Source organism: Aulonocara sp. 'chitande type north' Nkhata Bay, linkage group LG13, assembly GCF_057382095.1.
Source record: "Aulonocara sp. 'chitande type north' Nkhata Bay isolate Kocher_YH1m ecotype deep benthic linkage group LG13, A_spYH_male_GT1.1, whole genome shotgun sequence".
NCBI classification, from domain to species: Eukaryota; Metazoa; Chordata; class Actinopteri; order Cichliformes; family Cichlidae; genus Aulonocara; species Aulonocara sp. 'chitande type north' Nkhata Bay.
In genome coordinates this window covers 6,210,261-6,459,752 of record NC_141356.1, presented here as the reverse complement: position 1 = coordinate 6,459,752, position 249,492 = coordinate 6,210,261, and the positions used below count along the sequence as shown (strand labels likewise).

Here is a 249,492-nt window from a genome sequence, read left to right as displayed (position 1 = left end):
ATTTATACAGAATTACTGTTGAAGCATTTTAAAGAACTACAGTATATAATATCTAAATGTAATGTTGCACATATTTTTTTTTGTTAGTCATTTCCCTGTCAAAACAAATTAGCAATGCAACCCTTCTCTCATTGTTATTACAAACGCACCCCCTTGCATATTTGTTTTAGCCCAATACTTTCTGAGACACCCTGATCCATCTTAATTGTCCACTCCATTTAAATATCTTCTTGTGCCGTGTCCTAGTCATGATGGAAAGCCTGTTTGGGTTGCCAGCTGAGCTCTGGGTGGTGGTGAATGAGATTGCTATTATGCCGGCGGTGCCCCGTGGCTGCTGAGCGGTGATAGAAGGGCCTCTTTGGCCAGGCAGAGGGAAACCACTATTAGAACTGTTGACTGCTCAGTACTGTGGCATGTTGAGATAATAGAGGGAAGTACTTTTACTTTAGCAGCCACGCAATTAATGTGATCATACATATTCTGGCATATCCCCTCAATGACTTATTACTTGAGAACAAAGCAGTCTATTTGATCCTTGTTGGCACTGTGCTGTAGCCAAGTGAGAGATACATTCAGAAGGTATTTCATCTTCAAAAGGATTAGCTCCTAATGTGGAAACACTGCAGAACTCCTTGCTGCTGGGAACAACTGAATCATTTACAGCAAGGCAGCGCTTGGCAGAGATGAGCCCGATGTTATAATCTGAAGTCATCTTAGAGTATTATGGCTGCTCAGGTTTGTCTATTTTCATATTTCAGGCTCAGATGTACTTCTTTTCCTCCTTCCTTATTTGGGTATAGCTGTCAGGATTGGCGAGAAAGAGGAAATACTTTTGGCCTGTTTGCACTTTTAAGTCGGAACCAAACTGATAAAAGATGGGATGGGATGTAATGTTACCTAACGTGTTGGGAATTCTGCAAATACTACAAACCTAGAAAACTAAATTACTTTATATATAAAGTGGGGAAGGTGAGCAGGAGATTCCAAGTAATAATAAATAAGGACAGTGACAGAATGTCAACTTATAGATAAGTGCTAAGAAATAATGACTGTTAGCTAAATGCTAAAGGGTTCAAGCTAACCTTTTCACAAAAAGTAAGAAATTACACCAGGTAGGAAGTCATTCTCCACACTAATCATGACACACGGTTGCTTATACAGTGGGGCAAAAAAGTATTTAGTCAGCCACCGATTGTGCAAGTTCCCCCACTTAAAATGATGACAGAGGTCAGTAATTTGCACCAGAGGTACACGTCAACTGTGAGAGACAGAATGTGAAAAAAAAATCCATGAATTCACATGGTAGGATTTGTAAAGAATTTATCCGTAAATCAGGGTGGAAAATAAGTATTTGGTCACCTCAAACATGGAAAATCTCTGGCTCTCACAGACCTGTAACGTCCTCTGTAAGAAGCTTTTCTGTCCCCCACTCGTTACCTGTATGAATGGCACCTGTTTGAACTCATCATCTGTATAAAAGACACCTGTCCACAGCCTCAAACAGTCAGACTCCAAACTCCGCCATGGCCAAGACCAAAGAGCTTTCAAAGGACACCAGGAAAAGTATTGTAGACCTGCACCAGACTGGGAAGAGTGAATCTACAATAGGCAAGCAGCTTGGTGTGAAAAAATCAACTGTGGGAGCAATCATCAGAAAATGGAAGACATACAAGACCACTGATAATCTCCCTCGATCTGGGGCTCCACGCAAGATCTCATCCCGTGGGGTCAAAATGATGATGAGAACGGTGAGCAAAGATCCCAGAACCACACGGGGGGACCTGGTGAATGACCTGCAGAGAGCTGGGACCAAAGTAACAAAGGTCACCATCAGTAACACACTACAACGGCAGGGAATCAAATCCCGCAGTGCCAGACGTGTTGTGCTGCTGAAGCCAGTGCATGTCCAGGCCTGTCTGAAGTTTGCCAGAGAGCACATGGATGATACAGCAGAGGATTGGGAGAATGTCATGTGGTCAGATGAAACCAAAGTAGAACTTTTTGGTATAAACTCAACTCGTCGTGTTTGGAGGACGAAGAATACTGAGTTGCATCCCAAGAACACCATACCTACTGTGAAGCATGGGGGTGGAAACATCATGCTATGGGGCTGTTTTTCTGCCAAGGGGACAGGACGACTGATCTGTGTTAAGGACAGAATGAATGGGGCCATGTATCGTGAGATTTTGAGCCAAAACCTCCTTCCATCAGTGAGAACTTTGAAGATGAAACGCGGCTGAGTCTTCCAACATGACAATGATCCAAAACACACCGCCCGGGCAACAAAGGAGTGGCTCCGTAAGAAGCATTTGAAAGTCCTGGAGTGGCCTAGCCAGTCGCCAGACCTCAACCCCATAGAAATCTGTGGCGGGAGTTGAAAGTCCGTGTTGCTCGGCGACAGCCCCAAAACATCACTGCTCTCGAGAAGATCTGCATGGAGGAATGGGCCAAAATACCAGCTACTGTGTGTGCAAACCTGGTAAAGACCTATAGTAAACGTTTGACCTCTGTTATTGCCAACAAAGGTTATGTTACAAAGTATTGAGTTGTATTTTTGTTATTGACCAAATACTTATTTTCCACCCTGATTTACGAATAAATTCTTTACAAATCCTACCATGTGGATTCATGGATTTTTTTTTCACATTCTGTCTCTCACAGTTGAAGTGTACCTCTGGTGCAAATTACTGACCTCTGTCATCATTTTAGGTGGGGGAACTTGCACAATCGGTGGCTGACTAAATACTTTTTTGCCCCACTGTATCCAAGCTACAAGCTAGAGCTACTTTTCAGCTCAAACCTGCCCAAATCCTCAAATTCATGCACTCATGGTTTGTGACACCAAAACGAATGATTTATTCTAATATTGTTTAAGTGTTTTAATAGATATGCAAAATTTAGCTAATTTACTGAAGTCAGTAAACATACGAGACATGTAAAATGATAGTTCCCATTTGAAATCCTTATGCGTGAAAACATTTGTTGTAGAAAAGAATAGAAAAAGAAAGCTGTGACCCATATTTGGGATCCTGTTTGTATCCAAGGCTGATAGTTGACCTATGAAGTCTGGGAAGCATTGTTTCAGAGGAAATTCATGATGGACATAGAATGTCAAGCATGTGGAAACTTGCCAGCCTCTTCTGGAAATAGTGAATATTTACAGATGTGTCACAGAGATGTCAAAAGTTGCTATAGTCTTCAGTTCTGGTATGAAGCTTTAAAGTGTGGCTGTGTCTCAGCAGGGAAGCTCCTCTGAGAATATCTGACTTGGGAAAATGGCAAGAAAGCTTTTGGAGGTGCTGAGGTATGCAGGAAGTGTAGTAAAGTGTTGTGTTTAAATGAGCAAGAGCAGTATGTTGAACTATATGTAATATTGAATTTCAGCCACATGCAAATGTTGAATCTTTATACTCTTTTATTTACATCATATCATATATCAATGACAGTAAAATTATAGAAGTCAAGAGCTCTGCTGGCTCACCTGAAATCCGAACAGTAGCTTTGACTTGGAACATGAATGGTTAGTTCAACCAGGTTGTGCTTTCGTTCTTGCTTATAAGATCTATCACTTAAATTGTGATGGCTTCTAACTGTAACTTAAAGATCAAAATAGGGTTATTTTCTGATGCAGTAATAATTTTGTTTCATTATTCTTCCTCAAGGGTCATCAGCTGAGGATTGTGACTGTTTTCTTGAGGCATGCAGCTTTAGTCTCAGCATTTTAGCATGGTATAATTATGTAGCCTACCATGCATATTAATGATCTCATTTACCAGAACCTTATCTTAAAATGAGTCAGATGGAAATGTTGAAAAGTAGGCCAAAGACAGTATTTTTTTGAAGTTAAAGTTACATTAATCACCTAATAAAATCTGTTAAATGACAAGCAGATAATCATTGAGAAAGTAAAAACTTTGGGTTTTGTTCTAGAAGGGAAAAAAGCACCAATTGTTAGCTAAGTGGTTGCGATAGCTGTCCCTAACATATATCATGCACAAATCATGGTATTCATGGCAGGACATGGTGATGGATGTGCATCTAAACACTATTAGTTTATAAAAGTGCTACAAAGGTTGAATTTTTCCAGGACACATAGCACTACATATTTAGTGCTGTGTGTCCTTGTACGCGTATGTGTAACTGGGTCTGCATACCAGCATAAAAACATCATCCAAGAACTGAATAACAGTAAAACCAACATAATAACTTTGAGCCTGTAAAGTTCACCTTCATCCATCCTCTTCTTCCAATATAATTCAGGGTCACAGTTAGATTTTGGTCTATTCAAACTAGCAAAGGGCAAAGGTGTGTGGTGCACGCTGAACAGGTTGCCAGTCTATCTGAAGGCTAACACAGACATATAGCCAACCATTCACACCAACGGCCAATTTAGAATCGCCTAACATGTCATTGGGCTGTGAGAGGAAGCAGGAGCAACTAAACAGACACGGGAGAATATTCGAATGGATTCAAACTCTTGCTACAAGGCGATACCACACACTGGTGTGGTGGAAAAGTCACTATCACCACGATCAAGTGAATAATCAATTCCCAAGGTTCTGTGGAGAAGCCAACACCACTTGGTTTATCACTTCTAGCTGACATCCAGTGCTAACTTGAGAGTTTACAGTTATATAAACTCTGGGTTTCATAACCCGATGTACGTCAAAAAAAACCATGATACCAACACCATGACCCAAGGTATCATGGTAGATGGTGTGTCCAGATGCATAACCAAGATGTATTCTTGTACTTCCTGACCTTGATCTTGAAACGACTGTTGAATGACGAGTGTGCTTATTACACAATGACCCCATCCAGTCAGTTTGTGAGAACCTATGATTAATGGAGTTCTGTCTTTTGTTAAATGCTTATAAACTTTACAGTTGTCTTCATGTTGCTTTAGTAAGGTTGAATGAAATGAAAGATGGACACGCAAGGAGAAGTTGTTTATCCAAACCAACAAACAAAGCAGATGAGGAGAGTGGTAGAGACGAGTGTTGGGTGATTAGTGATAGAAGGATAGCAGCAAGAGTGAAAAGGAAGATGGTAGTGAGACCTGCTGTGATGTGCTGTTTGGAGATGATGGCACTGACAAAAAGACAACAGTTTGATTTGATGTGTGTGAGTGACCAGAATGGAAAAGATCAGAAACAAATTCACAAGAGAGACAACTTTATGTTGAGCAGTTTGGAGACAAAGTTAAAGAAGCAAGGCTGAGATGGTTTGTGTACTGGCAGTTTGTGTGGCAGGCACAAGTTGGAAACAAAATGCAAGACTTGGAAACAAGTTACAAACTAAAAGGTAGTTTTATTGTTGAGCTCTTACAAAATAAACGTAAAGCAGGTCAGGAAAAAAATCATTTACAGCTAGGAATCTTTCAGGAGAAAACATGAGCGGGGAGGTAGAATGTGACAAAGAGCCAAGAGCCAAGAGCCAAGCCTAAAATGACAATATATACAAACATAAGATAACAAGGAACAGGCAAAAGGTGGCAGAACTGCTGAGACTAATGACGAGACAGAGAACTAGAACTAACCAAAGCACTGGTGACAAGAGACTGTCAAAATCATATAGAAAAAATAACTAACACTGACAAAGACATACAAGCTTGACACAGAACATGGACAAACATGGAGACAAGATTGAAAGGACAGAATTGGAAATCCAAAAGGGGGGAAAAACCCAACCCATCATCTAAAGCCGTCAGGGACCCAAAGGCACAGACAACAGGAGCATAGCCATAACAGCATAAACAAAAGGAGTTTTACCAAATCCTGTATAAAAAAGACAGAAGGAACCTAAAGGTCACGAGAGCAAGAGCACAGAACTAAAGGCATGGAACTAAGTTAAAAGCAACTTGTATCAGTTAAGGGAATGAAGACCTATAAACATTAAGAAATAACAAATTCAAGGGGAAAATTTATTAGCAAAAGGTTAGACATTTTAGGTTGATTTGAATAAAATCCAAAGTTAGGAAAAAAAAGGTACAGAAAGAAACTTAAAACTAACCAGACTCTGAGACCTAATCCTGGAGCTGCGAGACATGAAGGAAAACTGAACTGACACCATGACAAAGGAAAAAGGGAGACTGAGACAATATATACACAGGACGTTGGTTATGGGAAGTGGAGACAGCTGGGCAGGATGAGACACCGGTGAATGAAATCACAGAAGATGAGACACAGGAAGCAAAACTAAAGGCAACACACACAGAACAACAAACACAGGAAGAGTGATAACTGAACGTAAACTGACCCAGGACCATGACGTGCTTATCAAAAAATAAAACTACAAAACCCCTAAGCAGAACAAAAAGTCAAAACCTGGTTCTAGGACAGGTTTGGACACTTGCAGTGGAAGGATACTGGATATACTGGACACAGAATGCTGAAGATGTTGCTCCCAGGCAGGAGGAAAACGAAGGAGGATGACCACAGAGAAGATTGATGGATGTAGTGAAGGAGGACAGGCAGAGCATTGGCGTGGCAGAGGAGGACAAGGAGACGAGGTCAAATGGAGGCAGATGGTCCACTGTGGTGACCCCTAAAGAGAGCAGCTGAAAGAAGAAGATTCAAGATTCTTCATTTGTCACATGCATAGTTATACAGATATAACACGCAGTGAAATGTGACCTGATTCCTCGACTGTGCAAAAAAGAGAGACAGAACTTTATATACAGTGAATGAGTATACAGTGGGGCAAAAAAGTATTTAGTCAGCCACCGATTGTGCAAGTTCCCCCACTTAAAATGATGACAGAGGTCAGTAATTTGCACCAGAGGTACACTTCAACTGTGAGAGACAGAATGTGAAAAAAAATCCATGAATCCACATGGTAGGATTTGTAAAGAATTTATTCGTAAATCAGGGTGGAAAATAAGTATTTGGTCACCTCAAACAAGGAAAATCTCTGGCTCTCACAGACCTGTAACGTCTTCTGTAAGAAGCTTTTCTGTCCCCCACTCGTTACCTGTATGAATGGCACCTGTTTGAACTCATCATCTGTATAAAAGACACCTGTCCACAGCCTCAAACAGTCAGACTCCAAACTCCGCCATGGCCAAGACCAAAGAGCTTTCGAAGGACACCAGGAAAAGTATTGTAGACCTGCACCAGACTGGGAAGAGTGAATCTACAATAGGCAAGCAGCTTGGTGTGAAAAAAATCAACTGTGGGAGCAATCATCAGAAAATGGAAGACATACAAGACCACTGATAATCTCCCTCGATCTGGGGCTCCACGCAAGATCTCATCCCGTGGGGTCAAAATGATCATGAGAACGGTGAGCAAAGATCCCAGAACCACACGGGGGGACCTGGTGAATGACCTGCAGAGAGCTGGGACCAAAGTAACAAAGGTCACCATCAGTAACACACTACAACGGCAGGGAATCAAATCCCGCAGTGCCAGACGTGTTGCGCTGCTGAAGCCAGTGCATGTCCAGGCCCGTCTGAAGTTTGCCAGAGAGCACATGGATGATACAGCAGAGGATTGGGAGAATGTCATGTGGTCAGATGAAACCAAAGTAGAACTTTTTGGTATAAACTCAACTCGTCGTGTTTGGAGGAAGAAGAATACTGAGTTGCATCCCAAGAACACCATACCTACTGTGAAGCATGGGGGTGGAAACATCATGCTATGGGGCTGTTTTTCTGCCAAGGGGACAGGACGACTGATCCGTGTTAAGGACAGAATGAATGGGGCCATGTATCGTGAGATTTTGAGCCAAAACCTCCTTCCATCAGTGAGAACTTTGAAGATGAAACGAGGCTGGGTCTTCCAACATGACAATGATCCAAAACACACCGCCCGGGCAACAAAGGAGTGGCTCCGTAAGAAGCATTTGAAAGTCCTGGAGTGGCCTAGCCAGTCTCCAGACCTCAACCCCATAGAAAATCTGTGGCGGGAGTTGAAAGTCCGTGTTGCTCGGCGACAGCCCCAAAACATCACTGCTCTCGAGAAGATCTGCATGGAGGAATGGGCCAAAATACCAGCTACTGTGTGTGCAAACCTGGTAAAGACCTATAGTAAACGTTTGACCTCTGTTATTGCCAACAAAGGTTATGTTACAAAGTATTGAGTTGTATTTTTGTTATTGACCAAATACTTATTTTCCACCCTGATTTACGAATAAATTCTTTACAAATCCTACCATGTGGATTCATGGATTTTTTTTTCACATTCTGTCTCTCACAGTTGAAGTGTACCTCTGGTGCAAATTACTGACCTCTGTCATCATTTTAGGTGGGGGAACTTGCACAATCGGTGGCTGACTAAATACTTTTTTGCCCCACTGTATACAAAGAGGACATTATGTGCAGCAAGTGGGTGAGTTATATACATTATATAAATAAAGATAAAATAAAATAAAGCAAGCTGGAAATTTACAGCTTGTGTACATTGCGTGGGTAGGGTGTTAAAGTGTCTTGTGCTGTTGTGAAGCCAGAAGGAGCAGGATGATATGAGAATGTGGAAAGTCCTGAGGATCCCTGGAGAGACCCTGAACTTCCTCAGTTGTCGTAGGTGGTACAGGCACTGCCCAGCCTTTTTGGACTGGACCTGAATGTGGGCAGACCAGGTCAGGTCTGAGGAGATGTGGACACCGAGATACTTGATGGACTGCACCCTCTCCACTTGAGCTCCATTAGTGGAGATATCATCTGAATTTCAGGAGCGGAACCACTCCTCCTTCACGCCCCCTCCGGCCTCAGGCTATAAAAGCCCCCCTTCACCAATACTTGCTCTTCTCATTTTCATGCCCCACACTTCCCCCCCATTTTCCCTCTCTTTTCCTCTCTCCCTTTCCTTCATTCACTTCTCGTTAGTACATGGCGATCTGCCCGGGCCGGGAGCCGTCACCAGTCCCCTTCGAGGCCTTCCCCAAACCGCAGCACCAGTTAATACTCCCTCATCGCCCATCGTTACCAAGGATGTGGTCCCAGCTAGTGAAATAATAATGGGCTTGTAGTCTCTGTGCTGACTCCTTTTGAAGTCCACTACCAGCTCAGCTCCTTGGTCTTGCCGACGTTCAGCTGGAGGTGGTTATGCTGGCACCACGATGCCAGATTCTTCACTTCATCCATGTAGGCCACCTTATTGTTGTTGGAGATGGCGCCCAACACCACTGTGTCATCAGCAAACTTCACAATGGTATTGGAGCCATGGGTGCCCACACAGTCTGAAGTGTAGAGGGAGTAGAGCAGTGGTGAGAGGACACACCCCTTTGGCGCTCCCGTGCTGATAGTGATGCTGTCGGAGACGCACCTACCCATCCTCACCACCTGAGTTCTGCCGGTGAGGAAGTCCAACACCCATGCACACATGCACACAGACGGCTGTTGAGTCCTAGATCCCTCAGCATTGTGAACACTCTACCGGGCACTATTGTTCACAGAAATTCACAGAAGTGTGCAAAAACGTTTTTACTTTGATGGATAAAGGATAATAAAAAAATCTCATTAAAATCACAAAATCCATTTCCTCCCAGTATAGATCTAAAACAGAAGGAACAATAGTTGCAGCTTGTTGTAAATAACAGCTTCCTGGTAGTATTTGTTACTTGCAGTGTCTTTAAGTTGAAGCTTTACCACCAAGTCTCTTTAGCACTCCCAAAGGCCCGCCCTGCTTTCACCTTCACCCCCCCACCCCCACCCCGAACAAGCAAACACTGGCATCTGTTTTTCCACTACCTCATTATAAAAAATGAAAAAGGAACATGTTTGGTCCCTTTGGCCAGTATTTTGGGAACTACACAAACACTTTGAACACACACAAAGCCCACAGTAAAACATTTGCTACTAGGCAACTGTGTACTCCTTGTACCTCTTTCAATTTTATTTAGCATGACAAGTGCTGTGTGGGTAGACCTGGAGTAATATCAGGAGGATTCAGAATCACAAGAAAATAAATGGAAACTGTGTTTACTGCACGAGCACGAGAGTTACTCACCTGGACAGGATGCAGACGTGTGGAGGGGAGTCTTTTTGCCTCACCTGGGTAACAGATGGTGGAGCTGAGGGCAGTGCAATTAGCCAGATGGAATAAACATTTTATCTCAAATAAAATAAGATTGCAATTGCTCATTTCAAATTCTAACTGTTAGATATGCGTATGAGTGCTTTGCACAATTCTTAAAAACATGCAAAACTAATTTATTAGTATTTATTTTTCCACACACAATTTTAATGTCGGGGCGCTGACATCTTGAAAGATAAATTTCATTTTACCCATTGACTCGAAACACAAGTTAAGTCAGCAACAACAGCCATAAACCACACTCAGATTTGTCTGTTCAATTCTTCCTCTAAACCAGGAATGTCAAACTCACTTTACAACGACACACACAGCCCACTTTGATCGGATGTGGGCAGGACCAGTGAAACTCACCCACACATTTAATCCCTGAGATATTTTAATATAAGAATAAGAAGTGTAGTTTCAACAGTGAGTCTCAGTTTTTCTACATAATAAAGAAATGCTATTGTAGTAAATCCAATAAATCTGTCAGCATAACTCTTTAGGGATACATTATAAGCAGTAAAATTACAGAAATACATTACTTATTTAATATGATGTAGTCTGAATGGTCAATTGGAAGTTCTGTATCAGCAAGATACAGAAATTCCTTCATATTTTATCAAAACTATCCATTAGGCTGTCTTTGATGGCCAATTCTGGCCCACAGGCCTCATGTTGGACACCACTGATCTAAACTATCTGTTCCACCATTTGGCTTGGATGTGTAGTCTTTTTGTCTTCTGGTCATAGCTAACTGATAGCTAACCCACCTACATTCAGTGTGAGATCACAATATATAGAGAAACAATCACTGACCAAAACCCACTGATCAAAGACCACTGATCAATGGCCATGAGTACCATTCACAGAGAGTTGGGGAATGGCTGCAATCACAGCATTGTAAGATGGTGAAAGATGTACACTTAGGCCCCCTCCTCGATTCAGAGATGGTCTTTCCCTTTTCACGTAAATGGCCTCCTTGACTCCGCGCTCAAACCAGAGTTCCTCCCTGTCCAGGATGTGTACATCCTCATCCTTGAAAGAGTGTCCACTGGCCTGTAGGTGTAAATAGACTGCAGAGTCCTGGCCTGATGAGGTAGCTCTTCTGTGTTGTGCCTTCGCCAGAGGTTGTTTGGTTTCCCCGATGTATAAATCCTGGCAATCCTCCTGGCACTTAACAGCGTACACTATGTTACTCTGTTTGTGTCGGGGGACCCGATCCTTGGGGTGGACCAGTTTTTGGCGCAGCGTGTTTTGGGGTTTAAATGCCACAGAGACCCGGTGTTTAGAAAAAATGCGTCTCAACTGCTCCAATACTCCTGGCACATATGGGATCACTACAGGTTTTCGCTTGGGCGATCTCTCCTGGATCGGCTGGAGCTTTCTTTAGGTGCCTTTCCAGCTTTGACAAAAGTCCAGCTGGGATAACCACATTTACTCAGGGCCTTCTTGATGTGCCGTTCTTCTGCCTCCCTGGCCGCTGTGTCAGTGGGGATGGTGTTCGCTCTGTGTTGTAGCGTCCTAATGATGCTGTTTATAAGATTGGGGAAACCTGCAGTCAGCTGAGACTGAAGAAGTCACTTGGATGAGTGACGAAACATTTCTCCCACAAAACGCTACGTCCAGATGAACAGAATCAACCTTTTAGAGACACATATTTCACTGTTTCCTCCATTTCAACTTATCATTCCACTCAGTTAATTATGTAACACATCTATCATCTACTTTCCTTTTATTTTTCTGTTTAAAAACACAATTGTGCATTTGATGACGCATTTATGTGTTCTGTTCTCTTGGTGATCTTTTTGGCATATCTGGCTGTTTACTTACTATTACACTTTTAATTAGTATCATCATCATCAAGAAAAATCTTACATAATAAATTCAATTCAATTTTATTTATATAGCTCCAAATTCCAACAGCAGTTAAAAACCCTGCAATAAACAACATAGAGCTCAGATGACAACAATCAGAAGACCCCTTATGAGAAGCACTTGGTGACAGTGGAAAGGAAAAAAGCCCTTTTTATAAGGAAGAAACTTCTGGCAGAACCAGGCTCAGGGAGGGGCAGCCATCTGCCACGACCAGTTGGGGGTGAGCGGAGGGTGACAGGACAACAGACATGCTGTAGAAAAAAAGCCAGAGATCAATAATAACTAAAAATCAAATGCAGATTGCTGTAGAAGCACACAGTGAAAAAAGGTGGGTGAAGAAGAAACACTCAGCCGCCCACAGCAGCTTAGACCTTATTGCAGCATAATGAAGGAAGGGTTCGCGGTTATATACGCTTTTTCAAAAAGGAACGTTTTCATCCTAATCTTTAAAGTAGAGAGCTCTAATAGGTATTTTGCAAAGTTATCTGTATATCAATAGCACTATATGCATGACGATTTGTATTGTGCACAAATGTATCACTGTGTGTGTGTGGTTGAGGAAGCGCTTAGGCATTAAAGACAGGGAGAGGGAAGAAATGCATATTCATCAGGCCTCGCAGACAAAAACAGTGTTGGGGCACAATCTCTGCAACGAGTGCAGGTTAAATAACTGCAGCTAACTCAATATGTTACAGCGGGACAAACATTTATGAACTTCGCCCATAGACTTGCCTCATGGTTACGCATCACAGGAAGAGAGAAGGGAAGCAGTTATTCCTGCATACATTTGCATTTGGTTGGGGGCTGGTGCTCAAGCCCACCCTAGCGTTTCGTTTTAACTCCATCTTGAACACTTATTTACTTCAGCTGGCTAATCTTTTACTTAATAAAGATCTGTTAAATAGGCTGTCTTAGGAGGGCGAACTTGAGAGATTTTTTTGGTGCACTTTGCCAAGTTAATACCATGTGACTGGCAGGGAAGTGTTGCATTTGTGCTATGTTATGCTGCAGCTGTGTTGCAGCCATTAACACAAAGCTCATGCACTATCCTGTTTAATAACCTGTTGTACATAAGGGCTATTTTCCAATACGGTTCCACATGTAAACTTACTGATTTTAACCACTAGATGGCATTCCTGTATTGAGAGCAGGAAACAGCCTCAGTCTGAAACCGGAGGCAGGGCTGCATGAAATCAGACCTCTCAGTTCATGCTGTTGACACTTAAAGCCACTACCAACTATGTTATGTCATGCATTAACATAACTGTCTGTTTTCATATCGTAGGTGAACAGGAGTAGCCATTTCTGTCGCTATTCCCAACTCCCAATGTTTCTTTTATCCAGGATTTTGATTTCTGTCACACCGAAAGGGAACCCAGAGGAGCCCTCTGAATGCTTCTCCATTTTAGAAGTCACATTTGCACACTTGGACCATATGCTTAGAGCCTTTCCAAGTCAAGTGCACATTTGCAGGCTGAGATTCCCAGAGCTCATCTGGTGAAAACAAATGAAACTGGTGACAGATTGATTTTCTGGAGCATACAGTCAGTGCACTGAATTCCTACTGAGGGAATGTAGAGTTTAAAATGAGAAATTGTACTCAGGCACAGCCAGGATTTGAATCCCTTGCCACGCAAGGAAAATTAAGACCATAAACCATACCTCATAGATAAATATGCACATGTTGGAGACTGTAGAAAAGTGAAACAGCATGGGGTAGGGTTGTGAAACTGACAAAAGAAATTAACAGATTTTATGTTGGCTAAAATGCTTAAGATGTTGGTTAAGCTAGAGCAGTGTGCAGCACATGGCTGATGCGCAATCCCAGAGCAGCTTGGCTAATTGTGGTTGGCGAATGGTGGTTACGGAAAAGAGAAATTCTTGCTGAGGGAAAGCGGGGGAAACAAAGTCATTAAAGACGAGAAAGAAAAAGTGTTGTAAAAGATAAATACAAACTTTCACGTATGATGAAAAGCTACGATTTGGATAAGAAGTGAGCAAAAACATGAATCACCAACAGAACAATAGATAAGAGATGCAGTTAAAAAACAACGATACTGTCACAACTATTCCATGCTTCTTTTCCACATTGTCACAGCTACAATTGCATATATTTTATATATATATTACATATTTTTAGTCACCCTGAGTTGTGTTTGAAAAAGTTTTTTTTTAAGTCAGACAGGGTTTGCTAAAACCAACAATCAACCACCAACAAATTAATAGCATTGTTTTTAATTTATGAAATGAAAGAGAAAACAAAAACGCTATATTAATTTAAAAACAAATAAAGTAAAAATCAAATAATAAAAATAATTAAATGATAAAATAATAAATAATAACAAAATAATAATCAAATATAATAATAATCACATAAAACAGAAAAAGAACAAAAAATAAAATCCCTTTTTTATTTCTCATCTGATTATTGTAATTACTTATAAATTGTTTAAATTAATATAATTATTTAAGGACCAAAAGCCAATATGAAATCCACAGTACTAACAGTAATAACCTGCTGCCCACCACTATATTAAGAAGAAAGTAGCCACATTTAAACATGTAACAACAGAAAATATAACCATATGTATTTTCTTTCATTTAAATCAACTTCTCTTTACATTTTAATTAAAAAAAAAAGAGAAGACGGGTGGGTACATGACATTGTACTGTGTATTTTCCATTGCAGTTTCCGTTCTCTTTGCAAAGTTTGTCAAGTTTACAGGATCAAAAATCCCTTTTGACCTATAGCGGCAGTGAACACTGGTTATTGGCAGCTGTGTGGGATTTAACAGACCCAGAACGAACACCTACTGTAGCATAGTCTACTTGTTGCAATCCTCTCTCTCCATCCTCACTGGTCCTTGGCCCACCATGCCGTCCCCAGCTGTCCTGTCCTCTCTCTCCACTAAAGAAGGGAGAAGGAATGGGCTGGAGGGGAGGGCAGGGTGCTGGCTGGTTCTAGTCCTCCCTCCCTGTCTGCCTGGCTGTTGTACGAGCCTTGATGTTACATACTGCAACAGCAGCCTCTTAGGCCTCATAATCCACCGGATTGTTGCATTAAAACCGTCGCATGATGCTTTGCTCCCTTGCAGTTGTGCTGCGTTGCGTCATCATTAGAGGAAGCTATAAATAACAAGGAGAGACTGCGGGGGTGGGAGGGGAGATACGGGGGAGGGTTGTCAAATACATAGAACAACACAGATTGGCAGCTTTTGGCTCCCTCCAAAGCCAGAGTGCAGCTTTGAGTTAGAGAGCGCAGTAATATTCACACTTACCTGACTTAGGCATTGTGATGGCACACATCACAATTCCAACAAAGGATTTGATGCATAAAGAAATTCAGCAGCGCAGCAGGGGCCAATACTTGTGTCGAGAAAACAAGTTAAAGGGAATATTCAGACATGTCACTCACCGAGATGTCAAAGTCCTTTCTTCTATTCTTTTCTTTCTTTCTTTTTAGCACAAGAAGCTAGCTCATAGTGTCACATCACAGACTGAAATTCAGGTGTGGATGTGTTGACAGTAAGCCACTGTGAAATAGCAGAATGGGGTTGAGCTCAGTAAAATAGGTTGGGGTTTTTGTTCATTACTTTTATGTACTTAGAGGGGGATGTAAGTCTTCAGAGGTCTTTTTGGGGAAGCTGAGCGATAGCTATTGGCTGGAAGGCATCCTCTGTATAGGGAGACATATGCTGAGGCAAAACACAGCTATGACAAGCAAGAAAACCAATAGAGCTGTTTTTGTTTTCCTATGTTTGGAGGCCCTATGCACTGCATTATCACACATCATATCCTGTGCCCGCCAGGCAAACAACTACAGTACAAGTCTGTGTAAGTGTAGCAGGCTGGTTCTTCCAAGGGAATAATGTAAGATGACACAGCAGCAATGCTTAACATGCGTACATGTCACTATATGCACACTTGGAGCACCAACATTAACCTTTATATATTATATAACCTTGGGATTAAGTAATAAATACATTATTACTGAAAGACAAATGAATAACACTGATTATCCTTCATCCTGGCACCTATTAGTGGGTGGGATATATTAGGGAGCAAGTGAACATTTTGTCCCCAAAGTTGATGTGTTACAAGCAGGAAAAATGGGCATGAGGATTTTGAGCGAGTTTGACAAACGCAAAAGCGCACTGATGCATGGGGGTGAGCAAAGGCTGGCCTGTGGTCATGTCCAACAGATGCAGGTTAAATTGACAAAAAAAAAGTTCATGCTGGTTTTGACAGAAAGCTGTCAGAATACACAGTGCATCACAGTTTGTTGTGCATGGGGCTGCAGACCAGTCAGAATGCCCACTCTGACTCCTGTCCACTGCCAAAAGTGCCAACAATGAGCACATGAGCAGAAGAACTGGACCACAGAGCAGAGGAAGAAGGTGGCCAGGCCTGATGAATCATGCTTTCTTTTACATCATGTGGATGGCCATGTGAAAGTGCATTGCTTATCTGGAGAACACCTGGTACCAGCAGGATGCACTATAGGAAGAGGGCAAGCCAGTGGACGCAGTGTGATGCTTTGTGCAATGTTCTGAAACTTTGGGTCCTGCCATCTATGTGGATGCCATTTAATTATCAGTTATTAGTCATCTCTGGGTCCTGTGTTAATCCCCTAAACCCAAATGTTCACGTCAGATGTCTGCCCTTTCCTGAGCCTGATTTTGCTGGAGATTTCTTCCTGTTAAAAGGGAGTTTTTCCTTCCCACTGTCTCCAAATCACTTGTTCATAGGGGATCATATGATTGTTGGGGTTTTCTGTTTCCTTTGTGTTATTATAGGGTCTTCACCTTACATATATAAAGTGCCTTGAGGCAATTAAGTTGTTACCATTTGGCACCATAAAAATAAAATGGAATTGAATGTTACTTTGACACGTACCTCCTACCTTTTACCTACAGTAAAAGGAGACCAACATAATATTAGGCAGGTGGTCATTTGTTGTGCCTAACCGGTGTAGTGTAGTAATTGCTCAGTTCAACAGTGTTGCTTTTTAGCCTGTTTTGTATTGTTTTGGGTTTTTGTTAAAGAGGAATGGTGGAGACAGAAATAAAGCTACATAAACAGTGAATGTGAGTCTGGCCTGCTTTCATGAACAGAAACAAAGTAATTGAAATTTCTGTCTCAAAAAGAATAGAAAAAAAAAACACGTATGGAAAAGAAAGTTACACGATAGCGAGACTGAGGCTAACTTTACCAGTTTTCTCAAGTAACAATGAAAGAAATGTAATATTGCACTTTGTAAAGGCCTCAGTGCTCCTTTAGTTCTAAAGTTGTCTTTATGTCCAAGTGGCTGCATTCATGCAGAGCTTCGGCTTGTTCTTAAGATATCTGCTAGCCTTTCTCCTGTAAGTCCAGAGTATTCTTATCACATTGAAACTGTGCTCTTGTATGCACAGAGTAAAAATTAAGCAATCATCAACCCAGAGAGACGTAAAGAGATGAAATCAAACAATCTGTGCTTGCAAAGAGCACAGCTGCTGTTATTGAGGACAAACAAATGAGACAGATAGGATCCATCAGGACCATGATGAATCCTTAAACACATACAAAGTGATAATCAGACAGTCTGTGTTAAGCTTCTATGTTTTTTTTGTTTTTCATTTTTGCTGATATGAGCAAGTCATAGGTGACTCATAGCAAGTGTTGGTGATAGCATGATAAGAACTAGTAATTCCTAGAAGTAGCGAAAACACACATTAGTGATGGTACATTTCTTTAGGTGTCCCAGTAAGACAGTATGACATTAACAGCACAATAAAGGGTTAAATGTGATTGGTTGATCATTCATTTCTTATATAGACCTGTGATTTCTGTCCTCTCTTTCTCCAATATGAAAAAGCCCAGTATAAAGATTCTCTACAGAATGCATAAAAAATATTGTAAAACAGACCGTCTACAGTAAGAAAACAGTAAAGAGTAAAAATACATAGGCATAGAATAAGCAGCAATTTAATGGAGGTAAACGTTAACAAAATGATTCACACAGTCACTGGCCACCTTGTTAGGTGTACCTGTTCAACTGCTTGTTAAGGCAAAGAGCTAATACATAGCTCACATAGCAGGAAAACAGGATTGTTTAAGCATGTAGACATGTTCAAGACAAGCTACCAAAGTTCAAACTGAGCATCAGAATGGAGAAGCGAGGTGACTTAAGAGAGTTCGAATGTGGCGTGTTTGTATTTCACAAATTGTAATCTACAGGGATTTTAACACAGCCTTGTCTTTTTTTTTACAGAATGTCTGAAATGAGAAAAAATATCGTGTGAGCAGCAGTTCTTTGGACCACGTTGATGCTAGAGGTCAGAGTAGATTACTAAAGGAAACAGTAACTCAAATAAAGACTCATCACAACCAAAGTATGCAGAAGAGCATCTCTGAAGACACCAAACCCAAACCTTCAAGCAGTTGGGCAGAAGACCACATGTGCCACTCCTGTCAACTAAGAACGGGAAAGTCTACAACAGAAGACAGGAAAAATGTTGCCTGAGCCTTAATTTCTGCTGTGACATTTGGATGGCTATGTCAAAACTTGGCATAACAACTCGGATCCATCCTGCCTTGTTTCAGCAGTTAAAACTGTTGTTGGTGTTTTATTGGTGTATGGGGATATTTTCCTGGCATACTTTGGGCCCCTAGTACCAACCGAGCATTGTTTTAACACCACACCTGAGTATTGTTACTGAAACTGTGTGATGCCTCAGAACTGATTAGGACAGTTCTGAAGGCAAAACAAGGTTTACTAGCAAGGTTTACCAAACTCGTTTACCAAACAAAGTGGGCAATGAGTGTATTTAGTAAATTATTAAATTATTGGAACAACATTCTTTTCTGTCATTATCTGAGGAGCTCCACCTTTATAGGCTACATTACAGTGTTTATAGATGTTTATAGATATTCGTTCAGATAGATGAACGGATTTGCATGTGTAAAACCAGTGGGCGTGACGTTGGCACTGGAGTAAATTACCTTCCACTGCAGCAAGCCTGAGATGCACTCTCACATACACACACACAAATTTCACGGACACCCATTAGAAATGTAGCTTCCAAGAAACCAAGTGATGATATCTAATAAGAAGTTTTGCCCACCTCTTTCTGTCTTTTCTTCCCCTTTGATCTCTCCACCTCCCTCGCCGTGTCTTTCTTCTCATAAGCCTCAAACTATCCGTCCTGCTTTCCCCTCCATCCACCGCCCCCTCCTCACCACCCCGCCTTCACTCTGCTGCTCCCTCTCGCTCTCCCCACCCCGCGAATCTCTAGCATGTTATTTAAGCCAAGGACAACATTAGCATGACGATCACAGCCTTCTATCACAAGTCTTGTCCGACAAGACAAGAGGAGGAGGAGGAGGGGGGGTAGAGCTACTAAACGTGTGGGGAGTAAGGGAGGAAGCCAAAGGCATATAAACGGTATAACATGGTCTGAGAGAAATCAAAGACATTCTTGATTAAGTAAGACAAAGTAATACAAGTCTCTATACACCAGAGGAACATTGTTTACGTGGCATATGTTGTTAGATCTACATGAGAGATAGCGAAAGATAACAGCAATTTTGACACGTGTTAAGAGACAGGCTTACAAAGAGACTCACAAATCATGCCCCTGTTCATATGTACAGTTCTTGCATCATGATAGAAGCCCCTCAGTAAAATCTAATTGTACTGCATGTATGGTTTCCGTACCATACATGAAGCGTATTTCTTTGCAGGGGCACATAAGCATTTCTCTTCACATCTCCTGCTCTTCTTCTTTGGCTAATACTCCTACTTATAGGCCTATCTATTACAACAGGAAATTAAAACACTGTTAATTGTATCATAAACACACATCTGTGTTGCTAAAATCAGATTAATTTTTAATGAAACAGCTGCCTCCCTGGGCCAATTTCTCCCTTTGCCAAACCACCATGGCCTCACCTACCACGGCCTTCAGTCTTCAAGCCTCACGGTGAATCATCCATGTGCTTTATTGACTCTTTGTTGAGCACTTAAAAAAACACACACACTTATTTATTCAAAGACACGGGCAAGCGTCATATACAAGGATGGCAGCTACTCATTTGGCACTGCAGCACACAAAATAATTTGGTTTCTTTAAAAGATAGAGGCTCGAGACATCCATTACTCACCTTTCATAACACCCTGCAGTACTCATGTTAAGCCTGGGTCCTCACAGCCAACAGAGAAGGAGATCGGGGGTTTGATATTTCACATGGCTTTCAGTCACACGAATAATCTGATGGTTGTGAGGCTGAAGAGAGAGCTGTGTGGCCTTGGGAAAGAAAAAAAAATCCAGCTGCATATTAAATGTGCTCAGGCGTTTCACGGCCTGTCAAATCAGGGTGCCGTTTGTGATGCGCAGAAGACACAGTGTCTCATTTCCTGCAAGATATGTGCACGTGCAGATGCCTGTGCATGTATGTGGACAAAAGTCTGGGCATGCACCACACACACTCGCACAGCAGCAGCAGCAGGAACAGCAGTCAAGCCTGTTATCACTTGATTCCTCCCCCATGGTGAGTCCAAAAGACATCTCAATTTTCATCACGCTGGCAGAAGTTATAAAAGAGAATTATGAAGAAGAAGAAGAAGAAGAGGGAAAAAACAGGCTTTTGCGATCACTTGGATTCATATTCACATATGTTAAATGCACTTTCACACACATACACACAGGTGGCAGGCACACAAACACAAAGCCAAAGACGCGCTCGTCCGTTGCATGGTGAAAAAATACATTTATTGGAATCTGTGTCAATGTAGAAAAAATTGAAAACTGGCTTTAGGTTTTGTCACAGTACCACAGGTGAATATTCCAGCAGGCGCCTGGTGAGCCGAAACGAAGCCAGCTAGCTTGTTTGGGGCAGTACATCTGTTACTGATGGCGACAGAGAAGGTGGCCTATGGCGGCCTGTGATACCAAACACACCGTCTCACAGACACTGAAAAGCTCGGGCTGCTCCTAAGACACACCACCAGCAAATGCACATGTTGTACAGCAATTAACCTAGACCGATGTTCTCTCGGTTTAATGTGGGATGATTTCGTTGTGATACTGTTACAAATCCCTTTCCAATAACTATAAAGCCAGGGCCGCTGGCTGCTAGCATCCAAGGTGGCTCAAAGGAGCTTGTATTGTATGATCAATTGTGGGCCAATGTTTTATAACCCATAAGCTGAACCCATAACATCCCATTTTGTCCCAGTCCCTGGCAATAACTCCAATGGCCCTGTGCAAAGCTATGAGGTTCATGCATCATCTTTGATGTCTACCATTGCCTTCCTTTACTGTTCAAAGCCTTGCCATTCAACCAGAAGGACTGTCACATTAATATTTTGCTTTCTTTCTCTGAATTTCTTTCCTTAATTCAGGTCTGTCTGAACAAGCACTTCTATTATAACGACACCGTAAGTGACAAATACTATTCTGGCAGGCCAAACGTTATAATGGGTAGTGCATTTCTATTTCTGATATGACAGGATAAGTCTCACAACACACGGCGAGTCTGCATACTTTATGAAGTCGACAGAAAAAAAAGGCATTTGAAAACAAAAAGGACATTTCTAAACTCAGATACTGAGCATTATAACACTGAGAGGTCAGTTTTTTCCCATACAACTTTCTTTTACATAGACTTATTTTATTCTTAAATATCTTAAATCTCATAAAAAATAATTCATCAGAAACCAATTCTATATACACGGACAAAAAGTGCACGAGATGGATAGAGAGGTGGTGCGCATGCTGAGGTGGTTTCGCGAGAGTGGGCTTTGCTGTGAGATTATGCTTTGGATGTTGTTTTTTTTATGAAGTGTTGGCTGGTCTGATGAAATGTATGATTTGTTTTGTCTGGAGCATTGTATTAAATATTATCATTCATAAAACAAACAAGCGCTTCTAAATCAACACGGAGACTCTCTTGGCTTCTCTTTCGAGAGGCAATTCTTCAAAGAGAGTGTGACCTTCACGGTTTAAAAAAACAAAAAAAGAAATGATCCACATTTCATCTGTTAGCAGTCCTGACAAAAGCTGTCACCAAAGCAGGACATATGATTTTACTGACTGGACTCCTGAATAAATGTAAGAATAAAGGGATAGCTTATGGTTTATCTTATTTTCTGTAATACATATATTGTTACAATGTCAAAAGCAATCTTGAAACCTCTCTAAATGTTTTTTTTCTAGTGTCGACTCTGTTTGATTCAGTGAGGGGGGTATCAGCTTTGGCTATTACTTTTGGCCACACATGTGCTGTTTCTGAAGGGCAACCAATCAGGAGAAAACTGGGTGTTCTGGGCTAAAGCAGTTGCCCAGAAATAACTGCACTAAAGCCTGGTATAAGATAAAGAAGGATTCATTTAAACTATGAATCTTGCAAAGATGACTCTAAGATTGAAGATTAAAAAAAAACTATGAAGCTGTAAATGAGCATAATGGGTCCTTTTTAAAGTGATGCAACATGAAGGTCACAAGAGCCAAATAGTACTGTTGAGAAGTGAAATAATCCACAAGTGCTTCAAAAAGGGACACATGGCAAGCTGCATTGGGTCGAGTCAAATGATATGTCTGTGGAAAGGCATTCATTTACACCATTAAAACACAGCTACATATAAGCATGCATGCGTTGGAGCTTTTATAAGGCAAATTATAAATTTATAAAACACAACAGGGCCGAATTTGCTCTGGTGTCTGCCATGTATCATTTTTTTGGCTTCGGCCAATGTCGGGTGAGTCTGAAATATTTTATTAGCATTTTAATAGGAGGGAAAATTGCAGGACGCTGGGCTGGTTTCCCAAAGTTATGTTGATGCAGCTTGCTGTTATTGTTGTTGCGGGTTTTTTTTTCTAGATTGATTGTACAGAGAAACATAAGCTGATGTGATACCGTCACATGAAGCGTGTGCAAACTGAGCTGAATGGAATAAAAACCAGCACACCGGTTTGGCAATGAACTTTGCTGTGAGGACCTGGCTCTTTATGGCACAATGGATCCAATGACTCACTGACAGTAACTTTCTACACACAATGCTGTTGCTGCTGATGTGCCGTTATTCTCTCCAGAACAGAAAAGAAAAAGAAACACAACAGTGAAGACATCATATAGACAGCACGATCAATACTGACCTGGATAAGAGGATGCTTAATTTCACTTCTCTTTTTCTGTTGCTTTGAATTTTCACAACTTAACTGGCATCCACACATCTCTTGTAAGCAACAGTATCTTTATATATATTTATATATATTTCTTTTTTTTAGAAAACTCTAGTAGATATTCACAGTTGCTTGACCGAATGGCAAAAATACCCATGAAGTCTAAAACTGCTGGTTTAGTTGTCTAAAGCATGGATGCCAAGAAGTTCTTTTAAGTACTGGAGGTTCACTGTCATCAGAGACTATTTGACGTGTTTCAAAGTGTAAAAAATATCTTGCAGCGTGTTGCCTTTGAGCGTTAACACACACAAATTCATACGTACAACCATTCATTTTCTTGTATATATAGAGAGAGATAGATCTGTAGTAATATGGAACAGTGGTGACACCTTCGATTACATCTGAAGGCGCCATGCGACACACGTTTTCACAAATTCATTGTGATGGAAGAAATTCGGTTTCTGTCAGTGGATGCCCCCTGAAGGAGAGCGTTCAAATGGAATTCTGTACAGTAAAACAGCACACATAAAATCAAGAGGACATTAAAATAAAAAAATATCCCACGCTGATTGTGATGTTTTAAAATGTTATACAATTCTTTGTTTTTTTATTATCCTAGAAGGGGAAGCAGGAATGCTGCCTGCATCCCCTCTTCTCAGTCTTCCCACACTACACAGTAGTTTCATTCTTCCAGGGTCCAGTGCGTATATTTCCTGTGCTGTCTGACGTGTAGAGGAGACCCTCATGCAGGCTCCCCTTTAGAATCCCGTTCTGATTGGGCGGGTTCTGAGGGTAAGATTGTCTGCGCGGGGCGTGCATTTCCAAATGGTGATGTGTTGCCACGGGGTCCTCCTCAGCCACTTTGCCGCAGCCGCACAGGAAGACGCCCGTGTCTCCTGCTTCTGCCGGGCACAGAGAAGGGAAAAGGTCTGCCTTGGCACAGCAGATGTGCCTGTGGCAGGGATTATGGCATGCCAGGGACTCTGCAGCAGCGTGGCATGTGTGATGCACGTCATGGTGGCCTTCGTGGGCCAGGTGTGGACAGATGTGGGCGTGGCGCTCGTGTGTGCTGTGGGGGCTGTCAGTGTGTAAGCTGTGCACGCTGCCTCCATCCACACTAGAGGGGATGTGATAGGCGTACTCCCTCTCACTCCCCGCTCCACAAGCACCGGCCCCATCCCTGCGGCTGAGATGTCGGCCTTTAGTCCTGGCACTGCTCTTTAGGCAGGGGTGCAACTGGATCCCCGGCCGGTAACCCTCCGGGTCAGCGTGCAGCAGCACATGCGTGGCCGCGGGCTCTTCTTCCATAAGCTGCTGGCTGTGCAGTGCGGCACAGCACGGCGTCACTGGCGCTAGACACGTCATGTGATTTTGTGAGGAAGGAAGGGCAGCGTGTTTACAGTGAGCTAAGCTGCCATGGCCACAGCTTAGAGCTTTAGCCTGACAAGGTGAGTCATGGTGGCAGTGGCTGTGGCCGTGGCCGTGCCCGGGGGTATCTCCGTTCACGTTGACTTTGGGCCGCGTTTGAGCGGGCGCGGGGGCACCAGAGGAGGCGTCGGCGCTTCGTCCAGGACAGCAGGAACACCAGCAATGCCAAACATCGTCCCGCTTGGCACAGTGATGGATGAGGACGAAGAGGCCGAGGGTGACGGAGAAGGCACCATAAAGGCAGCTGAAGATCATGTCCAGGAAGTGGCCCTGTGACACAGCTAGTGCCCCAAAAGTCCAGGTTGCCAGGAAGAGGAATAGGGTGAAGGCCGCTGTTCTTAACTGAGCCTTGAAGGAATGCTCGTTGGCCAGCAGCGCGGGGTTGATGGGAATGCCAGGGCAGCCGGCGGGGCAGTGGCTCCCGCTGGGTGGTGGAGCCAGGGCTCCGGGCTCGGCTCCCTGGTGGCAGTGTGTCGGCACATCGACAGCAGCCAGCCTCTGCTGCTCCTCCGTCAGTTGCTTGAGCTCGTACTTCTTTTCAGGGTGTCGCCGTAGCTGGATGAATGTGCAGAGGAAATAGATGCACGTGACCAGGACGATGAAAGCTACGGGGCCAAAGAATGCTCCCAGACTGGGCTCCCACGCCATCCAGCAGCTGCAACACACACAAACACACCACTGCACTTTAATACCATAAGAAATATGGAACAATTCAAAGTTTACTTTCTGTTTGTAATTAAATGGTTACCTTCATAAAGTCACATCATCTTTATGTGTTTACTGAGAAGAGAGTAACTAAATGAAATACACATCCACCAAAGGGAGCATACGCTTGTGTCTATGTATACACCCGTCTAACAGCGTTTAAAGAAGATTAAATCAAATTTAATTTTTGGGAGTAAAACATAAAAAAACTCTTTATTTGCATAACAATGTGAAACATCATCTCAGACTGACTCAGGAAGAAGCAAATCTAGGACTTACTACAGCGCTTGCTCCCTGCTGCCATAGTTGTCTATATTGACAGCTGCCGTGACCCCGCAGATGATGAGGGGCACTCCACCGCTGACTAGATAAAATCTTTGAGGGTAATGGGGGGAGGGGTAAAAAGAGAGAGTGAGACAGGGTCAGTAGGGCAAGAATATCAAAGTTGGAAGTGAAAAGACATTTACAAATCCTGTGTCACACAAAATACACTGTCAAAATAAGACTTCAGGAAGATTAAAAAAGCTGTCAAAGAAGGTGACAGATGAAAGATGCTGACTTGTGCTGTGAATGGACTGGTTACCACAGCAGATGGACACACACATTTGATTTGGCAGCTTTTTTTTTTCTTTTAAACACCACGTGAGAATTTGTCTCTCCTCTTGGGAAAGCTTTTCTGTTTTGGGACAAATGTGTTAACCACTACAGTATGGAGCCACTGGTGAATGCAGCTTTATGAGTGTTTTAAAATGAATGAACAAAGATCAATGATGTGTGATTGGAACTTGTCGGTGTGCCTGTGACCACACTCCATGGGAGGAATCGCCACCTACAATTTGTTTTCTTTGCCACAAATCAAAGTGTAAATTTTCCTATATAAACAAATCTGTTTTCCCGGCGATAAACTTGTCAGTGCTCATTTAGGGCATCTGCTATTCATCAGAGCACCGAATATGGAAAGAGAGTGCGGATTTAATAGGAAAGGGATGGCGAACTTATCAAAACTGGCTTATCAGACATACAGAAAATGGATTGTATCCTCGACTTCAGCTTTCATTATCATAAAGAGGGCAGGTCACTTAATAGACAAAATGAAAAAAACACTACACAACAATGAAGCACAGAGTTATACAGCTAAGTGGCAGTTATTTTAGCTTTCATAGCAACAACCCCAGAAATACAGCATTCGTGTTATGTTGTAAGCCACCAAGAAATTTAGCAGAACTACCTTTAATTTTAACACGTGTTTTAAGTGAATTAGCTCTGACCTCACTTGCCAACATAGCTGATGTAATGGCGGTTTATCCAATTAAATCAAGACTATATAAGGCTAGCTGGAGAAAAAAAAAAACAAACAAACAATAATATCAATGGGAGAAAGATGTGAAGCGGAACTAATAAAGTATGATCTTAACAACAGTGCATTATGCCCCTAGGTATTACCATGTTTAGTTCTGTTTACTTTGTGTCGGATTAAATGTTCTCAAGGATGATATTCTAATGTTAACCGCAGATTATTCGGTGCTTTTTTCCCCCTCTCCTTGATCTTTCACATGTCAGCTACACTTATGCATGCGCACGGCAGGTATGTGAACCATGAAACTTGCATTGCAACAGTATATTACGATCCGTCAAGACTTCGGCGCAGAAACAAAGCTAATCCCCCAGCAGCTTCCTGTCCTTGGCTTTCCCTCCACTGTCATGCTATACAACAGTATGCTATTTCCTCTTCCTTCCTGTTCAATCTTAGCCTCTGTCATTACTCTAACCTTTCCACCACTCCATCTTCCTCCGTCTTCATCCTCAGTTTCCTCCCTTCCACCCCTTCTTACTGTGGCTCTCTCTCTCTCTCTGTCGCTCTCCCTTCCAATCGTTACTCCGTCACACAGCAGCCGTTCTGAAAATTCAATTACAATCAAGATGTTTGTCTGGGCTGGTCGGTGAGGGGTGGCTGGAGGTGAGGCAAAGACAGGGGGTTTTCGGGGGGAGCATTACTGGCCTGTCACTGTCTGTGTGAGTGGAACGGTTCTCCCGGGGGACCCTGCTCCAGCAGAAAGCCATTTACACACGCGTCAGCTAGATAAGCATAAATGAGAAGAGCTAGTAGATGTTAAAGCACCCAGCACTTTATAACCCTCATTCCCCTTTTATCCCTTCTAGGAAAGCCAGCATGTGTTTCCTTAAGACGTGGTCCCAAGTGAAGCACATGTACAGTACATGCAGAAACTGTATCGAGAGCGTGTGATATATTTCATTCTACTTGCTGCCTCGTTTTTATTCGAAAAGGTCTACCGCATTAAAATTCTTGCTAATGCACCCATTCTAATATGAATATGCACACAAAATCCTGCCCCCCTTGAATGCACTCATCCTCTTTGTTGGCCAATCTACTTTTTAAAAAAAGCCTTCAAACTCAAACAAAATGGCTGTGTATGCAGTCTTGTGCTTTTGAGTGAGTTTAGGAACAGCAATCATCTGATATAAATAGACCCTAAAGTGCCTTTTAGTCAGTAGCTACAGCAACTCCTCTTTTTGTTCCTATGCTTATGCTTATCTTCTGTTTTTATGACTGTGCACTGTCCTTTCTCTGGACCCTGTCCAGGATATACATAGCACAGCTGGGGACAACTCATGGTCATATTCAGCTCCAGCAGAGGGCAAGGGCTTTGGAGTAAAGCTGGAGGATGGAACATTAAGGCATAAATTTGGCATTAACCACAGTCCTGCAGGTCTGAATTCTCTTTAATGGGCAAAGTAAGCTGAATGAAGTGGCAGTTCAACACTTTGGGAAATATACTCATTAGCTTACTTGCCAAGAGTTAAATGCACAGATTTATGCAAAGATTGATGCCACAGCCAAAAGAAAGCTGTGCCAGCTACCACAGCTTAGCATAAGGATCGCAAACAGAATAAAAACAACTCACAAAATAACACTCAAGCAATATGTCTGTGAAGGTTCTCAGTCATCCAGGCCATTGTAGTCTAAAGAGCTTGGAAAGAAAAGCGTCTGGACTTCTTTAAGTTGCTTGAACACATTTCACCTCTCATCCGAGAAGCTTCTTCAGTTCTAGGGTCAAATGGTGGAGAGCCCCAGATTTAAACCCAGTGGGAGTAACCCCCCAAGAGGGACAAAAGGACCCCTAATGATCCTCTACCTAATCACATGAGCCAAGGTGTGAAAACGAGTGTAGGTCACAATTAGCCAAGGTTTCGGGTGAGCTCATTGTGAAACCTAGCCCCACCCTATCACGTCCAGAATTTTTTTATTTCCAAGCGCCTTAGATAACACTCAAGCAAAAACTCTGAACAGTCTATGTTAATTTCAAGTAGTCTTTTTCAAAGAAAGATGTTCTTCCATATACCATTTTATTTTCTGATACATTTTTTGCTACTTTTATCATGTGACAACAGCTTTGAGACACTGTCACAAATAAGAGGAAGCCTTAAAATCCCCCCTTAATCATAAAACTAACAGAGGACAGAACAAAGTCTGCAAATCACTTTGTTCAAAGCCTAAAAGAAGCACACGCAGAGACTTCTCCAAAAATCACAACACAACTTTATGTAGGTTAAGTGTAGCCGGATTCACTTTGCTCTGAAACTTCACATCTATTAAAAATGTGTGGTAGTCTTCTCATTCAAAATAATTATGCCCCAAATGCTGAATTTGATCAAATTCTGGTCAAAATCTTGTCAAAAACAAAAATAAACTTGACTGGTATACACTTTATACCAATCATACTTTCCTTAATGATTAATTATTTGAATAAACAAACATTTGATTTTATTTCCGTTGCAGTTTATTCAAAATTATTGCTTCATATTTATGAAGGCAAAGAATCACTTTTTGTTGGAGTTAAAGTATCAGAATTTCAGGAGCGGGACCACGCCTCCAAACACGCTCCTTCCGGTTCTCATCTATATATGTCCCCCCAGTTCTACAAGCCGTAGTTCTCGTTTACCTGCCCCACCCTCCCTTCCCTTTTCAATTCTTTAACTTCTTCACTTCTATTTAATACACGGGGATCTGCCAGGCCCGGGAGCTGCCGCCAGGCCCCTTCGAGGCCTTCCCCAAACTGCAGCTTAATTCATATCCAAGCCCTTCTCCTTTATCTACTAAAACGCTATCAAACCTCAAATGAGGACGTGGGCCCAGCGAGTGAAAGTGCTCTTTAAACAGTTCATTAATCACCTGCAGCATCATACAGCAGCAGGATCCATGTGTGTGTCTCCAAAACAACAGTTTTGCACATATACACTTTACAAAACTTTGCAAATATTGTAAGATTTTGTAAATTATATTTCATGTCACTAATCAAAACACATGGATGATATAATTGCAAAGAGCATTGTATTCTTTTCTCTATTTGAGAGAGGTGAGCTGCCAAAGGCTACAGTCGCTTAATTTGTTACCCGGTGGTTTTCCTCGGGTCGAGTATTGAGCACCATCATAATTGCTGGGACATTTTCCTTTCTAAAGTCACAAATAGTTTTCTGTCATGTCTAGTTTTTCACACAGTTTCAGTCTTAGAGTTTCACTGTAGGCTATTTGCAGCAGAGATATTTTTAGGTCTATGGATGCTTCCCAAGTAGAACATGACCTCTCAGCAAAGTACCCACTAAAATATAACTAACGCCTTCTTGGTACCATAAATTACTGTAACTGATAATTATACATGACACACAGACAGTAGATTAAAGTTGTTTTTGTTTATCTATTTATTTGGGTTATTTAGGGACTTGATGGGTGACCTTTTCCCTTTAAAACACACTGCAGCATCTCATGTGCTGGGTATATTTTAATTGTTTGTCCATCTAAATTAATATGAATAAATTTTAACTACTGTAAAAAGATTTAAATTAGTATTACAATACATTACATAATACATTACCTTAGATTTCTCCCTTGTTTCCTGCTATACATGTAGTGTTATTTTACACTTACATGACTGCACTTGTCATGTGAGTTTTCTTTTCGATATCACTGACACCGACGGCTGGTATAAGAAGTTTTTATCAATAATTGTCAGATATTTGATGGAGATTCTATAGTGAATCCTCTGTTAAGTTTTAGAGGAAAGATCAGCACTCATCACTCCGGATCGGTGTTAGTTAATAGCAAAAACAGAAGCGTTTAAGGTGTGCGGTCCAACATGGTGTGGCAGATTTTTGACAGGGGTCGGTGTAATGGTCGGCTGGATATGCCATCAGATGCTGTCAAGAGTGGAAGGACGGGAAAAGAGGTAGATGAGGAGAAATAGGTGGGTTGTTGGGAGGGGAGAGAAATTGATTTGTCTCCAGCTGCTAAGTCTCATTGCATGAGCCTGTCTGACGGGGAGCATTACAGTCAATCACTGTGGATCAACTTGACTGCTGTGCCACACAATCCCCCCGTCTGCCCCCAGACAAATTATCTCATTCACAAGCAGTGCATGATGGGAGAGCCTCGAGAACATTCCATATTAAACCCCTGAATCACGCAGGTGTCTGAGGATTTGCTTTGCAAGGAAAGTGCTGCTTATAGGTTGAGGGGATTCTTATCTTAGTGGCGTCCGTATCCTCAGACTTTCAGCGACTCGTCAGGAATACGTTATTGAGAGATTCGAATTTTAATAATGTCAGACATATGAATCTGCCCCTTTATAAATTTTCCAGATATTAGTTTCGGGTGGTATGGGCAATAAATGCCCATGAGAGTGCTATATTCGTCATAATAATCCTTTTAAACCACCCCACAGACAGCGATTCTAAAAGCACGTAAGGTGTTGCAGCAGGGTTCATATCCAGTGCAGCTCCACATGTTCAAATCATTTTCTAGTTTGGGGTCGTCTGCTGTATCTCCTGCAAAATATTCTGAAAAGTTCAAGAAAATTCATGCAACTGAAAATGACAGATTAAATGACAAACATACATTTGCTACGGTCTGCCCCCTGTTTGCCTCTCTGTTGCTGCTCTGAAACCTTCCTCTAACAGGATTTCTCATTGAAGCTCCAGCAGCTTCTGCAGCACGGTTGCAATGTGCTGAAGAGCTCACACAGCACCTTCTCACCGCAGAGGAGGAGCGCCGCATGGGTCCAAAAAACGATCCTCTTAAATGTGCCAAATGTTAGGCGTAAGCAGTAAAGTAATAAAACGAAGAAGTAGGGGGAAAAAAAACAACACAAATAGGAGAAATGTAATCTGATGTGCGCGTGTCTAAGTGAAGAGGAGTTAAAGGGTTAAAAAGCTAAATACATTTAGGTTTTTGATAAAGCTTCTGGCTCAGTGGCCTCCTGGGTGACTGCGGTAATTAGTAAAAGCACTGGAGGTGATGCTATGGTGAAGGGCTTTAGTCAATTACTTCTCCGTCCTTCCTTCTCCTCCTCACATTCACCTGCACTCCCTCCTACTTACTAAACCTTTAAGTGTGGAAGGAAAGCTCACACAAAATAACCGAAAGTACACTGTGTTTTCACTAATCTATAAAAAAATCTATAAAAAGGCAAAACATGATGTCTCAGGTTATTTTGAAATGCCTATTAATGAACAGCTAACAAAGGTTTGTGTTGTGTTGATTTACATAGATTCTGAACTGCAGCTATCAAATTGTCGATGTTGTCAGACCTCAGTTTAGTCAATGCTGCGTTCTCGTGTCTGCCATTTGGAGCGGCTGACATAGTCGTTTTTAATCCAATAAAACTACTTTAACAAAGTATTTTAAGTATGAATGGTTATTTCAAAATTAAGTATTTAAACAACTTGCCAATAATGTTATAACTTATAACAGAAAGCAGCTGTTTCTGTATCACCTTAACCATTGTGTTGTCCTCGGGTCAAAAATGACCCCTAGGTGTGTGGCAAACAAGTGTATGGGAATCCCGAGGACGACACAAGGGAGCTGCAGGTGCTTTAAACAAATCAAGTCAATGCTGACTCTTGTCTTCACATAGGAACCAAACCCTTGCCTCTTAGGTGAAACTCCATTGATTAACCTGTAACACTGCCTGCGTTTTGTTTGTCACAGTTGTTCATACTGTCCGTGATTCCCGATATACATAAATATTATGAAGAAGTATAACAGGCAGTGTTACAGGTCAATTTCTTTTTTAAATGTTTATTTGAATTATGTCACAATCCTTATTTTTGTGTTTTTACAATTAATAAAGTACATTACAAATACACTTAGATATTCACCAGTGTTTCTGGGCTAGAGATTACAAGACTGCGGCGGTGACTGCAATGATTCTAGCAAACAGATCAAAACACTTTCTGGTCAGTCTGCTATAGTTCAGTGAGGCTGTTTCTTAATGTCCTGAAAATATCAGGCAAGTTGATTAGCCAGACAAGCTCAGTGGGGAAATTCAGGAAATGCCCTACTGAGAGCTGCTGATGACTGACGGTATACTACATATTCATATTAACCTTGAATGTCACCCCTAACAACAACCTCTATCCATTTTAAGTGGTCTCTCTTCAGGAAATTGGCTGATTACAAGGAATTTAAAGTTCTCTAATCAGTGGTTTATCAGTTTTCACATAAAGTCACTCCTTACTATTCAACACCCAAGACATGTGTGAGAAATCAATAAGGTGATGCAAAGTGTAACAACAGAAAGTCTTGATAGCCATCTCGCTGTTGATGTTGAATAACCAACTGGGGTTTTATTTTCATATAAATTATGCAACACTTGCATGACAGTTTCTCCCCTTTGAAACACCTGAGCCTAAACTAGTGTGAGACACAAAGATGCAAAAGTTTACTCCACAGTAAAGTCCACGTAGCTCACACGTGCCCAAGGGAATGGCTGAGTAATCTGACAAACACATATTTAGCTATTTAAAAGCTCCAGCAGCTTCTGCAGCACGGTTGCAATGTGCTGAAGAGCTCACACAGCACCTTCTCACCGCAGAGGAGGAGCGCCGCATGGGTCCAAAAAACGATCCTCTTAAATGTGCCAAATGTTAGGCGTAAGCAAACACATATTTAGCTATTTAAAAGCCACTAAGAATTTTATTCTGTGTCCATGTCAAGCTAGCAATAGTCATTATCCCACCAACTCAAAGGGTATGAAGCAGCGGTCTCCAACCATTTTTGCGCCACTGACACTTTATGTCCGACAATATTTTCACCGACCGGCCTTTAAGGTGTCGTGGATAAAACCAGTACCGGTAACAAAAAAAGGAAGATTTATTCATAACACACGGGGAAAGACCCAGAGAAACTGAGTTAATGATAAAACCGATTAAAAACAATAATGATAAAAAACGATAAAAACCCTGAAAACCATAAATTTCACACCTGAGCCTCAACTCTCACGGCCCGGTACCGAACGATTCACAGACAGGCCCGGAGGTTGGGGACCGCTGGTATAGAGGATGCTATGTTGCTAACTCTGCAAAGTTAGCTTATCAGAAATATGCCACATATTGTTAGCTGTTAGCTTTAGTAGGTGCATGAAGGTACTTATCCATAGTTTCTTACAAATCACTGTACTGCTGACAATGGGAAACTGGCAAAAGGTTTTCTTCCACCTATAAAGCCAGTGGGAAAAAAAACTGTTTGTGAAAAACTACTTCTCACTCCGAAGTGAAAGTCCTGGTCTACCACTGCCTCCATCTGTTAGCAAGTTTATGTTATGGTGTGACTTTGTTGTTCTAACAACTGTGAAAGCTAATGTGCGAAATCCTCAAAGACACACAATATTGGGAGTAAATATAAATCTATTTATGAAGTGCTTTTCCAGCCTTGCTGATCAGTCAAAGAGCTTTAGATTACAAGCCACATTTAACCACGCATTGATACAGCGTTTTACTCTATATAGTTTAAGCCCTTTATCGGCCTTACATCCATGGCCCTTTAGAATCATCAGTCAAGCCAATAGTTGTGTTTTTAGTCAGTGGGAGGAAACTGGACCACCTGGAGGAAACCTATGAGGGCACAGGGAAAAACTCCATACAAAAAGATGAGTAGAAACCAAATCAACAGTGCTAATCATTGTATAGTGCGCCACACATAAAATAGACAACACAATATAAGACCCAGGGGTCTGGGGCAGGACCCTTATAACTGAGTATATCGATCATCGCTGTATTTGTATTTTTACTCATCTGAAGACTTCTTTCATCAAAATGTGAATGCATAAACCTACTATGACAGTATATCTCAGCCTCGGTCAAGTTGTGTATATACAAAAAAATGAAATAAGAAAGCAAATAACTGCGCAGTGAACCGTCCTTGTCCTCTAAAGGCACACATGAAGCAATCAAAAAAGACCAAAGAAAAGTACCACACACACACATACACAAACACATATGTGTGCACAAATGTTTATGAACTTTCTGTTGAGCGGCATTCAGGGTTGGGAAGGGTTGCGAGGACATCTGTGCTTACCTCAACAGGGGCTGTTTAGGGCGCGGAGGCGGGTCACTGTCTTGACTCTGTGGAGGCTTCTTGGTCACCTGTTTATAAATGTTCCTCGCCGTCACCCCGAGCCACAGCATGGTTGACAAAGACGAGTAGTGCAGCACGACCCCGACCTGAGATTGGGTGACGGAGGGTGCATCAAGTTACTTCTTTGACTTTGCTGAACTTTTGCTTATACATAATACTGTAAAGTGTGTCTCTGTGAAAAATGTCAGACTTCATTATATCCCTGTAACTCAAAGAAGAAAAGTGTTCAGGATGAGCTGCCACTCCTCTTGAGAAAATAACCATCAATGTCACTCCAAGGGTGTCTCCACAGACGTTTTCCTTAAAGACCTGGCTGCTTTGTGTTATCCTCCACTAAAAGACAATAGTAGAATGACGGAAAGACAGGTTCAAAAAGTGCTATTGAATCATCAAGGTTGCCTAGGATAAGAGCAGCATAGTGAGGTTATACTGGTGGATACTGAGCAGCTCCTTATCAGTTGAGTTAGAGGACATGAGGTGTGCACCGTGAATAACAAACCTGAATATAAATGTCAGTCACGTTGACAACTATCAGCGTGTGATTGTTTTTCCAAAAACGCACTGTACACATATCTCCGTTCCTCGTGTTTTAATATTCATGAATTATATTTGAATGGGGAAACTAATCTAACTTTGTTTAAAAGCTTTGCTAGCTCACAGACAGAGAGCATAGACATGACAGTTGCAAAAAAAGACAGAAAGGAGAATGGATACAGAAGATTAAAATGCACTGAGCCTTTTCTTCAACCAGTCAGTGCGTTCATGATGTACTGGCAACCTGAGGTACCCAATCAAATGGCTTCTCTCCAGCACGAAAGGCCTAGGGACTCGAGCTACCAGTCCAGATGCTAATTGGAAGCGTCCTTGAGCTGGTTATAGAGAGCAGAGAGTGGGTGGTAAGTCAATCACAGCTTCAGAGTCCACACTCTTCAGAGCTTCTTTAGTGCCAAGAACAGACAGAAGGCAAGTGTGTCTTTAAATATGGTTTTAATGGGGGAGGAGGGGGTTCTCATATTAACGTACGGAGCGTGACCTGTGATTGTTACTGGCTGATTAATGTCCTGAATATTGTTTTGCTATTGCAACTGCACGATCAATCAAATGGCAACAAAACTTTAATGTCCAAATCAGCTGAGACAAGTCAGCAATAATAAAGCGACACAGCTATAGTTGCCCATCTGGCAGTTTTTCAAAAAAATCACACACAAGCCGCAGTGGACCAATAGTGTGTGTGTGTGTGTGTGTGTGTGTGTGTGTGTGTGTGGTTAAAGAAACCCTATGCTAACATTTGTTTTGATAATAAAGCAGAATTTCTGGTGTCTTTCAGAACCGAAGGTGGTCACAATTATAGCTGTAACCATTGGTGACTGGAGCTATTTGTGACCATCTGTATTCGTTATTGAGTCTGTGAAAGGTGCATCATTTAGACTGGTATATACTTGAGGGACCTGACTTCTAAAAAACACAGCAATATTTTGATATTTGATGTTTTACTATTCAGAGCTGGTGTGTGCTTTCACCTGATGTGCCATTGTTAGCACAGAATCTGGGTAAATACAAAATTTCAGTCAATAATCGGATCAGTGAGCAGCAGCACAATGATCACACAGTTAACAAAACAGAAGCTGGAAGCAGCCCAGGAAGCCTGATCAATGTGTCCCCATTAAAACAGTCACTGCTTCCGTCTCCTCAAATCCCTCTTTTATCTCGTATGGAGATGTTGGTGAGACATGAAAAAATTAACACTTCACAAAAAAAAAAAAGAGTGGCTTGATTTTGATTCGTCGGCTACTTTCCTCCATACATGTGTGGTCAGTGGAAGAAGAGTAGCAACTTGTCAAAGCACTAGCACGTCCTTCTGCAGTACCAGTACACAGTGCAAGAGTGAACCCCAGGATTCTACTAGCTCTTAAACAAAAGCATCATGTGAAATTAATGTTAAATTAATAAGGAATCAGCATCGTTTTTGTATTCTCACTAATCCTATAAGTGTCTTGTTGAAAAACTAAAGTAATAAATAAACATGTTTTTTCATCCCATAAACCACCATTAATGGTTAATAGAAACATTTATCACAAATGATCATAAATCATTTCTGATTTCGACTTATTTTCACACACATTGTATTTCCTGACCGCAAAACGTTTGACCAGAACTGTATGTAAACTACAGAGTATTTTTTTTTTTTTATAATTATAATAATTTATTAGACACTCTTTTGTATTAGATGATGGTAAAGGCAAGAAATCTGTTTTTTTCCTTCCCTTCAAGGTGACTGTTGTAAAATATATGACAGAAAATGAGGAAAAGCAGAATTATAAGGCAACAATAATATTCTAAGTCTAGAAAAACACGTGTGCTCTTTATACTTTCTGACTGGAAATCACAATAATCAGTTTCATAGTATTTTTTTCAGTGAACCTAGTCCTTGAAAACTGATTTGAAATTTGAATAAACATTATCATAGTTCTGGAGGGAAAAGAAATGTGGAAAATAACAAGCGATTAAGAATTTTCAATGAACTCTATACTAAATTTTTATTTCAGTTAATATTGCCAGATGATCTGTTTTAAAACATTTGGCACAGACTAAAAGTGCGATATTAAAAACTAACTTTAAAGTCTTTTGTGGAGAATGTGGAGAAGACGAAGGAGATTGTTGTGGACTTCAGGAGAATGCACACCCAACATGCTCCTCTGACCATTGACGGAGCATCTGTGGAGAGAGTGAGCAGCACCAAGTTCTTGGGTGTGCACATCACAGAGGATCTCTCCTGGACGTACAACACCACAGCACTGGCCAAGAAATCACAGCAGCGTCTCTTCTTTCTCCGCAAACTAAGAAGAGCAGGAGCACCAGCCCCCATCATGTACACTTTCTACAGAGGCACCATCGAGAGCATCCTGTCGAGCTGCATCACTGTGTGGTTTGGAGCCTGCAATGCGTCCTGTCATAGAACCCTCCAACGCATAGTGAGAGCTGCAGAGAGGATCATTGGTGTCTCTCTCCCCTCCCTCCAGGACATTTACAGCACCCGTCTCACTAAAAAAGCCCTTTGCATAGCGGCTGATCCCACACACCCAATGCAAAGCTTCTTCAAGCTGCTGCCGTCGGGGAGGAGACTGCGGAGTCTCCAGGCCAGGACCAGCAGGCTGAAGGACAGCTTCATCCATCAGGCTGTCAGGAAGCTTAACTCCCTCCCGATTCTGCCCCCTCTCCCCTCTCTCCTCCACGGTCTCACTGAACTCTGTCACACACACACAAACACACACACTCTCTGACTCACTCACTGGCCTGCACCAGTTACCAGTCACTTTGTGGAGCATTGGACTGCCATTACCTCATAAGACTTTGTTGTTACACTTTCTCTTACCATACACTACCAAATCTCCATTTGCACTATTTGCCTATTTGCACTACTCTGCCTGGTTTACACTCAATGTCACTTACCCATTATATTGTATATTATATAGCTTTCTTGTTATATGTAAAATTGTATTTATTTAAATTTTTACTTTTTAATTATTTTACTTGCATTTTTTAATCACTTTTATATTTAAATATATTTAAATGTTCATTTGCTATTTATCTAGGGAGTGAAGAGTAACGCAATTTCTATTCTCCGTATGTCCTGTACATGTGGCAGAATCGACAAATAAAGTTGACTTTGACTTTGACTTTGACTTTGACTTTTATCTTTTATCACATCTTTGTCATATTGTTTCCAAATTATTTTTGGTAACCAGTCTACTCTAAGCTACAGTATTTATGTACAGGGAAACTTGGGAACAGTCAAAGTAGACCCAATGGAAAAACAAAGCAAAATCACTGCTATAATGTAATGCCCTCTCTCTCTCTCGCTTTCACAGCTTTTGCCATCACAACTAATTTCACAGTGCGGTGCTAATTAGGGAAATCCTCTGTATAGCATCTTTAAGCTGACACTTGGATGTTACCTCAGATCTAGGTCATCCTTAGCCAAGTTCTTTTCTAAATTAATAGGTTATTTAACGCCGGTCACACTCAGTGAACAATCATCTGCGATGTGTAATCCAAATTTTGATGGTCTGAGGTAACATGAGGTAAGTCGACTGGAAACAGTGGTATACTGTATGTTGTTCTCCTGCTTAGCCCGGGCAAGCAGAAAATGTAGTGTGACAGCTAGGGTGTTGCTCAAATCAATGATAAAGCAAGCCTTGTTTGAAGAAAAGATAGAAATTGAGATTAGAGATGACTTTGACTTTGAAGCTGTAAAGACATTGGATGCTGCATAGCGACAGTGCCACAGTGGGTGGAGTAGCGGTGCACGACTGAAGACTGGCATACAGATAGAAGAACAGGCAGACGAGTATGGGATGCAGGTGTGGAAGGAAAAGGAGGGGGGGGGGGGGGTTTGGAGGAGGGATGGGTGAAGACTGGGTGGGGAGTGCGTGCTTGAAGTCTTGCGAGAACTGCCAAATCTAGACTCAGAGCCCCTTGAAGTTGCTTAGTTTGGAGCGAGAGCATGTACTTATTTTTCCTCCTGGGAAGGGAAAGGAGGGTAAGTGTGTGCGTAAGGAGGTTGGCGGGGTGATCGGGGGGTACAGTGAATTTAGCAGGCAATGCGTGTATCCGTGTGTGAATCTGACTGTGTATATGCATCGGGAGATCACACATCTCCTCAAGCATTCCTGTAATTATCCCAAATTGTGTCTGGTGGGGCCTGCCTCGATCCCAGTGGAATTGAAGACAATCTGGGCTCCTTCCCAAATCTGCCAAGAGTGATTTTGCTAGCAGTGATTAGGTAAAGGAGGAGCATCAAAAAGTATTCAAAGGCCCCAGGACAAAGTTGAATAAATGAATGAAAGGTAAGTACGTTAAAAACCAGCGGCAAGGTCAGCTAAATTACACAGCTCCATCAGAAAACTCTGCACTGATATTGTGGGAAAGCAGGAGATTGTGTGTGGCTGCATAAGTAGAATTCAAATAACAACCTTTTTCTAATAAGAAATAGGTTTTTGAAAATAATAACATTATTTCTTGTCCTTTCAAAACATTAAACACTGATGTACAATTCAAGGACAAACCTAAAAAAAAGAGAAAAAAACATTTAGAGGCAACAGATTATTGCAACAAACGCTTAATTTAGTACATTTTAAAATGCTTGGGTATCTAATCGAGTGAAAAAATCAAAACATGGACACACCAGCCAAAGTGCTTGTTTACAATGCCACAACTCAAAAGCATATAGAACAATATGCAGCTCATACTAAGTTTAGATGATATTTTATGCAGATGACACATTCCTCAATATGATTGAACATCATTCATTCTTCTCTCCTCTGAAGCTTGTACTGAATGCTGAAAAGTCAATGTCTCCCAGCCACCTATACACTCAGTGGTACAAAAACTAAATTTCATCCAGCTTTTAAGAAAATGAGGAGTAAATGGCACAGAAACGAAAGATAACAGTTGAATTCTTATAGTGATGTTTCTGTGAGGACCACCATGTTCTTCTGTTAAGAGATGTCTTTGTTCTTACATTGCTGCATGGATAACCTTCAACACTAGGCTATGCTACATGCTAAAAATCTAATTGTGTATTATTTGAAAATATAACTTTGCCTTCATAAGCATTAGAAGAAGATAACCACATTCTCTGTTCATTAAGATCTGCAAAGGGTACATCATTACATCACTTCTCTTCTCAAATTTTAAACCACTATGCATCTGAGCAGTGCAAATAGTTCTGAACTTGATCTAAATTGGACCTTATTCGTAAAATAAACGATAGAAGATTTGAATTTCTTATCCCTGTGGGTGTTTTTTTATGTCAAGTAATCAAAAATGATTTGATGTGCTTCACTAGACAAAAACTAGTTAAGCTACTCTTGTGTCCCTTTCACCATTTCTCTAAGAGTAAAGGGACAAATACCAGCCATTTTGTGTCAGTTACCATCGTATGGGAAGACTTGACGGCTGTGACACAAGTGGTGACTTTTTTTAAGACATGCCTGTCAGCGAGCCTTCTGCTAGACAACTCAAGAAAAGCTGGCTATATTTCAGCAGAGGTAGAGTTGTTACACTATGGAATAGGAGGCCACCTAAAGTGCTTGTGACAGCAGAAGAAGGAGTTGAGTCCCAAATGTGTGATAGCGCACACAAAAAATGGAGCATCGGAGGCCAACTGATCCAAACAAGTAGTGACTGAAGACAGTCTAAACTGTGAGTGAGAAGTAGAAAAGAGGTGTACATCAATCTCTTTGTGGCTACATACAGTAAATGCCCCCCTGCTGAGGTGAACTGACAGTGGGAGATGCTCTGCTCCAGCTGATGTTTCATGCTCACTACTGAGGTCGGTCAAGCTATCAATCAAATGGATAGGAAATCCACAGGGACCATATGGTATTCTAACCATGTAAAAAAGTTAAAGGAGAGACATATTGTTTTTTATTCTCACTTTCATTCTTTCTGACGCTGTCAACTATCGCAAACATCAGAGACACAGTTCAATAACACAGCAATTATGTCAGAAGCCTCTTTGATTTTTCCAGCTTTACAAATTCACATATGTTGACATTTTAATTTAATATTTTTCATGGGCTTCTGTAAAAGTTAGAGAGGGGGATGTTTGATATATTGGAGTGTTTAATATGGAGCTGCGAGGCAGGAAGAAAAAAGAAGATTTGCCAATATAGAGAAGGAGGACATGCAGGGGGTTGGTATAACAGAAGGATGTTAGAACAGGGTGAGATGGAGGCAGATGATCCACTGTGGTGATCCCTAAAGAGACCATCCGAAAAAAACAAAGTGATGTATGGAGGAGGCCAGTGAACAACAGTGAGTGTCTACAGCCATCTCTAAAACATGGTGGAGGCTTTGTCATTGTTTTGGCTGCATTTTAGCCAGTGCTGTCTGGGATCTCATCAAAACTAATGGAATTCTGAACACAGGAAAGTGTGGCGATATGTGGATCCACCACGCAAAACCATCTGGAAAACATCTAATTAGTAATGGCTTTATTTTTCAGCATGACACAGAAATGATAAAGTAAAAGTAGAATGCCAGGCAGAGCCTTCAGCTGTTTGCGAAACCAGCTCCCAGTCTGGATTCAGGGGACAGACACAATCTCTACTTTTAAGATTAGGTTCAAAACTTTCCTTTTTGATAAACTGTTTAGTTAGATGACCCTGAATCCTCCCTTAATTTTATTGAATTAAGGCTTGGTTACTGGGGGCTTCCCATTGAGCACTGAGGGTTTCTTTTTCCCTCACTCTTCTTCATTCTTTATGTGTTTAAACACCACTTTGCATTTAATCATTAGTTAGTACTAAGCTCTGGCTTTCTTCCACAGTGTGTCTTTTGTCCCGTCTCCTTCCCCTCACCCCCAACCGATCATGACAGATGGTTTTGTCTTTCTTTCGAGAAGCCTGCAGAACTATTCCTGCAATCTATCCAAAGAAATTACAAGAAAACTTGCCCAAGTGAGATCAAGTTGTGCGAAGAACAAAGGTGGTCATACTAAATATTGACTTTAAAGCACATTACAATTTCACAAACTCTTTCACAAACTACATGTCTCTTTACCCCTATTTCCCTTTTTTCATAGCAAAATATAAAGAAACGAGGCGTGGCTCAAGAACTTTGCACAGTACTGTATTAGCTTTATAGTTTCATTTTTGATGTGATTTTATTCAGGTATTTTTTCTGTTTTCAAGTTACAAACTCTGTCAAAAACAGCTACACTCTAAGTTCAAGTGGAGTACCAGAGTGTAGAAAGTGTTATTTAGATTTGTATGCAAGTATTTTAATATGAAAATGCAGTCACTGCTATCCAGGGCCTGTTTCTCTATCTATAGCTAGGCTCAGTGATTCCTGTGATGGTCTCCATTGTCATTCAACTGCCTCACCGTCTTTGGTCCAGCTAACCACATATGATTTACCTAAATCTATGCAACCCTCATCAAGGCTGTAGAGGATAAAAAGGGCTACAGTACCTGCAGGCAGGGACACGCAAGACCCGAGCTCATGAGCAGTGACTGAACTCTAAATCTAAAACACTTTCAATGATGTGAGCTTCAGGACTCATCTAAAAAGCACGCCATATACCAAATTAAAGAATGCCTATACTATAAGATTTCCAATGCCTCAGAGGAGTGAAAACACTTTAAGCATGCAGGGGCCCTCAATTTATCCAGGGACCATAATGCATTCAAGATTTTTTACAGTAACCCACAAGCTCGGCAAAAAAACAAAATCTGTGCAGATGTTAGGTTGAGAAAAACACAAATCATGAACCATAAACCATCATACACAAACTTAACACATTACTGCCTTGTCACGGATAGGAGCGCAACATAGCAAACAAGTGTTTCATCAACCAAATACAAATACTATTCAAACACTAGGGGTGCAACGATATTCGTATCGATATTGAACCGTTCGATACAGTGCTTTTGGTTCGGTACGCATATGTATCGAACAATACAACATTTGTAATTTATTTTATCAACTTTCCTTCTGACGATGCTGTCTGTGTTGAGCGCTCAGTGAATCTGCGTTCGACTACTCCGCCTAGGCTGCACTGTGGAGCGCAGATCCACTGAGCGCTCAACACAGACAGCATAGTCAGAAGGAAGAGCGCAGGGCAAGCTAGCGAGAGAGAGGTTAAGCTCTCCTTGCAACATGGACCTCCCCCACCCTCATTCAGATCTGGCGTTTGGAATTATTTTGGTTTTCATGTGACGTATGACCCTGAAGGTAAGCGAGTCATGGACTAAAGTAAAACAGTATGTTGGATGTGCCATGCAATGCTCAATTACATGGGTGGGAACTAGTGTGTTAGCGCAGTTAGCTCGTTAACGTGTTGGCCGTCTAGCCCCATGCACGGGGCGATCGGCGGTAGCTCGTTAACGGAGATTTGCCGTGTTGTGGCGTTAAGGTCATTTCAACGAGATTAACCTGAAAGCACTAGTGGGAACACAACGAATATGACTGCACATTTACGCCGACATCATCCTAGTGCAAAGACAAAAACAACAAGCATGCTACTAACTTTAGCCGAGTCATTTAGACAGCTGTTAGCACATGATTCTCCTTATGCTGCTGAGAATATAGCCCAGAAGAAGCGGATAGTATAGCTTTTATTTTGGAAAGAGACATTTCTCTGTAATAAACTCTCTTTTCCAAAGATGAGTGATTCCTCAATCAGATACAGGGCTCGCAATATCGCTAGCCCGACGTCCCGGGGCTAGCGATTTTTTTTTCAGTCGGGCTACCAAAATCTATCTCTTCCCTGCCCGTCGGGCTATTGTAGGAAGGAAAAATATATGTCAATGCTTTTGCATTCTTTCAGAAATGTAGCTGGGTAATTATGTCATTGGCATCGGTGAGCCACTGTCAATATGTGACATATTGAAATCGCGTTTGAATTTGTGCTTGTTTTTTTGCTTTCAATTTGCAATCGTGCAAACTGTGTATAGAGAGCGACAGCACCGATCTGTGAGTGATGATAATTTGTGCACCAATTCCTCTGACATCGTCTTATTAATTGTTAGCTTACTATGCAAACATGACAAGTGAAATCTCCCGCAGCTTAAACATGTGAGAGGTTGATCGCGCAGAGAATCGCTGAGCTTATGTGAGTGTGTGTAAAAGCAGCAGGAGAAGTTATGACAAATCAGACTATAAGGCAAAAAGAAAGTGCAGCTTTATGGTTTCATGGACAAAAGAATTTCTGTGGCTGCAATATGACGAGCTAAATAACCAGGGCTGCACATAAGTGGTCCGCAGGTGCGCATTCGCTGTCAAAATAAAAAACACGCACAAGGGTTAGGGTTAAATTTAAAAACTGTACTTTTGAGTTAAAATATATATTTATAATTTTAATAAATGACAAATTAAAAAGGCATGAACATTTCTTTTGTATCGAAAAAATATCGAACCGTGACACCAAAGTATCGAACCGAACCGAACCGTGAATTTTGTGTATCGTTGCACCCCTATCAAACACGTAAAAATCCTGGAGCTTATTTCATTAAGTAATTTAAAAATCCTTTGAAACTGCTTTTACTGTTATTTATGAAGACAGACACGCAATCCACAACGATCATGTTGCATCTCAAGTACACAGGCAGGGTGCCTTTAATGAAAAGCGATGTGGTAAATGCAACATTGAAATTTCCATAGAAAAGCATGTTTGTACAAAATTCTATTGACCAGAAAATCTTTTATATGCTAACAATTTCTAAAACATCCACAATGTTTGTGGCACAATGCCCACCACTAACCCCTGGGCAAAAAGAAAGAGACAAAGATAGACAATAGAGAGCCTGCTACTGAGTGCAGTTATGATGGGAAGGCCTGAATCATCCGCACTCACTAGGCCACCACTTTACTAAAAGAGTGACCAGACCATACATGCAGCTGAAGCATGAAAGACACACAAAGCGGGGTTATTGTACATCCACATACTGCACCCAGTGGCCTGGTTGTGGACACCTGAATAGACATTCACAATCAATTTTTTGAAAAGCTTTGAGAGTGGGACGAATGAAAAGGGAATGCACTTACTGCTTGACAGATGATGGGGTATTTGATTCGATTGATGCCGCCAGCAAACACAGCGAAGGTCAGCGCTGTGTGGAAACAGAAGTTGAGCAGCATATGCCATCCCTTCCGACTGATGCGGATTGCACTGCCAAAAAAAAGGTTCAAGGGAAAAAAAATTAGTAGATAAATAGTGATAAATATCATACTGTGAAGTGTTTTGTGGATTACCTTTTGTAAATTTGGTTGAAATTGTGTTACTTTCAGTATTATTTACAAAGGTCAGCATCAGTTTTCTTTATCATTTATCTCCTACCATATATATTAACAGTAAAACCTGGTAGTGCTGTCCATAGAAACCGAGTAGTATAAACAAAGTTTTATATACTTCACTACCAATACACCTGCTGAGTAGCAGATATTTAAATTTTTATGAAAAAAATAAATCTATTAGCAGAAACATTGTGAGCTATTTGTATTCCTGTCTGAAGACAGTTCCACATTCAGATGGAGGAGCATAGAATTTTACCAGATTTCTCTTGAAGAACTTGGGAAGCACTATCCCAGCCAATCATTATCAACCATACACATAAGATCAGTTGTGGCACCACAGCACCATTCATTCTCAATGAGAAAGGGTATTGCAAGGGTACACTAGAAAAAATGCAACTCAGTTAAATGCTATTCACTTATATAGCACCAAATCACAACAATAGTTGCTTCCAGGTAACATTAATCTGGAAACCCATTAACTACTGTGCTGACTTAGCCTGCAACAGTCAATATTTTGGGGCCTTGGTTTATCCAGAAAGTCACTGTTTACAAATGCAAATACATCTCTAAAAATACTGTCAGTGGCACCTCTCAGCCTCCAAGTAGATACACCAATGGTATCCAAAATGAAACTCCTACGTCGCTTCGTTCTCGAGTTATCGCATTTGCAAACTTAGATATCCACATCGCCTACGCGCCTGCCAGGGTGACAACAGTACTTCATCAGTCTTTTAACGCTAATAAAAAGCTCATACTTGTAAGACATTCAGACTGTTTATGTAGACACATGTAGCCAAAGCCTCCTGAAACTGAACATGGACTACAAGCGGAGTAAAAATGGAAACTGGAAAGCTTCAAATTCCAGAAATCTTGCCTACATACTCTGCATATTCATATGCAAGATATCTGTTGATAGAGATCACCATAACACAAAGTCAAAGATAATCATGTAACTATGTTCAAATATATGACATTTGTGTTATCAAAAAAAAGAATTAAATGATGTCCCTATTATATTATTTTATAAGAAGACTCAGTATTGAAGTGCAAAAAAATACATATATCTCTTTGCATTGACTATATCAATACTGTTTGCTAAAAGCAGAATGAACTGCAAAAATCACATTTTTACAAGTATTTGCTACACAGCAAAAAGCAGTTCAGCTACTTTTAAGTTCATTCTGATTGAACTTTTAGAAGAATGCTATTTACAGCAATGCTGTTTGAAGTCTTGTGACAATAAAAAAAGGAAAGTGCATTAAAAAAAACAAACCCAAAAAACAAAAACGGCCCTTTCAAAAAGAAGATCTCTGCATGTACAAAGTGAAAGACAGAATATTGTGTCATCAAAAGATACGAATGATTTAATTCCTTGCTACAAAATGCATAATGCTTATTTTAGAATGATGGACCTCAGGCAAAGGGATATTTGCAGATTCTTTTACAAGAATTCAATGTACATTCTTTCCACACAGCTTTTTTCCACCACCTTCTCGCGTACAATACATGCAGCATATGTACACAAAAGAGAATCAATCAGCTGATTTGATGATGAAATAAAAGGAGATTGCCTCCAGTTGGTTTGGCCAGTTGAAGTTTTTACATTTTTCATCTAAGCCCTGCATCTGTTTGTGAAATATGGTAGCAGCCACGCTCTGTGCAGCAGCACATTTATGGTAACCCAAACCATCGCTTTTCACCCAGCTGAAAATAAGCTGAATAGGTCAGACATTACCAACACATTAGTTGGACTGTGTGAATTACTAGACCATCTATTCTTTTAATTACTTTCCTACATCGGCTCCAGCCTCTTCAACCTTACAGTCACTGTCACCATTTGAAATTATATAACCATGTGCTGGAAATCTCCACTCCCCAAAATGGAGGAGCAGAGCCCCAGCTGCACGTGAGCCAACTGTAGATGAAGCAGTGGCTCAGCAGTGAGCCATGAGGTGTTTCTGGGGCCGGGCTTCACTGCTCTGTGTGAGGGGAGGGAGAATTAAAGCTACCGTTGTCGATGCCTCTCCTGCGATCCAGGTACTGAACTCCTTCCAGCAAAGAGGCCATAAATCAGGCCGGCTTCAGGCCTCCCTTGAAGGAGGTTTTCATAGGCTCTGCTCTGGGCTTTCACTGGGTCAAGTACATTAACCTGGCAACCCTCCATGTCCCAATCTCCCAGTGTGAAGGGGGAATAAAACTGTCCTGACTTTGCATCTGCTCTCTCACCCTGTGTCCGGTCCTCAGCCAAATGTAAGGGACAATAAAGCTATGGACAGTGTAATATGACACATTATGCAATGAGTAGTTTGAGCCAAGTCTTTTTATTGGTGGCAGACACATTCCAAATATGCTGCTGAAGCTCCATAAACTATAGGCTGCAGCACCGTTACACAGTTAGATGGTACCCGCTGCATGGAAATGCATGTTAATTATGATGGAGGAAAAAGAGGAAACGTGGCAAAGGCAGTGGGGTATATGGTTGAAATCTATTTCATATATGAAAATAATATAATTTGTGTTCAGTGCAATGAACTGTGGCCCACCATATTATATTATAATAAGACAAACTCACAGAAACAGTAACATATGACATACACTACACTACCACAAGTATTCACTCCCCTAGCCAAGTTACATCCGTGGCCACAGGTGTATAAACTCAAACACTTAGGCATGCAGACAGCTGCTGTGAAAGAATGGATCACTCTCAGGAGGTCAGTGAACTCTAGCATGGTACCTTGATAAGATGCCACCTATGCAAGGAGTACAGCGAGTCGTTCCTCACTACTGAATATTCCACAGTTAACTGGTAATGGCATTATAACAAAGTTATGAAAGTGATTGGCAACAACAGCCATTCAGCCATGAAGTGGTAGACCACCTGCTCAGGTGCATAATGTTCAGATGTTGCCAGCTTTTTGCGGAATCAAATGCTACAGACCTTCAAACTTCATGTGGCCTTCAGATTAGCTCAAGAATAATGCATAGAAAGCTCCATAGAATAGCCTAGCAGCTGCATCCAAGCCTTATATCACCAAGCACAATGGAAAGTATCAAATGCAGTCATGTAAAGAATGCCACCACCATACTCGGAGTGATGAAGCACGTTTCTCCGTCTGGTGATCAGATGGATGATTCTGACTTTGGCAGTTGCCAGGACCGCACTGTGCCAAATGTAAATTTTGTTGAGGGTTGCTTTTCGGGAGTTGTGGTCAGCCTCTTAGTTCTAGTCAAAGGAACTTAATATTTCAGCATACCACGACATTTTGGACAACATACGCAGTCAACTTTGTCGGACCAGTTTGGGGATGGTTCCTTTCTGTTCCAACATGACTTTGCACCAGTGCACAGCGCAAGGTGGATAAAGACATGGATGAGCAAGTTTAGTGTGGCAGAACCTGACTGGCTTGAACAGAGTCTTCATCTCAACCCAACAGAACACCTTTGGGATGAATTAGAGCAGAGAGCCAGTCCTCCTCATCTGTCAGCATCTGACCTCATGAATGTGCTTCTGGAATATCCATCCATCCATTTGCTTCCGCTTCTCCTTTTCAGGGTCACGGGGGGCGCTGGAGCCTTTCCCAGCTGTCATAGGGCGAGAGGCGGGGTACACCCTGGACAGGTCGCCAGTCTGTCGCAGGGCCAACACACAGGGACAGACAACCATTCGCGCTCACATTCACACCTAATGGCAATTTGGATTTTCCAATTAACCTATCCCCACAAGCTGCATGTCTTTGGACGGTGGGAGGAAGCCGGAGTACCCGGAGGGAACCCACACAAACACGGGGAGAACCCCGGCCTGATGTTGGAATTGAACTCAGGACCTTTTTGCTGTGTGGCAACAGTGCTAACCACCGTGCCACCGTGCTGCCTGCTTTTGGAATAATGGTCAAGAATTCCCATAAACACTCCTAAACCTTGTGAAAATCCTTCCCAGAAGAGTTGAAGCTGTTATAGCTTCAAGGGATTGTCTGGCCTATATTAAACCCTATGGATTAAAAATGCAATGTCATTCTGTTCATATGCATGTGTAGGCAGATGAGCGAATACTTTTGGCAATGTGTATGTATGTATTTGTAGAGGATATATAAGCAAGCAGTTGTGTATTTGCACATCCAGCACACTTGGAGGAACAAAAGAATTCATTTGGACTAATTTTCCTGACAAATGTGAGTCCAGAGTGCAATATTTGTGATTCACTTTTGGTGTCCATCAACTTTAGAAAATATGTATATTTTTATCTACTCAGTGCACTACTCAATTCACTAGTGAGCTTCACCACTGGGTTGCAGCTGGTTTAAAGTTTTCTTACTGCTTGCTCCAGCTGGAAACAATGCTAATGAGATCCTTGAGGCCTGAGTTGTAAGTCTGAGGTCTATGGTGAAATCGCAGACTGCACACACAAGCATTCTGAAAAACAAAGAAAAAACAAAGAAAAAAAAAACAGCTTTCACACCGGCATCAGTTGAGATGCACAAGGACCGATCTTGAAGGGAAGATTAGCCAAATTTAAATCAGGCAGGGCTTGTGATTGTGCTGAATGGAGACCCATCATCTATGCTCCTAAATGACGCTTTTGAGATTGCATTGGAATATGAAATCCCTGTTTCAGCTCCACACAGACTCTTTACCAAAGCCTGCTCAAATATGATAAGACTACAAGCAGACGAGCGGACCTGAAAGCAGAAAGCTTTTGGGTCAAAAGAAGTCTCGATACAAATGCATATTATGCAAATTCATATGCAGATATCTGTTTATAGAGATAAACTGGATGGTTACTGTATAAACTGGAAATTAATGAAGTATTCCTCTGACTCTAACAGCATGATATCAGTGTTTTCGAATATTCACTGAGTCATGACTGTAAACACTTTTGACTCAAATTTCATCAATTGGACTCAAAGGATTTGGGGTTCAAAGACGTGATACCCACCACTATGTTCTTCCTTGGCTCATACATCATACATCACATGCACTCTTAATCACATATTCTGTCTTATTATCTTGCCAGCAGAGAAAGAACTAAAGCACACAGTGTATTGCTATATTTATGCATGTGTGTATGTGTTAGTAAGCTAAAGTGAGAATGTGACAGATTCAACGTGCCCACTGCACACGGTGCCTTTGGACAGCCTCTATTCTATTCTGCCCATTTAACACAGTCCCAACGCTTCACAGCTTGGATACTGTCAGTCAGCTGGAGTGATACTACACAAGTAAAGTGTTACTAAACAGAGATGTGTTTTAGTACTAGGGAGAGCCTGGAGGGAGGTGTGGAGGAGGAGGAGGTGTTGGAGTTTGTTAATGTGAGCACTGTTGAAAGAAAAGCCCTCTAACCCTCTCCTGTGTGTGACAGACACCACAAAAGCTCTGGCATCATATCCTAAATATGGGCTTGTTCTCACTCTAGTTTAATCTGGAATTTCTGCATTCTTGCTCCGAAAAGCACTCTCTGATGAATGAATGTCTGTCTACTTGGCTTTGTTCAGTTTATTGGGATTATCATAGCTGTGTTATCGATGTAAACACAACATCTCTAAACTATCGTTTAATCCCGATGATGCTCTACCATCCTTATTGGAACAGCAGTTCCAACCAATTTTCTGCTGCATTTCAATGTTGGGGAGGAAGCAAAGTAAGCAGTGATGCACAGGCCTGTGTCTCCCTGGTTATCTCCTCCAGCTCTTCTTGGGGGAATATGAGGGTGATCCCTAGCCAGCTGCAATGCATAATTTCTCCAGCATTTCCTGGGTCTTCCCTGGTGTCTCCTCACAGTTGCATGTGCCCAGTTGGATATGCCTCTTGGGTACCACTTGGGCATCCCAGTGAGGTGCTGAACCACCTCAGCTCTTTTCGATGCAGAGGAACCGCAGCTCCTTTCTGACCTTCTAATGAATGGTCTCTCCTGGTCTTATCACGGTCTCTGCCTTTGCCTGTAACTGTATCCCAGATTGCTGCTACGCTTCCTGCGAGTGGTGAGCCTACAGCAGGTTGGACCCATGTGGCTTATTATGTGCAGAGTCCTTTCCCAGCCCTTGCTTCGGGGTAGTGCCAAAACATTCATTCACCAGGCAATGTTGATATGTGCCAAGATGTTGTCTTCATAGGACTATTTTGAATTACACTTAGTCTGACCCCTCACCCAGGACCAATTTACCTTGTGGGCCAAGGTGCCCCTGACAACATAGTTACTGGGCCTCTCATAAAGTCCTATGCTCATTTTTGATCCCTGATGAAGTGATGGAGAACCTAAAACCAGCCCTGAGATAAATGCCAAAAACAAGACCCCTGGTAGATCCCTGGTAGCTTAAATAATCAAAAATCAAAATACAGGTTTAAAAATCCAACCCTTAACTATACACCACAAAGAGAAATTCAAATGAATTTGAATTGATTCTTTTTGTCTCTAATTCCATTTTGTGGAAAAACTACAAAATGCACACCAGTATCTGGGAATTGTTTTTTTCATTTCACTCGAAACCACAACATCTCAGTCTCCTGCCTCTATGGCGATTTCCAATTTTTCCTTCAAACGTCAATACTGCAGTGCCAGACGACAGCAAGTGATGCTGCTGTTTGTAGCCCCAGATGCTGTCATCACTGTCTGACTGCAGAAGGACCCACCCTGTCTCCATCCCAGGTGTCACAGATGGATGTAAACTGCGAAAGCCTCTGCGCCTTCGTATAGTTTAATAAATTCAGTTCAGTCTCCGTAAGAACAGAGACCCCACCCACAGAAAAAAACACAACGAAAATAAAAATCTTACTGTGAATATACCAGATAACTGTGTTATAAAACAATATTTTTTGAAAATGTGACATTTGAGATATTTCTTAGTTCCTTTATATGAAAATAGATGGAAAGCTATTACAATAATACCACATTAATGCCAAGGATATGATAAAATGAGTGATGCTCTACAAGAACAACAGATGATGAATTGCTGTGCTGAAACAATACGCCAGTCAAGCTCCCTCCTGCTTTAATAACAGCATTCACAGCAGATGAAACTAAGATGAGCAGACAGATGCCACCGTACAAAACCACAAGAGCCACAGGTCCACTTTTTTATTTTTTTGCCCTCATCTCCATGCCGAATAAAAAGAACAAAGCTGGTAAAAGTACTCCTTAGAAATCCATTAGACACATATATCTCTGCTGTAGCTGTCTAAAACACAGCTACACATACACACATTTGTGTATATGTTTTTATATCCTCTTAGTCAGACAGGCTGCAATACTTTATGCCAGCCTAAAGCATCTGACTCACACCACAGTCAGCTCAGGATCTGTGACAGAAGAGTCAAAAACAAGCATGAAGGTAAAAGGGCGGGAAATAAGGAGATTACATAAGCGTCTGCCTGAATGTCCAGATGATGAAGAAGTGAAATTAATGGCAGCAATTTTAGAAATCGAGGCAAGACGTGCAGGGAGGGATTAAAGCCCAAATGCATACTTAAACAAAATCAAGGTGGAGATTTTCTTCATACCTGTGGTGCACTATGTACGTGATGATGGAGGCGAAGAGGCAGAGCAACATGACCGCCGTGCAGGCATACACGACCGGGTGCAAAAACTCCCCAGGGTATGGGGGGAAAGACAGCACCTTCTTCAGATCCTGAGGCAGAAAAAAAGGAGAGACAGAGGAAAATAATGGGGATCAGACAAAAAGTCATCATAAACACAGTATCCAAAAAGAAAAAAAGAAACTATCAAGAACAAGAGCCAGGCCTGCACAGTCACAGCATGATGAGCTCTCTATATGCATAAGCATAGTATGCTGCGCTGACGAGATATGCAGCCAAAATATAAATGAATGTCAAGGAAATGTCTTTGAGTTAGAATGCGGTCCAAATCAGCATAAAAGAGTAACAACCCTGTCGAGGGAACATTCTTCCTCCTGCATTTACATTTTGCATTTCAGACATTTAGCTGTCACTTAGCCGGAGCAACTGAATGCAACAATAGCATAAGCTTCCTTGTCTGCCAACATAAAAAGAAAACCCAAACAAAAATGGATAGGAGCCAGGCAAACAGAAAAAAAAGGAAAGAGGGAAAAAAGAAGTCATTTTTTGTGTTTCTAAAAGACGGTAATGCTATCACACATTCATTAAGCCCTTATCAACATCACAGTCGATTTGCTCGGAAATTTATTTACATATGTTTTACAATCTGCAAGACAAACTTCTTCCGTATTTGCGGCACACATGGTGACAAAAAATTCCCAGACTTCAGACGCATTTTTAATGCTTCCATTTTATCGCTGCATGTGAACGGTTCGGATCTGCTGTGCACAGATAAAAGAGACAGCTTTAAAGTCGGCCCACTCGACTCTCGTGCGCTGGACTGCCCTCGCTTTGTGCCACGGGCAGGTGTGGAGCCAGCGGTGGCGTCATGATTTAGGCTCCATCATCTTGACGTTGCTAAATAAAGCACACCTTATCTCCATAACCCGCCGGCTCAATGTGAGGTTGTGTCTGCGAGAGTGATCCACAGACACGCTGTCTGACTGCATCATTGTCTCTATGAGTAGCCAAGTGGGATATTCCCTCTCTCTCTCCCTGGTTGTCTAGACGCAGATGAGCCTGTTGGGGCCTCTGTGGGGTCTCGACCAGCAAGAAGCATTTTTTAAACACAGCTGTAATGCAGTGGCCAGAGTTAAAATGAAAGGTTTGCAGAACAGGACGTTAGAGAGATGTAAAACAGGAGAAGATGCGATAGACGCGGCTCAATCGATCAATCTAATAAAGCTTTTCATGTGTGTTTAAGGAGGCAAAGGGAAAGACTGGAAGTCATCTGTTCAAGCTTCAAATTGCAATGTAACCTTTAAATGTGTTTTCTTTTCAGCTACAAGGTGCCACTGCGCCTATAAAAAACAACAACAAAATGAATTCTCTTCAAGGCAGTCACTGATCTGCAAACAATGCTTCCAGCATTTCAGCTATGTTGGATCTCTCTCGGTCTTCTCCTGACCACCTGCATATTAGTTATATTCCAAAACAGCAATCTTTTAGCTTGAATTATTATATCTTAGGGAAGATGATGAAGTAACACCTGTATCTGGTGGATGGGAAGGCAGTGAGCAGCAATGATGTGCGATTTTATATTACAGTAGAAATTAGCATTGATAGTCTGACCATGGGGAATGTATTGATGGCGCACAACACCACATGCCAAAGTAAATAAGCAGCATACTCTTGGTGGCATCGGTTTGGACATTGCAAGCTTTTCCACTGATGATTTCTATGTGTGCTGTGGTCCAAGCAACCAATGATCATAGTCAGCATGACAGTTTGGTCAGCCTGACACAGAATCTGATGTTTGAGATCCATGGTGAAATCATCAAATGTGGCCCTGGCAATGATCACTATGACTACCAGGGAGACATCCGTGCACCCACAGAAGGACTGCTAGAGGTGATGCATCTCAGCACGATGCAACAACTTTGACACACCAGACTATTTGTTACACGTAACGATCTGAGAAATCTTCCACGTAAACTGTTTGGAAAAACGTCATGCCTTCAAAACATTAGATAACGGGTGATGACAGGGTGAGCCATCTTCCTGTTATTGTTACAGTCATATTAAAGACCCACAAGACATGGAACATAAGAGGAGAAAGCGGCGCAGCGTTGCAGAATTTAACTTATTACACCATCAGTGTAGCAACCATTCAAATGTTGTAAGATAATTCTCGGTGTCTTTCTAACGAAGACCGTGAACAAAAGTTTAATAAAACTTTCCAATCACTTTCCAAAAATACTTGGCAGGTGGTTGAATAAACCATCTATTGGTACAGCTATAACCTTTTTGGGCAGTAGCTCCACATAGCTTTATTGGCAATGGCTAAAAGAAGCGGTGGGTGATCATTTTAATCTGCTAAATGGACATCATCTCTCTGTAATCAAGGACTATATTTAGTTTGAAAATCACAAAGAACATTATCATGGTGAATTATACCACAATTATGCCAGAAAAGATGTCAGCATGCCCTTGGACTCAGGGAGACACCTGAGTTAAAATAGAAATAGAAATAGAAATCTCTTCAGCTGACAGATGTCTCACTATGTTAACTAGCTAGGAGCTAACTTGCTCCATCTGGTGCTATGCATGTAGTGGGTTTATGGGAGGTTTTCACTAAAAGCAGTTGCCTGCCTCTATAGACTCCACTATAGAGCTGTAGCTTAACTGTAACTTGAAAGTCAGGTGATGACTCTCTGCAGGTTTATGAGCGACAATGACAAAAAACATGACATTTTTAAAGAACTGTTTGTTCCCAACTCTGAAAAGCAGTGGAAGACACAACAGTGTGACAACTGATCTGACTTTGACATATATGGCTTTGGAGCTTGGAGCTTGGACAGTAATGACAAGATGCAGGCATGGAAGGAGAGCTGGAGGAAAGTCTGCCATCAGACCTGAGCAAAGACATACAGAGCAAAGAAAGAACAGAGAGGAAGTGGCCTTTATGGGTGAAAATACAACACGAAGAACGCTTTCCAATTTGTTCACATAATTTGGTAGTTACGGATTTTCATGGAATTATTAAGTTTGAATGACGTCTTTAAGTGATGTCATGGAAGGACAAAACTGGTGTTAATTACAGCTCAATGAATTGATGGTGCTGAAAAGAATCATGGCCCGAAGCATCCGAAATCCTCCTGAAATGGAGCCGCCAATTCAGTAAGCTGATTTATGTACTTAAAAAGCAAACAGCGCTTCATATGAGTTTAGATCATGAAAATGAACCCCATGCAAACATCATTTCAACTTAAAAGAAAATTTAAAAAAAACAAAACATTTCTCTTTGAAATCAGTCTGCATTTGGGAAAAACTGGAAAAAAACCTGCCCACACACACGTGATGCTAATCATCACATGTCACAGTAAGGGCAGCTCCTGTTAAAAGGCTTTAGGTGGAAGTCAAACAATCTCATGGGAGCCATTATCATCATCATCATCATCATCATTTGGCTTATACTATTGGCTCATGTCAGTCTCTTACCTCCTGAGTCTTTAACCATTTCTCAAACCACTAAATAAACAGCTGCTGAGCTGTTTCCCCCCACAAAATTCACAAGATGATATGCATGTTGCCATTACGTATTTGAGTAACACACTGATCATACAGTACCTTATTCTAGTACTCTTTTTATCTCTCGAAAGCCAGGCCTATCATATTTGTTATAGAACAAAATGACTGGATGTGGATCTGAAGTTAGTGATGCTCTCTATGCAGCTACACTTAGCAAAACCTGGAACATATTCACTTCTTTATTGATACATAGCGAGGTGCCAAAACTTATCATAACAGATACGAGGAGGTTGTTGAATGCCGTTTTTATGGGAGAATGAGTTAAACATAAAAACAGGTGATGTGTGTAACAATGATTGTGTCTATTACAATGAAATGTTCTGCTGGAGAACCTTGTGTTCTGGTATTCATTCATTGTGTATGTCTCACAGGACCTAATCTGAAGTCCCCCCCCCCCCCCCCGAGACTCTAATGGCAATTCCACTTTTCAGTGAAGAAATATCCCCACTGACCACAAGACATGTCCATGTCCAGGAACAGTAAAAAAACACAGAAAAAGCTCAAAGTGTTAAGCTTCAACATCCCACTTTCTTTGCATAATAACAATCTTGATACAGCAAGGTTCCATCATGGTTGACTTCCCAGTTGATCTGCTGCCAACATCTTGGACCCAGATGGACATATTCAATTCAATTATATTAGTATATCGCCAAATCACAAAGACAGTCACCTCAAAGCACTTTAAAATGTATGAAAAGACCCAAAATAATACAAAGAAAACCCCAATAATCAAAGGTCCCTTTTTAGAGCAAGCACTTGGTGACAGCAGAAAGGAAAGACCCCCTTCAAACAGGATGAAATCCCAGCAGACCCTGTCTGTAGGGAAATAGGATAGGACATAACATATAACCCTTATAGAATACAACCAGTGTACCTCCACGTGTATCTGATATGAAGTGATCAGTGTAAATAAACACAGAGGTCTAATAGCTAAAAAACATCAACTGACTTGCAACTTAACATTACCTTTAGTGTATTTTCAAATTATTTACAGCATGCCATTATAAAGAGTCTCACCATCTTTTCAAGCTTTTGCCATTGTGGCACATTTGTCCATTAACACCACGTCAATAATCAAGCAATTTTAGAACCTGCTTAATTTGCTCATTTCTTCCAGCAGCATACGTGAAGATACTTGAAACACATTTAGAAACAGTATTAGTTATGCAAATTGGATATTGATTATTAGCCTCAAAGCCCTGCTAACAGCAGAATGTACCTTTCCCAGCAGCCAGCTAAACTAAGACAGACTAACATCGCCAAGCTGCGCTGTTGACAGAGGAGCTTAAGATCAGGTGCTTCCAAAGCTGAACAAAGGTCTACACAGCTTAACCAGCAGACATAGCATTTGCACACAGGGCATCTTAAGTCAGATTCCTAATACGTAGAAGGCATTTAGTTTTGGTGATGACTGCCAAGAGAGCAATCATATTGTTAATACATTAACGAGAGCAGAAACAACAATGTAGTTAGATGATATACAGTAAATTAATCTGCAGCAATTCTGATCCTTCATTAATCACAATCAAAAACACCAAAATAAAAATGTTTCTAAGACTGCCAAAGTAAGCAGACTTACTGTGCCATGTGGAAATGGGTGTTTGTATTTTCAGATATTCAATGGATCAAATGCTTAAACGAGATATTCGAAGAATGCTGAAATATTACTATGAAAATGTTCAATAATCTCCAGCCCTACAGGAAAAATCAGACACTAGCAACATCATTTCTCAGAGAATTTTCCAAAATTAATTACAAATCAATTACAACCATCACAAACATCTGTCCTGTGATGCGACAGTGCAAGAGTTAATGTTTGGTTACAGTCGGGAATAGAAAAAGTAAACAAGCAAGCATTATGCAGAAGAGCTGGCGGCTCACAGACAAGCTAAAGAAGGACAACGGTTGCCTAAAGGAGAAGGAGGCAGCTGGCAGAAGGAAATAGCCTGACTGAAAGTGAAGTAACAGCCCTTCTTCAACAACTACAACAGAGGTACCCTTGAGCAAGGTGCCAACAGTAGAGGAACTGCCATTTTTATAGGGCAACATAGACTATACAGCGGCGGGGTATGAATGTGAAGAAGGGCAGAGCTGCAACGGAACATGCATGCTCAGCAGAAACCTCCAGTGGACAAATAAAGGTTAAAAAAGACCTTACAGCCCAGAGAGCACGCGGAGACAGAAAATAGAGGGAAAGAAAGGAAGAAGGATGAAGGGAGACGCTCCCTTCAGCAGATGGATCAGCCCAGAGAAAAATGGCGAGGTAGACTACAGGCTGCCCAGAACAAATTGTTCATATGGCTTCTAGGAGCAGTGTTTATGCTCCTGGGGTGGTGTGGGGGCAAACTGCAGAAGCAATTCAGAAGAGATGACTTCAGTGGGGTGAATGCACAATATGCAGTGCTGAGCATTGACTCAAGGGCTATAAAGTTTTTCACCTCTTCTTTTCATATTTTTCTGTCACTTGGTATTTTCTCATTTATTAGTAACACCGTAAAGAGAATTTTCTATCGTCCTTGCCTCCCAAAGTCTACTACTCCTGAGTTTTACATGCTCTATATTTACGTTATGTATAGATCTTCCTGTCCCGTGCAACAGATGCAGGCTGTGAAGTTGCAATTCCCTTGTTGACCTGGCTGTCATGATGACTGATAGGCTATTGGTGTAGCTCGCAGCGTGCTCTAAACAGCGCTTCCCTATTGTACCATTGCATGCAGAAGCCAATAGCGGGATGTCATCTAGGGACAGCAGCAGCGAGCTTCAAATGTGATTCTTCAACTCCAGTTATTATCATTATTGCTATCATATTACATCACAGCACTGTGGCCACTTTATTACTGTGTCTGTACAGCAGGGCAATGTGACCAGCCCCTCCCTCCCCTGACAGTGCAATTCATTACAGCCAGGCAACTATATTACCATACAGGGCAGCTTAGTTTAGCCTATGCTGGATTAGCAGTGGCATGTTACATCTAAACATGCCTCCATTGTCCCCTAGCCTCTGCAGCTAAAGAGGCCCCTGATCCCCTGTTTATGTTGTAGTTACAACTTTAATCCAGGATCCTCCATCCCTGTGCCAAAATCAGATTACCAGACTCAATTAAACTTGATCCGTAATCTCGATCCAGCACAGCGCAATGCAAGGTTATCAGGCCCAGAAAATATAACTAGGACAAGTGCACTGCTGATGTGCGAGACCTTATAAGCTCGGTGTCGTGTTTCATCCCGGGGATTGGGAATAATGCTGAACAACACAACGTGCACTATTATTATTTATTATATCCTCTATTTAACAGCTGAAGGCTGCTGAGAAATTTTTAAGGTCTTTTATTTCTTTTGTTTTTTAAATATCGCCCAGCCAAGGGCGGCAAACGTTGTCAAAAAACATAAACACAAACAATACAAATGGACAAATACAGCTGTGGAGCTCCACAGCCGGCTCACACGCAGGAAAATATCAGTTATTTAAGGATCAGAGCAGTTACACAACCAAGAAGGCTGTTTTCTTCATCCTTTAAAACTGACTTTAATTATGCCACAGTAACCAGCTCCTGCAGATTATGCCAAGAGGAAGGGGGTTGCTTTTTTTTTGGTCAGTTCTGATCTAACTCGCGGGAAAACAGTAGTAAAGTATTTTAAGAGCACAGGCCATGTGGATTTTAAGTTTTCCAGCATGTATGAACAAGGAACCAGCTCGAGGATGGATTTAGAATGTGAAAACCTGTAGACACAAAGAAAAGGCCATTTATAGAGAACAACCAGTAATAGAAAAAAATAAAGTGATAATGATAGCTTCTTTGGGTATATTCATGAAGTCCACATAAGTGTTTGTTCATTAAATGCTATAAAATGGGAAAAATAAGTCAACTTTCCTTGTGGCTGGGGTGAAATAGGGTTTAACCCACAGTCTTTTACAGAGTGGTGTGATTTCTAATTGAGCGACACAGTTTAGCGAGCTTTGTATGTTTTGTATGTAAAGAGCAGAACCACATTTTGGGAAGCTATATTTGTCTACACATCTGTTTTTTTGTTTGTTTGTTTTACTGTAAAAAAAATTATGTTTCTTTTTTAACTTCATGCCTTTTGGGGATCACACGCGTAACTAATCATGGTAACAGAAATTTGGACCAGTGGCACACAGAATTTCACATATCACTGTACAGCTTTGCCCATTCCCAGCTGTAATCACACTGGTGAATGCAAGAATGCACAAACAATTTGGGAAAGAGGCAAGAGCTGAGAGAAAAAAACAAAATTAAAATCCTCTAGTGAACAGCCCGCGGGCTCGCGGCTCACAGCTCCCATCCAAGCACTGTATTTTATCATCCTTGAGTGGCCGTGCCAATGTTGGAACAGAACCTCAGCGAGTGTGCAAATCAAACCTCTGGCTTGCCCATACATACTGAATAACAGAGAGAGAGGGAGACACACACACACACAGGACAGCAGGCAGGACAGAATGACCTCCGGACTTGTCAGGAAAACGGTCATGCACCATTAACGCGGGTCATCAGTGTTTCGGCCGGTACCTTGTGGCTGTCACTCAGCACATAGCTTTGAGATACGGTCATGCTTGTAATCGCCACTTCGCCCGGTGAATGTTCAACAGATTCTAACGAGGCCCACTGCGAGGAACGAGCAATCAAATCACGTGGAATCAAGCACGCATCCATCAAATCAACAAGCATTACGAGCTGATGAGGACGCTTGTTCGGAATAAAAGATGAAGCCCACCGTCGTTTGATGCGCACACATATCAGTGGTGCTGTATTTATCTCCTCGAACATCAAGGGGGCATTGTTTCATTAGCATTAATTTCTCCAGAGCCCGAGATTAGAAGTGTTGTATTTAGCTTTAGGCTATTCAAATTCCTATACAGAACTTATTGTAATCGCTGTTCTGCGCAGATATTCAAAGCATGACTATCGAATAAACGAGCCTTGTGCACTGTTCAACCTTGCAAACAGAGAACAAGCTCATAATTCACCAAATCCCCCCCGCCCCCAAGTGGAACAAAGAAATGTGAATACTCAAAGCCTGCTACAAACAGAATGAATCAATACAGACAAATGTGAAAGCAGGGAGAAGACTGCTTTTTAATATAGGGCAGTTACACTAATCCTTCTCTCTCTGCAGCTTTTATTTATTCAAGCAACAGTTCCTGAGCGTGATGCCTCATTTTGCTCTCATACTGCTAACTTGGCTACTGGTAGCGGCCCAATCTGACCACAAGCTGACTGGTGTTTACCGAGCAGCTCCACTACAACAGTCGGGGATTTAAGACGCGTTGTTCCTAAAGGCTCGTGTGCCAGTTTGTGAGAATGAATCACAGTCTAGAATGCACAGTACACATGACACAAGGTATGAAAATTTGTCATCAGTCTGCACTCACTCCGCTGCAATGCAACGTTTGGGAGCAGCGGACAGGACAATTTGATATGTGGACAGCAGGAGACGGGGATTAAACCGCCCACCCCTGCGATTAATCAACGACCTCTTTTACCTCCTGCACCGCAGCCACGAGAAAGTAAGTGACGCATTCAAAGTCTGTCAGGCCTTTGCACAAAATATTTCCTTCTCCACAGTTTACACGGTGGTAGATGTGGACGGTTGTGTGATTATTACAAAAAAAAAACAATTCACTCTCACAATTAGCACATACTCCACACAGAAAGTCTATTTGCAATCACAGTAGTGTCACCAGCGTGCACGAGGCACTTTAACTTAAAGTAAGACCACAGAAGCATGCAGAAATGTTTGGAGCCCCCAAAAACATAAAAACTTTTTAGCCAGAGCCAGATGAAAATCATCAATGCAATGAACTATTTTTTTATTCAGTTTTGTTAATTAAGGTTTCATTTGCTCAAACATAATAGACCTCCTTGTTCATGAAATGGATGTAATTAGCTGGAAAACACATAGATTTATGCCAAGAGAGGCGCCATTGATACTTCAGTTTTACGGTTTGCAGACTAACTGTAGTTGCACACATAGCCACCCCAACTGTGGTGAAACTGGAACAAGGAAAAACCTTTTTTTGCGTGTTTGTCAGTAAAGAGGAGCAAAGAGGGATAAGAGGGACCTAAGCTTATCACTATATAAACAGCAAACAGCCAGCAATGTCCAACTATCAGGGACTAAGCAGCCAAGGACCTGCAGGCACAGGTGTCATTTCCAAAATGTGGGTTTTATTATATAATTCATTTCACTTTTATCTACATAGCACCAAATAACAACAAAAGTTAACTCAAAACACTTTATATTGTCAGGTAAAGACCCTAAAATAATACAGAGAAAACAAAAGGACCCCCAATGAGCAAGCACTTTGGTGACAGTGGGAAGGAAAAACCTCAGGCAGACCTGAGCTCAACGAAGGGCATCCATCTGCTACGACCGAAAAATCAAAACAAAAAAGACCCAGAAAAACACAGAAATAATGTAAGAAATACACACTCAGCAAAATAAGCTATTTCTAAGAAAATGTGGGCCCATAAAAGAGGTCAACTAAAAACAAGAACCGTACTCAAAATTAACACTCAACAAAACGTTAAAACATAACAAACTGACCCAACCCAAATGAGAGACAGCTCAGCCACTGACTGAACTCCAAAAGGGAAACCACAGGGACAATAACTAGGTTTAATACAAAAAAATAACCCAAACATTTCCTCCCATGTGATTACAGCAGATGGTTAAGTCCACTCGGTCGGCCTCTGGACTTAAACAAGCTACACCCTGAGCCTCCGTACATACTGCTATATATATTTCTTATATACTTGCTTGTGCTGTATCTATAATATACTAATAAAACATGTCATATTTTCATAATGTATTGAAACAAATTAACCATATTATGTATATAGAAACCAACTGTTTGCTGTGTAGCTTCAGTAACTAAAAATGTGAAAATAGGAGTAGAAGAATAAATATCACCCGACTGTGTGGTCACGGACACAACCATCACACCAACCCGTTTAGCTATTAGATTCCAGCCACAAACCCTGCTCCTGAAATAAACGTGAGAGAATCTGTTCCTTCTGTGAACCGTAATCAATAAAAATAAATCTGAGAGGAATTGCTTTAAAATGTGGAGCAAAGAGGCTACAACGAGACTGCTTTCTCTCTCTGTCTCTCTCTCTCTCTGAATGTGAATGTATGAGCAAGCCTGAAACTCTGCTCCCCATGTCTCTCATCATTTTTAGATGTGTGTGTGTGTGTAAGAGACGGAGACAGAGAGACAGAGAGGGATGGTTGGTAGGTGTTGTCTTGGAGGGGTGACTCATCTTACAATCGTTACACACTACAGAATGCTCAATGGAAGCCTGCTCACATGTGCGTGCACACAGACACACAAGCTTATAGTCACAGGCGAGGACATGAAAGAGTCACATGAGGGCAAAACTAGGCACACAGAAAGAAACACGTCGGCCCCTCGTACGCGCACCCCACTCGTGCTCTGATCTCAGCTCTCTGAGATGGCACGCTGTTCAGCACACTGAGTGGGAGCATACATTACACCGGTCCACACCTCGTTCCTTTGCAGGTTGACGCGTTGAACCAAAGCGTGCCATTTTTTTTCTCTCTCTGTCCTGTAACAATAGATGAGAAGGAGGCCAGGACTCCACAGGTTCTGCACTGTTAACGCTTAAAGACGGCGCGACAGAGGGGGGATGCACACCCAGTCTCTGCAAGCAGCACAATACAAACAGCCTCTCTCTCAACAGAATGTATCGCTCTCTGGCTACAGAGGTCTCAGTGCGTAAATAGGCTTAGGTGTGCCTGTGTGGTTCTTATCATGGCAGAGGTGGAGCATTTACAGAGGCCGCCTCGTACGCGGACATCTGTTGCTATCCACCATTTTCATGTGCGCTCTCTCTCACTGTCTCTCTGTCTCCACTACAAACCTCTATCATCCCTTTTTAGTGCTGGCTGACTACATAAAAAGCAACCCTGTAATGTTGGGCTTTTGATGACTCTATTTTCATTGCCATAGAAACCACATTACCACCTCGGGTTCTTCAAATAAAATGCATGTTTGCAGGTAAGGGGTCACGCCACCACCCCCCTTAAACATAAGAGAAAATGAATGGCTTTAGCGTGGTTTTATTTAGTTGCTGCTTTCGGCGTGGTCAGGAAGTGAAACTGACCATTGCTGGTGTGTGTTCTGACTGTGGTGCCATTTAGCCCCCTGGGACAGGGGTACTGAGGGAGAAAACAGATGGGGGATGCTCTTGAGTGAAAGCAGTCAGCTTCGCACACAATAAATGTGCGGAGAATATGTTATGTGATGCATCTAACAGAAAACAGCTTGTAGCAGGGACCACAATGAAGAGCTGCGATAGGAGGGATAAGGAGATGAAGAATGATGGCATTATAGAGACAGAAAGCACGGAGACAGATGGAGAGAGAAGGACACCCAGGTAAATCATTATCCCCTTCAGCCTAGGAAGGGACTGTAAGTCTGGCTGGATTTTTCCCTTAGTTTCTTTCCCATTCCATGCATCCTCCTCGCACAGCAAAGCAATTTTCTTCCATTTCTGATTACAGATAGCTCACGGTGATCTCAACCCGGTTCCATTTTACTATCTGACAGTTGCGCTATCTGTGCCATTTACACTTAAGTTGACACTCCATCTCCTCTGATGGCAATTTACATGTTTGCATCTTGTTTGGGCCATTTGTAAGGCAAAGTGTCAGGACAGTGAATGAAGACAGAATTTCAGCTCCTAGATTAGTTTTCACTTTTGATACCAAAGCATATCGCTCAGCAACTCGAATGGGATTTTGGAAAGGCAGCTGCAGATACACATACTCTCAAACATGCTGTATACTTTTTGCACATATCTTAACCCACTGTGACGTGCAAACACGTGGCAACGGTACACTGGAGATATACCCTATGGGCAATTTTTTCCCCTTTAGAAAATTAGACCATATTCATGCAAACATTCTTGTATTGCTGCATCACAGAAATACTATACCAGAGCCCCACTATTCTGGTAATGCCTCTGAGCAGTTAAGAGCACCGAGGCCTTATCTGAATGAACGTGGAGAGAGATCTGAGTAAGTGAGACAGAAAAACCGCCTGTCGAAATCACCAATCAAATCTACTGAACATGGCTTGAAAAAACTGCCAGTTTTGCCCAGATCAATAAGAAAAGCTGTGACATTGTCACTTCATTTATAGCTCGATCCAGACTACCAACACGATCAGCGTCACCAGCTCATTCCAGGGGTAGTGCACAACTGTCACGCTACTACACATTACTACCTGAGGAAAACAAAATGTACACTTCACTACATTTTTATTCAGATTAGGCCTGTCACCACACAGATCAATAATTCACTATTTTTTCGTACCACAGCAGTTGTTGCATGCCCTGGCTGCTCCAGTCTTCATGCCAAATATTGTTGGGGAGGATGCATTGGAGTGTCAGTGTGTGTGAATGTTAAATAGAAAGCACTAAAGCTTAGAAAAACAAGGTGCTTGTATGAATGAGTGAAGGAATGTTGCATAAAGCACTTTGAGAGCTCAGGTAGAACAGGATAGTCCTAGATAAGAACCAGTTCATTTAAAATTTCATTTCCCATTTGAGAAGTCAGGTGTGTGTATATATATATATATATATATATATATATATATATATATGTAAAAACCCAGGATCAACATGCTGCCATTTTGACCATTTTATTGACAGGAGGCATCTAAACAGAGCATACAGAGCTGTGAGAAAAATGAAGCTCAGAGTGGAAATAAACCATTTTTATCACTCAGCGGCCTGCAGGTGTGTTTATTTAAATAACACTGCTTAAAAATGATGTTTGAAGGAGGAGGTCTGGAGCTCTGTGCGCACTGATAAATATACATGTGACTCTACCGTAACTTGTTGTCCACATCTGCTTTTTTTAAACATATGCTGTTTAAAAAAAAAAAAAAGCTCCACCCTCAGTTCATTAAATCCCTGCAGCCATCTGAGGGCACATATGCTGGCAAATCTGCACCCTGTGATTTGAGAAGTGTCATGCCAGTGCGCAGCGCCATTACACACGACAGTGTACTGTTTACCTTTATTAAATCATGTGTAAATAACAGCAGGCTGCTGCAAAGTAATCCTACTCAGTACTGCACACATCTGACTAGTCTGGTATGATTTGGTATTCTGTTGTTTTGGCAGAAGACTTCAGATTAGAGCAGCTGACAGTTCCCCCCCCCCCCCTCCCCCCCAACGTGGATGGTATAACGTGGACATTTACAACGTTGACATATTTTGCCGTCTCCTATCATTATTGTGCAGGGCCTGCTTCTGCCTGCAGATTTGAGGTGCCAGTGTTCAGGTCGTGCTTCTCTGCACCATCCAGACAACAGTATAATTTCCTGTAGAGGCTTTTTTTTTCCATTTGTTGCACGCTCGTCGTCATGCGTCACTGAGATTGGCACAGCTGTTTCAGAGCGATGAGATCGTTGATGTGACCAGATAAGGGTGCATTTATTGACCGTCACACCCTCTGGTTTATATTCCACTTTAAACAACCCCTTTTGCGTATTCTGCTGCTGCACCTACATGAACCGCAAATGCAACAGGTGTGCTTTACACCTGTTGCATTTGCAATGGCTAAGTGAATGCATTTAAATTCAGCTGAGTATTGATACCAAACATCACTATAGTTTTTCTTTCTATGATGCCATCCTTTTGTGACCAAAGATCTATGAGGCCAAGCATGAGACTGACGTTGTTCACTATTATTTATTTTTCTTACCAAATTCCCATGAATGCTAGACACTAAGCAAACAGGAGTAAACAGAGCATTTATGGGATACTCAGTATTTCTGTTAGGACAAGTGTATGAAAAGACCGTTATTTAGATGTCTAGCATTTATACTTGAAAGTATGGGTTTTGGAATCCTTTAGAATCCATCCTTTTGTGTGCATACCAGAAAAACTGGAGCATCAACATGTCTGCTTTTGGAGACTGCAAGTAGTTAAGGTGACCAAGTAGTTGCTGAGAGGTTGAAAGGTTGAACTCTCGATCAGCAACGCAACTGCACAGTTTGCCTCTCTCCGGAAAACTGCCGTCTGCCTCAGACTGACTGCAATCACTCGTCAAAGCTTTGCAAATAATTGCCATCTTGGTTAGACATGCAGACAGATTGGCAACTTGTTGCAATCAACCTGTGTCGTCTGTGACATGGGTCTTTGTAATAGAGGACTTGATTGCCAGCTGACTGCATTCAGGTTATATTCCTTTATAAAAGCAAGGTTTCTGAGCGTCTATGGCTACGTTCACACTGCAGGCGAAAGCGCATCAAATCCGTTTTTCTTTTACCCTATGCGACCCATATCCAATCATGGTATGACAGTGTGAACGGCACAAATCCGATATTTTCAAATCCGATCTGGGTCACTTTCGTATGTGGTGCTGAATCCGATACATATCCGATGTTTTAGAAAGTGACTGCTGTTTGAATGGTCAGGTTGCATTAAATCCGTCTTTTACGTCACTGACACAAGACAGACGCCAATTATCAGCGCCGGAGAAGACGTCGCGAACGCTTCCTGGCTATCCAGTGTAGATGTTAGTGAAACTGTTGGGAAGACAACGTTGGAGAAACGTGAACATTTTATTTGTACTGTATAATCTGCAGATTCTGACGGAAATCTGCAACTATCCTTTGAAGCACCGCTCCTCTAAAACAGCAATAAGGATAATTATTAGGTTATTTACTAGCATAAAGTTGAGCTAATCACCACCTGAGCTTGACTTTGTGGTCTGAATGAACTACGGATGTAGGGGTGCAACGATATTCTTATCGATATTGAACCGTTCGATACAGTGCTTTCGGTTCGGTACGCATATGTATTGAACAATACAAGATTTGTAATTTATTTTATCAACTTTCCTTCTGACGACGCTGTCTGTGTTGAGCGCTCAGTGAATCTGCGTTCGACTACTCCGCCTAGGCTGCACTGTGGAGCGCAGATCCACTGAGCGCTCAACACAGACAGCATCGTCAGAAGGAAGAGCGCAGGGCAAGCTAGCGAGACAGAAGTTAAGCTCTCCTTGCAACATGGCAAATTGAACCTCCCCCACCCTCATTCAGATCTGGCGTTTGGAACTATTTTGGTTTTCATGTGACGTATGACCCTGAAGGTAAGCGCGTCATGGACTAAAGTAAAACAGTATGTTGGATGTGCCACGCAATGCTCAATTACATGGGTGGGAACTAGTGTGTTAGCGCAGTTAGCTCGTTAACGTGTTGGCTGTCTAGCCCCATACACGGGACGATCAGGGGTAGCTCGTTAACGGAGATTTGCCGTGTTGTGGCGTTAAGGTTATTTCAACGAGATTAACCTGAAAGCACTAGTGGGAACACAACGAATATGACTGCACATTTACGCCGACATCATCCTAGTGCAAAGACAAGTGGAAGCAGACAAAAACAACAAGCATGCATGCTACAAACTTTACCCGAGTCATTTAGACAGCCGTTAGCACATGATTCTCCTTATGGGGACCTGATATGTTTAATATTGTGGCGAGCTCAGACAAGGAGGAGACGGAGGTGTCGTTTGGTCTTGCTTCCCGTGAGGTAGCCAGGGAGCACAGCCGTTTATTGACATCTGCAGAAGAACACTGCCACTAGCTAACTGCTGAGCGCGGCAACCGCACAGCAACAACACACAGGGCGCCCTCTGACCCCGGAAGGACACACCGTCGCAGCGAGAGGGCGTCACCCGTCACTATGGCAACATAAACAAAACATAACTGTACAAACAGAACCCCAAACAGCCCTGACCCGCTACATAGCCCCCACCTAAGGGGTCAGTCGTCCCCGACGACCCCATTGCCCCACACAAAGTCCTGCAAATGTCCAGGTGCCTTCTTTCGGCGCACCGGCCGGTCACGACCGGCGGGGGAAAAGTCACTCGGGTTAGAATATGGGGTGCCACCATCATCCCACTTCTGATACCAATGTGGCGAGCTCAGACAAGGAGGAGACAGAGGTGTCGTTTGGTCTTGCTTCCCGTGAGGTAGCCAGGGAGCACAGCCGTTTATTGACATCTGCATAAGAACACTGCCGCTAGCTAACTGCTCAGCGCGGCAACCGCACAGCAACAACAACACACAGGGCGCCCTCTGACCCCGGAAGGACACACCGTCGCAGCGAGAGGGCGTCACCCGTCACTATGACAACATAAACAAAACATAACTGTACAAACAGAACCCCGAACAGCCCTGACCCGCTACAATATGCTGCTGAGAATATAGCCCAGAAGAAGCGGATAGTATAGCTTTTATTTTGGAAAGAGCCATTTCTCTGTAATAAACTCTCTTTTCCAAAGATGAGTGATTCCTCAATCAGATACAGGGCTCGCAAAATCGCTAGCCCGACGTCCCGGGGCTAGCGATTTTTCCAGTCGGGCTACCAAAATCTATCTTTGCCCTGCCCGTCGGGCTATTGTAGGAAGGAAAAATATATGTCAATGCTTTTGCATTCTTTCGGAAATGTAGCTGGGTAATTATGTCATTGGCATCGGTGAGCCACTGTCAATATGTGACATATTGAAATCGCGTTTGAATTTGCGCTTGTTTTTTTGCTTTCACTTTGCAATCGCGCAAACTGTGTATAGAGAGCGACAGCACTGATTGGTGAGTGATGATAATTTGTGCACCAATTCCTCTGACATCGTCTTATCAATTGTTAGCTTACTATGCAAACATGACAAGTGAAATCTCCCGCAGCAAGCTTAAACATATGAGAGGTTGATCACGCAGAGAATCGCTGAGCGTTATGTGTGTGTGTGTAAAAGCAGCAGGATATATATTTTAGTTCTGCTGAGCCAAATAAGAGAGGTCAGGGTGAAGAAGTGACAGCCAAAGAAAAGCTTACCACAAAACGGAAAAGTTATGACAAATCAGACTATAAGGCAAAAAGAAAGTGCAGCTTTATGGTTTCATGGACAAAAGAATTTCTGTGGCTGCAATATGACGAGCTATATAACCAGGGCTGCACATAAGTGGTCCGCAGGTGCGCATTCGCCGTCAAAATAAAAAACACGCACAAGGGTTAGGGTTAAATTTAAAAACTGTACTTTTGAGTTAAAATATATTTATAATTTTAATAAATGACAAATTAAAAAGGCATGAACATTTTTTTGTATCGAAAAAATATCGAACCGTGACACCAAAGTATCGAACCGAACCGAACCGTGAATTTTGTGTATCGTTGCACCCCTATACGGATGTGCTCATTCATGGTATCAAGACAGTCTGTTAAACTACACTTTGGGCAAGCATGGCATTTAGAAGCATGCCATCAGGTGCTGCGGCATAAAACACTGAGGTTTGGTGTCAGGATTTGGCAAAATTTGTAATACTTATAATGGAGGATGAAATCATGTGCGAGAGAGACGCTTGCTCCTGTACAGCTGCTCTGTCCTTACTGCTTTGTGGTGTGTGCTACCAGTTAATTGCATGTTAACTGCTCTTTGTGTGGAATTTTCTGTCACAGGTGAAGCACATATTTCAAGTCAAAATGAAAAAAAGGAACAATTGAACAGCTGGAAATCTGCATAAATATGTGCCACCCCTGAAATCTGAAGGGCCATTAACAGACTTTATGAAAAGATATACCCCTTTGTCTGCCATGTTATCGCTACCCCTTCAAATGACTTAAGTCTCATTTTCTGCCGTGCTTATCTTCCACATAGAAGCTCACAGGGGGCCACATTGGATCAATATATTCTCCCTAATTACGGCAGAGAAACCAGCAAAAGCAGCAGCAGTTCCAATCTTACAGTACACACACACACACGCAGAAAACATGCTGGGCCAGGTTGCACTGTTCTTGCATGCTGATGAGACTAATGTGCTTTTCCAAAAACAATAAAGAGGTAAGGTCATATGGCATAGGTCACTGGTTGAGGCAGGATATAAAATAACTTGCGAGAGTTTCGTTTCTCGCGTCTGTTATGAAAATGCCTCTCACCTTTAACCCTTTGGCTTTTCGGATATATCGCTGCTAATCAGCCAGGCGGCAGCAGCAGCAATGGCATTCTGGGAGCTGCTGTTGTCTTGGCTGACAACAGAAGTGGACATGCAGATAGTCAGCCAGCCAAACATCTAGCCAGCCACAGGGCAGAATTGCTGTCTACACTGGCCTAATAGAGGAAAAAAAAAAGCACTTAATGTGTTTGTCTAGACTGTCCAGCACTGTGCAAATGAGTCGCTGTCCAGTTTAGTTAAATGCAGTTCACAAATACAGCGACCCAATTGAAAGCCAGTGACAGAAACTCAAACAGAGGCAGAGAGAGAAAGAGACAGAAAGAGGCTGTTTACACGGCATGCCCTCATTTCTACCAAGCTGTCTCGGGTTCAGAGAGGGTCGCACTGATGACTAGGGAACAGCTGGTAAAAAGGGATGGGGAGGTGGGGACATTTGACCAGGACAGTTTCAGATCAGATGCCATGTTATGATGTGAACAGCTCAGTTTTTTTTAAGCTCAAATACTTTTTGGATGCGACTATGTGCACCAACAGTGTCCTAGTACATGAATCATTTATGTCAGATGGCCCCTATCGCATGCGAGAGGACAAGCGAGACCTGTTTCATTTTAATCATTTGTGAGTAATCGTGGACTTGCACGTCAGATGTACTCAAGTCTGCATAATACTTCTAGAAAAAAAAGAACTGATTCCCATTCAAGCGCTCATATCTCACTAATTGTTTGAGAAAATGTGTGCCAAAATCATCAACTTGAAAATAAAACCAAAATGCGTCTGCGTCGTTATCTTTTATAAAGACAGCTTGTCAGCAAGGACAGTTTCATATTTCAAGCGAGCGAGTTTACCCGTGTGTAAAACTCTGAGCACCGTTTTGGCTGCCAGTTAATCAGTAACTGCATATAAACGTCATCAAAACAGTGAGACCACCAAATATCCCATTAGCTTTCTTAGCACACAACGGACGTGCGCACACATTAAGTGCAAGAATCCTTTCTGCTGCCAGAAGCACTATTATAATCTTTCATACACTGTGGTTGAGGAGCATACATAATTTGAATAACAATAGGTTAAAGCAATGCAATTTGTATACAGGCTAAAGGAGGGGCACACTGCATTAAAAACAGAGTGTCCGATACAGAGCGCCACACATTAAAAAGGAAAAAAAGTGCCAAGTATTGGCTTACTGTATAAATGCCAGAGCAAAACTGTTGATGTCTGAGATAAATGGTGGTCTGTGAGCTCTGAACTCATTAGTCAGGAAGAAAACAATCTGCATTACATGTCAGCTTATTGGCAAGCAGCAATCTGCTGTGGGAGTGGAGGTGGGCTGGCCCCCCCTTTTTTTTCCCATTTCACACCAAAGCAAGTCAGCAAACACAGAGAGTTTAAATCAGAACAGAAGCAACAGAAAGAAAGTCTGCAGTGATGCACACACAGACACACACACAAACAGCAAACCTCATGTGTTAAAGTAACCGTGCCCGACATCAAATTTAAGTTAATGCTTTCAAATGGAACACGAGTGCATTTATTAAATATTAAGTTAAGCCAAACTCGACTGTAAGTGCAGTAAGTTCACAGAGTGTAGCACAAACCCGAGCCTCAGCGTAGCTGGTTAAGCCAGCCGCCCGTGAGGAAGCTGCATGGTTGCCTCTCCTCAGAATGAGGCGGATTAGAGTTGGTCTGCCAGCTGCCATGTTTGGAACAAGCGTAAGTGAGGTGAAGGGTGAAAGGTAGACGATGCGTAGTGAGCTGCAAATAATTAGCATTTACTCAAAGAATTAGCCTAAGCTGTATAATTACGGCGAAGCACAAACACACATTAAGCAGGTTATGTGCAGCCTACTGCATGCTCGTAGAATCATATTTTATATTCTTTATATACTATGATAAGATGCCACCTGTGCAACAAGTCCAGTCATGAAAAATCCTCGCTACTAAATATTCAGCAGGCAACTGTTAGTGGTATTATAACAAAGTGAAAGCACAGGGAACAACAGCAACTCAGCCATGAAGTGGTTGACCACGTAATACCACAGAGTGGGGTCAGTGGATGGTGAGGCACGCAGCGTGCAGATGTCGCCAACTTTCTGCAGAATCAATTGCCACAGACCTTCAAACTTGATGTGGCCTTCAGATTAGCTCAAGAACAGTGCATGGAGAGTTTCATGGAATGGGTTTCCATGTCCAAGCGGCTGCATCCGATGGATAAGTCTGAGTTTGGCGGTTGCTAGGAAAACGGTACTTGTCTGAGTACACTGTGCCAAATGTAAAGTTTGGTGGAAGGGGGTTATTGCATGGGTTTGTTTTTCAGGCCCCTTAGTTCCAGTGAAAAGAACCCTTAATGCTTGATGAATTAGAGCGGAGACGGTGGCCTTTTCGTCCAACATCACTGTCTGACTTCACAAATACACTTCTGGAAGAATGGTAAAAAAAATCCTATAAACACGCTCCTAAATCTTGTGGAAAGCCTTCCCAGAAGAGTTAAAGCTGTTATAACTGGAAAGGGTGGGCCAACATCATATTAAACCCTACGGATTAAGAATGGCATGTCACTTCAGTTTATATGTCTGTGAAGGCAGACGAGCAAATACTTTGGCAATATAGTGTATGTCGGTCTCCGTATGTGTCTCAAGTGGCCAATTGTGATGAGATCTTATCCTGTTAAATAGCAAATGCATTATTTTCTTTTGCCGACCCCAAATCCCAATGTGCAGGACAACAACAGCACTACAGGCACAGCTCAGCAGGCTTCATGTCCTGTCACCTGGAGTTATCACGAGTCAACACAAACCATGATTAACAGGGCTTAATTTTTAGCTGCGCAATCGGCCATGAGATTCATGTAAAACAAATGACTAATAATAGTTGTCCGTACTGAACCTGTTATAGCGATCAACAAAACGTGTTGTTGTTTTTCCACAGCAAGAAGCACATCAGTTGAGTGGGTGATCCTTTTGTGTGGTCAAGGACTCATTCGCATGCAAACTGCTAGAAGAATTGGCCATATGTTGCCCAAACTTCCTCCGAATGTGGTCTGAGCTCAGCGTGTCCTCTGTGTGTCATTGGCGCATTGGTACTTAGAGGAGTCTGCTTGTGATCAGATCACCAAGGAAACAAGTTAGTTAACAAATTAGTGCCAGTTATGAAAGGGACCTTAAGGACACAAATTAACACATTGTATATCATTTAAGCTTAAATACTTGATAACCACATTTTAGCTGTGTCTGACCAGAAAAGTGTTTTTCTTCTCCTTTAACTCCCAACAAGAATGTCAACATAGCCTAATTGAAAACCACAGTTAAGGCACTTGAGATATTTAGTTCATGGCTATTGTACGTATTAAAAAGTGTATATTGTCAAGTGGCCTGTTTTCTCAAAACAAACCTTTTTTTCAATCCACTGTCATCTAACACACCATCACAAGGCATCGCCACCCTTTCCCTCTGTAGATATCATAGCCTATCATCCCTCTTCCCCTCCCACAACAATGCCTATCAACAGAAAATATCAACATAGTGCTGTGAGACATGGTTGCATATCTAAACAGGTCATCATCGTTACCACTGTAAATCCCTTCATCACCTAAAACACACACAGCAAAGTTCCTTTAGCATGAACACGTCTCGGAGATAGAAAAGTCCAGGGTGTGAGGATAAAGTCGAGGGAAGCAGGAGCTGGGTCTCGCTTGTGGGCGAACAATGAAAGCTGGCTTGTTGTCTCATTATGTCTGCCTTGAGCACAGATGTGGACAAAGGACTAATGAGGACACATAACTTATGTGCTGCTGGAAAAAAACAAAAAAACAAAACAGACTGAGAACAAGAAAACAGTGTTTCTGAACTACAAAGGATCTGAAAGTTGCCGGGAGGTTATTTTCAATTAGCAACACGTATCCAGCACAACTTACACTCTGTGTGCATTAGCCATTATTGCCAAAGACGAAAACACCAAATGTGGATTGAATTTGAATAAACAACTCCCTTTTGATGATGTTTTCTAGAACACAGCCAGTTGGCATCTTTAAGATGAAGCAGAAGGGCAGAAGGATTTCTGAATGTATCGCTCCTATTCCCTCCTTTTAACTTCATCCTTTATTTCCTTTAAGAGACAACGATCGTGATCCAGGTGGCAGTACACATTTCTGAATGAATCTTATGAATCAAAGCTGATGCAATGATCTGATCTAATATTTGAGAAATGCAGCCGGATTATTCCACCTAGGATAAGGATAAGACAATGAATGGATGGATTCTTAGGGACATTGTGCCCTACAGATATTTTCTTCCTCTCTATAGGAGACAGGACCTGGTGGTCAGCACCAGATGTCAGCAGTAATGTCACAGCAGTATCGGGCTTGCAGAAGGCTCAGCCTGTGAGAGTTAATTTATCTAGATGGGATCCTGTCTTGGCTGGTTTGGTTCAAGGTGGAGGCGGAGCAGCCAAGTGAATCATGGTTTGTTTGGTCATTTTGAAAGTATCTATGCAAGTGTCCTAAAACAGGAGGTACTCAGGCTAGAATGACACAATAAATCTCAGTCTATGGTCCATTACAGTTCAGACACAGCATTAAAGGAGTTGGAATGGAGGTGGGTTGCAAAGTAGTCTGCAGATGCAGCAGAAACTGTAAGCAGGCTAATGCTAAAACAGCTTTACCATTTTGAATGTGTATAAGGAGATCAGCTGAGCTACATGGATGAAGTGAAGAATCTGGCATCGTGGTGCCAGGACAACCACCTCCAGCTGAACGTCAGCAAGACCAAGGAGCTGGTGGTGGACTTCAGAAGGGGTCAGCACAGAGACTACAAGCCCATCATCATCAATGGAGCTCCAGTGGAGAGGGTGCAGTCCTTCAAGTATCTTGGTGTCCACATCTCCTCAGACCTGACATGGGCTGCCCACATTCAGGTCCAGACCAAAAAGGCTAGGCAGCGCCTGTATCACCTACGACAACTGAGGAAGTTCAGGGTCTCTCCAAAGATCCTCAGGATTTTCTATACAGGTGCTGTGGAGAGCATCCTCACACAGAACATGACATCGTGGTTTGGGAACAGCTGTGTGAAGGACCAAAAAGCTCTCCAGAGAGTGATCCGTACAGCAGAACGCTGCTGCAGGATTGCTCTCCCCCCGCTTCAGGACACCTACACCAGGAGATGCCGGACTAGAGCAGCGCAGATACTGAAGGACCCGTCCCATCCTGGCAACAAACTGTTCCAACTTCTGCAATCTGGTAGAAGGTTCTGCATCATCCGGGCAAGGACAGAGAGACTCAAGAGGAGCTTCTATCCCCAAGCCATCCGTGCCCTAAACACACACACCCGCCCTCTCACATCATCTATAATTGACTGAGACAGGACTCTCTTCCAGACACTCTAAACCAAGGCACAATGTACATTTCAATTCCTTTAAATTTAAATATGTTTATATTGTCTATCCTGTAAAATAGTCAGATATCTATTCATATTAATGTACAGAATTCACCTGCTTGCTGCTACTACTGCACATTCACCCAGTGTATATACTATATATATATATAATGTTTTTTATATAATGTCAAATGTTTTACATTTCACTGTGTGTTATACTTGTATAACTATGCATGTGACAAATAAAGAACCTTGAAACCTTGAAACAGGCTGGTGACATGGGCTGGCACTGAGATCAGCTAATCTGCCAACCACTGACTAAGGATATTTAAAATATTTCAGCGCACTTTGTGCGCACTAATGGGATTCTCGTTTACGTGCCCCACCCTCCCTCCCTTCTTCTTCTCCATTCTTCAACTTCTTCACTTCTATTTAGTACGTGGGCATCTGCCAAGCCTGGGAGCCATCGCCAGTCCTCTTCGAGGTCTTCCCCAAACCGCAGCTCAATTCATGTCAAAGCATTCACTTTTACCTACTAAAACGCTGTCAAACTTAAATGAGGATGTGGGCCCAGCTAGTGAATTAAAAATACAAGTTCATTAACGCAACATGCCATCATCAGAGATTAAAGCAGTGTTTCTAGGCTTTTACTGTTTACTCGTAACCCTGTGTGTAAAAGCAGTTCCTTACAACTCATGACCTTTGTTACTCCACTGTGGGAAACACTGATCTAAAATGCCAAATTCTGTATAACAGAAAATAGTTGAAACTTGCTTTCCCTCAGTCGGCTGCTGTCACAGTGATGTATTAACAGTTTAACGGTGCCTCAGCCTTGGACCCATGGTTTTGAGTTTTTGTGGGATGGTGATTCCTTTTGGATTTGAGAATCACTTGTGTTTGAATTTTGTTCCCTTTTTATGTAACATAGCTTGTATTGTGTAGATTTTGCCTACACAATACAAGATCATTTATATCTTCCAGCAGTCTCTTGTGTATCTTGGTTAAACAGTATTTAGTCAGTTGCCTTTCGTGTTCTGTCCCACTCTTGTCTCGCTTCTATGACTTTGTCCTTTAGCATCTCCTCTGTCCAGTTGGTCTGGGTTCTCCCGTTCCCTTCTGTCTTTTTTCCTGTTTTATTTTGTTAGCGGTTGTTCTCTGTGTCTTAGGTTAAGTTTGAACTTTTATCTCATTATGTTAGTTCATGGTATTCCTGGTACCCAGATTCTCTGCTTCTGACCTGCCAATGTATCAAACTTTTTTTTTAGCAATATGAGTAACTGACATTAAAGCTGGATGGCTTTCCATCCAGATCCATGATCTGCCTACAACACGGCCAATCTGTCAAATCTTTCATTGGTCAATTTCTTTTGCTTCTCATTCTTAAAAAGCTGTTAATATCACCCACCGATACTGTTTGGGCTTTAATGCTAAATTCTGCACTTGGTGGATTGTATTGTAACTAAAGGATCTAAACAATCAGCCTACCATGACTCTTTCATCTGTCATCATCTTCTCATTAAAGCCATCATCTGCAAACACTAAACAGTACTACAAACTTACCCTTACACTGTATGACTCTGCCGTGTTTAACCAACAGGTCTCCTGTTTCGCTTGAGGATAAAACAGAGGATCCACCACTCTATAGGAATCCACTTCCCTTAACATATTCGTTATATTGTTTACAGTGCATGGGGATATATCTCTAAACAGCTCTTCCCTTATTGGACCTCGGCCTTGGGCCCTTTGTTATGATTGGATACTTACAAAAGCCAGCCACCCACACCATGTCTCTCTTTCGTTCTAAAGGTCTGCTCCTGCATATTAAACAGTCTGGACCGCTGCAGCAGTAAAATGCATGAACTCCTTCATCGACATTATCTCCTCAGGAAATACATGCATAAATAAATGAATCCTGCTACCTCCGAGACAGCACACCATACTCAGCGTGGTTACAGAAGAGGGGTGTGTCTGGTAGAAGGGGTTAAAAGGTTGCTGGGAATGTGGGGTTGAGGCTTGTCACTGTGATGAAGACTGATGATGAGGCTGCATTGCTGTAAACGAGTGAGTCAGCCCTCCCTTCAGTCAGATAGACACAGGCTTGCAGGAGGCAGATGGGGGAGGGGAAGGGGGGGGGGGGGTGCAAGAGGAGGAGGCGGGACAGAAGGAGGGAGACAGAGAAATGCATGGGAACTGTCCCCGGTGCTGAAATCTGTAACGGCTGCATTGTAACAGCTTCATGTTCAGCCCAGTGCAGGAAAGAGAGAAAGAAAAAAAAATCCAAAATAGAGGGAGACTGTCTTTTTTATACCTGACCCACATCTGAAACAACTTGTATCACTAGTTGGAATGTAACAGGTCAGCGCCGCCTGCCTTCCAATGTCAAAAAAAGAGAAAAAGTAAGGCATTTGTTACACCTACACCAAATTTTCAAAATCCATTGCAAGGAGGAGTGTAATATTTGCCCAAACAAAAGCTCAGAGGCTCTTGCAGTTGAGGTTTTCCACACTGTCCAAAAGTCATGTCTTTGGCATTCTGATCACAAAGCCAGGGGAGGATATTCTCTACCGTGTAATTCCTTCTGAGCCAAGTCAAAAAGATTCTCATTAGAGTGCTTTTTATATTCCAAACATCAGTGCCCAGGGACAATTGTATTAGGCTGCCATGCTATTTGTAGACTAATCATCTCCACACACAGACACAGTAAGAACTCAATGGAAAAGAAAAAGTCAAGATCAACAGGAATGGGATATTTCAATGTCCAACATCCACCCACCCTGCATGTTCTTTGCTAACCCTGACAGACACTTCAACTGCACACTGCAGGCAGTTGATATAAAAGCATTTCGGGGTCAGATGTAAGGGAGGTGATACAGCTATGCAAGACACCAGCATGATGGCTAAGCCATGACTTGACACCCAGGGAATAAAAAACACATCACGGTCACCTTGTTTAACTTCACCCACAGCAGCTGAAATGTGGAACTCTGCTCAACTTGTTACTCTGATTTTGCTTTAGAACACCAAAAGCAAGAGCTGAGCTTAAGCTGGTCGCTGTGCTTTTACTGCATTAGTCACAAACGGTGGTTTCACCGATGGAGCCCCCCCCCCCCCCTTGTGAATACTGTAAATTAAAAATGGTCAACTTGCAGTCGGGCTGTAATTGGCAATTCCCCTCAGATTGACATGCAAAAGATTATGCAACAGGTTTAGTACTTGCAGAAGCCACCCTGGGCTATAAATATCCCTGTTGCAATAGTACAGTATTTTAGATGAGACCATCAGGAGAATGATGTCACAAGTCCGTAAATAAAAGGTCCTTCTTTCTTGGGCACTGCAGAGAGCAGGCGGGTGTGGTGACTGCATTATTAGACGCGCAATCCCCGGCGCGAAAGCTCACATTAGACCACGATGTGGACATTCCCGTCACGGCTTTCTACCATCGCTATGACTACCTGCTACTTATCGTACGTGTCTTGAAGTTCAAATCATTCATCTGCAGCCGGGAAATTTGAGCAAAAATAGAAATAATAATAAAAATGCCGATCTAGCGTTTATTCTGACAGTCACAAGGTGCCCACTGACGGTGCGCCTGCCCAAGCCTCGCGTTTGATAGAGAATACATGTGCAATGACAATCTGACATCTGCTCTCCATCTGACAACAGCTCAGTGTTCTCCACAGACACCCCACTCCCCCACTCGAGCAACACCCCCACCCCTTCTCCACCACCACCACCCCATGCCGTTTTTATGTGCCGCTTTTCCCCTTGTGCCCCACTCTTTTCCCCCCCATTCCTATGCGGCTGTTTTTTCTTCTTCTTCCTTTTTTCTCCTCCATCCTCGATCCAGCTCATTTCCACACTCGGAACAACAACCAAATTGAACAGCGGCTTCATAAAATATGCAGATAAAAGGAAAGACAAAAAAAGAAGCAACTCGGAAAAGCACCGACATCTCAAGCACAACACTTTTCATGCTCTGCCGAGGACTGACCTCCCAGTCTAACGAATGCCACTCTTCGGTAAACATCCGGAGGATTTCTTTTCATCCAAAAAAGCGGACCAGGCGCAGCAGCTCTATGGAGCGACTGGGCGATGCGATGCCATTGCGCTTTTGGTATTATCCTCATGAAATCAATTCGAACAGAGGGACGTCGTCGGAAGAAGGCATCTCGTCGGCGTCTAGACCAACTTGAGCGACACAGATGAACGATCCTACGCTTTGCAGTCCAACATTTCTTTTCTTTTTTTTCTTTCTTTTTTTTCTCTCTGCGATGGTTGCAACCAATTAGCACACCACTTGCGCTCGGAGGCGAATAGCTCCTGACAAGGCGCTCCTTCTCTTGAGCATCGCTTCTATTTCAGCTGCTGTGCTGCTTTTTGGAAAAAAGGTGGCAGACTATACAACACCCGCAACTTTCCAGGATACGGGGTGGGGGGGGTGGGGGGGGGGAGAATTTTTCTTTTCTTTTTTCTTTTTTCTTTTTTCTTTTTCTTTTCTTTTTTCTTTTTCTTTTCTTTTTTTTTTTTTTTAGCATAGCGCATACTCCAAAGCCAATAAATCCCCGTAACGCATTTGACAAATCCTTTTCCCTCTGCTGAAGAGGAGCAACAATAAAAGGAAGCGTTTAAAGGTCCCTTCTTAAAACACGTGACTCCAGCCTATTCCACGGTGAAAACAGATGCATTTGATCCATAACAGGCCTTAAGCAGTGGAGGAAGCATTTATGTAGTGGTTGGGGGGAGGGGGGTCATGGTAAAAAAAAAAAAAAAGAAAAATGAATGACACCGGTACCACACAGGAGACTACTCACCATTAGCACAGCAAAGTTATTATGGTGGGTGCAATGAATGGTGGTCGTGTTGCCCCCGGAGCCTGTTATGTGGCAGCCCTCTGCCCTCCAGCCACCGTGTCCATCCAGCAGGTCAAAATCCCAATAGGCTGCGGTGGGGTCTACACCCAGCGCGAAGTGCCTCAGAGCAATAGTAACAGAGTGCACGGCGCTCCCGAGGCTGCACCCATCTGCAAGGAAAGCAACACATTCAGTAAAGGAAATCATGTGGAAAGTCTGTAAGTGCTGTGGCACAAAAAAAGCATGGGCATGAGAGGACGAACCCCCCCCCCCCCCCCCACCCCCCCGGCCGCTATACACACACACACATGCACACAGGCTAGACAAGTGTCAGACAGCTGACTGCAGGTGATAGACTGGTGTGTGAAGTGTTGCAGTTAACTTTCATTTCAAATCGAACCAAAAAATAATAATATTTTTGCTAAAACATGGTGTGTTTTCGGACATGATGCAGCAGCGGAGTGTGCAGGGTGATCTGAAGCACGCGCTGCTCTCTTTAATCAGAGTAAATGAAACCGCAACAGAGTTCTTTCATTTATTCCGGGAATACGCACAGGAGCGGTGTGTCAACATGTTGCGCAGAGCAAACTGATGGACTACGGCTATGTCCGCGTGTGTGTGCGTGTGTAAAGCATGTCCGTGTCGGCAAATACAGCACGGCGTTGACATCACAGGCATGATGATAAAAATGGATTTCCTCTTACCTAATTTGGTGAAAGCAACTGGTGTTGAAACGCTCCTACGCTTCCCGTCGTCTGCGAGATTTGACGAATTGCCGGTGCAAGGGAAGAGTTTCCCATTGCGAAACACAATAAACTGCAGCTTGCAAGTGGAGTTATCAACAGATTGCAACGGCGAGGAAGAGATAGGCGTACCAGCCAGCGGTAAATGGATTGAGGCGACTGCCACTGAGTTCTGCGGATGGAACAAAAAAGAAAGAGAGAGAGAAGAAAATAAAAATTAAATAATGTGTCGGTGATGCGCCGTGGGAAAAAAACTCTGTTAAAAAAAAGAAAGAAGAAGAAAAAACTGAAAAAAAAAATCCTTTCCTCTCCGGGAGTGGAGGCGACCATAGACCAAAAGTGACCAAGGGAATGAGAATCACGTTTGAAGCGCTCTAGTGCGCCTATTTGGTCAAGCTCCCTGCCGCAGAGGTGGAAATGGTTCTTACCATTTCAGCTTGAGGGCACATCAACACTGCAGCTTGATTTAAAGAGACAACCGGTCTGACTTTATCTTCTTTTTAGCAACTGTAAACACCAAAGAACACAAATAACATCCCTGGCAAGATTTCTTTTTTTTTTTTTTGGGGGGGGGGGGGGGGGGGGCACAGCTTGGGAATGCCAAAGTGAAGACTCTCGCCATCTTTAAGCAGAAGTAAATCCAAACTGTAATGTAAACCTGCCTGTAAAATAAAAAAATAATCCCCACCAGAGTTGCATTCAAGATCCACACTCCCTCTGATTTGTTATGACCTGAAGCAGATCATTTTATATTCTGACCAAATAACTAAGTAGCCCATACTGTCCAAGAAAGTCTGAGCTACAATCAAGATCCAGCAGCCCCACAAGAGCGGCATGATTACAGCTTCGGGAACTTTGGCAAAGCTCACGATTTAGTAACTTGACATCCTGGTGGACAGAAATGTTGCTCAAGGGTGTGTGGACCAGTGAGTGACTGCATTTAGGACAGGACAGGCAGCACTTAGGCTGCCAAAGAGCAAGTTTAATCAGAAAAAAAGGCTTCCAAAGTGCCACTGTCAGCATGTGTGGCCACACACACTTAACTCTGTGCAACTGATATATCTGCATCAGCTCATGAATTCCACATGCCATGCACAAATACAGCGGAGGGAAGTGTGGCGTGCTTGGAAAGTTAAGCAAACGCGTGTTTAAAAAGAAAAGGCTTTCTGCTGACATTATCTGAGCTGTGATTTTATTCAGAAAAGTGATAATTCTCTAGTCAGGGACCTTCATCAGAGTGTGAAGCAGCGATTAAACAAGCTGACATCTTTGTTGTTGTTGTTGTGAAGAAGTGATTACAACAGAAAATGTTCTTTCAAATGAAGCCAGCACCTTGGGTTATTAACAGAATTTGCGCGCCATGAACAGATTTCTCGGAAGAAGCAAAATGACTGACCCCGCACATTGATTCATCAGATGACCCTGATGGAGAATGATGCTAATGACAAGGCTGCTGATGATACCCCTTCATAATAGGCATAATGACGGCATCTTGCTTGCGGCTTGCTTTCCGAATGCAGTCTGTTTTTAATCAGCTTTCAATCGCTTCACCCTCCCTGGCGTGAGAGGATCAGCACTTTGAACCTAAAGGGGAGGGAAGCTTCCTGCCAGAGATGAATGTGGATGCACGGAAAGTGCCCTTACAGTTAATGGGTAGCTGCTTAGTCAGATGTTCAGCCCAATCAATGCCGAGGAGGAAGATAGCCAAATTTCTTAATCGAGTTAATCAAGAGCTTCCTTGTCCAGTATTATGTTGATTACAGTAACCGTGGCGTTTGTCCAGCCTTTTATTCTGCTTTGTCCTGATCGTCCTGGTTCCTTCTGTATCCTAGAAAATAAATATACACGGGTGCCAAAGAGCAGCTGTGTGCTTAAGCACAGTTCTTTTTACGTCCGAGACACCACGGCAGCATCAGCTTTGTTAGCTATTTGTTTCTGCATTGACTCACTCTTGAAAAGGTGTTGATTTTCACCCTGCAGGGTGTGTATGCATGTGTGTGTGGAGGGAGAGCAAGAAAGACAGAGGATCTTTGCCTTGAAATTTATGTTGCATCATTTCCTTTCTGTGAGCAGCTCAAGCTTGGCAGTCTGTTTCCAAGACGTCACAGGATACAGACATCAGGGATGGAGTCAGGGAGGATTTCAGCCTAGGTGACGATCTAGGTGGTGTTAAACACAGGCCCTGGCATGCTATTCGAATGCAGTGAGCACAGATTCCGAGTGACCCATCATCCCCAGGGGAAATGTTTTCAAATCGCACAAATTCAAAAAAGAAACCTTATCTCGTATACTTGTCTCTGCATCTCTTCCTACATCTGTTATCCCTTTTTATGTGGCGTATCAAAGTGATTTACAGCCCGGGGTGTGTGTGTGCGCCATAAGCCATGGCGTGCGTAAGGTCCCATTCTCAGCAACAATCTATGTTCCTCCTGAGCAACCTAAACAGCTACATTTCCTCAACCCCAATGCCACCAGGGACCTCACACTTCAGAGTTGATTTAGCTGGTTGTACCTCAGCTGCCTGACCTTCCTCCAAGCCCCTCCCTTTTTTAACAGGGCAGCATGCTGTAGTCTTAGTAACCATAATCACACGCTCCCCTCCATCTCTCATTCTAGCCTTCCCCCTGCTTATTCTTTTATTCTCTTCCTTATAGAGGGCAGTTAGGTGAATGTCAGCAGTCACCTCCTATTTCAAGCTGTTCCTTGCTCGTCCACCTCCCTCCCTCCAGCCTCCTCCTGCCTGCTCCTTGATGCACAGCCCTGCTTGATGGAACCACCAAGCTGCAAAACAGCCTGCTGGGCAAAACACAACAGCGGCGTTTGACCTGGGGTGGCCACCAAATCACAGCATAAACATCGTGCTTAAACACAGATTCCTGACTTTACAGGAGCGATTGCTATTTAGACAAAAGAGGTGGAAAATTAGGAGAGCCACTTTAGTGTGCGATCCAAAATTAGAAAGAGCCACAGCTCTGTGCCTTTGTAGATATATCTGTGGGAGCGATACAGCTATTTATTTGCGCGGGCGGAAACTTGAAAATTAAGTATGAATGGAATGGATTTAGCTCAAAGGGCAGCTTGCTGAGCTCGCCTTCAGCCAAGAAGAACTGCTGACAAGCACGATGGGAGACTTGCATAATTTTTCTGTTTCTTTTTTTTTCTCATAATCATTGGCAGTCCAGTCAGCACAGACGTGGTCAAAGGCGCAGTGTCCATGACAAATAGGTAGACATCAGGAGACTTCAGGGGGATTGTTTCTACCCCTTATGTTTTAGAGTGATTCTGAAAATAAATCACAGTTTGCTCAGAAACATTTTTTTTTCTCTTTAAACAAAAAGCTTGTACACAGGATGCTGCCAGAGCTTATTCAATATTTGAACACACTTGTATCTCCTGACACCGAAAATACAAATAAAAGGAAACAGCAAATTTGCTCTACAGCAAATGACTGCTGCTCGCGAGATTCAAATGCGTTTTGCTCTTGAGCAATTTTACGCCGTGGCGTTGTTAGCGTTACCTATCAAGACAAATTAAACACAATCCCACACGGTTGCCATGCCAACAGGAATCTGTTTCCCCCCCTACATGAGTTGTGTGGCGTCGTCGTGTTGTGTTGGTTAGTTGGTTGGGTGGGGGCATTTGAGCAGATATGAAGCAGGAAATCAGCGTCTTTGGAGAGGCTGAGCTGTGCTTCAGCTGTCAGCCACGCTCTCCTCAGTCAGCTCTGACTCAAACTGTCACATCACAGTGTAGTGGCGTAAGAAAAACATTCAAGAGGCCGCAGCAGATGGACAATACTGTCTGACTGAAAGGCCGTTTCGGATTACAGATTAATTAATGAGTATGTGGTGGATAAAACTCATGAATTTGCTGCGAGGTGACTGATAAAGAGCCATAAAAGAACCTTAAAAGGGGAATTCACATTTCCATCATAGTGCTTTAATGCAAATATTTGAATTTCACTGGTCAGTAAGAGTTTGTCGCATTAGTCAGTCACTGCCACGTCAGCGTAGCCTACATGCCCATTATTAAATGGCCTGTATTTTATATAGCGCTTTACTAGTCCCTAAGGACCCCAAAGCGCTTTACATATCCAGTCATCCACCCATTCACACACACATTCACACACTGGTGATGGCAAGCTACATTGTAGCCACAGCCACCCTGGGGCGCACTGACAGCAAAGATAACTGTGACTCACTACAGTGTGCCTTTTGAAAGAAAACATTTTTATGCACTACCACAATGATAAGAAGCAATTTGCGCACACTAAGAAAAAATAATTATTCATTGCTCTGACTCATCTCCCATCTACAGTCGGTACCATAAATATTTGGACGGTGGCACTTTGTGTAATTTTGTCTCTGCTCAGCACAAAAGATTTGAAATGAAGCAATCAGGATGGGAATGAAGCTAGACTTTCACCTTTAATTTAATTTTAAGGGTTTTAACAAAAATATGCTCTTACTTTTGAGAGCTGACAGCCAGGTTCTGCTGTTTCCTGAGTGTTTCTTGAAAAATTAAAGGCGATAAAAGGTATGGAGTTCATTCCAAGTATTGAATTTGCATTGGTAGTATTTGACAGGAACCCTTGATATGTGATCTGAAGTGTTGTGGATGCACGAGAAACCTAACAGCGAGACGATAGAACCTTTAGGAGTCGCCAAAACTACAATGTTTGCTTTTAAAATTAAACAACAAAGGCCTAAAAAAGAATTTGAGAATGTTCTCAAATGGCCAAGTCCTCAACTGACCTCAACTGAGAATGCATTTTATTCACTGAAGACACAACTGAATGCAAAAACATGCGAACACAAGCAGTGGCTGAAGGTAAAAGCCAGACAGAGCATCTCAAGGGAGGCAACGCAGTATTTTGTGATGCCCATGGGTGACTCCAGGCAGTCACAGACTGCAAAGGATTTTCATTCAAGTATTGTGGATAATAAGTTTAACTCTGTTGCTTTCTCCAATTAGTTTTAAACGTCTAAAATTGGAATGACTATCGCTCCAAATCTTTAAGGAGTCTATAAAACGGCTATTGTAGGGCTTGTAGTTTTGGAAGGCTCAGACCCAAAGTATATAGTTTTGCCTCTATGGAGCAGGTTGTTAAAATAATAAATTCCTTATTTGCCTTGACAGTAATCTTGAATTTAATATTAAGCTGAAATTTAGAATTTGCTTTAACTCAAGTTTGGTTGGCACCAGCCTGTGTCTTGCTGACAAGTTTGCCATTGTGTTCAATGCTCACCGTCTCACTATCTCACAATACATTTAAATGATATCCTTAAAGAAGCGATAGGCAATGGACTGCATAAATCAGAATTTTGGATTTTGTGAAAAATGCCTAATTAGTGAAACTGAAACCAGCGTTAGCAATGAGAAGGACTTCTCTGAACAGTCCCAAACAATCACCACCTTTTTCCTTGGAGACGCTTGCATGTGTGAAGCTGTCAGACTAACTGAAAGAGCTCGGCTTTGCAAACATCAGCACTGAGCAAATCGCTGCGCTGTGTGAAGTTTACTGTTTTTGAAAGGCAAGAAGTGGTAGAATTGCAGTACCATATCATCATTTTGATACATGCTCTGCAGGCTTGAACTTTTCTAAACATTATCTGAAGGAGGTCAGTACACTTAGTTAGCACCGAGTGATGCTTAATTGAGGCAGTAAGGAGCCTTGACTCTCAGTTTATTACAACGTCCCTGTGTGTCATGGAGATTCAAATGCTAAAAGGTAGCTAACACTAGCTAGCTCACGTTTAAGTATTAGCATGAAGTAGGACATTTTTAAAAAGTGATGAAAACTGCTGAAAGTAACTGATCTGTGCTGTTGTTTATGTTTCCAATGGGTAAAAGGACAATAATAATAATGTCACTGCCACAGCTTTAGTTACTGGTGAAAGCTGTAAGAACAAAGACCACCGCTACCTCCACCACAGCGCTGCCACACACATACATAAAGTCCTCTTGAAGTTGATCTGGCTCATGCTTTACTGTCACCACTTTCTGTATCTTATGCTCTCGTTTCTTGACTTAGATTCACCTGCTGGTTACAGAGACAAGATTAATGGTCGGTCACTCGGCGTAGCAATAACAGCTGGCGATCACACAAAGTGGATGTGCTAGCACTGCCTGAGAGGTGAAACCGATTCATAACTTTGGATTATGCCAAAGGGTCCTGTCCTCTCTCTGTTCGGACTGCCCCGGTGGATAAATGTCTGAGTTCCCCTTAATTCAATACATGTACAACCTCTGACTTTATACTCTTTTCCAGATTTACTTTCACTTATTCCAGGTCAGCAGTCTAGCAGTGAAAGAGGACATGACAGCTATACAATTAAAGTCATGTTTAGGCTTGAAGTCATTAATAGATTTCTCACTTTTGTTCCACTTGTCGGATAGCTTTATTTCAAGCACGCTGCATCTGAAGCCTGGAAACAACATTGCTGCAGTGATATCAATTGTCGCAGCTTGCTGCTGTAAAGGCAGATTTACCCAGAAAAGGGTGCATTTGACTTGAACAATATGATTAAGCACATCTCCATTTGAGGAGAGACGGGGGCAGAACAATTGCAGTCTCTTTGGGACTTTTTTCGATTGTAATTTAAGATCCGCCACACAGGTGGAATGGATGTGAAGTGGTGTGTGTGCGCTTCACAGATTGAATTATACAATTACTTTCCACCTGCCATCTGATGATTTTTTTTTTTTTTTGTACATGTGGCAACACTCTCAGCTTTGGCAAGCCAGGGCCAAGTATTGATCGCATAAATGCACGTCGTCAAACAGTTTGCAGTTCGTGGGACTGAGGTGAACTCTGCAAATCAATTGGAATGAAATAATGAAACGAAAAATGAAAGTGTAACCTTCACAACTGATGTTCATGCTACCATGAATCCAAACACTGTAACGCTAGCACACATCCCTATGTAGACACACGAGTTTAAAATATGTATCATGTTCCCCTGACATGATCTACAGTTTGTATTAGTTGATAGCAATATCCAGTAAGATATGATGGCACACAGAGCCTCCTCCCATTTCTGATCTTGTCACCATGGAAACCTGCTTATTAGTCTGCGTGAATTAACAAGTTTCCTCCACAGAGTGGAGGGCTAGCTAGTGCTTCATGTGCTAAGTGCCTTTACATCAACATGGGTATGCATGAATATGTATGACGGTGGGGAACCGGGGTCATTCATCAGCAAAACTCGAGTACAACATGGTAGAGTGGGATTTCTGACTTCCAGACCTCCGCTCGGGGAACATGATTAACCATCCTCTGACCGGCGGCGGCAGACACGAACCGTATTTCAAAGATTTTCTTTTTTTAAAAAGCAGACACAATTAATTTTTTACATGTAATTTGATCAACCCAAGGAAAGTCTAAATATTCTATTTTCTTGTGAGCGTGATGCAACACGGAGTGGTCTGCGAGCTCATTAATCATAATTTAACACTCGCACTGTAGCACTGGCCTCTTTTAGGACTTCTCTTACACTGATGTTGCGTGCAGGGCCTTATGGTTCCCTGGATCCCACCTACACACACCAGCTGTTGTGAGATTCTAGAGAGGTCAACACCATCTGCACACAGCAAACACAACTCATGCTGTATAGAACAAATAACGCTTTGGAGATCAAGTGGATCCATTCATGTGCAACCAAAAAGCATTTTGGGGCTCCTGTGGTCCCGCGACTGTGGTAGATATTGCAACCATCCGACTGCTTCCAGCTGAATGGCAAAGCATAAAGGCAGTGAACTGTACATTATAAATATACACACGATATAAAATTGCTCGCTCAATGCTCAATACGTAAAGACGAAGGATGCATAATGGCAAATCCTCATGAAAGCATTTATGCCATAATAACATTTATGAGCAATCAGGTGTGCTGCGTGGTTAAAAAAGGTATTAACTGTTGGTTTACTAAGCCATTTTCGTTAATCAACACAGCATTATATAAAAATGCAAAAGGTTTCATTTAGCCATAATGTATTTAAAGCTAATGGAATTGTCCTGAGATGCGATTGTCTTTAATGACCTACTCTCTCATTTTGCATTTAAGCTCCTCTCCTGGAAAATGCTCCTGGGCATCAGCACAGCAAATCTAACAGATCTGGGAGGGAAATGAAAGCAGAGGAAGAGGGGAAGGAAAGTGCTGTATATTTTTGCCCTCTTGCACCATATTAATCCCTTCCCACTAATCCTTCAGCTGAACCAAATAAAGCTGTAATGGCTTTGATGGCCATTTTTGGCTCACCAGGGTGATGATGAACTCACTGGTCAAAATCACCAATTCAATCCCTTGGCCAGATTTTTAAAAACATTCATTATTATTATGTCCCTTTTGTCTCCATGTGTCTGATAGACTTTCACAGACTACACGAAGATCTGTGATTGTTCGGCCACGAAGCAAGCGCAGACCTTCACGCCTCAAACATGAAAATACAGATGAGAAGTGTAACAGAAATATCTTTAGAATCAACAGATCAAAAAAAGCCAAAAAAAGAAGAAAAAAGTAGGCATATTCACCAAACCTGCTCGGCTTCTGCCCACTGTGCTTACTCACACTGACTTTATTAAAAATCTAGCCTCCGCATTTTAAAGTCAGTAAAGGGTGAGTCTCTTCAAACAATAGTTTGAAATAAAATGTCAACAACTTAAGGCAGATGCCTTTGAAAAGACAGGGCTTTGAAATGTTTGAAGCTTGCTTCTCTGCAGAGGCTTCTAAGAGTAGGTTAGTGGATTTCACTTGCTACCTAGATAACCACAAGACCAGCCCTCAACAGAAACAATTGGAATCCATCCAAGAGCTGCAACCGCTATGTGTGAACAGATGGGAAATGTGTTTGGGCTGTGGAGACCAGCACAAAGAGACTAAAAATGGCTTGTTTAGAATGTCGACTTGACCTTGTTTGTCTTAAATTAGGTCTGGAATGGGAACTGATATATGTCAGCCAAGATGTGAAACACGCTCGTGAGCTGCACATCTTTTCCAATAAACTGAACGTGGAGCAAAGAGAATGATAGTGTGAGATAATCCAGGCTATTACTAATGCTGAGAGGTGGTATAAAGGGGCTGGATGGAGCCTGGATCGACTGTCATAGGGCGAGAGGCGGGGTACGCCCTGAGTTGCCAACTTTGACACTTCAGAATTGGGGAGACATTCAAAAGGGCTGGTTTTTTTGGGGGGGAGGGTTTTGGCGGGGGGGCAGTAGCCAGTAGCATCCATGCGCTTGACTTCGAGGTGTCGCGGTTATTATTGTCCGGCCGGAAACGGCAGCCCAATTAAGGATGGTTTAGCAATTTTTTTGTCCGGGTGGAATTTGGGAGAAATTTGGGAGAATGGTGGCTCCAGGAGATTTTTGGGAGGGGCACTGAAATTCGGGATTCTTCCGGAAAAATGGGGAGGGTTGGCATGTATGGGGCTAACACATAGATGGATAACCATTCAATTTGATTTTCTATTCAGTTTTATTCATATGGTGCCAAATCACAACAGCAGCCCTAACTATATGCTTTATTGAAAAGGCTAATCTTAACCAGCGTCTCTGTCTTCTGAAAAGTTTCTAAAATAGAGCCAATCAGAATGTGGGACTTTTTCTCTATAAGTGAGATTGGAGACAAATTACAAAACAAAACTATGCAGTCCCAAATAAAAGAGAACACCTGGTCAGGCTATGACATTGCCCAGTTTCTGTATTCATGCTTTTTGGTAGGTTTTTGGTTTAGAGACAAACAAATAAACTCAGTTCAACAAACAGACAAAGTCTAAACTTGAATTATTTAGTTTTAATTTAAATATAATAGTTCATTATTGCTTTATATTTTAAATTAACATGATACAAAGCAGTAGTCAATTTTCAGTAGCTTGTCTTTATGCACACTTTGATTTTTGTTCACAGATGTTGTTTGCTATGCTGTACAAGCCTCTCAGTCTCGGTCACGCTGAAGAATCCAAAACACAACACTCTTAGCAAGGGTAGGAGGATTTATTGAAGCGCACTCGTGCCTCAGATGCACATCACTTTAATCGATCTGTTTAAGCATTACCATAGTCAGCTCACTTTGGGTGTTCAGACCCCCTCCCCATGCTGTAATCAATGACAGTCCATCCACTGTTCCATTCCCCCCCCACTCCTACATGATGCAGTGGAACCAAAGCAAATTGACTCATATATGTCTCAAGAAGCGGAGATGAAAGCTTCTGTTTCTCAATCAGGTCCACCATTTCAGCGAAAAGACCGACAGCAAATTCTCCAGCGCCATCTCATAGTAAGATGAGAAAAAGAAAGATGATTGGAGCTTAATTTGAGCAAACGAAATCCCCGGGGATCTGCACTCAATTCATCAGCCATTTAATGTGTTAAACAAGGCTAATAAGCTGGTGTCAGTAAGCTGCCTCTTTAGCACAACTGCAGAAAAATACGCCCTGATCCATGTTGTCATGGAAGTGGTGCTACGCAACTTGGAAACAATCATCCAGGGAATTGTCTCTGCCTACACAGTGCAGTTTAAAAACTTCATGTGATATTTTTTTTGGTGGGGTTGAGGCCTTTATGAAACTGCAAACAGGAAATTATAAGTGGGGGAGAGAAAAAAAGGCCAGTGGTTGAACTTAAAAAAGAAACATCTTAAACTCTACCCACAATACCTGATTTGAGTCCTGGTCTCTGAGCCAGCACAGTTCAAGGTGTCATCATATTTCTCCCACTTCCCCCAATAAGCCTTTTTTTTTTTTTTACAATTGTTGTTATGTCATATAACATGTAAGCATACTGAATAAACACAGGCAATCTTAACGGCGTATTCTCTACTACTTTAAAGGTTAACAGATCATATAACAAAATACTGCACAGTGTAGAAAACCCACCCAGGAGTCATTTATTTTGCTCTTGTTAGTGGACTGTTGGGAGTCTCAGTATATACTCAACACATAGTCTGATCAGTGCCATAGTCTGGTCTTGTAAGTCGTTAACAAATAAATGAGACACATTTTCTCCATGCGCACCCTTCATTTAAAAATAAATGCAACATTTTCCTTGTCATTGACCCAAGTCCACCATCACTATCTAAAATTAATGGCTGCACATAATAATGTCAATGTTAGAACTTTTACATTGTCACCCATAGCGCATTATTCAAATGGGCAGACTGATGATTTGGATGGAGCAGAGCTTACGTGAGCCAATCTAGCCACTGCCTACATCCATCAATCTACAGAGCCTCCACTTGGCCCAGATTAACATCAGACAAGAGGGCACACTTTGAAGATTCTGTTTAAAAAAGTGATTAGCTGGGAGCCAGCCATGCAGCCCAATGGGGACTTATTAGCCATCCCACTTAGTGTACACATTGACCACCGAGAGACAGGGAATGAGGACGGGAGGGGAAGAGAAGTCATTCATCACAGATATTTGTTTTCACCCTGATTAGGAAACAAGCAATGTAATGGTGTTAACAACCGGCTAACCTTTGTCTCATCGCCTTCTTTAACATATGTTTGAGAATGCAGCTCTTGGTCCAAGCTGCAGAGCCTCTAAAAAAGTCCAAGACAGAGATTTGAAGCAATTGCGTATGATTGATTTTTGTAGCTGTTCCACATTGGACAGCACACTAAATGATTTATAGCTCAGGTCTTCTTCTCAGAGGAAGTGGCAGTTCTTTAAAAGCTCCACACTCTGTCATAGCTAAAGTTAGCTGTGTGTATGCACCCACCCGTGTGTATGCATACAGTGATATCAAATTCTGACATTCACGACAAGTGAAACTTCTATCTTACAAAAGTCAAGAAGGAGATTTTTGAGAGCAATTTATTGGGAGAGGTCCTTGAACCCTGCAGGACCAACAGTAAACAACATAATGTATGCCTAGATGTACAGTGTGGCATTTCTGTGAAGAGGCACGACTCTTGCCTCTACTTTGCAAGTGCCAGGCTGAAGTAGGATCAGCTGTGGTAATGGTGGAGGGAGAGGAGGGGGACGAATAAGCTCATTGGTGCTGTTCCATTTGTCATGAGAGAGACACTATCTAGCTATTTGTCTGTGATCCTTTAACCTCAGGGTCACCGCCGCTGGCCATGTTTAACTCCATCAGACTAAGGAGCTTGCCACATGCCCCCAGCTACCATCGCCATGTCACAGCATCTAAGCTACATGGATCTCAGGGGTTGGAGCTAATTGGTCGCTTTTCAGGAAGCCTGTCTCCATTGGTCTCATCAGGAGAAGTTAGTACTATCATCAAGGTGTCATTACCCAGAGAGAATTGACCATTGTGGCAGTGATGAAGAGGAAGCAAAGATCTACTCCTGTCTTTGCCCTGAAATTCATTTAAAAAGCAATTTGACTTGCTGCTTAATGCTCCTCCCTTCAAGTCGCATTACTTTAAGAACTCATTTTCATGTCCTTGAAGAGTGGAAAAAACAATTCGTACTTTTCAGCAGCAACTGAAAAAATATGCAGGACACTTATATAGATTGTTTCCAAGATCACTATATTTATTTATTTATTTTGTTGCTTTTCAAATAAGTCAAGCATTATTCAAATTGGGTACTTTAGTTTGCAAAGCTTCATACAAAATCCATTAGTAGCTATTCATCACTTTTATCTTTCACATTTTTCACTTTTATTTTTAAAAAAAAAATAGCAAATAATTCAATGTTATTTTTTTTCTTGAAAAAAATATTACTAAGATGTTCTCTCAAGGTGGTGATACTCAGTGAAACAGTCATCTAATTCTTTTTTTCTCTTCTCTGCAAAATTAATCTATAACTTCCAAATTGTTTACAGCTTTTTGAAAATAAAGTATGTACATATATGTACATGTGTGTGTAGATATATATGTATGTATATGTATGTGTGTTTGTTACTTGTAGTTATTACTGCCTGTTACCTGTGGTAATGCAATTTATAATTTATATATTCTGTATTCAGTTATGAAGGCTCTAATTGTTGTTTGCGAGCTGCCGTTTAGATGCTTGTATGTGCCCGGGGCTGTTGATGGGTCTGTATGCAATGATGGGCGTAGCTGCGGGAAGTTTATTGTTTTTTTTGTTGATGAGTGAGTATAAGGGTGGGATTTAATAATAATAATGTTCAATATAGGTATTTGTTGTGCCTGAAAATGAACAAATAAATGAATGAATGAATGAATGAATGAATGAAAATTCTCTCTGTTTGTTTTCTTCAAGTTATTCTTGGATTTTTTAAATTTTACCATGTGTGTCGTTTTTGTTATTCCCTAACACGTAATAATCCAAATCAATGCAATGTAGGTGCACAGCTAGAAAGACTCTTAATCCTTACACACGTGAAGTAGAATCTGAGTCAAGGGACAGTTTAGTTTCATCAGATGCAAATCAGACACGGAGCAAAATGTGCAGATGGTACATTGGTTCTGTCTCATCCACTCAGTATAGGAAGGCTGCTAGTGAAATGATGAAAAAAACAGCTGACTGAGATGTTGGCGGTGACTGTGACACCTCCCTCCACCAAGCTCCTGAAAAAAGTGAGCTGCAAACCTGCAGCCTCCAGGGGGCTTTGTATAAGAATGGATGCTCGACGGTGGCTAGCACCAGCCAGACGTTAGTTCCACTCCAGGGATGGACCTGCCTTTCCATGTCAGTGTAAATGTAATTTTCACTCAGCTAAAGCACCTCAGGTACCCTCTCGCCTCACATCCGGGATTAAGTAGTGAGAGCGAGAGTCAGGAAGAAAAAAGACAGACAGCAACATGTGATGTGAGAAATGAAAGCAATGTGTGGCAACCTTTGCGATATGCTTTCGTGCATGCGGAGTGTGCAGTCATGCGTGTGTGCATATCGTCAGGTGCTGTGGCACCTGCAGTTTGTCCCATTTTTACTCCATTAAACTGCCATTCATCCGCACAATGCATGAAGCACTGGGCGATCAAATCTAATTCCGCATGGCCAATATTTTGAGGTTAAGATCTCAAAATCCATTTAACCACAGAACCAATAGGAAGTTCAGAGAAGACTTAAATATCTGCATGTATTTTACTGTGTAAAATACTTTTTACTCTGTAAAATACCAAAAATAAAGTACAGTAGCATACTCTTATTTATTTAAATAACTAAAATTTACATTTAAAAATGACATGTATAGACATGCATGCAGTCTTAAGAGATATACTGAAGTTTTAGCTGAAGGCTGTCTGGTTTTGTGTGATATCCAGAGCTCTCTTTTTTTTATCGGAACCCACGTATAGCAGCTCAGCTAACAGTCTGGAGATTGTGCGATAGACAATGGACAACTCTATCAGCTATCAGCTCAAGTTGCAGTGCTAATGCTAAGAGAAAGCAGTACTCTTCAACTGCAATAATGTTTCTTCCTTACGTGTTTAATCCACATAGTTTATACTGGCACACCAGATGGCGAGTATTTGTGTTTTTATTGTAAAACATAAAAATAATGCACAAAAGGATTTATTATTATTGTATTGTTGACACGATGTAGCAATAACTGCAGCTATTCCACAGCTCCACAGCCAAACAACAAACTAACCTTCCATGTAGTCCTCTGTCCTCAGTCCCAGGGCAGGGGAAAGAAAGAGGAGTATACAGGATTACACACAACTGACTTGTCATGTCATCCCAAACACAATCGACCTTTGTTGGCTCCCCGTGGGAGGCTCCAGCCTAGGTTTCTATCTGCAAGACTTAACCTAACACACACTGCCATCCATCTCTTTCCTCAAGGCCACAATGTATCACATCTGCCTTCTCATTTACAACTAAAGCTCCTTCCAAAGCTGCCAATCCAGGCCAAAGTACACTCCTGGGGCTGCAGGATCCAGATAAATGCCCCAAACAGTTCAGCATAAACAGGTGCTGTCAATCAATGAGATTCTTGTCAGTGCACAACTAGGTAAGATGATTCGCCGTGCATACAAGCCAGAGGCTCCTGAGCAGGTTCAGAAAGTCACCTGACATCAGGCAATATTTTTCCAGTGATATAATGATTTAGTAATCACAGCTTTTAATGCTTTTAAAAAATTTGACGTTTTCCAGCAATAGTCATTCAACACTTCATGGTACTTTAAGCTAATGGGCTAGTCCTAGAAAATGTTTCCTCCCTACCTATCACTTCTGCTAACACCTTTTCAGAACAGCATTAACTTGCTGCAAACAGCACACAGCTTACTAACTTCATATGTCAAAATGGTAGTATTTTCTCATTTAGACATAAATCAATTTTACCTTTTACGTTTTCCTGCCACTTCATGTTGCGTACATATGAAATTCACAGAATGAGCCATGGTACCTTCGCAATATCATCTACTACCTAACTATAAAGATTACAGAAGCTACTTCCTACACCCTAAGAGACATTCAAAACAATCAGTGAGTAATGAAATAAAGGAGCCAGGAGCACCAGGAGCAGCTGAGTCGCAGTGTTGCTGTCTGATGCTCCAGGTTATTACACCAAGAAAAAAGACTTCAACAAATAGCAGGAAGCAACAAAGTCTCGATTAACAATAAACTTTTTGTCAAAGATTGTAATCATTACTGGTGAGTCTTGTCAGTCTGACTTGTCACTGGGTCAGACTGCTGTAAAGTTGTGGCTTATAAACATTTAATCGATAAAAGAGAGAGAATTATAATGCAAATGAGAAAAAAAGATTAAGCATACATGGAAAAAAACGGGACTCTGGGTGCTGAAGGGAGGCAAACTGTGCGTATCTCTCTGTGATGATATGTGATGATATTTCTGATAAATAGACATCAAGAAAACTTCTTATATGACAAAAGAAGCTTCAGTTAGTTCTAAAGAAAGAGAACTGTGTAATGAGCTAGCCTCACTACGGAAGAAATTAGCTGTGTTAACTTAGCATAAGTTTTTTTTGGTTTTGTTTGTTTATTTTGTTATTTTATTTATTTACTTTTGTTTCTTTTCAATTTGTTTTGTTGGTATTGATGTTGCTTTTGTTAAGTTGTTGTATATTATGTGATTGTACTATAAACAAATATGTCAGTTGTTTTCAGAGCAGCTGCTCACGGGGTATTTGCTGTAATTTCCCACCTGTCAAGATTGTGTTTTGGATATTGACTGAAATTTATTGCCTGCAGCTAAAAGGTTTCTTTGTTCTCACCTGAAGTCTGCAGGCATATTTTGTCAGATTAGAAGTAGAACCGAAGTCCAACAGGAATAAGACATGGAGTACTGCAAAATCCTGCAGTTTTGTATGACAGTAAACACCCCTGACATTAAAGCATTTGCTTATTAATAGATTAAAAGAAGAGTCTCATTTTATATTGGGAAACAGGTCTGTACCAGATCTTTGAACAGAGACCGTGAGCATCACTAAAACAACCAGGACTCACAGATTACAGATTTTAAAAATAAAGGCTGTATAAGGTGTTTTTGTAGGTAATTTAAAATGTAGAATACAATAGAATAGAATTGAAATATCCTTTATTGTCCTTTGTTGGGAAATTCACGTAATCCAGCAGCAAAGTGACAGACAAATGGCAAATTCAGATTCACACAAACGTAAATATAAATATAAATATAAATTTTAAATAAAAGGAAATAAGAAACATCATGTTACAAGGAAACAGCGCCTTACTAGTTTTAGGATCCAGGAATAGCTTTTTAAAACTACTTTAATTCATTTTGAAAGTTCGGATTCATTTGCTTCATTGCACATAGTTCATATCACAATAAGAAAATCTAAATCTAAACACATAAATATGGACCCCTCACAGGGAATTCAGCCCTGCCCCAAATGTGACCCCATTTAATGGGCTAAAACTCATTTAATGGGCTAAAGCTCATTAAATGGGGTCTGCCCATTAATTGACCCATATAAATATGGGGAAATTCAGTGATGCCACACCACCGCCTAGTGATGATAACCAAACTAACTCCCGCAGTTGGAGTGTGAGAAGAGCTGCCTTGAAAATCCCATTCAAATAAGTACTGAATAAGGAAATCTATGAGAAGGACCGGACTGAATAAAAATGAGGGCATTAGGATAAAAATAGAACAAAGATACTTTTTGGAGGACAGATTTTTCAAAGCAGAGTAAACTGAACGTCTGTAAGGAAGGCCAACAAAGAGAAAAAGACATAAACCTCTTTTTCATATCATATATAAAAGTTTGCTTTCACCAGTTCATTTGCAAAGCAGTGTCAGAGTTATCACTACCACTAAGGACACACCTCCCACTCTGGGGTTTGTGAGTTATTATGTTAATCGTGTGTTTACTGTTGTGGTGCGACAGCAGAATTAAATGTTTTCCTCTGCTACATTATTCATGGGCTAAAGGAGAGCCTTGGCTCCATGTTTGGCACTGGCTTGGGTTGTTTTGTTTAGCATCCCTTGTTACACAGGCCCTATCCACCCTACTTCTCACATTATGAATTCTTAATCGATGGCCGCACTCACTCACAGCCCAAATCTTGCTGGCTCTTCTCCCACGCCGCAGGCCCGAGGAGCTGGAAACAAGTTCAGGTGGATCTCGTCTTTGTCCTCACGCTCTGTTTACAAGAACGCAACGCCGATTAACGGAGATAATCAGATAACAGCTTTTAATGAATAAATTATGATTGGCTGGATCAGGAAGCACTAGGTTTTTGCCCAGGAGGCAAAAAAGGATTTAAAATGAATGCTTAAACAATAAGTTGAAAATGTGCTCATGTGATACAACTGAGATACAGTCTGAGTACCTTTGTCTTCCAAATCTGTTGCCCAGCTTTTTTCTTTAAATGTGATTCATATTCATGCTGTGCGCTGACATATATCCAATCACTATGAAGCGGGGATTTGACCATTTCTTTTTTATCAAGGTCACTCAGGTGCAGTAAAACAATGAGAAAGTGAAGTCACTTACTTAATATGAAATCATTCATCAGAGTGGCATGGGACTCACCAATATCAATAAGTTCACAGTAAAAGATAGATGGGACCTAAGTTGAAAATCAATGCTCCAACAAGTTAAAGTCACATTATTTGAAGCCATTTCTCTTAACCTACAACCCATATGGCGTGCGGATAGCAGCACTGCCAAAAATAACATCAAGAGTCCATATTTAGAGTGTTATTGGAGTGCACTTTTACACACATGAGGTGTGGACAGAGGCCACTGGAGTGGTGAAAAAGAGATTGTAGTTGGTGGGATGGCTGGGTGGGTGGCTAGGTAGGCAGTGGTGGGAAAAACTGATTTTTATTGAACCATTAAATCCCCAGTGCCAAATGTAATTTCAGGTTTTTGTTGCTTTGCCACCATTAGCTGCTAACAACCCAGTCGCTCCGGGCGATGTCCTGATAAAAATAGAGTGAAGAGACAAGGGCAAATCTGAACAACAGCATATTCAATCTAGGCAGTTAGGGTGTCGTTAGCGTTAGCCCGTCTGATTCCTTAACGTCAAGGCAAATGGACACGTCACTCAGGAAGCTTCTAAATCTCATCAGAGAGGAGACACAGGTGGGGATCGAGAGCCAAACGGTGCAGAGATGAAGCAGCATAATAGACAGAGAGGGAGCGATAGGGACACATAGAGTCTTGATGAGAGCGGGCAGGTGCGTGTTTGTTTGGGATTGTGGGTTTGTGCATGTGAGACCATGCATGTGTAAAGTATAAGTGCACATTGCACGACAAGGGACAGGCCACATCACCATAAAATGTAATCTATTAAAGCTTATCCCAGACAAGATCGCTACATCTAAATTCATCTCAGTCTGTCAGGCCCTCTTCTATTCCCAAAGCTGCTGCATCATAATGGGATGTGACAGGAGATGTCCTAAGGAATGAGGAAATAAGAGCTCTCCATGTCACATAGCTGTGTCATTTTCATATAGTCTGTTGCCCCATAAAGACACAAAACAACATGTAGAGAATTAAAATACTGCATTATGGACTTTTTTAATCATTACATAAAGCCTTGCATCTCTATCTCTATCCTAGTCTCAGTGGAGCATGGCATTATTTCTTTCCGGATTTAAGCCTGTGCATCAGAGTTTATAGAATTTATATAGTTATTCCACCTCCCATAATTTCCATAATTTGCTATCTGTGTGTGGATCAAGAGTCTCTTCTCTTAGGCCTCAGACACACAGCAACAGTAGTTGCTTGAGGTTTTTCACTGTTGCTACGTAGGTGAAATTGGACACAAAGAGTGTGCTGCACTGTCCTTGTGAATTCGTTGATTACTAAAGGATTGCTGCAGTTGCCTATAGTTTGCGAGGAAGATGCAGACATCTCTGCAAATGGTCACCAGCTGCTGGCCGAGAGGCAGTGAAGGTGTGAAGAGTGCAACGCAAACAGGAAATAATAAACATCCTAGTAAAGATTGTGCCTTACTGATTGTTAAACATTGCAAAAGCTGCAACTTTTACTGTTTCTCATAGCAACCAACTTCACCTATCAACTGGTAGCAACTTCCAGTAATCACTCGCCAACCTGTCAACAAATACACTTTCTACCCCAACAACCATGGTTTCCAGGGGTCACCCATCAGTCCCTTATCCTGTGTGACTGGGACAGTAAGATAAAAGTCAGTGGCAGTGATGAAACATTGCCAGTTTGTCAGCGACATTTTTGAGGTAGGTTGGCAAACGTGTCGACCATATGAACGTTGGATGCGCATGATAATGAAAAGAGTAAGAGATACTTTACTGAACGTTTTAACTGCTTAAATGTATAAATCACAGAATAACTGACCCTCTAATCTAGCTGGGTAGCCTCTAAAATAATAATTCACTGATGTCCGGTACATATTCACAGTATTAGTTTACTTAGATTATTTGGTAGTGTTGAAATGTTGACAGCTAATGAGATTTGCCAGTGTGCTGTGTTTGAGTAGTGAGCCATGACCGACACACGCTCTGTTTCCAGATAAGGAATGGCCAGAGAAAAAGATAAACAAGCGCCACCCATCGTATTCCACACAACACAAAGTCAAAGCATTGTTTCAACCCTCCAGTTATGCTGAAGTTTAATTAAGCGTGGTTACAGCTGCTGGTCTCGTAAAGGTGAACAGAATATTGACAACCACCCCCCAAACCAAAGAAATGCTGCTGAACAATGTGAGTGAAGACGGAAAGGGATACTCCGCTGTGCCTCCACACTAACATACACAACACCCAAAAGACGTACTCCAGTAGGTAAAGCTCACACCATTGGCTGACACTCACCTTCTTCCATCTCCACTGATATCTGCTGCATAGTCAAAGGAAAATTAAAGCTCTAGAGACGACAACAAGATAAGGAGCCAGCTCATGAGGAATTAAGAAATGTTTACTGAAATATATGACAAAAAGATGCCAAAGTGTGAAGATTAGTATAAGTACAGGGTGGGCTATTTATATGGATACACCGTAATAACATGGGAATGGTTGGTGATATTAAAGTCCTGTTTGTGGTACATTAGTATATGTGAGGGGGCAAACTCCTCAAGATGGGTGGTGACCATGGTGGCCATTTAGAAGTCGGCCATCTTGGATACAACTTTTGTTTTTTCAATAGGAAGAGGGCCATGTGACACATCAAACTTATAGGTAATGTCACAAGAAAAACAATGGTGTGCTTTGTTTCAACATAACTTTATTCTTTCATGAGTTATTTACAAGTTTCTGACCACTTATAAAATGTGTTCAATGCGCTGCCCATTGTGTTGGATTGTCAATGCAACCCTCTTCTCCCACTCTTCACACACTGATAGCAACACTGCAGGAGAAATGCCAGCACAGGCATCCAGTCTCCATAGTTTCAGGTGCTGCACATCTCGTATCTTCACACCATAGACAATTGCCTTCAGATGTCCCCAAAGATAAAAGTCTAAGGGGGTCAAATCGGGAGACCTTGGGGGACATTCAACTGACCCACGACGACCAATCCACTTTCCAGGAAACTGTTCATCTAGGAATGCTCAGACCTGGCACCCATAATGTGGTGGTGCACCATCTTGCTGGAAAAACTCAGGTAACGTGCCAGCTTCAGTGCATAAAGAGGGAAACACATCATCATGTAGCAATTTCAAATATCCAGTGGCCTTGAGGTTTCCATTGTTGAAGAATGGACCCACTATCGTTGTGCCCCATATACCACACCAAACCATCACTTTTGTTGTTCCAACAGTCTTGGAGGGATCCATCCAATGTGGGTTAGTGTCAGACCAATAGCGGTGATTTTGTTTGTTAACTTCACCATTCACATAAAAGTTTGCCTCATCACTGAACAAAATCTTCTGTGTGAACTGAGGGTCCTGTTCCAATTTTTGTTTTGCCCATTCTGCAAATTCTGTGCGCCGATCTGGGTCATCCTCGTTGAGATGCTGCAGTAGCTGGAGTTTGTAAGGGTGCCGTTTGTGAGTAGCTAATATCCGCCGAAGGGATGATCGACTAATGCCACTCTCCAGTGACATGCGGCGAGTGCTACGCTGTGAGCTTTCTTGCATCCACATTTTGGCAAATCCAACACTGAACCAGTTTCACGAAACTTAGCAAGCAGTTTGCTAACTGTAGCATGGGAGATGGGTGATCTCGTAGGGTGTCTTGCATTGAAATCTGCTGCAATGACCCGGTTACTGCGTTCACCAGATATCAACACAATTTTGATCCGCTCCTCACGTGTTAACCTCTTCGACATGTCAATGGCTGTGAACAAAGAGAAACTTGTAAATAACTCATGAAAGAATAAAGTTATGTTGAAACCAAGCACACCATTGTTTTTCTTGTGACATTACCTATAAGTTTGATGTGTCACATGGCCCTCTGCCTATTGAAAAAACAAAAGTTGTATCCAAGATGGCCGACTTCTAAATGGCCACCATGGTCACCACCCATCTTGAGGAGTTTGCCCCCTCACATATACTAATGTGCCACAAACAGGACTTTAATATCACCAACCATTCCCATTTTATTACGGTGTAACCACATAAATAGGCCACCCTGTAGTGTAAAGAAATGCATGGGCATATATGAGCTATAAATAAATGGAGCTATAGCAAATAAATGGAAGATTTGGTGTGTGCCTGTAGGACTAAAGTGACCCTGCAAAACACTGACCAGGTGTTCTGCATTATAGCCAGTCCAGCTCCACACAAAGTGCCCACGCTGTCACAGTGGTGAGAGCCTGTGGCTATCACAACCCTGTTTCATCAAGTTAAAAAGTCCAAACACTGCCATCCTGAGCTACCATCCTTAGTTTGGTAAACTAGCCTTACAGGACTTTGCTCTGAGAGCAAAGGGAGTTTTGACCCAGTGTTTGGTGTTTCCAAAGACAAAAAGCAGGTCAAGGCAGGAACTGTTGCTCTTCCCTCTGGAAGATGGTAAACTGGTGCTATAGAGTTTGCACATGGTTACTAGAAAGACTCATGTAGGCCGTGGTATTTAAAGCATGACTGTCCTGTATTAAGTGCCCCAAAGTGTAAGAAAGAAACAATCAGCATTACTCCATCACAAGCCAGACGGGATCCACAGAGTCAGTGCTGCTGATGCCAAATCTGCAGCGTGAGTGCAGTTCGATATTCATCTGAGCGGGATACATTTTCCAGCCTTCAGCTTTTGGTAAGTGTGCACTCTTTGAACCCGCTTTTCCTGCCTAACAGTGAAAACTAAAATGCTTGCAGATGAGAGCTGGACTCTGGTCCCCTGGTTGAAATTTGAGTGTTTTTGCTTCCTAACATGGACTTTTTTGGGCTGTTTTAAGTCAGCTCTATTAGATGTGATTCCAATAATGCCTACATGGGTTGTTTCATGCTCTGTGGTAGAATCAAAGTTAAGTTAGTTAATTAGGTCACATTTTTATCACACAACTCAGTAGCAGTTCATCAGCAGAACTGCTACTCGCTAAGTTTTTCTTTGTTTTATTTATTTTTTGTTTATTATTCCATGTAAACCATAGAGACTGTAACGGTGAAGGCAATCAGCAGTTTTAGAAATCATCAAACAAGCCTGTCTAATAATCATGATGCAGTCAGTGATGCTAAAATCAGTTATATGTAAGGTGAAAATTGACTTTATTTCTGCATTTTTTTTGTCAATGTGTGGCTGATTGGTTAACTACATTAATAAGGAGGTGTAAATGTTTTCCTAAAAGAATATGTGTAAACAAAAAAAATGTATGCAATCTCTAAATAAGTGAAATTTACATGTGGAAAATTACCTCTCTATTTATCCAGATCTCATCAAATGTTCTCCAAAACTCCAAAATACAACTGCAAAGAAATGTCTAAAAGTGCAGTAGGCAGCAGCCACTTGCTTTTTTCCTGTCTGTTTCTCTTATCCTCAATCCCTCACTGCTCACCTTCTACCCTTCCTATCACCGTCTTTCAATGCATCCCACTCAGTCAATCTGCCAGGCAGCTATTGCCTTGAAACAATGCACCAATCATTGCAAAAGGAGCGTGGCTCACACCTCCTCTCCTCCTGTAGTCCAGTGGGATTGGCTGCTGCTTCGTCCTCCAGGGGTTTTCAGACAACAGCCAGATCCTCGGACCACTGTGTGGCTGCCAGGAGCAAAGAGCTCTAATGATCGCACACTGCCACTGAAGCAGAGCCAAGGACACAGAGGCCCAGAAAGAACTGCAAAAACCAGAGCGCTCAGGGGGGATGGAGGAGGCGTCACAATTTCTGTATTATTCAGAAGTGTGTTCAGGGCTATCTATCTACCTGTCGTCCATGGTAATCATCCTATTTAAATTCACTTGGAGAAGATCTTTTTCGAATGGATATGTCCTTCTGAAATGCTCCTCTTGTAGAAAATGTGTTTCTTCTTGAGTCATTGCTGGTCAAAGGTTTTATGCAGGTTATTGTGCAGGATGACTCAGTGGTGGACTATTTTTCTCCCTATATTCTCTTGTGGCACAACACAGCATCTCGGGATATGTGGTGGGAATGGCAACCCGAGTGTGCTCAATGAAAAGAAAAAGAACTTTAAATTCACTCACTCCCCCTCTTTCATTCATGCTTTATTTATGCCTACCTCTGTCTCTATTTCTTACCTCGTCTCTTCCTCTCAGTCCTCCACACTTATAATTACTCTCACCTTTTCTCTGCCTTTCGGTGTCTTGGCTCTATACACCTTAATCTCTCCACCTGATGGACTCTCTTTCCTCTCAGCCATCTGGCCCCTTTTCTCTTTACCTTTCTGTCACCTGCTTTTTGTCTAAGTAAAGGAAAGCTTTTAGTTCCTTATCAAACTCTCATGAATTATGAAGGGCCACTGTCCAGTGGCCTGGACAGAAACACATCTCACTGTCTGCCTGCCTCGCTGTTGAAGCAGCTCAGAAAGGAGAGGTACTGCATTCCAGTCATAAACACCTTGTTCTGCAGGTCTGTGAGATGAATTATTTAGACTGTTGTGACCCCTAAAACCTGTGTGTGTGTGTGTGTGTGTGTGTGTGTGTGTGTGTGTGTGTGTGTGTGTGTGTGTGTGTGTGTGTGTGTGTGTGTGTGTGTGTGTGTGTGTGTGTGTGATCACCCATACACCTGCCAAACCTCAGTCCAAACAGATCTTGGACAACTGTCACACAAGAAACCTTCTCAACACTGAAGTAAAAAGCCGACAGACTGACTCCAGGTCAACCTTTGAACCCAGTGGCGATTCGGCTGGGAACAAAACTGCGTTCCCAGACTGTTGTTCCCAATCTATTTCAGCTAGATTGCCGAAATGACCTCTCTGTCATGTATCTGCCCATCTAAGACTAGATTTTGAACAACTTAGCAGTGGGAAGAATGACTACATTCCCACCCAAATCCATGCTACATACTTAAAAAATGCAGTATGCTCTCCGTAATGATTTGTACTCACTGGCAAATGTAAGCCTTCTTTGTGCGCTAATCATTTTAAACAAACATTGTAACATGAGCTTATATATACAAACAATAACTTGTCAGTGTTGGCTGAAGTTCTGGCCAGATTTTCCCAGGACTTCAGTGTTTAGGAAGTTGCATAAAATATGCAACTTCCAGATGTTCCAGAGATCACCATGACTTATTTTGTCAGTGCCACCATCATACATCAGACCTGCATCCTACATCATACAAGTCTCAGTACCATGCTGTAATCCTTCACTGTTCACTGCTATCATTCTGTCACATATCATTCTTGAGACTTCACCCACTTCACCCTGCCTTCACTCTCTTCTGTTGCTCTGGATGGCTGACCCCAGGGATTTGAACTTATCTGTCTATTTGTACGTTCACCTTTAGACCCGTGTCCCTCTCATTCAGACACATGTATTCTTTCTTGCTTCTACCGACTTCCATCCATCTTCTCTCCAGAGAATACCTCCACCTTTTGAAGCTTTCTTCCACCTGCTCTCTCCTCTCACTACAGATCACAATGCAAACATCACAGACCACAGAGTCCTCATCTGTCACCTTTACCATGAGCACTGCAAACAAGACTGGAAACCCATCTGTCACTCCTACCGCACACCTCACCACTGTCTCGCTGTCTTCATACGTGTCCTTCACCAGTCTCACATAATTCTCTGTCATTCCCGACTTCCTCATGCAGCACTATTGTTTCTCTCTTGGCACCCTATCATATGCTTTCTCTAGATCCACAAGACACATTGAAGCTCTTCCTGACCTTATCTGTACTTCTCCATCAACATTCTCAAAGCAAACATCACATCTGTAGTGCTCTTTCTCCATACTGCTGCTCGCTGATGTCACCTCTCTTCCCAATCCAGCTTCAACAACTCTTTTTAGCTTCCTGGTATGGCTCATCAGTTTTATGTTTGAGGTCTCTCCTCTGCAACTACTAAATACCTGCAACTCCACTGAAAAGCAGAATCTTTAACCATCCTGAAAACAAGAGAGCTTCGTGAATAACTTATAACTATTAATTATTCCCCAAACAGAGACAAGACAGCAGTGGATCAGGGTTTTTTGTCAGACAGGTACACCGTCATACACACTGAGACTCAAACTTGATGGGACATCTTTGTTGTACTGTCCATCATGGTGATCTGCCAGTGGACTGCCCATAGATATTTCTCAGGGATCTGAGCTTTTTGCCTACTGCAAACAGTCAACTTGAAGCAACCAGGGGTGAGCTGATGGACCTCTCAGGTCCACACATCAGACACGACTGTCTCACTCCTGCACCTATGTGCATCTCTTGGCGAGGCACACACTGTGCACCTGCTTCTCTATAGATAAAATTCAGTTGCCCGGTTATAGGGGGCGGTCAGAAGAAGAGAGAAGGCTGAGGGATGTCAAGATTATTGCTCATTCGGGTTTTCAGCCTTGAATTCAAATTCAGTATATGCAGTTAATGATTATTTTATCAAATACAGAACCTGAAGGCGTAGCAACACTCAATTGAACATCTTTTATTAAACCATAAGTTACAAGCATTAAATAACTCATCACACAGGAGTTTTCTTACATCATAAATAAAGCAATAAACTGACTTTGGGAACATCACAGCCTGCAGATTTGTGATTATCATTACTAATTAATCATTTTGGGGTATTCTCTGTTGGGAGACTTCATAGAAGTCATTGTTTTCATCTCAAATCTACTGTGGCACCTCTGATTCTGGTCTATTTGAAAGGCCATTTCACTCAAATTATGATGAAAAATCAATGAAAATTCCTTGAAACCCTCTGGTGAAAGGATCTTCATTGAGCTGCAGGTGAGAAGAAGAGCCACTAAAAAGCTCATGCCTGCCATATATCCAAAAACTACAAATGCTTGCTATCTATCCTTACTTGTCAATAGTAAAAAGTGGTAGAACTTTTGGCTGGTGGCTTCCCTTACCAACCAGGAACATATTTTTAACTCGAAACTCTAAAGTATTTGTCTTGCATTTCACCTACATATATGCCATTGCGCAGAGGCAGAACAATATGGCTGCAGGCAGCATGAACACTAAGGAAGGGAGGCAGCTAACGAGATGAGCCGAGCTTCTGGCAAAATACACATAGATGATCCTTCGTCTTAGGATTCGTGTCGGGTGCCGTGCATAGAAAGAGTTGAGAGCTCCAGTATGGATTAGTGGGGCTGGGAGTTGCTTATGCTCTTCAGGAGAGCACAGAGTAGCGCCACACTGGATTACACAGCTGGGGAAAAGGTTGCACACTTCAATGCATGTGAGAGAGGGATGAACAGAAAGAACAAGCTCACAGCAGCAAGGATAATTAGAGAATTCTACACATCCTCTTCCTAACAGTACAGTCAGACAGGTGTGCCTGCGAAGAATGGATGAGGATATTTTTTTTCTAAACTTTTGTTCTGTTTACTTGAGTGAAAGAACCATTCCCTGGTAACTGCTTAGCATGTTTGATATTTCTGTGCTGGTGTCACCCATACGAGTTGCTGTGTATTCATTGTAATTTGGTAATTACGGTGCCTTGATGGCTTTAATTAGCATGAGAAAGAAGTTAGTCACAGTGGGCCATAGCCTGACACTGATTGCGATCTGGCTTGGTAGCAGATATTGTGCACTCGGTTCAATTATTCTCTTTAATGAACTTTTATAATGCAGTAGTGTCCTACCTTATACTAGGTGTAGTCAAGAGTATATGCATGGAAGAGACAGACCAAGATAACTGCAGACTTTAACCAGGCATCTGGTTCATCAATAATCAATTTAAAAAGTTTATAGAAATCTCAAGAAAAGGCCAAAACACATATTGTTTGTCAAACTACATATATTGTACATATATTTATTAGTTTCAGGTTGGCCATTCTTGTATTTTGCTCGTTTGTGTTGTTGTGTTTGCACATCTCTGTTGCTTGTGGGGCTCGCACACAAGAATTTCACTCGCATGTGCTGTGCCAGTGTGCCTGCACATGTGATGTGACAATAAAAAGTGATTTGATTTGATTTAATTTGACTAAACTGTAATACAATTTATTCATGTGCCACAGGCCTTAACTACTCACTCGGGTTTTTAGGTATGAACACACACACACACACACACACACACACACACACACACAGTAGTTTATTAGCAAGTTAATCTAACTAGCATACCAAATCTGTTGCTAAAAAACAGGCTAGAGTTTATAAAATGCTACAGTGCATAGTTACAATTTGATCAATCCTTTTGGATGGTAAAAGTAAAAATTCATTGATATATTTAAAAATGGTTTTAAAGATTTTGATTTTGATTTGAAATAATTGGGGGTGGAGCAAAAAAAATGAACTCATGCACAAGAAAGATATCTTCCTTCATATCAAATAAAAAATGTGATCGTTCCAGCCAACATTTTTGTTTTGCTTACATTTTCCAGACAACACAAATAATCGGGTGTAGAATCAGCTGTGACATCTGACATTAGTCCGATTCTAAAGTCACTATAAGGTGCACAAACACACACACACACACATACACACTCACTCACTCAGAAAACAGCCTTGAACAGCTCCTCAGGTATTTCCTTGCCTGCCCTCTGCAACTGCAGTCATATGTGCTGGGCCTGATAAGGTATTAGCATTCCAGTCCTGTGGAACAAGATCAGCCTTCTCTGTTGTAATTAATGCAGTTCCCTCCTGCTCCACATCTACAGCAGGTAGCTAGACTAAACAGAGTTAGCATGCTAGCCATTTCAATGCAGGTATCATTGGAAGCTGGATAGAAATACATAAAAGGTAACACAGTGAAAGAGAAACAGTCTTTTATTTTACTTATTTACTCCCTAGAATAAACAATTACTTAAAATGCTTCTTACCATACATCTACATTAAACTATATCACCTAAGATTCATTGCCCTGTAATATGCAGTTGACAATACAGACCTATAAAACCTTATATATCCCCACATAGCAACACAAATACCTATTTTATAATGTGGAAATACAGATCAGTAATTGTTTCATGAACTATTCTGAAGCCTTTATTTTAGCATTTTTAATGTTGCCATCTTGGTTTTATGAAGCCGAAAATGAGGGATGGATGAGAAGACGCAGCATAAACATGGTTGCAACTTGCATACCTGTATATTACGTGAGGAGAGCAAGGAACTTTATAATTATGTGACAATGGCAGGTTGAGCTGCCTGAATGCATGCTTTGCACCATTCACTGCATAGTTGTTCAAATGTGGAATTTAGGAACCGTCTAACATGTCTAACATTAGAGGTCAACGCCAACGCTGCTGTTGTAGTGGACCGATACTTTATCTCTATCCTCTAATTTGAGTATGTAACCCAGTGAATTGTGTTAAATAAACAATCTTTTGGGTAATAAAAAAAATTAACTCCAAACATGCTCTATGAAAAATGTCTGAACCTTTTTATGTTGACTATTTTATTTATAGTCTGTAGAACATTTGAACACCAGAAGCTGACCCAAAATGCTTTAGAGACAGGCACATTTACATTCCAGCGCTTCAAATCACACAGTTTCAAAACACATTAAAATGTGCAAGTTGATGATGTTTCATCTCATAAATCATGATACATTGCTCCCCCACATAAGTTGGCTTTATTGGTAAAAATATTGACATCGGTACCAAAATGTCCAGTATCGCACAGCAGTATCTAACTTTACTTTGGTACAGAGAAGAATAATATGATTACAGTCTCTCAACAGCGTGGCCAGTAACCAAAAAGAAGGGAACCCATAGTCTGTTGCAACGACACTCCCAAATGCACCATCGTGTGAGTATGCACTACCCATGGTGGACTATTCACAGTGTTCTGCACTCCCCCCCCCCAATCTACACTCAGACTGAATAACCATGATGCAAAAGCATAAATTTATAGACAGCCCCTTAAACTGGACAATAAAACTACAGCAAATGGTTTGTATTTATGCAGCGGAGGACAGCTAATGTGCATTCCGAGTATGACTCCAAAATGATAACAGGGTGTTTGTGAAGGCGTATGTGGGAGAAGTAGACTGCAGAAGGAGCAGTTGGGCAGGCGCAGCAATGAACTCAAGAGGTGAGTGTGAATGAGGACGGAGGATTCCATCTTTCTGTAGTGATAGCACAGAATAATACATGTATTGTGGATACTGGATGCAGCATCACCCTCTGTATAATGTATGGTGGTACAGGGTTGAAATGTGCCCTACAAAGAAAACTAGGTGGGGGGGGTTTGTTATGCAGCCACAAACTACTGCATCACAGCTAGCTGCACCTTTTGAAAAGCTTAATTCACCCACTTAAAGATGATGCCGGTCTCATTCGAGCCTGACTTAACATAGCTTATAAATCTTTACGATGCCAAGTGTTTATTATGATACTTTTTTCCCCTGCTATTTCTCAGAGCTTTTCTTTCCTCTCTTCCCTCCCCCCTCATGCTAACCAGTCTAGGCAGATAGCTCCCCTTCCTAAGCCTGGTCCTGTCTGTGGTGGTTTTCCTCACCAGTGCTTCCTCAAAGGGTTCATTTTTGCATTGTTGTATAAGCGTGAGTCTATATTTTACTGCATCTACTGTATATAAGATATACTGTACATACACAATTACTCATGTGCTAACTTGGCACTAAATTTAGTGCCAGGTTGAACTCAATTAAATTGGAGATTGCATTATGTTTCACAGACATGATATTCAGTTGTATTTGGAGCACTTGTCCAGCAAGTCTGCACTTTCTACCTACAACTTGCTTGCTTTCCCCTGAAGCAGAGATGGTTTTTCATGCTTAGCTCATTTACGATCACAATTAGACTCACAGCAGTGCAAGTAAATAAAAGTCAGCAGGCCCCCAAGTAGCTCATTAAATGGACAGAGTACAGTGGAGCTGTCATTGTACCAGAGAGGGGATCGGAACCAATTTGATTCCAGCTTCTGAAATTGTAATCTCAGCATGAGTTTAGACTTTGATTTATTCTCAGCTCTTTTTCAGCACTATCAAGAACTTGCAACTGTTGGTTGACAAGTATAAGCATCTTTCAAAGACTCCATTTCTGAGAACACAAACTCTTGGAAATCTAACAGATCTCAGACAAACATTCAAATGGTGATGTCCAGTCAAAGGAAACTAAAAAAAAAGCTGCCGACATTCTTCTTGTTATTGTATCATTAAAATGGAAAGTGTGATTTTGAGTTACAGTTCTGTCTTTTAGCTTTGATTGTGACCTGATACAAATCCAAATCATATATTTGTTTGGCAAATGTGAGGTTTGTTCTTTTTTTGTTTTTTTATTGTCATACAACATTATCAAAGCAAACTGAAACTGAAAAAGTTGCTTTTACAATGAGTTTTTACAACTTTGTCACTCGATGTGACTATCACTGTCAGTGAACACAAGCTAGGGTAAATGTAACAACTGAAAAACAAAACAAAACTAACAACTGTGGCAGTGGTTCCCAAAACTCTTTTTTTGCTGGGCCCCCCTTTGTTTTATAAGAAAAATGTTCGCGTCCCCCCGTGTGCACACATCCTCCAACCACACACACCCATATTTTGCTCCATTGCGGTTTATTTCACACCTCAAACATTTAAGCAAATACAAGTAATCTGCAATAAATTACAGGTAGTAAGAAAATATACTACTAACTCTTTTACGCTACGTTTGTCCGTGATTTGAACCGGGGGAACAAATCGTGGCAGGATCAGCCTGATATTATTTGTATCCCGCTGTAACTTTACTGTATAAAGTATAGTATGCACATCTCCAAAATGTCAGGAATAGTTAGTCATTACAAGAAGTGGTTGTGAACTAAAAATCACGAATGAGGGATACTGTTTGTCCGTGATTTGAAGAGCCCAGCGCTGCTCCCGACGAAGGGAAAACCAATTCTGCAGGGGAGACCTACCTCGGCACTTGTGCAGGTGAAGCCAAAGGGAAGATATGCTTCACCATATTTTCTAGTCTTTGGCTTAGAATGAAGTTGGTTTGGAAACATATTCAGCGATGTTTCATCTCCTGCTTTGCATTTCTGTAGGCGCCCGTGCTAGCAGTGTCCAAGCGTTTTGTTTTTTTCCCCCCTTGTCATCTTGTGCCCCCCCCCCCTGCCATGGCTCTGCGCCCCCCCCCCCAGGGGGCGTGCCCCACACTTTGGGAAGGTCTGGCCTATGGTATCTCCAGACCACCATGACCCTGAGTTGGATAAGCAGCAAAAAATGGATAGCACAGAAAACTAATGTGACATGATGTGAAGCTGATATATATTAAATTCAATTGTATTCATCCAACACCAAATCACTCTATATTGTTTATATTGCTTTATATTGTAAGGACCCTAATACAGGGAAATCTCTAGCACTTGGTGACAGTGGGAAGGACAAACTCCCTTTTGACAGGAAGAAACCTTCAGCGGAACCAGGCCCAGGGAGGTGCAGGTATCTGCTGCGACCAGTCAGGGACGAGGGGATTGACACAGGATAAGAAACACACTGTGGAAGAAAGCCAGAGATTAATAATAATTAATTATTAAGGAGTGGTGTGTAAGCACACAGTGTGTGAAATAAGGTGCTGCTTTGCTTTCATATAAACACATTATTTTGCTAGGACAACAATCAACACTAGTATAACTGTTTAGTCTGCATCAGACTGCGACTGTTTGCACCACAACTAAACCAACCAGAAATGGCTAAGCGTTCAGTTTGTTTAAGCGGTACCCAAACAGTTTTGGTGATGGGCACCCTTAAGGAACCATGGATAACTTCTAAACATAGCGTTCCACGAGGCTTAGATCCCGTGTACGTGTGTTTGTTTCTGCGTTTGTGTGTGCGCATCATCCAAAATAAGCAGCTTATATTGTTTCAGTAAATCCAAAATTATGGACACTGTGGGAGGACTTGTAACTGCTATGCCAAATTTACAGCTTTGCACAGTGCAGTAACAGATACAATAGGGGGTGAAAACTACTATTTCCACATGAGGAATAACAATAATTAGAGAGAAATATACAGAGAGAGAGTGATATCCCACTGTTGAGAGAGGAGCACAGTTTTACTGTAATTATAAGCTGTGAAAGTCGGTGCTTTTGCAGCAGACTCCATCTGAGCAAACACTGGCAGTGCAGTAAAACTCCAATCTCGTCGATCTAAGAATTCTAATTGAGGGAACAGCAGAAGCTTCACAGATGGTGCAACATGCAAACACACCACAGAGTAATTAGAAAAAAAGGCCCCCTCCTCAACGAAACCTCTTCTTTTCAAGGGTATCACAGAAAACACGATGTGGATGGAGCTGATATAAGTGAGGGGAAGTTAGAGAAAAAGATCCTAAAAGAGGGATGGCTTCAAAATGACAGTGAAGGGGAGTGAAAATAAGAAATGAGGGTGAGGAGAGATTTGGATTTCATTCATCAAAGGAAAGACGTCGCTGCCTGTGCCCACCAATCTCGCAGGTACAGACTGTGTGAGTACCAACTCAGCAGCATATGGCATGCTGTCCCGAACACACGTAGCATACATGTCTAAAACATCTGTCCACATATTTCAGCACTTCTTAACAAGCACTTTACATCACCATATGGCAAAAAGCTGCGTTCAAGCAGCTGAGTGCAAGAAAGAGTGCAGATGACCAAAAAAAGCTTTTTTTTGATGTGTTGCAAGAAATATGTGGATTTCAAACGCTGCAATAGGTCCACAGCTGAATTTTATGAGGAAACATATCTTATAAAAGTCTGCAGCCAATTGTTTACTCTTGATATTATCTGCACAGCTGTCAAACACTAAGAGCCTGACCTTGGACATCCAGCTTTACCAGCAACCTGATGCTCTATCAGCATGCATTTAATTACATCCGCAAAGTGCAGGATGCCACATGAAAGCAGCACGGAACAGGCTGAGAGAAACACAGCGTTGTGGTGGGGCTGATGAGACGAGACACAGAAGAATTGCAAAGGACTCCCTGCTGCTGCACCCTACTTTTCTTAGAGAAGGAGGCGCTTGCTGCGGGGCATGAGGGGAGGACAGGGGGGAGAAAGGAGATGATAGAAATAGGAGTCGATCGAGCTTTGATTTGTGGACCAGAAACAAAAGGTGGAAGATAACGCTAGACAGGCCAGATTAACCAGCACATGGGAGGCAAACTTAGTTGGCTGAGTGTTTTACTGCTTTTAGCCACAAAGAAGGACAAAGGGAGGAGGCGAGAGAGCAGCAGGGAGTGAGAGGAAGAGTTAAAATATGCACATCGGGTTTTGTGAGCTGTTTTGCTATTATGACAGCAATTCATGAAACAATTAATATTAATGGCATCATAGTGTGCATAGAGAGCAGAGCAGTAGTGCTGTAATATTCTGCACGCCACCTGACACAAGAGATGTTTAACATTATTAATAAAATTAAGTATTATTTAACCCCTGCAACGAGTTTCGTGTAAAATCAAAACGTCTTATATTCAGAAGTGTGCGCCTGCGCGTGCATGTGTGTGTGTGTTCTAGAGATAAAGGGACAAAGTTCAAAAGATCAGACAACTATGCGAATATGAAATGCGAGCGGGTTACTGGTGTCTAGATTGTAAAATGCCAGTGCTAAAGCGTGCTTCTTTATTACTGCCAGGGGTGCCAGTGACAGGGCACTGGGTGATGAATGCCATCTGACTGTAGCAGAGCAGGTAGCCCAACTCGTGAGATCACCATAATAACTTAATGTCATGTCAAACTGAAGACACAGTTAACTGGCTTCAGAGATGAAATGTCAACGACTGTCGCTAAGTTGAGAAAGCCATCTAAACTGTTCAGGTGATCGGGTGATGTAATACTCGAGTATGCTCAACCGCACGGTGGATTTTTTGCTTTTTGTTTTGTTTTGCCTTAGATTTGTGGTGACAGCTGGCAGCTGCCCAGTACAATAGGCTTCCAGTACTGGCCAGTCTTAGTGCTGGCTGAGTGAGTTATGTATTTGAGGAGGAAATGTATGACTCATTCACTTTCAGAGTTATACTGGGATTAAAAACCATATTGCTATTGTTGGCTGAAAACCTGAATGTCAACAACTATTCAATTTTCAGGTTGCCTGAGATTTTTTTTTTATCTTTACTTTTTTAAAGGAGGAATTTATCTGCTGGAGATGTAATCCTGAAGGTAGTTCATAAAAGTTTGTAAAAAACAATAACAGCAGGAGACTTACCTGTCATGGTAGTCATCATTTTATTTCATGATTAAAAACAGATTGGTGTGTACATTTTTATGACTGTATGCTATGATTTTTCAGAGGTCACTGAACACATCACAGTTCACTTTCCATTATTAGTTTTTTGATTTTGATTTTTGGCGAAAGTTGCTGGAGATCCTTGTCCGTTCTGTGTCTGTGATTAACTTAGTTAATGTTATGTTATACTTGTTGTATGTGCTGATTTGTAATGTTAAATCACAGACTGATTTATGATAAATGACTGACTGGCAATATTCTTTTCACAAGTGAGCTTCAGCTTCCTAGTGGAAATTGTGCTTCTACGACCATCACTTCTCTACTGGAACATCAGACTTTCTTCAGCATCCACTGCCTGTAATCACTTCTTTGCCTCTCTTCTGCACTGTCATCGCCAAATCACAACAAGAGTCACCTCAAGACGCTTTATATTGTGAGGTAGACCCTACAATAATACATACAGAGAAAAGCCCAACAATCATATGACCCCCTATGAGCAAGCACTTTGGCGAGAGTGGGAAGGAAAAACTCCCTTTTAACAGGAAGAAACCTCCGGCAAAACCAGGCTCAGGGAGTGGCGGGGCCATCCTCCGCGACTGGTGGGGCGAGAGAAGCAGACAGGATAAAAGACATGCTGTGGAAGAGAGACAGAGATTAATAACAAGTGTGATTCAATGCAGAGAGGTCTGTTAACACATAGTGAGTGAGAAAGGTGACTGAAGAAGAAACACTCAGTGGATCATGGGAGTCCCCCAGCAGCCTATGCCTATTGCAGCATAACTAAGGGAGGACTCAGGGTCAGCTGGTCCAGCCCTAACTATATCTTTTAGCAAAAAGGAAAGTTTTAAGCCTAATCTTAAAAAGAAGAGATAGTGTCTGTCTCTAAACAAACTAAGCTCCATCCATCCATCCAGATTGTGGGGCACCTGGAGCCTATCTCAGCTCACGCTAGGTGAGAGGTGGTACACCCTGGCAGGTCAGTAGTCTATCACAGGACAAACTACTGTTATAGAGTATTGAAACTCTGCTGATATGCTTCTGCACATCCTGTTGGCAAATCTCACATGAAGCATTCTAACGAAGGTGTGTTAGCCTGCTGACTCTGCCAGCTGCTTTGCAACCCACCACCATGCCAGCTCTGTTCTGTCGGGTGGTCATTCAGCTACGCTCCCTTACTTTTGGCTTTCCATGCATGCATGAAAGATCAAGAATACTTGCTTTCCCCTGATATTTAGGCTTTCCACATATGAAACTGTACAACTGACCTGTGTTACTCACAACAAGAGAAATGAGGAGCTACGTGTTTAAATTCACAGATTAAGGTTGAACTTGTCTTTTTGAAAAAGCATCTGCTTTAACTAAAGATGCTGAAACTAGCATTTCAGTACCAGTAATGCCAAAATAATAATAATAAAAAATGATGATGCTTAATTTAACAAGTGCAGCAAGTGGAATAGAGGAAAATAGTTCAAGGGCAGCAACAGATTCATCCAATGTGAGAGAAGAAAAAATATTTTAGATTTTACTTGGATAATTGGGGACAAAATATACATACATGTATAATGCAGCTAAATTTTAGAAACTGCCACAAAATATTCATAGCAGCCCAAAGAAAGCACTCCATGCCTTTACACGGATTTCAAGGTGACAAAGTTTGAGTGATGCTATCTGAACAAGCTCCTATGATCCAAGATGAAATGCTGTGTTTGTGAATTGTGACAGCTACAGATGCTGCAGAAAAGTTACAATACAATGTCAACAAAACTAATGTTAGCTTGTTGTAAATCACAGGATGCTCAAATAGGTGTGACACCTCTGTTTTTCCAGTTAGATTTGCTTCGTCTTCAGTGCCCTGGCAGTAACTTTCTAGGATCAGGATACAAGGATACAAGATAATGCATGAACAAAGATCTCATGTTTCTCTGTTTGAGTTTTTTTTTTTCCAATATGGACTACTTGATTACATCGCCAATAAATCCTTGTATCTCTTAATTATTCTGAGCTTTATGTCTCCTGTAGACCACTAACAATGGGACAAGGCTTGATAACCAAATCAAATATGCCAGCAAGTGTAGAGTCTTGTTCCCCACATTCCCACTTCGATACCATGTGTCCTGCGCCAAGTGAAGCTTCAGAATTTTATTAAATGGTGGATTCCCACTACTGCATTGCAAAAAAATTAATTTAACTTGAACTATATAAGGAAAACTACCAAGTCATTTCTGCTTGTGTTTAATAACCTACAGTGGGGCAAAAAAGTATTTAGTCAGCCACCGATTGTGCAAGTTCCCCCACTTAAAATGATGACAGAGGTCAGTAATTTGCACCAGAGGTACACTTCAACTGTGAGAGACAGAATGTGAAAAAAAAATCCATGAATCCACATGGTAGGATTTGTAAAGAATTTATTCGTAAATCAGGGTGGAAAATAAGTATTTGGTCACCTCAAACAAGGAAAATCTCTGGCTCTCACAGACCTGTAACGTCTTCTGTAAGAAGCTTTTCTGTCCCCCACTCGTTACCTGTATGAATGGCACCTGTTTGAACTCATCTGTATAAAAGACACCTGTCCACAGCCTCAAACAGTCAGACTCCAAACTCCGCCATGGCCAAGACCAAAGAGCTTTCGAAGGACACCAGGAAAAGTATTGTAGACCTGCACCAGACTGGGAAGAGTGAATCTACAATAGGCAAGCAGCTTGGTGTGAAAAAATCAACTGTGGGAGCAATCATCAGAAAATGGAAGACATACAAGACCACTGATAATCTCCCTCGATCTGGGGCTCCACGCAAGATCTCATCCCGTGGGGTCAAAATGATCACGAGAACGGTGAGCAAAGATCCCAGAACCACACGGGGGGACCTGGTGAATGACCTGCAGAGAGCTGGGACCAAAGTAACAAAGGTCACCATCAGTAACACACTACAACGGCAGGGAATCAAATCCCGCAGTGCCAGACGTGTTCCGCTGCTGAAGCCAGTGCATGTCCAGGCCCGTCTGAAGTTTGCCAGAGAGCACATGGATGATACAGCAGAGGATTGGGAGAATGTCATGTGGTCAGATGAAACCAAAGTAGAACTTTTTGGTATAAACTCAACTCGTCGTGTTTGGAGGAAGAAGAATACTGAGTTGCATCCCAAGAACACCATACCTACTGTGAAGCATGGGGGTGGAAACATCATGCTATGGGGCTGTTTTTCTGCCAAGGGGACAGGACGACTGATCCGTGTTAAGGACAGAATGAATGGGGCCATGTATCGTGAGATTTTGAGCCAAAACCTCCTTCCATCAGTGAGAACTTTGAAGATGAAACGAGGCTGGGTCTTCCAACATGACAATGATCCAAAACACACCGCCCGGGCAACAAAGGAGTGGCTCCGTAAGAAGCATTTGAAAGTCCTGGAGTGGCCTAGCCAGTCTCCAGACCTCAACCCCATAGAAAATCTGTGGCGGGAGTTGAAAGTCCGTGTTGCTCGGCGACAGCCCCAAAACATCACTGCTCTCGAGAAGATCTGCATGGAGGAATGGGCCAAAATACCAGCTACTGTGTGTGCAAACCTGGTAAAGACCTATAGTAAACGTTTGACCTCTGTTATTGCCAACAAAGGTTATGTTACAAAGTATTGAGTTGTATTTTTGTTATTGACCAAATACTTATTTTCCACCCTGATTTACGAATAAATTCTTTACAAATCCTACCATGTGGATTCATGGATTTTTTTTTCACATTCTGTCTCTCACAGTTGAAGTGTACCTCTGGTGCAAATTACTGACCTCTGTCATCATTTTAAGTGGGGGAACTTGCACAATCGGTGGCTGACTAAATACTTTTTTGCCCCACTGTAACTAAAGGTTATTTCATGTACTTGATCCAAACAGTGGTAGGTCAGACTCACCATGCTTTAGCACTTAGTTAATGGCTTATGCCTAAGTGAAGTAATCCTTGGCATGGTATACAAGTTACAACAAAAGCTGACATCATCTGCGCTCTTATGACCTCTTATGTTTTCCCGAGATTATTTTTAGATTTTGCAAGGTCCGAATACACAAAATCACCCTAAACATGAATGTAATATATCTTTTAAAGTAAGTATAGTATATGCCATGTTTACAACTGAGTCTTTGTCAGTTCATGTCACGCAGGGGAACATCTCTACTCATGTGAGGAGCCCCAGAGTGATGCAGGTTTACAGTATGGCTACGGGCAGTATACTTTAAACACAGTCTTTCTTGACAGGAAGCAATATTATGATGCAGACACAATATATAATTTAAAATGACCTATTTTCCATTGGATTTATTTTCCTAAAACTTCCAGTTGTCATTTTCCTACAGAAGCTGTCAGGACAAAGCTGTCTGTATGTGGTACAGCTTTCCTGATGAGAGTGTGTCACACCACAGAGAAAATGAGATCTTGGCTAAATGTATAAAAAAAGGGGGGATAGTCAGAGATGAGCAAATGCCTCCATTCATCTCTACACAATGCTGCAGAGTGAGATGAAAAAAAACCCCACATTGTTATGCAGCAGCAAAACACTGCATTGGACAACACAGCCAACAGACAGGCTGGGTAAGCACAGCACAAAAAACAGGAGTATCCTGGAAGATTCAGCAAAATGTTTAATGGGGTATAAGCACAAACTGGATGGGGCAGTAAGGAACGTGAAGGTGCTATGTGGGCTCTAATTTAAAAAAGCAAAACAAAAAAAGTTAGAAATGACCTTTATGTTGCCAGAGTGCACTTTAAGGGGATGGGATGGGCTGATTGATTCAGTTGGGGACAACTTGTCCAGCACAGAATCTACACAGGAAGTAGAGGATCAGCTCCTCTGCTCTTCTAAAAAGGGAAATAAATCACTGTCTCTCATTCAGTGGAAATGGATATAAGTCCCCCGGGTGTGCTGATCTCCAGTCATTGATGGAACAATTTCTCCTCTCTCTTTCTCCTGTTCTTAGTATCACCCTCTCTTGTTTCCTGCTAAGTCTCTCCTTCTCACTTCTTGCTCTCTATTTCCTGGATGTGTCCACCTGTCTGTGTCTAGTCCTTCATTTGTCACTTTTGGCTGTATTGCACTCAGTCTTGTTCTTTTTTTTTTTTTTCCAATTTCAGTTCTCTGTTTGCCTCCTGCCCTCCTCCTCCTCCTCTCTCTGCCTTCCTCTCTTATGATGTGTTTAGCATTCAAGGCCTCTCACTGCTGCATCACAGGCCTGTTTGTTTCACCGAGCTGCAAAGAGAGAAAAAGATGTGATTCCTCTGGGAAGGAGTAAAAATTCTATATGCCTTCATGCTGAAGAATAATGCATCTGCATGGACACTCAGCCACACACATACCGTATGAGCTGCAAATAGTTTGCACAAAAACAAAATCCGGAGCATGTATAAATCCATTTGCCTACACACACGCACACACGCAAGGATGCATGTGCACTGTCCGCACAAGCCAGCACACATGCACAACACGCCCACGCCCTATTGTGAAGCTTAACATGAACTAATAAAACCTTAATACTTAATAACTGTTAATGCCTGCTGCCATTTGGCTTTGGTGCTTAACAGAGTTCAGCATCCATACAATTAACCTCCGGTCGTTTGCATGTCAAATATGGCGGGAGGATTTCCTCAATCTGTGGCCCCCGTACAAAGAGACACAGGTCAACGAGCTAATGAAGAGTCCTTGCACTGTTCGTGTTGGAGTTAAGTACTTGAAATCCTGTATTGCTTATTAGGGAAGTGTACACAACACATCCCTAACATATCCCAATTAGAAGCAAATTATTGAGACATTAGGCATTCGCATTTGTAAAGCTCCATGTTTACTGAATCAGGACAAACTGGGTTATATTTGGTGGTCTCAGATGCCAGTGCTGACACACAGAGGATTCGTTTTCTGCGCGGCAGCCCTGCGGCTCTATTCTCCTACAACAGAGTCCCCAGATAGAGTCTTCACCTGGAGGGCGACTGGTGGGCACGCATCCAAACACACCCTCACACCAAAATAAAAAGCACAAACGCACACATGAAGACACACAAAAAAAGAAAAAAAAAAAAACAGACTAACAAACACACCCACCAACGCAAAACAGGGTGGGTATAATTAAAAAACACTGGAGCTCTGCAGAGCAACGAGAGGCTATATGAGGGGAGAGGGAGGTGCAAATACTCCACTGTTCAGCCTAAAGGCCTCCGCTAATTACCTGTCAATGACAAGGAAGAAGGAGATCTAGAGTGGTAAATATTGTCCCAAACTGTCATCCTCAATGAACCATACACTCTGCAATTCAGTTCAAGGATAACGCCCACTGACTTGGGAAATAGGATAAGATGCCATATGTTTGTGTAATTTAGGGATAATTAGTTCAGAGTCTGTTCTAAACAAAGTGGAACTGTGTGATACCAACCAGAGGTCAACTGGCAAGCATGCTGTAATCAGGCAAGATGCTGAAAAGATCTCAAAAACAGTCAGGGGTTTTTTTTTTCTTCAAAAGCTTGTTTAATTTCTAATTTAAATACAACTGCTTTTTTCAGATATGAAAATGAAACATCACAGCTACTGTAAATTCTGGAGCTTATGATTAATGTATGTCAGTGAGTTCAAAGCCAGCTGATAAATAACACATAAAACAAGTGATTCCCAAACTTGAGTTGGGAAAGCAGTTCTGCACCACAAAAATTGCACCACAAAATTTATGAAGGCAAGGCAAGGCAAGGCAAATTTATTTGTATAGCACAATTCAACAACAAGGTGATTCAAAGTGCTTTACAGAGACATTAGAAACAAAAACAAATAAAAAGCATGATTTAAAATTGATTAAAACAAGCAAACAAACAAACTAACTAAACACACACATTTCACACCTGTTCGCGCGATCTGAACCCTTATCGTAAGGGGAGCTACCAGTCCTTCTGTGGACGAGCTACTTTCTATTTTAAATTCCCTGAATTTAAAATACTCTCTAGACCCAGTCTAGACCCAGTTGGGGAGCTACCCAGAGCTCTAATCCCACACCTGTTCGCGCGATCAGAACCCTTATCATAAGGGGAGCTACCAGTCCTTCTGTGGACGAGCTACTTTCTATTTTAAATTCCTTGAATTTAAAATACTCTCTAGACCCAGTCTAGACCCAGTTGGGGAGCTACCCAGAGCTCTAAACCCACTTAACAAACAAACAAACAAACAAACAAAACAGTATATAAAATCAAAACAGATAAAATCAGAACAGTAGATAAAATCAGTAGTTAATGTAAGTTTTGAAATTTAAGCTTAACAAACAAACAAAACAGTATATAAAATCAAAACAGATAAAATCAGAAACTTGAAAACATGAAACTTTTTTTTAAATAAATTGTACTAAATCTGAAAGGGATAACATCTTTTAGATGACACAAGGAGTTATAAATGAAGACTGTAGGGCATTATTCAATTTACCCACGCAGAAGAAGAAGAAGAAGCAGAAAAAGTTTTGAAAAAACAGATTTAAAACCTTGACCTACTGTCTGATTTTCGCTTTTGCTCTCTTCTCACACACCTTGCCAGTTTTGGTCACGTTCTTTGGGCACAGCTAATTTCCAAAGCTAGTCTCTTTCACGCCCCAACCATTAGCTGATTTGGACGTTCAGACTCCTCAAAAACATGAAATATAGAACATAAATGAAGGTAATTTTACTTGGTTGTCATTGAATCTATCTATTCCGTTGTTTGGTACAAACATAATGCGGGCTGCCTGCTGTTTAGCTTTCAGCTTCACTACTGCTATCGTTTCTGTAGTTAACTGATAAAAGCCCATTAAAGCATTATTTAAAGATACTGCAAGGTAAATTGGCATAGAAATCAGAGCCTTAGACTCATTTTTGTAGTTCAAGTAAGTGTGAGTATATTATCTAATCTAATCTGCAAGAATTTGTTAGCTAATGTTAGCAAACATTAGCTAACATTAGCTCATATTTGAAGAAAGTATAGAAAAGCCGCTGGCTGTAGATGGATGTGTGCATATATTCATTCACATGTAGACATATTTTGAGCACATGGAATTCAATTCTAATGGGAATCATAAAGAAAACATAAATGTCAAGTATGAAATTGTAATTCTCCCACCTAGTTCACTAAACCCAATTAAATGAATTAGAATAGAATAGAATAGAATTCAACTTTATTGTCATTGCACATGCACAGGTACAGGGCAACGAAATGCAGTTTGCATCCATCCAGAAGTGCTTTAGTGATATAGATATATTACAATATATATTAGCAATAATATAGATATGTGAGTATATTACAGAAATGGGTCTATTATGGTATGTTACAATGTACACGGTATGAAGTATGTTGTGAATATTCTATAACTATAAGTATGTACAGGCTGTAGTGAGTACAAGCTATGTACAGGATATGAACAGGATATAAATATGAAAAACTATACAGAATATGAAATAAATGACTTTACAGAAATCTGAGATATACAGCTATACAGAAATGGGAACTATGCAAGTTGTAAACAGTTGTAGGGTTAAAAATTATCGAATGTACAGAATGATTATTTACACAGAGCTATACAGTAGTGCAGTTAAGACAAGTGAAATATAATTCCTACAGAGGCTATATAAAGTGCTAGTGGTTGTGAGTGGTGGTTCAGTCCATGTTATTATTGTGTGTTTGAGGGTACAGTTGTCCATTGTGGGTGTGTGTGTGTTCAGTCCATGTGTTAACGTGGGTCAGATGTCAGGAGGCAGAGTTCAGGAGTCTGACAGCTGTGGGGAAGAAGCTGTTCCGGTACCTGGTGGTCTTAGTCTGGAGGCTCCTGTAGCGCCTCCCAGAGGGCAGGAGGGTGAAGAGTCCATGTCATGGGTGACTGGGGTCTTTGATGATTTTCCCAGCCCTTTTCAGACACCGCTTCCTGTAGATGTCTTTCATGGCAGGAAGTGGTGCTCCGGCGATGCGCTGGGCAGTTTTCACGACCCTCTGCAACGCCTTCCGGTCCGAGGCAGAGCAGTTCCCGTACCAGACTGTTATACAGTTGGTCAGGATGCTCTCGATGGTGAACGATAGAAGTTCACCAGGATGTCTGAGGACAGGTGGTTCTTCCTCAGAGTCCTCAAGAAGAAGAGGCGCTGGTGAGCCTTCTTGACCAGCTTGGAGCAGTTGGTCGTCCAGGTGAGATCCTCGGAGATGTGGACTCCCAGGAACTTGAAGCTGCTCACACGCTCCACAGCCGTCCCCTTAATGTGGATGGGTGGATGTGGGTCAGCATTCCTCCTGTAGTCCACGATGAGCTCCTTGGTCTTCTCGGTGTTAAGCAGCAGGTTGTTTCTGTCGCACCACTCAGCCAGACAATCCACCTCCTCCCTGTAGGCGGCCTCATCGTTGTCACTGATGAGGCCAATCACCGTGGTGTCATCTGCAAACTTAATGATGGTGTTGGAACCATCAGCAGGTCTGCAGTTGTGGGTGAAGAGGGAGTAGAGGAAAGGGCTCATCACACAGCCTTGTGGTTCATCGTGATTGTAGATGAGCAGCGGTTATCCAGCCGGACATGTTGGGGGCGGTTGGTCAGGAAGTCCAGTATCCATTTGCAGATGAGGGAACTGATGCCCAGGTCTGTCAGTTTCCTGATGAGTTGTGAGGGGTTGATTGTATTGAATGCTAAACTGAAGTCTATAAACAGCATTCTGGCGTAGGTGTTGTTGTTGTCCAGGTGTGAGAGGACGGAGTGCAGTGCGATGGAGACTGCATCCTCTGTGCTCCTGTTCTGGCGGTATGCGAATTGGTGGGGGTCCAGGGTGGGGGGGAGTCAGGATTTGAAGTGTGCTAGGACCAGCTGCTCTAAGCACTTAGTGATGATGGGGGTGAGTGCTACTGGGCAGTAGTCATTGAGGCAAGATGGGTTGGAGTTTTTGGGTATCGGGACGATGGAGGTGGATTTGAAGCAGGCCGGTACCACAGCGTGGGCCAAGGACAGATTGAATATGTCTGTGAGCACTCCTGCAAGCTCCCCAGAACACGCTCTGAGAACACGCCCGGGGATGCCATCAGGACCTGCAGCCTTGTGGACATTGATCCTGCTCAGCACCGCTCCTACATCGGTAGGGGAGAGAGTCAGAGGTTGGTGGTCTGGCGTCATGTCTGCTTTGGTTGTGGTTGTGGGGTTCCCTCGCTCAAAACGAGCATAAAAGTTGTTGAGCTCGTTGAGGAAGGAGGGTTTGGTGGTCCTGTAGTCTGTAATGGTCTGGAGTCCTTGCCACATGCGTCGGGGGTTGGAGTTGGAGAAGTGTTCTTCTACCTTCTTTTTGTAATGGTGTTTGGCTTTTTTGATGCCCTTCTTTAGATTAGCCCTGGTTGTACTGTAGGCGTGTGCATCTCCTGACCTAAAGGCGGTGTTGCGGGCCTTCAGGAGGAGACGAACATCCCGGTTCATCCAAGGCTTCTGGTTGGGGTACATGGTGATCCGTTTCTGGGTGGTGACACTGTCTGTGGTTTCGGAGATGTAATCCAGTACAGATGAGGCGTACTGGTCCACGTCTGTTTGGGTGAACATATTCCAAATGGAACAAATGGATAATGAGGTCAGCAATAAAATGCGGTGCTCAATATTCAGGCTGATTTGAGGGTGCATGCTTATCTTCTTCCAATAAATGAACAGTCAGAAACCTGAAACTGGTTGCTTTCTTTGTCCACCCAGGGATTCGAACATTGTTGGTGTTTTGTTCAATAAGCAACACTCAATATGAGAATCTCAATGTCATACCAGCAAAAAACAGTGAAATTCTGGCAATGATGTTTATTGAGATATCCCAGCCTCCCTGGAATATCTCAATAATGATTACGTTGGACACCCAGATTCCCTTCAGGATAAAATTCAGTAATTCCGTTGATCCTTTGCCTTTTCAACTAGCACCATCACTGGACCAAACAGCTTGCCCACTGCTTTTCTTTTTGACCAAATACCTGCAGTGAGCCTTAGCTCACTTAGACACTTTGATGCTGTGTTGGTTTTGTTTTTAAGTAACCTATAATCTTCTTAAGTTCCTCTACACAGCCAGTGTTGGATCCTCTTCTTTTCTCACATAAATCTCACTAAATTTGACCTGCCACTGAGTGAACATCAGGGTGCTTCATTAAATCACAGCATGCTTTCAGGGAATAACTTCTAAGCTGCTTCAGATGTGCAATATGAAATACATGGAATATCTTATTCTGTCACAAGGTCTTGTTTCCGACAGAAAATGACACGAAACGTGACAAATATGTGGTTTCTTTTAAACATCCAATAACATATCTCTTTTTTTTTCTGTTTGCAAACAGTTGGTGAATAACTATTTTTAAAAAAGCAAAAAAGAAACAGAATAAAATAGCTCTTTAAAAAGTTAAGTGAGGATCACATGTTTCATGTTGGCTGTTTTATTATGCCACTTTTTGGCAAGGTGTTGGCACAGCAGGGCCATATGCTGTGTGTCTAAGTCCAGTTGGGCTCAAAATGGCTCTAAACTGTGCTGAGCTCCTGCCAGAGTGAGACAGAGAGGGGATCATTCAGTCAGGTACATGATGGTGAAGGAAACATTCTGGAAAAGGAAGAGTTTATGGACAAGTGCAGATTTTTAGGTCTTGGCTTGTTTCTCACTTTTAGAGCCCCTTCCAAAGACAGTTCTCTGTCACTGTTAGAAAGAAAGAAAGTGTAGGGGAGACCGGGGATAGTTGTAACGTGGGTCAGTTGTAACACTTCCAATTTCTCCAATCAGGGCTAAGTTTCAAATGATGTGACTCATCCTGTACATGCCCAATTCAGTTCTGCTATCACATGTGAAAAATCAGCACATTTTGTCAAACACAGACAATTTAACACGAAAAAAAGTAATTTGTTTGCCAAAAAGTAAGTTTTTCTACTTTATTTCAATTTCTAATAGCGTTATCTGCTTTGCAGTTAAACTCATCAAACTTAAATTATGTTATTTGTATGTCTATGGGGATATATTCTGTGTAGGTCTTTAGTGCTAGTGTTTTAGCCGTTGGCTGTAATGTTAGCTAGTTCATGGCTATAGGAGTCTGGGTCAGTTGTAACAGCAACAGTCTGGGTTAGTTGTAACAATAATGCAGATGTTACAACTTGCCACACTATTACTTTAACTTATATTAAACAAGTTGGGGCAACAACATCAGCAGAGAGAGGTTCACTGGTCGCATTTGTATATGCGGTTAATGCCATTGGCTACACAATTCCTCCACTGTTTGTGTTCCCACACATACATTATGCAGACCACTGTGTCAGAGATGGACCAGTAGGAAGTACTGGTAGTGGAAATAAATCAGGATGGGTGCAAGAAACAGATTTCCTCATCTTTCTGAAGCACTTTGCAAACCACACCAAGGTAAGCCATGATAAAAAGTAATGGAATTGCGATGCTGGTGAACAACTACATTTTTTCAGCTTCATTGTTATGTTCAAATTTGGTGCAAGAGTTGTAGGTTATAATGCCCACTGAGCCAATGAGGCCAAACTCAAGGAAGACCAACCAAAATTAATGAAATATTCAGTTGCAGAAAATTCCATAACTTGTCTTTTTTGGGGGGGTTGGAATATGTTCAAAAGCTAGATTTCTGCATTCTGTCACACACACACACAGCTACATAAATGGCTCTAAGTGCATTCATGTGTTGAATAAACAAAGATTACATGTTAATGTTTTGTTAGTACCCTTATTTCATTGTGTTACATTTTACCCCAGGATATGTTACAACTAACCCAGACTATGGGGTTAATTGTAACATTTCACTCTTCGTGTTTGAGACCATACCATGCAATGGGTAATTGTGCTGCAGAGAAAATAGCTGCACTATTTAATAGCAGAGACATGTAAATACTTTGCATTACAATTTGAATCCACTACCTTAAAAGAGCTTCAATTTACAGACAGAAATGTCAAAAATGTTACAACTATCCCCGGTCTCCCCTACTTTATTGGCCCCCGTGGGGAAAATCCCTCTCTGCATTTAACCCATTCACTCAGTGAAGCAGTGGGCAGCCATTGGGCGCCCGGGGAGCAGTGTGTAGGGACGGTACCTTGCTCAGGGGTACCTCAGGGTAGCTGTTCAGGGGAATCGAACCCCCGACCTTCCGATCATGGGGCCACCACTCTACCTACTGAGCTATCCCTGCCCTTTTAATTAAATCTGTTACAAATGTACTAATGAACTAAAATATTATGACCACAGATAAAGTTGCTTATATTTTATATTTTTATTTGACAGTAAGTCACCAGGCAGTCTTCATCGCTGTGTTAGAAGCCATGAATGCTTGCGAACTGGACAGATGTAAAGACCTGAGTAACTTGGACAGACTGTTAAGGCCAGAGGAGGCCAATAAAAAGATACTATGCAGGCTGATTTCAAGGTGCTGTTAGTTAGAAAAGAGTATTTCACATGCAAATGATGCCATTCTGGTCCACCCTACAATTAACATTGAAGTGATCCATACTAGGTTGCTGCTTCACACCCCAGAGCCTTTAAAGAGCAAGACGAGGCATAACACAGGTGTGAGAGTGTAAATCGCCCAGAGAGTTCTCGCTTTATTCATTCTGCACATTCAGTGAGTTGGAAATAATATAACATTCTTCATCTCACATCCAAAAACTGACCTTTGGAGAGATTTTTTCTGCCAGAATTACCAAAATATATTAACTATTTAAAGGTAAATCTGACACTGACAATTGTATGCACCTCATAAATATTACATAAAAATGCAAAATAAGAGCAGTACATCTGCAGAAAATCTGCACCTGTGGGTATTAAGACTAATTCTAACACCTTTTTTTTTTTAATTTGGGGATGTATAGAATTGGAATTTTACATCAGCATCTAATCTGATCTAACCTCTCTTCACATATTAACGAGCTGCATTGATGACATTAAATGCTGGATGTCTCAAAGCTTTTTGGAACTGAGACATTAGGATGACTTCAAAATGCAGCAGCCAGAATCCTTACAGGTAGGTGGAAACACGTTACCGCTGTTGTTTTGTTTGTGCTGCTCTTGCCGCCTTAAGATGTTATAACCTGCACTAGTTTTTATGTTTTTGTCTTCTCTGTTAAGCTTATTGAGTTTACACATAATGAAATGTACAATACAAATAAAGCTGTTATAGCTATCTCTTTAAAATGTTCTCGTCCTAGGCTAATAATGCATGTTTTTTAGTCACCCAACACTGGACTAAAGAATTGTCTCTTCACACATTGGCACGCTACTTCGTGCTGCTTTAGGCTACGTCTACACTAGCTCTGTGTCCACACTACACTGTTCCGAAAAATAGTAATGTCAAATTATTTTACTGTGTATTTTACAGTTGCGTACTGTTTTTCTAGAATATCATTACATTTACATAAGTAGACTGTGATCTGACACGTCAAATGTAAAATAACATAACATCACTGTAAATGTAATAAAACACAATTTACTTGTTTGTTAAATATATTTTGTTGTACATATGCATATTTAGATTGTAAAAATACGTCCAGAAATGTCTCCCATTATGCTTTGGGACATGTGCTGCTGTTTAGATGTTCTTGTTTTATTGTTTATGGTTACGTTACTTTTAACTGTTATCTTGAATGTTGTGTTTACGCCGTGGTGCAGCGTCACTGACAGTTGTTGTTTCGTAGAGAGAGTGCTGTACCATGAGTGACTTCTGTTGTGCTGTTGTTGAACCTTGAGGCACATAGTAGCACCGGCAAGTGTTTTAATGAAGAGCTCCCCCTACCAGCTTGGAGTTAAATAACAAGCGCAATCTCTCTCTGTGAGCTTACTTGTTAAGATTTCTCTGCATGCCACAATGTAAAGCATTGCATGGACACGCTGTGCTAATTAAATAGTTTGAAAAAGGAATGTAGAGGTAGGAGTTGCAATAAATATAAATAACATGATGCTAAGTTTTGGCCATTGAATGTGAGCTAACAACAACAAGGTCGCGGGTATGGCTGCGACCGTAGGAAAAAAACCCTAATATGAAGGTATTTTACTGTGCATTTTACAGTAATGTTCTGTTCTTCTAGAATATCATTAAAGTTACGTAAATAGACTTTGACTTCACATTTTGAATGTAAATTAACGTTAAATCACTGTAATGTAATACAACATAATTGTCATGATTATTAAATGTATCTGTCTGTACATATGCATATTTAGATTGTTAAAATACATTCACAAATGTATCATGATTTCACAAATATCTGTTCGTTATTTGAAAGATTGAACTGTTGAATTCAAATGTTCGCCTTGTGATCAGAAGGTTGCCGGTTCGCGCCCTGGCTCGGACACTCTTCGTCGTTGTGTCCGTGGTCAAGACTCTTCACCTACCGCCTACTAGTGATGGCCAGAGGGGCCGATGGTGCGATATGGCAGCCTCGCCTCTGTCAGTCTGTCCCAGGGCATGCAATCAATTGTTATTTAAACCAACTGTTAACTGTATATTTCTGTACATTTACGTATTATGATTGTTGTTTATAGGTAATTTCATTGTTTGATCACGTAAAAATGTTCCTAATTTAATGTCTAAAAGCACTTGGAAAAGGCAGAATCCCGCGTCAAATTAGCGCAACAAACTCTATTTTCATTACTGAAAATGACCGTATTTTTATGGGACAGTTATTTTCTGTTATTTTACGGTCGCATTTTGGCGCCCCAGCTGCCGGAATATTATGGTTTTTTTAAGATGTTTTTTTTTCCCCTATTTATAGATGATTTCATTGTTTAATCACATTAACATGTTCCTGATTTAATGTTTAGCGGCACTTGAAAAAGGCGAGATCCCATGTCAAATTAGCGCAACAAACTCTATTTTCATTACTGGAAATAACCGTATTTTTGTGGGACAGTTATTTTCTGTTATTTCACGGTCGTATTTTGGCGCCCCAGCTGCCGGAATATTACCGTTTGTTTTTTTTAACAGTGTAGCTCCGTGTCCACACTAGAGTTTTCAGTTGTTTTCACAGAGTTGTTCATCCACATTGAAACAGCTGAAAATGCTTGCGTTCCAGTACTGCGCATGCGTGAAACGCAAGAAGATTCGACCTGCCTCATTTCTGTCTGCCGCTTATTTACTTTCAGGCTCTTTGAAACGTTGCGGCAAAATGTTGAGGAAAAGCGCCGAGTTTTTTAAATGGACTGACAATGAGGTGGAGTTGTTGCTGCGAGTAACACAAAAGCACAAAGTTGCAAAAGCGAGTGAGAATTAAAGAATTTGAAGAAAAGCTATCTGGAGCATAACTGATATTAATCGTTAATAGGGCTGTCAAAAGTGACAGCAAACAAAACAACTGCTGTATAATGGCCCTCCGCTATCTTGGTTTAATTGGTCACATGACAGCATCACATGACTAAAATGTGTTATCGTTTTCGAAAAAGGCTCCGGGTTCGCTGTCCACACTGCGACGCAAAAAACTGCATTTTCAAATATATCCGCTTCGGAGAGCATTTTCAAAAAGCTGTGTTTTCCATGAACGAAAACGCCATCTCAGTGTGGACGGGAGGCCAAAACAGAGAGAAAAAGATGTTTGTACCTTTAGTTTCAAACAAAAACATATTAGTGTGGACATGGCCTTAATCTAAGTATTTCATCTATGTGGGGCCCTTCAGTGGGGCTTGTTAAATTAAGATTAAATAACATTCACTCTACCTTTAGTTTCATATGTTTGGCTGCCCTAGCATTTGTGTTTGAAGGATTTTGATTTCTTCATGCCAGCTATGTGGTGATAATGTCAGAATCCCCGAGTAGTAATGCTGTATGGACATGAAATGAGCATTTTCCATGCAAAGTATGGGTAACTGGAGCAATTTGCTAGTGACCAAAGTCATCACAAAGACATTTTGAATACAACAGCCTCCTTGTGACCAATTCCACTTAGAAACAGCCAGCAACCACCACCAAGCATTTGCCAGCTGGTTGGGGAATAAACCACTTTTCCCTAGTGACAGGAGTTTGGCAGAGAGTCATCTCTAGGTCGCATATAGCTATTTTTGTTTGTTTCTCTTTTTTACATTGCAAAACAAAGATACTATTTAGCTAAATGGTAACCTATGGGATTTGTACAGTGGACATTACTGTTAACAACAGGAGAAGAGCACTAAGACTAGTGAGAGGTCCCGGGCTTAACAGTTCAGATGTTGGAAAAAATGCAGTTTAACAGAGTCCAACAATAACACGTATACTTTTACCCTTTCTTGTAGTAAATAACTTACCAAAAAAAGTCTTTTTACTGGGAGCATGTCGAGACTATGAAAATCAATTGTTTTCAGCTATCAGTAGCAGCGCTGAGCACTCCATTGTTAGCAAGCAAGATATGATTTTATAGAGTTGTGCAATGACTTCAGTAGAGTTTAACTTGACAGTCATTAAGATTTCCTGCTGTCAAATCAGGTTCACCTTCTTATTTTGACATTCAGCTAACAACAGTTTTCTTATGTGAATCTGTAATTGAAATGTTGATTATCTTAATAATGAACCTTTTCTGTGCTGCTGTTGAAGAAACACTTAGCTGAGATGAGTCACTGATAAGAACCCTTTAAGTTTACACATCACATACGAGCTTCGAGCTAAAGTATTTTTCTCAAGGTCACACAGTGCTGCAACCGTTTAGTGGGAAGATAAAATATTATTTTTTGTTTGGACTCTGCTGTAAGAAAACCTTTTAAAACTGAAAGTACTGGCAGTGAGATCACTTGTCCATAATGAAAATAAATGTTAATTCCTCATTCGTCGACCTCTGCCAGAGCAGTATTGTCCTTTTTGTGAATCTGCTAATTTATGTCAGTTTCCAGAGATAGAAAAAGTTTGAAACATTTGAAATGCTGAGATGAATCATAAGAAAAAGGTCTTCCATCAGTAGCTGAATAAGGATCACTGCAACAGTTGGTATGATCCTCACACATCCCTGAGCTCAGTATTACGTTTGCTACACTTTGTATGTGGACAGGTGATTTAAAAAAAAAAAGAAAAAAGAAACCTATAACACACCTACTTGTGCTGAAAACCTTTGACACCGCTGTACAATGATATACATGCGTGCAAGCTACACAGACCCTGGAGCTACAAACAAAGTGCTGTAATTGCTGACAAAACCTGAAAGACTTGACGAAGAAGAAAGGTGGAAAATGAAACAATCGTGCGGATTTAAAGACAAACACGCACTCATGAGCTCTTTCCTGCTCATAAACACTAACATGCACAGACAGTGTTCACACGCACGTACACTGGTGAATTCATCCGTGGACTGAATAGCTAGAGGGTGCAAACTGTACAAATGTTGCACAAATATGACACTACAGTGCCAGGGGAGTTGAGTGTTTTGCCTGCTGTCTGCAGATGTATAGTGCCCCATGTCTATTTCTCATTTGTGACAACCACAACTGGAGATGTAGTAGAGCTTCAGCTGATTTAAAGTGACAGGTACACAAGGCCACCTTATCCATCACTGGGGAGTGGTCGGCATTCCCTGACTCCCAAATTGCTGCCCTATTTGCAGTCCCTGCTCCCACCACAACCCCACCTATAACGAGATGATCTATAGCGCGCCAACAAACCCCAACAAAGGTGTCAGATTGCCAGGACAAATAGGCAACAACAGACTTAAGGGCAGGAGGTAATCTTTTTCACATGCTTCAAAGGCGTGGTGCAAGGGAATTCATTTTATTGTGCCCATGAGCTAGTATACAAACTGTACTCCTGTTTTCGTATTTTATTTCTGTCCTCTCTCAGAGCATCTTCCCTCCTTCTCTCACTCCTGTATTTGGACTAAGAATCAAAAATTTCAAAAGTGAATGTCTGTTTAGAAATGTTTTTTTGCTGGGAGTGAGAAAGGGAATATTTTTTTCTCCCCCCCTAGCTAACACGTCCAAGCAGCAGAAGATAGTGGCGTTATTTTAGAAAGCTTCACACCGCTTATTAACTTGCGTCTTACCTTGCTTAGCTGACTGACCGGTGAGCCACTGTTGTTGACAGTGTGGCATTTGAAGCTGAGCAACGATTCCCCCACGGCATCACGCTCTCTGCTCATGTCCTTATCAGAGTGGGAGTGGCTGTCAGGACGGGGTGAGGTGGCAGTTGAGGGGGGCTGTCGAAGGGCTGTGCAGCACAAACCGTGGAAGTTTGACGGACGGATCAGAAAGGCCTCCAGAGCTATGTTAGCAGATACCTAAGATGAGCATCCCAGGATTTAGGAGTGGGGAGAGAGAGGTAAGGGTAGGAGAGCGGCGAGGGGAGGAAAGACAATTTTATATTTTTTTAATTTAGCCACTGCTTTTATCCCCAATGACAATGGGGAGGGAAAAATAGAAGAGGAAACCAAGAAAGGAAGCAAATTATCTTTAGCTTGCTTTGTTTTCACTATCTACTTAAGCCAAATTGACTTCTCATTATTCTAAACCACGAGAAAAAAGTGAAAGCTTTGCGTCATTTAGCGCCATAAGCAACCCTTGCCCTGAGTGTGGTCTTGAGTGTGAGTATTTTTTTTTGTAGTCCAGCTATACCTTAGAAATGGCCTGATTGTCTCCAGTCAGCGCCAGGTCAGCAATTCGCTCCACACACTGGACGATTCGAGTGCACGCCCTGGCCTCATTCTGTGCCATCCACAGGATATGCTCCTCCACCAGCATCATGTTGCTGGCAATGTCTGATATATAGTCCCCCAGCTGAGGAAGCACAAGCAGACGTTTATGCAAATGGTTGCTCGCGCACACTAACACAAACTGCACTGTACGTGTACAGCACACACACACACGCACACATGCAAGGAAGAAGCAGACTCATCATGCACATCAATCATAGAACAACAGGCACATTTGTAATCTGCAGCCAGGATTGTGAGGGAGGCAATGGTGGCTTCATTCATTACAGGGAGATTTAATTTAGATTAGGAGCTCCAATGGGGCATAATTGCTTCCTAAGGATGGCAGTTCACTATTTACTTACTGTACTTTTTATTGTTGCTTCATTGGGCTGTTCTTTATTCCGTGAATGAGGGTGGTCTCGTCACCATTGTCTTAGGAATGATAAAACTCTAAGTATCTCCTAATAATATGTCCTCCCGAGTGACCTGTGTTGAATAATTGCACAAGTGAGAGCTAATATTGATTCTTTTCACTGACTAAGCCCAGCACCGTTCCCCCTCACACAACCTGACCTTCAGTGTGATGTAACAATCCCATTGCCTCTACTAAAGAAATTCACTCAGGGTAAAAACATGACTCGCCCAAACACGAGATGCATCTTAACAATGATTCCCATTCAGGTCCAGTGCCACAATGGCCAGTGGGATATTGTATGAGGTGAGAAACATGTTACTGTGTCTTATAAGGAAGCTTCTGTGGTTTCTTGTTGGGATCTGGTGAGCAGTGGTTGTGCAGACATTCATCAGTTATGTGGTCCTAATTGCTAGTTGCAAGTCTTAATAGATACATGTTCAATTAGTAAATCATGGTCCCTGTTAGAGTCAAAAAGCTTGATAACGTAGGGTATCTTTAGAGAAGGCCTGCACTGTGATCGACAAGTCACTGACATTTCTTGGTTTTTTGGTTTTTCAGTGATATTGCTTGTCTAGTGCAAGAGCAACTAACTGATGGGTAATGTGATATGGTGTAGTCTTTAGGGTAACCTCTAGATGAGCATTAAACAAAACCTTATTCTTTCTTAGGGTGATGGAAAAATGAATGAATGAACATGTGCGCAGATCAGAATAGGAACTGCAATTAGAACTATTGAAACAACAAACAAAATACCTTCCTCTTTAGACCTAATAGCTGCTGTCTAATTGTCACTGTAGACAAGAAGAGCACGTTGCAGGTATTATATGTTTCGCAGGGTTCCCCTCCTACTGTCCTGAGTTCCCAGAAAAGTTACTTAGCAAATCAAGTTCCTCTTCTGACAGTTAGACGAGCCGATGGCATAAGCTGGCTGAGAGTGAAACGGGTCAGATATTAAAATGGAGACCTAGAAACAACATGTGTTTTCACTTTTAATAAGCACTCTTTGACAAGAGTAGGACTGGCTGATTTAAGCTAAATAACTGTCATTAAGGCCCCAGTGACTGCAGTCTAAAGATCGGCTGGTGGCAGCCCAGCAACCACCATTTGCCAAGGAAAAATGTGTATTTGCAAAACCAGTTGGTGAGTGGTTGCAGGAGGTTGCTTGCAGTCACTCACATTGGTTGCAAAGACGTACAGGTTATGCCACTGAAAACCTTGTAATTGCTTTTACAGTTCATTCACACAGCATCTTAGGGGTTTGATTCTGTTTAATTCAGTTGTAAAATATTGGGATGATTCCACTATAAATGCATTGGATGTAGTATATTTCTGTGCTTCCTCTTACATCTTTATGTTTCTCCACCAGCCTCGTTAGTCTCTCCACCAGGTGGGTGACATAAATGACATCCATGACATCGGTGAAGTGCGCCGCCCTGCTGGTGAAGGCCACCAACTGCTGTCCAAAAGGCTGAGCGTTGGTCGTATTAATAGGTATCTGGAAGAGAAATCAATATATTGTGCAGTATGCAACAATTTTCAGAGAGGACAAACATGACGGCTTGTTATAATAATTCCACAAAAACATTGCACAGTTGATAAGATGAATAAAATGAATGAAAATTTCAAGAATTTGTGTAGTTTTGCAAACTTTGTCACTTTAATGAATCCTTTGAGCAGAAGTAGACTAAAACAGCTTGCATATAAATGTTTCATACACAGATCTGGAAATACCTGCAGGCTACAGGTGAATCAAAGCAACTGGTAGTTTTCAGGGAATATGAACTTGAAATCTTGCTGTTAAGAGTAAGCTGGAAAATTTCTAAATAAGGATTGATGGACAATTAAAAAAAAGAAACAGAATCCATAAATGAATCCTGTTTCCCAGCAGTTCTCGGCACTAGTTCTACACTAATGCTGATACCTGGGTGAGCTCATGCAGCACACGGGTCAGTTCACTGGCATAAGGGCACTGAGTATAGTCCTCCTCAGCCCACCGCCCAGCACGGTCGCAACGTCGCCACGCCTTCTTTTCTGCCCGGCTCGAGGGGTGAGGAGCGCTGCCAGATGGGTGAGGGGCAGAGCCAAAGGTGGCAGGAGCACAGGGTAGGAAGGCCAGGATGCCAGCCAGCGTCTTTGGCCACCTGCCAAAGAAATATCAGAAATATCAGGATCTACACAAGCGGCACCAGATGGCAATTTCATACTCCCTGTACTTAGGAAAGTATTAATTTGCATAAATGATTTACAGCTAGGCTTAATTATTTTGCAGATGACTCCCAGATTCTTGACTGTGAAACACGCGTCTGTCTTATTAATGACTTCTGAATTAATTTTATTTACTAACTTTATTAATGAAGTTTATTGTCTATTCACTTGGTGCAGTGAAATATTTTTTTTTGTTAATCACAAAAGACATTTAAAGGTGTTGATGTCTTCTCCCCTCTGCTTGTGATGGTTTCCTCTGGCTTTAGCCCACATTTGAGTATCCAAAGACATCCACTTTTACCTCCTGTGGCTCCAGATGTGTGAAAAAATAACTTGTGTGATGTCGTCACAGTTATTTTTGATATTTTTAGTTTCTTGCAGGCACAACAGAATAAATACTCTCAAGGTGATCTTTGGAAAAGCTGGCTTTGTGGAGTGGCACAGCTTGACCCATACAAGGGCCTGAAAGTCAGGATACCTCATCCTCTACTCTGTTCTGAACTGTTTGTAACTTCCACAGCATATTGAAAGAGCGTTACAAAATCGCCTGCGTACCCCATTTAAACATGCACCACAGTGGCAGATGGAGAATGTCAGTGAAGGATTTATATTTCAAGCAGAACCTGCTCTTGCCTGTTACTCCTAAAGGGAAATTCAAATTAAGTGTTGTTCTTATGGTAATACAAAGTTCACTGAAGACTCCTCTGGAGCAAGAAATGAGACTTTCTCAATAATGTCATCAAGAACCAAGTCCTGGAGCTGCTCTACTGACCAACCTATGATAGGGGCTAGTGTGATTTTACAGTCAAATGGATCATTTCCATTTTCTGGGTAATGCCTGTTAGTGTTTCAATAAAATAAAGCTCATTAGGGTGTAAAAAGGCAGCCAAACATTCACAGTCTAGGACACTAGCCTGTATTTCGCAGATAACAAAAGAACTCCAGGTTTTGTTACTTGGCATCACCGTATATTAAAGGTATGTGTTTCTGTAGCCTTAGGACCAGAGATGGGCAGTAACGCGTTACAAGTAACGCGTTACTGTAATCTGATTACTTTTTTCAAGTAACGAGTAAAGTAAGGGATTACTATTGCAAAATCGGTAATTAGATTACCGTTACTTTCCCGTAGGAACGCTGCGTTACTGCGTTACTAAAACCGTGATTTTTTTTGCGAGAATGTCTCATGACAGTGACGTAAGCAAGTGCGACGTTGGTGACAGCAGCTGTGTGCAGATCAACAATGGATAATATATCGAGTGCGGGAGAGAGTATGAGCGTGCAGCGTTTAAAGTGTGGAAGTACTGACCTTACTTTGAGTTTGATTCCATAAAAAGTGACAAAAACATTAGCGTCCATCGTGCGTGGGAAGAAAACTTCTTTTTACAGCGAAAAAAACCCCTAAACTTCCGAGCAAGCACCGAGTAGCTGCGACGTGATGGGAAACTCACAGAGACACTCGCGCGGATTCTTCAACTGACCGCAGCACACCTACACCAGGGTAACCCTCCGCCTACCCTGCTCCTGCTTTACAGGTGAAAATAGAGCAAAAGGACCGCTGAGTCTTTGACTTTATTTATTTTCTGCTGTGTTTTACTTGCATCTGTTTGAAAGAGTGAGTGAAAACACAAAAAATATTTTATTTTATGTGCTGGAATGTGTAGAAAATAGGTTTAAATGTTAAACTAATTTATTCAAGTCAGAGAATGTTGCATATAATTAAATGTTTTGCTTGATGCATAAAGTTAAAAGATTAAAACTGATAAAACAAGTTAAAAAAAGAGACTTTTCCATTTGATTACATTTTGTATGATGGATTATGTAGAAAAAGTAGAATTGGGCTGAAAGATCTATCACTTTATCACCTCTTCAGGTTGTAAATCGTGTTTTTAAAAAGTAACTAAGTAACTAAGTAATTAATTACTTTTGAAAATAAGTAATCAGTAAAGTAACGGGATTACTTTTTGGGGGGAGTAATCAGTAATTAGTTACTGATTACTTTTTTCAAGTAACTTGACCAACACTGCTTAGGACAGAGCGGCTTGTGTTCTCACATGTTGATCAATTTGTCAACAATCAAAGAAGGAGCATGTGTCTCATGTTCGTGGTTTTATGCTAGAGGCAGCATCACATTGTACTTCAGAAAATAAGCTGAAAAAATGTGTGAAAACAAACGCTTTTGACTTCATCAAAATTAAAATAAAGGAGCAGTGCTCTCAGGAGGCTAGTAATCTGTTCTGAGGGTAGAGACCTGCCATCACACTACTCCCCACCCCATTCTCTTTACCCCCACCTCTAGTCATCCACATTGCTGCTGCTGCAGCAGCTACTTAGTAATAAATGGCATTAATTTCACCCCCAACAAAAAGGGGGCTCATTTTCCAGCCCATTACTCCAATGCTCCAGCAGAAACAAAGCCTCTGTGCTTGCTGCACTAGAAGTGGGCTGTAAAGTACAGCAGCTACAAAAGAGTGTACACGACAACAGCACACCCACAAGGGAAGAGAGGTGGAGGGTGTGCGTGCATGTATGTTAACAAATACAGTTTTAACGTGGTTACATGGAGTCGAGGACAGCGAAAATGGAGTGCACAGTAGATGTGTGGCGTTTTTCTTCTGTCTATGTGAGACTTTAGTTATTCAACTTGTTCTCTGTAGTCATGATATAAATCTGGACTACAATGAGCCATAATGTGTGTAGGAGTTTTTCTATTGCACATAACAATTATTATTAAATAATATGAACTGTCCAGACTCTGCTGTACTAGTGAGCCAAATGTAGAGGAAGGCAAACCAGTTGTAAGATGAAACAAAAAAAGGCACGACACTACCTAAAACCAGACTTAAGTACCTTGACTGGGCACTCTATAGAGGGATAGCAACAGAGTGAGTTAGTTCTGTGATTAGAGTATTAATTTTTATAACATGCTATTTTATAATTGGAAATATTTCTTGTGAAATAAATAATAGTGGGGTTAAACTATTGCTTTAAATATCAGGAGACTTCCTGGTTTCAGCTTTGAAAACCAGTCCAAGCACAAGACCAAAGTACAATGTACAGGCAGATTGAAGGAAATTGTTTATTTACATAATATTTACTAGAACTTTTATTATTTATTTATTGATCAATGGTCTTTGATCAATGATCAGTGGGCTTTGATCAGTGGTTGTTGATCAATGGTCATGACAATTTTCATATTACTGATCAAGAAACTGACCTCACAGCCCATTGTTCATTCAGTGTACTGGTTTCAGTTATTGTCCAATGTACTGTTTATAAGGCTGGGGAAACCTGCAGTCAGCTGACACTCCAGAAGTCACTTGGATGAGTGACGAAACGTTTCTCCCACTGAAAACGCTACGTCCAGATGAACAGAATCAACCTTTGGGACTAACCTAGCTAGGTTAACAGTTAATAGAACTGCAAAAGCTGGTTAAGCTATAGATTATAGGTTTTTACAGTAATCAGTGTGTCAGTTAAGATGGATTTTATTATCTCTGAAAAAAGCGAGACTGACTGTTTCCAACCATATCATGTTAAATCCCAATGTAAATCCCATGTACTAATGCTGTAGAATGAGTATGTGATGATTGGTGGGAACTCTTGCTCATACCAACTATAACAAAATTCAGCTAATGGGTTATGAAGGGTGTATTTTAACACAAAACACAATTCTTTACCTAACCAGTTTTGTCCCTAGATATAGGCAAAAGCAAGTGATGCAAGTAAAAATGAATGTGGGAAAAGCAGATGTTCTGGACAGCAATCTTCTGGTTGCAGGTAAGTGCCTCCAGATACAGATATTGCTGGGGTTTATTTTTCCTCCTCACATGAGAAACATACATCGAAGGGGTATCTGCATGTGTCAGAATATGTTGGTGATGGGGTATGAGAAGAAGTGGTTCCTGACCAAGCCACAACTGCACAAACACATGAAATATACCAGGTTTCTTATCCAACTCTCAAAAATACATTTACTATTATTTTGAGACCTTTTTTTCCAAATCAGCCTGTATAATAAAACTGAAAAACTAATCTGCCATTGTCTGTGGCTGCAAGGTCACTCACCTGAAGTCCCCCTTGTTGTTGGTGACTCTGTCAGCAGGGCAGTATGATGCTGACGTTTCCAGAACCACAATTTCCATTTGCTGAGAAGTGTTGCCACGGGAACTGGTCACCAGGCACTCCCAGATTCCAGCAATGGGCACATCGATGCTGGAGAGAATAACCTCGCTGGAGGAAGAGAGAAGACACGTAAAACTATGAAAATGTGTTTTTAAAATGACATATCCATGAGGGGGTTGTGTCAGTGAACCTCTTCCTATGAGATTTAGGAGAAGTTCGAAGTACCGAATTAGAGCCTAGTCGTACATTTGGGGTTAAATGTAGTTTTAGGATTAGTTTTCTCTTGCGGCTTGATTTTAGGGTGCTTTGAATTATTTTTGGATTAGACTAAGGATTAAAGTCAGTCAAAAGGCATAAAGAGTTAAGGTCATCTTAAGACGTCTGTAGAGTGCAAAGATGTGCGTGCGCTTGCGTGGTTCACCCGATCTAATTCATTCAAGGGACCTTTGTCCATATACAAGTATGTGGTAGCTTAAAACGTTGGCTGTGACTTAAGATGATCATTACTCATGCTTATCTTTCCTACTTTGTCACAGCGATTCCTATCTCAATGGAAAATGCCTGATTATACAAAGAATGGTGAAACGGTGACAAAGAGCCAATGCAGGGCCATTTGCCAACGCGACTAATCTTGAGGATTTTACTCGTTATAAAAAAACAGAAAAGCCGCTGGAGATGGCTAAGCAATGGGAATAATCACCATGGAAATTCTACCTCCTTAAGAAATGCCAACTGTTTTATTTTCAAATACAATCCAGTTGTAGTCAAATATACACTTTGCTTTGTGTCTGTGTAAAAACCTAATGCCTTTTTTGTGTGTTAATTAAGCTGCATGTGTTCGTAATACACAGTACACTGTAAAAAAAGTCAGTAAAATATACAGCAAAACACCGTCAAATTCCAACGGTAATGGAGCGTAAAATCAAAAACTTCCTTTTACTGTATTAAATAGATTGAATAACCGTTAATTGTGAGACTGGATAAAACTTTGTTTTTTAGTGTGATAAAATGTTGAAATTATAAATATTTTCTGTGAAAACAAATAAATATGCATACATTTTACAATTACATATTGTAATGTTGAAAATGTCTGAAAAACTTAGATTTTACGGTATTATTTGAGTAAAACTACATCTTTTGGGGTTGTGCACATTGGAATTCACAGTATAAAGCTGTAGATTTTTAAGCAAACAAAAACATTCATTTTTACAGAAACAAGATGTTAAAAAATTAGGGTCCACCGTAATAATACAACCAGTACATACCATTAAAAAAAAAGCAAATATCAGCAGTGAAAGACAATAAAACTGATAATATTTTTTTATTTTAAAATTCAGATACTGATATACAGATTAAAAGTTAGGCCTGCAGTATATCATTGTTAACCTTCTGATAAAAAAAAATCAACAGCAAAAGAAGATGTTAAAAATAAAGTTTATGGTTGTGAATAAAATTGATTTCAATAATCTTTTTTAATTATTATTTTAAAACAACTTTATGTTGTTGTGTTTCACGCCATATTATCAGACCACCTTAAGTGGGTCGGCCTTAAATTTTGAATTTGTGTGATCGCTGTTGATTGGTAGCTAAACTGCTGGTAAACTGTGTACAGACGTTTTACGTTCGAATTGCAGAGAAAAAAAATCTGGTAGCAACATTGTGCAGTATGAGCGAACCATTTCACCAAAAAAAGTTTTGAACTCGTATATTAGCGCCATTTATTGCTGCTTGGACCACAGCATCTTCGGAATTTGTAGACATCCTGGCAGCTTACAATTAGTTCGAGGTGAGGTGAGTACATGCAACTTCAAGTTATCTCTGTTATAAAAATCCACCAGCTCAGCGTTTATAGATAATTTTAGCAGTTCGTTTTTTATGAGTGAGGTTGTGAATTTAGTTAGCATTTGTGAGTTGAGTTAGCATTACTGTTGCGAGGGAAGCATTGCTCTGGATTAGTTTCTGTATATGGCGTGCTTAATTCGCTAGGGAGGAATTACCAAAGTACATGGAGTTATGTTAACGTGTAATTTCTGTGGTAAGGTAGTTCAGTCATCAAGGGGCTACGTGCTTCATTGTAAACTGCATCGGAATGAGCCACGTTGTTTCCTTCGGTGTATTGAAGCAGGCTGCAAGCAGACATACACCAGGTATGGCGCGTTTAAGGCTCATTTTTACCGAAGACACTGCCCCCACCCATGTCACTGGTGTGGTGGTGGTTTCTTCGTTTACATGTGCAATGGCGATGTGTGAACGTCAGTGTCAGAACTCTAAAGAGTTAATAGCTCATCTGAAGAGCCATATTGTGGAAGGACACGTGGTCACTTGTCCAGTAAGAGGATGCACAAATACCTTTAGAGTTAAATCATCTTTTACTGCTCACATGTCACGTAAACACAGAGTTTTCAGACAGCAGCATTGGTGATTTATATAGAGAGTCTGCATGTCAATCATCATCTGTTCCAACCACATCAGATGACTTTGTACCCTTGATTTCCAAGCCTGCTGCACAGTCTATTACACATGAAGATAACATGGAAATGCCCCCTGAATTCTGTGATCTTTTTCTGAGAAACGTTTCACTATTCTACTTAAAATTGCAGGGTCAGTTTCTACTGCCTGCTTCAACCATACAGAACATTGTAGAGGAAATGCAGAACATGCATGAGTTGGGACAGACATACAGTTTGGGTAAACTTGCATCACTGTTAAAAGATGACACATCATTATCAGAGGAGGACATCAACAAAGTCTGTGAGTCTGTCAAAAGCTATGATCTTTTTTCTGCATGTCATACCGGGCCATTGAGGACAGTGCACTCCAGAGCTCAGATCTTTAAAAAAGCCTTCAACTATGCGGAACCAAAGAAAATATTTTTAGGGAGAGATGAAAACAGAAAAGATAGGTTTGCCTATTATGTGCCTTTAAGAGAGACTTTGAGATGTCTGCTAGAGTCTGATCTGTGGCAGAAATCAGAAGAGCCCTCTACTGAGCCTCCTGCTGATGTTCTGTGTGACATAAGTGATAGTAAGCTGTTTTAAATAAAATGATTTTTTTGGTCAAAACCCATTGACTTAATTGATTTCTATCCATTAACATCTTACATGAAGTATGGGTACCAAATGGTTCCACTGAAACACAGTGTGCTGTCACAATAATGGTGCTGTTAGTTTGGTACTTACGAAACACTGTATAAAAGTGTAGTATCAAGCAAGATCAGCTTAATATTTTAAGACCAAAGGTACCACTTGGTGTAAATTGACCTTTATTCACATTCTTTTATCAGACATCTTGGAAATGGGGGGCAGCATAAGGAGTTCCATTACTAAGGTGCTGCCGGACCTGTCTGCCTCAATCCTTGAAATTGTACTGGAGGCACTACAATCATTAGGAGTGGAGACATCTGAGAAACAAACCAGTAAGTATTATGATTTCATTGCACAATAGCCATGAAGGACTTTCTGTTTTTTCTATTATGCTTTGGCCAAGGTCCAAAAAGTACAATTAATCTATTGTTTGTGATATTGTTTTACAGCACCAAATATGGAAATTTCAAGCCAGGCCAGCATATCGTCTCCATCTGTTTTAAGGTTTAAGGGTGGTGGCACAGCTAAGACCCAAGAGTCTCTTTCAAGGTTAGTAAAGTAAACAGATTCAAGAAGATATTTTACACATTTCTTTGTCGTCTGTCTCTAAATCTTATTTTGTCTTTATTATGATTAAAAAGGTTTGTTTTGTTCCTGCCCTTTTCAGACACTGAATTTGAGCAGAAACCATAAGGATACTCAAAGGACCTGTGACTCTCAGGAAATGGTGAGATTTCAGGTCATAATCTTTTTTTTTTCCATTAAATTAATTTTCCTTTTTCCCTTTACAATATTGCTGTTTTGTTTTTGTAAACAGCATCAAATGAGAGAGACAGATGAAACAGTTTCAAGACAATGGCAGGAAAAAAATGCTGAAGATTGAAACAAACCTTGGCTGGAAATATTTGGTATGTGTTTTACCGTAAATCAAATTGTTGAAAAACATTCAGCTACACTGTAACACAGGGAAACTTGATTTGCACTTATTTTGTTACTTTAATTTCTTGTCTCATTATTTTTGTCAGTTATTATTGTTTATGGTGTATGCCCTTCTTGTTTTCCTTCTGAATGCAGAAGGTATCTAGCCAGTCCACAATGAAAGCTTCGTTGCACCCAATGAGTCTTCTGGCAGAAATGATGGCGGCTGTATTCTTTGGTTTCCCTAAACATCACACCCTGCCTGTTTATACGAGGCTCTTCAATTAAGTCTGCACCCAAAGATTCAATAAGAGGTAAGCAGTGGTATTATTCAAGTTTTGCTAAAGAAAGATGGACAGGAGACACTAATCTTAATCAGCCGAGCTCAGGTTCATGTCCAGGTGAGCAGTTTCATACGCTATAAAATGTAGATTGAATGATAGGTCTCATCACCATGCATTCAGCCATTAACTTCAAGTTCTATGATAAATCAATACGAAACTTAAATACGTTTTCCAACAAATTATGATTGTGATTAGGGCTGCGTTGTCTATGTATAACTTTTACATAAGTAGATTTAAAGTATAACTATTGCCAAAACGCAACCTGGGCTGTTTTTTTTTTGTTTTGTTTTTTTTTTTTTTTACTGTATCGATTTTGATGTGCTCAAATTTATGCCCCGGCCCCCTAGTATTCCCATTCACTGGCTATTGACCACAAAACAAAATCACGGTCAATCTCAAAAACGGCTTGTTTGTCGTAATTATGCTTTTAGATATATGTTTGTCTCGTTTACAGTAAAAAAAAAAAAACTGAAAAAAACAGCCCAGGTTGCATTTTGACAATAGCTATCCTTTAAGAACTGTATATTTTACACTTAAGAAATCATTTATCATTAGATCTGGTTTTGGCAGCACGTTTTGTTCATTTCTGTGCATTTTGCTCAAGCACTGATCAAACTTTGTCCATTTTTTTTGCTGCAGAGGGGATCCTGCCAGTCCAAAGTGAACTCCTGATGGACATTGAAGTACTCCTGCAGAGCTTGTATCTTCAACACCATGCGCATTAGAAACTCCACCGAGTCCTTTCCTTCACCAAGGCAGGACCCAGTGACTCATTACTGTTGATAGGTCAGGGGCAGGTAATATTTTGTTTCATGTTTATTCATTCCTCCATGGATTACCAGCCATATATATGGACACATGCTGTATTCTCAAGATCTATGCTGTTTTGTAGGAATAGAGAAAATAATATGTTTAGTCTGTTTTCAAATGGTATGTCAAATTTTCTCATTGTTTATCAGTAATATTCTCTACCTTGGTTGTATATGAGCATCTTTAGATTTTTCTATATTTAGCGGTTGCAAATGTAAAATGTACGGTAAACCATTTATGTTCCTCATATTGTACTGTATTTTTAGCGGTAAAATACCGGCAGCTGTGGTTGCCAGGAATTTACCGTAAAATGTATCTGGTCAAAATAAAATGCTGTAATTTGTTATACAATTTCACTGTGTTTTTTACTGTCAAAGGTTTTAATAAGGTTTAACATATTTCTGTTATTTTTACAGTTATTTACAATAATAGGGTCTATCCTATTACTGTTAAATTAACAACAAATTACTGTAAATATTATTATATTATTACTTTTTTTTACTGCAAATATCTGTAAAAAGCTATGGAAAGTTGCATTTTTTACATTAAATTGCTGTATAATTGACAAATATATTTGGTTTTTTCTATCATGATTTTGGTAAAATAATACGTTGTCTACCTTAAAAATTAGGGTTACAAAACCAGTATACCGTATTGTCTTTTACAGATTCCACATTTTTTACACGGTATATTCCTGGCAACCACAGCTGCCGGTATTTTACCGTAAATTTGACAGATTTTTTTTTACAGTGTATGCCACTGTATACCCCCACTCGGCTGCATAAAGTTTTTAAATGGGACTTAAGGAACAATGCTGCACAAATGGGAAAGTATTACAACTGACATGGAAAATCTGAAGTGACAGACTGGACAAGAAACGAAAATCTTTCAGAGTAAAGATGATTAGTGGCTGAGTGGCTCTGATGTGCGAAAGCTGTAATCCCAGAAAACATTTATCAGACGGTGTGAGGAAGGCATTTATTTCGAAAAATGAAATGCCTTCGTTTTTTTCTGCTTCTCTCACTCCTTCCTGTCATCCTTTTTGTCTCAATATGCTTATTAGCAAAATCATTTCCGGCTTCCATGCGTGTACTTCAAGAAAGTCAAAACAACCATCCCGACAACCAACACATGTAAACATATTCACACATCCCAGCCTAATACTGCAAAACAAAAACAGGACAATATCTTCTACACAGTATGAAAAACCTACAACTCTGCTTTCCCAACAAACCAAAAAGAAAGAAATATTATCTTAGAACCAGATATTTGTAGTACAGTATGTAAGTGAAATAACTAGTTAAAATACCAATATAGTTTGGTTAAGTTTTTTTTATTCAATTTACTAGAACAAATAGAAAGACTGGCATTGATGTGGACATATAAGTAAAGCTCAGAATAGCTCATAAAGTTAGTTTTACAATTCAGAAGCCCACTCATTACCACATCAAACTGTAGAATTAGTTTTGAAATTTCCCACACATGAAATAAAAGACATACCATTTTAATTAGTTATCTGCAGAAATAACTAGGAATCAATGCATACTAGCTTTTAGTATTTGTGCTAAGCTAAGCTAAATAAAAGATAGCTTGACTATCCGATAAAAGGATTATCACAAATTGTTAAGGGATGAGTGTGATGGAGGGTTTTACACAACCCACATGCTTTTAGAGTAAACTTAAGGTTGAAAAAAAAGCTTATATTTTTGATTAACTAAGACCAAAAATGTGCTGGAAAAGTAAGCAGTAAAAAGTTTAAGAAGTTACTGTCCATATCGATAAAATCCCTCAACTTAAAGCATGTGTATGTATCCTTCTGTGTTAAATCTGTACCACAGGTATGAAGGCCCCGTGTCATAAACCCTTTGGAAACCCTGTGCCGTAACCTGAGGTGTATACCTTCCTAGAAATATAACTACACATCACCACTGATGCAGCCCACACAGATAATAAACACTGGCAATAGTCTGCCTCTTGTGTAGACTACAGTCATTGGCTCTGCATAGACTAATGCCAAAGTATAAATTAAGCAATTAGCTTATTAAGTAGTCAGTAAGCTTAAGAAGTCCAGGTACAGTAATTTCTCTCTTTTTCCAGTTAGCTTAGCCAAGTGAATACTTAACATTTTATTTAACTTTACCTGATTAGTGACAAATCCACAGTTGTGCACATACAGTACCAGTTGGCGTGGTTTTCAAAAAATCTTACAAAAACATATGGCACATGCTGCTTGAACATATCCTTTATTAGACTGGTTACTTGACAGCTGACAAGCTGTCACTGGGTTTCATTTTCACACTAAAAGCAAACATTTGCATAGAGCTGTGAATTTTGTTTGAAACAAAAAACAAACAGGTGTGAATGAACCACAAAACATATTTAAATAATAGTAAACTAGCAAGAGTCTGACTTGTGTTTAACATATGAACTGCTAATGCAAATAAATTGAAATGTGGAGACCATGCATTAAAATGCAAAATCAGTTCATCAGTTAAATGAGCTATTACTGAAATGAAATCTTTCTACTTTGTGATCTGAATCTACTACAGAGGTGATGCGATCATACAGTAACGTTTCCAAATGAAAACATATTGTACTTTCATGTGAACTTATCTCCACTGCTACTTGTTTAGAAAGAGGAGGAAGTTCAGTGAATGCTGTTAACATTTCCAACATATGACTTTGCTCCAATGGCTTTCTGTGAGCAAGATATGGAAATGAATAAAATGAGTCCTGATTTCATCTTCTGTGTTCCACTGAAGCTCCCCTTTCTGATTGCTTTTCTAAGACACCCTAAATCAGATTTGAACGCTTGACTGAGATGATGACATTCTGGGCTACAAAACAAATGTGTAGGCCTGTGCCTGGCTCTTTGTTTTTGTGCAAGTGTAAATATGTATGGTGGCATTTTGTGAGCAAAAGTACATTTTCAGTTGTCTGAAAAGGACCTATTTTTTGCCTTGTACTGTCATTATGACAGATCTTCTTACATATACAGTAAGAATGTTTGCATGCCTTACTGAACCTTACTCCAGGAATAACATACTCCCCAACATGACTGCGATGATTTTACATGCTTATTCTGTCTGACACAGTGCAAAAACCTCACATTTTCAATCACCCTCTCTCTCCCCATGTCTCTTCTCCAGCCCCACTTAAACGTAAATGAAGCCCTGTGGAACAAAAAGGATGTTGTGTTAAACTTTGGATGGGCTCTCCATTAAAACCTTCTTGGCACAGTCAAGCCTGTCTTCACAGTACAACAGTTACAGAGCATACAACAATGAGGACATGGTGTCTGGAAACTCAATATAAACAGATAATATAGATAAAATATTAGGAGGTATTTTGAAAGACTAAATCCATAGACCAAGTCAAGCTTCTCAGGCTACTTGCACAGGACCTGTATTAAACGGCGGCTGCAGTAATTCACAGATTACTCATCAAACTCTGTGGTGGTTACATTTTGTTTTTACACAGGATAATGAAACGGGAAACTCTTGCTGTCTGTAAACCCAAAGTTTAGTAAATTGTTTATCGATTTAGCAACGGAGATGCGAAGAGACCCGAGTATTCCAGACCTTCTTCTGTGGCGTATTAGAGTGAAAAAAGTAATATACAATTTGCACAGGATAGCGTCCTCATTTCACCCAAAACTCTCTTCTCCCATCCTCCACTTCATCTTGTCCAATACCTCCTCCAGTTTCCATAGGAACCTTTTAATGACTGGGATCACCTGCTCCTGTTGCTCATGCCGTTGTATTTACTTAAAGAATACGTTTTGTACTCATTTCACGCTTCACTTTCATTTTTTGGTTTTAAGGGAGTAGCTTTGTTTGATTTACAATTCAACCTAATTTCTACTTATCTTAGACCCTCTGTGCAGCTCTATCATCATCCACTATATGAAGGCAGTTGTCTTGTGCTCCCTTTATGTTTACCTTCCTCTGATTGGCTACCCATCCTAAGCAGAAGGTCTGAATAGGCGGAGCTGCTGTGCTTGTGACCAAATACCATTTTTTTTCCTGTCTTTCATCGTCAAACAATTTTGTCAATAGTGTCTAAAAATTAGTCGAACCAGGCAGCGCTAGTGTGATCTATAATGAATTAAGTAATTAGTGAATTACAAATTAATAATAATTTTATAATGTTTAATTTAATTTACAGTGTATCAAATGTATAATCTATAGTAGTGAGTAGAATCCCTGCCCTGGTAAATGGTGTCGTTCTTTGCATTTATACTTTAACTTTTTTTTTTTAGGGCAGCACGGTGGCACGGTGGTTAGCACTGTTGACGCACAGCAAGAAGGTCCTGAGTTCAATTCCACCATCAGGCCGGGGTCTTTCTGTGTGGAGTTTGCATGTTCTCCCCGTGTTTGCGTGGGTTCTCTCCAGGTACTCCGGCTTCCTCCCACCGTCCAAAGACATGCAGCTTGTGGGGATAGGTTAATTGGATAATCCAAATTGCCACTAGGTGTAAATGTGAGTGCGAATGGTTGTCTCTCCCTGTGTGTTGGCCCTGCGACAGACTGGCGACCTGTCCAGGGTGTACCCCGCCTCTCGCCCTATGACAGCTGGGATAGGCTCCAGCACCCCCCGCGACCCTGAAAAGGATAAGCGGAAGCGAATGGATGGATGAAATATAGTATTTTTGGATATCATTCCTTATATATATTATGTCAACATAGACAATAAAACAAAGTTCTAATAGTATTAATGTCATTTTGACATTCAGATCAATCTATTTACCTTGAAGGAGAGGTCAGAGGTCAAATGTGACATGATATTTTGAATCTTTGTCCAGTACTTTTCATGTGTTAGCAAGTTATAAGGCTTATTTTTAAAATTTGCCCAGTAAATCTTTAAATAGATCAGGGGAGCCTCGTGGATATAACCCAGATTTCACCAGATTGTTAACATGACCTTGCTCTAAACCCTTATAAAGTTTTATCAGAATCAAGCTATTGTGTTTACAGACAAAAAAAAAACCCTGCTAGTGTGGCGTCAATAATAACCCTATCAGGAATGTTTACACAATAGGTGTCACTGCAGCACACAAACCAAAACAGATCAGTGTGATAGCAGTTCCTCTAAATTAGAGCGTCTCTCTCTCTCTCTATCTCTAGACATGAATAGTGCACAGAGGGGACAGTTACATCACTGTTGAACAAATGCCAAATCTCTGAATGCTGGGAAATACAGAGGGAAATACCCCCACCCCCATACACAAAACCTCCCACCCTTACCTCTCCTTTTCCTCCTCCTTCTCCCTCCCTCCGTCCCCCCCTCCCGACAACTTCGCTGATGATCACTAACATCCCTGGTGAGCTGCTGCACCCAGAAAAAAAAAGAAAAAAACAGAGAGAAAGAAGAGCAGGGAAACCATGGAGCAGCCTGTTTAGTTTTCAGGGAGGGGAAAAAGGTCATTTTCACATAATGAACATATGAAGAAATCACACCACTTAGTGAAAATCAATAGGGCAGAGGCACACAAGCTGCAGAAAGCACTGACCTACATCCTCAGTAATACTGCACTATTGTACAGCAGCTCCCAAAGGACTCATTAAGAACATTTATGCTTGTGCATTGATATTTAACACTTTGTTTACACAATGTTGCTTATGAGACTGCAAAGTTTCAATCTGTCCCACCTCAACTCAGCTATGTAGGAAATATTCCAAAAGAGCATCGTTTGTGAATTTGCGTCAACTGATTTTGTCAATTTTTAAATGCCTAAACGAGTATATGTGTGCAACCATGGTATGCACACACACACACACACACACGGTGGCATATTTCACAGATACTACTCCCACTGTAGCAGCTTCCATCAAATTAGCTCCATGTCTTAAACCACTCGATGCACTACACTATATAATGTGGACTATAAATAATTTACACCTCGTGTTATCGTTGTTTCACCTCATCCAATGTAACTAAGAGCTTTTATTTTTCTTTATTGAGTGAAACTGGCAAGCAGTAAAGTGATGAACCCAGAGGTAAAACCCTACAGTATGTGTGGACATAATCACATTTGGTCTCCTTATCAACTGACGCTGCACAAAAGCTCGTAAACAAATGGTGAAATCCAGCGCGGAAAACAAAGGAGAGAAAAAAAAAGCTACCAAAAAAGAAACAGAGACAGAAATTTAAGGAAAACACTGCAGAATGCAATAAGAGAGGAAAGAGATGCTGGTAATAGCAGAAAGAAATTAAAGTTTATGCGCAACAAAATGGAAAAAGAGCTTTCAGAGAGATCACCATTAGAAACACTTTGCCTTCAGTAATGCATCCACATCAGGTTTTGTGTAAGATTAGCCTGATTAAAAATGGAGAGGATTAAGGAAGATACATCCAAAGTGTCTGCTGTTGCTAGCTACAGGGCTCTGAAATGTTTGATTAATGAAACATGAATCCCAGGCTGATCCCACTGCTGCTGCTAGCATAGCTAACACTGGGAGCTTGGCCTGACACCATTACTCAGCAGGAGTTTGACCCACGTCGCAGAACCACCAGGCCTCATGGGGCCCGTTTCTTTGCTGCTATTCACTGTGAGCAATGTAAATGGCTTCACTTATCGGCCCACCTGCTCTAGCAAATGAGAGGCCATGATGACATGGCACAGCATGAAATGAGAGGGAGCTGATAGATACAAAAAAGAAAAAACAGAAAACAAAAAAACCAAACACTTTTCATAATGTTATGCCCGTTTCAATAAGCAAAACACCCTGTCAGGCTTTGAATGTCTACACTGGCTGCCTGCCTGACACTGCCTAAAGCAGGATAAAGCAGAATTTAGATGAGAAAATAGCCGCAAAACATTTTGGGTTCACCTTCAAAGAGGTCACTTCACTGAGGCTTTGGCATCTCTGCTCACACTGCTGCAACGCTGTGCAACAAATCCAGATGAGGGCTTTAAGCTACGCGCTAAATCCTGTGTATTCAGTCTTTCCCCTCTGATGGGGCATGCAGGTCGAAGCTCACTGACTCAGAAGACATTTATCCAAGGTGAACGACACCAACACGGCCTGCGATGACTAATATCTTGTCCACTGTGCTTAAATAAGCATCGACTGCATCTGGCATGTCAAAGGTCAAAACATCAGTTAAATTTTTTCTTTTTCTTTTTTTTAACAAAAATTTTGCAGGGCTGATGAAGTCAAAGCACTAATTTTCCTCCCTCCCTCCCTCCCTCCCTCCCTCCCTCCCTCCCTCCCACACACACACACACACACACACACACACACACACACACACACACACACGCACACTGTTCTCTCAGCACTCCACTTTAAGATACAGCAAAGGGTGAAGGGTGAAGTTCAGCCCATGCACAGCAGATTGTTTTTGTTGGCCCAAGCTCTGTTATTCACTCATCAGCTATGGAACTAATGTCTGCTTTTTGTAGGTTTTCTACATGAGGGAGACACTCTCAGGTGCCAAGAGAAACATGACCTAAATAGGTTCCACTTGGAGTAGAAAATTACATTATTTGTGTATACTGGGATAAGAGTGGTGCGTAATTGCAAATGGGGCCCTAATCAGAATGGGAGTGTTGGGAAATTCATCGGGATACTGTGCTGGAAAAGAAAGACAAAGTTTTGAGGAGAGGGAGATGGGTTCATGTAGTCTACAGTGATATGGCTGATGAAGCAGAAGGCTGGATGAGACACTGACAGACGTCACCAGTCTGTACACAACCATAATAGAGGGTTTGTTACATAAGGTGTTTGGACCCCCGAATATGCATAATGAGGGCTGAGTGAGCCTAAATCTCACTGTCTCCAGTGAGTTTTCTTTCTCATGACATCAAATGGTGAAAGTTGTACTCAGACTCTTTACTTTAAGCTACTGTTTGCAAAGAATGTTTTGGATTATGGCAGAATGATGTATAACAGCAGGAACAGGAATACAAATAATGTGTAGTTATTATATTTAATAACCATAATCGATCTGATCTTAATCTGAGCTCACAAATCAAAAGTTGGAGATCAAAACTGTAGATTAAATTCAATCAAATTGAAAATAAAATGAAAATATCGGGGACGTGGAAAATAAGATATTGAAATATGATAAATTTGTAAAAAATCAGTACATTCTCTTCACTATTATAAAAAAATAATGATTATACATTATTATTCTTTCTGGACTTAACTGCAGATTAATCAGCTGTAAAGAAATCATTCACATATTTTTAGCTTGAAAAGATATTGCAATATCATTACTCACCTGGCTTGTTTACACATATATAAGAAACAGTGATTTAGATTGTGTCATGTGCCATGTGTACCACTGTGTATAGCACTCCCTCTTTCTTTAACAACAGTATATGAATGTCTGGGACGTGAGGAGAGCAGCTGCTGGACTTCTATATGCTCAACAGTCCCGGATCTTCTTCATCATATTTTTCATATCATAACGCGCCAAATGTTTTCAGCTGGTGAAAACTGCAGACAGGCCCGTTCAGCATTTGGACTCTTCTACTATGGAGCTATACTGAGTTAATAGATTCAGTATGAGGTTTAGCATGGTCTTGCTAAAATATGCAAGGCATCACTTATAAAAAACCTCATCTGGATGGACGCATGTGCTGCTCTAAACCTGTAGAACTGTTCAGCATTGATGGTGCCTTTCCAGATGTGCAAGCCGACAATTTCATAGCTGCTAATTCACCCCTATACCATCAGAGAATGGTATATGGGTGCTCCTTCTCCAGGCTCTTCAAAAACAATTTCAAAATTCTGATTTCTGACCACAGAACAGTTTTCTACTTTGTCTCAGTCCATTTTAAACAAACTTTAGCCCATAGAACACGGTAGTGTTTCTGGATCATGTTCCCATATGGCTTTTTCTTTGCATCACAGAGCTTTAACCTGTATTTGTGGATGGCATGCAAACTGTGATTTCTGTAACTGTTTATGAACCCATGCTGTGATTTCCATAATAGAATAATGCCACTTTTTAATGCTGTGCTGCCTTAAATTGAATTAATGCCATTGAACCGCACTTTTGTGATGTAGTTGTTTTGCAGACTGGTGAATCTCTGCCCATCTTTAATTCTAAGAACATCTGCCTCTCTAAGACCCCCTTTTTATACCCCAACGTATTGTTGATGAGTTTCAAAATGTTCCTCCAGCTGTTACTGTTTAGTGCCATTTACTTTTCCAGCCTGTCGCAATTGGGTTTGTACTTAATACCCAACTGATGCTCCCATCTTTATCAACAAGACAGGACTGAGCTATCGCAGCAGCTGCACTAGTCACCGTACTCAACGTGTAGTTTTTGCTGCGCCGTGTCATGTCTTGCATGTGTAATGCATGTGGGCATCCTTCTTCTTTTAAGTGTATCCCTCACCCTTCACTTCTTGAAGAATTACAACCTACGCTACCTACACAGTTTAGCATTGCAGTACTTCCACTGTCCCCTTTGTTACACTATTAGAAAAAGTTACTGCATATTAGATTATCTGTATGTACATGCAGTTCAGTTGGAAACAAGTGCCTGAGGGTCGATCTTTATTGCAGTTTTCAGTGTTGTAGCAATGCAGAGGCATAGGGACAACTGGATAAAGAGGAGACATTCTGGAGAAAACTCTAAAAAAAGAAAAGTGATGCTGATGCTGAGGTTTATTTTGAGCTGTTATAGCTATCATTTAGAAGCCCACCAAGTCCAGTATGCCTCCAGCATCAGTGTAAATGAATAAAGGGCTGTGATGTTGTCACAATTGGCACAAGTGACAACCGTTGCGGTGACCACAAATGAGGCTTAAGGAACATTTAAGACTGGTGATTAATTTTACTAGTTAATATGCTAGTAGGTAGTTAAATCCATAATGCATTACAATTTTAAGCTGATTATACAGTATTTGGCATGTAAAATCTTAATCTGCAATACAAGCTGCACGAGCTGCCAAATAGTGTTTAGCGGATAAAAAAAAAAAAGTACAATATTTCTTGTTAAATTGTAATTAAGAACATATAAAGCAGGATGATGTCAAACTATTCAGGCTCAAGGACCTCGGAAATGTGCCAGTATTTGGTAGCACTTCCCTGTTACGACTGTAAGCACTGAGAAGAGAGTGACAAAGTATTGTATTGATTGAAACCTTGATTGAAATGAACCTAAAACATTCATCATCACTGAGACACAAAGACACCAATACATCACTAAAAGCACCCACACTACCTTTAATCTAATTATGCCACCACAGGGATCACCGAGAACGATTATTCACCACTGAGTTAATTTTACATAATAAAAGCAAATAAACCCCACTGACTATCAGTGGTATTTGCAGCAGGGGAAACGGTATACCTTCCCAGTAATGGAGCGGAAAAGTAGCTGGTGCTGCTGCTGCCAAACACACCACACAACAAGAGGCATTCTGGCCCCGTTAACACAGGGAAACATATTTCTGTCAGCACTCCATCAATATTTATGTTAGAGAGGCCAAGTAAGAAAAAGGCAGCAGTTAAAGCAATCGGCAGCAATGTGTTCTTGTGTCTGAGCCCTGTTGCCACGGCATTATGTCAAAAACATTAACTGTAACACACAAACAGAGGAGTGCGTGAGCACGCCCATGACACAAAGCAGGCCAGCGCTAAGGCAGCAAAGATGGGAATAGGACCGAGGTTTTAGGCAACGTCTTATATCAAAAAATAAACATTTTTAAAAATGCACAAAAGCCAGTGTTGCTGCTTTAATTTATCACTGCAATTATGATTCAGCATCTGTTCCTCTTAGCGTGTAAACAGCTAGTGCTCGGGGAGCGGCTGGACGGCCAACCTCTAGAGACGGGCCGCGGATTGCTCTGAGGTGTTGGCACCGTGCCAAGCCAATTTTGCCCTGTCCTTTCAGATCCTTATCAAGGGCGGTAATAACAAAAGGTAAATCACAGCCTCTATGAGTGAGTGAGAGAGCGCGTGTGTGTTTCCGCACGCATATTTTACATCTGTTCCCGTGGAAGTGGCTGTGCTGCATGAGTAAACGCATGCATATTCTGACGAAACTCCTCATGCATCAGCATATTTGTATGTGGATTTTGACTGCGTGGGCTTAGTCGGGCTCTGACTGTGTGCATGTGGGTCAGTGCAACAGGGCAGTCAACAGCTAATCAGACATTAGATGCACTCCCCTATCCTTTGTGCACACCTTGTGAGCAGGCAGCAGTCGTGAATGAGGGTTTCTTCCACGTAGATGCCTCGGTCTTCCTGCGTGGTCACGATGTGCCCGTTATGACGCCACAGCAGCTCCACTGATGGGTCCAAGTAGGAAGCGGTGCACTGCAGGGGGAGGCGGTCACCATGGAAAACAAGCTGCCTCCGGGAGGGGATGAGCTGAAACAGGGGCATCTCCAAAGGTCCATCTGGAACACGAAGAAGATTTAAAGCAGAATGGTTATGTTGTAAAGCTTCCTTTAGCTTCTTTGAGACAGGAAAAAAGCCAGAATGGAGATTTTCGGGGAATGGAAGTTCTACAGACTCAGCATCACATATGGATTCAAATCAGGCATCAGGTCTTTCCACATATTCCACCACAAGCACAAGCATTCTTCTCGGGAAAACCAAACACGCATGCTCCTTAAAATATTATAAACACACAGAAACCTTTTGTCAAGGTCACACCCCTCCCCCATCCTTCACACACTGTTGCTGTTGCTCAGCGAAACCAACAGGAGCTGATAAAGTGACAGCCTAGAGTGCTCCCCTGGACTCTCCTTGACACCTAAAATTTTCCACATAGGAAGCTGACAATAGCACCAGCAGCTGGCCAGGTCAACAGGCTTTTTTGCCAAAGATTAAAGGCTACAACTGGGAGGAGATTAGAAGCCATAGGAGTGTTTAGTCTAGTGCCAGAAAATGGACCTGATTTTGGAAAAATGATTGATCTAAGCATACTGTTGAAATATGATATACAACACAGTGTAATGTCTCTAATCATACTGAACCCTTGGAGATCAGTGCTGTCTATTTTGCAGGGCATGGATTGGTGCCTTGACAGCTCAGTGCACTACACTGGGAACTCTCTCAGAGCTTGAAACAATAAAAAATATCTGTGAATAAAAAAAACATCCAGTTAAAAAAATCATGTAAATATAAACATAATGTAATAATTAGAAAATCAAGGTATTTTATTTTTATTCACGTTCCTTGCACATGCTCCAAAGAGCAACATAAGCAGGCACTTTGCCTGCAGTGTGTCTTTTGTAATAAGTTATATATGCTGAAAGCACCAGACACACAATTCAATTTGTGGCTCATAAACCCTTTTTATTGCTCGATGAATTGGTTTGAAAGAGGAAATCAGTGAAAGATCCATGTTGGGTGGTAGCAAAAGGTCTAAGTTCACAAGCTGACATTTCCCTTGAGTAGCCTTGAGTAGCTAGCAATATTACTTATTGTAACATAGAACCCACAGGGCAATCACAGCTATTAACACAAGCAGAGCCTTGACCTCAGCTTTCTACATAAGTAGTTTATAATCATAGGTGTATAATTAAAAGTGACATGCTTTTGAGAGTGACTTTAAAAACTGGTCACTAATATTGCCTCCTCCATGGCAACATCTCAGTGTAATTGCTTGATGACCCTGTTAGATTGTCGAGACTCTATGACAGTAGTGGCAGATGAGGCTTTGCTATCTCCTCTGCATGAAACACAACAGAAACAGCATGGGGGCCATTGACTGTTGACTAGTCTGGTGCTAACACTGTTGAAACAACACTTTGAGGCAAGGATCAGAGTGTGGCTGTTTGCCTTTGGCCACTGGACACTGTCAGAGCAAAATGTAATTGTTGGCTGTGGGTTTGGGAGTGTGTGTAGGACAACCAAAGGAAGTCAGGGACAGGGACAGAGACATAATTATATGTGCAAGAACTAGGGGCATGTGCACTGGAGCCGAGTCTGTGAAATAAAAAAAACAGTATAATGCTTTTGAATTAGCAGTGCCTTAGCACCAGATTATATGTATGCATCTTCTTTTAAATCCTATGTGAAATATACAGTTGTGGCCAAAAGTTTCCATACACTCATCATGTGCATGAATGCAATGGTAATTTGGAGGTTCTAACAATTTCCTTTAACTGGTATTTTTCCAGCAATCATCATCTTTAATGATTAAAAAATAATAATTGGGTGCTCATGTTTGATTTTATTTTGGAATTTCTCTAACCTACACAGGGACACAACTATACATAGAGACTGAAATATACACATACGGTCATCTTAATCTTTTAATAAGTGGTGATGAAGGTGTCAATTAACTTTTCATTCAAGACTACAACTGGAAGATTCTCTTTGCTAGCATGAAATTTACTTGTTTGACAGGACTCATTGGATTCACCAATGGTCGGGAAAATGGGAAAGTCCAAGAACCTTAGTGAAGGAAAATTGTAGATTTACACAAGGTCTCTTGGAGCCATTTCTAAACAACTGCAGATTGTCAATTGCAGGTAAGTACTAGTTATTCAGATATGCCAAGATCTGGAAAATGACTAACTGAAGAGCCAAAAATAAAAATCGAGTTAGTATGATTCTAATCATCTTGAAAGTTTAAATTTGATCTTCAACCCAGGCCAATCTGTAGTGCTGATAGTGTTTCATTATGCGTTTTCTGTTCAGGTGTATTTTCACTGCACTGGCACTTTATTGGGATCATTTTCATGCTATATAATGAAACCATTGCCAATTAGACAATTTTCAGACTATACTGCATGATGCACCAAAATCTGAATGGACTTTTCCTAACTCCATCGGTTTAGACAACATCAACTGGCTAAAATGCAGCCATCACCCAGCTTCCACCATGTTTTACAGATGGCTTTAGACACTCAATATTGGACCGTTCTTCTTGACCTCCTCTCTAAAAAAGATCATGGCGCAGCTTAGTATGGCAAAGTTGCATCTAAACAATACACAAGAATTCTGGAACAATGTTCTTTGGTGCAGTGACACCAAGATGGAAATCTGTGGACATACTGCACAGCTCCACTTTTGGTAAAAACCAAGTCATTGAGCCAATCATGAACTCCTCTGTGTACCAAAGTATTCTAGAGTCAAATGTGATGCCATCTGTCCCATATGGAAAAGATATATATACATTTTATAAAGTTTGTATCTGTATTGTGTGAAACTTGTATGAAAAGCATACAAGAGTGAAAGCAGATATAAGATCCCCTGAAAAATGATATAAATGAAACTTGTATGTTTTGGATACTTACTAAAACAATATATGAAAGTAATGAGAAAGTGGCCACTTTCATGAGTAAATCATATAAGCCTTATATGATTCACTATATGAAGTAGGCCACATCTTATGCAAGTCTTTTATGTTTTTACTATTTCTTTTCCATACGTCTGACAGCTAAAGCTTAACTGAAGCTGGCTCACTCAACAGGACAAAGATCCTGAGCACGGCAGTAGGTCTACAACAGAATGGCTCAAAAACAAAAGGGTCAATGTCTTGCTATGGTAAGGTCCAGACCTCAAATTCAACGCGATTGACATGCTGTAGTGGGATTTTACACTAGATTTTAATGTAGAAGTCACTTAAAATGTGAATGTCCAAGTCAAAGAGAGTGAGCGAGACAACAGAAGATTTAGCCGTTTTGTGTCAGTAGGAGTTGTGTCCTGGTTCAAGTCATTCAGAGCTCTTGCTGCTGCATCATTCAAATGCAAATTCAATTCATCAATTTAAGAAATCATCCATCCATCCATTTTCTTAACTGCTTATCCAATTCATGGTCGCGGAGGGGCCTGGAGCTTATCTCAACTGTCAGTCCATAAGAGGAGCGGTACACCCTGGACAGGCCACCAGTCCATAACAGGGCTATTTGAGCAATCGTTTTAATTTAGCAATTTTTAAAGTATAGACCAACCTCCATATCCCCCATTTGTTATGGATCATTGCCCCCCTAGAGGATTTATTTTCTTTATTGCTACATTTATGTGTGCTACATCCAGTGTGTGAATGTGTGCGTGAATGGGTGGATGACTGGATATGTAAAGCGCTTTGGGGTCCTTAGGGACTAGTAAAGCGCTATATAAATACAGGCCATTTACCATTTACCATTTACTGTATTCATGCACAACTGAATTGGATTCAAATCCACATTAAAAATAAAACAAAATAAAACACGCAGATATTCTCAAACACGTACTGTCTGTTTGTATAGTCACTTCATTATCCCTTTCTCAAAGCAACTGGTTTTAAAAGAGGTGCATGACTGAACTTCAAAGACTTGTATGACAGACTATCTTGAGGTATATTTCATGATATTTTTGCATCATTAAATTATTGGAGTCACACCACAGGCTAAGAGAAGTAGTGCTGCACGTGAAACTCAGTAATGACATGATACCCGTGCAGTTGCACTACTGTGTCATCATGCAATAAAAACCGCTAAAGAAAGCAGGGTCTTGTTGGGCAGTGTATAACATGCTGTGTTAGTTTTGCACTTTATGTCTGGGCTGTTGTGCTCCTCCTACCAGGGTTAAAGAACCAGGAGTCCATCAAACAGACAGCCCTGACCCCAACACAGGAAGCACCTGATCTCCTAAGGAAGCCGCGTGCACTCTTCCGTTCCCCCTCATTTGCAGGCAGCACCCGACCTGTATCACCGGAGGGATGAGAGCTTGTTGCTGGAATGTATGGTATAAACATCTGCAAACCATCAGGCAGGAGCCGTTGGAGAGAGAAACAAATTTGTCCTCAGTGACAAATTTTCATAAAAACAATGAGGGGATAATCTCATTTTAAGCATACTTTTGATTCCATGTTTGAATTTTATTATATTCCAGGTCATCATCATTCTTGATAGCAAGAATGTGGTATCAGGTGCTGAGAGATAGTCAGGTACTTGGATGTACATTGCTGGAAAACATTCCTTTGCAAACTGTAGCCATATGAAAACAGCAATCATCAAATGACATTTAAAATATGACTCTCAGAGCACTACACAAGTTAATGGATAAGGTACTGTAAGATAGAGTTGTACTGTGGACAAGTGTATGGAGCCAAGCATGCCTGAGAGCAGGACTTTATCATTGTAATTCCATGATGGATGCTTTAGGGCCTAAAAGCAGTGCCTCCTGTCTTGCCACTGGATTCCACTCATGGCTCTTTGTCCACTGACTATGCAGAATTACTCTGTAATTGGTTTGGCTTGTTCTACGTAAATGAAAAACACATACAGTTAGGATTACATAGAATTTCTCCAGAATGTCTGCATTGCAGTGTCTGGATGCAACTGCAAAAATGCAAAGAGAGATATGTATTCTGCACATGGGCTACATTAGTTTTTTTTTCCTTCTGCAAACTATTTGACATCGTGCATACAGTGCATCCCAATGTAATGCCCCTTTGCATTATATATACACATACACACACAGACATACACCAGCACTAAACAATGATTTTTCTCATTCCAGTGCAATATCCCCTGTGCGAGCCAGATGTAAGGAGAAGAGGAGGATGATTCTATCACATATGAGATACAATTCCCCTGTGGACAGCAGCACGGAGCAGGGAGATAGAGGAATGGAGGGAAGACAGAGGGAGGCAGGGGGAGGTTGCCTGTCTGTAACCAGTCTTTCAGGAAAGAAAAAGAAAGCAAAGACTCGTGGATTTTTCTTCGCTGTTGCTAACAGCTTCCAGTCAGTAAAGAGAGCATTTTTATCTGCTTAAAGAACTCACTTTGATGCCCCCACTGCTGATAGACAACATATCTGTCCTAATCTTTTAGCCTTTAAACTCATATTTGGTCTTTAAAAGTCCACCGTGCATGCCAAAATGACTTTTCCACAAATTTAGCAAGCTCCCCAGACAAAATCTCCAACAGCATGCAGTGCAATCAGTTTTCTCTGTGTAGACATTTTTGCACTTTGCAGTTCCAGTTACACTATAGCCTTCAACCACTGGCTTCTACAGAGTGAATAGCAGGTTTTTCTGAAGGTCCTTTGGCATCAGCGTGTGAGTCAGGGAAAACAATAGAGCATTTATGATTATCTGAGGAAAAGAGAAACGAGCAAATCTTGGAGCTCCTTCCTCCTTTTAGGGATACCGACGCCGGATTTACAGATGAACGAGCGTTGCCTAACAGGCCAAAGACCACACAAAAACACCTTTATGAGACAATCTTTGCCTGCAATTTTCTGTCAAGCAAATTTGCACTAAATCACTGGCTCATGTTAAGCTTGTCAAACAGTTCACAGTAGGTGGAGAGATAACAGCGGAGGGGGAAACCTATCATCCAAATAGCTCTACTTAATCATGTTTTCATGGGTAAAACACTTGAAAATGCAGCTTTCATGACATTAGAGGTTCTTGTTATGAGAAGTCACCAAAAGCAAACCTGAAAATGTAAAGCTGTCAGACAGCCAAATTAAAAATATGATGACGATGTTAGTTTTTTTTCTCATTATCAGAATAAGCTGAAATTCTTATAAGACTGCCCTTATTATCTGAAAATCAACTAATTCTTATATATTGATATTTATTTATTCATTCAGTCATCACAGACTACACAGAATGTGCAATACAATTAATATAGGAACCACTGAACATGTGTATAGATGCCTGGCCTATGTTCTTATCATTAAAGCTACTTTCCAAGTAGAAAATGAAATAACAGCAACAAGAAACAGACAGCAGCAACAATATTATCACAAGGAACCCACCAAAATATATTTTAGCATTCTTTTAAAGACCAAAACCATTTTTATGTTGATGTCAACATCATTCCACAGTTTAACCCCAACAACTGAAATATGTCTTTGTTTAGTCTTTCGCTTTGCTTTTTTCCCTCAAGTCGTATTTACTCTTCTGTAGTGAAAAGTAACTTTATACAAAGTTTGAGAGTAACTTTTTTCTTCAGATTTTGCTTTAAACATCGTTTAAAGTAAACCAAATTATTACATTTCATAATATGGGACTTTCGAAACAGTGGCTCAGTGACCTACATTGCTTTTTCTTTGTAACATATGCATCGTTTATGAAGACCCAATAAGACTAAAAGTGGACCTCAAATCAGAATAGCAGAGTGCAATCTGGATTGTAGAGGGTAAAGAAAATGTTACCTTTATTTGTGTAGCATTATTTAAGCAAACTTGTTTCACTTCAGTGTCTCCACATCTGTTTTGTTGCCCTTTCTGGTCTTTGTTTCACAGTGTGTGCAGGCAGACGTGGAAACGAGCGGGCAGGGGAGACCAGCAACACAGCAGTAGTCTGTCATCATGGCGATGGGCTCAACAGCATAGCATGGCCACTCAGAGTATTTACAATGCTTGAGTGAACGTTTGTAACTGCTTTGATTGCAGTGTACAGAACATTTCTGGTTGTAAATTTGAAGGTAGGAGGAGGTTTCTTTGGTGCTCCAGCGCCACATCCAAGTGCCCTTTGTTATGTGGTACAATGCACTTTTGTTCATTTGCAAATACTAAAAAGATATGATAACTCTCGTCCATAAAAAACTGAGCTATATGCTGTCACTGCTTTGTCTTTATAATTATCAACAATGAAATTGTGTCCCGCTGACAAAAATAATACGTTTCACACATTTTCTCCCTGTAAACATCTGTCAGACAGTCAATTACAAAACTCAGAGACCTGCTGGCTTTCATTCTGGCCTGAGACTGAAAAACTCATTTACGCCTGGGATGACAGGTGGACTCAATTAATTAAGAAATTAACAAAAGTGCTAATTAAATTGAACATTATTTGGGGACTGTTGGATATCATTTTGCGGGGACAAATTCAGTGCTACAACTAATGTGGGAAACTGCTGACTCACAGTTTTATTTGCGTTAAATAAAATATTGCTGCACTCTCCAGTTACTTGGAAAATGAAGTACACTTAGAATTTATATAATATTTTGCTTCACTTTCTTAAGTTATGAAAAAATATGCAAAATTTTGAGTCACGTAGTACAACAATTTGACAATGTCAAGTGTTTGAATGAAACATCATAATCATACAGCCATAATTTGCAGTGTTATGTCACTTCGGCCATAAAACTTAACTTCACTGCAGATTCTTTGTCTCAGCATCTGTGTTCAATCTGCTAAAATATGCGTAAAGCTAGTAATAAAATAAATGTATGTGTGTTTAAATATAAATACCTTATTATTACTCTAAAGTGGTTCTATATTAATTTCTATTTTCATAACTTTATTCTTGGACTCAATAATAGTAGCTCCTTAAAAGTTCAAACTAATTCTTTTTTACCCTTTACTGCGCCGTAGTGTCCCATTAGCCTGTCCTCTGTCAGAAACAAGGCATTTAGATCTTTATTTCTTTTTTTTTTATATCTTTGTGGGGTTTTTTTTTAGTTCCTCTCACTGTAAAGTTGTAAATGTTTTAAGTCAACTTTTAGCCAAAGCTGTGTACATGAGATGGCCATATTAAGGACAAGCCATCATTTTTATCATAGATATCCAAGAGTAGAAAAAAAACTATACGAATTGGGGCAGAGTGAGGTGCTGCAAACAGAAATGACCACAAACCACATGGCGTTAATGTCTCAGCAGTTTTGAGCGTGTGACAATTCTGAGGTTCCAGCCACACAGGCCTAGAGACTGGTCAATGACCATCTGGGATCTGCCAGTACCAAGGGAAAAATGTCCATTCCCCAACTGGTTGGTGAGTGGTTTCTGGATGTTGACAGAAAAGATTGCTAAAAATAAAGTTCTAGCGAGTTGTTAGTGACCTCCAGTCTCCACTCAATCACAGATTAGCAAAAAATCTGTATTCCCAACCAGTTAAAAAAATACTTCCTTGTGGTTGCTTCGGTTCTGACAATCACAGGCTAACTTGTCTACAAACACTCGCTAGCTATTCTTGTGAAACTGTGAAAAGTGCAACACAAACTGGAAACATTGTGCCTAGTGGGGCAAACTTTCTCCATTTCCAACTTGCACCATACTTTCTCAGGTTTTACTACATCTTAGCCAGTAGTTTGTGAGTGTTTGCAGTCAAGTTGGCATCTTTCATGCAAACTACAGTCAACCACCACAAGCTGCCAGCAAATAAAACATTCACAGCGGGGATTTTGGTTTAGCATTCTCTTTGCAATCAGTTTCACCTAGTGACTTCCAGCAACCTCCAGGGACCACTGCAACCAGTCAGATAATGGCCAAATTTCCCTTGCAACCAGTTGTTGTCCATCCTTTCATCCATCCATCCATCTCTTCCACTTATCCTTATAAGGGTCATGAGAGGCTGAAGCCTATACCAGCTACCAGTGGCTGTATCATGTCAAATACATCATGAAAGAAACTGCGCAGTCTGTAGTCTGAGGTTTTGGCTCACGGGGATTACTTGTAAATACAATTATCTCATTATGTGAAACTTTGGCCATGTTTAACATGACCTATATAAATAACAGGTTAGTGTTTAGTGTCATTTTATTTTGCAAGCTAAAAGCTTTCAACAGTCAAGTTCTTTTGTTCTAAATAGCCCCAACATTTAAACCAGTTTTAGGAGACAGTAAATGCCAGCCACCACCATTAGCTAAATCCTTACCACATTTGAGCTGTGGTTCGCGTAGGTTGCGAAACTCCAGGCCGTGGAGGTGGGTAGGGAAAACGCAGACCGTGTCATTGCCAATCTTTACGGAGTTGCTTTTAGCCCAGATGAGCAGCCACTTCAGCTGACAGTCACAGAACAAAGTCTCAGCGCTGAAGTGCCTGGTGAGAATACAGCATACTGTTACAACCCATGCGCCTGTATTTGGACTTTATTCATTTAACACGTATTTGATGTCATAACAGGAAAAACTGGTCTAGTTGCTGAGTGCATGTATTATGGTCACTCATTGGCAAGACTTCCAACCTACTGTGTGTGCTGCATAGCTATTATTAATGTCATTTTCTTCCTATGACAAGCCAAAATAACTGCAGTGAAAACAGCCAATAACTGACTTTTACCACTGCATCCATGCTCTAAACTACAACAAACAAGTGAAACGTAGAAAACTGAATGGATCAGGCCATTATACTGTACACTTGTATGTTTCTCTTACAGTACTCTGAGAGCAGCTAGGTGTGTGAAGAGTCCCATGGTCAGAGTGGAGAAGATGTTCCCAGATAAATTCCTGTTTGTGGGAAAAACACACAGAGAGAAACAGATCACTCCTCACATACAAAAAGGCTTTACTACTGGGGTTTTTTTCATACATTACTGAAGCCATATCAAACATATCCTCTACAGATTTGGTGAATACAAAGCATAAAGAGATGCAAGACATGTTTCCAATTTTAGGGGATTACTCACAATTTCGAGAGGTTACCCAGATCGAGAAACATTTCAGGGGAAAGGCAGCCAATCCTGTTGTTGGACAGATCCCTATATGAACAAAAAGGCAAAGAGAAAAATGCTTCTGTTCATATGGTGAATTTTGCTGATATTATTGTGCAGAACGAGTTGGAACAAGAGCTAACTGGAAAACAATATGTCTGTTTTCATGGCTGCTTGAACAGAGAAGTTAAACAGCTGTAAAGCCTATTCAACTTCCTGGAATATTTGTCCTGACCTTTTACTCGTCGCATAACCATTTTTGGCACACAGAGCACGAAATGCACAAACATGTGCAAACGCATTGGGCTTCCATGTGCGAGTGGCTGAGCGCTGTCGCGTCCGTGGCTCCGTGCCCTCACACTCTGTAATTAAAGAGCTGCTTTGCTGGAGCAGCTGTGGGAAAATAAGCAGAGCACTCGAATAATCACCAGTTGGGGAGCACTTAAATTAGCACTCCGCTGCACTCCGAGCCTTGCGCACACGCGCCCCGAATCAGCGCGGCTAACTCACTGTTTGCATCCCTGCCAGCCCAGATCCCACTAACTATCAGGCTGCAATCATGTCACTCACTCCCTAAGCCTATATGTAGAAAGGATGAGGGTAATCATTGAGAGAATTACCCAAAGAGAAGAAATCAACGAAAACCACAAACAAAGGAAAGCTAACCTTTAAAACTGCATTTGCTTTTTGAATATTTGCCTTCCAATTAAGTCTGTAAAACATTTGAAATGTTGCTGTAACTTTAACAGAAGCATAACTTTAATCGAAAATTGGAAAGAAGAATTCATTTGATGTAAGCATAGTGTCATTTTTAACTTAGTAAGGCAGTAACATTCAAAGTTTTTAAAATTGCTATGTAATTTTTATACACAGAACATTTACTTGCAGGCAATAAAATACACCCTGGTGACTATATATAGTCTTACTTACAGGCATTGTAAAAAGAAAATACTCCTTCTGACTAAGTACGCTCCATGATTCAGTAGCTTCAGTAGCAGTAACCACTTTTAGCAGCAACAATATGAAGTCATTCTGTTTGACTTTCAGTCTCTCACACTGTTGTGGAGGGAATTTTGGCCCACTCTTCATTAACAATGTTGCTTCAGTTTGCAGGCCATGATTTATGCATGCTTTCTTAAGGTCATGACACTGCGCGTCAAGGTTGAGGATGTATGGGTTCTGACCGGGCCATTGCAAAACCTTGAATCTTTGCTTTTTCAGCCATTCTGGTGTAGATTTGCTGGTGTGCAGTGCTTTAGCTGTCATGTAGATGACCTCACATTTGACTCCAGAAAACGTTGGTATTCAGAGGAATTTGTGGTCGACTCAAAGACTGTAAGGTGCCCGCCGAGGTCCTGTGGCTGCAAAACAAGCCCAAATCATCACCCCTCCACTACTGTGCTTGACATTTGGTATGTGGTGCTTGTGTTGATATGTACATTTGGTAAGTGGTACTGTGGTATCGCGGTTTGTGGCCAAAAATCTCCACTTTGGTCTTATCTGGCCAAACGACATTGTTCCAGAAGTCTTGTGGTTTGTTCAGATGCAACTTTGCAAACCTAAGTCGTGTTGTTATGTTCTTTTTTAAAGAGAAGACGCTACCTCATGCCAGCCCTTCCAAACAAGTCAGACTTGTTCAGTCCTTTTGAATGAATGAGTTTTAGCATATAGCATGCTAACTGAGGTAGAGTCTCAGATGTACTTGGAAATGGCCTGACGGGCAGTAACAACTGCTTCTTTCAGATCATTACTGATGTCCTTTCTCCTTGGCATTGTGTTAACACACCTTCAGCACACTGCATTTATACAGGTGCTCACACTTGCTGGTATGGAAGCAGTAAGGGTGTTATGTCATGTGTTGTTGATGATCTGAGGTTGCATTTTTCAGACCTGGTAAGGTCCTAAAACCAGACAGTGGCAGTTAGCATGCCAGCAGAGTGCCGGGGCTCACAAGCTCAGTCAATCCCGTAATCCTCATCCTCATCTCAAGGGGTTGCAGTAGTCCAATTGAGAGTGTTCCAATGGCAGATACTGTTAGCAAACTGTAACTACACTATCCTGTGAAGCTGACTGCTTTCGGAGTCAGTTTGCTAACTTGCAGCTATTCTGTTCTTCCCATAACTCTGTGTCCTGAGTTAGCTTTGCTCAGGCACAGAAGGTTTGTGAATGTCTAAAACTGTACTGCAGGCCTTTTGCCTAAGTTAAACACTTCAGTCCACTCTTCAACTCTGTACTTTAAAACACTCTTTCTCGTTGTCTCTAAAGCCAAAGGACTCTCCCCGCGTCCCCTGGAGAAGGCTATTACAAGGCTTCATCATACTTACAGTCTCCTCAGTGCTAGCAGACCACGGAAAGCCCCAGGCTCCACTGTACTTATCAAATTATTCTTCAGGTCCCTGGAGAAAAGAGACACAGAAAAAGAGTCAGATAGGAGTCTATCTCTCTATCTATCTATGGATGTTTAGGGATTATTTCTGAGATTCAATTTGCTTGGTTTAAAGAAATCTGACCATATAGGCCAGCACCATCCTGCAAAACATGTTTCTTTCACAATGTGCACACAGCAGAGTCCAGTTCACCTTATAATAGCGTGCTTGCAGTTTGAACTGAAGCAAAGAATTGTGTTTTTTAAGCTTTCAAGAAGAACTAAACAGCCAAGGAATTTAAAATGGGAAAAAAAACCAAAATTAAATATTTGCGCTATTTGTAAATTTCTATTAGATTTACTATTTTACATTGACATCTAATTGAGACAGTATTTGTGGGTTAACTAGCACCTGTTAGCTGGATGACACAGACAATTTCCTGCATGCTGGAGACCCAGACCACATCCAGCCAAGAGACAAAAACACACATGTTGCGGTTACAGCCAAGGACTTCTAATCCACCCCCTCTGCCTACCCCAAAACCTCGGACAATGCTAAAATTGGATTCCAGAAAAATCTCCTCTCCGGTTTTCTCAGATGGCCAAAGAAAACTTCCTGAAATTGTGTCCCTGGTTTCCTTTGACTCTGAACTGTATGTCCAGTGTGATGAGAATGAGATGAAGGGTAGTGCCTTTTTCCAAATGTGAGCAACAACAAAGCTCAACTAAAACTTTAGCAAATTATCTGTCAGGTCAACTCAGGGTCAGCCAGAAGAAACAAAATAAAACCAAAAGGACACAATAATCATCCCAAAGTGAAAATAGAATTAACGCTTCAGCTCTTCTATTTGATATATGGGACAGTTTTTGAGCAAAAAGCTCAGAATGGATTTGCAAGATTTATAGGAGCCATTCAATAATGCAGATTTCCCCTTAGAGGTTGAAGGCGTTGATGGCTATATCCCTACTGTTGGTGGACTTCAAAGAAAACCTTTGGTTGTGGCTGTTTTACAGTAACTGGTGTTAATTCAGTTGATTTAAAGCATTAGTTAGTCATACTGATACAAGTCATCATTAGCAGCAGAAAAATGAGTCTCGTTTAGGGTTAATGATCTGTGTCTTGTTGTTTGGTCCATGCTAAAAAACACTCCCACACACAAACCACACACACACACGCCTGGTCTGTACTCTTAAGACTTTGTAACAAGCTCTCCAAGCGGACTTTCATCCAAACTATGTGTTATATGCAAAAATATATGCTCTTCATCATATATGAGTGATCATGTCACATGTCATCATCTGAGCATGCCAGTTTTGTATGCCTCTTACTCACTAATGAGACTTTGTATGGACATCCTCCAGGATTTGTTATTCACACAGGAAGGGGCTACCACGCTCTAGGAAGAATACTGAAGTTCCTTTCCTGACTGACTAACCTCCTAGTCCAACAGGGTCAGCCAACGGCTAGCTCTCATCTCCGCTCTCATCCAAAGTTATCTTTGATTATGTATGATAGTCTACAAAAGAGCTGGTGCAGGCCTGAGGTCAAAAGGTCATCCACTGCGCCTGTAGCACCTCCTTTTATCCCGAACAGTCGTGTAGCTCACTGCTCTACTGCCTCTGAATTTGCTGAACGTTCAAAATGTTCCACCTTATCGACTGAGTGCCCTACCACACTGCTGTGTGTGTGAGTCTACACACAGTAAATGTGTTGCTTTGCAAGTGTTATTGGAAAATGTCAAATCCCACAAAGCACCTCACAAAGCAGGTTTGGAGTGGAGGAAGATTTCATGAGAGAAACCCCTTATAATGGTAAATGGCCTGCATTTGTATAGCGCTTTTCTAGTCCATAGGACCCCAAAGCGCTTTACACTACATTCAGTCATTCACCCATATTCACACACTGGCGATAGCAAGCTACATTGTAGCCACAGCTGCCCTGGGGCGCGCTGACAGAGGCGAGGCTGCACAGTACGCCACCGGGCCCTCTGACCACCACCAGTAGGCAAACACGGGGTTAGTATCTTGCCCAAGGATATTTGGCATGCAGCCAGGATGCAGCCTGGGATCGAACCACCGACCTTCTGATTAGTGGCTGACCTGCTCTGCCACCTGAGCTACAGCCACCCAATAATCCCAACACTGATTAAATATACATAGTATCATATACCATCTTACCACAATAAATACTCTTATGCCACTGGATCGAATCTCACTGTAAAAACTGCATATTTCAGAGAGATATTTCTAATTCATAGTGTTAAACACAAAAATGCTCTTTAAATCATGCTTATATCAATTATATACTTCTGAGGGTAATCTTATTGCATTTGGATTCAGCTTGACAGCATTATGACTTTTCAAGTGTCTAATTTTCTAGTCCAGTGGTGCACTTTGGTCTTCTTATGGTATTGTCACTAAAACTAAATACAACATTACCACCTGCATAGTTTCTTAATTAACCTGGCATGGGTCAGTCATCACTTGATGATGTGGACTAGGTAAAAGTTTTGCCTGTTCTCACCAGCTACCTAACTGGCTAATAGGTGCAAAATATTCCTGCTGTTATTTTAATGACCCATCAACTTACTGAATGAAATTACACTTGTTACCTCCACCAAGGAGGTAATGTTTTTAGTAGCATGTTTGTATGTCCGTCTGTGCGAGCATGTCATTATATGTAAACAGGATCCCTCAAAAAGTTTCAAATGAATTCTGATGAAATTTGACAAAAATGACAAAAAGCATTAAAACTTAGAAACTATGATTATTACAAGTGTGGTGTATATGGTCAACACATAGAAAGTACCATATAAAGATTAAAAATATCATGTCACATTTGACCTCTGACCTCTCCTTCAATGTCAGCAGGTTGATCTGATGGTCAACGTGATAATAATCCTACATAAAGCTTTATCAAAACTATGCTTCTTACTGCCATTGTTTGTACTGACAACATTTAGGAAATGATACTGGCATGTGTGCAAGTGGATGATGGATGACGGACATGGATGACTGTCATAAATGGTTACTACCTAGATATTCATTTTAGTCAGGATATAACACATTTTTATGATCGAGAGAAAATTATTTTGCTGACTCCTGTCTTGGACCCGAATTTGAGAACCAGTGTCATAAATTTTAAAAGTAAAAAAGAATTGCATTTAAATTTTAATTCTTTTAATTTAAATTAAAACAATTAGAGGCAGAGCCTTCAGTGTTATGCCTTTATGATATAGCTTATAGCTAGGGCTGGATCAGGTGACCCTGACCCTTCCCTTAGGCTGCTGGGGGCTTCCCATGAGTAGGGATGGGTACCGGTATCGGTTCTGTCATAAACGGTAGTAACCAGACCGAAAAGCAGCGCACATTTCGGTGCTTTTTTTCGGTGCTTTTTTTTTCCTGAGCTGTGATACACTTTAGATTCTAGCCAATCATTTTACGTTTCCGAGGATAGTAGGCGGGTCCAGGTACGTACGTTCTTTTAGAGCAGAGCTACAGATTAAAAATGCCCAAGGCGAAGCGGTCAAAAGTCTGGCTGTACTTCACAGCGAAATATGCAAACTCAGCAGCCTGCAACAAGTGCTTTAAGCTGATACTGTGATACTGTCAAAGGAGGTAACACCTGGAATCCAATGAAACACCTGGCGACGCATAGCGTTTTTTTTAAAAGCCGAGAAATGCGCCGTATTTGATAGCTTGCTGCGAGACCTCACACCGTGCACATCTACTGCGGGTGGGTTGCCTGTTATCGGACCCGGAGTTAGCAACATCCCCCAAAAACCCGAAGAGGAGAGTCCTGGCCCCTAGCCCTGCCAGTGTAGCAGAAATGATGAGGATGATGATGCAGCAGCAGCCGTTCTTCTCTGGGTCAGTAGCTTAATGTTGTTCGTGTGTAATTTACGTTGAGTAGGCTAACCATGTTATTACATTAATGCGTGTAAGGTGAACTAGCAAACATCATCATAGCTACATGCGGCTGTCTTCTTGTTTGATGGCAGATACTCCCTTCACCCTTGCCAAAAAGGCTAAAATGACCAAAGAAAAAGTGGAAAACAGTTAAACATGAGAGGTTTTTGGACAAAGTTTGTGTTTTTTCTATTGTTTAAGCACTGCTTCCAGCCAAGAGTGATACCATATATGCCCCATAGCTGCAGAAAAGGCTAACATTGTTATCTTTTTACAAAAAAACAGCTAAACATGAGTGTTCTCCATTCTTTAAGCACCGGTTTGAGCACCGTTTAAGCACGGGCACTGTTTCAAAAGTACCGGTTTGTCACCGGTATCGGATAAAACCTAAACGATACCCATCCCTACCCATGAGTATTTCTTCTTCACTCACCTCTTTTCACTCTCTTTGTCTTCATCCATGACTCTCCACTTAATTATTAGTTATTATTCATCTCTGGCTCTCTTTCACAATGTTTCTTTTGTCCTGTTTTCTTCCCCTCAGGCCCAACTGGGAGTTTTTCCTTTCCACTGTTGCCAAGTGCTTGTTCACTGGAGTTCATTTGATTTTGGGGGTTTTCCTTCTACTATTGCAGGGTCTTTACCTTATAATCTAAAGCACCTTGAGGCAAATCACTGTTGCTGTGATTTGAGTTGAATAAAGTACAGAAAACAACCAATTGGCTGATTTGTAATTACACATTTCCTACAGTAGGTACTCATGTGTCTGAACTTCCTCTGGATATTAAGAGAATAATTGTCCTGTTATGATGTTGTAGTCCTGGTTTCACAGACCATGCCAGCTGTGGCCCTGTTTGTGTTAGTGGTTTCCTGTATACAGTCACGTTTAAAGCCATAGATGACAATACAGGCAAAACCTTTTAAGGTCACCAGGCCTGAGAAAACAAATATCTGCAAATAAATGTTATAAATTATGATTCTGTGTCATTAACTGGCTCAGGACGGGTGGAGTCTGCTACATAATGCAACAGAATGGATGCCAAAAGTCAGAACAATCAGAGGAAGTTATTTGAAATTGAGTTTTGCATCCTTTTCTGTGATTAACAGCCTGACATAATGTCCTCATTCATCATAGTGTAAAGCTTGAAGGATTTGTAGTTGTTGGTTAAGGACCCTGAAAAAATGCAATAATGTCTTCTACCCTGTTTTTAGCATTCCTAATTTTGCCAAGGTAATTTCCCTGCTACAAGCTTTGAGACCCCTGCTGAGTTTACTGTCACTTACATCACTGGTTCCCAGCGGCTTGATTTACATTCGCTCTCAGTCATTATAGTAAAGTCGACACATCGAAGAGCTTAAGTTTCATTCAAGGTTATTTTCCATCCATCTATTCTCTTAGCTGCTTATCCTGTTTAGGGCTTAGGGGTTTAGGAGTTGGAGGGGAAAAAATCAACACACACTGGAGGGGGGAACAACTAAGCTGTAGTGCCTCTTCACCTCACTGTGCAATACCTTTTGTGCAATACTTTTGTAAATAGTCAACGGTGCAATAGACTCAATACTTGAAATGTGCAATTCACTTGTATTTTTATTTTTATTCCTATTTATTCTATTTATCCCCTTCGTATATTTTATTTATATTGTCTCTGTATTTATATATATATATATATATATATATATATATATATATATATATATATATATATATATATATATATATATATATATATGTGTGTGTGTGTGTGTGTGTGTGTGTGTGTGTGTGTGTGTGTGTGTGTGTGTATTATATATATATATATATATATATATATATATATATATATATATATATATAATATTCTGTAACTCTGTAACTTCTGTCGGTGCTGTGCTTTTTTGGAAATCGAATTTCCCAGAGGAACCCACCCGAGGGATTAATAAAGTTCTATCTAATCTAATCTAATCTGAATGAAGGTACCCCAGATTTATCACCAAAATAGAGCATTTGTTTCTCACCAAGGCTCAGTCACGTAGGCCCAGAGAACTGGTTAAAGATCGCCTGGCAACTACTGGCAACTACGGAAAAATGAGTATTCCACAACTGGGTGCAAGTGGTTGCTAGAAATTGGTGGCTGTCACTATGAAATTGCTAAAGCTCCAGTCATGCAGATGCAGTGACCTATCAGTGACTGCCTGGCCACGGTTTTGCAAAGCAAACCACAAATGTAGAGATTTCACATTCAAAATACATAACCAATGCTGAAAAAGTTGGGACACTGTGTAAAATGTAAATTAAAAAGAGAATGCAGTTATTTGACAATATCATAAACACATATTTCATTCAAAGAAGAAAACATCTCAAATCTTTAAACTGAGAAAAAGAGACATTTAAAAAAAGAACTATTAGCTCGTCTTCAGTTTGATGGCAGCAACATGTTTACCACGGTGTAGCATCCCCTCTTCTGTTAACAACACTCCATTAACATCTGAGATTTAATGAGAGCAGCCACTCGACTTTTGGAAGACAAATACTGCCCGACGGTTGCCTAATATAGGATTAAAGCTTCTCAGCAGTCCAGGATGTTCTTTGTCATAGTTCTCATTTCATGATGTGCCAAATGCTTTCAGTTGCTGAAAGCTCTGGACTCAAGGTAGGCCAGTTCTACCCTGAAGTCTTGATGAACCGCTGCACCCTGTCAGAGTATATTATCTGTTTTTCAGTCAACTTGAATAAATAAGGAAATGATTTATCTGTTAAATTAATGTATTACCTCATTTTCTTTAGTACTGGGCTGAACACAAGTAGTTTCTTTTCATTGCATCTTAAAATCAAATAAAACTTATTTGTACCTTTTAGAGCTAATATTTAGTCCAATACAATGTTTACTAGACTTTACATGTAGGGAAAAATATGGACTTGTGTACAGCTCCAGAGCTTTATGGAGGAATTATAAGCTCTGCATGTAATATTCAGGTCAGTCCAACTTAGGATCTCCCTGCAGGATTCAAACATTTTTCTAAAATAATTGTACCTAAGCCTGGTAATAAATTTATATATATATTTTTTAATCTGATTGAAAAGAAACGTTCTTTGTCATTGTCTCATCTGTGCCAAATATTCCATGTCATTTGTGACTTAGATTAGGAGGTGAACTTGTTTCTTTTCTGTCTCTGATAGTGGAAAAACTACTCCAGCACACAGCAAGAACCAACACTCAGACCTTTTTTTCTTTTTTGACAAAGTCAAGCCATATGTTTGTAACCCATCCAAGATCCACTCACAGTGAGGCAACTTTGGCCAGCAACTCACCAGTTAGGAAACCTTCATTAACTTCCATAATTCTGTAAAACTAGCTGTGAGGCAAGTGACCAGCAGCAGAGACCTGTTCAAACGGGCACTATGAACATAAAGAAAATGTGTACAAGCATAATGAGAAACCACACAAAATACAGCTAATACAATTATAATAACTTATATTGTAAACTCAGTAAAATCTACATTATGGCTGTAATGTAGAAAGGAAAATATCTCACACTGGTTTAATCTACATATTAGTGTATACTGACAAAAAAAGCTCCACACTTCCTGCGTAAACAGTTGCAGTTTTTCAGCAAATGCTTTCTAAGGAAGAAAAGAGATTATGCCACCGCAGGCTCTAAGCTCTGAATCTAAAGTAACAGGACACAGTGGCGGCATATAACAGCAAAGTGGAGAAAATGTGAAAAAAAGGAGTAGCTTCAGCACATTAAATATACTTATAGAATATATTTAAGGGGAAATCGAATATAAGTGGTGAGTCTGATAGTAGCCCGACTCAAATAAAAGCCCACTTCTCTCTTCAGCTGAGGTAAACAAAAGCTCTGGCCACTATTTAGTATTTATGACGCGTGCACACACACACACACACACACACACACACACACACACAAAGACACACAAACAAATGATAACTACCTTTGGGAGACTTGCCCCACATAGCCGCTGTAGATACAGCTGGAGTAGCTCAAATGAGACGAGTGTTTAAACAATAACCATTTTCTACTCCCCTCCTGCCTGTTTGAGTAGCAGTAGCGACCCTAAGTTTAAACTCCACCATTTGTGGTTAACGTTTGAAAAGCTACTGAAGTGCTTCCCAATTAATTTAAACTGGACTGTATATGTTAGGCAGCTCAGGTTCTCCTGACGCGCGTGATCCCGAGGAGAGCAGCCTGTTTGCAATGTGACGCTAATGGGTGGATTCCTCCACGAATCCAAATGATTACCGCACCGCACTGTTACATTAATAAAGAAGCGTGCACAGGCATTCAGTCGCTGTGATAAATCTCCACATGCAGAACACACCACACACATGCTCCAGACACAATACTGCCTTCTCTTTAAAAGCAAGCCCTATTTAATCATGCGTAGTTCCAATAAATAAATCTCAGTGTTGATTGAATTATCAGAGCGCCATCAGTTTCACTGAAAGTCAAATTCTACTTGAAGTACATAAGCAAATAAAACTGCAGCCTCCTATGGCTACTCGGGCACTCGTCCAAATGGAAAGTGATGCCGCATGACGTATTCGATTGTGTGCACAGTTAATGAAATGAGACCACAAGGTGCTTTCATTAACTGAACTTGCATCGTATTTCTCAGTGGCGCGGTATTGTCTCAGCATTTGTGAATCCGAGGCCATCTTGGTTTTAGAGAACAGAAGACTAATATTCAGAATAGTGACGATACAAAGATACTGCACTCCCACACATAATGCTGCAGGCAAGACTGGATGGGGTAGAGTTAAAAATGGTTTAATGGTTTAACTAACAGTGCACCAACTTGGATAACTCTATAACCTTTTCATCGATTTTATTCCAAAAAATGAAATAAATAAATAAACAACTGTTCAAAGGATTTCAAAATGCTGTGCACACTGTATTTTAGTGATTCCCAAACGTTCAAGCAGATTTTTTTTCTTTCACTTATCTTCACTTAGTAATAGAAGTCTCAGCTGTACAGTCCAGTGGTCTTAGGATAATGAGAACACCTGCATTTTGACTGCTTCCTACTAAAACTCATTTTCACCATTCAAATCAGTCTGCCATCAGCTACAATATCTTGCAGAAAAATAAAGGCCTCATTGCTCAACCAAAACAGAAAGAGCATCCCAGTTTTGTTGATCACTCTCCCCATGTAGCTACAGTGGTGGCCAGTGGAACGACCAGAGTAACGCTGCCGTCACACTAGGGGAAAGTATTGACACCATGTATAATTAACTTACAAGTTTGTTGCCTTTGAAATGGTTGCTTTGTGTGTCATGTTAGTGTGAGTGAATAAGTGTGCCAAGCAATAAAACGGCAATAAGACGGGGTCAGTCTGCTATCAGTTTGTGACTGAATGGGGCCACATTAACAATTACATGCAACCTGTTTATGAATAAATGTTGCCATATGAAGCAAATCTAGTGTGTATACATACACAGAAATTACTTACATTCAGAGTCCAGCCAGATCCTCATAGATCTGGAACTGAAATGCCTCCACAAACAGTGATGCAGTAGCTGCATCAACACATCGGACTACAAACACGCACATTACCACTTCCGGAAGACGATCAAAGCAGCCAAACGTGAGTACAGGGACAGGGTGGAGCAACAGTTTGACAACCCTCGGAGTATGTGGCAGGGACTAAACACGATCGCAGACTTTAGAGGGAAAACCAGCACACCGCAGACCACGGCCTCTCTGTGTGAGGATCTAAACGTATTCTACGCTAGATTCGACACAGCGAACACCATGAGACCGGACAGTGTGTGCACCGCGGATGACGTCAGTGCGCGCACTGTGTCTGAGGAGGATGTGCGGAGGTGCTTCAGGAAGGTGAACGCGCGCAAAGCTACTGGTCCGGACGGGATTCCCGGCCGCGTCCTCAAGTCATGCGCGGCTCAGCTGGCTGGAGTGTTCACACACATCTTCAACCTTTCCCTCTCTCTGTCTGTAGTCCCAGCCTGCTTCAAAATGGCCACCATCGTCCCTGTACCCAAATCCTCCACCATCTCCTCATTGAACGACTGGCGACCTGTAGCCCTGACCCCCATCGTAAGCAAATGCTTCGAGAAGCTGGTCAGGGACTTCATCTGCTCTGCACTACCCGACTCACTGGACCCTCTACAGTTCACATACCGCCACAACAGGTCCACTGATGATGCCATAGCCCTGACACTACACACTGCCCTGTCACACCTGGAGAAGAGAGACACGTATGTGAGAATGCTGTTTGTAGATTACAGCTCAGCATTCAATACCATCGTTCCCTCGAAGCTGGACAGGAAACTGCAGGATCTAGGACTGAGCAGCTCCCTCTGCAGCTGGATCCTTAGCTTCCTGTCTGACAGACGCCAGGTGGTCAGACTGGGCAGCATCACCTCATCCCCCATCACACTGAACACTGGTGCTCCACAGGGGTGTGTACTGAGCCCTCTCCTGTACTCACTCTACACCTACGACTGCACAGCCACTAACAACTCCAACATCATTGTGAAGTTTGCGGACGACACTACAGTGGTGGGTCTTATCACCAATGGTGATGAGACGGCTTACAGGGAGGAGGTCAGCGCCCTGACCCACTGGTGTCAAGACAACCATCTCACCCTCAACGTCGCAAAGACAAAGGAGTTGATAGTGGACTTCCGGAGGTGCAGAGAAGTACACACCCCCATCACCATCAACGGCGCTGCTGTGGAGAGAGTGAGCAGCTTCCGGTTCCTTGGTGTACATCTGGCTGAGGATCTTACGTGGTCAGTACACACAAACAAAACAGTGAAGAAGGCGCAGCAGCGCCTCTTCTTTCTCAGGAGACTGAAAAGATTCGGCATGAGCCCCCGCATCCTCAGGACCTTCTATCACTGTGCCATTGAGAGCATCCTCACTGGATGCATCACCACCTGGTATGGCAACAGCACCGCCTACAACTGCAAAGCTCTCCAGCGAGTAGTGCGGTGCTCTGAACGGATAATTGGAGGTGAGCTTCCCTCCCTCCAAGACATCTACAGGAAGCGGTGCCTGAGGAAAGCGGGGAGGATCATCAAGGACTCCAGTCACCCCAGCCATAAACTGTTCAGACTGCTTCCATCAGGAAGGAGGTTCTGCAGCATCCGGTCCCGTACCAGCAGACTGAGAGACAGCTTTTTCCATCAGGCCATCAGACTGCTGAACACGTCAGAGACACCTCAGCTTCACTACTGGAACTTCAACATTATGCACTCCATACTGCACATTAATACCACTGTTTTGCACATGTCTCAACTCTGTATATTTTTATATATTTTATTTATTGTTTACTCTATTTAATTTGTAAAATATGTACACACACACACACACACACACACACACACACACACACACGTAGAAAAATATTTAGTATACACATCCAGAAATGCATATACTATTATATATTGTACATATATTTATTAGTTTCAGATGTAGCCATTCTTGTATTTTGCTTGTTTACATTATTGTATTTTGCACAACTCTGTTGCTTGTGAAGCTCGCACACAAGAATTTCACTCACATGTGCTGTACCAATGTACCTGCACATGTGATGTGACAATAAAAGTGATTTGATTTGATTTGATTTGCAGGATGGCAGTTTAACTGCAAAGTCACATAGGTGTCCAGAAACCTCGGTTTAATATAGCAATAAAACATTACAACCATTCGAGTTCTGTCTTGCACAGTGATGTGTCGCAGGCGAATTGCGCTCGTCAGTGCAGACTGTCTGATCTGTCTGATAGTGACTGCGTTCAGTTTGTGGTACTGCAAATATTTGGAGACCGGTTGCATCCCACCAGGTGATTTGTGTAACTGTCTTGCAATTGAAAGTGGTCATGCAGAAGTTAAGTGTGTTACACGTTCATCATCTCGGCGATCAGTTGTTTGCTGCAGCTGCTAGCAGAAAGTCACCCAATCTGAAAAAATTCAGTGCATTCTCTCTGCAACCAGTGTTTTTTATTCAAGTCTCAAGGAGGTTGCTGTCCTATTTTTATCCTAGTGTGACTGAACCATAACTGTAGAAAACTCCCCACTGTCAGAGTAGGTAAACAAAGTGATGATAGAGGCTGACAGGTAACAAAAGAGGAGTTTCCTTAACTAAGAAAGAACTCTGAGAACTGAGAGGGTATAAAAGACTAGATATTCACTTGGTATTATTTCTCTTAGATCAGTAATAAACTAAAACTGGCTGCTTGTTAAGGTGATTCCAACTGGTTTTGTATTGGTGGAGCAGTAGTTAGTACTCTTGCCTTACTGCAAGAAGGTTCTGGGGCGTTTCTGTGTTTTCATCTCCTCCCTGTGCCTGGATGGGTTTTTCCAGGCATTCTGGCTTCCTTTAAAAGTCCAAAGATGTTTGGTCAATTAGTGACTCTAAATTGTAGATGTGAATGATTGTCTGTCTCTCTGTGGTAAACCTGTGGAGATGGACCTGCCTCCTGTCCTATAGCAGCTGGGTTATGCTTAAGCATCCCTATGACCTTGAATTTAATATGCAGTTAAGAAAATGGATCTATGGACTTGAACATATCTTAGCAACTGTTGGATGAATTGCCACATAAAAACCAAATTCATGGTTTCCAGAGGATTGTCGCCACTTACCCTTTTTTTTTTAGCAAATTAAAAAATATCAGATAAAAAAAATTATACTGTTTCTTTTACCTTTTCTATCTACATCCCGCCTTCAGAGTCACCCTCTCCTCCCTTATATGGCTGTGTAAAAATATCCACCTCAGATCAAATCACACACTCAAGCGTGTGTTTAAAAAAATAACAAATTTCTGATATAATTTCGATGACAATTTTGTGGATTACGCTTATTTTTTTGTGATGTTGTAATCTGAGAGGAGAAGATAGCAACATCTAGCCTCAAATGAGTCCAGTCTGAGTGTTACGACAAATTGTGTGGTGGTATTGTATCAATGCAGGGACACCAAGTATCAACATTTTATAGAAACACTTTAGAAATACTATGAACAAGAGGACTCCTCTCATGCAACATCATCCTGACATAAAGTTACCCGAGCAAACTTTTGTTTAATTGGCTGTTAGACAGATTGTGTAAGGTCGCCAACATGTTGCCATCAGTCTTTGTCAGTGAGTCCAGTTCGAGAGGACTCAACTCAAAGAACATGAAGATTGCTGAACGCAAATGTAATAGTTATACAGAAATATAACTATTTCTGTATAACTATTACATTAATAGTTATATTTCTGTGAATTTCGGTGTATGCAGACAACAACAGAGGTGTGATTTTCAACTATTTATGTAACCGACCCCATTCAGTTGCAAAACTTTGCATGTTGCAAAATAACAAAAAATTGCAATAATTGTGGGTACTGAACTGTGTCAATATGTACCCTGCCTTTCCCCTTATCTCAACCAGACTAGGCTCCAGCCTTCCCTAAACCTAAACCTGGATGAAAGGCTGTCCCCATGAAAACTCTAACTGGCTCTGTCATTAACTTGACTAAATGCTAAACTACAGTATATTGGCACCAGACCTGATTGTAATGTGGATGGTGTTTATTAAAACCATTTATTCACATGTTAAATATTCATGGGTGAGTTTGCAGGTGCTTTGAGGGAAGGCCTGGTCACATCCACTGAATTATAACAAACACTCACTGAGACAGATAACCACCTATTCAATTGTAAATAAATGCGTGTTGAAAGCTTACTGAGAAGGGGAAAAAGGCAGACAGTCAGACAGTTCAGTCCAATTAAACAGAGTGAATGTGTATGCATTGTGACAGGCTTCTAGCTACCGTTGCCAGAGCTTAAAACGGTGGACTTCCCTGTGTGTGTTTGCATTATAAAATATTACATACAGTAGGCACCACAGCACCTGTGGGCACAAATTAATTATTCAACCTTCTTATTCGAATTATTCAAACAGTAACCGTAGACCCATGTAAATCTAAAAATAATCTGTATGAACTGCGAATATATTTGTTTTTGGGGGGAAAAGTTTAATATTTCTCAAGCACTGATGGAGTGCAGGCTCCTTCCTAGCTGTTAGGTGAGGCTGTGTGCAGGCAGGAATAGGACCCAAGGTGCAGACTCCGGAGACAGACGTGAACTCAAAAAAGGCTTTAATTTAATACTCAAAATATAACAAAACTAAAAAAAACTCAAAACAAACTTAAACTAGAGAAATGACAGAACACACAGCTAAGAAAATGGTAGATCGCGACACGGACACAGAGAAACACAGGGCTTAAATACACAGAGGGAGTAATCAGGGAATGAATAACAGGAGGGAAATACAGCTGGGGCAAATCAGAACTGACGAGACAAAAGGAAGCGTAAACTGAACACACTAAGACAGAGACCTTCAAAGTAAAACAGGAAACACATAACATAGACTCACATGCAGGCACTACAGAGGGAACAGAGACGTGGGACCAGGGCAGACACAAACACTGACTGAACACGGGGATATAGGAACTAAGGATACATAGAGACGCGAACTAGACAAGGGGATGCAGGTGATAGGGGGGACAGAGCAACTAAAGAAAACAGAGACATAAACCATAAGACAGAACTCAAAGAAACCAAAAACTAGAAATTATAAATAATAACATAAACTCAAAAACCCTGGGTCGACGACCCAGGCATCCTAACACTAGCGGGTCGATTGGCGGTGCAAATGAAATATTTGTCAGGTTTCACTTCTGACCTAGAAGAAAAGTAGCAGTAAAAGCAGTCACATTTGCAAAAAAATAACCTTTAGTCAAGCAACACTTAAAATTAAAAGAGTTGCACAAAAGCAGCAGATTGGGGGAAATGCTTCTAAGGATTCCAGAAATGTGAAGAAAATTTCTTTGTTAACAGCTCAGCGTCGGTATCCAATTTTGGAACTACCCCTCTCATCAGTGTGAGAGATTTCTATTAGACCAAAACAAAAGGTCAAAGAGAGTGTGAAGTTCTTTTAAGAGACGCTTTTGATGCCCTCTTGCTTGCTGGTTTAGCACAACAAAGCAAACAACAACTCCCAACACTCCCACGTTACACCTGAATATTATAACCAGTCTGTGCTGAAAGTCTACGCTCCTCATCTGCTGCTTGTTTTAATCGTGGGAGACAGTTATTTGTGATTACCAAAACAGAGCGGGAGACGGATTGTTCTTCTGTCTCCCCCTCTGTTTCTCCAAACTTGGTCAGTGAGTCAGTCACACCCATGCTCCTCACATGTTTTACCTCAGCTGCGACCCAGCAATGATCTCCTTTAAAGTAACAATAAAAGCATTCATATTTCAAGCGTGCACTTTGATCCATTTAAGGCTTGATCATACTCCACGTCTTAGGTAAACAAAGGGGGTTGAGGGGGTTATAGCAATGCTTTTGTGTGATACGGGGAAATCTGGAAAATGTAAAGCAAGCTAACACTGCACTAGCAAGCCCAAGTTCACCTGCAGTGTTGTCTTACATGAAAACTAGAGCGCATACCGAAGGAGGATAAATACAATTATGAGTTAAGTTGGTAATAATTACACATAAATGGTTAACAAATTGAAATAGATTGAACAAGTAGCTGTGGCACTACCTAAAAATGTGTTCTGAGTCTTTAATCAGATGGCTTCACTCCATCTATTAATTGTTCTTAATGAGGAAACAAAATGAACTTATTCAATTGTCAATCAGTAATGGAAAGGTTCATTTGAATATTTGATTTTCTTTCTTTTTCTTTTACACTAACACATGTAATCTTAGGCTTTTTTCCCCTTTAAACTGCATGTGGACTGTAAGAATTCTAATAATGCTCTCATTTTTTCAGCTGTCCCTTCTTTTAACCTTTAACCCTTGCAGGAAAACGTCAGGGTCAGTCTGGTTTATGATCGCATAATCATCGAGCATTTCCCGACCTGCACTCCTCACTCGGAGCCCTGGACTTTACCCGGCCGCACATTCTTATGCACAACCGGCCGGGGCGATGTGTCCTTCAGCGACCTTGCCACTCCATCATCAATCACCTCCCAAGGAGAGGCGTTCACAGGGAAGACTGAATAAACGTCACTTTGTCAGTATGAACAACAGGACTCGCGAAACTTTTTAAACGACGCTGCCTCACACCTCTGACATCCACTTTTCAGGATGAGCAATTGCAGATGCTACTCTGAATTCTGATACTGTCTCCGGCCTGAGCCGTGGTCCGCTCAGTCTGACGGCCTGCCTCTAAACACCTCAGGGCTAGACAAATAATGTTTGGTCAAATAGACGAAAAAAAAAAAAAAAAAGATCCTCTGCTTTCAGTAAAGAAAACATTTGGACAGCCTGCGAAGAATAAATCTGCTGTCATAGCCACTGTCATGATCTCAAAAATACCCACTCCTCTCTCTGACACCTATAATCAACAACATGCTTGAAGCCAACAGAAGTGTGCTCGAAGAATCTCGACCTTATCATTAAGGAATCATTTATTTTCTGTAGTTGCTGTTGGATTGTTACGTTGGACTCTAGATGTTACATAAAGAATGCAAATAGAATATTATAATGTCCGCAATAGTTCCAAATTAAGTGCAATCTTTCTATAAAAACATTTGCTCATGAGTGTAATCGGTATGAGAAGGATATGCCAGCCTCGTCGCTTTCAGACAGACCCTTCGCACAGCGAGGCCTTCTGCGGTGGAAACACATGATTAAGTGGCAAAAGCTAGATTTAGTGTCCTGACCAGAGAACAGAGATGGGCTTTGTTTCTGCTTTGCTCCTGTGGGACCCAGTTTGGCTGACGGCAGTGGGCTGGTGTCCATATGGGGGGGGGGGGGGGGGGGGGGGGGGCATCACCCACAATACAGGAGCCCTCCATTAAAAGGACTCTATCTGGCCTACAGGGGCAAGCAAATCACATCAAAAGAGACTTCTATGGGGGATTAATAAAGTCGCTTAGTGTGCTGTATAAATTCCATCATTCATCAACGATGATAACAATAATGATGATATATATGAGTCCAGCCCCTAGCTAGGATTAGTAAGTTACAAGCAAAACAGTATACTCTCATCACGGAATTGGACTGGGAAGCCTAATAATGCTCCCCCATGACCTCGGATGAAAAAGTTAATGCTCATTTGGTTCAGAGTGAAATTACTATTAAAATGTTTCCTCAGACCTTGTCTCCAGAGCACCTAACCTTTCCCAAGCGCCCCTGTAAAACCACTGTAGTGATTTTCATGAAAAGTGCTACATTTGATTAACATTCAACTGATGCCTAAACCTAAAAATATGAGTGCATCGAGTTTTCACGCTCGTCTTTTCTGCTCTGCTTGTCCAAAAGAGCAAGTGCACTAAACTAAGATTCTGAAAATAATACAATATATGTTTGCATGTTCTCTAGCTACTCCTAGATGAGTGGACCAATCTTGATGTAATTTTGCATAAACACTGCCTAGGGCAGGGGTGTCCAACTCCAGGCCTCAAGGGCCGGTGTCCTGCAGGTTTTAGACGTGTCCGTGATCCAACAGAGGTGATTTAAATGGCTAAATTACCTCCTCAACATGTCTTGAAGTTCTCCAGAGTCTTGTAATTATTTGAGTCAGGTGTGTTGATCCAGGGATCTCTAAAATATGCAGGACACCGGCCCTTGAGGCCTGGAGTTGGACACCCCTGTTCTGGGGTAATGTGAATGCTAAAATACATATGACTTATACAAATATCTCATACAAAATCCCCAAATCATATATAGTTATACATTTGATAGTTCAATTGAGTGTGTTTTTGTGTTCGTTATGCATTTTAACCGTCAGTGCAAATATTTAAACTTTTTGGTGCAGCTGAATGGCCGCTGATTATCGATCAAAGAAATAAGCCACTATAAAAGCATTTAAAATTTAGAAAATACTGCAGCAGAGCAGGCAGCAACATTGTGGGGATAAGAACACAATGTTTGGATAAGCATCATATTATAAGAGACTTTATAAACAACCTGTCATGTATTAAATCTTCTATATGAATTCATCATTAATTTTGCAGTATACATATTATTTAATATATTCTTCATTTTACTAATTTATATTGTTTAGATTTGACAACTAATAAATAATCTAATAAGTCAGTATTCTGGTAAATTTACCAGTATATAGATCTTCCATCAATGAATTATTAAATTGTGTGCTTATTGTGCCAATAATATATCTGGTACCATATATTTGTACGCAGAGTATATCACAAACACACGCATACTAAAATGAAAATCTGCGAAATGTTTCATGTAATCACGATTTTAAAAACTACTGGACGCTGCCAGGCTACCCTCAGCCTCCTAGTAGATACACCTATGGTATCACTTTGAAAATCATACATGACATCTTTCTCGATTTATGGTGTTCACAAGATCTTCAGAAAACTTGGACTCTCACCTTGACCTTAACCTTGAAGTCAACCTCACTGAGATTCAAACTCATCTCAGACTTTTAGTAGATGCACCCATGGAACGAATTTCAAAATCCCACGTCTCCTCGTTCTTGAGTTCTCACATTCACAAACTTGGGTGTCACGCCACCCACCCGCCTGGTGGTGTGACGATATTACCCCCTCAGCCTTTTATGGCAGAGAGGTTAAAAAGGGATGAAAAAGTGACAGTTATTCTTGACAGTTATTGTTTATTGAGCCAACACCAAAGCAAAGACTGGCGTGCAGTGCAGGGGGTTATTTTGAAGCACTTTTTTTTATTTCAGTGGTCCACAGGACATAACAACTGCATATAGAGAAAAAAACGTCAAATCTACTAAAAACTTCTACCAACTTCCACCTTCTATGTTTGCTGGATTTCAGTTTGTCATTCACAGAGTATTTTGTCTGTTTTATTATGTCTGTGCCTAAACTGAATTAGAAAGGAAACAGATTGCCTCAGAATAAAAATGAATGAAACTAAAATTATCTGCATATCTAGAGCCATCGTTAAATAAGAAAAGATGTGCAAATCAGTTTCTGTTTCATTTAAAAAAAACAAAAAACTTGCAGTGGGATCCAAGTTTCCATTCCTGCCCCAAACGGTCTGTTTGTTGAAGAACATTGAGAGCGCAGCTGCAGCAAGAGTGGTGCAAACATATACACATGCCTTATTAAGCTTGTCAATCAGCTGCCAATTCTCCACAACCCTCAGATCCATTCAGTCAGCCAGCCGTACAGGAAGGCAGTCAGTCGGCTGTGCCAGACGAGGGAACAGCTGGCCGCCACTTTCAACTCACTGAGGCTACCTGGTTTGGCATCAGCTTCCAGCAACAGGCGTATCTCTGCCAAATGCTGCATGTGGCAGGAAGAATGGAAAGACTGAACCAAGGGAGTGAGGTGAAAGAAGGGATAGGCCACGCAAACTGCTGCTCCAAAAGGTCAGGTGCGACAGACCTTTGGCTGAATGTCCTTAAAAGCCTCGCAATCATCATCTCCATCACTCCAATGGAACTGGAGAGAGAGTCGGACAATTTAATGGCACTAATAAGGCCCGGAGAGACAGGTGACACCATCCTGTAGGTCACCAGGCGACACAGCCACCCAAAAAGAAGTGAAAGAGAGGCAAAATTATACCGCTGCCATTATTCCAATCTAAATTTAACTGTCAGTCAGCAGTCGGCGGAGACGGGGGCCAAAACTGACTGTAATAATATTCACAGCAGTCACTGATGTAGTTTGCGTGCGCGTGTGTGTGTGTTTTGGCGTGAGTGGTGAGCTTAATATGTGTGCTTTCACATGCACATACCTCTGGGAATGACTGACTGAACAGAGCAAGTTATCAAGCCATCCGCTCTGTGTGATTTCAGCCCCTTTCTGATTTCCTCATCAGCCAGTGTCTGTGTCACCATCAGGTAGAAAAGCAGCTATCACCGGGCTGCACGGAGGTGAAAGCAATCAATAGCTGACTTCAGGGGGGGACACAGGAGGAGCTATCATGGAGCTCATCATCAGGCTGTATGAATACAGCCCTCTGGGAGATTGCATATGGTGCGAGAGTCATCGGCACGAGCCCGCCACAGTCAGTCACACTGTCAGAGCACCCTGATCTCACACTGCATTAGTCCCTAATATGATGCTATATATTATCGCTTTTAGGACATTTACTGTGGCAATTGTGGTTAAGCGCAAGGGCTGGAAGGTAAAAGAAAAAAAAACACACTGGCAAGCCTCCTGCAGGGTAAAACCTGACAAGGATCTCCTAATTCCCACCATGTCCCCTGTTTGCCTTTTCCCAGCTACAGTGCAATACTGCTGCTGCGATGACAGCTATTAGGACTCTGGGGAGGACAAAACATTAAAGAGTGCTTGATTTAAGTACTCACAGCTTTTCCAGGGCAGCCAAGCCATAGAAGGAGCCGTTCCTCAGCAGAGAGATCTTGTTGTTACTCAGGTTTCTGTTTAGGGGCAAAAGATATGAGAGAGAGAGAGAAAGAAGTCGAGGTGAGCATGCAGAGCAAGTAAGAGGAGGCGCATTTGTAAATATCACAAAAACAGAGCTGGGGGAGATTACTTATTCAAATGGCTGATAAATTGTTTATCCTCTGCCTGTCAATATTTTGGCAAGAAATAAGGATTTATGCCTGATGAGATTGCGGCTGTAAATTACTCATCCAAGCCACGTTTTGGACTTGTTTATGGCCATTTGTGGTTAAGATGTGTAATGATCCAAGCCATCCACCACCCCCCACATGCCCCCTCCTGCACTCCTTCATGTCAAAATATTGGCCTAATAGAAAAGCTTAAGGAAACGCCAGGTCAGCACAATTCAGTCATCCATTGCTCACACCACAACAGCAAACAAATCAATGAAATGCACTGCAGGGATCTTTAAGTGATGAATTAATATTCAGAAGAGACGCAGTGCCTCCGTTTTGATTATTTCTATGACAGCCATCACTGCTTTTTCTCTTTTTTCCCCCTTTTTTGGGGATGAATTATGTCTGGGCTGGATGTAAAATGAGAAACTATGTTTCTCTGAGTGATGCATGTGTTTGGGGGAAATAGAAAAATAGCGCCTGGACAGGACTTCTCGGAGAGTACTTGAAAGCACAAACACACGCACACAACCTTATCGTGTCGCGAAAACGTAGGAAAATCCAATTTAACGCACGCTACACTTGCGGTATTTCTGTTAAACCTCTGTTATCTATCCGCAGAAATGAGCACAGCTAAAACAAATAAACACACATGGGGCATATCAAGGTAATCAGGTGGGTTTTTTTACTGTAGAAAAAACAAAACAAAACCCAGAGTGACTTATTAGACCACGTAAAACTCGGGCGCCTGCTGCGGGTGCAAGAGGCATTTCAGATAAGGGCCCGAGTCTCCTCGAAGCCCGCTGCAGTAATTACTTTTGCTATGTTTGTCGAGAATAACATGACCACACAAAGTCACCTCTGAACCAGTTACTGCTGGAAATACAACGATACAGCAGACAAGAACAGGTAGTTCAGGGCTCCACTCTGAAATAAATCTCTCTCTCAAGCCGGACTTCCATGAGCAAATTGGCAAATAAAGACTTTTTGAGTTTTTTTCATTATACAGATTTCCTCAGATTTCCTTAAAACAGCGAGACGGTGGTAATACATGATGTATGTTACAATGCACCAATTATCCCTTTATTCTTCTATTTAGACAATTCAGGGTTGGAGACTGTCCCATGAGGTCATGAGGTGACAGGCAGGGAGAACGTGTAAACTCCACACAAAAGGGCCCAGGCTGGCCAGTGGGTTCAAACACTTCCCTGGCAGTGTGAGACAGTGCTAACTACTGCACCGCCACGCCACACCTAGGGTTTGTGTCTCAGTTCAGAAGCCTGGTGCCAATCAATCATATCCAACCACACAGACACAGTTAAAGGAGATTAAAGCTTTTATAAATTAGAAACTACTCACTACACTACTCACTGTCTATGTGAAGAGGATTGCTTGTAGCTAAAAACCAACAGAGAATTGTGATTTTATTTTGTAGTTTCAGATCACAGAGGTTGTTGACTTTCTCCTTTACTTTATATCTTTTAACCTCAGCACAAAAAACAGCAGTGATGCAAAAATGAAAGCACAAACAGAGCTCAAAGGAGAGACACTGTTTATTATGTAACAGTTACATAGCCTGTATTAAAAAGACGAAGGTAGCCACCGTGTGATCATCCATCAGTTTTGCTTTTGAGTTAGTGTGTCGTTTTGTGAGTTTGTTTAGTGGCTAAAGAGGCTTTTTGTTTTCAACAGATTGGTGGGTTCCTTGTTATTAGCTAATGCTAGCAAACTTGCTAACCAAGCTTCCATGAACAATATGAATGCATTAATTGCGTTACACATTATATGAATGCAAACACCTGCTAATTAGTGTCAAGCAACAAAAAACTAAAAACTAAAAAAATTAAAGTAAAAATTTCTATAAATTTATTGAAATTAATACACATAATTTTCTCATTCACATTTAATTAGAGTAATTAAAGGTAATAGTATTTATAGGTACTGTTGGGGTAAAAAAAAGAAAGAAGGTATTTTCTCTGCAGACACATGGATGCAGATGCAACTTTACACATACACTGAACAAAAATATAAACGCAACACCTTTGTTACTGCTCCCATTCCCCATGGGATGGACGTAGAGACCTAAAATTCATTCCAGATACACAATATAACCATCCCTCCCAAACAGTGGTCACAAATCAGTCCAAATGTGTGGTAGTGGGCACATCTGCTATATTGAGATAATCCATCCCACCTCACAGGTGTGCCACATCAGGATGCTGATCTGACATCATGAGTAGTGCACAGGTGTACCTCAGACTGCCCACAACAAAAGGCCACCCTGGAATGTGCAGTTTTTTGCACTATTGGGGGTCTGAGGACCCAGAACCGGTCAGTATCTGGTGTGACCACCATTTGCCTCATGCAGTGCAACACATCGTCGCATGGAGTCTATCAGATTGTCAATTGTGGCCTGTGGAATGTTGGTCCACTCCACTTCAATGGCTGTGCGAGGTTGTTGGATATTCGTGGGAACTGGTACACGCTGTCGTATACGCCGGTCAAGCACATCCCGAACATGCTCAATGGGTGACATGTCCGGTGAGTATGCTGGCCATGCAAGAACTGGGACATTCTCAGCTGCCATCTGCCCTGAACAATGTGAACCATGATTCATCCGTGAAGCGCACACCTCTCCAACGTGCCAGACGCCATCGAATGTGAGCATTTGCCCACACAAGTCTGTTACGGCGACGAGCTGGAGTCAGGTCAAGACCCCGATGAGGACGACGGGCATCCAGTTGAGCGTCCCTGAGACGGTTTCTGACAGTTTTTGCAGAAATCGTTTGGTTGTGCAAACCAATTGTTCCAGCAGCTGTCTGGGTGGCTCGTCTCAGACGATCTTGGAGGTGAACCTGCTGGATGTGGAGGTCCTGGGCTGGTGTGGTTACACGAGGTCTGCGGTTGTGAGGCCGGTTGGATGTGCTGCCATATTCTCTGAAACGCCTGTGGAGACGGCTTATGGTTGAGAAATGAACATTCAATGCACGGGCGACAGATCTGGTTGACATTCCTGCTGTCAGCATGCCAATTGCACGCTCCCTCATTGCTTGTGGCATCTGTGGCATTTTGCTGTGAGACAAAACTGCACATTCCAGGGTGGCCTTTTGTTGTGGGCAGTCTGAGGTACACCTGTGCACTACTCATGATGTCAGATCAGCATCCTGATGTGGCACACCTGTGAGGTGGGATGGATTATCTCAATATAGCAGATGTGCCCACTACCACACATTTGGACTGATTTGTGACCACTGTTTGGAAGGGATGGTTATATTGTGTATCTGGAATGAATTTTAGGTCTCTATGTCCATCCCATGGGGAATGGGAGCAAAAACAAAAGTGTTGCGTTTATATTTTTGTTCAGTGTAGCTGTAGGCTATGGTGCAAGAGTCGGGGGGATGATGATATACGCAGCGCTTATTCTGCAGCCCAGACTCACATAATTTTAAATACAACTCCAATGGAGATTCAAGGTTTTATATCTGCTAAAATATTGATTTCTCCAGCCAGCTCTTAAATCGTCTGCTGCAGGGCTGCTCTCTCTCGCTCTGTGATGCTGTGGATACGTACATACCCATGTGATCTGCTGCCTTGAGCTCTCCTTTGCATGTTGTGTATCTTCTTGTCAGCCAATGGCCACTTCACTCACTTACGCACATACATTCAGACAGATAGACAGTGGCAGATTTGCACAAGGTCAGATCCTTTTATCACCTTCCACCACTACCTTCCCATCTTCTTTTAGCACAATGGGCTGTGGGAATGATCACCCAGGTTTAAGGAGAGAAGGCCAATTAGAATGTGGTGTTGATTTCTTCTGTGACGACAGTGCTCTCGTTATGGCTACATGCTCATTTTTAACCCCAGGATTAAGCAGCGGGATCCCACAATGCATTGTGCTGAACGGGCAACTCGCCGGCCAAACTGCTCAGGGTGCAGAGTGTGCACAATGAAAATGTACTTGTGAAGGCACAAACAGACATGCAAACTAGGCATGAACTCACAACAGGAAATAAATATTTGGTCTTTTTGGTCATGAGAATAAACAATTCTATAAAGATTTCTCTCGGTTTTTGGCTGAAAGGTTAAAAAATGATATTTGCACTTGCCATTTTTTGCACTTGCACTGGAGAATTGTCTCATTTAATTGAATAAGTTTGCTTCTGGGTGATATTTGGGGAAAGCACCTCTTTCTGCTCACAGTTGTCTTGGCAGGAAAAGCTAAATTGATGACAGGAAGTCCCCTCTCAGCAAAAGGCCAGGATGGACGCAAACTCGCGTCAGCAAATTTGTGTCAACATCTAAGCTTGTATTTATATTTTGACCTACCCCAATAGCAAACTTCCAAGGAGATCGTATCTCTATTACTTACAAAATGACTCTTTTTTTTTTTGACAGAGAACTAGTGGGAAGATCCGGCGGGACAAAATCCGCAGAGCCAATACAAGAGACAAAGAATGCACAAAAAAGATAGAAATAATCGGGTGAGATAATAGACTTTTCACTAAGCCCCTCCATCCAGTTATTGCTGCTATGGCTGTCAAGCGTTCCATTGTTGCACAAAGCACTTTACACACTGATACCACAGGCACATTTATTATTTGAAATTTGCAGTAATTCTTTAAACAGTGATATGACAGCTGATTTCACATGGAAGTAAACAGTAGGCTTCTCATTTCCAGCCAACAAGTGAAAATCTATTTTATCTGCTGTACGAACGACTGTCGTTTGACAGTCCACTGAATTTAGTGTTAGAAGACTGAGGCCAAAGCTGCTCGTCACCCGCATGAAGTCATACTGTCACCAGCTGATGATCAGCGTCAGTATGGAATAAGGAGGAGCATGGGCATGTTTTGCATAGTAGAGATGGTTAACCGTAGTTATATATGACATTTGTGCCAGTACCACTTTTTTCCATCTGCTATGTGCCACTGCTTGTGGTACAGAACAGAGCAGCATTAACATGACAGAAAAGACACTGATTGTGTCAGACATGGCAGAGGAGGAGGAGCTGGAATGGAGGTGGGTTGCTAACCTTGCTCAGTAATGTAAATAACATGCCCTATATGAGATTTGCCAATCAGCTGTCAAATATCTGTCTGCACTGAAATCTCACCTGAACTAATTCCTCCATTATCAGTAAAAACGTAATTTAAATGTTACATGCCAAAAACGTCCTGTTTAACTGACTTTTATTTTGTGCTATTTTATTTTTACAAAACTGTTTTGGTTTTTTTTTACATCAAGTGTAGTTATTACTTGAGCCCTGTGTCTACTGTTTTGGGACATGGTGAAATTCAAAGGCTTGCAATTTATGTGGGCTTGGCGAAATCAGTCAATTAGAAAGTGTAGGGCCAAATTAACTCATGGGTTGAAGGGGAAAAAAGTTCTGTGGGTGATCAGCTCAACTAACAATGGGCTAATTTACTAAAAACCTAAATTCACAAATCAAAACAAGCAGACTGGATAATGGACAAGCAGTCTAGTAATCAAAATAAAACAGTCTCCAGTAACAGCAATGGCAATTTAGATCACTGAGAGCCAACTTAATGGTAATTTCGTGTCTTTTTTTAGTGCAAACTTCTCTGTTAGAAATTGCTGAGGGCTGCTTATGTTCTGCATAAATCAGAGGAGCACAGGATTTGTGTAGAAAAAGGGCTGTTACAAACTATCCCATAGTGTAAACCTGAAATCTGCAACAGCTGATCTGTAGGATGTGCAGAATAACACAAAACATAATCTACCATCAAATACTTACCCATCTGTGCGTCGATGAACTTGCTGTTATTGTGTTATGTGCAATAATGCAAGCAATTCTCTCATTTTAGGAAGACGTTTTTATAAAACCCATTAGACATCAGAGATCAGTCTAGAAGTGTATGAGTCCCATTCATTTTTGCATTTTGACAGTCATTTCAATATGGCAATATGTGCATGAAAAAAAATCACGAAAGGTGAAGATTTTATGACGTGCCATTTTCAAATGAAGGAATTTTCTCGATTAATTTTTCAACCATAACTGAATGTTACAAATAACAATTACAGTTCACAATTACAACTACATACAGAAACTGTTAAAAAACGGATAATATGCTCACAGAAAATTACGTTAGTTTTTTTTTACAGTGTAACTTTGAGCTATCCACTATATACAAATTCGTTCTCACTCATTTTGAGTATATCAGCATTCCTAGGGGCGACTATCACAGCCACACCCGGTGCAAAATAACACATGACCTAAAGTTAAATGCATTAAATTTAGTGCAATTTGCAATGAATTGCTTTATCAGACCTTTCTGATTTTCCACTCTAAAACTGAAACTCCTACAAAGACCTGCACAACAAGCCCAGTCACGAAAATACCTGCACCCTGTGCACTTTAATACCAAAAGAGAGTATTTCATTGGTGCAGTAAATTTGTAAATTTGATCCTTTAAGCTGAGTCAGATTAGACAAGATTTATAGACCACCAAATGTGAGTAAGCAAGAGTTTGTATGGATTTCTATTGTTGTTGATCCAAACATCAGTATCCTGCTGCGTTGGTGTCAGTTTGAATTCGTCTTGACAAAAGCTCTCTGCATGCAGGAAATTGCAGCAGATACAAGCCAGCATGGAAGCAGCCGGACATGGTGAGAAACTCCTTGGAAAACCGAGCAGGTCAATATCACAATATTTCACACGGAGAATTACTGAAAGATAACCAAAGAGCTCAAACAGTTTGAAGGGCCAGGTGGAGTTGATTCTGGTATTCCCTGAGCTTTTTCTAAATGCTAGCACTATAAATTGTGCCAAAACTGCTGCGCTTCTTTTCTAAAGCCACATATGAACAATGTGGCAGGGTAAAGGTGGTCGAGCTGAGACACTCACTGCTGTCGCTGTGTTTTCTCCAGTGTCTCCCATTCTGTTCCTACACCTCCCTCTGCGGACGGACGTCCCACTCAGGGACAGGCAGCCACTGTTTGTGCAAACTCAAGCGTGTCCTGTGCTGTGTTATGCTGCATGTATGTGTGTGCGGATTTGTGTGGATGTGCCTGCTTGCCGACCCCTGCATGCCTATCTCAGGCCTCTGCGCAACGTCCAGGAAATCACAGGAAAAACAGAATTGAACATTATGTAAACAGGCCATGACAAACTTGTGGAGGAGCCATCCAACTCTGTATTTACATTATCAATTATGTTCTCTGTGGATAAGCTGCTTTCAGCGAGGAGAAGTGATTCAGTATTGTCTCTGTGGGGTGCAGCAAATGGTCTATGTCATTGCTTACTGTGTTCCAGCGCCAACCACAGCCAGATGTGTATAGTTTATCTAGTAAATGCTGCATTTTCACAAAATTCCCACATGGCATAGGGCATTCATTTGTGTGAATGTTGAGTTTGCGAGCGTAAAATTGGAAGATTGAAGCACTGCAGAAGGTTAAACAGTTGATTAGTTAATTGATAATAAATTTGTGTGACAGTATTTTGATAACTGATACACACTGGAGTCATTTTTCAAATAAAAATGCCAAGGTTTTGATGAGAAATATGAGAACTGAGTACTGTACGAAAGTCTTGAGCCACCCCCATTTTTTTTTAAGTGGTCCTGAGTAATAGTTCTCAAGACTTTCTGAAGGTCTTTTTTAAGTTTTTGGACATAACCTGGGAATAATTCAAGAATAAAAAGACATCTGATTCAACAGATAAGTAAGTGTTGTGTCTACACGTATCAGACAGGTTTTTAAATGTTTCTTTGGGCACTTATTAGCAGCCTGTTGCAAAAACATATCATTTGTTCCCATTAACACAGTTTAACAGGCATAAAATTGCTTTTGTTGTGTGTTGCTTTGTCTTTTCCCAACAAGGTGATTCCCAAAGAGCCATTAGCTGAAAACATATCTCAGCATGGTGTGCAATGAGCTCTTAAAAAATTTGAGGAACATGAACAAGTTGAGGATAAAAAGTGACATACCTGAAAAACTATGTACAGCTTAAGAACGGTATCTAAAAGTCATGTCATTGAGAAGTAAAAAAAAATCCAGCAAAGACCTGACACGGGACCTGAGAGACGTGTCTGGACCTCTAGTTGATCCATCTACTGTTTCTAAGCCTTATTAGAAATAGTCCCAGTGGAAGGATGGCTGCTAAAGAGCCATTATTAAGAACTGGAAACAGGGGTAAAAGGCAAAACTGATGACTGTCACCAGTATGTATGGAGGACGTCAGCAGAGAGGTACGACAGTGCTTGTTTACAGTCATCTGTAAAACAAATTGAAGGCTCTGTCATTGTTTAGAACTGCATTTCATTCCAATGGTGTTTGGGATCTTGTCAAAATGTTAAAAGTGATGCGACTATAAACACAGAAAATTATAGTCTAATCTACCATGTAATAAATAATAATAATAAATGAAAACATTCTGGATTTTTTTTTAATTATGGCTTAATTTTAAACGTGACAATGATTGTAAACACACTGTCTCTGTAAACGCAAACCTGACAGAAAAACACACAGTAGAACACTAATCAATCACATAACTGAGGCAGTTTAGGATCATTCTGATAGAGAACAGAAAAAAGGCAGCTAATATCTAAAAAAGAGCTTTGAATGTCCTTAAAGGAGCCCGGAGAGCTACTTCAAGAAATGACAAGAAAGCTGCCTAATGTCTGGACATGTTTCAATAAATAGCTGCACCTATTTTCTATTTCCTAGCCAAATATAAAGAAAATTCTTCCTTTAAACAGGACCTCTTGCTCTTAATCTCCCTCCACACCACAGCTGGGATATTTCTGTGAGGCCGAACAAAGTCAGTGCTCTAGAAACCAGTCTGGCTGGAGCAAAGACATTCAGCTATATCATTATGGAGGAATAGAAACGAAAATAGCTCCCACGGAAGTAATCCAACACACCGATCATGAGGAGCAAAGGGAGTAAAGATCACAATCTAAACTATGGCAAACATTTAGATCTACTGGCCTCGAGGATTCAAGCCACTTCTCTTCAAACAGCCAAACCCAGTGTTTTTTTAGAAGATCAAGTTACTAGACAGGGCTAACCAAAATAACATATTTCACATCTACTAACATTGACCTTGGATGGAAAATTGCTTTAAGAGCTACCAACAGATGTTCACATGGCCTCTAAATGATGGTGAAGGTCATCTGACTGAGACACAATCTACTGTTCTACTGTTGCAGATCAGTTAGTCAGATTTGTTTGCTTGTGTTTACAGAAGGTTATAAAGTAAGGTGTTATTCTGTGTTATTCTTGTGATTTGACTTAAATATGAAGCAATAAAATGAAGCTTATCTTGTCTTTATCTTTAACAAAAGAGAAAGTTCTGTTTAGTTGAGTTCTTCAGTTGGGGAATTCCAAAAAAGTAAGTTCTTATCATAATCTTTATTATTATCTATTGCATGCAACTATATAGTTTTTCAGATGCCTTAGATGCTCTTCATTCTGATCAGAGTGAATCAGAGAGAAGAGTGCAGTCTTCGCTTGCTTTCCTTTTTTGTGCAAAGTGCCATATTCGCTGGGTTTGCCCTATTTGCTATTGAACAGCACAGCAATATTTCATCTTCTTGTTAGGGCAAAATATTGCATATCTTAAATTTGGAATTAACCTTTAGGAATGTCTTGTTGATTTTAATTATGTGACTTCATAATTTGATAAGTTGTCAGAACCAGCACAACAATAACCTCCGATTACATCACCTCTAGTGTACCACCTTATAAACAGCTCTACACTCTGCACTGATGACTGCAGACGGATTCAGATTGACTGTTTGCAACATATCAGCAAACAGTCTGTGTTCATAAAGTAGATAGTCTGTCAGTCAGGTAATTGCAAACCTTTGAGTCTCAGAGTGACTTCAGTCAGTCTCGCTCAACCTCAGGACAACCAACTGATCACCACAAAAATTCAATTAAAATTTTTTCGTATTCATAAGAAGCGTGACATTCTACTTTAACTTTAGTCTGATTGAGCCATAAAGGCGATTGGAGATCAGAGATTTGAGTTTACACTATTGTAAGCTAAGAATTCAAAAGTTCATTTACCGAATTATATATTAACCAGCAATAATATTTAGATATGAAAAAGGCCACATCACGAGAAATTACTTAATGGAAAAGTTCAATAGAAAAAATAAGCATTTTTTTAAAAGTTAGTTTTTTGTGATTACAGGCATTGCTAAATGCTGAAGCTACGTGACTGGAAGCCTAAGCAGTCTCTAACTATTAGGCTCACCACAGACATAGACATATAGCATCAGTGACTTGTGTTGAGTGAGTGGAGAAAAATGTGAAGAAGCTGAGTGACAAACACATATGCAAGCACAGGGCTCCTACATATGCACACAAATGGATACACTGACTCCCTGATTCGTGCACACACAGAGGCAGGCATACGCTCATAATCTAGCACACAGGGCTGATAAAAGCCTGCCAAGGCTCCTGTGAGACAAATAGAACAGCTAATACGATTCCCACTGGGATCACACATTGCAACAGAAGCAGCACACATCAGGGCTTTAATCACCTTGTTGTACAGTTAGTCAGAAAACGGGGTAAAGACAACATGCTTCTAAGCTGGCCTCCACTGCTCTCTCAAATTTATGGCCCTTTAAGTAACTTTAGTATTTACTCAGCGGCGTATGAAGGAGGCAGGGAGAGCAGCACAAAGAAGTATCCTTGGCAGACACTGTATTTGTCTTTACTTAATATTTTTTGGTAGTAGGTCTGGGTTTTGACACATTCTTGGTTTTTCCATGCTACAGTAGGATTTACAGCGACTGCTCCAGTGGTCATGAACTCTCGATCATTGAATCATTATTGTCTAACGCAGAACTGATCAGACCTGAACCACGTCAACTGCAGTCAGAGAGATTTTCAGGCAGCCAGTGTGAAGGCCAGCTTCTAAGTGATATATCTGTAGCCTCTGAAGAAACCTTGACAATATCATTGGCATTTGCTGGTAACTAGATTGAGTAATGGCTATTTATTAAGAACACTGGCAGTTTCCTTAAAGAGCAGCCACCTCTGTGGCTGTAAAATGAAGCCAACATGGAAGTGGTAAAAACCGCACTTAAGTGGTCACTTGAGACTGGCTCCAAAAGCATGTCACTTCTTATCGACTCTATTGATAAAAATGCCCACCGTAAGAACTTTAACGAACAGGAACAAAAAAGTTTTGGCCTCCATAGTTTCCCCCTTTAACACAACTGTACAGATAGTGACTTATTTATTTATTTATTCATTCATTTACACCCATTTAGATTTTGTTAAGGACCAACGTTAGGTTTTCTTCAGATATGCTGACCACAGATGGTGTACGATGGCTACCGTGACATCACTCACTGGTTTCTGAATTCTCGTTTTCAAGCCTTTATGACATTTGACAAGGTGGGGTGGGGGTGGCCTGAGAAACTGCTTGATAACTGGCCAATGACTTTTGATTGACTGTGGCTAATCTCTCGTTTTAAAATATGGCATGACCAAGATTTGCAAAATAGATTTCCCAGCACCAGCTGAACACATGAACAGGAGTACCACAAACTTTGCAGATCACCTTAGAGACCAACATCCTGGTCTTTATGAAGAATTTTCAACAACACCTAAGTATTAAACAGCAAGAATGTTACTGTTTCACTTCTAGCAGTTACCCCTCATTAGCCAACTGTTGAGCTGTCATTAAAACAGCGGTTAACAAGCTCCTTCTAATAATACAATCATAACAGTTATGTGGGAACTAGGTAGCAAATGGAATTTAACAGGCACAGTCATTAGAGTGTAAAAAGAGTTTTGCTTCCCTTAAAGACCCAAATTGAAGACATCTACCAGCACCTAGGCAGAAATGGTGGCAGCCTGCTTAACCAGCAGCAGGAGTCCTGACAGGGACTAGAAAGAGAGAGCAGATTTCTCCTGTTTTGGCTTCCTGTTAAGTCCAGAATTGAATTCAAAATCCTGCTCCTCACATACAAGGTCTTAAATAATCAGGCCCCATCTTATCTTAATGACCTTGTAGTACCATATCACCCTATTAGAGCACTTCGCTCTCGCTCTGCAGGCCTACTTGTTGCTCCTAGAGTATTTAAAAGTAGAATGGGAGGGAGAGCCTTCAGTTTTCAGGCCCCTCTTCTGTGGAACCAGCTTCCAGTTTGGATTCGGGAGACAGACACTATCTCTACTTTTAAGATTAGGCTTAAAACTTTCCTTTTTGCTAAAGCATATAGTTAGGGCTGGACCAGGTGACCCTGAATCCTCCCTTAGTTATGCTGCAATAGACATAGGCTGCCGGGGGATTCCCATGATGCACTGAATTTTTCCTTTCCAGTCACCTTTCTCACTCACTATGTATTAATAGACCTCTCTGCATTGAATCATATCTGTTATTAACCTCTGTCTCTCTTCCACAGCATGTCTTTATCCTGTCTTCTTTCTCTCACGCCAACCGGTCGCAGCAGATGGCCCCGCCCCTCCCTGAGCCTGGTTCTGCTGGAGGTTTCTTCCTGTTAAAAGGGAGTTTTTCCTTCCCACTGTCGCCAACGTGCTTGCTCATAGGGGGTCATATGATTGTTGGGTTTTTCTCTGTATCTATGAAGCACCTTGAGGCGACTTTTGTTGTGATTTGGTGCTATATAAATAAAATTGAATTGAATTGAATTGAATTGAATTGAATTGAATTGAATTGAATTGAACCATCAATGAAATATGGTGCCAGGTTCCCAGAAGCACTTGAAATGAACAGGGCTGTTACTGAATACATTTACATGAGCTAAAAGAATAAAGAAGAATAAAAAGCAAAAAGGCAGTGTGGTAGCACAGTGGTTTACACTGTTGTCTCACAGCAAGAAGGTCCTGAGTTCAATTCCACCATCAGACCGGTGTCTTTCTGTGTGGAATTTGCATTTTCTCCCTGTTTTTGCGTGGGTTCCTTTTGGGTACTCCGGCTTCCTCCCACCATCCAAAGACATGCAGCTTGTGGGGATAGGTTAATTGATTAATCTAAATTGCCCATAGGTGTGAATGTGAGCGCAAATGGTTGTCTGTCTCTGTGTGCTAGCCCTGCGACAGACTGGTGACCTGTCCAGGGTGTACCCCGCCTCTCACCCTGTGACAGCTGGGATAGGCTCCAGCGCCCCCCGCGACCCTGAAAAGGAGAAGCGGAAGTGGATGGATTGAAGAAATAAAGAGTATTTTCCTGAGTATTGATATCGAGTTTGAAATTCTAGAATGGTGACGACCTTACCCCCTAATTAGCAGGTAAAATTAGCTTTGAATTGAGCTTTACAGTTTATGAATGTAGCTTGTAAACCACACTCTAATCCAAATATGAGCATTAATCAACTTTTTCTTAATTATTAAAATAGCAGCTAACAAGTTGTGATGTGGGAGCAAGGAAGCAAATGTTAGTTCTGCCTAAAAACCAACAAATTCCTACAATAAGCTCCAACAAACAAACATGGCAGTCCTGACGTCCCTGCAGCTACATCTTCTATATTCTGTTAATGTTTCCAATACGCAGCAGCTCAATGCCCATGTTGTTGTTCTTGAGCACACGGATAACATGAGGAAAGAGGTCCTTGGCAACAGCGAAGATAGAAGTGCTGGGGATCTAAAATATTGCACCCTCTGAAGCTTTGATGACTGATACTGGTGAGTGCACTAAAGCTGAACCTTTTGCTTTTTAAAAATCTTCCATATCAGTGGAGATAAGAATGAGAAAAGCCAGTAGAAAGAGACAGAAAGACCAAGAGATTGGCATGACTCCTCACAGCATGAGATAGTAGATACACCATGTTTTATCAGGGTCATTTTGGTCACATCTCTTTAGATTAACATCCAGCTCTCTGTGGATCTGAATGTCATATCATTTAAGGCGTTTAACACTCGGAATGTCTTGATCCGATGTGTTGTGCACTCACAAGGTTGTTCAATGAGTTAATGCACAGGCGTATATGGACAGGCTATGTGTGCAATGAAATATTCATGCAGAAGTACTCAGAACTCAGAGGAGGGTAGAGCACAAACAGCACCTCGGCAGACGAGAAAAGCCCCCAAGGAATAACAGCAAGGAAGAAAAGAGCTGGAGTGAATATAATGGGGGGTAAAGAATATACAGAATTATATTTATAGCAATACTAAAAAATAAAATGCTCTGACATCCAGTATTTGTTCACAGTGACAACGCAGATCAATATAAACTTCTCAATCCTTTGATCATGCTAATCACAACCTGTCCATCTACAGCGAAGAAGCGCATTAATCTAAAATCCAATTGCTATTTTACAGCCACGCTTCCTCCAATGTTTCCCTGCCAGCACTTTGACTGACATGTTCTTGTAGTGGTTTGGAGGGAGCTACTGCCCTATCCTGATCACTTCCCTCTTGACACCACAAACATCCCTCCTGTCTTTCAACTGAAAGGATGATGATGGTGGCGAAGGTCCACAGAGGAGGATACTACAGATTTGGCTTTAGCCCAAACCAGATGCCCTCATTTTTCTCTCTGGCAAACTGGAGAACAACCAGGCTTTCAAGGAGCTCAGTGTGTGAGAACATGCACCAATTAAGAAGATCAATTTCAGCTGACACTTCTGTAAATCACAAACATTTTATTATAGTTGTGTTTTTTTAATTAAGATATTAAAAACAACATGAAGACAAATAATGCACTACTGCAATTATATTTGTTTATTATCGCTGAACTCTTAACTCTGGAAACTGATTGCAACAAGGACAATACTGGGCTCAACGTGAAAGAAGAAAAAATAAACCATTTACTGTGTGATATGAGATGGATATTTAAAAAGGGATTTTTTTTGGCTGAAATGCCAGCATTTAATGTAACAAGTTGCCTTTTTCCCTGTTTGCAGATGTGGGTGAAAGACAATGACGCACTAAGGATGAAAGCCTGTTTATTTCCCCTTAAATGGTGCCACACTGAAAAGGGAAACGCATTTGTGGATTGAGCAACAGCGTTGAGTATGTGAGCTGTGTTCGTGAAAACCTTGTCAAATGTTCCCCGTCTTCTCTGGTGCCTTTTGTTGGATTGGATGACTGAAATCTGAAGGATCGAGACATATTGGCAATTTAACTATTTATTCATTTAACAAACAGATGCCTCTATAGCTCTGGAAGAACCATACAAAGCTTGGAGGATAGAGTTTGGTCCCAGACTGTGGAGATATTGGGTTTGCCAAAACTGCAGAATCGAATTTTGATGTCGTTTAACATTGACGTTGCTTCCAATGATAACAAGCCTTGTTTTTCCAGTGACATCACCATCACAATGCTGCCACCAAAAGCTATGCAGTAATCAACATGTTGATCCAACTGCAGTAGGCAGAATCTGGACTGATCACTGAACATATTTCTCCAAATGTTCAGGTTCCAATGCGCATGGTGCTGACACCAGCGCAAATGGGCCCGACGGTCAAGGGCAGCTGCAGCAGGCCTCTTGACAACCCTTTAAGACCACAGATTGGCTGCGTGCACTCTGTTCTGTATTGTCTGGGTACAGAGCTGTCGGCCATATTGTCCTGCAAACCTTGTCTGCAAATCTGTAGAAGACTGCCTACAGTTCCTAAGTTCTGACAGGGTGAGGAAACAGTCTTCTTGTAGCGTCATCTTCTTGGGACGCCAGCTTCGCAGCCTGTATCTGGCATGTTATAGTCCCCAATTATATGGAATTTGGCCTTCAGTTTGGAGATGATATAAGGGCTCACTAAAAATAATGCTGTAACTTGCTTTTGTGGAACATCAGCCGAAAGTTGACCTATCCAGATCAGTCCAACATGGTGTGTTTGGAGTAGACACCAACTGATGCTATAGCAGGGTCCATGCTCACCAGTGCTGCTATTAAGGCACCAAACCTGACTGCAGTTGAGGTATCAGAAGCTCAAAACAAGAGTTAATAGAAGAATAAGCTGTTTGGCACTGACATTGCTTTTTCATTGGTTTTTCATAGATGTAACCCACAAACTCAATTCTGCTGCTCAACCCACAAACACATTTTTCTTACAGATGTGGCACCATTTAAAGGACAATAAAGAGACTTTTATTTGATTGGCAAACTGACTGAAAATATGACATTCAGAATTTTGCACATATTAATTTAATTTATAAAAGTGTCTTAGAATTTTCTTGAACATTGTTTAAGTTCTGAATTTATTTACTTGAAGTTCATAATAATAAATCCTTTACAGGGTTCAGAGTACGTAACACCACTGTGGTTAATGAGTTATTTTCATAAGGGGGAAAAAAATCAAAGAAACAAAACAACATAAAACAAAAAAACTTTATGCTTCACAAATCAGTCACTGCATAACAGAAGAAAGTTTTTTGGTTTATTTCTATAACATCGGATCAGACTGGGGCTCTGGGTGCATCTTCATCACTTTCTAACATGTAGAAGACAGAAACATTGTTTTGAGGAACATTTGAATGCATTTCATTTCAAAGCCACTCATCTCATAGACTAACACTTTAGGTATTAACATTATATTACAGGTTGAAAACCAACCTGTTGGGTGAACTGCTAATTCTAATAAAGCAACAGAGTGTGGATTTCTGATTTTTCATGAGTAGGTGGGCAATATTCTGTCTCTACTACTACTATGTGCTGCAAGCAGTACTGACAGCTTTGTCAACTGTGAAATGTGCTTGAGTATACAAACTGACTCATTGTTAACATGCACTTTGCTTAATTCGCCGTGGAGAAAACATCATGCTCAGACTGTGGAACAAGTATTTTATTCCCCTGAATGAAGAAATACAGTCTGTACAGTAACATGACCGTAAATAATACTGCTCCTTTTATTTATCCTTTGCACACAAGAGTCATACATTTTAGTTGGCTGTTTTGCCATCCTTACCTATGGAACTTTTTTATGCTGTGTTATGGAATATATATTTAAATGATAGTTAAAGCTAATGAATCAGACGGCACAGTTTTTCTCTATATTCAGTCTAATGATGTTGGCCAGTGTCAAATACTGGATCAGGGCAACCCTTGACACCTTAAACCATTCTTTACAACTTTGTTAATGCATTTTTGCCTTTGGAGAGAAGGGGAATATTTTAAACTATTTATTTTGAGCCAGTGACTCCTTCCAGGAGTAGACCCCAACCAGTTTATTAGTGATCTGATATTATTGGGTATTGGCTAACTATTTGTTTATCTAATGTAAACACAACAACCTGCTGTAATCTGTTTATTTTTCGTATGTTGGAATATTTCATTTTTATCTTCCTCCAAACACCCCCATCTGATCACAGCAGATGGCTCCCCCTGCCTGAGGTGGTTCTGCTGCATGGTTCTCCAAGTTTAAAAGGGAGTTTTTCCTTCCCACTGTCACTGTGATTGGAGTAGCTTGATTGTAAGGGTTTTCTCTGTATTATTGTAGAGTATCTACCTTACAATATAAAGCACCTTGAGGTTGTGATTTGATGCTATTTAAATGAAACAGAATTGAATTGAATTGACCAATTATTGGTACTGGTATCAGTCTTAAAAGTCCTTTATTGGTTGGGCTCTAGATCCATGCATACCACTCTAACATGTGTAGAAACTGCAGCCTGACTTGCCTGTTTTGTGCTATGTTAACACACAGGACCACAGGAGAAAGTGTGGTTGTAGAACAGTCAGCTGAAAAATATGTGAAACTCAGTTTAAGCTTCCACACGTTGAGCTACTCTCAGCAGGTAATATATGAGTATTCAGACAATATGCAAATAGTACACGACCCGGGTCAGGCTGCAACAAAGCAACTCAGCAAGAGAGAGAAAAACAGCAGTACAAACATTGTAATGTTTATTAAAAGTTGTCAATTATGCAAGTGCACTGTATGTGCAGTATGTCTTTGGATGTAGATTCCAGCAGAGCAGAGACTCACAAGCTCACTTACAGTAAGCTGTGAGTGTGGAGTGTGCAAGCACCTCCACATCCCAACTGTTTGCAGTGGTCGCATCTGCTCAGTATCACTCTCATCATCAGTCTCAGCCCTCAGGTGATTTTCTACCAAACACTTGACATCCTCACTTTCCCAGCATCCTCTCTGTCACTCCTTTAAGTACTTTAACTGCTTTTTTTACTCTGAATCTCCCATCTCCCCCTACCACAACCATCCATGCATCTCTTCCACAATCTATTCCTCCTATTTCTGAGATGAGCGAGGCGTGGTCCTGCTGGACCACTGCCTAAGACAAGTGTCAGCAACGATCTCAGCCGCTACTCTCTGCAGTGAAATGGCGCACCGCTGAAACGATTACACCAGATAGGTCCCAAGGTCAACAGAGCTGTCAGGACAAGCTCTAAACTCTTCAACTCCAACCCCTCCCCGTGGACGATAAGGAAAACAGGCGGAGGTGTTAATCGAGGGCGCTGTGCGGCTCACAGACTTACTGACACGCTCTCTCATACAGTTCATTTTCATCTCTCTCGTTTATGCAAATGTTCTTTCATTTGCTCGTTAAGTTGTTTTTCTTTGGCAGTCGCAGGGCGCCGCATTATTGCAGGGCTTGTTCCTCATAAACATTTTATAGATACAATACTGAAACGCAAAAAGAAAACCAACAAAGCACAATCTGTGCCTCTAATCAGAAGTGGTGCTCGGATCTGGGCTGGTACACTTGAACGTGACAGGTTGTCATTGAGGAAATGGCTCAACAAGGGGTTCATTGTCTATGTAGGTGGTGAGATCAGGAGAAAATAAAGAGAGCATGCCGAAGGACATTTGGGAAATTTGCTGACAGTTTATGGGGTGGGGTGGGGTGGTGGGGGGGGGGGTTGGTATGTACATGCTTCCCCTGATATATATGTTTATTTGTACAGCACATCTAAACAAAAGAGCACGCAGGGGAGGTCACTTTAGCCTGACAAAGGTCACATTTCCTAACGCAGGAAAACTGCTTCCTGGCCGGTAAGAGCTCTGCTGTAAGATGGAGTTCACCAAGGAATAGTGCTCACACACTACCTCGAATTTCTCAGGGAAACTCGGAAAGAAGGAGACGCTTCGACCTGCGTCGCTGTACTTTGATGCTTACTTACTGTGTACTGTGAAGGTTAACCTTACTTTATCTTTCTGTGTAGACCGCTTAGAAAAAAATCAAACCTCGTTAGTACCTGTGAAACCTTAAAAACGCCTCCACTTTTACTAACGCCGAGGATAAAACAAAGCTTTTTAACCATTCCCCACTTAAAAGAAACAAAAGCAGCTCTGCCTGCGCGGAAACAAACACCACTCCAGATAAACTGCTGTAAGCAAAGTGCTGCCATTAATCAACTATGCTTGTGGTTCAGAATGAGTAGTCGCCTGTAACTTGTCAAGGGCCTTTACATTAAGTATTTGCTTTTACACTCCAAAGGCAGACCTCGAGTTTCCGTGAATAAAGCAGTCTATTAATCTTGCCGTCAATCTGTGCACCTGCAGAGAGAGAAGGGGAGAGGGAGCAGGTGGGGGGGGGGGGGGGGGGGGGGGAGTTATCAACCCCTCAAGTGTTTGAAGTGCTATTTCATCCACAAGAGAGACACAGATGAATACTAAGAGAGGTTTCTCCAAGATGGTGTGGAAGAGCAAAATCTATGAATGTTTGAATGACTTTCAATACAGTAAAGGTAACGGCACCTCTAAACAGCACCGAGGGTAGGGAGAATGATTTATGCAGATGTGAGCAATGGATGAGGTCTGACTGTCACTAACAGGGGGAAGGTAGATCTCAAAGTGGGTCTAGAAACACACTAAGGAATAGATTTAGATTTTTCAAACTATCATTTGAATCAGTGATCTAGTAATAAGAGCAGGATTTTACAAGGACTAGCTTCTGCTCTCTCCCTTTTGAAATTACAGACAGCATGTAGACAAACAGTGATCACTCTTCATTACAGCATACTAAACACCCCCGTCAGTACAGGAACAGGAAGAGAAGTAAATGCCTCCTGCTCTGCCAATGCATAAGACTGTAATATAAAACTGTCATTCATCAGAGCATAGTTCAGGATGGATTAATTCCCAGTAACCCACCAGAAAACATTCTGAGAATGCTGACAGACTGAGTTGCACCATATGAACAGAATGAATTACAGAATTTATTGAACCTAGACCATCTCATCTGGACCATTTTTTGTGATGTGGTTTGTGATTGTCATTCCTTCTATTGATATGTGTGTATGTGCAACCCATTTCTTGCATTTCTTTGTACATATTATCTCTCCTTTCTTCACCTGCTGATCTTTTGGGAAATGTGAGACTAACACATTAAAAACTGTTAAAAGGGTTAGAATTGCAAATTAAAATTTTTAATTTAAAAAAAAAATGCTGCTAAATTTTATAATTAATCCATCCAAATAATAGACTGATCATCAGAGTTAACAGTGATCTCATTTCACTTATCGATCAGTCTTTGACCAGTTTTTCCAGTTATAAAATCTCTTTATTATTTAATTAATTATATTAATTATTAATTAGGCCTCATTTCTTTAACCATAAGCAATAAGAGTAAATCAATAAAATAAAATCAGGAAATAATAATATCCTGATTTTATTTTTTTAAACGGAGCAGTGTAAAAAGTTTCTGTATATTTAACAGAAACTTTTTGGCAGCTGGATGCCCGTATAAACCGTATAAACCTATAACAGTATCTTACTTTTGGCGCTCCCCATAATACTGTTCTAATCACAGAAATCAGTTACAGTGTGGAAAACAGAATATGATAACAAAGAGATTCTTTAAATTGCAAGTTACTACAAGGTTAATTCAAGGTTTGGCAGATAAAGAAGAATAGTAGGTACACTACATTATACATTATTATTTACTTATTATACGTCATGACTGTGGGGATTACCTCAGCGACTTTGCTAGCACTCTGATTTTGAACTGGAACCAATCTGTTGTGTAAATTTTTTAAAAATCATTTTGTTAGAAGAGTGCATCGTGGATAAGTTTAGTGACCTTTCAGTGGCATCCTTAATGCAGTGGGGCTGGGTGGGCGGGGGCAGTAATGGTAATAATGTAATAAGGTTGCAGAAAGGCTGGCTGCCAACCACATATTTCACAACATATTTATGGTAACAGTGCAAGGTAACATTATTCTTTGATGTGTACTATTCTTCTGCAACTCGATAAATGACTTACTGGTAAATTATGCCAAAGTTGTTTAACTGTGTGGAATCAATTTATAACACTTAACGCTATTGTTCATGCAGGCAGACGCCCTAACGGGGGCCGGGGACTCCGTAGATGAATTGGAAAATAGAGGAAATAAAATTATCTTTGCACTTTTCCCACACTGTTTTCTTCCTGATAATCCGTTATATGTTGAGTCTCACAAACACACACTACCTCGTGTGTGGGCTTTATATTAGTGACGTGAAAGTCTTGACTGCTCCTACTTACAGCGAAAAGGTCCTGTTGGGTAAGAAGCTGGGCTGTAAGGTGTCCATCAGATCCACGTCGTCGCACACAACTTTGATTCGGACCTGCTGCCTGCTCAACTCCTTGGACCTCTCAGCGGAGCAGTGACAGCTGTCAATGATCAGATCCGGGCAGTTTCTATTGCTCAGGCTCGACTTGCACAGCAGGACTATTACGCACAATAAAGTCAGCGCCCTCATTGTGGACTGAGATAACTTAAAATATAAGAAGAAGAAAGGGAAAAAAGGAAAGAAACCCGCTATTTTCAAGTGATGTCGTCCCAGCTTCTGTGACAAACAGGGACCATTTCACATTCACTCCCGTTACAATAAAGTTTCCTCCGTTCCTGAGCCGAAGTCCAGATCCCAAACCCCGCTCGTCACCTGCTGCGCTGTAATGAGCTGAATACTTTCGCTGTTTTATTGCTTTTAAACCAGGAATAAAGTTAAACATCGCGGGTTTTAAATGCTGACATTTCTGAACAACAGTCTTACGAGCCGGCTTCTGTCATGTGCTCTGGAGAAAACTTCCAAAAGTGCGTTTTCAAAGTCAAACTTTTCTACCTTTCGCGCTGGCAGCAGAAATCAAGAAATATTCCCTTCACGATCCATTTAAAGTGCTTCTGTTTAAACCGCTGCATGCAGTGTTGTCATTCTTTGTCATCACGCAGTTTATGCGCCCTTGGACTTGTTGCGCATGTAGTGTCCCGAAAGTCCCTCCCCGTCCAGTCCTTACAGGCGTCGGTGTGGGCTCATAAACGTCTCATTGCTACAAGAGGCCGTTAGATAACGTCCTGAAGACTTTCGGCTTCTCTTTCTTTCGGATTGCGCTTACTGAAAGCAACAGGGGGAAGAAGCCCGTCCTCTCATCTAAATAATAATCAATGAGTGGGATCACAGATGGGCTAAATTAAACAATTTTCTCGTCTTTGCCACCTCAGAGAGTCCCCGGAGGTCCTCTAGACCCATGATTTCTCAAACACAAACATTTACACTGCCTGATGAAAAGTGCTGCTGTTTGTTTTAGTCTCTTCAGTCACTCAGGGACGAAGGAACCGGTTTGTATCCAATTCCCGTGACCTGTACACAAACTGAAAATGAGCCACAGCGCTGGTGAACAGGCGAAACACACATTTTCGGGGGGGAAATGGCTTGAATTGTGATCTTGGGAAACATGGTGTTCTACTATTTTACATGCCCCCTAAACGAAAGTAGAATCTTGTTTTTTTAACTCATTAGTTTCCATATTGCTCGGCTTTGATTTGCTGCAGTGAGAGGCTGCTGCAGATGTTGGCATTTTACGAGCAGAGGACAGACTTGTAAACCTGGCGTTCATTTCACTGATGGCAATAAATTAAGAATATGAGCTGGAAGGTTGACACAGTAACGGATTGTTGGCCTCATGAAGATGATTAATGAGTAAATACAGAAAAGACTACTTTAAATGTCTTTATGTTTTAGGATTTAGAGCTACTTAAAAGAGAGTGTGAACTGGGGCATTTCTTTGAAATTAGATTAACTTTGATGAGCTGAATTTTAGTTTGTTTGTTTTTTTATTCCATCCAAGATGTCATCTGATTCCTCTTGAGACAGAAAGCAAACAATGTGGACCAATACCTGTCCTATAATGTGCACTTATTCTTATCAAGCAATAGTGACTTTGAACAGCCCACACGATGTATCCAGTGACATCAATCTCGTCTCTTTCTGGGGCATAATCTGTACAGAGGGCTTGGCCCCAGGGGGACAGAAGCTGAGACAGCTGGCTAGTTAGGTTCCCCGGGGCCAGGGTGAGGTGCTTCCCCTGTGTGTTTGTGTGTCCATGTGCATTGCACCCTGGGCCAAAATCCTCCCTCATTATCCACATTGTCTCCGGCACAGGCCCGAGAGCACAAAGGAGGGTTTGAAGCCGCTCCCACTGACCCTGCAAGCAGCCCGTGTTTCCTATTCTTCCGTTTTGACAGGCAAACATGGACTCCCTTTCTCTCCATAAGAGCATGCTATACTGAGAAAGACACAACCTTCCCTTCTCTGTTTATCCACATATGGAGACCCTTGTGCTCCCATGACACCGCCTCAGACTGTCAGTCACATTTGTTTACACAGATGTATATTTACCTCGTACCTCTAAGTGCAGAGGAGAATCTTACCCACCAGCTGACCTCTGGGGAAGCCAAAGAAAAGTCACTTGATGTAGCTGACATCAACATTTGAAGTGATCCATCTTTAATAGACCCTAAGGAAACCTTTCCTTGGATGCAAGCCATGACTGTTCACTGAGCTACTTGTATGTTCTTAATGGAAAACAGATCCATGTACTCGAGTGTGTTCTATAAAGGTTTTCCTGTCTGGCAGCGGCTATATTTTCACACCAACAGCCTCTTCTGAATGGCACAAACAACTTTAATTGAAACTATGAAATCCCGCTGAACATTATTGTAAAATAGTGCTGCAGTATTAACTCAAAATAAAACCTCATTAGTGCACAATGAAGTGATGGAGTCAATCCTGGTCAAGCAACGCAAACATGTCTGTCTGCAGAGCATGTTCTTGTATTTTCCCTCGTGCACATTAGTGTTCACAGCTCTCCATTATTACTCTGTGACAGAGATGAATAGCAATCACAGTCCTCACTAAATATTTACCTGCTGAACTTGAAGAGGCCAGGGTACAGCAGGATAAGAGTTACTCATTATTAGTCCATGACGTTTCGGATGAAGGCTCGAGGTGTTCAAACTTGTTCCGTTAATATGGAATATTGCACATAAAAAAATTGTTGTTTTAGCTTTAAGCAAATGTGACAGGTGGTTTCTAGTTTCATAATCGTTAATACTGGTGTTATCTGAAGGGTGTGAAAGAGTAATAAAAATGTACCATAATGCCCCATCTGTGTTTTGGCCGGAAGTAAGACAGCGACGGTTGAAATGATCCCTGAATTAAACATACAGGTGAATTTAAAGCGAATGCTCTTTGGGCATGTGAAAAGCAGTCATGTAATATTTATATGACTTAGAAAATAAAATTGTGGGGCCTGCATTAAGGGCAATACCCAGAAAAGTCGTGGAATCATAAGTCTGCACTTCAGTCAAGTCCAACAAACTGTCAAACAAAAGTTATATAAACTATAAGATTCTCATTTACTGAATTGTTTTGTTTAATTTCTCAGTCTCACAGACAAAGAAATTTAAAACTACAATAATTGGTATTTGTGAATGCGCAGCGGGACGGACCATTGCATCTGACTGAAAAGAGTGGAACAAAGATTTATTCATCAGTTGTACAGCCACACTTGCCTCAATGAAAAACAAAGCCTCAAACTTTCCTGGAAAGAGTTTGGCTCAAAGTCTTAGCCAGGTGACGGACTGGAGACCTGTCCAGGGTGTACCCTGCCTCAAGAGCGGTGACAGGTTCCAGCCCCACTAACAGCCCTAAATTGGATAAGAAAATGAACGTGTACAGATGGACTGATGTCACCAGGACTTAAAAATGAGGCTTAAAAAGCTCTTTTTTGGGGCAGGATTCTTTTTTGCTTTTGTTTATAGGTCAGTCCAGAGTGCCGAGATGATCGACGTTAGTTCAGCCAAAAAAAGGAAAAAGATCAACACAACTCAGCTGTAAACATGGATGAGTGGAACAACACAATTGGGTCTTTGAAGGCATTAGGTGGACAACTGCAATTTGTGCCTTTATGTAGTTCTCTAATCCTAATATCCTATTCCTTAAGAATACTTCCATAAAAATAACAAGACAGAACCTGCGTCCCCACTAATCCTCTGTATTTATTACAAATATGTGTCTTTATGTGTAATGTATTTAATATGGATGTCTTTTGCATGCGTAATCCATTCATTTAAAAGCAAAGTTAGTGCATATTGCTGTCCATTATTACTGATTAGAAACTTGTTCTAAAGAACTGTGGCAGGTTCATTTCCAAATCCCAAGAGGTCATGAGTCTGTGACTCAAATATGAGCTGTCCACACATCTATTCAGCATAAACAAGCAATCTTTTTTTCCCTACCATATTCCCATGTGCTTGTGGGAGTCTGAGAAAATGCGAGTGGGCACTAGGCACCTGTGACATGTATTGTTGTGACACAACTAACACCAACATGAGCCCATGGCTTTTAACCAGCTTAAAGCCCAGAGGATTTTAGTCAACAAAAGTCAAGTCGAATCAAGTCATACATGGATTTTTTTAGTGCTTCATCATATGAGTGAGAACAAAGGAGAAGAAAATGCAGCACTTAGAGACAAGAGTGGCACACATCTACGCTGATACGTGGATGCAATTTTATTTTATTTTATTTATATAGTGCACAAAACACAACAACAGTCACCTCAAGGTGCTTTGTATTATAAGGTAAGACCCTACAATAATACAAAGAAAACCCCAACAAACAGACAACCCCCACAAGGAAGAAATTGGCAACAGTGGCAAGAAAAAACTCCCTTTTAACAGGAAGAAACCTCCAGCAGAACCAACCCAGGGGCAGACATCTGCTGTGATGGATCAGAGATGAGGGGAGGGAAACAGGACATAAGGACACAGAGTTGAATTGTAATTCAAAGCAGAGAGCATGAAGTACAAAACAGTAGAAAATCTAATAACATGTTATACACCAAACAATCTGGTTTCCCCTCTTGGTTAAACAAGGTCTTGGGATGAATTTACCAGCAATAAACTGAGACTCACTATAATAAGGTGCCAAGAGGATTTGGGAAACCAGTGCTACTTTTAAACTTGAGAATGGACGACGCTGCGGTGCGAGCTGGCATGTCGGCGCTTCTGCAGCGACTGGGTGGACCCACTGACCACCAACCACCGCGGCACGGCGCAAGGACTTGAGTAAAAGTTTGGAGCGTGTATAATGACCTAAACAGAGATGTCTAGAATGAATCTTTGGAGGCCCTTTTATGAGAGTGCAGATTTGTTATTGCCTCCGCAGCTTTCTCTCACTCTCCGTCACCCGAGAATACAAGCAGAGCACCACAAACCAGATGCCAGCAATGAGCTTGAGCTCCAGTCGTTTTCACCTCATTTACAAACAGGGCACATGACAGCTTTCGCAATGATATTGTTTTCAAGGGAGGCTGCGGACAATAAGTCGAGTATATTCATTTGTAATCACTCTTTCCCCCGAAGTCTCATAAAAATCTCTGCACATAAACTCCTCTCTTGTTTTCACATCTCAATACGGTCATCATGAAATTTCATCAGCCTGCTCATTTGTCATCATTAGCGCTGATGGAGGTCGCTCTGCTCCCGTCTGTCGATCCACAACAATAAGTCAGAGACAAATAAAAGCTGCACAGGCCTGACGTACCACCGCTTTTATTTTGTTGCTTTGACAAGCTGCATTGGCGGAGAGACACGGTCCGACTCTGTCTGCGGTGCAGCGCTAAACTCGGCCTTATAAGTATTCTAGCCTCTCTCCATAATCCCAGCTGCGTGAGCGGGGGACCCAATGAGAGGATTAGGTATCCTGGGAACATTTCCTGACAGAAAAAGAGAAAAAGGGGAAGGAAAGGGCAGAGAAATAAAAGAAACACAAGTAATTTTTAACTGCATTTACAGTCTTAAAGCAAGTCATGTAAATAACAAAATATTGAAAACAATCTACCAGCAGGGTGCATAAAATTCACTTGCTCCTTTGAGCTCCTCTCTGTCCCTCCTTAAAAAAAAGACAAGTGATATTTCAAAACATCACGCTGATCCTTTGGTATAAAGATACTCCTTCCTGTGGCTTTTCCAATTGTTTTAAAACATTTGAGAAAAACAGATTTATTTCTATTGACATTTTTCACAGCAGTGCGAAATGAAAACATTTCCCTTCTGCCCTTTACATGTAATCTGACCTATTGGGCAGTACTGTCTATTTCGCAGAGCTGGGAAAGGCCAGGATATGTACATGTGCACACACACATAGAAAGAAAAAAAATATAGGTATGAATAGTGTGATCCAATTATGGGCTTGAGAATTAGATAGCAATACTGGGCCCTCTTGGGGAAATTGGGTGAGGAGGAGGACGTGATCTTCACCAAAATGGATTTGTTGTTAGCATAAGTTGCATAACCTGACTGGGTTTAACACACTCGTTCTCAGGTTGTCCTCTATTTATAGTACAAACAATGAATAGGAAAGAGAAAAGCAGTAACACATTGTGAATCAGAGAGAATCTATTTCAGATTTCAATTTCAAACAAGGATGCTTTGTGCGATGGCGTGAATCTAAAAACAGCCCTGAGGGGAGTCTTGCATTTGAACCCTGACCTCAGTGGCTGTAAACTTTGAATAGCAAGGGGCAACAAGCAGTGCTCCCATATCCTGCCCTATCATGCCCCTTTCTGTAACATAATTGCTACTTGTTCTCGGTAGTGAGATAGGTCATCGCAGAGTCAGAGCCGAAGCTCTCCCACGGCAGATATTTCACGCCTGTCGGTGGATGTCTCTTTATCTCGTTTCCTCCTCTTCTATTAAAAAGACACGCTTTGGCTCTGCTGCGGAGACGTCTTCTTCATCGGTGCTGAGAGGGGCTTACAGCTGGGCACTTTGGCACAAGTGTATCGAGGCCCGGCTTCCATCTCCGTTGCAGGACGGCGCGCACTCAGTAAGTGCTTCTATTTTTTAACCAGCCCTAATTCATTGCAAATCCACTCATCCTTGACACGGCCTTCATACGAAAAACATCTCTTTTCTGTTTCCCACCCGCATCAAAGCGGATGGATAGAAGGAAATCAAGACAGCATATGCTGCTAACCAAAAAAAAAAAAAGTTAAGCCCTCCCTCAACAAGGGGATGGTTTGCCAAGAGGGAGAATAGATGGGCTTTTTAGTGACACATTCTTACTGGCATTTCATGGTCAGGATCTGCCGGCGGCCTCAGCCCATCCTCCCCCTCTCCTCCTCACCTGCGTCCAACTTCTTCAGTGCTTTCACACTTTTTTGTGAACCGCTCAGTTTGCCATCCAAACCGGAACCCTGAGCTCAAAATGCTCTCTAATTGGTCAAAACCTCTTATTTGGCTCTTGTGGCTTAGCCTCCCCACAGAATGTTCCACCAGCTCTCTGCCACAGCAAAGACTTGGGAGGAAACAGCGGCCCTGTGGGCACAAAGAGGAGGGGCACGGCTGGCATCACCGGGAGAAAAAGAAAAACATACATGGAGCATTCCCAGAAGAACTTAAACAGCAGATAGCCTTGAACAGCTGAGCTCATTAAATCTGAGGGCTCCCACGAGAAAAGGCGAGATATTCTTTGCAGAGAGCGAGCGTACGGGCTCGGTTGAAAAGCAGGAAGCTTTCATACCTCCAGTTTTTTCTCCTTTTTTTGGTGCCTTTGTTTTTTCTCTCGGTGGGTTTGTACACAAACCCCCAACACAAATATCCAAACTGACAGCAACCAAAGTGGATGAGCGGACTCCAGGCTAAATCAGATCACTGCACTCAGCATATGTTGTGTATTTAGAAAGTAACTACAGGTAAAAAACAGACTTGTGCGCAGGTGTGAATTATTCATTTTGACTAGATGAGATGCCAGATGGGTGGGATTTATCAACCTGGGAAAATACAGACAGTGCTAAAGGTGTTGCCACCTGCAAAAACTGTACTGTAACTCCACATTTTTAATCTACAGTTGATATTGTCCCATGTCTCAGCTACAGTGCGTACCCTTACAGTGATACATTTATGGCCTGGATAACACAAAGCCAAGATCCTCAAATATTTTTATTGTTCATGTCAATTAATTCCCTTCACTCAGCAAATTGTAGACATGCTTTTGGTTAAATAAATCTTTCAGCATATCCAGACTGCATGGATAAGTTTACTGTTAAAATAACTACATCAGTGTAACACAGGAATACGCAGAAAATTTATTACCTTAATTGCACAACTGTCACGAGCCAATACCCTGCCCTTGTTAAAATATTGACCTTAATGGTGGAGGTCTGACGCAAACATATTTCTTCCTGACTGACTCATATAAACCTTAAGAAAAGAAAAAAAAACTCTGCACAGGAAAATTAGTCCTCCTCAGAGAACATGACAACATTTGGCAATAATGAAGGAGTGAATGCAGGAGCTGCTTCAGCAGATGGGTACTGAGGTCTCTGGCAAAACAAACTCTTCAGTTTTTACAGAGCGACAGGTCACGCACCTGGCGGCGTCATTCTTGCTGTACAACACTGGAGATCTGTAGTGAAACTGTAATTTAGTAACTGTTCATAAAGGTTGTAATGGTTTGATTTCATGCCATTTTTAGACTTGTAATTTACCTACAAAATGACACAAAACCTGTTTCATTTGTAAACCTGCTAGTTAGCAAAATTAATGCTTATATTGTGATCAGTAAACTATATGAATTTAAACATTCTTAAAGGTAATTTCCCATTCAGAATGTGGTTAGTGCTTTAAGTTAGATTTACCAGGAGTTTATCTAGGTTTTTATTTCCCACAATGAATACATTTACCAAGCATCGGAAGTTGTTTGATCCATCCATCCAGCCACCCTGGACAGGTTGCCAATCAGGTGGAAGGCTAAAGGGTTGTTTGGGTTAATGGTAAATGGTAAATGGCCTGTATTTATATAGCGCTTTACTAGTCCCTAAGGACCCCAAAGCGCTTTACATATCCAGTCATCCACCCATTCACACACCCATTCACACACTGTAATTTAAGAAACATGCAAGATCAGCAAAATCCAAATTCGTGACTCAGTCACATGCTAGGCCCGGGAGCCGCCACCAGTCGCCTTCGAGGCATTCAATTCAATTCACGTTCAAGCCATTTACTTTATCTACTAAAACGCTGTCAAACCTAAAATGAGGACATAGGCCCAGCTAGTGAATAGGTTTTTGAAGTCATAGAACAAGGGAGCCAACATTATTTTGCAACCTCAGGAGTTGCCCCCTGCTGGCCAGTAGTAAGAATACCAGTAGAAGGTGCTGTGCTATGTCCATCTTTTGCGTGCAGTTTATGGTGTGCAATAACTGTGGTTTGTCAAGATTTGTAACCTTGTTTTATAATGCTCAACACTCCCTTGTTGATATTTTTGAGACACAGTAACTTATTATGACCAATCACACTTCAGTGTTTTGACTTTGTGTATATGCTCCTATGAAGAGAAGATTAACCCAGGTTCGAACCAACACACCCAAAGGGTTTCTCATGTTCACACATTCTGTACTCTCCAGGGAGGTCTTGGAACATGATGTATGCAAGTTGAAGCTCAGCTCTGGAGCCCACAAACCCCCAAGGCCGGCTAACCTCTGCTCCACTGCTCTTCACTCTGCTCTGTCCCAATGTGTGTTTCTTTCACTCTCCGGCTCTCCCTTGATTTCCTGGGCTTATTGAGTCATGATTGCACACCGGCACTCAGTGACGGAGGATGTCACTTGGCTGTCAGGCGTTCAGGAGGCTCCAGCTGAATCAACAGTCTTTGCAGTTAAACACACACATATGCGCAGCATCTCGGCCCTTTTTGTATCTATACATAGAAAGGCAATAAAAATATAGCTACAAAAACAGACAAGGAGATATTTACTACCTCTTACAGACATCATGCAATCATAACCTGAGGCAAATAGTATGTCACCGAATAACATCAGATCCTGGCTGAGGGTTCCTTTCTTTCTGGATGCCTTTATTTTCAGCTGATGGGGCCATATATCTGTGACGCATTGCAGGAGTTAAAAATATTAGCTCTATTTCCCGTTCTTTTTTTTCTCCTGCTCATTCCATTCCCTTCCCTCGCACTCCCTCCAGTTCATGACACTGGAAGCTCGCCAAGCAAAATGTTGACGCCAATTCCCCGGTGTCACTCACAAAGCTGGTTCTGCGGAGTCTGAACCCTGGCCGCAAACAGCACTGAGCAACGACTGGCCTCCACGAGCGAACAGGTAGCACACCTTAGAGAATTTGCTAATGCACTTTGACCAAATTTCTCACTTGAGAAATAGCCAGAATTTGGTTTTAGGGGAGAGGAAAGCTTTTTCAGATTATACTTTTGAAAGAACCTCTGCACTGGCTGCCCCTGAGTCTCCAAGGAGACGGGGGCAGACAACAGGATTTATCCTCAAAGGGGCTTGACATGTCTAATGTGCCTGCTGGTCAGTCACTAAAGGGTCAAGCTATTCTCAGAAACTCCAGTGGGAAAAAAATAATTCAACAAGACGCTCAATAAGGGAAAAGTCCTTCTCCTTTCATTCAACAAAATTCACATCAGAAAATTCTCAAGACATTCAAAAATAAACAGACCACTCAATTTTTACAGGCACATTCACAGGATCTAAATACGGACCGAAATAAACTCGTTTCTCTCCATCTGGCTCTCTTTGAGACTAAAGTCTTTATATTCATTTGTGGGTAACTGGTCACCACTGTACCCCAAATGCCAGCAAGCCCTGGCCCAGACTGCCTGCAGCCTGCATCCTGTCATTGTGTTGAGAACGCAGAGCTAAGCAGACCAGAGAGTGGGCTAGTGACATCCCAATCAAGTCTCTTACCGCTTTCAGTCCACAAAGAAAAACAGAACTCACAATTAGAGGAAAACTATAAAGAAAAACAAACTTTAGTCCAGACGTATGAGTCATAGCAGATAAACAACAGCCAGTTGCTTCTGTCATGGGTTGGTAAGCACTGAAAAAAAGTACTTTGACTATGTACAACTAATTGCATCTGCTGAACGTCATTACCAGACTAAACCACATTTGTCCTTGAATGGCCCAAAACACTCAGCTTCTCTCTTTACAAACACTGTGAATGTGAACACCAGGTTTAGCTTGCTGACACTGACTAATTAGGGTCATGATAAAGCTGACTTCTTAGGTTTTTTTGTGACAACCTGTACTCCTAGTTACGTCTTAAAGATGTTAAATTATGCTATTTCTCTTGATAATTGTAGAGCAATGAAGCTGTCTTTTCATGTTCGTGTTTCTAAAATGAATTGTTCATAGAATTACTTTTTTGTGGAGGCGTGGAAAATATATGAAAAAAAAAAAAGGATTACACAAAAAAAAGTAACACATCTGGATAAATAATCAAATCGGTACCTCAGCAGAGCTGGCAATATCATCAAGGACCACTCTCACCCCAGCAACCAACTGTTTGAACTATTACCGTCAGGCCGACGGTACAGGTCACATAAAACCAGGACAAACAGATTCAGGGATAGCTTCTTTCCCAGAGCTATCACCGTAGTAAATAAGCACAAAAACAATTGAACCTATTCCATACCGTCACTGTCATTATATTATGCTGCTATTCATACTGTCATTATATTAATGCTGCTATCCTGTATATATTGTACATACTATTGTTTGAGTACTTACGATTGTTTTTTTTGTACTTTTTATATTTTACATTTATATTTATTATTGAAACTTGCACCAAGGGAGTGGCACTCCAATTTCGTTGTACTCTGTACAATGACAATAAAGGCTATTCTATTCTATTCTATTCTATTCTATTCTAATCACTAGTTTTAAAAAGGTTTGAAGCCAAAGGTTTTACGTGTTATCTAATCTCTTCCAGATTAGGTGATTTAATAGTTATTATATTGACCAATAGGTGCTGGAACATTTTACAATGTTGCAGACATGTCAGTATGAGCATATATGTATAGTAACCAATAAAAAAAAGACACATCAGTTCAGGCATGCTACAGATTTGTTTGATATCATTTTGACACACTGTCTGTAACACCGACAGTGAACTAATAGACCTCAGGATACTTAAACATGTTCAGTTCAGTTCAGTTCAGTTCAATTCAAAGGTGCTTTATTAGCATGACAGTTTTTTAAACAATAGTCAAAGTCAAGTCAAAGTCAACTTTATTGTCAATTCTGCCACATGTACAGGACATACAGAGAATAGAAACTACGTTACTCTCAATCCCTAGATAAAATAGCAAATGAACATTTAAATATAAGAGTGATTAAAAATGCAAGTAAAATAATTAAAAAGTAAAATTTAAATAAATACAATACAATTTTACATATAACAAGAAAGCTATACAATATACAATATAAGGGTAAATGACATTGGGTGTAAACCAGGCAGAGTAGTGCAAATAGGCAAATAGTGCAAATGGAGATTTAGTAATGTACTGTAAGAGATAGTGTAACAACAAAGTCTTATGAGGTAATGGCAGTCCAATGCTCCACAAAGTGACTGGTAACTGGTGCAGGCCAGTGAGTGAGTCAGAGTGTGTGTGTGTGTGTGTGTGACAGAGTTCAGTGAGACCGTGGAGGAGAGAGGGGAGAGGGGGCAGAATCGGGAGGGAGTTAAGCTTCCTGACAGCCTGATGGATGAAGCTGTCCTTCAGCCTGCTGGTCCTGGCCTGGAGACTCCGCAGCCTCTTCCCCGACGGCAGCAGCTTGAAGAAGCTTTGCATTGGGTGCGTGGGATCAGCCGCTATGCAAAGGGCTTTTTTAGTGAGACGGGTGCTGTAAATGTCCTGGAGGGAGGGAATTAGTCAATATTGAAAAGCTTAAAAAGATCATAGAAAGTGAAAGACATTTGACAACTTTAACCAGTGGAGGGTGAAATAACCTCTGGCAATGTAAAGTGGGCGGGTCCCAATTTAAACTTGAGGTGAGAGTACAAATGACAGGGTGATAAATACATTAGAGAGGGTTACCTAGGCAACTGGAGCCTGGAATGCCCACTAGAGACTAAGTGTCAACAGTTAACCACTCAGGAATCGATTTGCTCATCCATCCCTTATTTATTGATTTATTTTTATTTGCTCTCATTTATTATCTTATTATTATCCTCAAAGTGTAAACTGGTCAGTGCATTTATTTGCTATATTTTAATTTATTTTTTATTTGGCTTGATGTTGCCATACACACAAAGATTTGTTTCCCAGAGTCTCTTGGTTACAGTGATGAATACAGTTTATTGATTTTACACTGGTGTCAGACAGGAAGCCAGTATTCACATATACCCTAAAAAAAGGTACTGAAAAACTGAAATAAAATACTGTTTGAACTGTAACAGTAATACACCCATTTCTCTCTATCAATGTTTATTTTTGGACAGATTTTACAATCATTTTATTTGTTTATTATGGCATGTTGCATAGTTTAAGTTAAACAAGCCATTAAATGTACTTCAGACAAACAAGCTCTCCTTCTCTTCTTCACATTGTAGAACCTATCAAATCAAATCAATCAAATCACTTTTATTGTCACATCACATGTGCAGGCACACTGGCACAGCACATGCGAGTGAAATTCTTGTGTGCGAGCCCCACAAGCAACAGAGATGTGCAAACACAACAACACAAACGAGCAAAATACAAGAATGGCCAACCTGAAACTAATAAATATATGTACAATATATAATAGTGTATGCATTTCTGGATGTGTATACTAAATATTTTCCTACGTGTGTGTGTGTGTGTATACACATTTTTACAAATTAAATAGTAAAAAAATAAAAAATAAAATAATAATAATAATAATAATAATAATAAAATATATAAAATATACAGAGTTGAATATGTGCAAAACAAGTGGCATTTATATACAGTGTGGAGTGCATAATGTTGAAGTTCCAGTAGTGAAGCTGAGGTGTCTATGACGTGTTCAGCAGTCTGATGGCCTGATGGAAAAAGCTGTCTCTCAGTCTGCTGGTACGGGACCGGATGCTGCAGAACCTCCTTCCTGATGGAAGCAGTCTGAACAGTTTATGGCTGGGGTGACTGGAGTCCTTGATGATCCTCCCCGCTTTCCTCAGGCAGCGCTTCCTGTAGATGTCTTGGAGGGAGGGAAGCTCACCTCCAATTATCCGTTCAGAGCACCGCACTACTCGCTGGAGAGCTTTGCAGTTGTAGGCGGTGCTGTTGCCATACCAGGTGGTGATGCATCCAGTGAGGATGCTCTCAATGGCACAGTGATAGAAGGTCCTGAGGATGCGGGGGCTCATGCCGAATCTTTTCAGTCTCCTGAGAAAGAAGAGGCGCTGCTGCGCCTTCTTCACTGTTTTGTTTGTGTGTACTGACCACGTAAGATTGATGTATTGAGGCCTTGGATTACCTCTTTTCAAAACACAGTTCTATCTGAGGTCCTTCACACAGGCTTATGGAATTGGCTAAGCTAAACTGGTTATTCAGAAACATAGCGTGCTGACGGGTCACCATCATTTTCCAGTTTGTTTACGGGTTGTTGTTGTTTTTTATGGCTTCAGTGAACAAAAATATTTTAATGGAAGAGGTATTTAGGTTGGGTTTTTTTTTAAACAATCTAAGCTGTAGCTAGAGTCTTTGTTTTACATACCTTGTTTTGAATTTGAGTTATTTACCAAGGCTTATGACTACAAACATATCAGTTATCGAGATTTACACAGATCTGCTCAGAAAACCTCCAGGCGTACTTTACTCTGGCGGACTCTGATCATCCGTTAGATTTTGACAGGAAGATTAGTGCGAAGAAAAACCATTTTCACTAAAGAGGAAACAAGATGTGTTTATTAAATGATGATGTCACTGTAAGACAGATTGAGGTCAGATTTCCTGCAAAAACAAACCAGCTACAAAATCAAATCACCCTGTAGTATTTACAACATAAAAACTGCAATGGGAATAATGGTAAAGCGCCCTTCAACTCAATTATGTATTTAAAGAAGAAGCTGTTATGGTGCACTCATATTTACCTCCTCTTCAATTAGCGCCAGCTCAAGCTACTTCGCTACGTATCCCCTGAGGGCAACCTTGTCATTGTTGCAGTCGGCGTAATTACGCTTGCAGCTGTAACAGCTTCAAAGATCCCCACAGAGTTGAAGAAATTATCTCAAGCCATACTAACATTTACCTTATTGACTTATTTGTTTCCTATCCTGTGGATGGGAGTGTTGTGACTCACACAGAAAAACAAGTGTGCTGTGTCTCTCAGAGAGGCTGATGATTAGTTACAAAAATGAAATATTGCTGCGGTCATCACCCATCCAAGAAGTTTGAATAAATGAGATCTCAAGCAATTTTATAATCTGTCCTGAGACGGGCGGATGTAAATCTCACACAGCCTTCCTCAGATGTTTTCACCCCCACCGCTTTCTTGATGATGTGTCTGTTTAGCTTAAATTACAAGCAAGCTTAAATGAAGACTGATAAACATACAGAAACTGTTGTAGTGCACTACAATCTCTGTGTGTGTGTGTGTGTGTGTGTGTGTGTGTGTGTGTGTGTGTGTGTGTGTGTGTGTGTGTGTGTGTGCGTGCTACACTGCTCCCTTCACTGGAAAATGGGTCAGCCTTTTTAAATTTTATTTTTTATATACACTTCACACCTGCCGTGCAGCTCTGCAGCTTATGAGATTGCAAATTCTGCTTGACCTTTACTGCACATCCTTCATTGAAAAGTTATTACTAAGCTTCAGTCATGCATGTGCTTTTAGACACCTGTCAGTTTCAGCCAAGGTCGTAGTTGACAGTTTTCCAGCTCAGTGGTCACTGGTGTATTTTATCATGCCATCAGGCTCTGTTGCCTCCTGGGGCAGCGAGGAGATGTACTTCACTCCTGAATGAGTCACTCTGTGGTGTCTTAATGCAGTGATTCCAATCAGCAATCAATACACAAAAGATAGTTTTTAGCTTCTGGGTTTGAAAAAGTAAAGCCTGTGGGTGCCTTAAGCTTGCTATGTTTTATATGGCCAGTGGTGGGCAAATCCTCTGGTTGCAAAAAGTAGTTATATAGTCCATCCATCCATCCATCCATCCATTCACGTCCGCTTATCCTTTTCAGGGTCGCGGGGAGCGCTGGAGCCTATCCCAGCTGTCATAGGGCGAAAGGCGGGGTACACCCTGGACAGGTCGCCAGTCTGTTGCAGGGCCAACACACAGGGAGAGACAACCATTCGCGCTCACATTCACTCGCACATTCACATCTAGTGGCAATTTGGATTATCCAATTAACCTATCCCCACAAGCTGCATGTCTTTGGATGGTGGGAGGAAGCCGGAGTACCCAGAGAGAACCCACGTGTTATAGTTATATAGTATAGATGTCAATAAGACCTCAGTAAACACTCTGATAGGTTTATAGGCTCAAGTATTAATTTTAAGTCTTAAAGAATATAAAGTCAGTGTTCACTCAGTAATTAATGGTCCCCTATTATAGCAAGAATGAAGAATAGGTCATCCATACCATGAGACTGACAAGTCACTACAACAAGAGTGTGAAGTGTCCCTTGGTTTCAGAGTTAAGATCCTCCTGGTGTTTTAAAACACCAAGATAGGAACGGTTACAATGGGCTTCTCAGTCTGTTTTTCAAACCAGGGGCTGCTTCTACATTTGGCACGGGTCAAAGTAGCCTATACTGTGAGCAAGCACTTGGCAAAAGTGGGAAGGAAAAACTCTCTTTTAACAGGAAGAAACCTCTGGCAGATCCAGGCTATGGGAGGGGCAGTCATCAGCCGCTAAAGACTGGGGGGAGAGGGGAAAGAGAAGAGAGCGACACGCCAAAAGGCAAACTATGGAAGAGAGACACAAAGTTTAATAATTACTAATAATTGAATACAGTACTGGCGTTTAAATAGTTAGTGGAAAGAAATGAGTGAAGAAGAAACACTAAGAGATGGTTCGGGTTTGCCTGAAAAAGTCAAAGTAAACTTTTTTGTCATCTCTGAGATATCCAGTGCAGCATACAGAGAGGAAGATGATGAGCTCCGGTTACATCAGTGCAAAAAAAGCTAATAAATAAATATAAAAGGAGTAAGAAAATAAATATACGCTTAAGTCTTAGGCAATCAAGAGAACACTAACTATAAGCTTTATTAAAAAAGAACGTTTTATTATTATTATTAATATTAATATTAATATCAAAACTGCTTTTTTTAGAAAAATAAACTTAAAGTAAATTTTTGAAAAATAAAAATATAATCTGTAAAATGTGTAATGAACACTGGACACTTTATTAGATACACCTTTATTAGCTACCATCTATATTATGTTGGACGCACTTTTGCCTTCAGAACTGCTTTAATTCTTGTGGCACAGATTCAAACAGGTCTGCCTAAATGCACTGAGTTGCTGCCATGTGATTGGCTGATTAGATATTTGCATTAAGAAGCAGCTGTAAAGGTGTACCTAATAAAGTGGTTGGTAAATGCACTTTAACAATGGTTGGTGTTAAAGTGCCGTCCATTCTATCTCCCTCGGGAATTTTCTGCCGTTTACATCTGCGCTGTTTACATTCCACCAGATGCTAATGCTAAGCTAGCGTTAGCACAATTGAGCAGCAGCATCAATAACAGCCTGGTAGCACACCCGGACAGTGTCTTTATTGCGGCTGGGGATTTTAACCACGCGGACCTGAAATCTGTACTTCACAATTTCCACCGTAATGTGAAGTGTGCTACCAGAGGAGATAGAACGTTGGACCAGGTGTACACCAACATGGCGAATGCGTACAGAGCCCAGGCTTATCCCCACCTGGGTCTGTCAGACCATCTCTCCCTTCTGCTACACCCAATATACACACAAAAGATCAAGAGCACTGGGATTACAACCAAAACCGTGAGAACATGGCCGCAGGACGCTATTCCGATGCTTCAGGACTGTTTCCACTGCACAGACTGGGATGTATTCAAGGTGCAGGACACTGACAATCGTGTCGCATTGGACAGTTACACCTCCACTGTCTTGGACTACATCTGTTTCTGTGTGGACAATGTAACAACTTGGAAACGATTCCATGTGTTCCCTAATAATCCACCCTGGATGACACACGGAGTTCAACAACTTATTCGAACAAGGAACAACGCTTTCAAATCCGGGGACCAGGAGGCATACAGTGCTGCCAGGGCCAACCTGAGAAGAGGCATCAAGACTGCCAAGCAGCAGCACAGGAGGCGTATCGAGGCCAGGTTTGAGAACAACACAAACCCAAGGCAGGTCTGGGAGGGCATCAGGGCTATCACGGACTACAAAAGAAGAACACCATCACCCTCAGCCGACAGTTCTACTCTGGCTGAGGATCTAAATCTCTTTTATGCCCGTTTTGACAGGGAGAACACCGACCCTGTCCTGTCCCCTCTCCCCTCAACCGACCCTGCTCCGGTCCTGAGCACTCATGAGCTGAGGCGTGTGTTCCGGAGCATTAACACCAGGAAGGCGGCCGGGCCGGATGGAGTGCTGGGCCGGGTGCTAAAAGACTGTGCTGCGGACCTGGCGGACGTCTTCACCTCTATCTATAACACCTCGTTGTCCTGTTCACTGGTACCATCCTGTTTCAAAGCAGCAACCATCGTTCCCATCCCAAAACAGTCAAATGTCACATGTCTGAACGATTTCAGACCTGTGGCACTCACCCCCATTCCCGCCAAATGCCTGGAGAGACTGGTCATTAAACACATCAGAGCTGCTTTTCCACCATCCCTGGACTCGCACCAGTTTGCATACAGGGAGAACCGGTCAACCGAGGATGCGATCGCCACAGTGCTGCACACATTACTGAAGCACTTGGAACACAGGAACACCTATGCACGGCTCCTCTTTGTAGACTACAGCTCGGCTTTTAATACCATCCGGCCATACAAACTCCGTCCCAAACTCCACCAACTGGGACTTAACTCCTCTCTGTGCAACTGGATTGTGGACTTCCTCACTAACCGTAGACAGAGTGTCAGAGTGGGTAAGAACACCTCTTCCACCCTTGTGGTCAACACCGGTGCCCCTCAGGGGTGTGTTCTGAGCCCTCTGCTATACACTCTCTTCACCCATGACTGTATTTCCTCCTGCGCGTCCAATCTCATTGTTAAGTTTGCAGATGACACTACAGTGCTCGGACTTATATCCAACAATGATGAGACAAACTATAGGACAGAGGTGCAACAACTAGAGTCATGGTGCCACGACAATAACTTGGTCTTAAACACCAAAAAGACCAAGGAGATCATTGTAGATTTCCGGAAGAGGGGCCATAACAACCATCTGCCTCTCTTCATTGGCAGTGAGGCGGTGGAGAGGGTGAGCAGTTTTAAATTCTTGGGGGTAACTGTGACCGAGGACCTGTCCTGGGGCAACCATATCACCTCAGTTGCACGGAAGGCCCAACAGCGCCTCTACTACCTGAGGAGACTGCGGAGCACACACATTCCCAGATCTCTGATGTTGAACTTCTACAACTGTGCCATCAGCAGCGTTCTGACGTATGGATTTCTAGTGTGGTTCCCCAGCTGCACCAAGGCCGATCAGCAAGCACTCCAGCGGGTGGTGAAAGAAGCTGGCAGAATTATTGGAACAAGTCTGCCAGAGATCAGTAATATCTTCCCCACTCACTGTCTGAGGAGGGTGCACAGTATCCTGCGGGACCAACATCACCCTGCGCGCCACCTTTTCCATCTGCTGCCCTCAGGGAGAAGGTACAGGTCTATACAGGCCAGAACATCCAGACTGGCCAACAGCCTGTATCCACAGGCTGTGAGGCTCCTGAACTCTCTGCCCCCCTCTCACGGACAATAACCATATCCAACTTCTTAATAGCAATGACCTGGTCTGCATTGGTGCATCATATCTTTATTCTCTTCCCCCTCCTGCCCCCCCCCCCCCCCCCCTCTTTCTTAAATAGATAACTATCATATCTGATATCATATCTCACAGTACAATAATATTGAATGGGTTGCATTGTTGTATTTTGTCATGTTTCTCAGGTCTTTGTCTGAATTTCTACGAACATTATTGCTAAGGATTGTCTTATTGCATTGGAGTCACACTGGGTTAAATATGTACACTTGGGTTTTAAGGGGTATTTATTATTTTCTTCTTTTTTTTGGGTTGTATGGAAGCCCCAAACGCAATTTCATTGTTCTTGACAATGACAATAAATAAATAAATACTAAATACTAAATACTAAATATATGCAAATTCTAAAGATACCTTTCAGCTTGTTTTGTAAAATTGTTACCCTACACTTAAAGCTTTCAGACTGAATGCCATTTTAAACACAAATACTTTTTTTGAGTGTGTCGGCGATGTCAGGAATGTGTTCTTATCCAAGTCTGACTTGCCACAGCTCCAAGTGGCAGATAAGAGCTCACCAAACAACAAGGAGCAGCTAGCAGGCCAATCTGTGCAGGGATAAGACAACCCCTGAGGACTGTAGTCCTCAACTTTAGTGACAAGTTAATCTAGAGTGGACTGCTCTTCAACTGGACTTATTCGTAGAGTGTATGTGTATGCGTGTGTGTGTGTGTAAATGTGTCTGCATCAGGTGTTTGTGCAGCAATCTGCATTTCACTGCAAGCTTTGACAGTAAAATCATAGCTCTCTCAACACTTTACTGTTCCCACTTATAAATATTGCACTGAACCTGTTTTTACTATCCCCAAACACCTTCAATCTCAACTAATGAAGTGAGCAGACAGGCCGGTAGTATTATCTGAGAGGTGATATTACAGGATTTATACTGATCAGCAATTTCACATTAGGTATTTGACTGAAAAGAGTAGCAGGGGAGACAACTATCTCATCTAAATATGTTATTGTTTATTCTGACAGATGGAAAACTCGATGCTTACTAACTCTGATATCTACCTTTCCCTTTGCCTAGAGCAATGCGAGTAATACATTAAGTGAATTGGTCTTTTTCTGCATGTGTGCATGCAGAAAAGTTTCTATTCCTGTGTGCCTGTGCGAGCATTAAGTCACGCACGTATAATGTTGCATCCTTCGTGCGTATGTGTGCCTACGCTGTGTGAAGTTGTGTCTATGTTTATGTCTGCTTGTGCTTAATTAGGGGAAGCAGTGAGCATTTCACTTCTGGAGGGGATTTTATGGCTATGTAAATATCACACATCATGATTCAGCGAGGTGAGGCAAGCGTAGCCCAGCGGCTGCCAAATCTCACTTAGATTGCTGTCTAGATGGCAACAGTGGAGGGTGACACAGCCAACGCAGAAGTGATGACTGATTTGTTTCTCTGGGTCAGAACACACGGGGGTGGATTTGTCTTAAGGTGCTTAAAATGAAAGCGTATGATGCTGTCGTTTAATCCCGACTGCCGATTTCATTTAAAGCAACACCAAAGATAGTGTCACTATTGCCAGTTTAATGGCATGTCAAATAACTATTCGCTAGCACCAAGGGAACTGAAACTCAGCTCATGCATTACTGTAAAAAGTAATGACAACTTTGTGCTTAAATTACTGCAAAGATACATTACTGCTGGTACAGAAAGCTTGGTGGATGCTAGAACAGTTGGTTTAGTTTACATTGTGCAGCTCAGCTCCAGTCCTACAATAGGAACAAGGTGATTCATTTCACTGGAAGCTGAGAGAGAGTTACCCTAGTGGCTACACATGATGGATTTATCAGTGGGCATTTGCTGAATATGTGAAATTTTACATGATGTTACTTGTCTTTGTGTTTTATAGAGTGACAGCTATGACAGAGGAAGGTTTCCACTGGTAATGGGTTTGATAAATCACAAAAATTGGAATTTGTTGCATTACAGAAAAGGTAAAAGATTATTTCATCATTTATTTAGCAACTATAAAAGTGGCTGTTGTTTGCGGCAGTCGACAGTCTGTAGGCATACCCCTATAAATCAAACTTTAGGACCTTTCAAGTGTGTTGTCGACGTTCAAATGCTCTGATCTGCAGGATCTAAGCGCTTGCTTTGGCATATCTCACCTCAGAAAGCAATGGAACACAACATTAAAATTCTGCACTGATTATTACAGTATGTATGCCAAACTAGAAGGCGCCATTTGCCAAATTAAAAAAAAAACATCCCAGAGTATAACTTAAATGTATAAAAAATTAAGGAACTGCTATATAGTGTTTTATTTCAGAGTGAGCACAGGAAAGACAAAATGATGAGACTTTTCTTATCCCTTCATGAGAATTGGCAATATTTAAACAAACACTGCCTGCATCGCTGTTCCTGTGTCCCCTCTGTTTTCAGTTGTTTTGAATTAAAAGCGATGCATGTGCTTTGGACTCTGACTCAAATTCAAGACTTCATCTTTTTAATGCAATGGAACAAAATGGTGTCAAAAGGTTTTTATACTTGGAAACTCAGTCAGAACTCTTTTATTTTGGTTTCATCTGTTCAGGCAAAAAACACAGTGAAGCTGCTTTCGAGTACTTTGAAACTACAAACCTTGACAAAAACATGTCATTTCCAAGCCTCGCAAACCAAAACCTGCAGCTGTCAGGATCTTCAAATCAAATAGGTGAGAGACACTGCACACCAACATGTTTTCACATATTACAGACTGCAAAATGTTCCTGTCCTACGTTGCATGCTGAAATATGTACATCTATTCTTTAGTGATTGTTGTCTGCTGAAGTTTTCTTTTTCATAGGGTTAGTGTAAGTATGCTTCTGTTTTTATATAGTAGACAGTAGCCTGTAAAGAAGAAGTCATTTTGCACTGTTTCTTATCTTCGACTTCCCATATTTACGTTTTTACAAAACTAAGTATTACCAATTAATGCTTCTCTATTAAATCCCAGTAAAGTTGTGAGAACAGGTTGAAAACAGAAAGAAAATGTTTAACATAAAGAGAAATCTGCCTCAGGCTACATTTAGATTTATGATCAAATGGGTGAATAAAAGCTTGCGATCTAAAAAACAAATTATACAGTTCTGTGACAAATGGGAGCTGTGAGACAATGTATGTTTTTAAAATTGATAAAGTACAACTGATATACTTTGGTTTATACTTTGATATACTGATTTCATACCTGCATGTCATCAAGTGCTGACTGAATATACTATAGCTACACTGTTAAAAAAAAACATCTTAAAAAACGGTAATATTCCGGCAGCTGGGGCACCAAAATACTACCGTAAAATAACAGAAAATAACTTCCTCATAAAAATACGGTTATTTCCAGTAATGACATTACAGTTTGTTGCACTAATTTTACATGGGATCTTGCCTTTTCAAGTGATTTTAAACATTAAATTAGGAACATGTTAATGTGATTAAACAATGAAATTATCTATAATTAGGGGAAAAAAACAAATCCTAAAAAAACAGTAATATTCTGGCAGCTGGGGCGCCAAAATACTACCGTAAAATAACAGAAAATAACTTTCTAATGAAAATACGGTTATTTTCAGTAATGAAAATAGAGTTTGTTGCGCTAATTTTACATGGGATTCTGCCTTTACCAAGTGCTTTTAGACATTAAATTAGGAACATTTTAACGTGATCAAACAATGAAATTACCTATAAACAAGGTCAATGAATGTAACAATATGAATCATAATACGTAAATGTACAGAAATATACAGTTAACAGTTGATTTAAATAATAATGGATTGCATGCCCTGGGACAGACTGACAGAGGTGAGGCTGCCATATCGCACCATCGGCCCCTCTGGCCATCACCAGTTGGCGAAGAGTCTTGACCATGGACACAATAACGAGAGTGTTCGAGCCAGGGCTCGAACCAGCAACCTTCTGATCACGAGGCAAACTGCCAACTCTTGAGTCACGATCGCCGTAAATAGCAATGATAATAATACTTATGTGATGTAACACAAGCTTATAGGAATCATGTTATATACTTTTCCATAGCATTACATTTGAATTCAACAGTTCAATCTTTCAAATAACGAACAGATATTTGTGAAATCATGATACATTTGTGAATGTATTTTAACAATCTAAATATGCATATGTACAGACAGATACATTTAATAATCATGAAAATTGTGTTTTTTTTACATTACAGTGATTTAACGTTAATTTACATTTGAAATGTGAAATCACAGTCTATTTATGTAACTTTAATGATATTCTAGAAGAACAGAACAAAACTGTAAAATGCACAGTAGAATACTTTTATATTAGGATTAGCGCTACAGTGCTGCCATCAGTGTTGGTCAAGTTACTTGAAAAAAGTAATCAGTAACTAATTACTGATTACTTCCCCAAAAAGTAATCCCTTTACTTTACTGATTACTTATTTTCAAAAGTAATTAATTACTTATTTACTTAGTTACTTTTTAAAAATACGATTTACAACCTGAAGAGGTGATAAAGCGATAGATCTTTCAGCCCAATTCTACTTTTTCTACATAATCCATCATACAAAATGTAATCAAATGGAAAAATCTCTTTTTTTAACTTGTTTTATTAGTTTTAATCTTTTAACTTTATGCATCAAGCAAAAATTAAATTATATGCAACATTCTCTGACTTGAATAAATTAGTTTAACATTTAAACCTATTTTCTGCACATTCCAGCACATAAAATATTTTATTTTTTTTTGTGTGTTTAGACTCACTCTTTCAAATAGATGCAAGTAAAACACAGCAGAAAATAAATAAAGTCAAAGACTAGCGGTCCTTTTGCTCTATTTTCACCTGTAAAGCAGGAGTAGGGTAGGTGGAGGTTTATCCTGGTGCAGGTGAGCCGCAGCGGTCAGTTGAAGTTTCTCTGTGAATTTCCCATTACGTCGTAGTGCACTCGGTGCTTGCTTGAAAGTTTAGAGGTTTTTTTCGCTATAAAAAGAAGTTTTCTTCCTACGCGCAACGGACGCTAATGTTTTTGTCACTTTTTATGGAATCAAACTTAAAGTAAGGTCAGTACTTCCACGCTTTAAACGCTGCACGCTCATACTGTCTCCCGCACTCGATATATTATCCATTGTTGATCTGCGCACAGCTGTTGTCACGAACGTCGCACTTGCTTACGTCATTGTCATGAGACATTCTCGCAAAAAAATCACGGTTTTAGTAACGCAGTAACGCAGCGTTCCTACAGGGAAAGTAACGGTAATCTAATTACCATTTTTGCAATAGTAATTCCTTACTTTACTCGTTACTTGAAAAAAGTAATCGGATTACAGTAACGCGTTACTGCCCATCTCTGGCTGCCATACCCGCGACCTTGTGGTTGTTAGTTCACATTCATTGGCCGATGCTTAGTTATAATGTTGCCCAACATCCAGTGGCATGTCACATTGTTTTCATGGCCACACCTTCACCCCAGGTGCAGAGGCTTATTTCTGTTCAGGAATGTTGTGAATACTTTGAGATTTATATTAATTGCAATTCCTACCTCTACATTTATTTTTTAAAATATATAATTAGCACAGCGTGGCCGTGCAATGTTTTATAAGTTTTTTTTAGTTTTTATTCCTATTATTTATATTTTCACTTGTTACCTCTGAAATATTGAATCAGACCTAGATGACATGAAATTTTCAGCAAAATTATAATTCAAATACTCCTTTAATTATTGATTATTCTCATTAATTTTCGATCATTTTATATATTTTTCCATAGTATTATTTGAATTTAACAGATCATTCTCTCACATAACAGACAAATATTTGTGAAATTATGATACATTTATGAATGTATTTTTAAAATCTAAATATGCATATGTACAAAAAAAATATATTTAAAAAACAAGTAAATTGTGTTTTACTATATTTACAGTGATGTTATGTTATTTTACCTTTGACATGTAAAATCACAGTCTACTTATGTAAATTTAATGATATTCTAGAAAGACAGTACAAAACTGTAAAATATACAGTAAGATACTTTGACATTACTATTTTTTGGAACAGTGTAGCTGTTTTCTCTTAGGACTTGTCCAGCAGAATTAATGAATACCTGTTTTCACGGTTCTGCTTTGATGGCTGCTTTAGCAAAGTCGCTAAGTGCAGAACTACCTAAGAGTTCTTGGCCATAAAGATATTCAAGATCGCCAATGAGTTCCAGAAGCCCAACAGAGAGGTGGGTCATTCTTGTCCACCACGCTTCATCATAAACATTAAATGTTATTTTTCTTTATTTCATGCCCAGTGTCTCATATTTTCTTTCCAGCTGACTATGCTGAAAAACATCAGCGGGCGTGACCCTCTGAGTATTGGTCGGTTCTTTGAGGACTTTCAACAAAAAGGCACACTTGTCTAGTATTGCTAGACATGAAAGGCTACACGCGGATTTAGACATATTAGAAAAGAAGCTACCCCGCAATCCACTCTCCCTTCATGAGATTAAACCCATAACATAGCAGGTATCATCAGTCTACCACAAAGCACTGTCTGCTAATGTAGGGTGCAAATGTGCATGCTTGAACATATTTGAACAACACAATCTAGTTTTTCCTTTGTCCGTGCGACTGTTTTCTGCGCTCAACTCTCTGAAGAATGCTGGCATCAAATATTAAACCCAGCAATATCATGCTGGTAAACCAGGAAGTCCAACCATTCACAGTTAAACTAAATTCTCAATAAGCCATAAAAGCTGCTGATGTGGAACAAAGCTACATCATACAGCCTGTTGGATACCGGTTTGTTTCCAGATTTGTGTTCTAACTTCGGCTACGTTTGGTTCCTTGTGGATAATTTGATCTGATGTCAATAACTCTTATCAATATGCAAACATTTGCAGGAAGTCATTCTAATCACTACTTCTTGTTTTCCACTCTCCGATCTCCTGAGGTTTTCATGTGGACTCCAGGTCTGCAATGCTGTCCTGAAATGCACAAATCAAAGGATATTTTCCTTTTCTCTCTGTGTTTTTGATTTTTTTTAAAGTCTTCTCAAATACATTCTCTACTTTTTAGATGTCTGAAGCGTACCGACTGGGACTGGATTCCCACTTCAGAGAGGCAAAGCGACTGAGTTCAAAAGTCTGTATGACCTGGTGGTGGTAGGTAGTCCTTGTACTGTGGATGTAAAATTGAATTTAACTCATCTGTAAGTCAGGAAGTGGGTGTTTTAAATATACATGAAATATGTCTCCAGATGCAGCTGTACCCAGATGTGGAAACATATGAGGACAAGATAAAGTTTGTCAGCCTGCTGGAGATGCTGCTGCATCTGAATCCTCAAAGGAGAACTACACCAAGTGATGCGCTGGCACACCCGTGTTTGAGCACCTGTAAATTGTGTGATGCCACCAGTTTTGAGTGAATGGTTTTCCGTGTGTATTGCCTTTTGGTTTACACTTCTGCAGTGAGATTAAAGTTTCGTCATCCAGTGACATAATCTCAGGTACCCTTAGTGTCCCCACCACTGGTGAAATCGGCAGGAGAAGGCAAGACCAAAACAACTAAAGAATCAGCCTCAGATTGTGCCACAGTTTTGGCTCACGCTGCTACAGATGATGCCGCAGTTGGATCTGAAATGACTTGCAGAAACAACGCCGTCTCAGCTGCTCAAGAAGCCTCAGAGAGCACTGCCAGATTAACGGATGACTCTGCCTCTTCAGAGGAAGATTTGGGTGAGGCTCTAAGAGCAGCATGAAACGAGCCTGCACATTTGAACCACGCCCATGATGTGTGGCACTGCTTCAGCTGTCAGGAACGGTCTTCATGTTCTCAGCTTCAAAGGTTAACAATGAGTCACATGAAGTTGACAAAGGTGCAGTTGCCAACGGTTCCGCAGATTGAGCCTCACCTGAAGCAAATGATGCTTCACCCACACTGGGCGAAGTTATCTGTGACCCTACTATGGACAGAAATGCTCGGACTGAAAGCAGTTAAAAAAATGTTTGGACAGGATGTTTAGATCTCCATACTGCTGTGGCAATAAGTCAACATAATCATTCAATGTTTTTCTCATATTCCCACAAATTAATACAAATATTAACTTACAGGCCTTGAGTTGTCTGACCTGGTAACTGAAAAAGTAGTCACATAGCAACAGCCTCAGCAGATGCAGTGACAGCAGTTGTAGCAGGAGGAGCACTTGTGTCAGCTTCACTATAACACCAATGCTGTAGTTTTAGTAGCTTTAAGTTTTGAAACTGAAAAAAAAAATCATCAATAATCATTTGCCTTTAATATATTTCCTCAAAAAGTTTAATTACTTTACAAAATTATTTAAATTTAAATCAACTGCTGCAAGCTAATCTTTATCAGAAATGTAACTTATGTAAAAAAAATATTATTATTTATCTGCAGTTAAAAAATATAACAAATACAAATATCTCAACCCCCATGTATACATCTCTTTGGAACTAAAAAGAGACCATTTTTGTGCCTGATATCACAAAAAAAAAACCTATAAAACAAATGGAATTGTGTGTTGTGGTAAGGTCATTAATCCACTTCAGCACCTAGAAATAAATATATTATGCATGCCTGTTTGTGATTAGTTACGGGTTGTTCAAAGTAAGTTGTTTAGGCTTGAATTTGTTGTGTAGCCTATAAAGGTAGCCAAGTGTATAGGCTATAATTATACAGGAATTCCTCTTCCAAACAGTAAGTCATGGTATAAATGCACTCTGTTTTTTCAGACAAAATTACAGTGGGAGTTGAGATAATGCCCCCTTGTTGGTGGCCTGTCCAGCACATATGCTCTGACATCTCTGACTCTCTGACTGTGCTTGATATAAAAGATGTATAGCATGGCGCACCCAATTTCAGTAACATAAATAATGTGAAAACTTTTTCCACCACTCTCCTTTGGTAACACACAAACACCAACCATTTGCAGGTCTACTGACTGCAAATAAAGTCTAATTCCTCTGTACTGAAAAAAAGACTTCACACACTGAATTTCACGTACTTGTTCAGGATCTAATAGGGGAATGCATTCAGAGTCTTCCAGAATGTTAAATCTTCTTTGGTTACGTCTTTAAACACAGTGGCGTGGTTGTTAGCATTGTTGTTTCACAGATTCAAATCTAAGATTTGGTCAAGACATGCAAATAGTGGGGTTAGCTTATTTGGTAATTCTAAATTGCCCATAGGTGTGAATGCGAGTGTAAATGGTTGTCTGTGTGAGTTAACCCTGCAACAAACTAGCATTTCTTGCCCTGTAGCAGCAGAGATAAGGTCAGGCCTGACTAGTCCTGAAGAGGGTTTATGGAGTGGTCACATTCTTAACAAAAAGTCAAAATACCAAGAATAAACACTAAAAGACATTACTGGGTAAGTAAAGCAGTGTAGGGGGCAGCAAGCAATCAAAGCTAAAGTGGTCCGCTTGCTCTTATATGCTATTTGTGCGCTTTTCCGGACCAAAATAAACTGACCGCAAATGGATTCAGACCCATCACAAGTGTCACTGAGAGCCAAACATTTGCGTTTACAGCTGCATTACATGGCGCCATTATTATGGGTAGAACACTATCCCAAATCTCAGAGGGGCACTAACATTTGATTGCAGCGCACCATTAATGAGCACAAGGTCGCGCAGAGTCCAGGGTGAAATAGGGTCCTGTTGTAATTTTCACTTTATAAGAAGTCCTCTGACACCTGCTAATTGACCTACATGAGAGTCAAAAAAAAAAAAGGAAACCTTGTTTTTCTGGGTGGCTAGGTGGTTAATCAGCCTTGGCTGCAGATGTGTTATTTCTGATAGCATTGAAACTTTAGGATCTTTTCTTTTTTTTTTTCAAACCTCAAGGCGGTCCCTCGACCAGCTGGCCCCTACCCACTGGCAAACACAATGCCTCCCCCTCCTTTTCCTTTTTCTCTCTCAGCTGCAAGCCGTGTGCTGCTACTGACCCTAATCCCAAACCGCTGCTGTCACTTCTGCTTAGCCAGCGCTCCTGATTACACTACAGGGGTATGCCATAAAAACCCACTTTCCCCAGTTTCTTCAACCCAACACAAGGACCAGCTACTTCAGATGAAACGCGATATCAGAGATTTCAATAACATAGCTTTTTCTCTCTCTCTCTCTTTTGCTGCTGCTGTTGCCACTCCTTGTCCTTGCTCCCTTTCGTCCTGCTTTCGCTGGCAATTGTAACAGCTTCTCTGCAGGAACAAAGGCAGCATATGAATTTCAGGTGGTGTAGAATTGCTTTCTCTGTGTTTTTTTTCTTTTAACCCTTTGACATTTCACACCTTTCTATGCCTGCCTCTTATAAGAAGCCATTTTGAAACGTTATATTTGTAGTTTTTATATAAATTAAAAACTACACAGGCGTGAAGGATACTGTTGCTCGCCCTCGCTACCCTTAAATATTTGAAGAGTATGAGCATAACATCTGGAGAATTCAAAATTCTGTGAAAAACCTTCTATTGAGCTGAGTTACCTTGATCTTCACCTTGGCATATTTCGGTATTACACTTTCCATTTATGGGAGAAAAAGCAGAAAAATGCTATCTTTGAAAGGGTACTCGGTTTAAAAAAGAAACCCCAAACTCAGTTGATCAAAAACCGCCCAACCATTCTGAGTATCTTTTGAAATGTGTGCCTTATTCCTTAAAAATATCTTCTTAGTTAAACATAATCAAGCACTTGATGATTCAATGGGATCAAACAGACGAGGTTCTGTGCAGTAAACACTTGACTGCTAGATTGAAAGCTAGTCCTCTGGTGGAGCTTGGTTCAGTGGTTTGACTTTTTTTTCCCTCCTTAGTTTGTGTCTCGTGATTCATGGGAACACCACTTAAAGTCAGAAAACAATGAATGCTTATTTTATGGGAAGTACACTTTCACGAGATACAGTAGCTTTTTGGACCTCAGGAAGTACAAAGGCTTGTGACAGGGGCGATTTGCTCTGTACAACTGTTGATCCTTTGACAGGGAGCACTTTTTTGGTACCCTTGTACATAACGGAGGCTGGTTTTGAACATCTGCTGACAGTTCTTTAATCTGAAACTCCGGGACAAATGGTGCACATGTGTACCTTCCCAGTCCTCAAAAACATACAGATAGTGACTTCAAGGTCTGATCATTATTCCTAGGTCAGGGGTCGGCAACCGGCGGCTCCGGAGCCGCATGCGGCTCTTTAGTCCTTTTAGTGCGGCTCCGCGTGGTTTGGGAAAAAAAAATTGTTTTAAGTAATTAGCTGAAGTGTATTTTATTTGTGTTAGTTTTTTTTAACTTGTAGTTCTAAATTGGAAGATTATTGTGATATTGAAATATAAATACAAAATTATATTCTATTATTTTTTGATCGCTCAAAATAAGCGTCACACTTGCGGAAGCCGGTATACCCGCCGAAACGCCGTGCATTTATCGAGACTTTCAACCCCAGGTAGGCAAAGTCAGCAACTATTCTCCACCGTGAACTATGTTAAAAACAAACACCGCTCGCGCCTCACAGATGACAGCTTACAGTCCTGCGTAAAGATGAAAGTGACTTCGTACAGCCCCGATCTGCAGACGCTGTGCGCAGAGGTTCAGGAGCAGAAGTCCCATTGTAAACATATCACGGCAGACCCGACAATGTTTCCATGAACATGCTTTTCAGCATCTCTTTATTGACCACTTTTCACACACGGTTGCTGTATGCATACAGCCGGTGTTAAAGCTCACAGCCCAACACACACCAACACAACGGCATAGATAGCACAGACGTTAAGGCGGCGAGGCGTGATTGCGGGTGGCGCTCAGGTGCGTCCGCCTCATGCCTTCCCCTCCAAACAGTCTCCGCCTGCAAGCACATCAGGCGGCACAATGCTATAATTCTTTGATTAACACGCAACTTTTCTTTGGAGAGAACTCTGACAGTTCTCTCCTCAGTTTCAGTGCCCTGGTCTGCCATAGCTCCCTCCGCCCAGTCCCTGCATCCCATCGTCACAGTGATCTGTCATAGTTTAGTTATTGTTTTAGTCTCTCCTGCCTCAGACGTCTAGTTTATGTTCCGCACTAAATTTAGTTTGAGTTTTTAGTTTCCTTACCACTACAGACGTTGTGAATAAAGATTTTTTGTTACACCGCACTTCAAGCCTCCGGTTTTGAATCTGCGCTTGAGTCCATCCCATTTTCACAGGCCACTGTGCCATGACAGCAAAGTTTAAACTGCATCCACGACAGAAACGGCCACGTTATGGCAATAACAGAACTTCAGCTATTTGAAAGCATCTGCACAGACAGCATGGTAAGAACCCAAACTGATGTTAAAGCTGATTGCATGACGACCCCAGTCAAGCAGCCAGAGCCTGATCTTCAACAGGTTACAAATACAGTGAGGATAAGCAGTCTGGCTTGCTGCCCCCGTTTCTATCTGTTCATTATCTCTTTGGAGTTTGGGCTCATTTTAAAGTTTTCTTTGTGTTGTCGGCTATGTGTTCATATGTAAATACAAAAGAAAGATCCTGTGTGAGTCCTGATTAGGTTCAGGATTTATGTTGCTCTTGCCTAAGGTTTAACTGGTAATTAGGTGACAATGCATTTCAGGTTATTTTACAGTATAAGAAGAAACTAATGCAAAGAGTAGTGCAACAAATTACTCTCTCAGGTGAGTAATTAATTATTAATTAATTACATTATTTTAATAAAATTAAAGAGTAATGTGTAATACATTACTTTGTGTAATGACCCCAACACTGGTCATAACCATCACCATAACCATCTGTTCCTAATGTCACTATATACGATAAAAAGATCATATAAAATGATTTGAGTGGTCACATTCACCTAACACGCGAGAGAGCTTCCATATAACACCAGGAGGAGACACTAATCCCTGCGAAGGTTGCATCAGCAACCTGTGCAGAATTGTGTATGCAGATCTATGCACTGTGGTGACCCGTTGCAAATAAAAGTGCTTCTTGAACAGAAACTTTATTTTGGTAGAAAATCCAGCAAGGACATCCCAGCATAGTTGAACAATATACATCCAGCAGGCAGTCAAGCTGCATCTCAGACATACAGATTTCAGTTTGGAAGTTATGCTGCTGCTACAGGACTGAATAAAGCCCCAGAAAAGCCAGACTGTTGCAAATACCTGTGTAAATCCTGCTTTAGTTGCTGATGTGTTGTCTACTTTTTCACTGGTCTCTTTATTCCTCTGTTTCCGAGCTAACATTTGCTGCTTTGATAAACTGCAGAATAGTCTTTTGACTTCCGACCTTTGACGGTTTTCAGTTAGGTTGAGTGAGTCACTGCAGTTTAGTTATCTACTTTACATTCACGATAATTTAATAGTGGATTTATGCAAATTTAATACATGCACTTGCATATATAACAAAGCCATTTTCACTTGGTTTGCCACTGTTAAAGGCTTGTCTTAAGGACAATATTGAATTATTAAACTTAAGGAAATTAAAGTTAAATCATCTCCCAAACCTGGGAGGAATAACACAAACTTGTTCATTTTCAGGAGAAACAAATGAGCTCAGAAAACTTGCATGTGGAAACAGTTCAGCAGTGGCCAAGAGCTTATAGCTGTGACTTGGTCACTCTGAATGGAGAACACAACCTGTTCTGGAGCGCTGCCAGCTGGAAACTTGTCTAACCTATATCTGAATCCCTCTTTGCTCCATTGTGTCATTCTCATACTGCACATTAATGAGTCATTCTGTGTTACATAAAACAAACAGTAACACCAGTTGCTCTATTTTTGTTTCTCCTACCACGCACTTACCAAAAAGCACACAACTTTGATTCAAAATAGCAACACTCATGTATTTTATACTGAACTAGCTCTAAAATTACTGTTGTACTGAAATTTTATTTTCCTTTTTTAACAGTGGTGATGGGGGGTGAGTTCATTGGCTGTTAAAGTTATCTGACATTTAATGAGCAAAAAGAGAGGACTGGCTTTTAATCCATTAAACTGTTGCACCAATACGCACATCCTAAACAATTTTGAATATCAGCATTTATTTTCTTTGGCTGGTTAGCACTACCCGAATCCTTTGGCCCACATTCGGTGTTATTAATGCTGGACACACAGCATCAAATCACAGTGAAGGCAGCCAAAGCAGGTTACAGGTTTTTCACAAGTCCTGCTGTGAGAATCCTGAGCTTGTGCGTCATCATAGCAGTAGTTCTGGATGGTAAGTCTGATATCTCGCCAGCAGTTAGATCTGGAAGGATTTCTGCATTCCTGTTATAGAGTACTTTTTACTAAAACCGACATTCACTGATTCACACACACAAATTCATACAGCACTAAATTAAATAACATTTTGTCTTTAATTTTGTATTATGAAGCCTATCATTACGTGTAATAGCTATTGAAAAAAATCAGCATTTTCAGCTTCCTAAAAATGTTTTTTATCTCAGTGCTCTCACTAGCCTACCACCAGGCACTTGAAATCAGATTTTGTTGCACCAAATCAGATTTCTAAAGAAAATTGCACAAGCAAATCTGGAAGCAGTTTACCGTTTACAGCAAATTAGCAGTTAGCTCACTACGCTAATGGTGTAAACTATTTTCAGAAGTCAATACCGCAGCAGTTTTCTGGCAAGCACCGCTTCCGTTACTAGCCTTTTTATTATCTGATATGGCCGAAGTTAGGGGTGGTCATCTAGCTCAGTGTTTCCCAACCTTTTGGAGCCACAGCACATTTTTCACATTAGAAAAATCACACAGAACACCACCAAACAAAAATGCCACAAAAAGCATATTGATCATTTTTCCCTGCGCACCAGATATAGTGGAATTGGCTTGGTTTGTCCCCAGTACACCTTTATTGCTTTCTTCTGACCACTACTCATACTAGGGCCTTCATCTGGGTCGGAATTTTCTCCAGGACCCAGGTCAGATTGACTGCTTTTTCTTTTCAAATACTTATCTATTGCTATTATGCACTGTGTTGTCTCACTCGCAGCATGACTATTGTGTAATTTCTTCTTTGTTTTCTTCTGTTTTACTGGTAGTTGGCAACCCATTTAATTAGTGCAGGTAGTTGTACTGCCCTCTAGTGGAAGAGAATGTAGTTGTTCTGCCCGTTACTCATGCCAATCGCTTAGAGTACTAATCAGGTGGAACCAGATAATCTTCCACGGCACACCTGATCATTTTTCCCGGCACACCTATGTGCCACGGCACAGTCCTTCAGAAACACTGATCTAACCGCTAGCCGTTAGACACAGGTGCTAAAAACTTTTCAGAGGTACCGGTGGATATCTTTTTTTTAGCTGGCATGGCAAATACACAGACACCTTTGAAAATGCAATCACTGAAAGGAAAAACAACAAGGAGGGAAAGGAGAGAGCAACAGAAAACGGGACAAAGCAAGCAAGAGTTAGACAGTGACAAGCATTTGTACGATAGAGACACGATCAAGATTTAAAGGGCTTCAATACAGAGTTACCTGGCATTATATCTACAGATCAGTAAGTAGCAAAACCTGCCTGACATTTGTACAGTTTAGTATTTTCTTGTAAACTTAATATACTACCAAAATGTGTCATTGGCGCTAGACAGACATTCTTAAGATCTTGTCTTGCTTTGTACAGTAGTAATGTTGTAATGCTGTTAGCATTA

At 41.2% G+C, this 249,492-nt stretch overlaps 1 protein-coding gene and 1 long non-coding RNA gene across 3 annotated transcripts; one reads left to right on the top strand and one right to left on the bottom strand.

The window, feature by feature from the left end:
- Positions 1-20,603: 20,603 nt before the first annotated feature.
- Positions 20,604-215,157, bottom strand: adgra1b (adhesion G protein-coupled receptor A1b). Its single transcript, XM_086258391.1, has 19 exons — positions 214,382-215,157; positions 192,797-192,868; positions 172,567-172,638; positions 170,219-170,290; positions 169,968-170,039; positions 169,469-169,632; positions 160,102-160,315; positions 143,739-143,903; positions 139,390-139,609; positions 138,814-138,963; positions 136,974-137,135; positions 136,406-136,639; positions 82,449-82,659; positions 81,706-81,914; positions 52,917-53,044; positions 45,174-45,297; positions 34,563-34,708; positions 25,472-25,567; positions 20,604-25,142 (listed from the first exon to the last, which is right to left on the bottom strand). Exons 1-19 carry the CDS (start codon positions 214,597-214,599, stop codon positions 23,729-23,731), a joined length of 4,143 nt encoding a protein of 1,380 aa, XP_086114517.1. The 5' UTR covers positions 214,600-215,157; the 3' UTR covers positions 20,604-23,728.
- LOC147315533 (uncharacterized) lies at positions 145,488-149,371 on the top strand. Of its 2 annotated transcripts, none has more exons than XR_015124357.1 (7): positions 145,488-145,586; positions 147,079-147,210; positions 147,328-147,427; positions 147,546-147,605; positions 147,696-147,786; positions 147,953-148,110; positions 148,780-149,370. It is a non-coding gene; the product is annotated as an uncharacterized LOC147315533 (long non-coding RNA). The 2 variants fall into 2 exon arrangements; XR_015124358.1 differs by having other exon boundaries at positions 145,492-145,581; positions 148,780-149,371.
- Positions 215,158-249,492: the final 34,335 nt, after the last annotated feature.

Excerpts from the sequence above, each read along its gene's own strand:
- adgra1b (XM_086258391.1), bottom strand. The coding sequence starts at position 214,599 with ATGAGGGCGCTGACTTTATTGTGCGTAATAGTCCTGCTGTGCAAGTCG. Across the intron at positions 160,316-169,468 it reads CGAACCACAGCTCAAATGTG|ATGGACCTTTGGAGATGCCC; the intron begins GTAAGGATTTAG and ends TTCGTGTTCCAG. Across the intron at positions 53,045-81,705 it reads ATAACTTTGCTGTGCTAATG|GATCTGAAGAAGGTGCTGTC; the intron begins GTGAGTAGTCTC and ends TTTCTGCCTCAG.